We start from the raw sequence: 251875 nt of genomic DNA, 5'->3' as shown, positions 1-251875 counted from the left end.
GGGTGAATGGTTAAACCAACTGTGGTTCGTCCATACCACGAGACGTTCGTCAGCAGTGAGAAGGGGCAAAGTGTTGAGATACGTGACCACTGGGATAAATCTCAAGATTTACGCAGAGTGAAAATCAGTCGGTCCCAGAAGGTGGTATCTTACATGATCGCACTGGTAAACCACTCCTGAAACGACAGAATAGATGAAGAACAGGTTAGCGGTTGCCGGGGGCTAGAAGCGGGCGAAAGGGAGGGAAGAGGGTGTGACTATGAATGGACACCATGAAGGATCCTCACGGTGGTAGAAAAATTCCATGTCGACTTTGTCCATGCTAACACCCTAGTGTGGTATTGTACTGTAGTTCTGCAAGCTGTTACCATTGGGGAAACTGGATGAAGGGTACCTAGGATCTCTTTATATTATTTCTTATTTAACTGCATGTGAATCTACAATTATCTCAAAGTAAAAAATTTAATTGAAAAAAAAACCACTCTCGTATGCTAGAACCAACCCTCCAACACTCCCCCGAAATAGAATTATTAGATTAATGCCAACACATTTTGCTATAAATATCTTTTCCCTGCCTGGAGGAAGCTCCCAGGCTTAAATCTCTGAAAAACAATTCATAAGACTCTCAGAACTGCTTTCCGGGGAGTTATGACCCAGTGCAACCTGCCAAACAAGTTCACGTCCTTCGGAAGCTGTGTGACAGAGGAGGGCCACCTGTGTGGTCACCCTCGAGTTCACCCACAAGACTTGTTGCTCAGCCACCAACCCCTGTATTTCCCGTGTTTCCTGATACCCACCCTCCCACCCCCCAACCCCCACTGCTCAAATAGACGGTTCTATCCCCACCAGCAGGGACTGTCAGAGCAAAAAATCAGGAACAGATGCAGTGTGGGGAGCCCCAGCCTCTTCCAGATCTGACACCACCATCCTCTGCAGGCCCGATGGCCTGGGCCCTGGCGGGAGGGGTTACTGGGGCCCACACATCACAGTCTGTCCTCGGTGAGCTCGTCTGAACACTGGCCACACCTGCATCACCAGAGAAGAATGAGTCCTTTTTGGTTCTGTGAGCTGTTTCCCCTCAAATTGCTGCCTTTTCCACACGGGTGCTGACCCCCCTTTTCAGGCCAGCACACGTACTCGATGCCCCTTAACTTAACTCGGGATCGAATCCCTCTTTGGAGGACCTGGGGCCTCACCTGCAAGGTGTGGTTGGCCTTGCCGCCCCTGGTCCAGCCCAAGGACAGCCCAAATTTCTGGACCACCCCCAGCACATGCCAAAGCCACAAAGACTTGTTAATGTTGTCTGGTCAAGAGTCACAAACTCCCAGAAACTAACACAACATTGTAAATCAACTATACTTCAATTAGGGGGGTAAAAAAAAGAGTCACAAACTCTCCCAAAGGCACATTCTCCAAAGTTCTTGGGCACGAGTGTGGATGTGGTATATGCAGCTTACCGTGTCTCCCAGAGTCAAAAGAGAGAAAGAAAAGCTATTTTCATGGAGGGAGAAACCATCAAGTAGACATTACCCTGTTTCTCAAAGGAGTAAAGCATAGGACGTGTAAACGAGGCCTCATTTTTAACTCTCCACAGCAACTCCTTTACACTGTCAGTCTCATCACCTAGTACAATGTTTCTTTGAAATAATTTACTGATAAATGATCATTTAGCAAGTTGTTTGCCTATAAGGTCAATGCTTTTAAATGAACCACAATTCTATGTATTAGTGATGAACACTGAAAAATTAAATGTAAACAGGTTGAAACATCAAACAATGTAGGAGTGAATGTAATAAGAGATGTTCAAAACCTCTGCACAGAAACCTATAAAACATTACTGAGAAATTTAATAAGACTGAAATCAGTGGAGGGAGAGCATGTTCCTGGATTGGAACTCACTAAAGATGTCACATATCCCCAAATTCATCTATAAATTCAATGCAATTCTAGTGTGTTTGGTTTTTTTTTGGGGGGGGGGTGGACTTGATAAGCTTCTTTTATAATTTCTGTGGAAATACCAAGCGCAAAAATAGTCAAGTCACTCTTGAAGAGAAGAACCAGGTGGTAGGACTTGCTCTGCCAGATCAGGGCTTCTTATGAAGTCATAGTAATTAAGTAATTACTTTAGAGTAGTTAAGGCAGAATGAGGGGGAGGGTGTAGCTCAAGTGGTAGAGTGCATGCTCAGCATGAGCAAGGTCCCGGGTTCAATCCCCAGTACCTCCTCTAAAAATAAATAACTAAATAAACCTAATTACCCCCCCCCAAAAAAAAACCCAAAACAAACAAACAAAATTGAACAGGAAAACAAAACAAAACCAGAATGGCACAGCACTGTCACTGGGTGGTGGAGATCAACAGAAGAGAGAGGTCAGAAAGTGACCACGTGCATTCAGGCACTTGATTTATGATGAAGCTGGTACCTGAGAGCAGAGGGGGAAAGGACTGGCCTTCTGATAAGGAGTGCCGGGACAATGGGGTCTCCACACGGGAAAGGTGATGCGAAAGGCAGAACAATACAGACTTTGTAAGACAGTAGAAGAGGATGTTTTCATGACCCTGAAGTAGGGAAAGATTTCTTAAATGAGGCAAAAGAATGCTACCATGAAAAAAGTAATGAAAAATTGGATTTCATTCAATTAAGAACTTCTGTTCATCAGAAGAAGTATGCACCTTACTTGGAATCAATTTAAAAAAGGAAACTAGAAACAACTGTGAGACTGTTAGGAAAATCTGAATTACAGCTGGTTATTTTGATGATACTAAGGAACACTTACTGAAATTTTAAAGCTGTGATAATGGGGTTCTGATTATGTCAGTGAAAGAGGAATCCTTCTCTTTCGGAGAATCACATGGAAGCACTTTCGAGTAAGAAGATACAATGGCTGGAATTTGCTTCAAAGAAACCCCACAGCGGAGTGGAGGTGGGGACTCGAGACGAAAGAAGGCAAGACTGATGGGCACTGGGGCCTGTCACACTCCTCACTCCGTGTCTGTATACGCTTGAAAATCTCCACAATGAAAGGTCAAAGAACAGCATCATAAAAAGAGTGAAAAAGCTCATGTGGTGGGGAAGACATTGCATCACATGTACCCAATAACAAGCAAAAGAATCCATCTGGAATATACAAGGGGGTTCAGAAATGTTCTAAAAGGACAATCCAATAGGAAAATTGGCAGAACATTTCAGCAGATACTTCAAAAAGAGAAATTCAAAAGGCCATAAACATGTAGAGAGGGTACTCAGCCTCACTGGTTACCCAGGAGATGCGAACTGTAGTCACAAGGAGACGCCACCACAGACCCAACAGACCGGGGGTGGGGGTGGGGTGCGGCTTGGAAGTCAGGAGGAGGAGATCTCAGAGCGCGCAGTGGCGCCATCAAATGTTTTACATTAGAAGTTCCTCTCCATCCCCTCCCAACCCATCACCATGACCGGCGATATTATCTCTTAATCACCTTGCACCATCCAGCTCTCTCCCCTTATGGACTCCTGCCCCACCTGTTGAAATTGGCTCCTGTACCCCCAGCCTCCCCTAGTCTAGTCTCCGTAATTTTCACAGCACATTAGACACTGTCACTCCTTGTTGAAACCTCTCCTGCCATCCTGTTGCTTGTGGGGGTAAAAGACACATGCTGGTAAAGCCCGCCTCCTCGGGAACATCCCCGGAGCCTCCTCCCCTGCCCTGTGCTGGGCCATGCTGACCTTTCATCACTTGTCCTCATGACGCCCTGAGCCGAGGGCTGAGGAGTGTTAGGAAAAGCAAACCCAGAGGTAAATCTAGGTTTTCGCCCTGGAGGAGGTCATAGACAACATGCTTTTCTTGTCTGCTCACAGCTGGAGCATCACCTCCACTTCTGAACGGCACCATGCCGGGCACGCTGATGAGCGCGGGGAGAGTAACTAGTGTTCATGTAGTGCTGGGGCTTCTGCCCCCTACACATAACCCTGGTGAAGCTAGGTGGCCTCACTGCTCGGAAGAGGCAGTGGGTGGAGCCTTGCTGCTCTGGGATGGGTCCTGTGTCCCCTGCACCTGCTGAGATTAGCGTGGCGTCTGCCTTGGGACGCGCGGGCTGGCGTGGTCCGCGGTGAGGGTAAACAGGTCTCATTCCTACTGCAGGGCTGGAACATGACCTGCTCTAAGTGGTGCTCCAACACTCACCCAAGGTCTTCTGTCTCCAGATCCTGCCCACCCACCCCCCACCCCCAGAGGGGGCAGTCAGAACTGGGGCATGTCTAGACACTGTGCAGTCACAGCAGAGGACATGGGGATCCATCTGGGGTGCAGTGGGGGCTGCGGCTTCCAACCTCTCATTGGGCTCCCAAGTTGTGAAGGGAAGAGTCTGGTTCTGTGTTTCTTGAAAAAGCAGAGCTGAGTGTGGTTCCTGAGAGGCGTAACCTCCGTCCCCTGGGCCCCTGAGTGTCCTCTGGCCCCCATGCCTGTTCTCAGAACTGCAGGTGATTTCCACATCCAATCCTCAGGCTGCAGGTGGGAAATGAGGCAGGGGACCACACAGCCAGTGAGCACAGAGCCCAGCTTTGAACCGAGCAGCTTGGTCCGAACCTCAACACCAGCCTCCGCCCGGCAGGCGAGGCGCAGCACGGCTGTCACACCAGAGGTTCCGTAGCTGAGCCCTTGGTTTCTTCTGACGGTGAGGCTCTCTGATGCACTTGGTCCCTGGTTTTGTTTACATATTCCCTAATTTAAAATATTTTATCCTCCTCACACATTAAGTTGACACCTAAAATATTTCATAAGTTTAAACAGCGACAAAGAAAACAATTTCTGGCAAACTGTAAATATTGACATTTAAAATTAAAACTGCCATATCACTTTACAGTGTAACCAAATGGAATATAAATACCGCATCAATCCGATACCCAGCACGGTCCCTTAAAAACAGTACATGACGAACCTCTGCAACGTTCAGATGTTCCACGTTTCTGTGACCCGCAGAAATCCTACTTTCACTTTAATTCCTCCACAGATATTTATCCCAAAATAATATTTTTAACTTTGAAAGTCTTACTAATCACTCTACATATTTCTTTACAATCAAAGTGTGTACATAAATTGAAATTTTAAAATTTGCTTTATTTCCCTCATGGTTTTAAGTGTTAAAAAAACTTTTTTGGATTTATTGATCAGTACAATGATCAATTCACAACTGATCAAAACACAAGTACGTTACACATCTGGAGGAATAATTGTTAGCCATGGGAAGTACAATTTTGTTGGAAATGCACCTTTTCCTTTCCTTTTTGTTTTTTTCGTTAGTGGAGATACTGGGGATTGAACCCAGGGCCTCATGCCTGCCAAGCATGAGCTCTACCCACCACCCACCCTGGAAACGCATCTTTTAAAGTAGCAATGGGGCTTTACTTTTGATGAGTTCTGGGGCCCGGGGAGGACTGACGGCGGGACTGAGATGAAGCTCTCCATCAGCTCTGTGGCCACACCTCCTTTCTGTAGCTGCCAGCGCCGAGGGCTGCACTCCATCACCGGTAGCTGGAGTGGAAGGAGGCTGTGTCACAGCAGCGTGGCAACTCCGAACCCAGCCGAGTGACGCCCCCGACACCGCCTAATCCACCGCCAGCTACGTGTGATGACCGGCAGCTGACGTTCAGCAAGCTCTGCCTTCAGGGAGAAGCAAGCCCAGCGCTGGGAATCACCCAGCTTTCACGGGCACCTTTTATGGCCCCAGTAGAGTCCATCCTGTCTGCTGGAAAGGTGTGGTGGATTCAATTCCCGTCCAAAAGTCATCGTTCCAGCTCCTCCTCCCACGGGAACAATTTATTTCTCCCTCCACTGACGCTGGGCTCAACCACATGGCTTGCTTAGGCCACTAGGATGTCAGCAGAGCCACCCCGAGAGGCCTTAGGTGTGGTTGTGGGGTCTGGCCTGGGGCTTGGCCCATTCCCCACAGTCCACCCAGGTCACCGAGACCAGCTCTTCTCTCTGCGCTGCTGCCGCGTCCGGTCAGCTGGCCGCCAGCTGGTGCACAGACGTGCGGCAAAACGAGTATGCGTCGTGACACGGCCGAGGCTCATTCAAAGTCCCAAGGGGCTTTTTAAAAATGGAAATTGACAAACTGATTCCAAAATTTATATGTAACCGCAAATGAGTTAGAAGGGCCAGAAAAGAAAGTATCTTTAAAAAAAGAACAGAACTAGATGCCTCACACCAGCAACTTCAAGACTGACAATACAGCAACAGTCATCAAGGTGGCGGAGTCCGTGCAGAAACGTGTTGTTCTGAGATGGAGGTCTGATACTTTCACTTAGGGGCGCCGAGTTTAACTCATTATATCCAGAAAGGTTTGAGGGACATAAAATATTACTCATTCATTTCTGTCTTGGCCAACAAAATTTTTTTTAATGAAATAGTTTTTATCACTTCTTTAAATAAAGTCTTTGGTCAAACTCTTAGAGCAGCAGATTTATTCAATAACTTACCGGGGGAAAAAAGTACCAAAGCTGATTTGCAGAGCCAGGCCTTTCTGTCAAATCTGTCAGCCAAAGAGACACACTTTGGTCAGAAGGTGACTTCATTTTACAACTCAGATGCTCATACACATTTCCAGGAATATTATAGAACCCACTGAGAATTAAATTAAGGAATGCATTTAGTAAAACAGATTACTAAAAGCAGTCAAAATTAAATTGATAAAGTTCTAATGTAGTTGATGTTATCTACTTTATGTTTCAGAAGCAAGAAAATAAATCGATGTGCTCTCTAACATTATTTAATATATAATGATACGACGTAACCAGTACCTAGAGAGAGAGGGTACTTATGAAGCAAGGAGCCTGACAGAAAGAAAGCACGGTACTCCTTCGGTGAATGTGTGTACTGAAGTGTGCCTTTGGCTCCTGAGATTAATTAAATGAGGATCAAGTATAAAAATCAGAAATAGTGGGGAGAGAATAGCTCACAGTGGTAGAGCACATGCTTGGCAGGCACAAGGTCCAGGGTTCAGCCCGCAGCCCCTCCTCTATAAACAAGCAAACAAACCTAGTTGCTTCCTCCCCGCCACAAATCAGAAATAACTCCGTTCATTTTGTTGCACATCATGACCAGATTTTCTTCTGAATTTAAAGGAAGAGAAAGGAATACACTGTTTAAAAACAACCACTCTGCTCATTCACTATGAAAATCTTATCTGGGTTTTATCCGATGTATCTTGAAAACCGTGACAGTCCCAGGAAACACTCCAGGTAGATCTCACAGAGTTGTCATCGTCACTGTCACTGTTTCAGCTGCACAAAGGGGCTTTCTCTTTCAGCCTAACGACATGCCAGGCAGGATGAGTCCTGCGGTTAGCAAAAAGGGGAATTGCTGACATGCATCCAGAAAGGTATTTTTGGCACTTGATTCTTCTCATCAACGTCTTTGCTTTGCCCTCATGAGATTTCCCCTCGAGGCCACTCTGTTCTTTGGTGCATGTTGGGGACACAGTGGGCACAGTCTAGGTCACCCCTTCCACAGCCCCACTCTGCCACTTCCCTAAATTCAGAGCATCCCAACAGCCAGCACGCCCAGAGCCTGGATCCCAGGGTGCATGGTCCTGGCCTGGCCGTGAACGTTCTCCCAAGCTCAGGTCCAGGCCCCAGGTGGACTTGGGACCAGTGAGGGGCCCTCTGTCCTCACAGAGAGAAGCATCAGTAGAAATGGAGCCTCTGGAAAGAGGCCCTGCAGAGCTCTCCATGCTTCCTGATGATCTGTGGACTCAGGGGCATCTTCCCAGATGCTCAGTGAAACAGACCAACTGACCACCTGGAGATGCTGGATGGGGCCCTCTGAGTCAGGAAACGCAGGAGCCACACACGAGAGATGCAGGCTTGCAACCGGTTTCTGTGTCGCTGCTGAGAGGGAACGTGGCCATGTCTGCCACACGAGATGTAAAAGGGGCACTTGTGTGTTACAATGACTGGCCCCCTTGGGAAGCTAACTGGTGAGCTTCCGCCTACAGCTTCCCCAGGGGACAGGCAATGGCTGGGCTGGTTACGTCAAGTGTCTCCGAGGTGGCACAGGACAGTGGGCAGGGCCTGGACCACTCAGATGAGCAAGCCGGTCCCCTGCCGACGTCCTAGTGGACACTGCGGCTCACCCGCACCAGTCCCTTTGTTCTCCTGGTCTGTGGTGGCAACACGTGCACAACAAACGGGCACGTAAGAGCTGCCACTTCAGAGTGTACAGGTCAGCGACATTCAGTTTGTTCGTAACACGCTGTCATCACTTGTGTGTGGTCTGTGTGATTACAGGCCCCGAAAGAGCCCGGGGTGGGGGCTGTCCCGTGTCCGCAGTCACGGTGAGGTGAGGCCAGGCCGTGGGCATACACCCAGAGGGAACCTTAATTCAAAAAGACACCTGCACCCCAATGCTCATAGCAGCACTATTTACAACAGCCTAGACATGGGAGCAACCTTTCCCAAGACATGGAGACGGTTGGGACCAGCACCGCTCGGGCAGGCGAGCAGATGTGTGTCGCCTGATGTCACACACCACACATGCATGTCACCTGAGACGTGCTCTGGACAAATACCTAGACCCTCACTCTTTGCACATCACCCCCAGTTTACAGGAACCACAGAAGAACACCCCGAATGTCGCGAGGAGGCGGCAGCAGACAAGGTGAGAGACTGGGGCTCCTGCTGGCGCGACAGCACTGAGCGGATCCTCATTCACAGAGCGGCTGGAAAGAACACCCTTTGTGGTGGGCCAGAGAGAACTGGTCTGGGGTCAGAGCAGTGAGAATTCACAGGGCGGGAAGGCGGGGCGCCACCTGAAAGGGGCACAAAGGAGCATCTGGGGCCTGTGAGAGGCACACACACGTGCCCAGAAAAACGTCCCTACTGTTTTCAAATAAAAAATCTTATTTTTAACAAAATCATTGTGGCAAAATACACATAAAATTTACCATTTTAAAGTGGCATTCAGTACATCCATCACGTTGTGCCACCACCATCATTATCCAGTTCCAGACATTTTTCATCACCCCAAGTGGAAGCCCCGTACCATTAGCAGTCACCCCCCTCCCTCCCCTCTCAGCCCCTGGCAGCCACCAACCTGCTCCCTGTCTTCATGGTCTTGCCTATTCTGGACAGTTGCTGTAAGTGGAAAGTAAAGGGAAAAAACCTTCGTTTTCCCTTACATCACTGACAACACTTTACTCAGAATATTTCACTTGACACTTCTGGTCACTGGACGTGTGGGTGCTGGCGTCCCGGAACTCATCGCCGTTCTGACGCCGTCTGCCTGGAGTTGGCGTCAGACCCCACAGGCGGGGGGCCTGGTCACAGACCGTCCCAGCAGCACTCGGGAAAATGGCTCACTTCGAGATTACCGGTGGGTCACAAAGAACACAACCCAGGACCCCCAGAAGGAGGAGAAGCGTAGGGCAAGGCGTGCGGGGAGGGCGCCGGGTGGCCACGGCCCCCGGCACGCCGCCCTCCTGCACTTCCGCGTGGTCCCCGGGGCGGAAGCTCTCTGACCCTCTTACGCTGATATCAAAACCAGACAAAGACAGTACAGTGAGAGATAAATGCGATCAACATCCCTCACCTGTAGATGCAAAAACCCTTAAAAAACAGTAGCTGATGGAATTCATCAAGATACCAAAGGAGTCTCCTACCACAGCCAGGGGGGCCTATTCCAGGGACGCAAAGTGATTTGGTATTTGAAAATCAGTAACTGTAACCCATCACATTGAGTCTAAAGAAGAAACATTGCCCTATCAATAGGTACGGAAAAAGAATTTGACAAAAATTTCGTAACAACTCATGATTAAACAGCGATACCTTTGGGGGGCTGGATGAAGGGCACACAGCGTGTCTGTTACAGCTGTGGTATCTCTTACAGCTGCACGTGCAACTACAAGTATCTCAGAAGAAGTTTCATTAAAACACAAACATGCTCTAACTTCCCATTTTAAGAAGCCAGGAAAAGGGCAAGTTAAGCTCAATGTAATGAGAACTCCAGCCTCAGAAATCAATTGCTACAATTCAGTACCTGTTCCGATAAAACCCTTGGCCGCCTGAGAACAGAAAAGAAGGCACCGTCCTCAACTTGGCAGAGGACATCACCAAGGGCCTGCAGCTAACGCCCTGCCTAACTGGTGAAAGGGGACGGGGCTGTCTCCCAAAGACGAGAAACAGGGCGAGGAGGCCTGACCCCACCCCTTCCGCTCCGCAACGCGCTGGAGTTCCAAGCCATGCCGGCGAGGCAAGAGAACCCTGGAACTGCTTATTCACAGCGGACGTGACTGTGCACACGGACAAGCCTGAGGACTAAGAGGTGAGCTCGCCGAGGCTGCCGGCGAGGGTCGGTGGGAATAATGGCGCTTCTATACTCTTGGCCACCAACACTTGAAAAATTTAAAACATAAAAGCATCAAAAGCATAGAGCAGGAATACGGGTAACAAAAGATGTTTAAGACCTTTATTGACACTGACGATAGCAAGGCATTACTGAAAGTAAAGGTCTGAAGAAACAGAGATAACATATTAAGTTCATGTTTTTGAAGACTCAATATTCTTAAGATGTGTTCTCCCCAAACTGATCTATGAAGTTCCAATCACAACAATCCCACCGCCAACTTTTCAGATAAAATCACACTGAGGCACAGTTAAGGAAATGAACAGCCACACCCCAGACTGGGAGACAGCGTGCGGGAAACGAGTGTCGGACAAAGGCTGGCATCCAGGACACAGGGAACTCCTACCGCCCAGGAGCAGGACGATGAACAGCCCAATTCTAACTCTGAGCAGACACTTCACAGGAAAGACGCACAAGTGGCCGAGAAGTACAGGGAAAGATGCTCAACGTCGCTGCCCGCTAAGAGGCTGGAACACGCACCCGCCACGAAGTCTAAAGTTGTGAGGGGCCGACCTTACAAATGCTGGCGAGAATGTGGAGCAACAGGAAGGTTTATGCGTTGTTGGCTGAAGTATGAAACTGCATAACCTCAGTGGAAAATGCTTTGGGAGTTTTTAACAAAGCCGAACGTACACTTATCATAAGTACCAGAGATCTCACTCAGTTGTCTGCCCGTGGGAAATGGAAACCACGTCCATTTGTACATAAACGTCCACAGCAGCTCCATTCTAACAGCCAGAAACTGAAAACAACTCAGACATCCCACCCCCAACAGGCGAACAGGCTGTGGTGCACACAGTCACGCCACGGAGCATCACCATGAAAGGAACGATGACCACACGGACACTGAGAACAGCCTGGGCGTGAAAGAAGCCAGAAGAGCAGGCACGGACGGCAGTTCCAGAAGCAACGAGAAGACGGGTGTGCGGCGCTGCGGGCGGGAGAGGGGATGCCTGCTGCGGGGCAGGGCAACAGCCGCGATCCCACCCGCACACGCAGACCAAGCCGGATGCGCGTGCCTAAGAAAGTCACCCATGTGGAAACGCGACCTTGATGGCGCTGACGAGGGAGGCGGGGGCTGCGACCCTTCTGGGGAAGCAGAGGCAAGCAGGGCCCGGGGGACTTTCGGGTGCCAGCGCGATTGTTTCTGAATCTGCGTCAGTTACACGAGGGTCCTCCTGTGTGAAAAATTCAGTGAGGTCTAAGTTCACGTGCCCTTTTTGCCATTTAAATTAGTCTTTAATTAAAATAACGTCACAATACCAGCAGCTGGAGATGGAGGGTGAGGCTGTGGACAGGAGCGCCCTCGCCTTTTTCACTGCTTCTCCTGCCCAATACGGGCGCGCTTCAGACGCTGGCTCATCACACAGCTGTTCCTGCACTCCCGGCCTCCAGCCCACGCACCGGCTTCATACCCGTCACCACCCGTGTGTACCCGTTCTCTTCACCAAAATCTACTCCCCTTCCTGTGACCTACGGGACACTGGAGACTCACCAGCAGTTCTCTGACTGGAGGGCAGGTCAGACCAGCAGCAGCCAGCACTGCTCTCGGGTAGATGTGCCCTCTGAGGCTGGAGCTCTCGCAGCCCCGCAGCAAAATCCCTGCAAGGCCTGCGGAGCGCTTCACCCATCACACCAGCCTTTTTTTTTTATTTAATCCGCACAGTCAGCATTTTGAAGATGAGGAAACTGGGGCTCAGAAACCAAGAGAAACTCAGAAGGGCGACATCCCCTTGACCCTTTCACATGAGGAGGGACACAGACTGCACACAGAGAAGGTGCCTCTACCCGGAGGCCATACCCTCAAGGCCCTCCCTGGGGGCTGGGCTCTGGGGCCCCTCCCCCCCAGTCCCCAGCGCTGGAGACCCCAGTCCTACGGCCCAGCCAGATTAGGGGGGGCCCAGGGGACTCCGTGCTAACAACTCCCTTGATGAGGGCACTTCAAGGAAACAGCTTTCTGGAGGCCGGATGGCGGCGGCAGTGCCAGGGGGACACGGAACAAGAAGGTTGGCTTATGCTGGGCCCTCCTTCTACATAATGCTCTCGACTTGTCTAGAAGACAAAGAAAAAAGAAACTAGTAATTATTGGGAGCTCTCCTGTGTGTAATTTTATCTGAAAAGTCACCTGAGAAACTTCAAACAATTTGAAGGAACAGAACCAAGAGAAAGGCTATTACACCCAGAACGCTACTGGTAACACCTTTTTACTAGGTCACAGTAACTGTACAGTTCATTATATTCTTCCTGAGAATAATTTACATCCCCCAACGAACTAAAGGGAAGGTATATTTTTCAAAAGACTTTAACAGAATGGATGGTAAAACTGGACATCAAAAGGAAACCAAATCTCTGCTTTGCTCAATTCTCTCCTGGGAAGAGACACAATGAAAGGTTAGTTAACTCCAGTGGCTGTAAAATAGTCAACATGGCTTTAATCTTTCTTTATAAATTATATAAAAATGGAGAACAGGGATGGTTCCAGAACGTCTTCTCGATGCAGCTGGAGGTGCTCTGGTACAAAGCATTCTTCCAGGAGAAACGGCATTGCTACAAAAAACTGGCACGTCGTTCTGGTGAAGAAAGACAGAAGTTTTTAGTGCGTTCTACGGCTAGTTTCCGACCAGATGCCCCACGGACCCACACGGAGGTAAACGGCAGGAAGGGGCTGGTTTTCTTTGAAACGACTTAAGTCTTCAAAATATAGCTTTTATATTCTTCCTTTGTAAAGTGGTATTAGCATCTTGCAACTGAAGAAAGTTCTAACAACAAACACCCCTGTCTGGACAGTGAATCTGTCGGAGGCAAAGAATTCTCAGCCCTGTGGGTTTCCTGGAATTCTCCACTTCCTCCTCTCCTTCCAAAATGCAGCCAGGCTGGTTCAGGAATCACCGCATCACCGCCGTGGCCATTTCCATGAAAGCATATCCTAATGTGAACAAACTCTCTTCTTCACGATTCTCAAAACTTCTCACGTACAACTTTTATCCTCAGAAAAATGCCACATTTTGGATCCCGGGCTTTTCTGAACACCATGATTAAAGAACCAAAACAAAAGCTGAACCCAAATCAAAATGCAGTTAAACTGTACGAGGGCGAAGAGTCACCCAGCCGCCAGACCCAGAGCTGGCGCTGCACGTCCTTGGCACCCGGGCGGGAGGGTGTCGCCGGGCAGGCCCGGGCACTCAGTGCGGCCTCGTCTGGCCGAGCACCTTCAGTCTGGCCTGGTCGATGACGTCCAGCAGGTTTTTGGCGTCCACGGCCAGGGCGTGCGCGGCTGTCAGCATCTGCTTTTTGTACTCCTGCTGCAGGCTGGTCATGACGTACTGCTGGGCCAGCTTCATCTTGCTGATGAGCTCGCCCAGGTCAGAGTTCAGCAGCTTCTGGGCCATCTCGATCTGCAAGGACAAGACAGTCAGGACAGCCGCCTCCGAGGGCTCTCGGGGAGTTTCTACGCACCTTCCTCAGAAGCCTTCTTTCTTCCCCTTAAACAAGTCTTCTGGGGAGACTCACCGCTTCCACTGCGTGCGCTCAGGCACAGCGGCCTCTGCCCTCTCCTGAGAGCCTGCAGCAACCCCACCACCCCAGCCTCCACCTGGCCTGCACTATTCCGACTTTATCCATCCCAGGGCTGGGGAGGGCTTTTCCTTCCAGAGTCTGACAGAGCCTCCGAGGTCACTGGACCAGAGCCTCTCCTGGCAGAGCAGACAACTGAGGTGTGGAGTGAGTGGCTGGGCCCCCGCCAGGTGCGTCCAGGGCAGGACAGCACCTGGCCTGCACCTGCAGGCCTGCGCGCCCTCTACTGCACCTACTTCAAGACCTTCGTCTCCCCACAAGGGCTTGTATCAGGAAGTCATGAGACACTCCTGCCCCATCGTGATGTAAACCCTAGACCCTTCCGAACTGACCAGAATCGGCAGTGGGGGCAGTGGTGGTGGAAGAGGCCGCAGAACGTGGATGAGAGGCCACAGGATGAGAAAGCTTTGCCTGGGGTGTCTCACCATCCTTCCTGCCTGTTCGTTCAATCACCGAAGATGTACCCACTTGCTCTCTTAAGTTACTGAGCACTAGCTGTGCACAAGCCCTTGGTGTTGTGCTACAAGGACAACCTGGACAGGCTGGCACTCAGGTCCAGTGTGGGAGAAGCGTGCACTTGGTACACACCGGGAATGTCACCCCAGAAGGGGACACAGAGCAGCGAGCAGCTCCCTCCCTCGGAGGTGCAAAGGGATTGACAAGGAGAACTGGCGTGAGTTTGGCCGAGGCTGTACAGGCAGGCCGGCTTCAACAGGAAGGGCCTCACAGACACCAGGCTGGCCTGTCCTGCTGAACCTGGCAATGGGAGGCCTCAGAGACTTTTGGGAAGGGGAGTAACATAGTCTGGACAGCTCTGGTGGCCGTGTGGAAGGTGAGCGGGAGGTCAGGAGAGCCGGGAGGCAGAGCAAGTGGCTAAGTGGTGACTCAGGGAGGAGACGGGCATGAGGACGGAGCAGCGAGGCCCCAGCTGGGACCTGACAGTGACCGTAGGAGGGTGGCTCCTGGTGCGAAGGGGAGCTGAGCATGCGGTTGGGCCCATCGACTGAGGCAGTGGAGTGGGCGACCAAGGCAGACATCCAGCAGACGGGGGACCAGAGCTCAGGTAGCGGGTCCACTAAAAGCACAGGGTGTGGGAGGCATCCGACACTCGGATCTCTTGGGGGGGGGGAATGCCAAGGAGAAAAAGGGTCCGTGAAACACAAGCGGGTGGGTGACACCGTGGGGTGGCTGCACTCAGGGCAGCAGAGAAGATCTGGGGGTCTCGCTGAGGGGTCAGGACCGGGGGCTGTGGCCTCTGGTGACCCGTGGGAAGCAGGTGGGGAGGGGCCCCGGGAGGGGGGTGGCAGCGGAGGGATCAGGGCTGGTGCTGAGACCATCTCAGGTTGATCGTTACAGCAGGAATTCAGAAACCATCCTGGCAAAATATTCATTTGTGAGGGTACATTTTCATGCCTCTGGCACTTGGAGCTTCTCCACTTGTGGACAAAAATTTTGCTCACCGTGCAAACCAATTAAAGTGCTAACAGAGCAGATAAACTAGCTAATCCCCTAACTGTAGGCAAACATAAAGCTACGCTGTGGCCACCGGTCAGAGGCGTTCTTCAGAACGACTCAGTAGTGCCGTGCAGGCAAATTGATGCCATTTATGGAGGACCAGCTGTGACGACTGCCCCGCTCGTCCTGACAGCTGGATGTGCTGTCGGACACGGCCTCCGAGGAGGACGCAGCATCACCGCAGACGCAAACCTCAGCCTAACAGGGGAAACGTGGGCCTTCACAGACTCCCCCACTCAACTCGAGGACCGCTCCGCCTTCTGTCTCAGAGGACAGAGGGGCTGAGGAACTGTCCAGGAGAGAGGCTTACAGACCCGCCGTGTGATGTCAGGGGAAACACGAGCCCTGGACTGTCTGGAACCAGAGGAAAAAGCATTTCTGGGTGACTGATGAAACCGGACAGAGACCTGGCGACCAGAGGAGCACGCTAGTCAGTGCTGAGCTCCGGGAGGGGGAGCGTGCAGGTCAGAGAACAGAAAACGCAATTGGAAACAGGGAAGTCAGAGGGCGCGATACACAGCCTGTGCCCGACGGCTCAGGAGAGGCAGCTGCCGCGTGTGTGCAAGTGAAGAGACGATGGGGTAGGCACGCTTGAAAATTCTCTGTACTATTCTTGAAACCTTTCTGCAAGTTTGAAATCATTTTAAAATAAGAACCAAGAAAACAAAAACAGACAAACATACACGGTGCCTGCTGGGCTGAGGGACAGAGGAGAACTGTGGCGGTGGGAGCTGGAGGCGAGTTGTGGGAGGTGAGCGGGGCTCGTGCCGGCCTGGACTCCAATGTACTTACTGCTCACGAGGAATTTTTGTATCGCTGTTTGACGTGGAACACCAGGGCCCCTTGCCAACTCTAATCTTCCAGAGGAACTCAAGGAGGGGGGCCGGGATGCCCCCCCGACCACGCCCGCTGCCTCCGCTTCATCCTCTCCTCCAGGGGCTCCATTGAAGGACCCGCCCGGCACCTGCACCCCTCACCCCGTCCTTCAGGCCAGAACGCGACATGGTTCACACCACTCCTGGATGAACAGCCAGGCCCAGGTAGGCAACACCCTTAACTGTCCTCGGGATGAAGGCCTGCCCGCGCTGAGGGGAGAGGCTGTGCCCTACCTCACGGTGGGTGCTGGCTGGCAGGGCAGGAATGGTCTCGTCCACGGTGGCCAACAACGTCCTCAGGGCCAGGCCGACTTCCTAGCAGACAGGATCACACCAGTGTCAGGACACACGTAAAGGAGCTTCATGCCAGCAATGACCACCTCCCCTTCCACTTACATGACTTGCTTCGTTTTCACCACTTGAAGGAAAACCTTTCTTTTCCTCAGTGCTGAGCCTGATCTCGTTAAGTAACAAGGCTGCTTCTCCCTGAAGATTCAGAGCTCTGACACTCACGGCCCTGCCGCCCGAGGAGGGGCCACGTGGATGTCGGTGAAACCAGCGCTGGGCCCTCCGCAGTTCGCTGCGCCCTCACGGCTCCGACGCCCACCCGCCAGCGCCTGGACCTGACGGCACCTCCCCCATGGGCTCAAGGACCCCGTTCTCTCCCCAGGCCTCCTAGAGGCCTCACGGCGCTGGCAGAAAGGACACTACTGTCCAGCTTCACGTGACGGCATCACACAGTGTTCCTGCTTTTTTCACACAAGATGATCTGTGTGAGCAGTGGTTACCAAGGGGCTCTGCTCCCCCAGGACAGTCCCATCCCAGGGTCATGGTCACCACGTGGGGCGGATGCCTGAGCGTCAGGCCTGACCCACCGCACAAGCCCACACGCGGGCCTGCGCTCACCTTCACCATGGGGACGTACTCCTCCGGCGGAGCTGGCTGGATCTTGCTGGACATCTCGATGACCGCCCTCACCAGGCCCGTCACGTTCTCGTACACCCTGTCGTTGGACCGGTCCAGGTTGGCAGTGGGAGGGGGGCTGATCTCCTGGGGCTGAAGCTGCCAACACAGAAGCCGGTTACCTTTCTATTCTCCAGTAGGTGGCGCCGTATCACCGCAACTCGGGGAGAAAGGGTCTTTAAAAGAGATCAAAGCAGATCACATAGCTGATTTTCTTGTCATAGGGGACACGGTTCAGTTTGAGGATGACAGTAAAGTAGTTCATCCAAATGACAAATAAATGAGGTGTAACTTTTTCCAACTTTGAGCTCAGTTAAAGGAAATAAGACACAATCACACATTATACTAAAAGCCCCAGATTCTTTCGGAGAAGTGGTTTATTGCCCCCCAAGATCATTCACCAAAAGAGAAAGAACCCAGATACTCTACGTCTCCTTGAGGAGTTTAGAGAAAGCTGGCCAGGAGGTCAAGCGCTCCACATTAAGACGAAGAAGTTCCACTTGGTCTGAAAGCTGCAGTGGAGCCTCTGGGGCTGGGGCTCGTGGCCTTCAGACCACGGTGGGAACGTGTGTTCCTGGACGATTATACAAAGTGACCAGCCCGAGTCTTCTTCAAGTGACACTGCCAGCCTGCAGATCTCTGCGGAGGCCAGAGCCCTGCAGGTGCTGCTGGCGGGGGGGGGGGGGGCCTGCTCCCACACTCTGCAGACCTGACAGGGGTGAAACGGAGGAACGTACGTAAAGGTGCCCACACCAGGGCTGGGGCACAGAGGGACTCCAGCCCATGTTACCCAAGACAACCTGTGCCCTGAAGGCTGCACAAGGCCTCTGGGGAACCTTCAGTGGACTTAAGAATTCAAATTGGCCACACTAGGCACAGAAAGGACAGTGTACGTCTACTTTAAGAAAACTTACTTACAGCACCCAGTAGCTGCTCACTCAAGAGTCTGCTGTTAGTGCTCAGCCTAAAACTCTGTGCCCACTTCTGAACCCTCGGGCTGACTGCCCAGAGGCCTGTAACTTGCGTGTGCCGAGTCTGGAATATTCTGTCACTGCAAAGATGTTCATGTCTCACTCTTGAGCACAAGTAAATGCTGCTTTTGGTGATGAGCCAAGCAAAAGAGCCCTCCCCAGGCTTCCCGATTCCTGGTCCAGAGTCACATGCAGAGCTGGGTGTGATAAAGAGCTGGACAGACACACAGACACCATGTGCTTACCCTCCACGGCTATTGTCGAACAGAAGGTGAGGACAAGTTAAAGAAATTTATCAGAGAAAGGGAAAAAAGAAAAACAATATTAATAAAGGCAGCAGACACCCCCCAGTAAAAACCCGAGCAGGGCAGGAGGCACGCAGTTCCGCCTGCCGCCTCTCAGTGCAGGGCCATCAAAGCGCGGCCACCGGGCCTCAGCTCAGGGCACCGTGTGCTCAGTAGGGCTCTGCCGCGCACCGTGCTTGTTCCCATGAGTAAGTGAGGAAAACAGCATGCAAAGCCGAGAGTGACAATCTGGCAGCCATGCAAGGATCCAAAGAATTAGGGGTCTTTTAAAAAGAAAGAGGGCGCATCTATGCTCGTAATCACGGGAAACTGCCCATCGGACTCTGAGTGGCTCGTGAGGAACAGCAGCCTCACGCCCTGCCCCGCCGCCAGCGTCCCCACCCTCCTGGATGGGCTCTCAGCCGTCCTGAGGTGGAGAAGACGCCTGGCTTGGGGCTGTGTTTAAAGACATCAGGAGCTTATTTTTAAAACAAAACGAAAACAAACTAAAATAGAAAGCCCTTCACTGAACCAGTTCTTACGGTTACTTTAAACCCCTTCCCTTTAAAACTTAGAAGTTTTATTGAATGTTTTTTTCTCTACTTAAACCAAACCTGCTCCACTGTAACTTGGGAGGCTAAGTTAATTGGGGGAAATAAGGGTATCTTGTCCTTTCTTCAGTGCTGTCTGAAAAGTATGCCCTTTGGTACAGAAGTTTAGCAGAATCCTGAACCTGGAGGTTCCATCTTCCACGCGCGTTATCTTCCGTGCACTGGAAAGAGGGTGGTTACTCGTAACCACATCATTTCCAAGAGGAGGCGTCTCTGCGTTTTCCTCTGCGCTGAGGCGGCGTGTGGAGCTCTGCTCATGGAGCAGGGGCACCCAGTTCAGAGTGGCCCAACGTGAATGGTCCACCAACATGAACGGGGGGCGCCGCAGACAGGGCTCCTTCAGAAGAACTTCAGCGGCTCCAGACCCCGGGGGGGAGTGTGCCGTACTCCAGCCTGTCCTTTCGTGTTTACGCTCCGCCCGACTCCTGTCAGTGCAGCACCCTCACGCTTCCAGGGGCCGTGCATGGAGCCCCCGAAGCGCCGGCTTGGAGACATCCGCTCCTGCTTCCCTGCTCCCCGGGGCTCACCCACCTGGAGTCTCCTTGGCAGGCGGTTAGGAAACACAACCGCCCGCGGGGACACGGTCCTTAAAGACTCAGCTCGGGACCAAACTGTCAAGCCACCAAGGAGAAACTGAGGCTGGTTGCTGGCTAAACATAATTTGGATGAATTATTTCAGTTATACCCAGTTAACGGTGAGCATTTCTGTATTAAAACAGTACTGTTCTTTTAGACTGGATTTGATAACCACTTCCAAACAGATGAGTAATGAAGAAACAGAGACATACATGTCATACTTACTATTTTAAAATGTTTACTGAGTGTATTTTAAGTAAGCTTACTCTTTCTATTAAGATTCCTACTTGCTTAATCCCCTACAACAAGGGTATTTCCCAGTTACATTCATGCATGTGTTATTCCAAATGTAAAAAATGAATATAGGTCAGAATGCTAAGCTGGTGTCTGATCTACTTTTAAAGTTGGTCTTTCATTGCAATATAAACCATTTTGAAAGTTTCTTCTTTTCCTTATGAAAATGAATAAAGTTCTTTAACCCAGTTTCTCTCTTTTCTTTTTAAATTTATGTCAAGAAGCCACATTAGGAAAGGTTGTGTCCTCCTTTGCTCCTCTGTGGTGCCTGCAGGCTTGTGGGGAGGTTTCCCGGGACTGGAGGCCCAGGAGCTGGGGGAGCCAAGCCCCAGGCAGCGCTCAGGACCAGCACCCCAGTTTCCAGGAGCTGAGGACCCAGCCGGCAGGGAGCAGGCTGGTCCCAGACGGTGCCGGTCACTCCCTCCCTGGTCACCACCCTCTGGACTGCGGGCTGATTCACACCCTGTGCCTGGAGATGACATTTCCTCTGCCCGGGGACAACCTCTCTGATGTCCCGAGTTGGCAGTGCACCTGCTTCTATCCAGGGATCAGCTGTCGGCTCTGGAGGGGCACTTGGAGCAGAAGCACACACTGCCCATGTGGACAGCTACGGGGAGGCTGTAACCCTGAACACGCCCTTTACCTCTGTGAACCTCAGCTGTCTCGTGTGACAAGTGGGAAAAATAATAGCCCCGCCCGTGAGCTGATGTGAGGATTTCAAACACATGGGCCAGGTCCGTCCCAGCACTCGGCACTTAGTAAGTGGTGATTATTCGTGAAACAAAGTCATCAGTCTTAACTGATGCCATAGGTACTGGGCTCTAAGATGCACCTTTTCTCTACGCACCACTGCGGAGGAAAGCCACACCGCCAGCTGGATTCACACACTAGCCTGATTTCAGGGACACTAAAATGTGAAGGAAAAGCGTACGGGGGAATTGAGGAACAGGATGTACTTTGACAGGTGATCTGTCTGATGGGAAGCAGAGAGCGCCCGCCTGAAGCGGGTGCGAGGAGGATGAGGTGGCACTTGCAGTCTCCACGCCACGCCTCCCCTCTCCCCCCACCGCCCACAGCCCCGCACACGAGGCTTTGCAAACGCAGCTCTGGCCCCAGATGGAGACCGAGGGGCCACACAGACAGCCTTGGCGACAGTGAGCCTAAAGAAGGCCTTAATTCTTGGATTACAGGTGTGTGATCCATTCTTTAAACCAGAAGCCGTCCCAGCACCAATGTTAAAGAAACATCCTGTCTGATGAGACAGCGTACTCAGAAAGTTGGGCTCAGACTAAGGCCCTAGAATTCCTCACGTGAGAGAAGCAGAAAAGACGGCTTCCCAGGAGCGCTCGCCAACTGTGAGAGGGCTTCAGCGCTGGCCACCCCACCCCCCGGCCCCGGCCCTGCTGCGTGTGGCAGGGTCCTCGCCCACGCTCACCTTGACCCCCTCGTTGTAACTGTCCCCGGGGCTGCCGAGACTGGCGAGGCTGCCCAGGTGGCCAGGGGCTCCGGGACGCGGCGGTTTCTTTGGCGGAGCTGCAGGGTCTGGAAAAGGGAATGGGTCCCGCTCAGTGACGTGGTGAAGAGGGAGGAAACAAGCCCCAGACACACGCGGACCCTCCACAGGAATTTCTGACGCATCAGAGCAACGAATTCTGTTTTCAGTGTTCTCGACATGGGCTGAATTTAGTAAACGTCACACTCGCCATGTCTGTAGAGGACAAGTGCGACCAGGTCATGAGGTGTTCCAGAGCTAAGAAGTGACATACTTCAAAGCCCCGCTCCTTCCAAATCACACAAATTCTGGGACACGCAATTCATTTCTTCACTTACCTGGTTTGCCCACAGGCTGATAGATGTGCTGGTTTCCAGTCTGCAGGAAAAGAAAAGTCTGGTCAGCGCACTAACAGGGTAATGACCCTCCCCTCCCACCCCCTTCGCCCACCTGACACCTGTGCTGAACGCTGGGCTCAGAGACCGAGGTGGGAGGAGGCGCACGCCTGCAAGGCCGCAGCTGGGGGATTAGGCTAATAAGCAAATAATGCCCACAGGGTGTGGGATAAGGGCTGGGGAGGAAGCACAGGACACGGTGGGATCATGAACAGGGGTAGTTGCCTGAAGAAATTATGTCTATGACGTAAAGTGCGTTGGGACCTGGTGGGACACCTCCATTGGTTCTGGACAAGCCACAGGCCAAGTCAAGAAGCCAAACCACAGGCCGTGACTTCCGCCCCCAGGGCAGGATGGAAGGCCAGCTCCACAGGAGACCTGTCCTGCTGCAGGCAGCTACCCCTGCAACTGCAATCCAACCAGCTACCTGAGGCTCGCCGAGCGAGAAGAAATACCTATGGAGCTGCACTTCTGCAAAGACTTTCCCTGCTTATTTTAAAATAACAAACTCGTTAAAATACATCCATTTGAAGGTGCTTTATTTTCTACTGAGAAGAGATCCATTTCTTTGAAACGCAAGGACCATGAAATGGCACACACGGTTACAAGTGCTCCTCTCCCAGAATCACAGCTGCTTCCAATGCTCCACGAGACGCTCCTGATTCTGAAGACTTGCAAAACCCTCCGAGCTGGAAGGCGTAAAGAAGGATTCCTTCCACGCTGACTGTGTGCACCACTTTTCCACCAGCCCTTTATTTGACAGTTACTGAACACCTGCTGTTCGACACTGTTCCAGCCCAGAACAAGGCCCTGCCCTTCCGGAGCCGACAGCGCAGAGAAGTGGGAGGTAACAGCAAGCACGCAGGACGGCATGCTGCCCGGGGTGCGGAGGGGCCGCGTCCAGTGAGAAGAGGAGACGGGTGTGGGGTGGAAGGTGAGGAAAGTGCAAGTGTAACAGGAAGGTCAGGCCTCTTGGCCGTAGCCCTGAGCACAGGGGAGGGGTGGGGAAGCTGTGCAGACTGGGAGGAGAGCAACCCGGAGACAGGGCCCCAGGAGAGCAGAGCGTGAGGAACCCAGGCGCTGGCAGACGGGAGAGTAAGTGAGCAGAGGGCAGAGGGACACGGGCCCCAGCTTCACAGAGACACACGCTGCACTCGCTGACCCGGGCAGTGAAAGGTGTAAAACACAAACACTCAGGTAACAAGAAGTGCGTTCCCTGCGACGTCCTACTCTGAGAGCGCTGTGGATCAATCAGCAGGTGCACGCGCCGGGCAGGGCAGCACCCAGGGCTCCCCACGCGCGAGTCTGAGGGGGCGCCGGTCCCCTCGCGCGTCCAGGGCCGGCCCTGCAGGGGCCACTCGCCCATCTGGGGCTGTGGTTTGCCCACGTGCACACCGAGCCAACAACACTCACCCACCACGGGATGGCGGTCATAAGGTGAGCAAGCTGCCTACTTGGATGTTATCTTGAAAACCCAAATCGTTTTTGTTTGTACTCTTCATGCACAAAGGCGGGATCAGCCTCCTCGAGGCAGTGAGCTGCGTCTGCTGACAAGCTCAGACCTGCTCACAGGCCCACACTGCTCTCTGGACATAGGGTTCTCCCCGAAGCCCGTGCACTTTCAGACGTGTCAGTGGGAAGGGGGCCACACAGAGCGCGGTCTTAGCAAAGGACAGAAGAGAAAGAGCCCGCAGTGGTCAGTGCGTGTATGGGCCCCACAACCTGAACCAGACCCCGGAGGAGAAGAGGCCCCCCACGGCCAGGCTATTCAGGTCTTCTGCCTACTTTTTAATCGTGTTACTTGTTTTTTTGATGTTGAGTAGTATGAGCTGTTTATGTATTTTGACTGTTAACCCCAATCATATTTGCAAATATTTTTTCCCATTCAGTAGACTGTCTTTACGTTTTGCAGTGGTTTCCTTTGCTTTTAAGTTTAATTGGGTCCCACTTGATTGAAATTGCTTATAATAGCAAAAAACGCTGTGATCATTTACGTCAAAGGCTGTTCTGCCTGTGTTTTTCTCTGGGAGTTCCATGGTTTCTGGTTTTACATTTAGGTCTTTAATCCATTTTGAGTTATTTTCTGTAAATGGTGTTACAGAATATTCTAACCTCATTCTTTTACAGATATTCATTTCATTTCATTCAGTTTTCCAGCACCACGTCTTGAAGAGACCGTCTTTTCCACTGTGTCTTCCTGCCTCCTTTGTCACAGATTGACTGTAGGTGTCTGGGTTTATTTCAGGGCTCTCTATTCTGTTCCATTGATCAACGTGTCTGTTTTTGCACTAATACCACACTGTTTTGATTACTGTAGCTCTGTAGTATTGTCTGAATGTGTGTGATTCCTCCAGCTCCATTCTTTTTCAAGGTTGTTTCAGCTGAGATCTTCCGTGTTTCCATACAAATTTTAAAACTTGTTCTAGTTCTGTGAAAGATGTCATTTGTATTTTGATAGGGGTTGCACTGAATCTGTAAATTGCCTTGGGTCGTGTGGTCATTTTAACAATATTACTTCTTTCAATCCAACGACACAGTGTATCTTTCCATCTGTGTCGTCTTCAATCTCTTTCATCAGCGTCTTACAGTTTTCTGTGTACAGGTCTCTTACTTCCTTAGGTGGGTTTACTCCTAGGTATCTTATTTTTGATGACATGGTAAATGGGACTGTCTCCTTAATTCTTCTTTCTGATCATTTGTTGTTAGTGTACAGAAATGCAACAGATTCCTGTTTATTAATTTTGTATCCTGCGACTTTACCGACGTCATTGACGAGCTGTTAGTTTTCCGGTGGCATCTTTTGGATGTTCTATGTATATATCATATCATCTGTTAACAGTGACAGTTTTACTTCTTCCTTTCCAATTTGGATTCCTTTTATTTGTTTTTCTTCTCTGATAGCTGTGGCTAGGACTTCCAAAACTATGTTGAATAAAAGTGACGAGAGTGAACGTTCTTGTCTTGTTCCTGATCTTAGAGGAAGTACTTTCAGCTACATGTTATCGTTTCAATGTAAGGAAGGAGCACCCTGTGTGATGTTAAGTGGGGAACAGCATGACCTTGTGCTTGTGGACCAAGGAATGCCCAACACTCTGTAGCACCCACTGCGCCAGCATATCTGACAGGAAATGCCAAACCTTCATGTGCTGGAGACCGAACACATCTTACAGGCAGCTGATTTTATTGCAGAGATGAAGGAAAACTACGCATCTTGGAGACGGATGATGACACGCCTCGTGTACGTACACGTGCGTGTCTAGAGATAAAGTGGTTTATTTCTACTCAGAAGCCTTATTAGGATGGAGATTTATCTCCCTGTGTCTGTTGCCTGGCAGCTACAGGTTTCCCGTTTTTACTGGGAACTTCTTTAAGTGTTTAAAGAAACTTGAACTTATTTTAACCAGACGTCTGCTGATGAAAATCCTAACAAATCAACTTTAACTGCCCCCCCCCCCGAAGACTAGGGAGTATTTCCACCAGACTTTAAATACATTTGGAATAATAATAAGCTGGCTCTTTAAACAGAATTTCAGGTATTTCTCCTCACAACACCCAGAAGAAAAATACCTTGCTTGAACCGGTTTTCTGTGACAGTAGAAACATTCATAACCACACAGCGAGAGTATAAAAATGTAGCAGGTGACAAGTCGTTGTAGCAACAGTTAATGTGTATACTTATTTCTCTGGGGCACAGAGAGTCCAGCCCGCTACTGAAAAGACTGTATTAGTAATGGGGCAGACACTTCTGTAGCTGATGCAAATTCACTTTACTTAGAGAATCAACTACTGTGCCTGTATTACAGACAGCGGCAAGCCTAGCCGTCTCAGGACACGGGACGACGGTCCGGACCCCGCCAAGCACACGGGCAGCTGCTTACCGGGCCCTGAAGACCATCTTCCCTGTCGATGCTGCCTCGGGAGAGCCGCACGTCAGGTTTCTGGAGGAAAGAAAGCAGACCAGACAGTTTCATTCTCGGCTTGAGAACCACTGACGTGCTTCTGTACGAACTTTCTCCTTTTTATAACACAACTGTCCTCTGAAGAGAAGAGGTGGAAGTTCCCCAGTTTCAGGCAAATTCTCAAAACCCACTGGTGACGAGCCCAGGTCAGGTGCCCCCACAAAGCCTCCGTCTCCGCACACACACACAGCTGGCAGGCGCGCCCCATGTGACACAGAGCACGTGTGCTTCACCTCGCTTCCTGGCCACAGAGCCAGTTCCCCTCACCAAGGAAGCTCCCACTTAGGGGGAGGCACCAACTCCTGTGTCCTGGCAGAGGAAGGCTTGTCTGACTGTCTTGCCAAAGCGGCAAATGGTCCAATCACATGCTTCCCCCTCACAGTGCATCCAGAATACAGAAACCAAACGGAAAAATAAGAGTAAGCAAATTTCCCTAACGGAAGGATAAACACAGTAGGCCACGTGCCACCAAGGTGTGGAGCTTGGAAGGTTTTCTCCTCAAGGAAACAGCGCTGTGTGGTGGCCCAGCCAGCCCCACGATGCCATTGACTTCGTGGAGCCCCAAGGCAGCCATGCCGACTGCCACCCACCCCGCCGTGCACAGTGGATTAAAGACTGGAAACCATAAAACTCCTAGAAGAAAGCACAGGCAGTGCCCTCTGACACTGGTCCTAGCCATACATTTTTGGATCTGTCTCCTCTAACAAGGGAAACAAAAGCAAAAATAAACAAATGGGACCACATCAAACTACTTCACTTTTGCACAGTGAAGGAAACTATCAACAAAACAAAAAGCCTGCCTGCTGAGTGAGAGAAGATATTTGCAAATCATATATATGATAAGGGGTTAACATCTGAAATACACAAAGAACTCTGACAACTCGACATCAAAAAACCCCCAAACAACCTAATTTAAAAATGGGCAGATGACTTGAACAGACATTTTCCCAAAGAGGACATGCAGATACCAACAGGCACATGAAAAGACGCTCAGCACCACTAACCATCAGGGAAATGCAGATCAAACCACAGTGAGACACCACCTCACAGCTGTCAGAATAGTTATTATCAAAATGACAACAAATAAAAGTGTTGACGAGGATATGGAGAAAAAGGAACCCTCATGCACTGCTGATAGGAATGTAAATTGGTGCAGCCACTATGGAAAACAGTATGGAAGCTCCTCAAAAAACTAAACAAAGAACTACCATACGATTGGGTAAGTCCAGTTCTGGGTATTTTTCTGAAGAAAACCAAAAGACTAATTTGAAAAGATACATGCACCTCTATATTCACTGCAGGATTATTTACAGTAGCCAAGATAAGAAAGCAACCTGAGCCCCCACTGACAGATGACACACATGTGCATGCACACAATGGAATATTACTCAGCTGCAAAAAAGAATGAAATCTTGCCATTTAAAACAAGATGGTTGGACTTAAGAGTATTATGCTGAGTACAATAAGACGGAGAAAGACAAATACTGTATGATTTCACTTACACGTGTAATCTAAAAAAATAAAACAAATGGACAAACATAACAAAACAGAAACAGACTCAGATACAAAGAATAAACCGGTGGTTGCCAGAGAGGAGGGCGCTGGGAGGAGTGTGACAGGCGAGGAGATTGAGGTACAAGCTTGCTGTCATAAACTAAGGCACTGCGATGTGGCGCAGTGTGGGGGGCACGGCGGGGGGTGCAGTAATGCCTGTGTGACGACAGGCGGCAGCCGGTCCTGCACGGATGACCGCTCTGCGACACCAGAGTCCTGAATCACCACGCGGTGCACCTGAAACCAGCAGGTCAATCGTACTTCAAAGCGGTCGTAGACATAAAGCGTATCTGGGGTTATTTGATCATTTTCCCCATCAGGCATGCATTTTCTTTTTTTTCTTTCTTTTCTAAATTCAGGTATAACTTACATGCAACAAAGCCCTCAAACCTTCAGTGTAAAGATCTGCATGTTTTCACGTCTGCATCCACCCGCCGGACACAGCACCCAGACCAGGACACAGAGTGGGCAACTGTGCAGGCCCCCGCACCCCGCCCAGGTGAGGCCTGCCTCCTGGCCCAGATCACACAAATGGTCGAACAAGCAGCACTGGTGTCTGGCATCCTCCGTGGACGCTGTGTCTAAGGGCGTCCCTGGGGCTGTGCAGACGGCCGGCCCATTTTTACTGCTGAGCAGCACCTACTGTGGCGTGTTTATCCATCCTGCTGTCCTTAGGCAGGTGGGGTCCCTGTTCCCGGTGTCACAAGGACACACTGCTGTGAAGGCTCTGTCCTGCATGGGCACGCGTGCCCTGCCCTCTCAGGCAGCAGCCCAGAGCGAAGGCCCTACTCCTGGTTCTGGGGACGCAGCGGCCAGGAGCTCAGGTGCGGCTTCTGTTCTCCGGCTGCTTCCATCACTCTAGGAAACTCCAAACTTACTACAGTTTTCACCTCCGAGTCCTCTCCCCTTGTCCCACAATGTCTTCAAATCTGGAGCCTGTAAGAGACCTGGGAGGGGCCGGCCTGCTCAGAGCAGAAGCAGGACCGGAGGCGGCCTTCCGCCGGCACTCTGCCCCGCAGGGGCGTTCAGCTTTCACTCCTGCTGGCAGCTCTGCTACGAGGAAGACAGCTCCAATATTCATGTCCTGTCTCAGAACACAAAGCAGGCTTTGTGTACCCAAACTTTCTCATCTTCAACTTAAAGTCCTGTTTTTAGCACAGTACTGTGTTAGAAAATTTCTGTGCTCAGAGTAATTAATAAAGACAGACAGCAAACAGAGTTGCTCTATCTCTGAGCAGCACCCAGTAGGACAGGAAGTCCCCTGAACAGACTGAGGCCTAGTCAAGGCGCCGGCACCCTCTGGCCAGCTTGCAGGAGAGCTTCTACAGCTGTGGATTCGCAGGCACAGAGCCCCCTCGGAAACAGCTCAGGCTGAAGGAACAGCAGAGAGGGGAGCAGAGGGTGGCCGTGTGACCAGCAGGAGCCGGCCGCGTGAAGAGCGTGCCAAAGGAGGGGCTGAGGGACTCCAGACTTGCCAGCGCACTCGGTGACAGAAGAGGCTGTTACTGAGGACGGTAACCCCACACGACAGGAGGCGGCTTCCGCAAACAGCTGTTGATTCTCATCTATCAGAAAAGTCTGGGAATCACTATTGGCCATTTAGACAGCAAAGCAACATGAGAGCTAATTTTTCAGGTAAGAACATAACTCCCCTACCAGGGTGCATAGTGACCCCGCCGGAGGGCGCGGCGGGCCCCGTCAGAGGACCAGGGCGGATCAGGAATCATTTACTGTCACCAAGTCACGACGAGACAGGAGCAGAGGACACGTATCTTTAGAAATTTCTAGTGTAATGTGAAACAGCAATTTTTAGGTCTGTTTGAGCTCATGATAAAAAAGTTTGGCTTACAGTTTGTACATGTCAAAAAACTTCCTGTTTCTAGTGACTGCTTTTTATTTTATTTTGTAAGAGTATCAGGTCTAGGGTGGTTCAGAGAAGAAACAGAAAGGTCCTCCCTCACTTGGCGCAGCAGAGCCCGCCTCCTCGGAGCAGCACACCACGCCCAGGCCCAGCGGGCCCGTCAGCTCCTGGCAAAGAGAATCCCCGAGGCAGCTCTAACGAGAGCAAACCGAGTTCAGGCTTACTGATATGAAATCCAGTGAGAGGATGCCAGTTCCCGAGCGGTGCCTACAGGACCCTGAAGTGGCCAGAACCTCTCGCCCCATCTGTTACACTAGCCTTTGGTTGGGACTGTCTACGGGCACTGTGTCGTGTGAGGTGTATGGCCCAGGAGCCTGGATTTTCATCAACGTAGCTCTCATGGCTGCTACAGAGAACAAACCAAGTCAGAGAGATAAAAGCCCTTGGAAAAATTAATGGTGTGTTCCCTGCCCCTCTGCTGTTCACATGTCATACATTTAATCCTCAACCCAACCCTACAGAAAAGTATCACTGCACTTCACAGAGGAAATTAAAACTATTTTACAGATTGGCAAATTAAAATAAGAGGTTAACCAACCGATGTAGGGTCCTAATAACTAGGATTTAAAATTCTCATCTAGCCAACTCCGAAGCCTGGGCTCCTTCCAGAACCACCTCCTGAAAGGCAGAGTCGCGGATGGGAAGGACTATCTGGGCAGTAGAGCAGCCTGCTCTCCGCTTCCTGTCCCCCGCACCCCGCCTTGTGGCCTACGGGGCCCGCATGGTCTGCGCCCCTCATGCCTGCACTGAGCTCTGGCCACTGCGGCTGTCCTTCTGATCCTCAGATGTTCTTGGCTCCTTCCCACCTCGCCCTGGGCCCCTGCACTCGGTGTGACCTCTCCCTGGAATGTTCTCCCCTAGATCTTCCTGGGCGGGTCCCTGATGGCCTTGTATGCGGCTCTGGCCTCTCTGTCACAATCAGGGGCTGATCTAGGAGGGCTGGACCTCGAGGACGGGCAGAATGGAGGACCTCGGGTGGTCATCCTGGGGTGGCCACTGGCAGATTTTAAGTCAGATGGAGACAGTGTCAGAGCCAGGTTTTAGAAATATCACTGTGGCTGTGGCATGGAACACAGCTTGGAGGGGACAATTTTAAATGCTCAGGTGTTTACATTTGCTTGCCCCCACCTCCTTGCCTTCGTGGCTCGCCCACCCAGTTACTCACCCTGGGAGAGGCCCTGCCCTGGCTGCCTGCCTGCTCTCAGCCCCGCCACCTACACCACCCACCTACCAGTACCCGCCAGATCGGGCAGGCTCTTCAACGTACGACACCAATATTGCTCTGACCCTAAAACCATTAACAATGACAACAAGCCAGTCATTCCTGCTTGTGAATGTCAATATGAAATTCTAATAAAAACATCACAAGCCAAACACACCATGACCTTAAAAGGACGATCAGCTATGTCTTGAGTGGGGGCTTATCTCTGGAGTGTGGTTCTGGCACAAAAGCAAGTAAAACACTTCACATAATTCATCACATTAAACCTTTTAAAAAGGTAAAACAGTATCGTTTAAATAGAGGGCCAACATTATACTTAACAGAGAGGATGATTAGAGACGTTACCTTTAAAAACAAAAGCAGGAAAAGCAGGTGAGAACCCATTTAATATGAAAGTTGGCAAGAGATACTCTAGAAACAGTAAGAGTTTCATAACAGATACTAAAGATGAAGAAAGAAAATGTTTTTTTAAAAGGTGACAACTGTACACTCAAAAAATTCAAAGAAATTAGTCAAATAGATTTCATGTGATAAGTCCTGGGATACACAAGATAAATTCCTAAAAATCAACTGCACGCACAGAAACAACAACTTTTTAAGAAGTTCAGTAAAAATGAGACGCATCATGTTAGTGGCAGGAAGCTCCAGACGGACGGGTGGTGACTTACTGGGGAAGCAAGACACGCACTTAGAGAAAACATGAAATAAACTGTACGGGAGGAATGAAGGGGCCGGGAGCAAACTCCGGGGATGTCCTCCTGAGCTGAGCCAGACACAGTGAGGCAGTCACAGGACGCAGTGTGAGCAGAACCCCGGGGGGTTCTCACACAACTCCATCAGCGGACTCTGGACGTGACTTGGAAACTATCTGGAGCGGCAGGAACGTTCTCTGTATGGGGAACGGGTCACATGCACTTACCAAACTCACCAAACTGCACACTCAGGATCTGTGCAGTCCACTGCACGTAATGATCTCAATTAAAAGCAACAACACTAACAGCCGACGAGCTGGCAGCCTTGAGCCTCTGGTTCAGGACCCGAAGTCACTGAGAGGCTGAGCCAGTGCCTGAACCCCTCATCCACTCCCCACTGACCAGCTCGGGTCATGTCCACACGGGCAGACTGAGACCCCCGCCTTGCAGCCCGGGCGTCACACATGCTCTTTCCCAGGCCCGAGTGGACTCTCTGAGCCTGTGTGTCCTGCAGAGCCCCACCCGTCCCCAGGCCCGGGCCCCGCCGCCTCCAGCTCCTCCAAGCACCCCTGGCTCCCCGCTGCGCCCTGGGCCCGCGCAGCTCAGGGGCCGACGTGTGCTGGACACCAGTGCTCACGTTCGCTAACTCTTGTCTGGACAATCTGTAACGTTCACTTACACAGATCAATGTGGAATAACAGACTACCTGGACTTTTTGTTTAAAATGAAGGGCCAGGGGACAGCAGCTGTATTCTGGGAACTGATTCATTATTTGAACGGGTTCACTCAGATTAGTACAGCAAATAATAACCCCTTTTGCAGCTTTCCTTATAACCTCAAGACATGCTGTAATTTAAGTAAGTAATGTAGAATTCTGGTGCCAGGAAACTTCTGCTGCAAAGTAACTCACTCACAGTGCCCGTCAACATCTCACACCCCTGACTGTGCAGACCTCCCAGAGGAGCGGCTGGCGGCGGGTGCCTGCCAGGGCTGCTGAGTGGTGTCTTTGAAGCTGGAGGCCACCCGGCAGAACCGTCCACACCGCAGGCCCCGGAGCCAGGCTGCTGGCTTGGAGCCTGGCTCTGCCCCACACGATCCGGTGGTCTCAGCCAACTTCCCCACTTCTAAAATGAGGACAACAAAGGATAGAGCCATAGTCCTTTATCCTCGTTTCCAAAAGCTATAAAGTACTGAAGATGGGTAAGTATGTTTGTTTTTTTAAATCTGAAGGAAATTAATTTCATGGCAAAGCTTGGCCTGAACTGATGTGGCTGACTTCACACCTGTTGGCGTGAACAGCTGTGTTCTCCGGCAGGAGTATCAGTGCCTTTAACTCTGTGCTACTGGACTCTTACATGACGTGTGGTGCGTGAGTCCAATTACACCGGCTCTCTAAAGTGAAGAAACAGTGAATTCTGAATCATGCAGAACCCTCAAGAGTTTCGGAGAGAGTATTTTGGACCTGTCTCTTTCTTACACACTGGTTACAAAGACTGAATGACTTGATACATCAGAAACATGTAGCATGGTGATGACATGTGAGAAGTATTATGATTTACATTAGCCATGAAGCCGTGACAAGGGTGTGTGCAGTAGTCCCGTCCCGCAGTCGGCCGAGTGTGGAGTGTGTGTGATGTCTGCAGGCCGACAGTGTTCTGAAAACGTGACTCAAGACAAGCACACAGCCCACTATTGCAAGTTTTAGGGAGCAGATGTAAAACAAACTCTCTTGCTTTGGAAAAGATGGACTTAGCAATTATTTGCAGGACAGCAGATGCCAGCAGGGCCTAGTGTATGGAAGAGCCTCCGAATTCAGTTACCAGAAACCGCTCCTCCTTCTCCAGCCAGCGCTGATCCTCCTCCATCTCCTGCTGCTGCCGGATCAGCCGCTCCTCCATCAGGTGGGTCGGCAACACCTGCCCAATTCCTCGCAGGTCCAGCGCCGCAGAGTCCTGGAGAGTGCAAAACGGCAGGTCCACGCTTAGAAGTCTATTTGTGATGCTCATACTCTTTTCTGTCGTCTTTCCAAAAAATTAAGCAACGCAGCAAGGGAGGTGGAAATAGGGTCTCTCATACTCTGCTTCTGGGAGCAGCTTTTCTGAAGCTGCAGGCTAACGTGTGAAATATCTTTAGAAAGTATATAATCGTTCAGCTCCCAGCTTCACTGGTAGGGATCTATTCTAAAGAAGTGACCCAAGATACGTGCAAAGAATGCATCACTAGTCACAGCGAAGAGGAGACACATCGATGTAAAGCAACGGGAGGAGAATTAAATATGATGCATGCATGTTCTGCAGTGTAGAGCATGTCTACGCTGAGGAAAAGAACATGACAGCAGACAAGCACGGATGTTCTTGGAGTCAAAGAAATGACTTTTAATACTACAGGGGTGGTTCCTGGTTTTACTGGGAAAATTTGGTAGAAATTAACACGGTCCTCAGAGCTGGAGGTTCTGCTTTGTTCACTGGCCTCGTGTATATGCTAATTATGTTCACTTTAAGGGTCTGCTTTTCAAATGAATGAGTTAATGATGGTAGCATCTCTCCTTTCTTTCAGTAAAAAAGACTCACAGAATCAGAAAGCATCTGAGTAGACGGAGTATCCTGATCTTAGAATTAGGTCATCTAAACTGAGAGATCTTAGGGTTCAGAAATAAAAGGTACCTTGGGCAAAGCCTCATCAGTTAACAAACCGAAGCCCAGGAACATCCAATTTACCTCCACGCTGGGCTGCCACATTGATATCTCCTGGGGTCTATGATTCCACGAATCTGTTTGGTCCAAGAGGGATGCCTGACCTGGGTAGATGCTGCCAGCCATGGCTGTGAGTCCATGTGAAGCAGGGACGGCAGAGACCTGCGGGTGAGCAAGCGGCCGCGTCACGTTCTGACACCATGTGACTTCCGCACGGCTCTGCTGTCCACGTGCAAGGAAGCACTAAGACTACAGAAAAGACTGTGGTAGCAGAACGGCCCCTCCAAGAGGTCCCTGTCCTAATCCCAGGAGCCTGTGAATACAGTCCCTTACGAGGGACTCTGCAGATGTGATTATAAATTAGGAATCTTGAGATGGAGAGATTATCCTGGATTATCTGTGTAGACCCAATGTGATCACAAGGGTCCCTAAAAATGCAAGAGGGAAGCAGAAGGGGAGAGAAAGGGTGACTGCGGAAGCACGGTCAGAGAGGTGCTCCGGCTCTGAAGACAGAGGAGGGGTCATGAGCCACGGGGCGCAGGTACCTCTGGCAGCAGGTGGTGGCAAGGAGCTGGATCTCAGCTGAAGCCTCAAGATAGGTGACCCGTTATGACCGCATTAGAAAACTAACGCAACACCCGTGGGAAAACCAGACACCCTTCACTGCGGAGCTGACGTTTACAACACGCTGAGAGCAGGCCGTCCTCGGGCACCAAAGCACAGGCGGCCGTGCATGTGGCTGAGCCACACATCGCTCCAGAAGTCCCCTTCCTGCCCACTCAGTACTGCTCTGTCAACAAAGAGCAAACAAACCCCCAAGTGTCTGTCCTCTAACAAACAAGGGCTGATGGCGGAGGCCTGTCCTCACAGCCTCACAGCGATGACCAAGGCGGAGAGAAAACACTTAGTTGCTCATGGAGGAAAATTTCAAGGCAGAAGGAAAATAAGAGGAGTTTCTTTATATGGCTCCCTCCCTCGATCAAGAGAGGCGAGAATGGATCCATGCTTGCTTCCAGAGCTCACCAGGTCAGTATTAGACGGCCACAGCTGTCAGCTGATTTTTAAATGAGATAAATCACGGTCAAATCCATATTTCGAAATACCCACACATCCTTCAACAAAGATTCCATGCATTTGTTCAGTCTCTAGGCATTGATTTATACCAAAATTCCACACTGACAACATGTAATCACTAAACTTTCAAGTAAGATTGACGTTTCTAACTAAATTTCTAACTAAATCTAATCTAAAATTCTAACAGTTTACTTGAATAAAAATATTGTAATAAAAAATTCTAAATATAAAATGCTGTATCAGTTACTACTTTTGACCAGAAGGGATTTATTACTGTCAGAGAACTTTTCGGAATTTTCACAACAAAGACTTCAAATGATCTAAGGCTGTTTCCTCTTTAACACCCACCTCGTGAATGGATCAATATGCATCTTAACCAGAAAGGCCCACGAGGAGTGTCCTGGAGCTGCTTTCATTTACAAGATAAGGAAACTCGGGGGTGGGAGAGGTTAATCATTCATTTGTTTGATGAAAAGAATGTTTTAATTTATACACACATGCAGTGTACTCCCGCCCCCAAATGTGCTGAAGGGTAAAATAACACGTCCCAGACCTGGAACGACTGGTGTACCTGGTAATGATTGGTTTGCACCACGTGCTGCGGGCTGGGGTAAAATCCTTCACTGGACCTCGGGCTCGGATAACCAGGTCTGCTGGGCTGTGAACAAATCAACAGAGTGTCATATGAACAAGCATTTTGACTATTTTAGTAAATGTGTATTTTAAAGAATAGAAAAAGTTAAGCCTCTAAAAGAGCGTGGTTGGAAAGAATGATAAAGGGTGTAAAGACATTTCAGTGGGGGAAACAGTCTTTTCAACAAATAATGCTGGGACAGCAGGATGCCCACCTGTGCAAAGGACGTAAAGGTGGCCCTCTTCCTCAGAACACACACAGAAGTCAGCTCAAGATGGATTGTATTTCTACACGTAAGAGCTAAAACTATAAAGCTCTTAGAAGAAAACACAGGAGTAAATCTTTGTGACTTTGGGTTAGGCCATGGTTTCTTAGGTTTGACACTGAAAACTCAATCAACAGAAGGAAAAAAGAGAAATTGGACTTAATCAAAATTAAAAGCTTCTGCCCTGCGAGCGACAGCGTCAACAAAGTGGAAAGACAACCCACAAACGGAAAGTACTTGCACGTCACACATCTGCTAAGTGACTCAAATCCAGAATACATAACAAATCTAATAGCTTGACAATACAAAGTCAAATAATTGAATCAAACAGGCCAAAGGCATGAGCAGACCCAAAGAAGATGCCAATGGCCAGGAAGCACAGAAGAGAGGCCCAACAGCATTCGGCGCCGGGGAAACGCACACCCGGACGCTTTCTGCTGCTTGCTGGCTGTGTGACCACAAGCAAGGAGCAGACCATTAAAATCCATTCCTCTGTCTTGCGCTGTGCCGGGACCTTTCTCCCGTGTGTGACTTTAGAGCGTCCTGCAAGTGATCATCTGGAAAATGCAGACCACTGGGTTATGCAGGTCTTTCCAGTGCGGACACATCTCAGCACATAGCATGAAAGAAAAGATCACCTTTGTTCGTGTTACCCTGAGCTCATGAGAAAAGTCTAAGAAATGGGAAGCTGTCAAAGTCACGGGGATTGAGACAAGGTTTTCAAATTTCTAAGTTTTGCATGAAAACTCCTATTTTATCGTCAGCAACAAACACTGTTAGTTGTTTTCCTTGATGAGACAGTCTCGCATCTTTCTCTGAGCAAATGTCCACCAAATGTGCAAATCCGAACAAGCACGTGTGTCACCAGTTCTTTTTTCAAGTAAAACTGTTCTTCCATGACAAAGGTGGGATGTCCAGACTGAAAGCCAGCCATGCGTCATGTCTGCTGAGCAGCGGGAGCCCTGGCTGGGCGCCTCCTCTTGCCTCGCACGGGAGACCCCACTGCTGCTTCAAGGTGGTTTGTAAGCAAACTCCCCCCCCCCCCCACCGTGTGAGCCCAGTGGCGAGGATCTCGGGGACGAATAGTGGGTTTGGTGCTGCCACCCCGACTCCTGCCCAGGTGACAGTGGCTTTACCCACCCATGCATGTGCAACATCACTGCAAATGTCAACACAGCGGGCGGGGCTGATGACACCTTAACATTATTATGAAACAAGATTGAACTCACAGCCCTCTGAAATGGTCTGGGGGACTCTCAGGCCCAAGGGTTATACGTTGAAAACTGTAGCTCCAGGATATTTTTACCATGAAGCCCCACCAGTCTACTGGGGTCTGCAGGAATGAAACGAGGGCTAAAGGTGACCCTCCCCATGCTATTCACAGGCAAACCTCTCCAGAGATGATGATTGTGTGAAAAAGCCGGTGTTACGTACTGATGAAGAGATCAGCAACGTATCTGTAACAATTACCTTTGTGGTTACAATGCTTTTGCCATTAAGCAAGTATAATTAAGCTGGTAATTTTAAATCTTAAAAGGGGGAGAGAAAAATATTTCCCTTTAAAAATAAATTCAGCTATACTGCAAATTTTATTAGTACACAGTGTTTACCTACAAAAGCCTGAGAGCCTACTTAACTGAAGGAATCTCAGTGGGATCCAGCTGTCCTAGGACACCACAGGCAGAACGACCCACGGAGTTCCCGCTTCACCGCAAGAGGAAGCACTGGCCTGCCAGCTGGGAAGCCACAGCCGCCTCCCAGACCCGTCCAACGCCGTGACCACAGAAGCAGGACGCGACTCTGAAGGTGAGTAAGGAGAAGGCGAGCACCGCACAGGCGACCGGGCTCTGACCGGCAGGGGGCTGAGCAGCTTGTCTGCAGGCACCGAGCCCTGCGTGCTCGTGCTCCCAGAGGTGATTCTCCACACGCCAGAAGCTGTGACCCGCGGGTCGCCAGCCCTTTTCCTGAAGGGTCGGAGTACACATTGTCATCTTTTTGAGCCGCACTGTAACGGCACCACTCAAGTCAGTCTGCGTGGGGTGAACCAGCCACGGACACAAGTGAAGGGTGCCGTTCATGCCAATAAAACGCTAATAACAGAAACCGGCAATGGGCTCAGACTGCTGCTGACCCTTTTTTAAAAGCGTAGAATGATCTCTGATGATAGAAAAGAGCCTCAAAATACACACTCTGAAAATATCTCAAACTACGTGAGGACATTTACAAATGTGAGCAGAACTCACCTTTGTACTTTGCTTTTGTAAAACAGAAAAAGCCTAACCACCTCCACTTCTGCCCATGAACCTAGTATTCTACATCAAGATTTGGCCTAATGAAAATCACTCAAATTCTATCGATTCGGATACGGAACACGTTTAGATGGAAAAGCTCTTCTGTGGGTTGCAGGGGACACGCTGCACCATCTGTGCTGATCGCTGAGCACGCCCAGGCCTCACTTCTGTGACTGACACAAGCGCTGCAGGCGCATCACCTCGTTTGGCCTCAGCGCCCGCCCCTTGCAGACGGGGGAGGGGCAGGGCGCAGGCCGGCAACTTGCCCGCTCACTGCAGCCGACCGTGAGCAGGTACACTTGGTTTCTAGGCCTGAGAGAGTAACTTCCACACTCTCCTGCCTCCAGGACTGAACTGTTCTGTAGTCGTCACTGAGCTAAGAAACAGGCAAACTTGCGTATACAAATTGGAGGGCCACGCTGGGATGGGGGTTCACAGATTTGTGGTAGGTAGCTAAGGAATTTTTGGTTGTTGAACTAGGAGAGATGGAGAAATGTTCAGGTTTTATCACAAACCGGCTCAGAGACCCCCTTCTCTGGGCCTCAGCTTCCCCATTTGTTGAGGAACCCAGGCTATGGAACCCTCACCTCTAAAATTCTGAAGACTGGGTCTTACACAGTTTAAAATATTGGCCAATAGACAGAAGCTTTCAGGAATCATGATAAAAAAAAATGGGTACAATATTTAAATAGCACTTTGTGTTAACAAATTTCTGAATATTTTTCAAAAAGAAAATGAAGTAAAGAACTGTCAAAGTTCCTTAATATATTTTTAGGTAGCCAAATACTAAATAGCTGGCAACTATTAATTGCAAAAAAGTCTATTATTAATTGTCCAGAAAATGACCTGAACTGGATTATTCACAGCAAGTACGCCAGTGTGTGAAAACACCATCCCGTCAAGAGCAGAAAGAGAACAAAAAATTCTGAGGAGCGTGTTGAAGGGCCAGCTGTGTCCAACCCACCGGCCGCAGCAGAGCTGAGCGAGGCGGGAAGGCTCTGGCCACCTCCTGGGGGCCAGGGGACCGGAGGGCAAGGCTGAGAGGCCACCTGCAGATCTCCCCACGCTGACAGCCCAGCCACCAGCCCCAGATAAGAAGAGGACAGAAGATGTGCACTAGGTTCTCAGCAAAACAAAACCAAATCCAGAAGGAACAGGGTCAGGTGAAATCTGACTCAATGCAAAATAAAACAAGATGTAAAGCATTCATGGCCTGGTTTTAGTCCACCTGATGATTTAACCTTGACTTGGTCATCAGCAAGGTCCCTGACACCCAGCAGAGAGGAGCTTCCCCCAAGCCAGGTGTGCACACTTAAGTCTGCCGTGCGGGTGGGGAGGAGGAGCATCTTAGGACCACATCTAATCCAACTGCTCACAGTTTCGAACAACCTACGGCTGAAATGCGAACCAGGGAAACGAGCGCACAGGAGGGTGACACGCAAAGGAGCAGATATGAAACAACAGCTGTGACGACGGCTCTGACACTTGGCCCTTCCTGCCGACGGCACTGCCTACACCACAGACCTCAAAAGTCGGCAGGAGCAAGGCCAAGGTTGAGGGGGAGGCTCGCCTACCTTGGGCGGCGCTTCGTCGGACCCTCCGGAGTCCCAGGACACTGTGACCTGTCTTCTGGACTCCATCCTCATCCGCTCTTCTTGCTGCACCTTCTCTTCCTCCAGGATTGTGCTAGAGAGACAAGACGGGGTTACTGAGGGGAGCTGGCAACGGAGGAAGAGCGCACAGCCCAGACCTCCGGCTGCTCTCAGCCGCGCAGCAGACTCCAGCAAAGGGAAGCAGAGAGAGGCCGGTTTCTAACTTCACAAAAGGATTCCAGAATGGCCTGGGTCCAAAGGGCAAGCCCGTGTACAACACAGCCACAGGTAAGGAGTGGACAGCAGGTGAGACAAGCAGAAGCTGGAGAATCAGAGATGGCCGGGGGGGACTGTCTACACGCCAGCGCTTCCTCGGAGCAGAACCGAACTGAGTCACCCTGAGAAATCCCCAGCAGCACTGGATCAAGCCCAGACCGGCCCGGGACAGACTGTTCACTGGGACACAGGCCCCGCATAATGTCACACATCCCATGTTAAGTGACAAACGGCCGCCTGGCCCGTCACCCCCTCACTGCTCATGACCATCTTCCTACCAGCGCTCTTCTCGTCGGGGAAGAGGGAAGAGGCAACAGTATTTCCCAGCACTGCTGACAACACCGCCTGCTTTAAACTGGAGACTCCGCACTGGGGCACCGCGCTTCACCCGCCGCCCCCAGCGCCCTCTCCGCGAGCTCCCACCCCACCCACGCGGGGCCCCGGCTCCCGGCTGACGGCTCCGGGCCGGGCTGGGCGAGCTGGCCGCCTGCTCGCTCGTGCACAGCCCAGCCTCCCGGCGGAGCAGCGAGTGAGCAGCGCTCCGGAGGGTGAGGTCAGCCGCCGGCGGCCTTTCTAATCTGGGAACTCGGCTCGCGGTTTCAGGAGGACATTCCTGCCTGACTGGAGCTGCTTTCTCACACAGCCTCCCTCACGTAACCCCTTCCACATCAGGATACGGCAGACAAAACACCCGCCCCGAGTCAGCAAGCCACGCCAGATGTCAGGGCTTTCCCTCTAACACAAAGGAACAGAATGGTTTCTCCTCAGTGATCACGTCAGCACTTTAGTGACAAGCAAAGTTTAGTCAAAAGATGCCACCCCTCCTCAAAACATGATCTGGGTTTTCTTCTCACTCCAGCTAGATGATCAGGGCTGAGGAGACACATGGAACTTTAACAGTGAAGAAGTTGGTGGCGCCCTCAGGACTGGCCAGGGGCACGCGGCCTGCCCCTGGGACTCTCACGCGGTGGCTGAGAGCTGCCCGCTCTGGCGTGCCCGGAGCCGGCAGAGCACCGGGGGTGAAGCCCCGGGCCGCCGGGGGCGGGAGTCCAGGCAGACGCTGGCCAGGGAGCCGGGCCGTCTGCGATGAGCACCTCAGTGCCCTGCTCAGGCGCCTGACCCTCAAAATAACAGACCTGGAATCAGAACTTCCAAAGATTTTGTAGTTTTAAACAAGTGAAAAGTCCATAAAAAACCAAGAAAAAAATCAAGTTAAAAAACTGTCCTTATTTCCAACTTCTTCAAAGACTTAAAACACAGACAAGCTACGAGGAGGCCAAGTGTGTCGCACCCCCAAGGCAATGGGACTCCAGCTCACACAGGTCCCGGGAAGGCCGTTTATTTCCCGCGGGCCATTCTGTGAGCTGGGCCGCCCTGGTCTTTAGGTTATGCTCCCCACAAAAGCCTCCAACAGGCCAGGGCGGTCGCTCGCCACAGGGAGACCCTGGCGCCCCCTCCAACCTGCCCCCACTGGTCTCCCCGGCTCTGCCCCCTTCCCCCCTTCCCCCCAGCCCACACTGACCCCACGGGTGGTCTCGCTGCTCCGTGGGCTAGACTGTGGGCCTCCCTCGCTGCACACTTGGGCCAGGCCCCTCGTCAGCTGCACAGCACCTGCACGTGTCTGGCCCTGCAGCGCTTCCTCACGAGCACGCCGGCCTCGCCCCTCAGAACCGAGGCGGGCTTAACCGGGAGGCCAGACCCTTCTGTCTCAAACCAAAAATAACTTGTCAAAAGGCTTCTTGAGAAACCGCAGTTTGTTGCTCAGTGTAGTCAAGAATACAAACAACCCATAAAATATCCATTTTCACAAAGGAAGCCTATTCCAGAGACGGAAGAGGAGGGCACATGGAGACATTTCTGCCTTTTCTCTTTACAGCGGCTGAGGAACCCAGAGCAAAACACCAGAGTGCACAGGGGCAAGGAGGTCAACTTGAAACATTCTTTCCCAAACTACAAATATTTTTAGTTGCAATACATTCCATTCGAAAACTTTTAGCTGCTTAATGTGAACTGGAAACAAGCCCTCATGGTTTTTCCTTGGATGGTGGATTCTGTGTCTCAGACTTGCAAACAGATGAAACAAAAGCTAGTAAGACTTTTTATTTAACAAAAGTTAGGACACATGATCGTCATTCTCTGTTCATCCATGAGCCTCATCTGGGAAGAGAATCGGGAAGAGGGGAAAGGAGTATTTATGTAAAGTTAATTTTATTTCCCCCACTTTAAGTCATCAAAGTAATCAAATCAGAGTAAAGGACGTGAAAACTGTGTTCTCTCGGCCTGCGGCACTCCCTGGGAAACCCAATCTCCCGGGCTCCACAGGCCAGGATGGGGAGGTCTCGTTACATTTCCGTTCTGGAGCCAAGATGTGACTTCACCTCTAAGGTATTTTCATGGAGAGCGAGAAAGTGGTCTACGAGGTTCTTCGTTTCCAGTACCGGGCTAAGATACCAGAGCAAATCTCCGACTCAGACAAGCTGCACAGCAGATGAACAATCGGCCCTGAGGGAGGCATTCCAGCCGCTCCCGCTGCCCCAGAGGAGAGGCACCAGCTACCAGCCGCGTGTCTGCTGAGCTCGGCTCCAGGGCAGCGGCCCGTGCCAGCCATGTCCTCGCCCATCAACGAGAATGACACTGCCTGTCCTGCCCGCTGCCAGGATGGAGAAACAAAGGAGACAAGAAGAGCCAGAGAGAGCTTGAGTGAACGTAAGCGCTGCACTTCTACCTGCCTGTTTTCACCTATTTCAGCTCTGCAGCGTCCTTCCCGAGGCTGATTATACTGCTCTTCTTCTCTTTGAAACCATAAACATTTCCTCCGTACTTGAGTAACTTAAAAAAAAAGACTGGACTTTGATCACCTAAACATACTAATTTTATGATGACATCACGAAATTTGCTCTGGACAGAAAATCAATCTGAGTTCATAGCTACTCAGGCTAATTCGGAAAATAGTCAGAGAAAGGGCAGCAAGAAACTGGATGAAAAAAAGCCACGAGGGAAATGGCTTGTTTTGGCAAGTTCATGGGAATACCAGTTTTGAAACATGATCTCTTATAATTAGCCAGCATTGCCTCACCACAAAGGAATGGAATTGACCTTTCAACAACAACAACAAAAAAAACCCTTGGTATCTTTGCAGAAAACAAGTCTGGAGGCTTGAGACAAAGCTGGGAAAGGCATATGTGCAGCTGGCTGACCGAGTGGCTAAATGCCACAAACACCGGGGGACAGCACTCGCCTCTGCTCTCTTCTCTTGTAAGTGGGCACCGCAGACCAACACCTCGTTTCACAAACACACCTGAACGGCGCTTCTCTCTTTACTAGTATGTATCTCAAACTGCAGGAAATAATGCACTTTTGTTTGGTTGTGGTAACACATCTCAAAGTTATTTTAAAAAGTGATTTCTACTAAAGCCTTACTTTAAAATGGTGACTGCTTCGTATTTTTGCCAGGTTTGAGAAACCCCTATCTGACCAGTCCTCTTGCAGACAGCAACTATGGGCTAGGCACACACAAAGAGCAACCCAAAGCAGGGCGCTGACACTAGGAGGAAGGGAGTGGTAGGGGCGATTCCTACTTTTACACGGCTATTAGCCAGAAAGCAGGCCCCAGCCTCACTGGTTTGAAGACTCTGGCGACTGGGTTTGGCTCATCACAGCCGGTGGGAAGCGAGGGGGGAAGTCCCAGGAAGGAAAGAGCAGGGAGGGGGTTCGTCAGATTCTGAGCATAAACTCTGCCGGAGTTGCTAGCTGACCCTGCCATGTGCACACAGGGCAGGCTCTGGAGCCCAGCTGAGGCTAAGAGAGCTGACCTGAGATCGGAGCTCACAGCACGGGGAGAGTGCGCAGTCTGAGGGCAGCCAAGCCAGGTGCCTACTAAAACCAACCGACCGACCAACCAACCGCTCTTCAGCGGCTCCTGCAGCCTGTCAGTAACCCCACCCTGGACGTGATCTGAGATTACCTGATGCACAAATAAGAATTAAAATGCAATCCACCCTCAAGAGGAAAAAACAATCTAAAGGACGCTGACTCCAAAGGTGACTCAGAAGCTGGAATTAGCCAGCAAGAACTTTAAAGAGCTATTATATTCAAGGACATAAAGGAAAATCTGTTCACAGTTAATGAAAAGATAGGAAATGTCAGCAGATAAATAGAGACTATAAAAAAGAGCCAAATGAAAATTCTATAATGAAAAATAAAATACCTGAAATAAAAATCTCCACAGGACTGGATGATCAGTAGGATGGAGATGACAGAAGAGTCAGAGAAACTGAAGATAAACTGATAAAAAATCATCCAATGAGAAGGACTTCGAGAAAAAAGGGGATAACTGACGAATGGGTTACCCTTCCAGACAATATCAAGACCTAGCAGGATGGCAATGAGACAGAAAACACTGGTTTGATGACTAAGGAGGAATTCAGACATCACCCTTGAGAGGAATTTCAGAAGCAGATACAAAACCACTTTAAAAACACACAGCGAAGAAGCACAAGTTACCTAATGTCATTAATCTAACCTAGAGTTCATATTTTAGGATAAATGAAGAACCAAAAAAGATTAAAAAAATACTTGTATAAGATGTCCGTGAGATATCTATAAAATGTCAGAAAGATGAGCCTTGCATTTTGGTGTCTGGATAATAATAGCTAACACTTTTAAATTCAAATAACAAAGTTATTGTTTTTTTTTTTTTAACAGTAATTGATCATTTTCCAGTCCCCTAAGATCCCCAGGCCCCCTGTGGATCTTCAGAAAAAGCTTTCTTGTTACTACTACTGCCAGAACAGCCATCAAGTGTGTGTGCTTGTGAGCATGTACAACTGAGGGCATTTCAGATGATTTTATTTAATCTTGAAAACTTGAGCACAGCAGGATTTGTGATTTTGCCCTTCAGGGAGGTTAGTCACTTGCCCAAGGTCAACTTAGATCAAACAGATTTCTCAGACGCCAGCTTTGTATGATAAAGTTGAGAAGCAAACGTGACAACATTAAGTTATAATAACAAAGACAACACTCCCCACCCCTCAGACCCCTGCAAGACCCAAGCTGGAGATAAGGCTGTGAATTAGACACAGTAGGAGGGCTCAGCAGGTGCCTGCAGAGGGCAGCCAGCACACACTGCAGGCTTGTCCCCACTTTGCCTCGAGCTCCCCTGGGGAGACTCAATCTCGTGGAAAACTTCCACAACTGCCCCCACCATCTCTGGGATGATGGCAGCCAAGCAGCCACATGCAACATGCTCGAGATGTGACAGCCAAACATGGTAACGCAGGACACCGAACCCCTTCAAAAAGAGTCTGATGTGGAGATGCTGCCTTCTTTCTGGGACTTTCTCTGGTTGGTACACAAGCAAACGTCAGAAAACCAGCTGCAGGAATCCCTGAACAGTATGGTTTCTTCCCTTTTTCCTTCTTTTTCGTTTTTAACTAAAAGATATCGACAACTTGACCACCAGTCACGATCATAAGATGGGGCACTGCTGACTTCTAGCCGTGTCTCAGATCAAGGTATAGAGCCTGACAGCTGAGAGCCTGAGCCCTGGACTCAGGTGGACCTGCCCTGAATCCCAGCTGTCACCCCAAGCCAGCTTCCTAACCTCGAGTTCCTCATTTGTAAACTGATGATGACAATATTACCTACATCTCCAAGGACCGTGAGATCAAGAGATGGAACGACGCGTGCAAGTTCACAGCACAAGGCCTGGCAAGTAAGTGTTCTTTACGACAGAAAAGCTGAGGCAAACTGTGTGTTTTTTCCGTTTTTAACCTAACCTTCATATGTGAAAATGGCATGCTTAGGAACAAGGAGCAATTTCCAAAGGTGTAAAAAAACTATGGTTGGAGTAACTGGAGTTCTCATCGCTGCTGGGAGCACTATACTGGTAGGTCTACTGCGAAAAACAGGCAGCCAGCAGACAGAGCTAAGCTCGTGCCTTCCTGCTGACTCCTGGGTATGTGCCCACCAGAAATCCAGAAAGTCCTGGACACGTGCTCACCCAGACCACTTTCTGTTATGTCCACACAGCACAAGTCTTGAGCTCCAAGGTGGAAAGTGCCTATATTTCCACCAAGAGTAGAATGGATAAACTACGGTATATTTGCAAGTGGAACACCACACAATATAGCAATGTGAGTGAAGCACTGTACCACCTGAATGATACAGATGATCTCAAACTAAACACTGGCCAAAATAAACCATACACAAACAAGTACACACTGAATGACACCATTTACATAAAGGTTAAAAGCAGGCAGGACCGAGCCATGTGAGTGGTTACCCTTAGAAAGTGAACAGTAATTGGAAAGGGGGCACCTGGTGGGCTTCTGGGGTGCAGGGGCTGGTTACACAAGCGCGTCCTGTCTGTGAAGACTCAGTGAGCTGTTTATTTCTTGGCATGTTTATATGTTCACACCTTTGCATGTCAATAAAAAATTGAAAAAATACAAAAATTAGGGTACAAAACTTCAAATTGGTAGTTTTGTTTATTGCTCTCATTTGTCTAAAATGAATTTAAGAACCGCACATTAACCTAAAGTGTTTCCCTGAGATAAAACTAGCAATCTTGCCCTATAATGGCACAAGTACGTCAACCAAGCAGTGCACTGTTAGGGAAAAATATTTTTAATCTAAGCTCCAAAAGGGCAAATACTAAAGCTGTTCATTGTGGCTTCCTTGGCACAGTAGCTAACAAAGAATTAAATGAATTAATGAGGGATTAAATGATTTTCTTTCCATTCAAAACATACTTAGAGCGCTCACAACCTGGCAGCCATCTGACACAAACATGCTGGGCACACACCGCGAGACGTTTCCTCTTGGGGAACCTTTCATACTTGATTACAGGCCACCTAGAGGTTAACCTCGTTCTGCTTCCCAGTAAGTTCCCATCTGTGAGTAAGAAACAGGATGTGAGGAGGACAGGCCTGAGTCACAGGGATCAGCCCACGGAAGCATGAGTCCAGCACTTTATGACCTGCCTAGTGAGAGTCACCCCGAGAGGCCACCTTCCTCAACTCACAGTAAAAGCGCGTGGCCCAGTCAAAGAGGAGTGGATGCCTGCGATAACTGGAGTTTATTTTCCAACACTTTCTCTGAGGGCAGAAAGGGGTTTGGGGAACATTTTTAACTGCCCCGGGGTAAGGGTATCCAAAATTTATTACTTCATTAAAACCTTGACTATAATAGAAAATTTGAAAACCTCAATAAAAGAACCTATTTAATTATTGTGATTCACTGTTACATATAAATGTCTCAGGAAGCTATTATATCATAAAGTTACTTTTTTTGGCTTATTTGGTAGCCAGATGTTCCAAATGCAAAGCTGAACTCCATTTCTGATTAACACAAAACAATACATAACAAATCAACGCCCAGTGACTTGTGCTAATGGTTCACAAGAAAGTATCTATAAATAGGTACAGTATGTTTGTCCACGTGTACGTGTGCATGTGTAAATTTACTGTATTTAGTTCTAAGATGTCATGCTGGACAGTTTTGGAGCTACTCTGCCTTAATGAAACGGCCAGCATGAGCCTGCGCGTGCCGGGCAGTGACGTCGCAGCGGCCTGGCTCCTGACTGGGTCCAGGCTCCCGGCCTGGAGGTGCGGGCAGCCGCGAGGTGAGTATGACCATCCCTGTCCTCAAGGAGCCTCAGTCTAGTAGGGAGGAGACGTACTAGACTGTGAGCTCCTCGAGGGCAGGAAGAGTGTCAGGTGCTCCGGCCCAGCGACCGGCGCCAGGCCCACCTCTGGTGCGCACGGCCACCGTGGGACGTGGCCCACTGCGGCAGCGCCGGGCAAGCGCAGCCAGAAGAACATCGTGCCCCGGACGCCCTGCGGGCAGAGGAGGGGAGCGGCGAGGAAGGTGGGGAGGACTGCTGCCTTTCAGGCCCCAGTGTGAGGAGGGGACGGGAAGCCCCCGGCCAGCTGTAGTACAGACAAATGCTACTCTGGAAGCCTCCACCTAACGCGGGAGGAAGGGGGACCCACTGAAAGTCGTTCTGAGCGAGGGAAGCACTCCCCCAACTGTGACGTTTTGGTAAGACTGATGAGTTATGCCGGACCAGGGGAGAAGGGGTGGGTCTGAAGACCCTGGGGTGAGGACTCCCCAGCTGGTCAGCTGACAGGGGAGGCGAGGACCCGCTGATGGTTCCAAGAAGCAGATGGAGGTAAAGGCACCATTGTAACTACAGAAGGTGGCGGGCAAGAGGAGGAGGTACAGGTTGACTTTAGGAGAAACATGATGTCCGGCTGTAGCTGAAAACAGGTCCAGGACGCGTGAGAAAAGGCAGGATGACGCTCAAGACAGACACGGTGGGAGAAAAAGTGCGGGAAGGCTAAGACAGGACAATCCAGGAGAGGTGCTGAGGGAGGAGGCGGGGCTGCACAGCGGAGCTGGAGGCACGCAGGGTAACAGGGGAGACCACGTTGGGAGGAGGGCAGATGGAACTGGTATCAGAGGGGAGATTTGCAAAGACAGACTGTCAATTCAGAAGGAAGGTCAAGGAGGAACAAAAAATGTATGGCAAAACAAGAAATAAAGCGCGCTCCCAACCCAGCTCCAACAGTGACCGCAACACAATGGAGCTGCGTGAGAACGAAGAAACTGGAGGTTTCCGCGTGAACGAGGCTAGAAGTCCTGCAGGCCCCTCTGTGCGAGGCCGGGCTAGTGGGGAGGGTCATGGGCTCCAGCCGTGAGGTCAGTGCCCGCCGAGCCTTGCAGGACTTCCGTCTGAGGGCAGGACTGGGTTGTGCTCACTGCTGGATCCACAGAACTTAGCTTAGAACAAAGCAGACACTTAGCCAGATAGTTGCTGGCTGGATGAATCTCTCACACCTCTAACTAACAGCCCTGCTTCTTCCTCGCAATGTCCTCCCCGTGGGGAGACCTGTTGAGCAGGGGGAGCTGCTGGAGGCGAGGTGAGGTGAGGCGGGGCAGGCTGACCAAGGGTCCCAGCACTGGGGGATGAGGCAGGGCGAGAGGGGCTGCCAGGGTCCTTTGTATCCTAATATTTGGCAATTTTTATGAAAAAAGACCAAAAATATAGCAAAAATTTTAAAACACATAAAACCAGGGTAATACCCCAAATACCAAATATGAAAGCACGTGACACAGAACACATCAAACCATGGTGTGGGTTGGTGGGTTATAGAATTAAGCTCCCATGCATATGCATTATATTAAAATACCTTGTTTACTAACATATTAGGTCTCGAGCTAGACTTTAACAGAATCCAACAACTGTTTACTGAGCACTTCCTAGGTGCCTGGCCCTGAGCCCTGTGTGCCGGGGCCACAGAGTGAATGAGGCATGGTGAGTGTGGCCCGTCGAGGGCTGGGTCTGGCCAGTGGTGGGCCAGCTCTGTGCAGACTCTGAAGTCCTGTGCATTGCCCCCGGGACTGGGAGCTACTGGGGGTCTGGGTCCACCAGTGTCTGGCACAAAAGAGGCGGCACGAATGTGGGAGTGAGGATGATTTAACCACAATAACGGAAGTTTTGGAAAGGCGCCACAGGAGTGGCCCTCTCTCCGCGAGCAGGGCTGGGTAGGGAAGCTTCCTGAAGGTGGGAACACCTGAACTGGATTCTGAAGACTCAAGAGGGGTCATCGGGGGCCAAGGTGGGGAACGGCACTGGCAGTGAGCTATGTGGGGGGGTCACAGGTGGTCAGGCGGTGCTGCAGCGGAGGTGTCCGGGAGACAGAGGGTCTGTGTGAAGTGAGGCTGGAGAGGGAGCAGGGACCAGATCATGCCGGGTCTTGGAGGCCACGCCAAGTCAGTCAAAAGTCAGGGGAAGGATATCTGATCATAATTGGAAGTTCAAGACTTTAAGAAGAAATCTTCCTAAGACTCCAACAAGGCATAAACAAATACAAATTGATGAAAAAGTCCTCAGAATCTGATAAGCGACTTGCAAGGGAGGAGACGGCATGGCAGCCGCCTGCCCCAGCCCGGCCCCGCCCCTACCTGAGCTGAGCTTTGAGCTCCGTGAACCGGGGCCGCCTGCTGGGGTCGTAGGCCCAGCACTTGGTCATGAGGCTGTAGAGGGTGGGAGGGCAGCTGGGAGGCATCGGCAGCCTCTCCCCGTTCTCGATGCGCCCGATTACGTCATTGTTCTTCACTCCTTGGAAGGGCTTCACGCCGTGCATCAGGATCTCCCACATGCACACACCTGCGAAGCGGGGCAGAGAACAGCGGTGAACCGGCGGGAGGAGCAGGACAACCCTGCGCTCAGCCGGGAGCGCCAGCTGTGTGGTCCAGGGCGGAGCGGCCGGACACAGCCGCACTCACAGCTCTGCAACCAAGTGAGAACAGGAACAGTCATTTAACATGACGTGAACAATGAGATATTAACTTATTATCAAGGAGAGAACCCATCATTTTTCTAAGAGGTTTATTCCTCTGAAAAATTTGTATTAGGGAACGGCCCACCAGGTCAGTGACACTTCCTAGCTTCACAAACGAATCCAAAAGAGGCTGAATGAACTTCAGGTTTCCCTCCACTTCAGTCCAGCTTGCTTACGATCACAGCAGCCGAGCTGAAGCCCAGCAGAGAAAACCCTAAAACCGAAGTCTCACAGGTTCCCCTGCAGGCTTCCTGTGCCGAGGAGCACAGAGGCACCACTGTCCGTGCGTCCACTGATCGGTCACTGTGTTTCCCACACGGAGCCCTGAACTTCCCTGGGTCGCAGCCATCTCATCCACAAACTCCATAATCGACCCTGAGAAGCTTTTTACCTGCACTGCCCTTGGAAACGAGAGACTTTCCCAGAACTTTCTGAACCATCCTGAGCCTTCCCCCCAAGGACCACATCACGTAACACCTAGCGGGCCTTCCAGGACCTTGTCCTCCCAGCAGCTCCCCGTCATCACTTGGCACTTTGGCCACTCAGCTCTGCCTCTCTAGACAAGCCCTCATCATGCCTTGGCGTGTGCGAAATTCTCTAGATTCAACACCTTTCATTTTCCTCTTCACAAGCTCGCTTCTTCTGAGGTTCATCTGTGAGTTTCTACACCATCCTCCTGCCCCTCATGTCCACTCCCAGCGCGAGTGTGCCTGGCACCACAGTGCCTCGAGGACAGGAGAGGTCACCTTCTTTTGCATCTTCAGCACCTCAAACGGTGTGCGCCTCAATGGAGGAGGGCACACCATCACACTAATGTGAATCAGATTCCGAAATCGGCCCAAAGTCCAACAGTTTCAAAGTAAAGAGTGTATGACAAAAATAATGCCTTAGTCTGCCTTTCTCAGAAACTGGGACAGCATCACTAGCAAGACCAGCCCTGGGTACCATCTCCTGAGACCTTGGCATGTCCCTGGCATCCTTCTTTGACACTTACATGTTATCCTTGATCCTCACACCTGGCATTTCTTTAAATACTGTATTTTATCAAATCTAAGATACCACAGACTGTAAGAGCCACTATCATATGATCAGGAAAAGGGGGTGTGTGCTGCCAGCTAAATCATTATGTGATCCCTGTTACCGTCTAGAATTATTTTATTCCTACCACAGAGCTCTTTTAAACTCATTCAGACAAGAAAGTAGCACCAATACGAACAAAACAAAACAAAGTCTACCTGAGTGCAGGCGAGTAACCACATGGAACACAACCCCAGCTAACACCAACTGTGAGGTGCCACTGAGGTGTGACATACCCCAGGCCCAGGAATGCAGAAATGTGAAAAAAAACAGGTGCCGTAGAATCTCTGAAATATGAAAGTTCCTTGAGAGGATAAGAAACGTGCTCTCTGGGTCACAAAGCTGTTATGTGAGGTCTCGAGATCTGAAGCCAACCAACTGGGCCCAGCACCCCCCTCCAATCACGTCCCACCATTTCCTGCTCTACGCAGGCCCTTCCTCACCGAGCATCAGTTAGGGCACTTACGGTCGTTAAAAGTCAACAGCAAGTAAACAGAAGGAAAAATGAGAACACATACTTGATGTATAAAGTTATTTTTATTTATTGTAGGAAAAAAGGTACATAAACTTAACAAGGCATCTCCTGGGAATTAGTTTAACAAGGCAGCAGAGAACACAGGCACAAGACCACTCACAACGTCAACACGCACGTGTTGTGACGGACAGAGAAAGAGCAGGGAGAGCAGAGGAGGGGAGCCCATGTCCGGGTGACACACCTGCTACAGGGCTTCATGGTAGAGGGGACACTTCAGGTGATCTTGAGGGTGAGGCAGTTTCACATGGCAGAGAGGGTGCAAGGATAAGGCGTCCCAAGTAGAAGAGTGACACCAGGAAAGGGGGGCGGGGGAGGGAGTGTCACCCACATTAAAAGGGGGAGCAACTTTAAACTTTGGATCAAGTAGCTGGTTGGTGGGGGGAGTTCTGCCAGTTACCCACAGAGCAGGAGGAGGACAACAGTGAGGACTCGGAGCAGGTGGAAGGGACAGAGTGGACATCAAAGCAGCAGCTACAGGACACGGAGGATCAAGCTCTCAAGCCTTGAGACAAGTCGGGAAGGAGGTCAGATTCCAGAAGGAAGAGATGAAGGAGAGTCTGGATCTGTAACTGGAAGGACGCTCTGGATCGAGGGGCCGTCACAGAAGAAGACGGACAGGTTAACTAAGTCATTCACGTAACAGGAGTGACCAAGCTGCAGCGAGAGAGCAGAGGAGGAAGGAAGGGCATCTCCCTGCGAGGGAAGGGGGCGGTCGGAGACCAGAGGACCGAGGCCAGGAGGAGCCGAGCCAGAGCAGCGCAGGTGCGCAAGGGAGGCGGGACGGGGGTCTGATGAGGGGAGGGGCAGGCGGGGGGCGGGCACGTCAACCTGCAGACTCTGGAGACACGGCGCTCAACTTACTCTGTAGACTAGGCGAACCACCATTTCTAAACCATTTTCAAACCGATTTCAAGAAGCTCCCCAGTACTCACCAAACATCCACACGTCACTAGCTGAGGTAAAACGTCGAAAGTTGATTGACTCTGGTGCCATCCATTTAATAGGCAATTTTCCTTTGGAAGCTAGAAGATTAATTTTAGAAAGTAAAATTTCCCTGTTCTCTACCAGTTGCAGCTAGCTGAGATTTTTATCAGAACAGAGAGCCTCAAACCTCCGACCCCTTGGGCTTTCCATCTCTGGGAGAAGGACTCCTCACTCCTGACGTACGCAGGTCACCGGGCTGACGCGGGGCCGGACTGGGGAGGGAACCAGCACGGGGGTCCTTGGGGGGAGGGGCAGGGGCGGGGGAGGGGAGGGAGCCCCGGTTACCGGGAGGTATCAGCTCACAGCTCAGTGATGCAGGCTTCGCAACATCCCCAAACAGACCCTAACTTTAGAAACAGCCAGGTGACGACACTGGCCAGTCCTCATTCGCAGTAGCTGATCCTATGGTTGCCCTGAACACTGAACCCCGCTCAGAGGAGAAATACGTACATATACAGCCATGCCTCACATAGGTCATCACCTTAAACCCTAAAAACTTATCCCAGTAGATCCTGACTTCTTTAGAAATTGAGGATCGGTTGTGTTGGTGACTTGCTTGAGGCTGCCCCATGAACAGCGCCCAATGCTGGGGTTCAAACCTGTGGGACAGGCCCAGAGCCAGGGGTGCCTGCAAAGCACGGGCTGCCCCCGCCTCTCCGCCCTCCAGCAGAAACAGACCAGCCTGCCACTCCTCCCTGGACGTCCACACATGACCGTGACAGCACCCTGACTATAGATTTGGGGCGGGATAGAATCCACAAAAAGTGGGGACGGGCTGTACCTTCACCAGCAGGTGAGGAGCGGGAGGGGGGGAAGGAATGAGAAAGGAGACTCTCAGGAAGCCTGAGACCGGCCCCCCCCCCCCCCCGCAGGGGCCTGAGCGCTCTCCTGTGGCACATCACTCAGCACCACACCTGAGCGTGACTTCACCTGCTTACAACCCAGGGAACCCGCCCCTCAGGAAGTCGAGCTCTAAGGAGTAGACACAGTCTTCTCAGACACGGCGTGGGAGCACCAGGGACCCCGCACCCAGGCCGAGTGCTCGCGGGTGAGAAGAGTTGGGGGCCGGCGGGCCGGGAGGGAGCCACCTGGGGAGGGAGAGGAGGAGCTGCGGGTGCGAGCAGTGGGCAGGCCCGACCTGGGGAGAGGCGGGCCGCAGCGGGGATGCCTGGCCCCGCCAGCTTGGCAAGGGGCTGGCTTCCTTCTGCAACAAGGGTGCCTCTGAAGACTTTTCATCAAAAGACAACTACACTTGTTTCATTACTTTTCTCTCATGTAACCTGATGCACCTTCATGACAACTGGGGCAGAGCCTCCGTGAACTCCCTCACAAACTACTCTACAACTGGGCTCCACATGAAGAACCCAACCTCCAGGGGCTGTTCTCCTGAAGCCGAGTGGAAGCCATGCTTCCTGGCCTTTCTGAGTCAACATGGATGGCACCCGCCAGCGGCCCGCTGTAAATGCTGCCTGGATGCGGGGCCTCGGCCATCGTGCTGCCTGGCGGTTAGCTCTCTAGTGGAATTCTAGCACTTGGACTAGTTAGGATTTGAGCTGAATGTGAAATATATCTTAAACGGTGGAAAGCTGACTTGGTCATTTTTAAATTAAATGACTATATAACCAAAATGAACAAACAACCAGAGTTTTCCTTTCGCATAACAAAGGATCAGACTGTAGAATACAAAAAGCACTTGAAAAGAGAACAGTCACGAGCTGCAGTACAAAATAAAGGTCAGTTTTGTAGGTAAGATTCAGGCTCATTTTGCTGCGATATAAAAACCTAACAAACTGAGAAAGAGCCTTTGTAAACTGGTCGCAATAACAAGCACACAAAGTAAGCGCATAATACGGATTCATAATCCAAACCTCAGGTGAAGTATTAGGAATATGAAAATTAATGAAAACATTTGTTCAACAGTAATCTGAAGAACCAAGTCAATCTGATTCCAAGATTGGCAAAACTAAAGAAAAATTTCATCAGCTAGATTTTAGTTCTGAAACTAAAGGATCAAAGTGTCGGGAGTCAGCAGGCTGGACATCTGTAAGTTTGCTGGCAGTCGCTGAGCCAACGCACCCACCCCCTCTGCTGGGCAGTATCTCGCTGTGCCTACCAGGTAGAGGGCATCGGGCTGATTCCACGTTTGGCTACTAGAAATAAAGCTGCAATGAACGTTGCAACGTGGAAATTTAAGTTTTCGTTTCCTTGGGAGAAAGCTAGGAGTGTAATGGCTGGGTCATCTGGTGGTTGCACGTTTACTTTTTTTAATGACCTGCAAAACTCTTTTCCAGAGTGGCTGTACCATTTTACATTCTCGCGGGCAACTGATAGGCAATTCATCTACTCTGCGTCTTGTCTTGCCAGCACTTGGTGTCAGCGCTGTGTTAGTTTCGGCCATCCTGACGGGTGCACCCCGCCACCTCCCTGCAGGCTCACTGTGCACCTCCCCAGTGGGTGACAGGCTCAGTGCTGAGCACCCCTGCAGTGGGATCTCACTTCATATCTTCTGGCCATTTTCTACCCATGCTCTCTGCTTCTTTTCTTACTGTTGAGTTTTGAGAGTTCTTTTTGTGTTCTAGATGCTAGTCCTTGGCTGGACATGTGGTTGGCAGACCCCCCTTCCCACACTCTGTCTGCAGTTTGTCTTTCCCTTCACTGGCCTGGGTCTTTTGCGGAACAAAAATTTTTAGTTTTGATGAGGTACAAGCTATCAACTTTTCCCTTTTATGTATCATGATTTTGGTGTCGAGTCTAAGGACTCTTTGCCCAGCCCTAGAATCAAAAGATTTACTGCTATGTTTTTTCTTAAAAGTCTTGTAACTCGGTCTACGACCTGCTCTGAGTCAACACGGAGTGAGTTTGGGTTGAGGGCCATTTCCTGCCCAGGGCTGACCGGCTGCTCCCGCCCCGTCATTGAGAAGGCTGTCCTTCCTCCACAGAGCCGACGGCACACCTGTCCAAACCCAGCCGAGCACATTAGAATGTACCAGTCTGAGAGATAAAGATCACTGAAGACCTGAGCCTATTATTTCCTGCTCTGATTTCTTACCTTTGTAGTAAGTACTGTCTTCCATGTATCGGGATAGTCCAAAGTCTCCTAACTTCACACAATCATGTGAAGACACCAGAACATTCCGAGCAGCAATGTCCCTGAGTAAGGAAGAATTTGGGACAATACATTTTAATACAAGGAAAAAGGCCCCACAGGTTCATCTATGTTATATGAAGACACACAGGTATTTTGAAAGACAGCTTATATACAACACAAAAGAGATCTATGATAAACTGAGAAAAAAAGACACTTCTATTATTTTACTTCAAATATATCCCTTTGGCAGATACTTACTCATTAATACGGTGATGAATATTTTGAATGATGGCAAAGAATATTCTCATGTAATGAAACCACTTACTACTTTTCAGATCATCATATCGCTAACTGCATTAACTGACAGTGACACAGCAGCAGGATGTGTGACCCTGCTGTTACTAAGAGAGCTCACTAAGTAAAATTAAAGTTATCTGAACACCTGTAAACAACTTTGCTGACACGGTCTGTTTTAATACTGGATAACGAGACTCTCACAATACTAAGCAAACAATTTATAAGGGCTTTCACGTGCACTCAAATGAGAGGCCCAGATTATAAACAGAAATTCTGCAGAAGGCCAACAGATGTCACTCACGACACTGTGGTGTCCTGGGAAGTCCCAGGACAGCGTCTGTTTTCCGTCCACAGTGGCATGCACAGGCTCCCAAGTGTCTGGAAGGAGTAGACTACCTGCTTCAAACTCCACATGGGGAAAGCCCTCAAGTGCATGTGCGCCGCGGCGCCTCGCTTGGCTGGGGCACGCACAGCGGGGCTTCCTAGGGGCGTCGTGCAGGAGAATCGAGGGGGCACCGGGCCTCAGGGCACAGGGGCGCCCACGCTGCGCAGACCGGGCTGACCGGCTGCACCACCAGCTCTCACCTGTGCACAAACCTCTTGCTCTCTAGATACGCGAGGGCTGTACTAAGCTGGTAGGCGTACAGGATCAGAGACGCTAGATCCAAGCTGTACTTCCTCACCTGCAGAAACGACCTCAGCTTTTGTAACAGTGACCGAAAGAAAAAAGAAAAAGAATTAGTGACAGAGACTAGGAATCAACAGCAGAAGACCTACATTCAACAACACTGCTGATCATTTCCAAATGCATTTTTATGAGAATGGCTTTAACTCTACCCTAGTAAAAAACATGTAATGAAAGAAATATAGCGGCTCAGAAATTATGGTTAGTCATTCTTTATTTGAAATCCTGTTGCAAAATTGGAATGTTTATGACTGTAGATGAATTTCTGAAAAAATACAGAAAGATGCTCCCAGGGAATGAGTAAGAGCAGAGTATGAAACACTGCTGGATGACAGCAGTTGGAGAACGAAAGATCTTGTTTCCACTCAGACAAGCCTACCCCACAGCCACAGCCAGCTCGCCCCATGCGGGTCTGAGATAAGGGGGTGCAGAGGAAGGGGAGGTGACAAGTTCTCCCTCTGCCCCCGGGATGTTTTGGGGTACAGGAGGATAAAATGGTCACGTGCTGGGCTTACTGGTCCTTACTACCAGGATTATGATTAATTCAGCTAAATGCTAGTAGAGCAAAGAAGGCAGATGAATTTAACACTCTAATTCTATAAAATCAGTACATAAAGGCTAAACATTTAGCAATAGTTTAAGCCAGAAGAATTAGCAAATTCTCCAAAAACAAAAGCAGAAAAATAATGTGAACAAAAAACTGTATCTAAACACTGGTTTATTGGGAAAGGCAGGGGAGAGGGCGAAGAGACGTCGCAGAGGCCTTAAAACCTCCCCTTCAGCCGCCTTCGTTACCACATGCTCCAGACGGCAGTGGGGAGACGCCGAGGCAGCGCCCTCTCAACGGAGGGGAGGGCTGACGCTGCCGTGACGAGGAGAGTGGATCTGAACCACCCTGAGTCCTGGGAACTGATCATCCTGATTCTCATGAAGAGCAAACCTGGGTTTGGTGTCCTTCCAAAAAGAAGGAATGTGTGTGACGTTCTAGCAGGTTAAACTACTCAGTTTGAGCACCACAAAGTCAAGTGTAGAATAGAAACTGGAAAGCTGACTTGTGGATCCCCAAGCAGGCAGCTGCAGAGCTGACTGAGGACGAGGACAGTGCGGGGCCCGAGCTGCCCTGCCCTCCTGTGACTCAGCAGGCCGGGGTGGGGGCGACCTGCCAGTGGCAGGGCGACATTGGTGCAAGACGCATGCGTTTCTGTATTCTGGGGAAAGACGGATAAGGAGACCCGCCCACGATCTGTTCCTCACTCACTGTTTAAAAAGAAACCATGACTAACATGACTTGGTCTGAAAGACACTGCAAAGTGAAGTCTCAAAAAGAAGGAGGAACTGATCTGATTTACTTAAATTCCACATTAATTTGCCCAAACTCCATTAACGTGGCTTTTTCCATCCTCAAATTATTGGGCTTGTTCTTTAGGCAACAGCACCAGAAATGAAAAAACCACCACTTGGTCACCTGTTGCTTCCAGTCCTTATTAAACTTCCCGTTGGGAAGACACTGCTGCCAGAAAAGTTAGGGGATTACTTGGGATTTCAACGTCGAAGTCGCTATTTCCACATTCTCTGACCCGGAGCCCGAGGGTACAGTTCCATACCTCCCCTTCCCGAGACAGAGGCGGGGCTGGGTGGGGCAGTACCTCTCCCAGCGTGCACAGCTCCATGATGATCCAGACGGGGTTCTCCGTGATGACGCCAATCAGCTTCACTATGTGAGGGTGGTCAAACTGACGCATCGTTACTGGGGAGAAACAGTGGGCCGTGGTTGTTCTTTTGAAAACCTTTCAATTTTTCTGAAGACTACTTCAACGGAGACTCAAGGCTAAAGATGTGGAAACTGAATTCAATTTCACAGGTCTGTTCAGCTCACCAGTGGGTATAAAATGGCACAAAAAACAGACTCCAGATTGAGGCAAGAGATGCCTCTGCAGTGAGCTCGGTAGTGACTTTACAGAGTGGGGGGGGGGGGGGGTGGCAGGGCACACTGAGAGGAAAAGGGTAAGAAACCTCCTCCTCTTTTCTACAACCCATCTGACCTGGGCTAACTGTTCAGGTATCCTCCTAGAAGTCTGACTCAGACGCAATGTGTGACGTGTCACTAAGCAGCCCTCTCTACGGGGACACCACTCCTGGCCGGTGCACGGCTGACGCAGGCCTCGCATGGGCTTCCCTGAGTGCAGGTATGGCTGGGTGGCTCCCTTGCAGGGCCCTGGAACCTACCCTGTGGATTTCTGTAGTCCAAAAGGCACCTGGATTTTTTTTTTAATTTTGGGACTGATACATGATATCCACTTTAGTATGAAGCCCAGGGTGGGCTGCAGCTCAGAGCTGGGTATGTCTGGAGGAGACAGGCCTCTCACTGACTTCACGCTGGACACCGTGCAGACATCGCTCGGTATTTGTAGAGGACTGGTTCCAGGATCCCCCAGGGGAATCCAGTATCTGCGGATGCTCAAGGCACTCATGTGAAATGGCACAGTATCTGCACGTAACCTACGCATATCCTCTGTATGCTTTAAGTCACCTCTGGATTACCTGTAATACCTCATACAATGTAAATGCTACACAAACAGTTGCTAGGACACAGGAAATTCAAGTTTTGCTTTTTGGAACTTTCCGGAATTTTTTTGGAGCATTTTCAACAAGAGGTTGAACTTGCAGATACAGAACCTGGGGGCACGGAGGGCTATATATCGCACCAGTGCACCCAAGGGTCACGCTGGCTTCTTGCAAAATCACCTCACCCTCACTTGAGATGACTCAAACCCTTACAGTGTTCTCCCCCCTCAATTTTTCTTACATATTCCAAGCAAAGGACCTAGTAGTTAAAAAAAAAACCCCACACATAAATACTTGGCCAAAATCCATAATGTATCATTGACTTTCATCTTGTTAGATTTAGTTCATCAGTTAAATATATTGTGATATTTTTGGAGAAACATTCAGGAACCCAGTATATTTACTCTTATTTTCAATTGATTTACCATCATTTTTGGCTTTATATTCTTATACATAATTATCAAGCCTTTCATTTTTCCTCTAAAGTAACTATTAAAAAGGCCGCACAGTACAGGGCTGGAGGAGGATCCTGTGGTCACTACGAAACCGTCCCGGCTGAACTAGCGCCCAGCAGGCGTAGCAGTGCCCCCGCACGCACCGGCCCAGGGCAGCAGCTCAGGCCGGGAGCTGCTGACTGCCTCCCCTGAGGTAAGCCCCATGCTGGCACTGGGTCTGAGGGTGAGCAAACAGACAAGGTCCTTGTCCCCACTGGAGTTGAACGTCTGTCTAGAGAGGGACAGAGAGACAATAATAACTTTGAAACACTGTACACTGAATCATGAATATGACTGCTCAGGAAGGGAGAGAGCAGTCCTGTGACAGAGCCTCCCAAGGAGGCTGTTGTCCGCATGTGCGCTGACGAGGAGGGACAAGAAATGTTAGCAGGAAGCACGTCCCAGCTTGAGGGCAGGTGGGAGAGCGCTGACGTGGGCCAAGGGACAGGACCAGAGCCTGGCCCAGGAGCCTGCATTCAGGAGAGGACCTGTCACACACGGGTCTCCAAGGCAGCCCCCTTGGGCACGCGGCTCTGCAGCGGGACCGGGGCCCTGGGCGCGGTCCCTGCCCCTCACAGCCTGTGGGCTCCGTCCTGCGGGGGCTGTGTCTGTCCTGCTCACCCCCACCTCCAGGGCCTGGCAGCATCCCTACCTCCACCCAGCTCCAGCATACAGATGTTCAAGGTACGAGGCGCCGACGGGGAGGGGGCAGTAAATCACCCCACCTCTGCTCCCAGCATGACGGCCGAGCTGGGAACGCGGCCCCGCGCCTGCACAGACAGGTACCACCTGCACGGTAACAAGTGCAGTCGCCCACAGAAGTCGGAACGTTACTTATGTCTTCAGAGACGGTTTGGATTTCACAGATAGACAGACAAATGGAGTTCCACAGAAATTTCTAGAAACTTACAGGCTTCTTGAAGGAATTTCTCTCTCACGCTGTCTGAAGTACAGTTTTTACATGTTTTAATTGCAACCGCCAAAGCTGGGTTCTCCTGTGACAGAGGAACACACGAAAGAGAGATTTTCTGTATTAATCAGCAGGCATGTTCAGGAAAGGCTAGTAATTCTGCAACTCTGGATTCTGGATCAGACAGAATCAGAACACTCAAAATCCTCTGTCTAAATCCCCGGAAAAAATGGACTTGCATGTAAAACTGCAGGGGACTCATCTGTTCCACAGACCTTTCCTTTCTGTTGCCTCGGTAGGTGCCCAGGATGCACCAGCCAAAAAAGGGCAGCGACACCGCTCTACTCAAGCTGACTCTCCAGTGGGGATACACACACATGCTCACAGCGGGGGGCAGTGCAAGAAGCAGCCTCCCTGAGAGAAGCGGACAGGGGGTGAGAGCCAAGAGCTGCAGGAGGGGAGGAGGTGCTGGCCAGGGGCGGGAGGCAGGGGGTAGGCCATGAGGGCAGAGGGCAGGGAGGGCCGGACCTCGGGGGGCCTTTGAGGCCAACAGAAGGACACGGCTTTTACTCTGAGGGAGAGGGTTTGGGCAGAGGGGGCCAGGGCTGACCTCCAGGAAGGAGCACCGGCTGCGGTTCTGAGAAAGGGCCCGGGGCAGGGGGTGGGGACGAGGTGCAGGTGACGGGCTGGCGGCTTGGACAGGAGTGGGAGCAGTGGGGGCAGGAAGGCAGGGAGATTTGGACTCGTCGTGAGACAGGGTGAGCTGGGGTCTTTGGTGACAGAAAAACGGAGGTCTCAGCTCAGCTCTGGAGCTTGATGTGACTAAAACAAAACCCGTGACGCCCACCGCGATGGTTACTTTTACGTGTCGACTTGGCTGGGCCATGGTGCCCAGACACTTGGTCAAGCGCTCTTCTGGGTGCTTCTGGATGGATTAACACGTAAATCAGCAGACCAGGTAAGGCAGGCTACCCTCCCAGATGTGGTAGCCTTCATCCTCAGCTGAAGGCCTGAGTGAAACAAAAAGCTGACCTCCCCGAGCAGGCGGGTATTCCTCCTGCCTAACTGCCGGCGAGCCGGGGCATCACCGTCCTCCAGCCTCAGGACTAGAGCTCCAGCCCCGCCATCTTGGCTCCCAGACTCTGAGTGGAACTAACCCACCTTCAGCTCTCCCGGGCCCCAGCCTGCTAACCACAGGTCTTATCCGTGCCAGATTCCATAACCCTGTGAGCCAATTCCTCATAAAACTCTTTTTAAAACAACACACCCACGACCACCCTACTGGTTCCGTTTCTTCAGATGACCCAGGCTAGTTCACCTGATGTCATATCTGCGTCCTTTCCAGTCTTCTCAATCTCATTAAAGAGACAGTATTCATACGGTTGTTCAAGGTAAACAACCTAGACACCATTTTTGGTTCCTCGATTTCCTTGACCTCCCATCACACATCACACGTGGAACAAAGGCCCGCTCTTCCACCCAAATCCTTCACCCCCAGACTCATTTTCTGTCTCAACATCTTCTGCCGGTGGCCTCTCGTGTTCTGCCACCTGGAATGCCCCTCCCCCAGGAACGTGCACTGGGGTCCCTGTTCAGACTGCCCTATCTAAACAGTTCCCTTCGCTTGGGCTGACACCCTGCCTCTCCGCATGGCCCCCAGGTCTCTGCTCTGCGTCATGGCCTCACGGGAAGAGCGTCCAGACCTCCCCGCGTCCAGAGTTTATCTGTCTCAGAGCACCGCTTCCCCACTCAACATTCAGTGTGTTTGCTCTCGCCTCTCCCCAGACAGAAGTGAAGTTCTGTGAGGGTGGGAACTGCCCGTTCTGCTCATTAGCACGTCCCCACCATCGAGCTGTCACTTGGTGGACAGTCAGTACACAACGGCTAGAAGAGTTAATTCACAGCAGCAATGTAAACTGGTCCAGCTTCTTCCAAAAAAAGTTTAGCAGTTTGGCAAAAAGTTAAACGTTTACTATACGACCCAGCAACTCCACTCCTAGACACATACACTCGAGAGAACTGAGAACCATCTGAACACACAGAGCTTGTACACGAACGTTCACAGCAGTGTTGTTCATGATGGCCAAAACGCGGTAACAACCCGAATGACCACCCCCTGACGAAAGGAAAAACAGAAGCGGTCTCTCCACACAAGGGAACGTCACTGGGCCATAAGAAGAAGGGAGGCAGTGCTAGCCGACCCGTGCGTAAGCCCTGAGACAGGACACTAACTCAAAGACACCCGTCACGAGAAGCCACCGAAGTGCATGGCTCCACTTGCACAAAACGTCCAGGATAAGCACATCTACAGAAATGGAGAGCAAACAGGGGACTGTCCAGGGCTGGGGAGAGGGTGGGATGGGAAGGCACTGCCAGCGGGTGCACAGCTGCTTCTCCCTCTCCTTTCTTTCTTTAACTGATAGCTGATTACACTGTTGTATTAGTTTCAGGTGTACAACATACTGACTCAAAATTTTTACAGATTATACTCCATTTAAAGTTATCATTGTTACTTATTTTTACACAGTAGTTTGCACCTCTTAATCCCATACACCCCGATTTTGCCCCTCCCCGGCCCCCTCTCCCCACAGACAACCACAAGTTTGTTTTCTAGATCTATGAGTCTGTTTCTGTTTTGTCGCATTAATTCAGTTCTTTTCTTCTTTAGATTCCACATGTAAGTGATAACAGTATTTGCCTTTCTCTGACTTATTTCACTAAACAGAATACCCTCCAGGGTCCATCCATGTTGTTGTAAATGGCAAAACTTTATTCTTTTTATGGCTGGGTAGTATTCCATTGCATGTATATACACATCTTCTTTATCCATTCGTCTGTGCTTTTTTTTTAATTGAAATATAGTTCATTTACAACGTTGTGTTAGTTTCTGGTACAGCACAGTGATTCAGTTATACAAAAACATGTTTTTTATTATAGGTATTCTTTTCCATTACAGGTTGTTATAAGCTATTAAATATAGTTCCCTGTGCTACATACAGGACTGTGCTGCTTATTCTGTATATAGTAGTTTGTATTTGCTAATCTCAAACTTCTAATTTATACTCCCTCTCCCCACTTTGGTAATATAGGTTTGTTTCCTACATCTGTGAATCATATTTCTGTTTTGTAAATAAGTTCATTTGTGTTACTTTTTTAGATTTCACATGAGTGATATCATATGATATTTGTCTTTTCCTGTCTTATTTCACTTAGTATGATAATCTCTAGGTCATCCATGTTGCTACAAATGGCATTATTCCATTCTTTTTTATGGCTGAGTAATATTCCATACATCTTCTTTATTCAATCATCTGTTGATGGGCATTTAGGTTGGTTGCATCCATGTCTTGGCTATTGTAAATAGTGCTGCTGTGAACACTGGGGTGCATGCATCTTGTCAAATTAGAGTTTTCATCTTTTCCACATGTATGTCCAGGAGTGGACTTGTTGGATCGTATGGTAGCTCTAGTTTTAGTTTTATAAGGAAACTCCAAACTGTTTTCCATAGTGGCTGCATCAATTTACATTCCCACCAACAGTGTAAGAGGCTTCCTTTTTCTCCACACCTTATCCAGCTTTATTGTTTGTGGACTTTTAATGACAGCCATTCTGAGTGGTATGAGGTAATATCTCATTATAGTTTTGATTTGCATTTCTCTGATAATTAGTGATACTGAACATCTTTTCGTGTGCATACTACTGGCCATCTGTGTGTCTTCACTAGAGAAATGTCTGTCTGGGTCTTCTGCCCGTGTTTTGACTGGGTTGTTAATGTTTTGGTATTGAGATGTATGAGCTACCTGCAAAGTCTGGAAGTTAAGCCCGTCAGTCGCACCGTTTGCAAATATTTTCTCCCAGTCCCCAGGTCATCTTTTTGTTTTGTTTATGCTTTCCTTTGCTGTGCATAAGCTTATAAACTTAATTAGAGTCCACTTGTTTCCTACTGTTATTTCTACTGCCTGGGTGGACTGCCCCAGGAAGACAGTGCTACCAGTTATGCCAGAGGGCGCTCTGCCTAGGCTCTCTTCTAAGAGGTCTATGGTGTCCTGTCTTATGTTAAGTTTTTGAACCATTTTGAGTATGTTTTCGTGTGTGGTGTGAGGGAGCGTTCTAAATTTACTGACTTACATGCTGCCAGTCATCTGTTGATGGACATTCAGGTTGCTTCCATATCTTGGCTATTATAAATAATGCTGCAGTGAACACTGGGGTGCACGTACATTTTAGAATTTGTGTTTTTGTCTTCTTTGCATATATACCCAGGAGTGGAACTGCTGGATCATATGGTAGTTCTACTTTTAGTTAGAAGAACCTCCGTACTGTTTTCCATGGTGGCTGCACCAATTTACATTCCCATCAACAGCGTATAAAGGTTCCCTTTTCTCCACATCCTCACCAAGACACGAGGTTTCTTTTGGGGTAAAGAAAATGTCCTAAAATTGACTGTGGTGACAGTCGCACGACTCTGTGAATACACTAAAACCCCACTGAACTGTACACTTTAAAAGAGTGAACTTCATAGCATGTGAATTATATCTCAATAAAACTATTATTAAATAAATAATTTTTAAAATTCACTGATCTCTTTCGGAGGGCAATTTGATGCAAATTAATGTTCTTTTCTTGAGAAGACGGGTCAGTGGGAACAGTGCCTAACCACTCCTGACTCTGGTCATCCATCTGTCGATTCCACCTGATGGATAATCATCTGCAGAATCTGTTACTGATGACCGACACTGAATGAAAGAGTAAAATGAAGAAAAGACAGACCCAGCTCTCCAGGAGATAATTTTGCCATTTTGGGGTTTTTGAACATAGCAAGTGAGTTGACATATACGATAAGCGCTACAAAGGGCAGCTGTGAACGCCCTGAAGCACTAAGGACTCGTGAAGACAAACAAGAAGCAAGGTGGCTGTCAGCGGTCAAAGGCAGCCCGGGTGGCTGGATGTCCTACAGCACTTACCGGGCTCGTGTAAGCGCCCTGGTGCACGTCTCCGAACTGGCCCTCTCCGATACACCGTCCGAGTTCTATTCTTTCTCTCTGAATCTCATAGTCCCTGGCTGCAAAACACGAGACATAAACCAGGAAAAACCTAAGTGCAACATTCCCAACGTGGAAAACACTTGACACATTTCATTTCATCATCCATGAGTAAAATTCCATCGATGACACATCATTCTATGAAGATGCTTTAAATAGAGTGGAATTCTCTTAAACAGCATTTTAAAAGGAATTTATGTAACTTTTATGGCATTGGTTGAACTACCAAAACAATGAGTTTTACACAAGGTGGATTTTTTTCATATTTCTGAATGTCTGATTTAGTTGGTATCTATTTTGATGGTTTTCTAAATAACTGCTCCAAGTTTACATTTGCTTAATTAATCATGTGCTTAGTTAATATGTGCTATTAGTTCAGGTATTAATATATGAAGGCTAAAAAAGTTATTTAAAGCAATTATTTTACAAGTAATTAAACTTTATAAATACGGAGGCAAGAAAAATTGTGTCATGAGCAACTTTATGTTTTAAAAGTTTAAGAGTTTTCCACTGTATTATAATCCTATCTATATTATTCATGGAGCTAAAAGAGTTTAAAGAGGCAGCTTCTAAAAGGTAATTTCAAAATTAGAGGGCGTGGAATCAAGGTTGAACATATCACACAGTAAATTACCCCTATTTTGTATTTTTGAGAGCATCTGCCTCAAAGTAATGTGTTAAATTGTGATGATTCACACAAACCCATTATTTAGGAGGTGCTGAGGCTCATGGGGGGGGGGAACCCCCACCAGGAACCTAGCCGACTGATCTGAGTCCAATTAACCACTTGGCATTTTTATTTCTCCCAGTCAGGAAACGCGCACTGTGCATATTCTGTTAGTGTCGTCACCAAGGGAGTAAAACAACAGCCAAACATTTAAAAAATGTCTCCCTGGTTTGTCAAGTTATAAATATACAGAAAATTCAACCCAAATTTTAAATGATTATCTTCCTCTTTAAAATCACTTTAGCTACTAGTTCCATTGATTTAACAGCAATGAGTAAACCAATGAAAAATAGTTTAAAAATAAAAGTTAACCGAAAACGGAAACATCCCGTATCGTTCCACAGGTTGCAATTGCAAGCAAACGCAGTTATTTTAAAGGAATCCTGTTACCTTCATCTATTCCATAGCTTTCTGCATTGCAATTCAGAGAGAAAAAAATTGAAGACCTTGCTTAGAAATAACTAATAGCAATGAGGTTAACAACAACAAACTCGGAGAGTACATTTCAATATTTACTGTGTTAAATATTTTAACCACGAACATGAGTATAAAAAGAGGACTAAATACAATGACGTCCTCAAGCTAACTCAATGTGTATAAACAAAGCTCTACATTTCCATCCCACGAGCTCCTAGTTGCAGGGATATTCCTGTCCCTATTTAGTGTAACGCATTTTGTGGGGTTTGGATAAAAGTTAGACATGTTGGACAATTACTACTCAACTAAGAATAAACAGGAATAAAAACGCGGAAACTGCAGGAATGCACAAATGACTGACAGGCTAACCAAGAATTTAAACTCAAATTTAAACATTTTTCTACATTGCTACTGCAAGTCAAAATGAACACACTTTCAGTTTCAGCTCTGGCCTCTGTTTCAAATCACTACCGGGGGGCTCCTGATTTCGGAGACCCAGGGGGTCCCCAGGATAACGCAGCCTGAGAGGGGTAGATTATTACCCTACATTTTGACGGCGTCTCCTCAATGTACACAGTAAATCTACTGACACCTTCTTCTCAGATATCTACACAACAGGGTAGAGCACCTGAAACATTTACTTCACAAGTACGTAGAGCTCTACTGAAGCGAGGACATCAGACGGTGAATTATGAAGGCCTCCAAGGCTGTAAGGTGAACTCCTAATTGGGCCTCTTTAAGAGGTGGGTGTAACTTTTTTGTTTTAAATGTGAGTGAAATTTCAGGGGCGTCTCCAGCCCCTGAGCGGGGCTTCCAGACTGTCCTCCTCAATAGGCCACGTGGCAGAGAGAAGCGGGGCGCTGACATGGTGGGGTGCTGGGAGGTCCCAGGGAGCCCGCCTAGTCCTGCACGACCTGCCCGGCACGGTGCGGGCTGGTGCTGGAAGCCCTCTGGGGCTGCTTGGTCAAGCGTAATAAAAAACAAAACTTCAAAGGGGAAATGTAATTCATTAAATGTGTGTATTTTGAAGAATGGTAGATGTGTGTGCGCATATATTTAACTTCAAATAATACTAATTTTCTACAGAGAGGAAGCACTCTAATTAAGAAAGGCTACATTATCACGGAGCCAGAAAACAGGATTTCAAGAACCCTGTAACTAAGTGGACTTATTGCAGACATTTGAGTTTTGGGCTTCTGACCCGACAGTGGGCACACACCACATGGAGTTCTAAAGGCTGAGAAAACTTTCTGTCACGCAGGCAATAAGGTATTAAAAACGGTTCTAACAGGACAATAAGCATCTAAAACTTTTAAACATGAGACATTTAAAAAGTTAAACATCTGTCAACTCTGAACAAGAATAAGACGAGGGGATACAACTCACTGGAGGGCATGGTGTAAGTGTCCTCTTCGTCTATGATCTCAGCGTAGTCGTCGGTTTCTACAGGAGAGGAAACACGTGTTGGAAGAGGTTAAATATCTGACCTCCTGGCCTTTAACCAAATTTTAAAACGCAAAACGATCTGCCTAAATCCCCTGCTACGCTGACATATTCTTAAAACACTAATACTCAATTTTCACCCACACATGAGTCACTTAGGGAAATAAAAGTGACATCATGGTCCAATATGTTATAATACACAGACTTGTTCTCAGAGAGCAAACACAGCTAACACGAAAGCCCTTGTGAGAAATAGAGAGACAGGAAACAACCACATATATGATCCAAATCCGCCAAGCCATACTGCCTGCGAAACTCTCCCTCAGCCACACCAAACACATTTAAAACCAGTGTTGTGTACTGGGATTCTCCAAACGGGACCAGCACCCCCAGAGCACAGCTCAGATCTCGTTCAGAATCAGCCTTCACTGCACTGTCTGCAGGTTCTGCTTTAGAGGACAAGGTGACAGCCTGACTTCTGAGGACAGTCACTGGGCAACTTGTTTCATTCATTCAGGATGAAAGCATTCCAGGGGTTCCTCTCTCCTAACTCTTCCCTTAGACATTTGAACGGTGTGCACTGCAAAAGGGTGAGAGACGTATGAGAAAGAACAAAATGGGAACAGACAGCATACTAAGATGAGTTCTTTTTGGAGGTAATGTCAAGGAGTTCCAATGTGTCCACTAACCCCTTTCAGTAATGCAGCAACGGAAAGAATGGGGAGTCCTTTTGAGGAGAAGTACCACTCACTTGGATCACAATTACGCTGAAAAACCACATAGGTTTCTGGAAGAGGAAAGCTTCCAGCTGCTCTGCGCACGAGGCTCTCAGCTGCTGGGCCAGGAAAGGAGGGGCAGTAATTCCCGAGTTATCATCTGAAGAGAGATCATCTCGAAATTTTAACCCCAGAGAAACTAAAAGCTAAAGAACTGAAAGTTCCTTCTTCTGTGCTGCCATTATTACTTCATTCAGATATTAAAACAAATGAAAACAGAGAATATATATAGCTTACAGTTACTAGGGTATCAACTATTCCAGACTGCTGTGGTGATGACTGAGACACAATCTAAGAGCAACTGGAAGAATTCATCTCTTAATTTGTAATCATCATTAAAAGTGATTAAGGTGAAAAAAAAATTCAGCTGGTAGAATATGAAGTCAGTGAATCAGTTCTCCTTAAGACACTTAGCAAATGAAAACTGTTCCTAAGCCTTGCAGCACAGGGGGGTAATTCATATTACTCTTTCATGTTTCTAAGTAATGCTACATACAGGATTAAAGGGGATCTTTGCCCCACGCCTCACAGTCTTACATTCCTTTCTGCCTCTCGTCCTGTTCTCAGTGGACACTGAGAGGTGAGCATGGCGTGTTCGAGGTCTGGAGCCTTGCTTTTGTGAATGAAAGGCTGTGAAACGAAACCTGGGGACAGAAGGCTGCAAGGCAGGTGTACGAGGCAGGGCTACGTGGGGGCCCTGCTCACAGCTGAGACGAGGGATGCCACACTAGTTGCACAGATGGACACAGGGCCACTCGTGCGCTATTCTAAAGTTTAACGGGCCCCACTTCCCGCCACCCCCTCAGGAAGCTCGTGCAACTAAGGCTGCATTCCTGCCAACACCACCACTACCCTCACGGCCTCCTTTCAAACAAAGCACACACCCTGGGAGGCAGAACACACCGCTGACCGAGGCGGCAGGACGCAGGCAGTAAAGCTGCCCAGAACCCCTGCCTCTGCTTCCCAGCCCCCAGCGGCCCATGACCAGAGCCCTCCAGAACCTTCGACACCCTGCACCTGGCCCCAGGCTCTGCTAAGGAGACGTCGCTGGCCCATTGGTGCCGCAGCGTCTGGGTGGAGGCGGTGGGCGGCAGAGCAGAGCCATCCTCCAGGGGGCGTGTCCAGCGCTGAAGCTCACGTGGCTCCTACCAGAGTGCCCCCTGCTCAGAGACACCTCCTCACCCCCGTCACTCTCCACCACAATGCCTGAGGACTTCCCTCAGAGCCCAGCACTGCCAGCCTCCCGCAAGTCCCATGGCCCCTGTCCACTGCTGGCCCCTCCAGAGTGCAGCCCTGCGGCAGGGGGGCCCGGGCATCCCCTCCACCGCCACATTCTCAGCATCCAAAACGGGGCCGGGACAGGGAAGGCGCTGACCAAAAAGGAGCAGCAAGGGGCCACGTGTCCCCACGAACAAAGAAGCCGGGTCAGGGCAGAGGCCTGCACCGGGCAGAGTCCGGGCGCCCTTTCCCTGGGAGCAGTGGCTTCACCTGTCCGGGCCTCGGTGGTGCCCTCCAGTGAAAGGAGAGTGTGTCTGCCTTAGAGACTGTCTTGAGGATGACGGAGACTCAGGAAGAGTGGTGGCTCGGCCCTGCCTGCTACAGGTGACCAAGAGATGGGAGCTCCCCACTGTCCTGCTTCCTGCGAGGCCTCCCTGGAAGGAAGCGCGGGGAGCCCTGATGGGTTTCCTGGTTTGCCGGGGGCGGCTTCCAGGCTGCCTCTTCATAAAACCCGCAAGGAGACACCAGCCTCTGAAACAACGCTCAGGGAGCAAAAAGAAAATGGCTCACACATCAGGCGAGCACATAAAACTGACTCGGGAGAAACCAAGCTACATGCACTCCAGTTAATCCACACCATCATGAGGAAGAGCCTGCAGTTTTTTTTCTTTTGGTGCTATGTGAATTCTGCATAAAAACTTTGGGGATTATCTGGACTACCTCGGAGCCACTTGGGGACACACATGGGATGTAGACGTGTGCACTGATGTCTCACAAACAGAGAATTTTCATAGCTGTGCCCCTGAGGAGGTGGTGCTGGGGGAGCAGGGTCAGCGCTGCTGAAGGCACGTGGACCTACGAAGGTTTCACTGTACATTTCTCTGAGAATTCTTAATCTTGATTGTGTTCTATTTTCTATTTTCTCCTGGTTTTTAGGGTTATGGGATAGTAAGACTCTGACATTAGAGGTACTTTTACAAACTCAAAGGCCCCTAAAATACTGAAGTCCAGCCTGAAACCTCCTGGGCCCCAAAAATAATGGCATAAGAGAAGGAAAATATAAAGAAAAAGGAAACAGGCTCAAAGATGTGGGCACAAATAAAGGAAAGCAGACCCACAGTCCACATCCGACGGTGAGGAGAGCTAATGGAGACAGCGTCTTACACAATCACGTGTCGCCACTTCACCCTCAGGGACGTCTGTGACCGTCATCCCCCCTCCCGGGCAGGACACTGAAGCATGAGTGTGAGTGTCTCCGGGTCCCGGAGCCGAGCAGCTGGAGCAGAGCACGCCTCCTTCTTCGTCATCTTCCACAGCATTTACAGGGACTTCATTTGTGAGCCCAGGTGCCCTATGCTTCTAAACTACAGAACGTCCCCCTGAGGGTATTCTGGGACCTCAGCCCCAGCGTGGGCGCCGTTCTGCGCCAGGGATGCTCCCAGTAAGGCTGATCTGGGCTGCACACCTGGGAGGTAATTTCAGGAGACCTGTCCTGAGAGTTAAATATCTGAAACATTTTGAAAAATGCAGACTTCTAAAACCCTAGTAACATTATAGTTTGAAAGGTCTGGTATCACAATACGTGCTAAGATAAACATGACAGGAAGGTACGTCAAAAGGACAGAAACCGACAGCTCAGAAACGAGGAGAGAAAAGAGTAGGCTGTCGCTCTTAAGCGCAGTGACAGGCACCGGGGAAGGTCAGTGCTGGAAACAGCGACACGCACGCCTGTCGAGCTCTGTCATAAAGAGTCTGATGCCCTGGAGTCACTGGTGGGGTCAGTGCAGGGTCGCAGAGGGACGGGTCAGCGGACAGCAGGCGTTGCCATCTGGCTGTAAATAAAGGGCCTGCACGAGAGCCTCTGGGCGCACACGCTTCCCAGATGCCAATACCCGCTGACCTGCCTGCAGGACAGAGGACCGGGGTGACGCTGTGACTCTGTCACCACACCTCCTGCACTTGCCTAGGGGGCATTGGTGCCCCTGCCTCGGCCTGACCCCTGCAGTTCCGACAGCTGCTCCTGACTGGCCATCCCCCTGCCCTCAGGAGGTCTGAAGGCCATGGCTGCGCAAAGCAGCATCCTTACCGAGACTGGGTGACTTAGGCAATTCAGTGGGACCAACCCTCTTCACAGCTTCTTAAGCAACCTGGAGGCCTGGATGCATCAGCAACCTGAGAGATGGCGAAGCCAGGAAGGCTCCACTTTGCTGAGGGGCTAACTGGCTCTATGACCTACATCTTTTTCTGTAAACGGCCTGTGAGTGTTTCAGATCCTGCTGGTCACAAAGTCTCCAATGCAGCCACTCAGCTCTGTTGTTCAAATCACAGGGCAAGCAGACACGTCGTGAATGAGCAGTGTGACCATGTTCCATAAAACTTTACTGACGGAGACTGAAATTTGAATTTCACAAAGTTCTGACACCACAGATACTGTTCTTCTAATTTCCCCTCCACCATTAAATGATGCAATAATCATTCTCAGCTCAAGGAGAAACAGAAACAGGTGTGGGCTGTATTTGGCCCAAGAGCCTTAGGTGGTGGGTCCCCAACTTAGACTGAGAGATTAAACCCTTAAGGCTCAGCCTCGTCCCCTGTAAAATGGGGTTGAGAATACTGGCCCTCATTCACAGTATTGGGAATTCAAATGTGGGGAAAACACACAAAAATGTTTCCTTTAGGTAAACAGTGTGGTAATAACCATTTGTTTATATGCATTTGTTTAAATTTTTATGCTTTCACATTGATCCTCACAACAGCCACCAAGACCTTTCACAGATGAAGACATGGGAGACGAAGTGCTCTCTCAAGGCCACCCACGCGGCCAGCTGGTGGCAGGACGGGGCGGGCTGGAGCCTGGGCCCGGGGCGCTCACCTCGCAGCCGTGGACCAGTCCGCCTCTCAGCCCTCTGAGCACCAGGCTCCTCACCCGCAGCACAGCGAGACCAGCACAGGGAATCACACCGCTCAGTGCACGCACACGGGGGCTCCCCCGAACAGTCCCTGCTAACTAGTCACGACGGAGGAGTTGGCCTGGAAACGAAGCTCCATGCTCTGGCTCTCAGGCCCATGAAGAAGATGCACTTTCCAAAGCTGCATTTAGTTAAGCCCCTTCTCTGCAAGTGCCCTGCTCATTAACTCAGGTTATCAACCCGACACAAAATGAACAAAGATGAAACTGTCAGTGAAAGTACTCATTCATTCAACCCTGAGGAAAAATGCAATCCCCCTTGAATTTCAGTTAGTAAAATCTTACTCCTTACCATGAAGAGCACAAAGCTTCATGCAGGCAGCACACAAAGGAAATGGAAACGTAAGACTCTCAACGTGACGAAGTTCTAGTTTACTAAGTGCTGCCCGCAGCTGCCTGGAAATACTCATCGTCTCTACTGCTGATATTTCTCTACTTATCTGTCTGTGTGACTCTTAAAAATCCCTTTTCCTTTTCCCTTTCCACTACCTCACTCCCAAACTAAAATAGCCTAAACATCTAAGTGGGAAAGAGTGTGTGTATTACTGCTGAACGACACCATTCTGACAATTTTTCTTCACCTCTGAAGTTTTAATAATGAAATCTCTAAAATTCACTAAGAAGCTACACAACTTGAATTCACCACTGAGATGTGACAAACCGACAGCTACTCCTCCCACGGGAGAGCCCCAAACAGCTCTGAAGAGATCACTGGCTCACTCGCATTGTTACTTTTTCATACTTGTTTTGTTGGATCAAAGCCACATTTTGCCTTTCATTAAATACCGAACGATATTTCTATCCGTACATAATTATCTCATATTAGTAACACAAATGTGAAAATAAATATTACCGTCCCCACTAATTTCATCTGAAGATCCAGGTAGCATGCAAAGAAAGGAGGGGAGGAGGAGGAGGGAAGGAAGAGAGGAAAGGGGGGAGAGAGGGAAACATACTATTAAAATGACAAGTAAATCAACGTGTAAGGAAAACACAAAAGTTAACCCCCCACCAAGTCCAGTTCAAAAGTTAACAGAACGATCACAGGAGTAAGCATGTTGACTTGACTTAAGGGTATTATGCGAGTTTTGAGTTGTCCACACGTTGTCCCAAGTTCACAGCTGTGCTGTAGAGTTTAAGCTGGTTTCTGCTGCACTAAGCAAAATTAATCTGCCTCTCACAATTAAATGTTAAAGAAAAACTGCTTTCCTGAAAGGGAATCTGTATCCTCTTAGACAGAAATGAAAACCACTGGTCATTAGCGTGTACACCAAACAATAACCAGGAACAGCCTGCAGCCCGGCTCCTCCAGGGAGCCGCCGGGATTGTAGCTGCTCCAGGAGGTGGAGGCCAGCCCCGCACACAAGCTGTGAGGACCCAGGCACCTGAAGCTCTGCTGACACGTTTCCAGTTACATGTATACAGCTTTTGCAGAAATGATCATTTCAGTTATTACGAACAGTCTTTCCTTTCCGAGAAAACTCTCCACGGGGCCTGGCTGCCTCTGTTTGCAGCATCCCTGAATATCTGCCCCCAACGCATGAAAAGCAGACCCCAGGCTCACGCCGACCATCCTCCTTCACTCGGGTGCATGCTGTATTAGGAAACCCAAGAAGCAAAGATGTGGTGCCCGCCAGCCCCTGCGGTAACACACTAAGACCCCACGAGTGAAACCAGGAAGCGACTCCTCGCCCTGTCATGCATTTAAAAACCAGCAAACAGGCAAACGAAGAGCCTTGCATCAGGAGAGCAGCCCCAGCCCACGGTACCCTGCTGGGCAGCGGACAGCACTGTGCAGACCCCGGGAGAGACACGCTCGGCTCAGGACAATCTACAAGCGTCTGGTTAGACCGCTCCCAGGGCGCCGTGGTTATAAGAGGGTCTGTGCAAGGCCAAGTGCAGTACCCGCAGAGGGAGGCTCACGGGAACAGAAGACCAAAGGGAGGAAGCGCCTAGCTTTCTTAACCTTAGGTTGACAGTGACTGCTTCCTTTATAAAGAGGCAGGAGGGGAAAAGAGAGAAAGAGAAACGTTATTTCAGTACAAAAGAAAACTTACGTTACACTTTAAGGCATATCTATAAAAACAAATACAAAATCGCAATGCTTTTATTGACTATGGGCATGCTTTATTTCTTACTACCATTGACGCTTTAAAAAACATACTAATATTTCAAAATGCAATTTTCCCTTTTAGCAAAGATTAGCAGTAGACACAGAAACTTTTAGCAAGGCACAAGGAGTCTCCCAGCTCCACAAAGCCAGACAAGTAAAGGTACAGATACCTTTACAAATGACAAAACAAACAAAATGAAACAAGACAAAAAACAAAGACCAATAAATAATTCAAGATTCTTGTGAACGTCTAACACTCAACCACAAAGAAAAAATGGCAGAAAACGAGCAGATCTTGATTTGTGAAAGAGCCTTATGAGCAATTTCCCAAATCATCAGCAAAGACACAGACCTTAAGTGCACACCTTAAATAAATTATCTTAACATAAAAACTGCTGATGAGGATACTTGAACACACAGGCTGCAAGGCCCCTATGTTTGTTCACTCACTCCCTCTTTCACGTACTGGAAAGTCATCCGACAGTCAGCTCTCTCTATATCAGGCACTTGCTGGATGAACAAGACGTGCCCCAGCCCTCCAGGAGCACCCGGCACAGAAAAACAGAGAAGCCTTGAACAAGCGCAGGACGGGGAGGGCAACAGCACACAGGTCACAGTGAAGTCAAAACAAGGCGTGGACAAGCCTGTAACGTGCGGCAATGACAAGGTGTGACAGGAAAGACACAGGGCATGCAAAATTTAACTGCAGACGCACGGGGTCCCATCAAGGAAGGTAAAGACTCCAGGCGTGGGCCCAGGGAAAGGATGGGTCAGGGTGAAGGCGGCAACAAGTCATTAGTCCACAAGTTAGGAGCAGAAATGAGAACTGAGACGTACAATTTAGTACTATTTCCAAATGGTGTGCTGTGAGGCCGATGTTTACTGCTCATCTTCCTCCCTCAAGTGAAAAGCCACCCTTAGCACACACTAAGTTTCCAGAGTGCGGCTCTAGTTTTTTCAGTAAAAAATGTGAAAACAGAACATCCTGTGTCAGGCTGGGTGGAATTCTGGGTGGGAGTGGGGGGGGGAGGGGCAGCTGCTATACTGGACGCTACTGAGACGAAGCAAGAACAGGACTGTGGACGAGACAAGAGCAGTCTATCAGCATCAAATTCCTGGTTCTGATAACTACTCTGTGACTGTCTAAGAGGATGCCGTTGGTCTTAAGAAATGAACACTGTAGTATTTGTAAGTAAAGGCGCACACTGTATCTTCAACTTGCTTTCAAACAGTTCAAGGAAAAAAAGACGTACAGATGGCCAACAGGCACATGAAAAGATGCTCATCATTGCTAATTATTAGAGAAATGCAAATCAAAACCACAATGAGGTATCAGCTCACACTAGTCACAATGGCTGTCATCAGAAAGTCTACAAATAAATGCTGGAGAGGGTGTGGAGAAAAGGGAACCCTTCTACACTATTAGTGGGAATGTAAATTGGTGCAGCCACTATGGAAAACAGTTTGGAGGTTCCTTAGAAAACTGAAAATAGAGCTACCATAAGATCCAGCAATCGCACTCCTGGGCATGTATCTGGAAAAGAAGAAAACTCTAATTTGAAAAGATATATATGCACCCCAATGTTCATAGCAGCACTATTTACAATAGCCAAGGCATGGAAGCAACCTAAATGTCCATCAACAGATGACTGGATAAATAGGATGTGGTATGTATATTCACAATGGAATATTACTCAGCTATAAAAATAATAAAATATTGTCATTTGCAGCAACATGGATGGACCTAGAGATGATCATACTAAGTGAAGTAAGTCAGACAGAGAAAGACAAATAATATATGATATCACTTATGTGTGGAATCTAAAAAAATGACACAAATGAACTTATTCACAAAACAGAAAGACTCACGGACATAGAAAACAACCTTATGGTTACCATGGGGGAAGGGAGAGAGAGGAGGGATAAATTAGGAGGGTGGGGCTAATGGATACACATTACTAAATACAAAATAGATATGCAACAAGGAATTATATTCAATATCTTGTAATAACCTACAATGGAAAATAATAAAAAAATACACATTTAACTGAATCACTTTGCTGCACACTTGAAACTAATACAATACTGTAAGTCAACTATACTTCAATTAAAAAAAAAAAGAAAAAAATAGACTGAAGGCTAAAGCGAGTGGGTCAGAATAGACAGTGAATCTGAGCAAAGAGCCTCTGAGACTCCACTTCACTGTTCTTACAACCATCCTCTAGGTGTGAAGTTTTGGAAAAATAAAACATCTAAGAATCTCTATTTGGATTCAGGTTCCACCTCCTACTCACTCCCTGACCTCAGGAAAGTTACCCGATTTCTGTTTCTATTTTCTTATTTGTAAAATGAGGTAATAACAGAAGCTCCTTTGAGTAAAGAGATGTGGAGAGGATTCCATGGGATTCCCTGGACACCTGGCATGGGCAACCACTCCACAACTGTCAGCTAGGCCTACTTTTTTATTGTTCATTTTACTTCTAAATTGAGCTGAATATTCTTTATATTAACTCAGAAAGAAAATTGTTTTTTTTTTCAATGTTAAGCATACCTCTTCCTGAGCAATACCAAGAACACTATCCATGTCATTTAAAAATGACAGCGCTAGGACCCTCGCCTGGCTTCACGTGAGAGGACTGCCGTGACTGCGCGCGCCGGACACCTACCAGCGCCGCGCAGGCGCTGGGGCGACAGCGGGGGGACGGGCCCAGACTCCTGCCTGACTGCTGCACGTGCTGGTTTGGCGAAGAGTTGATAAAGTCAGTCAGCTGCGTGGTATGCCAACACGTAAGTGCCACGGAGGGAGAAACCCAGAGCAGAGGCAGGACAGGGGGTGTTTTCCTGTGAGGCTGCAGCCTTAAGTCCGGAAGCAGTCACTCGCTCAAAGCATCCGGGAGTAGAGGAACAGCGGGAGGTCAGGCAGGGCGATGGCACTGGATGGTACTCGATGAAGCAGCAGATCAGGAGCCCACGGGCAGGGCTCCGGCTTTTATTCTGAGTGACATCAGGAGTGAATGGAGTGACGGGGCCTTAGATCCAAAAGGCCTCCTGGGAGCCTCCCCGGGAGCAGGGCGGCTCCTCAGGGGAACGCCACAGCGGACGGGGGAAGGCTGTCTTCAGAAGTGCAGCAGCTGAATAAACGATGGTGACTTGGAGGCACTGCTTTGGGGCCCCAAATGAAATCCAGGCACGATCATCAGTAGCGTCAAAGCCAATAGGTGAACTGCTCACAGGACTTTCTAATAAACGGACCACAGACTGACCAAACCTACTCATCAGCTGAGCATCACAGAGACAGCCAGATGCTACCACATCACCTATGGCGTGTTCTTGTAAAAACAAAATCTTTGAGCCCAAATCTAACCAAACTTCTCTCGATCCTAAAGACCAGCTTACAGGAAATTCAGGAACACAGGGCCACAGAGGAACTGGCCCAACACAACCTCGTGAAGCTCCAATCAGCCAGACCAGAGTGTGGGAACACAGCATAAGTGACACAATTCCTTCAACAGATAAACTGCAATGAAGAAAAGAGAAAAAGAAAAAAAGAAAAAAGAGGCCCAGCCCACAGAGAGGAGACACAGCCAAAGCACACAGCACTGCTGGCCTGACTGACGGGACGACACTGCGTGTGAGGTGCCTTAACCAGGGAAATCTGAACACTGACCAGACGGCTGGTACTAAGGAATGGCTGTTAACTTTCTTACAGTATAATAATCTTGTTTTAAAATCTTTACCTTTTAGAAATATTTATAGATGATACGCCTTAGATTTGCTTCAAGACAACCAGCGGGAAGCATGTGACGTGTGAGTGGGTGCAGGCAGAGCTGCGACTGGGTTTTAGCCACTGAACCTGGGTGACCATCACCATACAATTCTATTCTTTCTACTTGTGCACACGTGTGAAATTTCCCAGGATAAAAAGTTGAAAAACTCAGAATTCAAAAGCATGATGACATCCTTTCATTCACACGGTAACTTGCTTATAAAAATACCGAACACATTTTATGTTGACTCGTGTAGTTTGATCTTAATAAATACCACAATTACTATGTAGCCCTAACTTGATTAAGTTGTGTAGTAAAGCATACAATTTACAAAAATTAACTTCACGTGAACCAGGTGACAATACTCTAAATTAGGGCATTTTAAAAAAGAATTCCTAAAAGCTTTCGTTTGGCTCAAGCTTCTAGCGCAGACCGAGACTAGCTTCTAAATCCCAGCACTACCGAGAGCGAGAGCAGGCGTGCACCAGACAGAAGGAGCCTTTCAAACCTGAGTCTGGGGCTGGCTTCCGTACTCCGACGGAACAGTCAGAAACGAGGCAGTACTATGCCATTCCTGATAAACGGGGAGAAACTACTCTGAAGCCACACTCAGACGCTTCCGAAGTACCCTCCCTTCCACACGTGAGCAGTGCAAGCCTTCCCGATGGCTCAGCTGCTCTGATGCGGAGACGCTGGGTTTTGGAGCCCAGGACTGGGGCTTGCATCAGGCTCCCCAGCACTGCCAGCTCCGGGAGCCAGGCCTGCACCTCAGCTCCGAGTCTCAATTTCCTCCTCTGTAAAGTGGAAACAGTGCAAGGAAGAGGTCCTGAGCGTTAAACAAGGTAAGGGCAGAGAATGTGCCAGGCAGGAGCTCCGAGCCTCACTCACACGTAAGCGTCTCCTGTATTCACAAAGCAGTGGCATGGCAGGGAGTGACTAACAGACCCAGAGCTCCAGAAGAAAAAAAGGGGAAAAAAATGCAAATAATTATTATGGGCCATACATATTCCACCTTGTATTTCACAGAACTCTTCCATTCACAAACTGCTTCTGCACATATACGGTAGCTGTTCCAGAATTTGTAATGAAGTAGCTTAATGCAAATAACGTTTATTTTATTAAGTATATTTTACTTTAGAACAATTTTCAGTCACTAACTTGAAAAACATTAACAGTAATCTTATACAAGTGGAATGAGGCTCCATGATTAACAACTAAACCAAAAAAGCTGATACAAAGTTATAAAAATGTTTTTCAAGTTGGTAATGAAAACTGAAAAAGTATCATCGTCAAGTGCACCTGCTGAGCACCAAGGCTCAGCAGAGACGATCAACTCAAATATCTAAGGAAAGGGAAAGGTCACTGCCGTGCTGTCTGTGACAGAGACACCAGAGAGAAAACTGTTTATGATCCCCAGTCCCCCGCTACAACCCAGACGTGGGACACGAGCCACGCTGTCACCTGCACTCCTGGCTACACTTCAGGTTCTACCACCTGATGCAGGGCCTGGTTACTGAAAAACCCAAACCCCCAAACACAGAAGCCAGCCAAACAGGAAACAACGTGTACACCTCTAAAACATTTAAACCCAGCTTTCCTCACTGATTTTCCCCGGAAATTCCTGTATCCTGGGGAATTCTCACCCACACAAACATCGCTCAAGCACGCGCCCCACCCAGGCCCAGCCCGCTCTGACCACGCTTACAGACCCCGAGCACAAGCAATGGCCTGTCCGTCCCAGTTCTAACCAAGCTCCTTAAAAGCACAAGTTTCCTAACAACTTACTCCAGGCCCTCAGAAAACTGTGCCCAAGGAAGTGCACAGCTCTGCTAGACATTTTGTAGACCTGTTAGCCTTACACTGCCTTTATGGATGAGCTCCGTCTAGAATGCACAGGTAACTCTGTGTATGTTCAGCAGCAGCTTAACTGTGCTCCCTGAAGATGAGTTGCCAGCAGATGTGCAAGGGAGCACCCGGTACTTCGTCTCCGGAATGTAAGGGTATCACTTTACTTCCCAGCCAGGGACCCTTCAAGAGTTGAGAGCTGTCTGAAGTTATCAGGACCCTCATTCTTCCTCTGCCTAGCCCCCATGCCACGTGCCCAAAACCTCCTAGGAAAGCACTCAGGACGGTTCACGGTGACCGGCTCACAGGGATCGTCTGAGTCCAGCAGCTCTCACGGCCACTGCTCGCTCTGAGGGTCCCTGCCTTTCTTCCTCCTGCTCCTGTGTCTGGAAGGCATTCCTCCAGGTCTCAGCACGGCTCCATAACATGCTCAGGCCTCCATCGATTCACTTAAAAATAATTACTAAACACTACATCTCAGACAATAAATGACAGACAGAACATATCTTAGCCTATGGTGGTCTAGCAGACAAGGTTTCTAAAATCATTACATCCACTTAAAGACTATCCACAACGGTGAGATGGACAGTGGGCTAGAGAACTCTGAGGAAGAAGGCTCCTGGAGTGGCCAGGGAAGGCTTGCAGGAGGTGGAGGCATCTTGCAGGTCAAGTGAGAACTTTCAGGTGAATGTAAACGGGGGAGGCAGGTGAGTCCCACCTTCTCCATCTTCCCAAGTGGTGACTTGGGGTAATGTCCTTAAACTGGCACTGAAAGGCAGTATAGCCTAGAGGGCAGTAAGTACCTGAGTTCAGTCCCAGCCCAGCACGTTAGGCTGGGTGACCCTGAACAAGCTTGCTCACCTCTCTGATTTCTTTCGTCGTATCTGTGAAGTGGGGAGATGACAGAGACCTCGTGAGGCTGCCGTAGGGATTAAACAATCCCCAGTGCTGTGCACACCACACTGAGTACTTAGTAAAAGAGACATGTCACCTCTCAGCTGTGTGTGACCTTGACCGCCCTGCCCATGGCATCTCCGAGCCCTCTGCCCTGCTCTCTGCCACCCGGCTGGTGCCTGCGTCAGCCATGCTCCTGCTTCAGGGATCGCAGTCCTGTGATGTCTGCAGATTCCAACTCTCACCACATTCAGTCACCTGCTCAGAGGGACTTTTCTTGGCCACAACTTTAAAGAGCACTCCCACAACTCCATTTACTTGCTTTGTCTTAATTCAGTGTCTCTGGTCTGTCTCCTCCACAGAGGAAGGGACCTGGCTTTGTTCACTGCTGCCCCCAGCATGTGGAGAAGGGCCCGGCCCAGCGGGCACTTGGTAAGTATCTGACTGAATTCACGTAAAACTGGTGTAATATCCACCTTGTAGGGTCTGCTGGGGGTCAAACAGAACGCAGCGTACGGAAAAGCAAATGACCACGGCGGGCTTGTAGTTAGACTGGAGACGGATGAGCTTATGGGTGGGGGGAGGAGGGCAGGGTTCTGCAGGGATCTGGAAGTGGACGAGGGCCCCTCGGCACCAGTACCACACTCATATGGTGCAGGGTTTCCAGGTCGCTAGGGAAACAAATAACCTCGGGGTTTAGCAACAATGTCAGCTTTGTAGGAGTCAACCTCATAGCTTATAGGTTAAGTAAAAGACACCGGCTCCTGCTGGCCAGGCTGGTGAGATGTTATGCTCTACAGTCTTTGTGGAAGATATAAATAAGACACACTGAATCCAACTCCACCAAAGGGAGCAAGCCATAGGCTGAACGACGGAGGATCAACAGGACAAGAATCCAAAACATTAGTCCTGTCACTGAACATCCTCCTGGCACTGAGTGCCTTCTCTGCCCATGTGGGTAAACCGCCAAACTGGAGGCACATGTGAGTCAGCATCACTGAAAAACGGAAAGGATCTGATGTGTGAAAAGAGCATGCTGGTGGTGGAGCAGCTCGAGCAGAGCTAGAGGTAAGGAGACGGCGGAGAGGCACGATTCCAGCTTTACCTGGCTGAAAGTGATGGGGGGCGGGGCAGGCTGCGGACGGAGGAGGGGAGGCAGGCTACTGGGGCTTAGCTAAGAAGTCAAGACCTCATCTCTCGGATTGTAAATTACTCCTGAAAGTTCCTGCCCAGAGAAGTGCCTCTTTCAGAAATTTCAGGTGACAGCAATCAAAGGACTCATGGAGTGAAGGGACTGGAGTACGAACTTGAGTGGTTAAGGGATAAGGAGGAAGGAACAACGAGGCCGACTCATAACAGGGGGCCTTCCCCCTCCAGCTAGATCACAGCCCCTGACCCCTGAGGGCCTGTCCTCCGTCTCCTCAACCATCTGTTCCCACCATGGACCAAGCAGGGACGGGCCCCCCAAGCGGAAATACTGAGCGCTGCTCGGCGCCCCCGCGTCACTGCCGGGTTAGGGGTCAGGAGCGACCAGGGGAGGCAATGATGTGCCAGCAACCCTGCAGCCTGCAGGCGACACTGCCCAGCAGGACAAGCGCCTGCACCGACTCCTCTCCGCCCCCCGGGAGCTGATCGGTCTCCTGAGCCACAGCACGACCCGCACCTGCCCCACACCCTCCACCACGTGAGGGTCTTTGCTAAGCATGTGAAACAAATATTTCTTGAGAGGAGGCTTGTGGGATGTTTGTGGACAATAAAAAAAGCCATTATATTTGTATGTGAGAATATTAATAATTCAGTCATCAACAAAGCAAAAGCACAAAACTAAATTCCAGATAAAAATTAACTCAAGGTAAATTAAACTAACAGGAGTTAGATTTCTTTCAAGTCAGGTGCTAGAGTTATGAGGAAGCTAGTATTTTAGAAAAATGACATATACAAGAACATATTATATATGTGTGTGTACACATATACATGTACACATATACACACACGTGTAGTATAGGTATTTTAAGATACCAAACCTGGGTCCATAGAAGATGCTTTTTCCTTTTTCCCACCTTTCCTCTATTTTCCACATTTTCAAATAGGGAGAAAAGGCACATGTATTTTGAAAACATATCAAGGAAAGCACACCACACTTATCACACCAGCAAATAGTTAAGATAATGCTTGTGCCAATATCTTAACTATATTTTTTAAAAACCAATATTCAAACACCATATTGATTGTGAAAGACAAAAGCTGTTTAAAAACATTTCACATTTCCTGAACTTCAAAAACTAATAAATAGATAAAGTATTTGTTAATTTCTGCTGAACTGCAAAGATAAATTATAATCAAAAGTAAAAATCTTCACTCTAAATATAATTAACATAGAATTAAAACTGAAAAACAGCTTGGAATTCTATATAATCTTATGAGTGATCCAGTATTACACGTGTATATCTTTTCTAAAAAAAAAAACCTAAGAGCCGTATTTAAACTTGTTTGCAATGATAAAATTACGCAAATATGGGTAGTGGGGATGTGTAATTTCCATAAGCTCTCCCACAGAGGAGTGCTCATGATGAAGACGGGCAGACAGCCACCACCCGGGATGCTCCCCTCCGCCGCCCGCACAGGCCTCTTACCTGACACGGAGACCGCGTGGGTCCGCACGCCCTGCTTCTCGCTGTTGGCCAGCCTGCAACAGAGGTGCAAACCGTGAGTGCCACCTTCAGACCAAACCCCGCTGTTCTCTCAAACCCAGTGCTGCCCAGGATCAGGACCGCCACGCGCCTTCCCACAGAGACTGCACATTCTGGAGGGGTGATTTTGTAAAAGACTGGATTCCACCACCCAAGGCCCTTAAAACCACCAGACTGCCATAATGTTACAAAGATCAGACACTAAGACAGACAAGAGAAGGAGCGCCGAACTGCTCTGAGGAAGCAGCCCAGGCCAGTGCCTGAAAGCACCACCACGCTAGTCAACACGGTGGACAGGACTCAGGTTACATTAAAATGCTGGACTGCAAGGGACTGGCCAAAGTTATAAAATAACACGGGAAAAGAACACCTGGACCTGAAATTTGCTCTAAAACGCATTCTGAAGTACCACTATATGCCTGGTCCTTAAATTCAGAGCATGCAAAAGAGCAGGCAGTACATTTAATACATACTGTTGTTATTTACAGACTGAAAAAAGGTTAAGTTTAACGTATCTGGCTATTTATTTCATGAAATGGCTCAACAACATCAGTGTTTTACACATATACCCACATAAAATAAAAATGTGGCCAAAAGTTTTAGTGACATAGTTCAGCTTAAAAACTGTGGAAAGCATAAAGCACAGAGGAAGAAGGAACCCTGCGGTCTTTCGACATCAAAGTTACTATGCTTTTTTATAAAAGAAAACTTTTTCCAGCTACGTAAGCATTTACTGTAGAACTGAGTAGAAACTTTTTCTAGTACACACGGGACTCACACTAGGAAACATTAGACCTTAATGTATCATTTTTGAGAACCATAAATACTCAATTTGCAACCGCATAACCTCTGTAATTAAGGATTACTGCATGAAGCCGTAGACTTGAGTTCTTTTTACTGAATTCTCTAAATATCTGAAATGGTACCTTTACTAGAAAAGTCCAACCAAAGCCGCTTTCCACACAAGCACGGCAGCTACATGACTCATCACAACTGTCCCTGAGCTCCACGCACTGGCCAGCCCCAGGGTGCATGTTCCTAAGCAGATCACGTCATTTACTTCTGGCTCTGCCGAAAAAACACTGGGGTCGACCCTCGCCACGCTGCGCTTTGGGGTGTTGCTCAGCCAGCTCACTCACGGCTGCAGGGGTTCCCCCACTTCTCTGACCAACAGCACTAACAGGGTCTGCTGCTCTACAGTTTGTGGGAATTCTGCTCTTTCACGTTTTGCTTTATTTGTTGGGTTCCTCTAGTGTCTGTTACCGCTTCTAATCTACCTTTTTATATCTGTTTATGATTCCTGTAAGTTTTAATCCTTGAAGTCATCTCTTAAAGACTTTCCACAATTCAAGATACTCTGAGCACTAGCTCCTTGCCTGCTGTGGGGCATTAATAAGTATCTATGGGGTATTTTTGAGTTTGTGAAACACATGACCTAAAAACTAAGAGAAAGCTGGTCTCACCCACCCCTCCACTCACCCGCTCAGCTGCTGTGTACCTACTAGGTGCCAGATACTGCCCAGTGTCAGGTCTGCAACACCACGTGACCCTGGCCATGAACGAGGCCACAGGGGTGTGAAAAGCAGAGAGGTAATTTTTTAAACTGTGATAAGCATGATGGCAAAGTGATGCTCCCCAGGACTAGGGACCGTGGGAGGTTCCCAGGGGAGGGGAGGCAGGCAGAGACCTGAGCAGAGTCCAGCTGAGGACAAGGGAGGAGGAAGGGTGGGTGGGTCGTGGGGGAAAGAAAGGAACCAAAGGAGGTCAGTGCAGCTGGAGTGAGTGTGAGGGGCGGGAAGCAAGGCTGGAGGAGAGGCAGGGCCAGCGAGCTCAGGATGCCCCTCAGCCTGCTGGAGAGAATGGCTGGGATGCTGGGTGGGAGGGCAGGCAAAAGGAGGCGGCCCTTGGCTGCTGTGTGGGAACCCGGACTTTGGGAGGGTTTCCCCCACCCCTAGCTGGTGTTTAGCCTGTCTGCACAAATCATGCGGTTCACTGTAAAGCTCCTGCCTTCCTTCTGGGAGTCTGGACTTCTGGGACCTGCCAAGCACAGTGTGCATCCGTGACCAGGCCCCATGAACTCCCAGGCGCTGAGGCTCTACTGAGCATCCTCAGGGGTTATCTCGCCCATTCCTGAGGACTGGGCGTGTCCTGCCCCACGCGCCGCCCCTGGTTTCCCGGAACTTCCTGCCACTGCTTTCTCCCTGGGCCGCTTTTGCTTTGTCTTCTTTTGCGGCCAACTATCCCAGCCGTGAGTTTTATGCCGAGTCCCGATAGCTCCTCACAGAGAACCACTGAATCGGGTGGTCTTGGGGACCCTGACACAGGAGTCTACAGGAGGAGCCCAGACAGGTGATCACGACAGCTAAAAACTGGGGAGGGATCATGGGAGGGAAAAGCGGATGGACCTGAAAGATTGAGGAGGCAGAATGGAAGGACCTGGCGTGGACGGTGATGGAGGACAGTGACAGAACAGAGGTGGCGCTCAGATTCTGCCTCATCCCTACACCTGGTGGCCTCTCAGGTGCCAGACTCCTCTGCAGGTGCCCTGGGACTCTGCTCAGATCTCTCTGAGCGCTCAGTGCACGGCCGTGTTTATTAACCTGTACCTCTGAATGTCTAGACTGTAACCTTCCTCTGGTCCTCACTTCCTCGCACACTGGCTGAGAGTAGAGAAGTTATTACATAAGCTCTTTGGCATTCTTCTCATTTTATAGATCAACACATCTACTATGAAATTCATGACATACACAAATTTCAAAATTACTGTAAGTTTCATATTCTTAATTTTCTCACTTGTAAAATAGCCAGAATGGTACCGATTTTTATAGGTTTTTATAAAGACTGTCACCAACTACAATGACTGTTTAACGACAGGCCCCACAGTGTCATCACTAGGACCGTTTCCGCACTGAGCTTACAGGGAAAATTCATTCTACACATTCAACTAAACTTAAATAGATAATATGATTTACGACTGATTTGATTTCTTTCTGGAAATACTTGTTTTCTTGTTCCAAAATCATGTAAGTAGAAATGTGATCACTCAGGCAAACGGATAATAAAGCAAAGTGGTTTCCTCACAGTCTGTAGCACAACAAGGGAACAAGACACCCAAGGCAGCACTTACTTTGGTATCGATGGCAAAGCCCGTTCACCTTCTGGGGGAAAAAAAAGAAAAAGAGAGATGAGGCTCCTTCTATTCCTTTTGAAAAGATTCAGTGTAGAAATCAGAGGAAGAAGATGAGTTCTACTCCAGAATTTCAGCAGTAACACTTGAAGTAAGTCACTATTCTGTCTATCTTGGGTTTTCTTGGCTTTATTTTCAGTATTTATGACAAACTCACTGTGGCTGCATACTGTTTAAAATGGTACGGCCTAATCAAAACAAAGTTTCGGGGTAGATGGTTAAAGACCTCCTCCCCAGGAGATCTAGAAGATGAAGGATTTGTCGTAAGCAAGGCCAACACTCTCTACCAAGCACTGGATGGACAGTCTGCAGCAACACCAACCCTGTGCAGAGAGCACCTAGAATACAAAGACGACAAACCCAAGGCTGCGTCGTGGCCAGAGGACCTGGGGTGCCAGGCCCCTAGGAGCCCAGCAGCCCGCAGAGCTCCCCGGGGTGGGGGAGACGCTCCCTCCCTGCCTTCCTTTCACGAGCCAGGAAGCGCCGAGCCGCTGGTTTAGTCTCGCAGGCTCCCAGCTGATCTTCTCTACTCACCTGTCCCCGAGCTAAGTTTCTCCCAGAGTAATCCTCCCCAAATACAAGTTTAAAGTCATTCCCCCACTTAATACTCTGGTGTCTTGCGGTAACTCAGGCTGAAAGGTAAGCACCTCAGCTTAACCCACAGGGCACCACTTGGTTTCTACCGGCTACCACCCAGCTCTGCATCCCGACCTCGGTGTGCCCGTGGGGGGCTTCCTCTGCTGTATCCCAGGCAGCTCCTCAGCGACCCCTAGAGCAGTCACAGCCGCTCTCCTCGCACTGCCCGTGAACTCAGCCCACCAGTCCCCGCGCTCCCCAGGCTGCCCTCGTCTCGTCTCTCCCATCTCCCTGTCCCATGTGACCGTATGCTGTACGTCCCCGGACACGTCATGCTGTTTGCACATTCCACCCCTTGAAAGAGGCTCTTCCTTCTGGAAGAAATATCATTTCTCAATCTTTCAAAGCTCAATTCTGGCGCGACTTCCTCCGAGGCCCTCCGGTGCTCCGGCTACTAACAGTCCTTTCAGAGCATCGGACAGTGAGAAGGTCGGACTGGCCCCGTCCACAGGCCCCCCACACCAAGCAGGAGCCCTGCACTCCACAGGCTCTCAGACCACTCCTTGGTCAGTGAAGAACTGAACCAGCCTTGGACCCCAAGTGGGTAGCTCTTTCTGAACTACTGCTTACTTACCTGTAAAACAGAGGTCCTAACACCTAATTGGCTGGATACTTGTGAGGCTTAAATAAGCGAGAACGTGCACACCGCTGCTGTAGAATGCCCAATATGCTGCAGAACTGCATCCAGCGTCCTCACTCTGACCTTCTGACATCCAGATTTCAAGAAAACCATGTTATATCATGAAGACCAGACTTAGGGTAACTGGAGAACCCTGCCATGGGTTTATTACCCCATGAATGCTGCCACTACCATCCTCCTCACACTCCACACTGTCAACTAGTAACACGGATTTTCAAATGACACATCAGGGCCACCTGCAGCTATTTTGTGCTCTTTGCGGAAATTTTTATTTCCTTGGAGAGAAAAGAACCAGGTTATGAAATACCTGGTTACTACAGACTTCATAAGAAGCTGGGCAGAAGTCAGAAGAAGGCTGAAAACGAGCTGACTAACAATGAAGGATCCTAAGAAAGTAAATTTTCAGTAAGTAAGAAAGTAACAGAATATCGAGAAAAACAGCAACAGACACTATCAGCTTCAGCATTACGTAAAAAACCCTAAGTACTCACTAACCAAAACGCCCAATTCTAGGAGTTAATTTTTGACACTGCTTTAAATTTATACACTGAAAGAATAATACGTCTTCTCCTGTCATTTATGAGTTATCTCATTTCTCTGAATATTCAACTTCCTTAGAGATAAGGATGTATCTTGTATTAATCCACATTTTAATTTTGATTTTTGAACTGAGACTTTTACTTTTTAAATAAAAATTTTTATCTATCATGTTTTAATTAAACAATATATATTCATTGTAACACATTTAAATCATAAAGGTATATAACGGGGACAGAAAAAGTGGGAAAGTTGGAGGCTCCTTCCTCTGCTTCACACACAGTTCCATCCTCCACACTTAACTTCCCAGACTTCTTTTATTCTTATAAATACATGTAGGTTTGGATACATACACACACATGCATGCAGGTTTTCAGCACAAAAACAGTGCTATCTTGTCCCTTCAAACAGCTGCACAGCGTAGGCAGGCTTCCTCCCTTACTTACTAGCTCCCACCCCGGGGACACTCGGGTGTTCTACTTTTCTGCTAGTGTAGACAGTGGACGGTGAACACCCTGTAGGGCTGGTGTCTAGGAGGGGCACTAATGCAGGGAGGCCCAGTGACACTGTCCTCTGAACACACGGTACCAACTCACGCTGCCACGGGGAGAGGGAGTGTGCCTCCCGAGCCCCACCGAGTGTGTGTGACCCGTCTTCTCACTACCTGACTGCATTCCGGGGCACAGGGTGCCATCTATGTCCACGTGTTTAATGAACACACGCGAGTGCATTCTACAATGTGCACACTTTCATCCTGGGTTGTCTCATATCATGAGCTGGTATGAACACTTCAGAAACAAGAAATTTTAATTCTTCATTGCATGTGTTACAAATGTTCCCCTTCTGTGTCATTTTCATATTTATATCCTAAAGAGCTCTGTCAAATCTGTTCCTCCTGTCTTCCGGGTTCTGTGTCACAGTGACAAGCACGCAGCCCCTCCCTCACACGTACAGTATCCACTGTCATTCTACTGCAGAAAGTCTGCTCAAGGACGGTGAAATTCTATCCGTGATTTGCACAATACTTTCCTCCGAGAATTTTACTAAAATTGAAAAACTGCTACATAGTTTTCATGCAGGTAAAGGTCAGACAACGCCTCACAATAGAGGCCTAGGTCAGGCGGGGCCGGTGGGACCCGGTTCAGGGCATCTGGCCCGTGACCCACTGCTTTCTGCCCCAGTGAAACCACCTTTAAAAGCATTTATGAATTCTAAGGAATCACGGTGGCTCACAGGGCTAACAGAGTGCTCCAGGCACATCCGAGCTCACGTACGGAAACCGCAGATCACACAAGTGGGCTGTCTCACGAGCAGGCAGCTGCTGCTTCCCGGTAAGCAGTTTATAAGCCAGAGAAGACGTCTGGGGACACACATAACTGTTATTCAAAGTACATTACCAGGACAACGGTAAATTAGAGTTGTAGAAACATGTCACATTTATTTGAAATTCTTAAAAAAAAAAGACTACATAAAAAAACGCAGTGCTCTTGTCTACATATTTCTGACTATAATCCATTAAAATTGTTTGACTTAAAATATTTATTTCAATTAAGCAATACAGCTTCACTTTAGGTATCTGTTATAAAATAGCCATGTAATAAATAGATATGCTGTGATTTAGAATAATAAGTAAATATCCAAGCTTAATAACTAACTCTATAATGACAACACAACATTGGCAGCAACCAATGCCTTGCTAGGTATTTACGAGAAGTATTTTCATTTATGCTGTTTTCATATGTACGATGACTTTAATGCATCTCATTTCATGAGACTTGATATCAAAATGTTTCTCCCTAAAGGAGAAAAAAAGCCAATTAAAAACCAACACAGGAAGATGTAAAAATTGAAACACGGAACAGCTTATTTAATGCCTACTGTCTGAATGTAATTTTTTTGTATACCAACAAACCAATAAAGAACATTATGGTAAATTAGGATGAAATGAAAAAAATTTATTTACTAAAAAGGAGACAAGCAATACGTCACATTTAACATTTTTCACAGAATACTACCTTTATGTGACGCAATTTTCCCCAAACACTTCAATAATGCTTGCAAGGTATATGCCTCTGTTTAAAGCACAAAATGAAAACTCAAGAGCTCATGGATGCAAAAGTTTTTTTAAACTGAGAGCAGTCTTGAGATATTTCTAAAAGCAAATTCATTACCTTTCATATAAAGAAAGCTACGATAAATATGCACTACAATTCAGAAAAAAACATAAGTGAACAGACTTTACTGATCTGATCACAGTGAGAGAACATTTTTGCTAGATTAGCCACGTCCTGGAATCCATGTGCTTACTGACTTTTATGGCTTTAGATACGGTTTTCAGAGCACAACATCATGACACTGACGTTTAAGCAAAGCTTCCAGTGATGCTCTGCTTCACACCCACTGCCCCGCTGCCCACCACCACGCTGTCAGCACCACGGACTTCGCTGCAGGCGGGCTGGGCTTCCTGCTCGCCGGCACCGGAGTCTAGGGCTTTGTCCTCTGCCTGCCTTGTGCCTCCCCACATCCTCGGCCCCAGAAGACCCAGCGCCGCGGACCTTCCCAACTCCCCCTCCGTAAGCACCCTACTCACAGAGGTGAGTGCAGGCAGGGGCCTTGTGTCCACCTGCCACAGGGCCGGCTGCTTTATGGGGACGACTGTGACCCACCTGTCAGGCTACATAGTACGTGTCCTTCCCTGACGGATGAGGAGCCTCCAAGCCAAGGCTCAGAGTTGTCAGCACCACTCGGCAGACGGCAGCAGCATCGGGGCCAACGGCAATGCTGAAATGTGCGAGCACCACCTGTGCCAGCACGGTGCCAGCCACCCACACACACCAGGCCGACTCCCCCACCCAAGGGACGACAGGTACCGCCTTTTGTATTTTATGGGAGTGAGAACTGGGGCACCGAGAGCTAAGTTCTTTGAGGATGGCAGCAGAGGACTCGTGATCTGAATCTACAGGTTGATACGACTCCAAGCCCAGTTTTTCCCTGCTACCACCATGTCTTATTCTGCTGGGAATACTTCCGCTTATTTCAGAAATCCAAGTCCTCTGAAATACCCCTTCCTACTCTCCTGCAGAAGGCTGAGGAGACAGAGCCTTGTCTCTGGGGTCCAGCACATCACAGCCAAGGACCAGCTCTGTTCTGTGACTGCTCTGAGTGCTGGAGCTCTCCAAGAAAAACAGGAAAGAGACTTCACTAATCATGAGCTACAGGGCACATTTTTATTCTAACCCAGAAAACAATCCCAAAAGTTTATTTAAAAATACTAACGGTAACCTAGAAAATACTTTAAGCATGTTGCTCAAAATAGTCTAAACACAAACAACGTCTTCCTTAGCCTCTATCCAAACCCAGCCCCGAGGCTGTGAGCTGCATCCGCTCCCTAGAAAAACAAGAGCGCGGGTTCACGGGGCTGAGGCGCCAGTGTGGCCTTCACAGTCACGCAGTGACCCACAAGAAGGGCTGCAGCCGGGGTGGGGGCGCTCACCTTTCTGGGGCCTGACGATGAAGGACTGCGCGGCCCCGCTCACCAGCCGGCAGTACCCGTCGATTAGGTCGGCCATGTTCTCGGCGATGGTCAGGGATGGCGCCGTCACGGTCAGAGGCTGAGCCGGGGAGAGACCGAGAAAGGGCCGTTATTGTTCTTTCCAGTAATCAAAGGGCCAGCTGCCTGTGACATCAGCTCTCTAGATGCACTTGAAAACAGACAAGAGTGGGAGTGAAGCAGGATCTGTCAGAAGGTTTGAGTGAAAAAGGAAGTTTGATATTTAAGGATGCTATTCCTAGAATATGTGACAGAAGGCAAACCCAGAAAAAAAGAACCACTTAAACTGAGATTCCCTTTCTACAACAAAAGGAGGTGAAGAAAAATACTTTCCTCCAGAATGTCTGGCCCCTCAGGCACACTCTAATTAAGGAAAGAATTTAGAAAGTCAGTAAGCTAAAGTGTGGGTTATTTTAGAAACTAGACAAACGTGGAGAAAATTTTTATCAACCATCCATCATAATTTTTCTAACATTAAATTCGTGAAATTTCATTATTTTTAGCATGGATAGCACGTTCTGCCTAAGAGCTTAGAAATCACTCTTTTCATGTAAAACATGCAATTTTGATAAATTTCCTAAAGACCTATCATTAAATGTTATCCAGGAGCTAATCAAAGCTATATTTTCCTTTCAAGCACAAGTGTGTCCTAATTCACACAGCAATCACGACCTCCTTCTGAAGAACCATTCATCTCGCGTGCATTATCCTAAGAATCATTTAGGGGTTGTCAAGCAGAAGGGAGGACAGCCTGAAAACCATGCCGCAGACAAGAAAACTATGGAGATATTTGCTGGACATTTCAATCTGCGATTGGGATATAATATTTCCTGGTACCGTCTATTTAGTCCTGAGACTCAAATGCACTTCCCAGAGCCTCAGGAATGCCGCAATCATGCAGCAGAGGGGCGACAGTAAGTGCAGCAGCATAGCTGGACACATGCAGGCAAGGCTGCGGCAGAGCGGGGAGCCCGGTGTGCGGGCCTGGGAACTCCCAACTCGTGCCTCATGAGTGGCCGGGCGCTCAGACTCCCCAGATGTGTCTGCTTTGTCCACTTTCAGAAAGGTCATCTTGCGCAGCAGCTGCCAAACGACCACTTCTCGTGCGTGCCCACCCTGGATGACGACCCTGCCCGCGATCAGGACCGGCTCTGGGTCCAGACTGACTGGGCGGACCCATCTCTACCACCACCTCGCCTGGCTTCCTCGCTGGCAGAGCGAGGGTCACAGGGGACCTCGGCCACCTCTTTTGCTCAGCGCTGAGGGTGGCAGGTGCTGCTCCTGGAGTCTGTGTTAAGTGTGGAATGGTGGGCGACACATGTGGCAGAAAGATCGGCTGTGGTGGCAGTTATCCCAGCTGTTACCACCCGCGCCACACCGCAGTCTGGCAAACGCCACCGCTCACCACACGCACACACAACATTCTAAGAGCTGGGTTTTCCTGGTAATTCAGGACAATCTTCCATCGTCTCCACAATAAAGCTCGATTGATTTTTTAAATCTGTCTCCTATTCTTGAGGGCATTTAACCGTTATTAGCTGTAAGGTAACACTTACTACATAAGAGAAAGCCGTGGTTCTGACAACCCACAAAACCGTCATCCCTCTCCTGAAACAACCACCATTTCTAAACAGCACTGTGCCTCCCCACCCGCCCCTGCCCCGGTGACGCACTGAGCCTCCTCACCTCGGGTGCACCTGCTATCTTCAGCTGTAGTGTTCCTTTCCTGTCCTTGTCTTCGCTGTTTGAATACTGAATGGTCTGCACTTGATTGAAGTCGGCCAGATGAGTGGGCTTTGGAAAGAAAAGGAAGACACTTTGGGCCCAGAAGAAAGACTCACATGAACCCTCCTGTGCAGTCCTCATGGTCCCGACCTCTCCTGAAGACACCTCCCAAGACTGGACGTCTGGGGAAAGCGACTGTCCTTGCCGCCCTTCTCCTGGGGAGCAGTCGCGAACCGCTGTTTGCTCACTTCACGGTTCGGCACGCGCCTGCTCTTTGTCCTCCTGACGGCCGGGGAGCGCTCCAGCCACAGGAGCTGGAGTAGGGGTCACCAGCACCACGGAGCGAAAACAAGACAGAGACAGGAAGCAGAAAGGAGTCCCCGCCTCGCCTCGCCTGCCGCCAGGGGAACCGCGGGCAATTCTTGGTCCAAATGAACCTTCTGCTTCCCTTTTCAGAGAGAGAAGGGCCTGAGCCCCCTCCCAACTCCCAACGGGAAAATATTCCCATTACTGCCTGCGCTGGAGCAAGTGTGTGAAATGTACTGAAGCCCAGAGTGCGACGGAGCTGGGGGCGGGGCAGGTATCCAAACCCTCCCACACAGACATGTGCTCACTTTTCCAAGAAGAATAAACTCTCTTCCGTCTTGTGAAGATACAACACGCTCATCTGTCTTTTCTCCTTCCAGCATCTCATGACAATGGTCATTCGCACGTGACGCTTCCTACACACTGACTCACACAACCAGCCTGGTTAGGGCCTCCTCTCAGAACGCCACAGGTATCAGCCCTTCCTGCCAAGTCCCCTCTAAGCACCAACGGCCGCAGGGACAGTTCACAGGTGTTGCACACTCAGCTCTCCTCCACAGGGAAACAGGTGCACTCTCTAAGGCCTTCCAGCCTCCACACGGGAGGCCCACAGGCAGCCCTCCGTCCTCTCTGCCCTGGGCTTCTGGGCAGCACGCAGCAGGGTCCCCAGCCCCTTCTCCTCTCCTGGCCCTCGTGGCATCTGCCCTCATGGGGTTCCTACCACCTCCCTGGTGCTCTTTCCTTTTGCTGGCTTCTCCCCTCCTCAGTCCACAAATGCTCAAGTGCCACAGGGCTCTGTGCCAAGCCCCGGCCTCCTCCCTAGCTGTGCATGGCCCAGCAATACCGTCCAGCCCCGAGGCACGAGTACCATATCCAGCCCTGAACTTGGACTCATGTATGCAACCCTTCCATGACATCCCCACTGAACGTCGGGGAGAGACTGCACACTCAGCCCGGTCACAGGGACCTCCCTCAAAACACGTTCCTCCTCTAGTCTTCCTCACATCAGCAAGAGCATCACCACTGAATCTGCTCCTGAGCCAAAATATGAAGGTGGTCTTATCCAGGAGTGGGACGTTTCCCCACAGAAGGCACAGGACGGGCAGGTGGGCAGGTGTGGCACACAGGAGCACGAGGAGGGCTGGTGCTCCGGGGACTCCCGGGGTCAACCCTGACAGCCCCTCCTAGTTTCCTTCTACTTCATACAACCGGTAACTTACTTCTAAGGTGCAGGGATCCTTATAATCTCAAGTAGAGAAATATACTCTATTTTCATGGAACATTTACAAAAATCAACCATATGCTTGGCTATAAAGAAGACCGTAACAAATTAAACATAATTAATGTTTAAAACAACCATGTTTTCAGCTCATAAGCCAATAACAATAGAAATAATAAAAATGAGACCCCAAACCCCTGGGCCTACTTGAAAATTAAGTAACATTACCCTAAATAATATTATAATGTAATAGAGAAATAGAAATGTAATTTCAAACTATGTAGAAATACAATTAAGAGTACCAAAACTGGCAGAACATATTAAAAGCTGTGCAAGAAAATGACCTTTAAAGTACACGAGATTAAAGTTTAAAGAAGACTTAAATTGAATAGCAGAAGAAAAGGATAAAAATAACCAAAAGATATTAGGAAAAGGGGATCTGTGAAGGTAAATACTGAAATTGTTGAAAGTGAATAGAAATGCTATAACCCTAGCCCCTAAGCTTCTCCTTCAAAGACAGCTAAAATAAATACACCCTCTGCAAATCTGAAAAGAAGAGCCAAATTCAAGTCGATGAGCTTAGGACCGAAAAAGGACACAGAAATAAAGTTACTGGCAAGATTCTAAGAGAATGATGAGCTGCAACTCCAGAGCAACAATTTGAAAACACAGAGACGCAGATGGTACGCTAAGAGATATGAATTACCAAAGCCGACACGAGAAATGGTGACCGAGCAGACCCATTGCTGCAGAAGAGCCTGAAAAGGCAGTGCAACACCCGTCCCCGAAAAAGGCACCATGTGGCCACACAGACTGACTCCATCCACCTTCACAGAAAACATAATTCTACTCTGACTTCAAACATTTCAGGCCACAAGAGAACGGTGCGGGGTGGAGGGGGTACAGCTCAGCGGTACAGCTCGTGTGCTTAGCATGCACGAAGTCCTGCGTTCGGTCCCCAGTACTTCCATCACATACATACATACCTACGTACATACACACATACATACATACATACATACATAAATAAATAAATAAATAAATATAAATTCCAGCCACAAGGTGATGAAAAGCCCTCCAGTTCACCTGACAGAACCAGTGCGTCCTGTCCCCACAAAGAGAAGACAAAAAGTGTCAGAATAAAATTCCACAGCCAAGCAGGAGCTGTTAAATGCTCAATACCAGCACATCTGTCAATACACACTAACAACACATTAAAAGAGGAAAAACAGGATCATATCAATAAAGGCTAAAAAAGGCCCTTGATTAAATTCAGTAGCCACTCTTAATAAAACTTCTAAGCATAGAAGGGCATAATTTAAAAACACTGAAGACACTTTAAGACACTAAAACCCAACAACAAACTTTACCCTAAATAATGACACACTTTTCAGCTGAGAAATCAAAATTTAAAACAAGACAGGGAAATCCTTTACCACCAGTAATTAAACACGTTGGTCTTCAAGGTACCTGTGAATACGAGAAGAGGAAAAAATTGTTTAGAGAGGGAAAAGTTAAACCAGTTCTTTTTTTTTGCTAATTACATGATCATATACCTAGATAATCTAAGGTTCTAATAAAAATGACTCATTACATGAACAAGGTTGCTGAATATATGATAGACAACAATCAAGTATATTCTGCTATGTGCTCAGTATGAATTTTACATTGGAAAAGGCCAAAAAAAAAATCTATTCATGATAAGGCCAAAAACTGTACAATACTTACGAGCTAGTTTAACATGGAAGATCTATACGGAAAAAGCTATGAAATCTTACTGAAGGATGTAAAGGAAGTCCTGAACACACATACCATATTCGGGGACAGATAACTCAATATCTGAAAACACCCACTTTCACAAAATTTCACAAAATTAACACACAAGTTGGAATCCCAACAGCATTTTCTGTTCATCTTATAAATTTCGTTTTGAAAGACTAAACCAGGAATAGCCAGGGAAGTGCACAAAAGAAGAATGATACACACAGAAAGTACACCAAAAAAGATGACCCTGGGAGTGGTACCAAGCCAGAGCAATCAAGGCAGCATGGAACAGGTACAGAAAGAGACGGCGGGGGCCCTGGACCAGAGCAGAGGTCCAGACGCAGACGACGACAGGAATTAGGAAGATCCACTTCAGAGGCAGAAGGTTAGACTACGTCATCTACTGTGCTGACACGCTGGTGCTCACCCGGAACACGGACAGGGCAACGAGGGGATGAGGGCAGCCAGGGCCCACTAGCGCTACCTTGGTGCCGAGGCCACGATCTCAACACTGCACACGTGTCACTGACTTGATCCCCCCCCAACCCTCTTAGCTAATTAACACTCTGCAGTTCCCGCTGCCATTGTGCTGACGAGGAAACACAGCCACCGGAAGGAATGGACCCAAAGTTACGACACTGGCAGGCAGGCGGCCTGCCTGGGACCCCGAGACTCGCACGGCAGAGCCCGTCCTCTGGACACACGGCAGCCCACCTCTACTCTTCTCCCCCTAGGAGTCTAGGCAGGTGCCCACCCTGTCTTGTACCATGGGCTAAATCCACATGGGTCAAATGTACAAAGACAAAGAAAACCTTTCAAGAAAATATGAGACTACATTAAAGAAAGACAATGTCAGAGCTTTCTGAAGAGGTCGTGCCCATCTACCTCCGCCTGCAGGCAAGGTCCAGCTGCTCCACACGCTTGCCAGCGCCTGGTGTTACAGGTCTCACCTTAGCCACTCGGTAGGTGTGTAACAGTAGCACAGGGTGCGTTTACCTGGCTGTGAGGCTGAACCCCTTTCCACTTATTTATTGGCTATTTGGATATCCTCTGTTGGGTTGGCTGCCCTTTGCTTAATGATCTGCTGTCATTCTTTATCCTGGATCAAAAAACCTACGGTCAAACATTTATATTTATATTTGACAAATATAAGTATCTGGCTTGCCTTTCTACTACATTTTGATGAGAAGTTCTTTCTAATTAGACTACGTTAGTAGCCTAATTTAACAACAATTTCTTTCAGAGTTAGCATTTTTATGCCCTGTTGAAGGAATCTCTACCTACCCCAAAGTTAAAAGATAGTCCCCTATGTTTTCTTCCAAAACTTGATTTATCATTTTATCTTTCACAAGTACATTGATACTTCAGCTGGAACAGACTTTTGTTATGTCTTCCTCTGTGAACATCTAGCTGGCTCCCCAGGATTTACTGAAAAGGTAATCAGTGATGCCAGAAATCAGGATGGCGGCCACCCCTGGGGCAGCACCAGTGGCTAGAAAGGGCACGAGGGGGACACAGACTGGTTGACGTGACCGGTGGACGAGAGGTTTTTGTAAATAAATTGTTACAAAGGTGAATGAAAACACCAACTTCTTGAAATGTAAAGAGACTTACAAACTGAAAAGAAAAGGAGGGCTGTGTCGGGGACACACGGGAAGTCCCTCTACCCTCCTCTCAGTTTCACCGTAAACCTGAAGCTATTCAAAAACAGCCTTCCAACAAAAACACATACACATGAGCATAAGGGGCTTAGTAAGTGGTCAACGTTCTCTCTCTCTCCGTCTCTCACACACACAGACACGCACACACGCCCCCTTTACTGCCCCAGGACATCACTTTGAAAACGACACGTGGGTTTCCGAGGACATCCAGGCAGAAGGACTGGCCAATGTGCTGAAAATGGCAAAGACAGACCTTCTGTAAATGAGGAGCTAATGGGGCTCGTGAACGTCTTGCCGTGTGAGCTAACCAATGTTCCTCCTGCCCCTCCGCCCCAACACAGCAGTATCACAAACGAGGCAAAATACACGATGTGAACGTAACTCACAGAAGTGGGAGTCACAACGGCCGGGACACGAGTGTACATTTAAATTCCCTAGATGTTCACTTTGCATCAAACTGAGCAAATGTCATTTTACACCTATTAAAATGGAAAAATTAAAGGAGCTTTGACAATTGCTGCCGGCCAGTGAGTGCTGCTGGTCACAATGTGAAGGTTCTTAGCCTTCCTGAAAAGCCATCTGGAAGCTTTCAAAATTAAAACTACCTGAAGGGACCCAGCCCTGGCAGTGTCTCCGGGAAGTAGAAAAGCAGCCCTGCACAAAGATGAAGACGTGCGCAGAAGAGGGCCGACCACGTCACCTCTGCAGGGTGCAGACGCGTCAGCCCGGCAAAGGCCTACACGTGCCCTGACCTGGCCCCAGGGGACCGGCAGGACCGGGTCTTACCGCGTGAGATGGGATGCCCCAAGACCACTGCACTTTTTAATAACCAGGCACAGGAGAACACGGGGTCATCTCCCATGGGCGTGGGGGAAGGGAAGGGCTCAGGAAAATGGAACTGGGGGACACAGGAGCTGCGGAGAAAGGAATGGAAAACAAAGGGCACCCCTGTTCAGGTGTGTGACTTACGTGCAGTCACGTGTACAGGGACACGCGTGACTACGCTGAAGGAAGAGAGCCCCTGGTGGAGCCGCGTCTGAGAAGAAGCCCCTCAGGCACCACATTTGCCCTGCACACCTGTCACTGTGGGTGCCCGCCCCAACCCTGACTGCAGGCCACGCAAGGGCAGGGCCCTCTGGCTGCTGGGCCCCCAGCAGGTGCTCAGCCACACTGTGGGAACGGAGCACAGGAAGCGGCCGGCCCCTCCCGGAGAAGAGAAGGAAAGGACGTGGGCGTGGCAGGGCCAGCGGGGTTCCCACGGGAGGACCAGCGGTGCGGGAGGGCTCGGAGGAGAGCTGGGAAAGCACGAGGCATGTCTTCTCTGGAAAGAGCCGGAAGCGGCTGCGTATCTATATTCAGATATGGAACTGAATGAGGAAGTGAGTGCCCCAAACTTCTTCAGGTAACAGCCCCATTCACCCTCAGGAGTAAGCAATCTGGGTGACGCGCCTCCTTCCCGACTGAAGAGCTCTGAAGAGCCGCACAGGGCCGTTCTCTTCCCCTCTGCCCCTTGAGGAGTAAACGCTGTGAACCGGGAGGTTTAACGGCAGAATGACATCTTCCCCCAGAGCACGCCCACCTGCTTCTCCCGAGGCCCCCCATCCGCGTCCACGGTAGAGCCCAGTGACAGTTGTGTCCCGCTGTGCCACCCGCAGCCACTTACACTGCAGCCCTTGTCCGTGAGGTAGCTGATTCCCTCCTCCGGGCCAATCGCCAGCTCCACAGAAATGATCCAGCTTGACTTGAAGGTGAAACAGATGACCAAAAAGGTACCAGAAGGAAAAAGAGGAGTTTTAGATAAAGAGCCATGGACATGTTAAAGGACCAAAGGGGGCTGTACTGGCTTGTTATTAATCTATGTGACCAAAGCATGCGAGCATTTGTAGCCCTCCGCCGAGTCTGGGCGGAGGCAGACTGTGCTCCGCCCAGGGGCCTGAAGCCCGTGGTTTCTTTGGGAAGATTATCTAGCCCTCAGAGAGCAGTTAATCAATGAATTGCTGAGCTGGGATTAAAAAAATCTAATTATGGACACAGGCATGCTATCAAAAAAGGGTGGTTTTATTCTCACATTGACATGTTTTCTTTTGGTATTTTCCACATTATGACAAAAAATATTCTATTGATGTTAAAAACGTAACAAATAAGATTTCAATCAGAATTTAGATATACATGGATGAGAAAAAGCAAAAGAAGTCAGCCCCAGCAGTCTCCTGCACCCATGTCCCCATACTTACACCAAGAGCACACTTGAAGCATTCTTTATCAAATCTGTACACTGGGGAGAGGATCTCAAAGAATTTCAAAATACTTTCTTCTCTGTTAAGGTTGGCAAACTGTCTAAACGTTTGTTGGATCAGTTTTCTTAGTGTTTTGGCCTGCATGACAAAATTACAAAAATCTTTTTAGAGTCAACAACGAGTAAGGACCACAGCAGTAAGTCAGCACCACGGGGCACTTCCTCCCCGCCCGGCACTCAGTGCCGCCCGTGTTCACGAAATGTCAAGAACTCTCAGAGCTGTGCTTTTTCTAAAAAAGTGATCATGATAAAACACCACAGCATAAAACACACCATCTTACCCATTTTAACGCTTACAGTTCAGTGGGATCGAGCTTTATTTTTAACAGAAATCTGTAAGGCAATAATCTGCTTAACAGAACATGTGTCAAACAGTTCAGCATTAAAAATCCAAGTGCACTCACACATGCCACCCTGGGAGGGAAGGTCACACACCCTTTCTGAAGGGTCATTTGGCAACAGAAATCAAAAACCTTCAAACCACAATTTTTGACTCAAAGTATTCTTTAGAAATGGTTAAAGAATTATGCAAAGACCCAGCAATAAGGAGTCCCTGGGCAGAACTGTGTGCAGCACTGCACGGACGGCTCACGGCGCAGTGTGTCTGCTACCCACGTTCTAGGACTGCTGGGTACATCTCTTTCACTGACATCAGGGTCTGCATCTCGGGGCCACGTGAGAAAATACAACAAAGCAATCTGTTGTACTGTGCAGATGCCTATAAAAGGGAAGCCCACGGGATGGGGCTCTGACAGGCGGGCCCACGCACAGTGGGGGAGACACAGCAGCAGGCCCCTTGCTTCTGTGTGGCGGGCCACAGGAGCCCTTCTGCCCTTTCCCGCTTACTTGAGTTTTCTGTTCATACACCACAAGCACCTGGGGGTGGAGGGCAGCAAGCCCACAGCCCGCGGCGTCAGAGAGCAGTGTGGCTCGGGGCCGCCAGCGGGCGAAGGATGTGTGACGAGGTCCAAGGAAGGGGCAAGAGGACGCAGGCCAAGGGAAGCACCTGGCCCCCACCCTGGTGAGATGTGAAGTCCTGGGTGGCCCGGAGTACGAATCACATGATCTCACTTAGGGACACTCTTGCCACGGTGCTGTGAACGGTGTGAAGCGAGCAGAGGAGACCCAGTGAGATGCTACCAAAGTAATCCAGCAAGAGGTGACAAGATCCGGGCACTGTTGCCCAAGTGCAGAAGCACAAAGTGGCAGGAAGAAGGCAGACTTCAGATTTATTTTTAAAAAAACCAACAAGATGTACTGACAGGTAAGAGCTACCACTGAACTGAAACGGCAGAGACTGGGAGAAACAGGCTGGCACAGGAGGGTCTTGAAGGATACCAGGGCCACCCTGAGCTGACGTGTGAGGCTCACACAGGCAGGATGCAAAGCCAGGAGACCAGAGACAGGACCAGGGCCAGGAGCCAGAGGGGCAGTGAAAGGACCTCGCCCCCTGGCGGCCTGCTCACCTCAGCAGACCAGGGAGGTGGGGAGCAGGGAGCAGCCAAGGCCGAGGTGGCTGCGGAGCGTCCACGAGGGAAACCAGGAGCAGCGGCACACTTTGGTGGTTCACAGCGGTGACAGCCTGGTGGGAGAGGCCTGCGGTCCTGGTGAGGTCAGAGGACCACTGCATCTGGGACACCACCGAGCGTGAGCTGGAGAGCGAGGAGTGGTGGACAGAGCGGAACACAGCTACGGAGGGGCTGCAGTTGCCGGAGACGAAGATGGGGGGGGAGGGTGCGGGAGGGCAGGGGGCGGGCACACGTGCTGGCCTGGGGCCTGTGACTTTTACCGCAAAAGCTGGCTCCATTCCTGCTCAGAGAAGGTGTGGTGGGGGGTGAGAATGGACACAGAGACCAGCCAGTCTCCTTGTGGCAGGAAGGAGCGAGCGGGCCCCTGTGGGCACCTGGATGGGTGTGCTGGGGATGGTGGGGAAAGTGGGCAAGTGAACTGACTTGACTTCTGGAAGGAACAAATGAGCAACAGAGGGGCAGGCTCGGTGAGGAAGAAGTCATGTTGACTCTCACGTGCCTGTGCTCCCTTGTCTTCCATCTGACCCGTCAAGCAGGATGCTGGACACAGAGCTGGAGCCCAGGGGACAGCAGGGCTGGACTGGAATCGTCATGGCCTCTAGCTGCTGTACTTACGGGCAGGGGACCTGAAGGCTCCCACAAATAAAGCGGACGCAGGAGATGAGTGGGCAAAGCCTGGAAGGTGGGGCAGGAGTTCTGGCAGGTGAACAAAGCGTGGAATTCCAGGCATTTTGAAGATAGTCACAGCTTCAAATCACAGAAACTAAAGTGAAGAGAAGTCAAGTGGGCTCCAGGTTAACAAGGCTTGACTATCAGATGTCACCCAGAAGATGAGCATCAGCCTGGGATGCTGTGTAGAGTCTGGGAAGCGTTTCTGGGGAGGACCACCCAAGCACTGGCCACGAGCCAAGGGACTGGTAAAGGCGGCCCTCCCCACGGCTGGGATGGCATCTCACAGCGGTTGTGATTACGAGCGTCGGCCTCGCACACCTCCACCCGCCCACCTGAGGTTTCCACTTGGACTTCCCAGACTCCTGAAACCTGGCGGCCACCAAGTCTCCCAGCTGCTAAGGAGGAAATCTGTGCGTCAACCTTGACCTCTCTTCCCTGACCTTTCAAACTCACTACACTGCCACGTCCTGGGGGCACTTTCCTAAAGGCCATGTGGTTTTCTCTAAGCCTCCCACTGCACCAGCCCCAGACCTGCTTTGACTTCTGATACCTGCTTTGTATTTCCCGTGGATACAAAATTCTGGCATGAGACAGACAACTGAAAAAACAAGGCAATGGAAATACCTGTGATTGTGAGCCTTACACGCAGTTAATCAGTTCTGTATCAAGTGTGCAGAAACGATTCACCTGTGACAGGTAAACCCGTGTGTGTATACAAGCGCACCACTCTGTGGTCCCTGCTGGGCCTCATTTTCTTGCTGACCCCACGGCCCGATGCTTCCAGTTCTGCCTCCTTTCACTGTGGTGCCTGGACCCCTGGCACCAGTGACCGCTTCTGAGTCCAGGCTCATGGCAGGCCAACAACTAGCCCTGCGTGACTCCACCCTGACATCCCACAGCCCCCAACCACTCCACCTCTGCTCCTCCTCATTCGAGCCTCCATCAACCGTCGTGGTGACAGTGTGTCCTGACGTGAGAAACATACAGGGCCGTGTGCTGTTCCCACGTGGCAGGGATCGAAGCCACCAGCCCTGTGCTAAATACAGCCAGCCTGTCTTCTTCCCCAAGACACTCGGTGATGGACTGAGCATGTGGGGTCAAGAACTAAACCGTGCACCTGAGCCCTGAACCTGCTGGAAGATTTCTCAGTAACCAGCAAGCACATTTGAAAACAGTAACTATGAGGTGTTAACAGACAGCCAGCCTGGCTGTGGTCTCACTGTACTTGTCTCATCCAGCTGACTCTGGGGGAAGAGTCAGTTTTCTGCAGGCTTCTCTGCCTGGCTCTGCCCACGTGTTACACATCACCAGGCAAAGAGGCAGGAAGTCACAGTGACAAACAGCAGCAAAAACACCAACTCCCCAACCAGCTGCAGAGGGGAGCAGTATCCACTCAGGGACTGAGCCCCGCCAACGTAGAGGGGCGCCCGGCCGGCGGTGCGTGCCCGAGCTTTCCTGGGCCTGCGCTTCAGTGCGGCCAGAGGAGGACTGCGAGCTCCGGCCTCCAGCGTCTGGCGCTGGGCAAGAACCTGAGAACCCTCATTGTCCGAGAGGAGCCCTAGATTCGTTTCTGCAGGAAGGACGCCTCAGGAAGCACCAGGGCTTTCCTCTTTCTCAGTGAGGACAAAACTCCACAAACTAACTTCCTGGAATCTGATACTAATCCATACACTTCCAGAACGTGGGGGACAAGCACGGTTGTTCTGCACTGCATTCCGTCCCCATTTGCAGGGTTTCAACATGCGCTGTGTGTCTGCCCACACTTAGGAAACACAGCATTATTTAATGAAATGTTACTCAATTTTAAACCAATGCATAAACAGAGAAAACTACTCAAAATGAAGCAGTATTATTAGGATGGATCATCAGAAACTGCTGCTACCCAGTCTTCTGAACTACAAAAATAATTTATTAGTCAACAAACATTTTTCAAGTGCCGCTAGCAACAATGGATGCCTAGGGCTTCCTGGATGAAAAGGTCACAACACAACGCTAAAAACATGAACGACAAGAGTAATAGGCTGAGAAACATTAACTGAGAAATTATCTTATCTACTCACCTATCAAAAACTAAATACAGGTGTGTTAAAAGTGCTTGCAAAGTGTGTTTTCAAAACCTGAGCTAGACTTGACATGCAGCGCTACATTAGTTTCAGGTGTACAACGTGGTCACTCACTATCTATCTATATTGTGAAATGATTACAATAAGTCTCGGTAACATCTACATAGTGACAAGGTTTTTCCTCGTGAAGAGAACTTTTCAGACCTACTCTCTTAGCAACTTTCAAATATGCAATCTGGTAGTCAGCATTATTAACTACGGTCTCCACGCCTTACGTTACATCCCCACGACTTATTTGTAACCGCAAGGTCGCACCTTTTGACCCCTTCACCCACCTCCATCTCCAGCAACCACACTCTGCTGTCTGTATCTATGAACTTTTTTTTGGCCTTTTCATATAAGTGAGGTCATACAGCTTTTGTCTTTCTCTTTGTTTCACTTGGCATAATACCCTCAAGGCCCATCCACACCGTTGCAAATGGCAAGATTTCCTTCTTATGGCGGAACCATCTTTTGGTGTGTGTGCGCGTGCATGCACGCACACGCAGGAAGCGTGCCTCTTTTCCACACTACACACGGGGCCCAGCACAGGCAGGAACCTGCGCTGACCCAGGTGCCCTCCTCCTCGGCTCGGGCTCCGGCACAAGCGGACGCAGGAGCGGACTGCTGACCGCCGCCGAGCCCGGCGCCGCCGCACTGACAATGGAAGCGGCAGTGACGAGTAAGCCCAGTGTTCCCGACGTGCCCTTGGAAAGCACCTGGTTACCTGGGAATTGTGCAGACACTTTAAACCCTGATAACTACTGACCGTGTAACATTTCTAGCTGTGAAATTAGATTTCCACTGTGAATTTAATTCATATGAACTGAAGAGCTGCAAAGACAGTGCAGAGCTCCTGGGTCCCCCTACGCAGTGCCCCCCATCAACACCTCACATGACACCAGCACATTCATTAAAGCCAAGAAACCAACACGGGTACAATGAGCACTCGCCGACAACAGACCAGACTCAGATCCCCGAGTTCGCCCGGACGGCCTCTCACTGCCCCGGGCCCGCTGGCGTTTACTCCTGTCTCCTCATCGCCCAGCTCTGGCAGCTTCTGACACTTCTGATGAGTAAGGACCAGACTTTCACAGACTATTCCTCAGGTTCACTTTGATGTGTTAGTTTTACTGGTACAGTGTTTTTTAAAATGTGTCTCTGGTATTACTGAGATCAAAGAGACAGAAATCTTAAATATCTTGTAAACTGTTCTTAGTAGTCGGGCATGTACACCCCTGATCCCTTCCTGCCTTCAGACAATTATAGCTTAAATTCCGTCTAATATAATGACGCAAATTTTCAGCCCTTCAGTGTGAGCGTTAACTACAAACAACCTTCTAGAAATCTAGATATAAAGGAAAAAGGCACGTAAAACAAAATGGCTTTGGAGAAACAAATCTTATAGACGTTCCCTAGGGCTGGTGGAGGAAACGAGGAGCTGATGTGAGTTTCTCACTAGCAGAAGGTTCACAGGCCAGTTTTGAAGGAGGGACTATCTGAACGCGAGCTAATTTGTTCTGCAGCTGTTACACACCACGTGTACGCCAGTATGTGTGTACACTGGTATCACGCCTGTGAGAGTCTGATGCCAACCAGTGCAGTGTTGAAAGAATTTACAAAGACGATGAAAAAATCCTGGCACAAGGATATGAACTACTGATTAAGCTGTTTAAGAAGCCAAACATACATTATTTGATTTACAAAGTTACACCAATTTCCTTTTTATTAAAAGCGTCTAAGAAATAAAAAAACTAGATGAATCTGTATCTAAGAAACTGCAGCTAAAAATTAATTCTCTTCTCTCCTACTTGCATCAGAATTGGCAGCAATTGAACTTCTCAGAAAACACTGCTTTTTGCTTGGTTCTCCAAGGTCAGCTCCTTGCCCTCCACTCTGGGGGCAGCACTGCGTCCAGGGCTGATCACCACACATGACCACTGCACGTCTCGTATAGCGTAATCATCTCCAACTCTTCCTGATTCATTTTGCTTTCAATCTGTCCTCCATGCTGCTGTCGGATTCATAGTCTAAAGTCCAAAACTAGAGACCCCGGGAGCCCCTCTGTGCTCCCATCTGAGTGCTGCAGTTCGCACCAGTGACCTGACTGCCAGGTGGGCTCAAGGCAGTAGCAAAAGCACACTGGGGTTGGCCACAGGGTCAGGACAGGCCCTGCGGGACAGCCCGGAGCGGGTGGTGCTGCGCAGGCATGGGGACAGTTCCGGGAGCAGCGGCCGCAGCAGAGGCTGCCCAGGAACCACGCCCGCGACCCTGTGGAAGGGCATCATCGTCCCACCCTCACGCTCCGTCCACATGGGACCCTCCACCCAGAAAGTGTCTCCTCTACTTCTGGTCTTCTTTTAAGTTGCTCTTGTAGTTATTCTTCATTTCTTTTGTTTAAGTAAGATTTATCAGCTGTTATTGTGTGGCCGGCATTATGCCAAGTAAGGGGCTGAGAGCAGAGATGTGGCCGGTGTTGTATGTGTCCTCAGGGATCTTAAACCACAGTGGAAGCCGGCAGACAAAATGCAAATGAGTAAATATCTATGGGATTAAAGCCTAAGAAGGTAAAATGAAAAGTTAAGATACTGATCAGGACCCTAAGGTAGAGAAGACCATTCCTTTATTTTCCCTTGGGGAGGTAAGGAGTCTGCACAGGAAACAACTCAGAAGCTGAGCTTCACACAAGCGGTCACGGGGGGCCAGGACCGGGGAACCAGATCGGCTGAACCTCCCTGGGCGCTCTCCCACCTGGCTGCCCTCCCCTGTGTCACCTGTGACCTGTACCAAGGGTGCCCTGTTTGGAGTGTGAGGATCCTTTTTAAATGCAGAATAATTTCCTGGACTCCCAATGACAGGAGTCATGCCTCCCATGATAACTGCTTCTCCACGTATAGTTTTGAGGGGACTTTGCAGTAATTCTGAGGCCACTCTGATGGGACCCACATCGGAGCACTGCTGACTACCAGCGTAACAGTCGTTTCCATGTACTTTCCTGCTTTTTAACTGGACACCGGGTAGTGCCCTTCTCTGTCCAATGACAGCAAATTCCCCAAAGACTGGTGTCTTGTACATGGTGGCATGCTTCCTGCCCCCCGGGCTTTGTCGGCCCCACTAGGGACTCACTCTCCAGGTAAAGGTGAGGCCCATGTGATTCCAGGTGAGGAAGTCAGAGCTCTCACCAAGGCGGTCCGGCTTCAGAGCTAGTTTTCAGAACCACTGTGCTTCTCTCATCCTTCTTATCCTGCTTGGGCCTCAGGGGATGGGATGGTCTTCCACACAGCTGTCTGGTGCAGAACACGGCGTTTGTGATAACAAGTTAGCAGAGTAACAGCCACTGTTTACAGACTGCACTGCGACAGGTGCTTATGGTGGTAATACATACACACTGATCTGTCAAACATCCTCACCAACCCTACAAAATACTGTTTTTATTTTGATCCAAGACCATGAGCCCAGGAAGTGGCAGAGCTCATCTGAGCAGGACTCTATCCCGACCCAAAGTCTGTGTCCTCACACCACACTTGACCGTGTGCTGGGTGGGCTGGGGAGCCCCAGCTCACAGTCCCCAGTGCCCTCGCCCTGCAGCAGGGACCTCAGGGACAGGTCAGAACCCAGCAAGGAGAAGAGTCCGCTGGTTGAAACAAGAGAAGACAGACATTCAGAACACAATTCTGCGTGTGTGTGCGTGCCTGTGCACACAATCCTGCTGCCACAGTGACACTCTCCCATTCTGCTTCATTACCTCCCTGTGTCAGAATTTGAGACTATGAAGGGCAAGGTGACGAGGACCACTGTGAATACAACTTTCTTAGTTCCACACTGAGCTGAGCATCACACACAATCCAGGATGAAACCATGGTTTTCTGGGAGAAAGCTGTACCTACAAAAACCTACTTACCATTCAGATGACTAGAATAACTGTCAGCTTTTTACAGTGACATTTACACGTAAGAGAGAAAAAGCACATATCATGGGGGAGGTATCTGCCTAACACAGTCATCTGATTATGATAAAGCAGACAAATTACCTTGACAGAATCCAGTAAACTCCTAGGAAAAAATCGCTTCAAACCAACATCTTTTCTGAAATACAAAAAGAAGTGTATTAACAAATAGCACCACCAAATCAACGAATATAATGACATTGTTGCAGGAATGTAAAAGCAGCTTACATAACTTATCCTTCTACATATTACCCTGCAAGGAAGGAAGTGTAATGAAGCCCCGACTCACCAGCAGAGTCACAGAACAGGTGTGACAGGTCATCTTCTAGATGAGTGCAGAAAACATCGATACAGGTTGGTTTGGGTAGAAGGTCTTTTTTTTAACCCTTACTATTACAAACCCTTCTAAAATATTGCCTCTTTGCAAATTACGTGTAAGTAAACAATTTTTTTTCAAACTTTGCCTGAATGTTAGTCTTATAAACCTCAATTCCAACTGGGTAGTAGTGTGTTAGCAGGGAAAGTAGGCTCTGGCCTGATTAAGAAAAAAATCCGGGATAGACTATGGAAGTTTAAATACTTCAGATTAACCCTAAAAGTTGACTGTTTTTAAAAACAAACTTTTTTGATTAATATTAATCAATGTTTATATCTCAGTTTCACACAGGAAACAAAACAAAAAGAGAAATTAAGTGATTTGCCTCAAGTCAAAAAGCTGGAAATCCCAGTGATTTTCTTCAGTTCAGGCTACGCGGCCAGTCACCACTAACAAGAGCCTCGGAGCAGAAAGCACAGCTCACGCCTGCTTCCTCCTCCCTGGCTGCTGGCTGAGCCAGGCCCTTCGGCCACCAGACGGCGGTCGTGCGCGATGCAGACGTTAGAGATGACATCAAAGCCCCCAGGGGGGAAAGTGACGTGCGGGTATCTTTTCAGGATTATATAAAAGTGAACTAAATGTACAAAGTCAAACAATAATAAAGCAGGGATGTAAGTTAGCGGGTATTATAAACAAAACCACAGACAAACGTCAGCGTTTACGTGGTTACATGATCCGACCTCCAACCACTTTGACCCCGTCCTACAACCTGACTGCCAGTCAGTACTCAAGCCAACTGACTCCTCGCTACGTCCTGGTCTCGCTTCCCATTCCTTTTATTTGATTCTTACTAAGTTCACTGCATGTGTGTGAAGTTCTTCCTCAACCCCTGTGACAGGCTGCTTCCTGGTTTTACCTCAGCAAGGTCATCCACCGGCATCCTCGCTGCCCGCCCGCGCTCCCCGCGCCCACCACCGCCTCTCGGGAGCGCGCTCGGGTCCCAGCCTGTGGCCTCTCCAGGCCCCGTGGATTCAGGCCCACAAACCTGGAACACAACAGGCTTTGGAGGCCTGAGGTTGGAATAGCTTTATTTACGTGTATTGAGCTGATTACAAGTGAATTCTTCTGTCAAGGATAAATGTGTTTCTCCTTCAACACTACTTCTGAGAAGATTCAGAGCTTGTCAGCTGGCTTTCACCAACACATGTAGACATAATTCCTCACAGATTTAAAGCCCAGGCAAAAAAGCAACAAAAATCAACTTTAAACTATAACTAAAATGCATGTTTTCATGTAATAACCCTATGTTATCCTCGCCCCAAAACTCAGAATTGTGTAACTTTAAGAATACCACTGAGGTATTTTAACCTCTAAAATGATGCCTTTAAGTCTCTTAAAAACTGATAAATGTTACGATTCTCTAATTGCAATAGAAACTGCTGTTTGCTTTTTAATGGCACCCTGTCCTCCATCCTGAGCAGTGAGAAGCTGTCTCTGGGCAGCTACACCAGGCGGAGCCACCTTCCTCTCCTGGAGCGAGGTGTTTCGGCACATACGTGTCCTTGAAGGGGGCTGGGAGAGAGAAAGTCCCCTCTTCTCCTTGGGACAAGGGAGGCCCACCAGCCGCCCCAGGCTACCAGGCGCTGCACTCTGGGTGACAGGCAGCCAGATTCAAGGGGCTGGCCCTCGGTGAGGGTCACTGACTGTCCAGCACTCGTTCTTATGAAAGAGAAACTGCCTTCTATCTTAGTCAAGCCTCTGTCAGTCAATTCATGCTGCACTGTCAGCATCCCCTTCACTGACATATTATCACTGGTCGCTACAGAAATCACTGGATTACTACTCATAAGAAAGACAATTTTAAAAAATAAAAATAATGCACAATTAGAATTAACCTCAGCTAATTTTAAATCATGAATGTATTCTTTCAAGAAATATCGATGGAATACATAATAAATGTCAGACACTTTGCTAAGTGCTAGAAATACCAGGAGGTCCCTACATAATGCAGTTTATTATGTAGAGAAGAGACAGTTACACAAACAACTACAGCAAAATACATTAAATGCAAAGATGATTAAAAACAAGTTTCTAAAAAACGCAAACCACTTAATAAGGAAATGAGGAGAACTGAAAAGTTACCATGGCTCATTTAAAATAATTTCACAATATAATTCTGTAGTTTGGAGAAGAATCATTGGTACATAAGTCTTCCTTCTCCAATATCACATTAGGAACCATAAATTTAACACTATTATTATGAGCTTATTTTGGATTAATCTGTCATTGTCAACAATGCTGTTTTTAAGCTTTACAACAAAACACTTTTCTTAAAACATCCCATCTGATCCCGCCTCTGGTATACAGGAGATGTAAATAAAAGAGCCCTCGGCGTGCACTCCGGGGTGAGCCCTCAGGAGGCCAAGTTCCGGGGATGGGGCCGGGGATGCACTGCCCTGTACCTCCCTCTGCCTACAGAAAAGGTACTCTGGTTCTACCAAGGTTGGAAAGACACAGGGGGGGGAAAAAGACTGATTAACTTTAGTTGGTCTGAGAACAAAACAAAACAAAACAAAACAACAAAAATTTTCAGACAGTGCTTTTCTCACTTCAGAGGTTAGGCCTGATTATTTTCTGTATAATTAAAAAACAGTTAATTTGAAATGTGGTAAAGTTGAAGGGGTTTTCTTCATTAGGCTATAAATGACCGAGACTGTCCATAAATTTTCTGGCAAAAATATATGGACTATTTCACAGGTTTTCTCCTTATTGGCAAGGAAAAAGAGAACCCAAAAATAAACTAGTAAGGAACAAGTAATATTCTGCATTCATGTACCATCTTTTCCATAGTGAGAAAATACTGACACATCTAAGTGGCTCCAGGTTGCTGGTGAAAACCAGTAGGAAAGGGAAGTGCTGGGCCCCTGGGAGCCAGGGGCTGCTGGGCCCCCGGGCAGGACAGCCACAGTGTGCCTGGGGCGCCAGGTCCAGAGTCCTGGCTCAGCCTCTCAACAGCTGAGCTGGAAGACAGAACCCAGGGAGCAGTACTGAGAAAATATCATGACTAAACTAGAATTGTTAACGCAGTAAAGCTACCTTCCAAGAACAAGAAGAAATAAAATCACAAGATGACAAAAGCAGAATTTTACAACCAAAGACACTTCTGAAAGAATTTCTAAATGACACACTTTAAGAAAAAGGGAACTGCTATCAGAAGACAGGCTGAGCTACAATAAAGAACGTTTAGTACAAAACAAGCAGGTCTGCAGGACCCTCCTCCCACACACCCAAAGTGCTGGCGGTGAGAGGGCTGGGAGTCCCAGCCACTCTGGCCCTGGACTGAGCTCAGACCTTAGGGAGCCTGAGTTGTGCCATCCACTCCGTGGCTCTCATCAGAAGCCCCCACTGCCCCAGACCTCTGCTCGGCACTTCCAGGCCCCCAGGCTCTGATTCCATCTGGGGGCTTCAGTAAGTCAGAAGACAGCAAATTGAGACAGCCCAGCACCCCAAAGTCACTGTCAGAAACAGAACACAAAACAGCTGGCATGGGAAGCGTGAAGAAATATATGGCACAATCACATATGTGAGCAACAGAGGTACCAGGAACGAAGAGCAGATTCCATCACAAGACAAGGAGTCTGGAAGTGAAACATAAATGGTGACGTGAAAAACCAAATGGACAAGATATGACAGGAGATGTTACTTAAAAGAGACTTAAGGATTTAGAAAACAACAGGAAAGAAATCACACACGCTGCCACAGAGAAAAAGAGATGGAAAATATGAAAGATGTTATGATGTTATAAAGACTGATAAGATACCTAGTTGACAAGGAGATACTGGCATATATTTTCCAGACGAAAAACATGAATGCACAGTCAGGAAGTACACCTTGCTCCAAGCTGGATTTACAAGGTGAAATCCAAGCCTAAGACACAGAGAAACTAGGAAAAGACCAAAAATAAGGCAATTCTTCAACTTTCTGTATGTCTGAAATTTCTCCACAATAAATGACTGGAGGGAAATGATCTTATACGAGTGCACAAAGAAAAATTCAACAAAAGCCAAAGAAGTCTTATCACAAACACTGCTCATAATGCAATTAAGCTAAAAGTTAAGACTATCTTTCTAAAAATATCCACACATTTGGAAAGGTAAAAACAGAAATAAATCCACAAAAGTTTTAGAACAAACATCAGGTCTCAAACTCAAAACCAAAATGAAAGTAACTGAAAGATTTTACTATATTAAAAAAGAAAAACTTCTGACGAAAAGCTATAAGCATAGTTGAAAGACAAACTGGGAAAAAATATACGGAACTAATATTGCAAACCATGGGCTAATATGACAAACGTCTCTTAAGAAGAAACATAAGCATAATGGAAAAACTGATGAAAAGTACAATCAATAAAAGAAATACAAAATTGCCCCCCAAATGATGTGTTTAGTACCAACAATAATCAAATGAATGTAAACAAAGTAAGTTATTATTTGCTGCTAATCAAACAGGCAAAACAAACAACAAAATGGTGACATTGTCTTATATTGTTATTAACTGAATGTCTGCCATCAGGCGACTGGTTAAATGCTATTTTATATAGCAATCTGATGGAATAATACACTAGTATGTGTTAACATGGAGTCACATGGAAACCTCTTCAGCACGGTGCTAAATAAAAAAGAGGACAGTGTTATCAGTCTTTTATCAAACTAGGTAGTGCGCTGTGTGCACACATGTGTTTCAAAGAGGGTTACATGGATATTTATTAAGACTGTGAAGGTGGTTAATGCTAACTCGTGGATCTGAGGATTTTCCCCTCCATTTGACAGTGTAGTTTCAATTTTCTCCAGCTGGAATGTGTTATTATCTCTGTAAACAAATAAATTAAAAATATTTTATAAGGGCTTAAAATTAAGTTAAGAGATGAACTCTTTTCTGTTGACATTCTTTTCTATGATTTTTCTTCTTTTTTTTGCTTTGTTTTTTATTGGGGGGGTAATCAGATTTTTTTTATTATTTTATTTTTTAATGCAGGGATTGTACCCAGGGATTGTACCGAGGACCTCATGAATGCTAAGCTCTACCACTGAGCTATACCTTCCTCCCCCCTCATTTTTCTTCTTGATAATATTCTCAGAAAGACTGCACAGTTGGTTTACTGCTGACTGGCCGTCACTGCGTCATCGGGGTGAAGCTCTCGACAACTAAGGACGGCGTTCACTCGGCGGCGGGCACTGCACGGAGCTCCGCCGTGCGTCACCTCTCTCCACGCCTTGTATCAACCCTGTCCGCAGGGAGGTATCACCACCGTCCCTATTTCACAGATTTGGAAACAGATATCAAGAGCTTTACTGATCCCAGGACAGAACTGGAAGAGTGAGCCAAAGGTGGGACATTCTGCTTGAGCCCCCACTTCTCCCACAGGGACAGGCGGTGACTTCACTCGGTTTATGTGACTGCGCTGAATCACCACAATGGGCGACAGCGTGGGGATCGGAGAGGAGGCACAGCAAATCCCGGAACTGTATGTCTCTGGTGCTGGCCCTCCTTTCCCTGAACTACCATGTTTCCTTAAATATCTTACACGTATAGTAACTAATACAAAACAGCCATTGCTCAGATGCCCCACCTGCCCCGGGAGCCCCTTCAGTGGGCTCTGGCGATGCTCTGACAGGGCCCCACTGTTTGGCTGTTTGAGCACTTCTGGCTCCAGACTCTTCTATTTTCACCCCACTCCCTAGGATCAGGAGCCCTGCTTTCTTTCACTGAAGAATGACATTAGAAACTAAGACCCAGGTACTGGGTGCCATCAGAAATGTTTTATGTTGCTGTTTTATTAGTGATTTTATAACAGAAAATAAATCAACATTTCTCTTTTCATTTTCATTTAAAACACATGTATGTTCCCTCAGAACTGAAAATCAACACGCCCCTATCAACTTATCCTTTTTCCCTTCAAACACGAAACCCTCTCTGTGACTGACATCCATCCCTCCTGGCCCAGGACAGAAAACTGAGAGTCCCTGGACGCGTCCTGGGCCTTCTTTACAGGCTGAACCAGCCAGCCAGGCAGGCAGACGCCACCCCAGGGACCTCGGCCCCCTGCCCCCGCCACAGCGTCTGTGCAAGGGCCGTCACAGTGCGCAGCGTGGAAGGTGCCCACCATGTAGCTGTGGTTGTGTTTACGGACACATCCGTCACGTAGGCTGTGCCTCTTAACAGAGGCGAGAACAAAACACGGAACTGGCTGACGCTGGATGAAGCATTTTAGAGATGAACTGGGGTATCTTAGCCCACAGAATTATTTAAGTAGAACTTCCCCTGCCCTTCAGTTGATGGCACAGGAGTACTGATACCAGTCATAAATGAAAGTCAAGAAGCATTTTATGAAAGAAATGGACACTGAGTGTGTACATGGCACGGAGGAGGCTCACAGAATCGCACAGGTAACCGTCATGCTGCTGGTCGGACACGCTTCGTAACCAATTCCCCAAAATATTTATTTCTGCTTCTACTTTTAAGTGACCATACCTCCCCTGTAAAACCTTGCTTTCAAAATGGTGAGAGATTACACTTTCACAGTGTGACGGGTGTTGGGCTGACCCAGAAAGCCTAAATAAAATCCAAAGCCAGGTCAAGTCTCTACTACAGCAGAGCACTTATGGGCAAACTTTGACTTCACTATAGCAACATCTTCCAAATGGTACAAGAATTTCAGCAATAATAAAGTACATGTCCAGAAAGTAAGTGTTGGCAAAAGCTGCACCACTGCTAATGAAACTAAAACCGGAAATAACAAACATTAACTGTCTTTTCCTGAATTAGCCTTCAACAGACAAAACGTGCAGAACTTTTAGCCTTCCAACATAGAAGCCCCACTCTGCCTTACATGCATTTAAAACAATCCAACAGCCTAACATACACATTAATTTCACTACTGGAAAAATGTTCAGTTATTCTAAATTTTCTGATACATAAGCAACAAATAACTGTATCTCCACTTCTTTTTAGGCAAGGGGGAAAAAAAACCTTAACAAACTTATAAAGAGAATATAAATAATAATAATTCTACAGTTCAATATAAACTAGGAGTGAAACTCCATCCCAATATAAATCTACAGACAGAAAAGTTTATTAAATACGTGCTAACATGCCAAAGACACTATTAGCCTTAAGATATTTATCAACAAATTTAAATGTTAGCTAACACTATTAATGTCATCAAGAATGCTTAATAAAACTTTCCCTCTTCCAGATATAAAAGTTTTAGAAACAGCAGTGTTTCAGATTTAACATTACATTTTAAGTAAATATAAACTAGTGCAAACGACAGTCTGCAGAACAACTCAGTTCTGAGACCTTGCGGGCAGAGCCCGGACACGGAGTACTTACTCTAATACTTCATAGTTAGACTTCTTCTCCAGGGCGTTACCCCGCATCTCCCAGTACGATCGCCTAAAATCAGGGAAGAGATAAACTTATGTACGTTTATCAGGGGTGCCCACGGTGTTAAATGGTTAAAACTGTGAAGGGGGTGGTATGTAACTGTCCCGCAGCTCAGCCGCAAACATTCTGATGAACTACGAATAAAGAACGGATCTGACTCAGAGCACTGTCCCTACACCCTAACGCAGCACAAAGCCATTAACGCAGACCTCACGTCTACTGAACGATCTCATTTTCCCTTGCGATTTGGAGCAGGTCTGGCTCTTTGCAAAATAAGAAACAAGCTTCCAATTGTAAAAGAGATTAGCTGCACGCACTACTTGGACTTGGCCTTTTCTCCAGAGACAGCACGCGCCAGGAGAGCAGCAGCAGGGACCCCAGGCCGCTGCTGTGGCCAGGTGTGCACCCCGCCCGCTCCCGGGAAGGCTCACTGTCTGTCACTAAGGAAACCGCGTGGGACCTGTAGCAGCAGAATCAGAGAGGGCCAGTCCAGCTAACAGGCGCCAGGCTCTGGAGAGAAGTGCTGCCTACCTCTCTGAGTGGTCACAGGCTGGATTTTACCTTCTTATTCCAAGTGACACGTGCAAGTAGCTGCAGGTCTTAATGGAACCAAGTCCTTGCTCTACAAAACCTGCCACAAGTGGGCGGGATTCTCTGCATGCACACAGTTCTCTCACAAAAGGAAGAGGTCTGGCTTGCGCTGCTTTGGAACACACAGATATTACAAATCATCTGAACTAATCTTACAGGAGAACGTTCAATCAGCAAGATTTTGTTTCAAACCTGTCTGTAATAATATGAATACTAATTCTGCTTTTTAAATTTGTTTGAGTTTTTCTTTGGCCTACTTAAAATGGAAGGTACTAGATTTAGATGCAAAATTTAAAAGGGCCCAAAAAGGATCACTTAATTTGTTTTTCTGTTTTCTATTCAAGTAGGGGAGGAGGCTGGGAGGGGCAGCTGGAGGGGTGACTACTTTGTCAAGTTTTTCCTTTAGAGTCCAAAACTCAGTAACACTGAACACGGGAGGCAAGGACAGGGATAACTGTAATACGGGAGAGGCCAGAGTGGGAAGAGGGAAAAAGTGACCTGGGGCCCGGGAGGCACAAAAGCCACTCAGCTGGGAGCTGACACTCTGGCTCCTCCTGCAGGTCACGTATTACAGTACTGTGTGTAGTAAGGAAAGACGGTCCAAGCGTGCTTTCCAAGCTACACCTGGAAAGGACAGGAACACGAGGAGACCAGTGAGAGATGGCCTTTGTTACTGGGATATACAACTAAGGTTGAAGACAAATTTTAAAGAAGAATTAAGAGTTGTGATGTTGGGGTCTTTACAGGAACTGTTATTTAATAGCCTTATGCAACATGAAAAGCAGTAATCTCTAGGGAAAATTGCCACTAGGTACACCAAACTTTAGCTAATTTAGCCAAGTCATCTTAAACTAGTAGCCCAGGGTAAATTTTAATTTAAATTATACCTGACAAAGATAAAATATTCTTTTATTCGAAGTTTAAAATGGTGGCACAGAAGATAATACATGACAAGTGGTGGCAAATGTTATCAGAAATAAGAAACAAGCTCTCAGGTTTCCATGCCCCATAAGGCTGCACGGCCAGCCCCAGGCAAGCGCGGCCATTTGCGCTCAAGTGTCCATCGCTGTGCAGCGTGAGCACGCGGCACCCACCCAGCTGGTGGCCAGCACGTGGGCCTCACGGATGCTGAACACTCCGTTCTCCTCAGCAGGCTCTACTGGGGCGCTGGCCCTAGACCTGCTTACATATTTGTGCTTTGATAAGCCCTTCCATTCTACACGCAATGAAATATCATTTTAAAAGATTCTAAAATTAGAATTCAGAATATTCTCAAATTTTTACTCGTTTTACTCAATACCTTATGGATAAGCTTTACAAGGAAGAGAAAATACCTAGGTAATTTCCAAAACTAATGGAAAATACTGATGAATAAAGACCTCAATGTCTAGTTACCCCCTTACCGTATTTCTAGACAGCCCAACTTCAAAGCAATATCTTGGTCCACTTGATCAGCGATCTCTAACATATAGTCACTTTTCACCTATGATAAAAAGGAATGGGAAAAATAATGTCATTTAAAGGAATATGTTTTAGACTTACTCATTCAGTAAAGGTTTACTGGGTGCCATTATACACACTGTGCCAATAATTACACTAGATATAAAAATGAGTAACAGCAAAGAGGAGTTAAAGTGTAGAAGTCCTCCAGCAGGAAACACACTCTCGGAGCACCTCAGCATTGTCTGACCACAGCGCTGGCTGCCTCATCCCCTCCCCACGCTGTCAGAGTGAAGACAAATCTCCACTTCCATGCAAATTTGCAGTGGATGTATTTCCTGAATTCAAACTACAGTCCCAGCAGCAATTTTCAGACCTTAACGCAAAGGAAACTGACATTATTCTAAAATCCTGCACCTGGCGTGCTCCCAGCTGACCACTGACGGGGAATGTCAATCCGCAAAGTCACAAGGCGCTTCAGGCCTGATGGAAAGAGAAGGGTCTGAAAGGATTCTAGAAATGTCTTCCAAGCAACCACCCTGCTCAACTAATATAACCGGAGAACCAACATCAGGACCTGATAGTCCTTATCGAGTGAAGACATTTTCAAAGATGAAATATGTGAAGTTGCCTCTCAGGTCAGCACAAAGAGCTCAAGCTGTGCCATGGACTTGGATGACAGGGAGCACCAAGTCTAGACCTTGGTCACGTGAAATGTCGCCCCTGCCCCCAGAGAACCTCTGGTCTTCTCATCAGCGGGCCTGTGTCACACAGCCACACTCAGTTATTCCATTATGAACTTCGCCAACACGAAACTCTGTGGAAATGTGTCTTGTCTCTTGTTATGTAAGTACTTCACAACATCCTCCATTCTGCCTCTTGGTCCTCAATCCTAAAATACCCACTCTCTGGCCCTTCACAGAAAAAGCACTTTACTAGGAAAAAAATTCTGAAGATCCTGTTCTTTAGCCATTACCTCCTAGCCAGTCAGTTCACTTGCTCAAAAGATAGCTACTCCCAGTTAAGCACTCCGTCTGCCTTACACTGGATAGCTCATCATTATAACCTTCCTTTGCAAAGACCACCAACGCCCTAATCTCCCCTTATCCCTTTATCTCCCTTGTCTGGCAGAACCAACAAACACTGAAACCAACCACCCACCTCCTTCTCCACGCTGACTGGCCAGCAATTGGAGAAACGCTGATCTACGCTTTGCTTTACATCTGTGACAACAGATCTCAGATGATCTTCTGAAACTGCTTGTGAATTCAGCAGTGCTCGCCTAGGAAGCTTTCAACACACAGATTCATACTTTCTCAACCTGCCACATCTCCTTCTCACAGAGAAAGTAAGTCCTCAGGTGGGAAAACCCTCTCCAAAGTACCAGAGCCTGTACCCTGACGCGCACGCCACGTACTCCTCCTTCTCTGTGACAGAAACGATGACTCCAGCTAGCAGTGGGCAGCTGCCTGCTTCTGATCTAAACACCACCTCCTCCAAACCGTTGCTATTTTCTGCAGCAGCAGAAAATACCCAGGTGGTCAGTAACACTGACTGACTGAAGGGGGAGCAAATGAATGGATGAATAAAGCTGTCAAATCGGGGTTTGGACACCTCTGTGTGTAAACGTTATTTTCCATATAAAACTTACAAGCAGTATCTAATTTCTATTCCTTATATATAGTAGGCATTTAAGACTGATTCAATGGAACTGAGCTGCTCAATAAATTGAGTAAAAAGCTTTAATTTTATAATCATTTTGTTTACACTTCAATTGGTTCCTTCTCCTATACAGCAAAAAATAAATCCAAATTTTAAAACTAAGTTTTTGCATCATAAGTAGGTTTATTAGTGAACACAAAATGAAGAGATAAATAAAGACTGTATTTGTATGAGTCAGAGAAATACCACAGTTGTTCTGACTGTAACATTCAGTGGGTCTTAGTTTATAATTGGGCGCAGACTTCGAAGCAACCACAGAATATCAATTACACGTTGAGGAAAGTGCACCATTACAAAGCTGTCTGAAGATTAATTACTATAATTTTAAAACACTATTCAAAGGTGGCAAAGTGTACTCACATGCTTCATTCATTTATCAAAACCAAATTCGTATCAGTTGCAAAAATGGAAAAAAGGAAACATTAAATTTAACAATCTTTATGGAAAACCGCCTTATTTATGAACCTGACTTAAAAGTTCTGAGAGCCGTTTCTCCTACAGCAACAAGCAACTCCTCGACTCTCAGAGCTGCAGGTGCCTCGGCCTGAAGTCCGCGCACTGCCAGCAGCCATTCTGTTTTCTGCAAAGTCCGCTGAGCCACGATGGAACAGGCCACCTCCACAGGCCCTCGCCCCACACCCTCCCCAGCCCTGTGCAGCCACCCCATGCGAGGACAGGGAGCAGCCCCTACGGAGGCTCCCAGGCTCCAGAGATGCTGCTCTCTCTGAGCCTCTGGGCACGTTCACTCGTGACGCTGGGCTCATGCAGTTTTCTTCAAGACTTCAGGTTTTTTATACTCAGTGTTTATTTCTTTTATAAAACATGTGATTAACTTTCACCTCCTACTAACTCCCAGCAGCATTCATCACTTTCATTTGTGGAATAAATGCAATTGATTGAGCATTTAAGTGTAGGTGTAGGTATCCACAGTTGCTTAAAGTAAAGATACTCATTGCTACATCAAACCAATTTATATATAATCTTTTTTAATCTTCACAGAAGGACTGTGAGATGGACACTACTGTAATCCCCAATTTATAGCCTTAGGAAAAAAAAAACAAAGAATGAAATGAGAGCAGAGGACTAGTTATCATTTCAGAGGCTGGGTGTTACGCTGTTCAGGTGTATTACTTGTAGTCTGTACAATGACTCTTCCAGGCAGGTTTCAGTGGCCCTATTTTATATATAAAGATTAGAAAAACCAATGACTCAAGATTAACTTACTCGAGGTCACACAGCAAGTGTTAAAGTTAAAGCTCACACACCGGATCCACCGACCCCACAACTCGGGCGTCAGTGTGCACTGCTTGTGAGCTCGGAGAAAGCACAGACTTCCTGTGCTGCAAGGAAGATTAAGGACAAGTGCGGACCGCATCTCACCACCTGGTACCCCAGGGTCTAACACACATCTGTTTGTTCTGCCACCGTCACTGTACTGTGTTCTCTTCTCATGACCTGGTTTACTACTGCTCATTAACTCTAGGTCCAGCAAATCTGCAGGTCTTTTAAGAGAAGATCTCTGAATGTTGTTTTTTTGTTTTATTAAATTAGTTTCCATGTTGATGTCAATTTCCTACTTTAAAAAATAGGATGTAATTGGACTTTCTTCTGTGGGCAAGTATTACATTTACTTTTTTTCATGTGGTTTCTCAAATTCCTTTATTTCTTGGATCTTTTTGACATCTTATAAATCTCATAAAAATTTTTTGACTATCAGGGCATTAACATTAAAACTCAACTATCACTAATAAGTCATTCAAGAGAATAAACTAAGCGCCCAAAACCCACGTCATCGCACTGTGCTGGGACACAACAATGAGGAAGGCAGCCTGAGTGACACTCTATGAGTGGGGACAGCAGATGACGACACAGAAATACAACAGCACCGGCCAGTGACGGCCAGGGCTGGGGAAGGGGGAGGCGCGACCACAAAGCATCAGGGAGTTTCTCTGCGTTGAAGAGTGGTTCTGCCTTACTTATGGTGGTGGTTACATGCATCTAAACCTATGATGAAGCTGCATAAACCACACACACACACCCACACACACACACACACCAGTGCATGTAACAACTGGTGAAATCTGAATATGGTCTGTAGTCTACTTAATAGTATTGCGCCAGTATCAATTTCTGTATTTTTATATTGTACTATAGCATGATTGTGATAGAAACTGCCTGACTATACACACTGGTCAGAGCTCATTGAGCTGTATACTGAAACTGGTGATTTTTATTATATGTAAAGTTATACCTCAGTAAAACTAATTTTAAAATATTTAAAAAATAACTACAAGTTATATGAGAAATGTACAGGTACTATGGAAGGCTCTACACAGGAAACACACTTAAGAGTTGATGAATGGATAGAAATTATCTAGGACCAGGAAAGGAAAGAATAGTCACACAGAGAAACATTAACTCAGCAGGCCTGGGCTGCTCGGTGCCTCCACATTCCCAACATTAGGACTGGCTCTTGGCCTCCTGGAAACTGAACTCCTAGAATGTTCTGGTAAGAGTGCTCTTGCATACCTGAAGCCTCGGACCACACTGGACCAGTGTGACAGGGTAATTTACCCCGGCCTAAACACTGAGATGATGATGAACACCTGCTTTCCCCCAGGCCTGGAGCAGGACTACATGAGGTTCCACAGGTATTGTGTGCCCACCAGCCTGACCCCAGTAAAAAACCTCAACCACCTAAGCTCCAGCAGGGTCCCAAGCTGGTGAACCTTTGCACCTGTTGTCACACAGCACTTGCTGTCCCAAGTGACTACCCTGGGAGGGGACACCAGGAAACTTCCACTTGGTTTCCGCTGGATGTCACTCCACATACCCCGTCCCTTTACTGATTTTCCTCATACCTTTCGCTACAATAAACTGTAACCACAAATATAACCACCTCTGCGTCCTGTAAGCCCTCCTGATGGATGGCTGAGCCTGAAGGTGGAGCAGGGGCCAAAGGCAGCAGCATTCCCACCAGAGTCGGTCAAAGCCCTAAGGGGGGGCTAAACGCAAACGTAAAGGATCAGCAGGGAAGACTAACTCAGAAAATAACCATTTCTGCCTTCTCATTTCTAAATTCTCTTATGAAAAAGGATGATCCAAAGCATGGGGTGAAGAGTACAATATGACAGCATGAACCCGTCCTCCGTGCCCACAGTGCTTCTGGAACTACCACACACGCGGAGTGGAAGAGAAGGAGAAATGCACATTATTACATCAGTTAGAGAAGTTCAGAAAACACTTCATCTAATGAGCCAGACTGAGACCTACATTAAATTTTAACTTCCTTCTGGAAAAGGACAGCCGATAATGCCCACGTGGAACACATGCCGAGTCTTCAACTAAAATTTCCCACTTGCAGCTCACCCTTCAAGATACGCTAACTGACAGAAAGCTTCTGGCCAAGAAAACGCAGTTGCAGAAATCATTTCTGATACTACAATTAGCTGAATTAAAGTGCATAAAAATAAAAAACTGGAATAAAAATAACAGAAAGATTGATCAACAAAAAGTGTGTGCTGGCACCTCACCTACTTCTCAGGGAAGTTCAGACACACACACGAGGGAAGGGGTGGCTCTGGACTCACCATCTTCACCTTCCTAATGGAACCTTTTCTGCCAAATAAACCACAAATTATGTCACATTCGATGCTTTTTAAGAGCCAATAGATGGATATACTCTTTTAAAATCTTAATATATTTGCAGAAAATGGTGACAACTTCATGCCAGACCCAAGCCTCTCCAAAGCTGAAAACGTCAGAGGCGCCAAATGGTTCCGTGCAAGCTGAGCACCGTCACGCGAAGTTAACAGGACAACTGCTTCACTAAACGTGGACACAGCCCTTCAAACTAACAGCCACCACTATTCGCAAAAGGTTGCCAATCAAATACACTTTGTAACAAATCAGAGATAAAGAGGGATAAAATGTTACATGGTAAGAGAAAAACTCAAACTCAAGGTAAAACATACTCTTGCTGCTTTATAATAAGCCACTAGCTGTGGCATCAACAATTACGTGTTAGACTCCTGCTCTCCAGTGAACAGGGTTGTAATGAGAGTCTAGTTTATTTTTAGAGTGTGCTGATTAATAACTTTCAGAATATTCTAAAGTGGGTCAAAAACATTTAGTGACTCATGTGCAACGTGTGACACTGGTAGTCACATCTAGGACATCTTTAAACGAAACTGCATGCCTCCCCAGAATCACCCCCCAGCAGCACCCCAACACTCAGCACGCCCACTGACAAGCTGCCTCCCTCATGACTCCATCCACAAGGGGCATGATGAACTGTGGGCCTGGGTGGAACTCAAAATAAGGAATAATAAAATTAAGGTAATTTATTGTAAGTTGTTTATAAGTTTTCTTTCTCTTTCATGGGACAGGACTGGTTATAGAGAGAATCTAAACATAATTCTCTTATTTCTACCCTGATAAAAGCCGTAACAATAAAAATGCTGATTCTTTTAAAACAAAAATAGTAAAGTAACACTCAGGAGTGTTCACTATCCCCCAACATAGACCCTCAAGGTTCCCACATGTGAAGTTCAACAAAATGCTAGGTCCGTTACAAACACCCAACATGCCAGCGTAAGAGTCAGTGCAGACCACCACCACCAGGTGGAAAGCCCACGGTGCTGTCATTCAGATTCCAAACAGAGACATTAACTCCATATGAAATGATAAAGAAATAAAAAGGCAGGAAAATTGGTAAATAATAAGGGCCATAAAAGATGGCCTGGTGGGCTAAAAAAAAAACAGGGGGGGGGGGGGATAAAATTGTTTAAAAAAAAAAATCCAACAAATGCCCTAGACTTCAAACTGGTCACAGCTAAGGAGAGTTGGCAAGCTGAGAGATTTGTCTGAATCCAGGTCTTTAGGGAGACAAGGAGCTGAAAACAAGAAAGAAGAGTTAATAGATACAGACTGGGAAGTTCTGACGTAACCTCAGCTGAGACCCAGAAGGCAGCAGAAAGACCAGAGAAAAGGAGGTATCTGAGCGGACGCCTCCAAGACTGATGAAACCCAGCGTGCACACCACAGATCAAGCAGGATGATCAGGGGGGGATCCACACCTAGTTCGTAATAAAGCCGCAAACCTCTGAAGACAAAGCAACCGTCTTAAAGCCACCTGGAGAGAGAAGACAGGTGACCCAGGAAGACAGACCCCGAGAGCCCGCTTCTCAACAGCAGCCACAGGAAACAAAAGATGCAGAATCACACCCAAGTTCGCGGGAAGACAGCTCCACCCGGCTCTGCATGCGGCCACACTATCTTTCAAGCCGGAAGAGCGAGCAGAGACACGGGAGATGCGGATGGCACAGGGAACACCTCAGACCGAGCGGTGCCCGTCCAGCCCCGCACTGAGAAGACATGTTCCCTCAAACAAAACCGGGGCTCTGACAAAGCCTTGGTGTGAAGAGGATGAAGCGGTCTGAACACTTAGCTCAAATGAACTGCCATGTGAATTATTTCAGAAATGAGCCAAAAGGGATACGACTTTAATCCCCATGTGATCGCCTCCATTTCTACCAACACAGTGGACTCAATGTTCTGGCCAAAGTGCTCACTGAAAACAACTAAGAATGCTGAATAAAATATTTTTTAAAGTCTTCTGGAATGCTTCTATGAGCTATATAACAAAGGAGCAAAACAAAAAAAAAAAATCTACTCAGGCAGACAGTGGATGGCAGACGGTTCAGGGAGAGCCAGGGTCAGCTTTTACCCTAAAGCCAGAACTGAAAAACGCACACATATGTTAAAAAACGTGAAAACCGGCAAACAAAAGCAGCTAAGAGTGTGATAAATACCCAACTCAGGTCAATGGCTACCTGCCTGGAGTGAAGGGGAGGGGGGGCACGAGGGGTGTCACGGGGACAGGGGACAGGAGAACGTCAGGTATGTGCTCTTCCTCTAGGCGGCAGGGTGGTGGTGTTCATTTTATTATTATCACACCTTACAAAAGAATGCACATACCAGATGTTACAGAATCTAAACAATTGAATCAATGTCATTGAATTCTGAGCCTCTTAAAAGTGGATCGACTTAGCTTAGAACTCAGTGAAAATATATGCATGCTATATGTATATAACTTACATATTTGCATCAAATTATTAAAGATCTTTAAAATTTAAAAATTGGGTGTCATCAAATCCTGAGGCTCCTATAAAATAATTTATCTCAGAATGCAGTGAAAATTTCCAAACACAAATTCTTACTAAATTTTTCAGCTGCATTCTCAGTTCAAAAGACGTTGGCTGTAAATAACTCAACAGCCGATTTTTTATTCGTACTTCTTTTTTGAGGTGGGGGGGATGGCGGCGTGTGTGTTTAGATAAAGAGGAAGTTGTGAACTCCTAACTGGCTTCTCAACAGCGGGATTACACCTGTTCCCAAGCTGGGGGCCGTCTGTTCTGGACAACACACAGGTCACCTCTAATAGTTCTGAAATTCCCATGCATGTGGGACAGGATCTGCATTCAAAGATTATCACAAGAAGGCAAGTAAATACATAATTACTTGCCAAAGCAGCAATGCAAATAACGTGCTGTTTTCAAAACTTTGTCAGGTAAGCGTAAAAATAAAAATATACACACTCACATTAATGGAACCATATTGTACATGTTTTTACTTTGTTTATGGCCTTTTTCAACAACGGCATTTAATGCAACACCTTCCACACCCACAAGCAGGGTTGTCCTTCACTAGCTACAAAGGATGCCTGGATCTGGAACTCAGCAGAATTTATTCACCAGCCTCTTACTGACAGGCAGTGCAATGGCTCCAGTCTCCCACCTGTCACGGCAACGTGCCCGCGGGCCTCCCTGCACATACGTAACGTGTGTACTCATTTCTTCAGAATAGACCCCTAGAAGTAGAACCACAGCTCAAATCCCATGAAACTGCCAGCATCCAACTAGTCTGTACTTGGAAGACTGCCAGTGGCAACGATGCCACACACAAACCTGAGCGTAGTTAGGGCTCTAAGCACACTTGCCAATTCATGAGTTCTCACCAACCGCAGCCTTTTCCTTTCTCCTTCCTGCTGTGCAGTTTTAGCACCACCTCTCCTTCCCTCCCTTCCTGTCATGTAAGCCTGGGGAGTGGGCGTGGAGACACAGAGACACTGGAGTCAACTTGGGAAAGAGGCGTTTCTGTGACCACACTCATCTTCGCTCCTTGTAAATGACAGATGCCTGGCAGAAGATTATAAAAGCATAAGCAAAATGAAAGTAAGTACTGGGATAGAGATCATTTAAGTGATGTTCTAGAACATTTTCTGGACTTTTAAAAAATGTACCATAAGATCTAACCATTTTCAAAAAAAATTTAAAGGGGACAGGCTGGAAGAGAAACTGCAGAGATGGACAGAGGCAGAAGGTGGGGTGGGGGAGAGCTCACAGTTGCATCGCGATGGGCAGGTTGTAGACTGTCCACAGACCAAAATTCAAACAGTCATCAGGCAGCTACATGGTAGACAATCTTATCTCATTTAACCAACTAAAGATCCCGCGGGGCAGGTATCGTACACCTGCATTTCAGGAGATGAGACAGTTCAGCATGAAGAAGCTCCTGGGGCACCCAGAGTCCCAGAACTGGGAAATGCAGAGCGGGCACTCAGATGCAGGCTCGCCCCACTTCCCCTTCTCTCAGGTTTATGAAGACGACTCAACCTTTACTGTGCAGACTGTGAGACACGTCCTATTAGCACATCTGGGGTTCACTGGTACGTGTGCTAACCTACAGTCACATATACAGAAGCAAGATCTTCCGAAAGGAAAAACCAGGACAACCTAGTAACAGAGTGAAAGGAACAAAAAAGCTGTGGGCTTTAGGTTAGCCTAGAAACTGTACGAAGGAGTGACCATGAGCTGTTTAGACCCACATCATGCATTCTGAATTTCCACGTCACTGAAGCAGTCACAGATCTTCTCAGTGGGTGGGAAATTATACCGGTGATACAGATATTCTACACGAGGGAAAAATACAATATAAGTAAGTCCGCTAACTAAACCCTGTCACCTCCTTCACCAAATCACGAAGCTCAGGGCCAGCTGCAGGCGGGGACTCGGTAACACACGTGGGAAGCGGCCTGTAACCTGGAAGTCACAACCGCAGAATGAGCAGGCCCCCACACTCTCAGCTGGAACCCAAACATAACTCCTCTCTTTCCACTTCGTCAAACGTAACGTCTCTTCTGTTCAACTCTGTACTACCCTAAATCTACAAAACTCTCCATAAGTCCCTCACCTAACACCTCACATTTCCTGTATGACTTCAACCCCACGGACAGGAGACATCCTAAGAGCTGGGCCCTTCTCACACAAGCAGGACGTCCAGTCATCCCAGCAGGGGGAAGGGGCAGTCCTCCTCCCCGCCCCCCGGAACCCCTCCCACCTTCTCTCCCTCCTGCCTTCAGGTGTCTGACGCTCTGGGCCTCTTTCCTCTTCATTTTCATGCTCCAGTTAGTTCGGCCTCTGTCCCATCAACTTGCTTCCACCACACTGTTCTACCTTCCACCTTCCGCATGTCTTGTCTGAATGGCTGAAGAGCCCCCAACTGGCCTGCAGCCTTTTCAAGACCCAATCCATTCCCAGCTCTGCCATCAATCACATCAGGGCGGTCTTATTTAAAAAAAAAATTCTGATCAAGACACTCCCAAATTAAATTCTTTAAATGCTCCCAATATTCTGCAGGAGAAAACCTAAAACCTTCTTTACACGATGCGGTCCCCACCTCTCACCGATTTCCCTTCAAGCCACTTCAGCTCAAATTTAAAGGCGCCGTGTTTTCTAAAGCGCAGCTTCTGCCTCGCCTGTAAAGTTGGAGACTCCCTGAAGGACACTTGGCAGGGAAGCCGCCCGGACCCCAAGCCCGCCTGAGTCGGCACACGCTCCGACACACCGTCACATCACGTGTGCTCACAGACAGCAGGGGCCGGACACAAAGCAGCTGTAGGTGATGTCATTAATTTCTGCATCCTTGACCCACAGCAGACATTTAATGAACAGTTTTATTAAAACAAAAAATTACCCCATGCATTTAATTGCAAAATTGTACATACAAATGTCTCACTGATACTCATTAGATCTTTTTTCACACTTTTCACAAATCTAACTAGTTACATTTATTCGATTTTAAAACTGTGTTGATTCATTTTTGCCACATGTACTTATTGCCTAACTAATACTTTAAGGGGTAAAAAAGTAAGGTACTTTTAGTGTAAAAACATCAATTCTGGCTTTATTTTGCAAACTGCTATTGAGACTATACGAGTACAGGTGGCTCTGACAATGAAATCTGGTAAGTCTGTTGACACTGAGGCAGGGTAACCACTCCTGAGTTAAAGACAAAACAATGTTGTGCCACTGAGGACTTACTGTCTCCACTTACAAGAAGCATCTTTTAAGATTTGCCCAAGCATACAAAAATTCACAAAGTGTCAAAAATTCCTAATTTCTCACTAGTTAAAAGAACCTCATTGCCATACAGTGACAACTTTATATTCTCCCAAGTGTTAAGTTTAATCTAATTCTAAAATAGAAAGCTTTAATCTGAAGTAAACAGGATTCAAAGAAACAAAGAAAAGAGTATAATTAAAGCACCCTCCTATACCTGTTGATAGAAGAAATTCAGAGTTGGCTTGTCTTCAGTAAACTGGTTTAGAAATCCTTTTGGCAAATAACGAATTCTCAATTCATATCTAAAAAATAATTAACAAAATAAAACAATTAGAAATAAGTAATTTTCTCAATTCATAGTCTACAATAATATTATTGTATGGCATTGCCAATTACTCTGAAATATTATTTTTAAAGTAAGTGAAGATATAATCAATTACTCTATCAATGTAAGCGTTCTGGTCTGCAGCACAAACGTGCACGTGAGTGTGCTACAGCTTGGAGGCCCTGCAGAGACAGGGCGTGGTGAGAAGCCCCCCCCCCCCCCCCCCCCCCGGCCTGGGGCCGCAGCACCTGACACTCCCTAGAGTGGACCACACCGTAGGGCCCCTTCCAGTCACCGCTCTGCTCACGAGAGCCCCCTATGGAGAACGCAGTCTGCCCAGAGCTGACAAGCACCACAGGATCATTCACCACGCGGGCCATCACGGCCGTCTGAGCGCTCTCCACTCAGGCTATGAGGAATGATGCTGCCAGCAACACTCTAATTTCCTTCCTCTAGGCGGAAAAAAGAATTCTGCTCAGGAAGCCAACCTTCAAGAATGGTCAAAACAAATGAAGTTCACCAGAATGCTCTCTGTGTGCGAGTATGAACACCCACACGAACTCTCTCGCACACATGCCTTTCGGTGAACGTACATACACGTCTGCTGGGTGTACACTAAGAGTACCATCACCAGGTCGTAACAAACACACACGTCAGGGCAGGTATCAGCAGTCAGCTCCAGGGGCCACAACGACTCACTCCCACGAGCAGCACGGGGAGTCCCAGCCCCCCATACCCACAGGTGTTTATATATTCTGGACGTGAGGCCTTTGCCAGACTTGGTGAATGTCTCTCCCACTCTATGGCTTGCTCTTCACCATTTTAGTGGTATCCTGCAAAATTTTATTTTAAAAATCTTTTTTTTAACAGTATCTTTTGAGGAAGAAAGTTTGTAATTTTTATGCAGTCCTATTTATTATTTTTCTTTTTAGTAAATTCTTTTAGTGTTTTCGTTTGTAAAATATTTGCCTACCCAAAGGTTACAGAGATCTGTTTTTTCTAAAAATTTTACAAAATTGATCTTTTAAAAACGTATTGGGCTCATAAGGAAAATAATGCAAAGTAACCAACATGGTTCTTTTGGTTCAATTAAGGGTGGAAAAAATTCAAGACACACATACACAAGTTCTGCTGAGATTTTAAGTGTCCGTTTTGTTAAAACACACAATTGCCAAGCACTGAGGTTCCTTTTCACTCTGAGAAGGAGCTCTGTAACCCACTGCAAACGCTCTATACTGGACAGTTATTCACAGAAGCTTAATACATTTCATTTATTTTGAGTTTAGGACTTCCCAGGCACCTCATACGCACCGTTTCTCTTAACAATCAGAGAACACAAGAGTAACTATTCGTACTCAGCAGACCAGGAAAACGATGCTCAGCAAGGGCAAGCGACCTGAGGCCAGACGTTCCGGAATCAAACAGGCTGCAGGCGGCTTTGACGGGGAGGCCATCCTACTTTAATGATAAAAACTGGTCCATAATCAAACAACCGGCAGCTTGGCTCCACACCCACGCTACTAACGGCTGGCTCCCCAACAATGATGCTGACACCAACCAACGTTTCGTGACCACTTGGGCATGACAGAGGCTGTGACAAGCATAGATGCCTTCTTTTAATCAGCAACAACCCTACAAGCAGCAGAAAGAACATGGGCTGTGGACTGAGATCACGCACGCTTGACTTCTGGTCCATCGCTTACTCACTGTCTGCCATCACCTCTCTAGCCCTCAGTTTCCTCATCAGGACCCTGGGAGCAGTGAGTGAACTGATAAACACAAAACGGCCAGAACAGTTGCTGGCACATAATCACAATGATCTCTACTGTTTATTTACCACTTTAGTAATTACTCAACAAATGTTTACTTCAATACCAATCATCTACCAGGCACTGTTTGAGGGGCTGGGAATGTATCAGTGAATAAAACATGCACCAAGTGCCAGCCTTCAACAAATTTATATCTTTGTGGTGGAAGTCAGACAGCAAATGCATAAATATCTTTGAGCTGGCAGGTAATTGGATACAGACAAATAAGCCAGGTAAGGGGAACAAGTGATGAAGTGCTATTTTATAAAGGGAGTCGGTGAAGGATACTCTGACTCAGTGATAGCTGAACAAAGAGCTGGAGGGAGGGAAGGAGGGAGGAAAGGAAGGAGGGGGTAAGGAGGGGGGAGGGAGGGAAGGAGGGGGGGAGGAGGAAGGAGGGAGGGAGGGAGGGAAGGAGGGGGTAAGGAGGGGGGGAGCAGTTCTGCTCAGGGAAGAGCATTCCGGTCAGATAGGAGAGAATCAGATAGGAGAGAACGTGTAAAGGCCCTGAGGCTGGAGGATACACATCCGGAGGCAAGTACAGAGCCCACTGGGGCAGCGAGTAAAGGGCTTCAGGGAGAGGTGGGGTCAGGAGGCGGCCTGTCCTCAGGGAGAAAGGAAGCCCCGTGAACACTGTGCACACACAGAGCAGTGACACCACAGGACGCACTTATCTGAGGCCCAGTCAGGCGACACCAGCAGAGCAAACGGGCTACAGGGAGGTGCAGGGAGACCAGGAGTGACTGGCGAGAAATACTGACCAGGTTACTATCTGACCCATTTTCACAGATGGGGAAAAAAGAATTTTAGGGAATTAGGTAGTTCTCCCAAGGTCCCAGGGTTAAGAAGAGGGAGTCGGACGCAGATGGGGGCAAACGTGCACGAAGGCGGGAGGGCAGCATGAGACTAAGACAAGGCACCTACGGCTTAAAAACAGGAACAGAGGTGAGGCTGCTCGCAGAGGTCGGCAAGGTCTCCAGGTCATGTTAAGGGCTGTGGTCCCCACTTTGACCCATGACAGTCTAGCACGCCCCCACCACAACCCCATAAGCTCCGCCCCAGGTCTTCTAGTTCAGTTCTAGTCCAGTCACCTCACGTCAGTCCCTAAACCACAGCACGTGGCGTCCAGGGCCCACCAGCCCGACACCCCCGCACCGCGCTCCTCCTGGAAAAGTAGCACCTTCCTCACGCTTCTGTGCTGTTCTGGAGTTTGGCTGCATTTGGACCCACATTTCCAAGTCTCTGCTACGGGCCCCTCGTGGCTTTCTCAGCAGCAGCAAACTAGCACGCCCAGCCTTCCGCGTCTACTCTCCAGGAACAGATCACCATTAACACCACTAACATCTAACTTCCTCACTCTTACCACCAAGTACGGGCACCCAGGTACCCACAAGCTAACCAACTAATGCTGGGGAGGAGCAGGAAATGTGGCTTTTTTGAAAAATTGAGTTGGAACATGATACGACAACCCTGATTCCAAGAAGGATCAGCTGGCCAGATCGTGTGGAGTGAAAAAAAGCCCAACTCCAGGAAACTACACAGATGACCCCCATGAACACTGTGATGCGGACAGCTCGCTCTTATAACAGATTTTCAATTTTAAAAACCTACAAGGAAGGATGAAAACAGAAATTCATCATTCGGCAAACATTACAGTAATAAACACTCCAAAAAAGAACCATCAATGATGCTGAGATTAGTGGGTGAAGACAGAATGAGAAAACAGGATACCCGCACAGTCCCTGGATTTCCCCAGAATACAGCACTTACTAGAAAGGGAAAATAATAACTGTACAGTGCAGAGACCTGGCCACCACCTCAAGTCAAACAATCCAGCTTAAAACCACCAGTAAAATGAGTCATATCGTCATCAAAGACTTCCTGATAAAATGCAATGAGAAAATGCAACATCTTTATTGTGGTGTTCATCCCCAAAATGCACAACCTGAATATAAACATGAAGAAAAAAAAAAAACAGACAAATCCACATTAAGGGACAAGTACAAATAACCAGACAGTATTCTTCAGAAGGGTCAAGGTCATAAAGGGCAAAGACAGTCTGAGGACCTGTCCCAGGTTAGAGAAAGACCCAAGGCAACGAGACGCTGAGATGACCCCTCGTGTTCTGATCTGGATCCTGGCCCGGGAGAGGGACACTAAGCAGGACAACTGTGAAATTAGAGGACACCTGTAAATTAGTTAATAGTATTGTATCAGTGTTATTAAGCTGCTGGTCTCAATAACTGCACTGTGTTCGAGTAAGATTTCAACATTTAGGGAAGCTGGCTGAGGGGTACACAGGACTGCTGTGCGCTATTTTCGCAACATTACATACTTACAGAGAATAAAAAGAAATTCCCACATACACAAGGCTGATTGTTCTGTAACTGCGGTAACAAATACCCACCAGAACCAGTTTTAAACCAGCTTGGTCAATAAATACTAGTTTTACAGTCACAGACCAACTAGAAATTTCCTCATCTTTGCACTGTCAGTGTCTGGTGCAGAAGCACCCAGTAAATGTTTAATTAATAAATCAGCAAGTCTGGAAGTCCGTCCTGTCCTTTAAAGGTACCACTCCCAGGCCCGTCAGAATGCTCCTCTATTCACTGTCTTAGTGCTTTAGCTCTTTTAAAGAACTCTGGTTCAAGTTGGTGTTATAATGAAAGACCGGCTCTTCAACTTAGGGTATATGCACATGGAATGCCATTTCAGGGTAACACAGAAAACTACCAAAATAAAACCTAAACCTTCCTAACCTATCACTAGTCATTTTCTTTCGTCATCTTTGAAAAAGGACACCTTTCCTCTATATAAAAGACTTTTTTGTCCTGCAAAGGTCGGGGGGGGGTGTGGAATCACCTCTCTGCAGAGTGAGAAGCTGTGAAACAGCGGGGAACAGAGGAGCATGAAGCAGGATAATGTGAACCACATCTTGATAACAATGAGAAGGACTTTCTTTTTCATTTGCTCTGAAAAAGCCCTGCAATACTTTATCAGCTGCCAAGGGAGTCACCTGGCTCTCAAAGCCCTGGATTACACACGGGAAAGGACTGGGCCGCTCCCCCACAGCTCCTAGCCCGTGTCTAGCGGAGTAACCGAGTCAGAAGTCAGGTCACCACGGAGGTGATTCCAGACACCTAAAACTCAGTTCTCAAAAATGAGTTAACTAGAATTTAATTGTCTAAGTGCAAAACTTTAACATTTAAATCTGTTTGGTGGAAATCTCTCAAAACTGCATGACACCTTCTGCTTTGTGATAAACTAGGTATGGCGCTGGAATTTACACTTTTCTGGCTGACTCAAGATTCTAGCAAACGCTGCCTGCTTAACTGGGATCTTCAGGACCCCAAGGACGGCCCAGCCAGTGCCTGCTCCCAGGCAGCCTGAGGAGGACGCAGGGACCGGACACATGAGTACAGAGCAGGGACCACAGGCTCTGCCTTGGGACCCGCGGGCTCTGCACAAGTTCCTTTGGAGCCTTATGGGGAGGGAAGGGGACAGGCTGCTCTCCCCACAGAGGCTCGAGCCTGACGTCTCCCCCAACCCTTCACGTACCTGTTCCACACTGTCTCACCCAGCTGATGTGTCCCCAGTAACAGTCTTTTAGGTTTGCTTTTTACTTCATTAAAGTATATCATGCTGTAAGTCATCTTCTGGGACTTACTTTTTTGTTTTTCAGTTGAGGTAAAATTCACATAAAACTAACTATTTTAAAGTGTATGATTCAGTGGTGTTGCATTCACAGCATGGTCCTGACACTTCCTCTGGTCACATGGTGTTACCTGGCTAAGGCTCACTCACCCTGCTGCCAGTCCCTAGACCTCGTTCACTGTGACTGGTGGAACATCCCACTGTGAACATCCCACAACCGACCCAGCCGTCACTGGTTTCTCTATGAACACTCCTGGCTCGCTCCCAGTACGGACACGCAAGAGTCTCTGGAGGACAGAGCCTGAAGGGGCGCTGCAGGGCTGCAGGGTGTGCCACGAGGACGCCAAGTGGTCCTCCCAAAGGTTCTGCCCATTTACATCCTCCCCAGCAGTGCAGGCAGGATCCCGTCAGATCCATGACTTCTTCAGCTATCGGCAATGACGATTTACTTCCTGCCAACCAGACAGTGTAAGATGGAACCTCACTCACGGCCTAGACTCGCGTCTCCCTCACCACTGATGAAGCTGACAGTGTCTTCCTGTGATTAGGGTCAAACTGGGCTTCTCTTTTACGAAAGTCCTTTTGTGTCCCTCGCCCATTTATTGTGCTATTCACAATTCTCTTACTGACCAGCAGGAGAACACCTGACACCATCTTCTGTCAGTTCCAAGTGTCAAAAATATCTTCTCCCAGCTCAGCTGTTTCTGCACTTGTATCTTCTGATAATGTTTCTAACTCAATAAAGTCAAATTTGTTACTCCCGTCTGATAAAGTGAACGTTTTGGTGGCATTAAAATCTTCCTACTGTGGGGCCAAAGACACATTCAATTATATTTTCCATTAAACTTCCTCTGTTTCTTTGTTTAACCTGATCCATCCCAAGTGGATTTTGGTGTACTGTTCAAGGTAGGATCTAATTTTGCTGTCACTCTTCCTAAAGGAAAGCCATTACTGACCAGGCCTTCCTTCCCCCAGTGACATGTCATGACATCCCTGTAAGGTCATCCTGCCTGAGACAGTTATGACTAAACGCATGTGCTGCCGTGGTGTTTGAAAAACTGAAGACAATTACACAAGTTTATATCTCAGGCTTACTTAACAACATGAACAGATCCTAGAGCAGACAGCATGAAAAGAAAATCTATGCTCAAGAACCTCACGGGAATGGAAACTGATACCCAGTGATTTTAATGAGTCCTGGCGCTTCCATCCATGTTAATCTGAATATTAACATCCTACTTCTCAGAACTGCAGCTGCCCTCACGTGCCACCTATGGACTGAGAGAAGATACTGTTAGTGAGAGAAAAAAATGACCACTCTTCTGTTTCTTGTAGTCATACACCTCACACAGGACTAGAGAAGAAACATCCGAGTCCAGGGACTCAGTTCCACTCTGTCCTGTGTGCTCTCGGGAAGTTGTTAAGCCTCTCAACAGTGTCTGACCCCTAGTAAGCAACGCATGTTAATACAGGAATATTGTTATTAACATAAACTAGTATTGTTCAGTTCCTGGTTGATCATTTCATGATTGCTGATTCACTAAAGATTATTTTTATTGGGTATCTACTGTATGCCAGGCACAACTAGAAACCAGAAACAGAGCAGTGACTAAGACAGGGCCTGTGAGGGAGAAAGACAGTGCCAGGAGGGCAGCAGCTCTCAGACAGAAAGCCTGGAGAAGGCTATGGGCAAGAGGTCACGTGGAGCACTGCCCCAAATGAAGGGAGGTCCCAAAAACGAAAGAGGGGCAGAGGAACACGTACAGCAGCAGAACATCAAGTTCACCAGGCACCAGGAACAATCCGCTCGGCTTGTTCACGAGCCAGTAAGGGTGCCAGTGTGGCCAAGGCGGAGCAAGTGAAAAGCTGGAAAAGATAAAGGCAAAATGAGAAGTGAGGTGGAGGGCTGTGCTACTCAATGTGAGAAACTGACAACCGAGAAAAGACCACCAAATTAGGTCCCAACCCGAGGACCTGCGAAAACAGAGAACTGAAGTTTCACAGGGACCAAAGTGGCCAGAGTGGAGGAAGGGGAGGGGCAGCAGATGGAGACAAGGACTGAGCAGCTATCAGGAACTCTGGAGGGGGCTCCGGGTGTGACAAGAAGCTCCTGCAAGCTTCTGAGCAGCAGCGACCTCGTATCCCATTGGATGTTGGAAGAGTAGAAAAAGGAAAGAAGAGGTCACCGGAGCAGCCCCACACGTCAAGCAGGAGAAGACAGACTGCGAATGGTCAGTAAAGCAGGAAGAAAGGCTTCACAGAAGAGAGACAGGTTTCCAGGAGCCCCACGGGGTCCACGGGGCACTGGCTCCAGGCCCCGCGGACACCACATCCTTAGATGCTCACGTGCAATGACATACAGTGACAGCGAGTGTGCACGTGAGCTGAGCACACCCTCCCACATCCTGTAAGTCATCTTTGGATTACCTACAATACCTAACATAACGCAAATGCTGTGTAAGTAGTTGCTGGCAAGGTAAATTCAAGTTTGGCTTTTTGGAAATTTCTGGAATTTTTTTTCCCCAGAACTTTCCATCCATGGTTGGTGGAATCCATAGGTGGGAAGCAGGGAACCGGTGGGATCTAGACAGGAAGTGAGTGGCTGCAGCAGCCCCTGCAGACAGCGGGCAGAGGATGAGGGAGCGCCCGTGGTGGGTTTGGGACAAAACTTCAAAGCCAGAGCCTCAGCACACTGGGCGTCTTCCTTTCAACCACAAATGACTTAGAAAGTGTCTTTAAACTGCTTAACATGCTGTCAGAGCAGGACCCCACATTCCCACCCGGGAGGGAAGTTACACGTGTGATTAGACCGCTGCTCACTCACTGCTGTTTGTGCTCCTCCTTTTTTTAATGACTAAGAGAAATAAGTTTTGCTCCTTTATATGCTATTCTTCTTTATACCTTTTCAGGAATGTCTAGAAACTTATAAGAGTTATACCTATTTCCATACTAATTAAATTCCTGGTGAAATAACCCTTTTATTATAATGTAGCTGCCCACTACATCCGCCACAATGCTTTTTTGCCTTACATTTCTTTTCACAGGACATCAATAGCCCAATACTATCTTTTCTCCCTGGTTATTATTTGCTTGGTACACTTGTACTCATGCTTTATGTGAGTTTTGCAAACTGAAAGTCAGAGCTCATGAGTAGGCAGGAAGACTTCTTTTTTTTAACTACTTATTTATTTTACTGAGAAAACCTTTAGATCTTAGTGTAAATAACAAGGCTGAGTATGATTCTGCAAAATATGTGGATCCATTATACATAAACAGTTCTGACACATACATTCATACGTGTACATGTGTATTGGCTCTTAAGGCAAAATATATTTCTTCCAGTAAGTCAAAAACGTATGAACGTCAATGTTTTGGATACATCTTATAAACAACAGAGTCAAAATTTATTTTTTAATCACGCTCACAACCTCTGACCATTTACTGTTAGTATACTTGCATTTATTTCTAAACCTTATTGATTTCTATTTCTTTTGTTTCAACATGCTGCTTCTCCATTTCTTTCCTTCTTTTTGATTGCTGCATTTCTTTAATTCCCACTTACTCAACCACCATTTAAGTTATAAAATCTATTTCTAATGTTTTAGCTGTTACCCTCATATACAGCTTTAAGATTCAGCTGACAAAATTTTAATTCTCATCACCTATCTTTCAACACGCACCCAGTACTGAGCTCTTCTTTAATACAAAAATGTGTTATCATTATTTTTGTTTTGTGGAGCCAAACTTACAGGCACCTGTTCCTGAGGTAATTTAACAGCACAAACAAGTCCAGGGAGCCAGCTCCACTTCCAGCACTGTGAACGTGCTGTTTCCTGGGCACCCTCTGTGCTGGAAGTTGAGACCTGCCTGCCTCCAGCATCGTCTCTTTTCCTTTTGTACAATACTGCTTCACTACAATGTGCCAAAATGTGTGTTTCATCTTATTACCCTGTTTGAGATTGTTAATCTGCATTCGAGAACTCATGTAGGGGAGGGTATAGCTCAGTGACAAGAGTGCATGCTTAACATGCACAAGGTCCTGGGTTCGATCCCCAGTATCTCCATTTAAAAAACATAGGGGGAGAAAAAAGGAACTCATGTCACCCACTGATTCTACAAAATTCTCAGCCATTTTCTCTTCAGTGACTTTTAGATACTCTTAATTTTAAACACTTTTTAATTGACTAAATAGATGGAGGTCAAATCTTTGCTAGCCATTGATATAAACCAACCAAACTACAACTCACAGAATATTTTATTAGCTTAGTTACAACCATTTGATAAACTTGAAAATAAAACTATTTCTTTGATAAACTATCACTGGGACCAGATTTTACTCAACTAGAGATTTATTCATCTAAACATGTTTGTTTTTCTTTTACCTACTTGGACTGAAAGCTCCTGGCATTGGAGAGCCCTCTTACCTCCACAAACATCTTTGTTTCTGCATCTTTATCATCCTCAGAGATGAGGACCCCTGTGGAAGAACCTCATTTTACAACTTACACTTCTCTCAAACGTATGTGGTGAAGATGTATAATTATCTACTAACATCTTGGTTTACTTAGTGGGGGGGGGTATTAGAAGAAAAACAGGGAAAGGACAATTATAGGCAATTCTTTTAATTCACCTCGAATGATTTTAGTTTCACTAAGGTCAGTATCACTGACTAAGAGATCAGGGCTGTATGTGAACATCAATTTCACACTGACTTTTTGGGCGGGCTGCAGACTCCTAGGCACGAAAAAGCAAGCTCGGCAGCCCCTTAATAAGATCATCAAGCGTGGTCTCCTCTGGGCACATGGGGTCCTGCTGCACAAAAGGATGCCCGCAGAACAGAAATAAAAGGACCAGGGCCTGCGTTCTCCTCAGGGCAGAGGCTGGACAGAGCAGCACAGACGAGAGAAGTGTGAGGAGCAAAGGATCATCCCAGAAGAACGAAATCAACCAGATGGGTCAAGCACGCAAATCAGTGGTGCCCAGAGAGGACCACACGGAAGTGTAGAGATCACTGGTTAAAAATTACCGGCCAACTCTATTCATACAGGAGGCGTAGTGACAATCAGCGTGAAAATTAAGCATAGACAACCATCCTCTTGTGCGTTTTTAATATGCAAAACAAATCAAGTGTGAGCCACCCCAAAGTAGGTTGGTAATCTTACTTCCACTCCTCTGGTGGGTGTGCAAGTTCATACTTCTCCCTCACATTGGAGACACCCATATCCAAATGGAGCCAGTGAACCTCCTCTGACCGCAGGTGACTGAGGCGAAATCCATAGCAGGCCACGTGCTTTACTTTGTGACTGTCCACTATCTTCTGAATGATGCCCTAAAACACACCCCCCACAAAGACGACGGTTATAAACAAAAAACTGCATGCTAAAAGTTAACGCAATGTTCATTTCTTTGGTTTAATTATCAGAAATCTTTGGTAAAAAACTATCAACTTAAATAAATTACTTAATTTTACTCAGGACCTTTTTCAGAAATAGTATTTTTACAGACAAAGAAAAGTTCTGAAATCCCACAAGAACCACCTCTTCCCCTTTCTTTATTGATTTCTGCAGCTCCGCCTCTGCACCACTCCGACTTGTCAGAGGACACCAGCCACCCCTCAGCGTCACCTGCTGAGAACAAGACCTGTGGAGGGGTTATACTCTCTGTACCATGTGTATTGTTAAGAACAGGCTGCAACCTTAATATCATTTTCAAAACCAAACATTTAGGAACATATAATCAAGGCCATATTTCTGATAATATTGATGACTTATGAAAAGCTATTTAAAGTTGGGCCTACTCACCTGCTGTTTGCTCCCTATGTATTAATTGCAGCAATCTACAACAGCCCCCAGTCTAATGCTAGCCCCAATGCGTGTGCCCCCTGCATTCAGGGGGGATACAGGCAACCTCTGAAGGAGGGCATCAAGACAGGCTCCCTGGAAGAAGGGGCCGCGGGAAAGGAAGCGTTAGGACTGATTCCTCCCTGAACCTGCAGAGGCATGGAAGTCATGCACGTGTATCTGTAAACAGGTAGCATGTGTGGAAGACTCATATCTAAGCATACAATGGAAACCACCCGCAGCCCTTCCACGAGGCTGTGCTAATCACAGTCCACTGCATTCTTCTCAATCTTATAGGCCATTAATAAGGTCGTTTTTTAAATGATGCTGATACTAACTTGAAAATTCCTATTAAAGAAAATCAATACTATTAAAGAAAAATATCACTGGTTTTTAAAAATTAGCAATTAACTGAAGCTATCCTGTATCTTATAGTGTAAGACACATCTTAAAAGTTCTGCACAAAGTATTTCTTTATTACAAGTTCTGCATAATGCTGTTAATAATACAATTAAGGCTGTTCCCAGGCCTACCCATAAAAAAGATACATAATGACACTACTAAATACAAAAACTGCCAAGGACCCAGCCTGCCCACACCAAGGGCAAATGCATGCTGTGCTCCCAGGGCCTGCATGTGGCCGCCCTCCCTTTGGGACAACTACTCCATCTCCAGGACAAGGTTGGACACCAAGCATGGGGCGGGGCCGCGACATGGCATCAGAGACAAAGCATCAGCAAAGGATCAGGCTGGGGGGTCAGAAACAGCTTCCTACAGAAGACGAACTCCTACTGGGACAGCAGGGTGTGCACAGTCCACAGAACTGTGGGTGGAACTGGGATGAACATAAAGGCTCTTTCTGGCTCTCGGATTCAAGGCCTAGAATTTCTGACAGTGGCGGCATGGGCTGGGCACTACCCAGGGCTCCAGCCACAGGTGGCCGTGGGAGCCCAGGTCCAGCCCCCAAGCTTGCCTGCAAATCTTGCCTACAGCAAGGGACATCTTTTCTGCTAATTCTCTGAAAGGCGCCTTCTGCAGCTTCTCCTTGCCAACATCCAAAGCCCTGAGCTGCAAAGGACAGGAGCTGGCGCCTCTTTCAAATTCCCACAAAAGCGCCTTTGTCTCCCAGCCCAGCTCTGCCGGCTACTACCAGAGCTCATAGCCGCTCACCACCCTCACTCGCCGGACCTCCACCGGCCACGGGCCCTCCGGCTGCTGCAGACTCCAGACCAACACTTCTTCTGGCAGGGCTACAAGTTCCACCTGTGTCTCTCATCGTCTCTGTCAGTGCACATGGTCTGTCTAACCTGCCACATCAGACAGAGTGCCAGGCAGAGCACACACCACTCCTTTCACCTGCATTCGCCATCAACACCCAGGAAAAATCCCACCTTCTCTGGCTGCCCCCTCTGCTACCCCGTGCAGAGGTTACCCTCCCGTCCTGTGAACTCACGAGGCGCGTGGGCGCCCACCTGCAGAGAGGCAGTATCAATTAGAGAGAGACAGTCCATAAATGAGGTGACTAGGGGAAAGCAAGTTCCTAGTCTTGAAGCCTTATGGAGTAGACAGAGTTTGAGTCAGGCCACTTGATCAGACCGTCAGAAGACAGCCAGGATGGTTCAAGCATGGGTTTGCATAACAAAGGGTTCCCACACTGCAGGGCCTTGTAACTACGCCTGGCCGCAATCTCACTCCCCACTAAAAAATTAAGCAATAAACACAGACATTTCCTTTTATTTCATTTTTCACTTTTCCATTATGCTTCCCTGTTGTGTTCTGTCCTATCTCTCATTCTCCAGTACTCTTATAAATGTCATTTCTCGGTCAATCTGGATAGCAGCCAAGATTACGAATATACATGGTACTTAAATATTTGATGCTGAATGCAGGTATGTACGAAGTAACAAATAATTTTGAGAACCAAGTATCTGGTTCTGGATAACTGAACAGATAACTTTGAAAACTAAGTATTTAGTGGGAAATGCACACTCAACACATACTACAATACTGCCATAAGGAAATACTACCATTTCCATGTAACACACACATACATTAGTATACGTGTATACTGTTTCTGGAATACTTACATTTAGAAAAGGGACTGTCTCCACTGTCTCCAGGGAAATAACTGAACATGGATTTACAGTATACCAATAATGGCAGACAACTTAAGTTTAAATTTCTCATCCTGGCTTTAAAGGCTCATGACAATCTGGTCCTAAAGTATACAAGACAACACTTAGCTACTCTGAAATCTGTTTATTCATTTATATCACAGCCCAGGTTTTGGAAATATACAATTTCCCTGATTAAATTCTCATGTTAGATATTCACAGAGAAAGAATCCTTCTCAAAACTGAAAATAAAAGAAGCCAGGGTCTGCACTAGGTTTGTACCTCATCAAAAACACAGCATTCAGCCATCTTACTACTGGAGATGGTCATTTTCTTTTTCATTGCCTTGTTTTGGGGGAGAAGGGGAGGTGGGAACAAAAGCAACACTACCACAAACATCCTTCTAGCCACCATCGTATGTTTGTGAAAGTGCTAGGGATTAGAATGGACTTGCTGGGTCAAAAGCTACTTAAAATGTGACCTTTCGATGAGTGTAGCCAAAATGCCCCCCAGTGAGACCATACCAATTACACCTGACATGTGACACTACAGACGGTCCTTCACCCCATGCCAGTACTGGATAAAACCAATCTTAAAATGCTCATCAAACTGATGGACCAAAGGCGCACGAGGGGGTGTGGGTGTTACAACCCACATTTCCCTGATTACTAACTAGTGAGATGAGGCTGTGATTCTATGATTTGCTTGATTCAAGTGCATCACTGATCTTGCAGGTAGCGCTCTGGAAGGACATGATCTTCTCCACAGCAGTGGTGCACCTGTCCTTCGTATCCATTTGTTCACGGATGTGCACCCCTTCATAAGGTCAGTGACCGCCTGAGCCCGCTGAGGCCTGGGGCTAGTGGCCGCATGACGAGGGAGATGTGACCCTAGCCCTCAGAGGGCTCGGAGTCTAGCAGGAGAAGGGCGCGATGGTGAATACACGCAGAAACTAGGTAGTCTGTGGGGAAGCTGAGGCGGGGGACCTGATGAAAATGGATGTCTGACATTTTTAGCTACCTCCCCACAGATAACCTGCAGCCTCTCTCTGTTTACTGTGAGAGGAGACGCCTGAGGCCACACGTATTGCTCTCCACACTGTTCACCCCCTTGCTTCCCCCTAACAACGGCCGAATACACTGATCAGTACTCATCTGTCTTTTTGTGTCCAGGGGCTACTGCTCTCAGTGTGCTGCTCCTCCAGGTACTCCCCACGTTTAGGAAACCAACGGGCTCCTGCTGCTCCTCTCTGATCGGACCTGTACAGGCCGGAGGCTACCGTCAACCAGTCTCCAAAGACGAGATGCGGAAACCCAAATCCTGCTCGCTGGGGGCCAGCGTGCCTCCTCCTCTCAGGGCAGCCGTGGACCGGGGCCCTCCGAGGCAAAGCATGCACTTTGGTCTCCGTGGTCTATAGTCACTGCTGGCTCCCCCATGCTGCTGTAACAAATGACCACAAACTTAGGGGCTTAAAATAACACAAAGGTGTGACTTTTCAGCTCTGTAGAGCACAAGACTGAAATGGGTATCACTGAGATAGAATACGGGTGTCAGCAGGGATTGGCTGCTTTAGGGAAGCTCCAGGAAGGATGACAAGGAGGTCCTCGTAGGCCACTGAAGGAATCTGGCTTTTCTCTGAGAGAAATGGTGAGCTCCTGGAGGTTTTGAGCAAATTACTGTCTAGAAGGCTGGCACGTTAGAGAAACAGGCCAGGAAGCAGAATGTGAAAGTGAAGATCAGTAGGAGAGATGGTCACGGCACGACCCAGAGAGGAGTGGCAGGGGCCCCCGAAGGAACTGAGTATTCACTCTAAATAGAGAGGAAGGTGCTGGAAGGTTCTGAGTGAAGGAGGGATGTGTTCTGGCCCTCAAGTCAGCAGGGTGGCCCGACTGCTGGGTTGTGAAGAGACAGAGGGGGCAGAAGGGGACGCGGGATGTCAGTCAAGAGACCATGTGACACAGCACGCAGGAGATGTGCTGGCCCCAAGAAAGGCGTGCAGTGGAGGTGCCAGGACATGGGGGTTCCAGGTATATTCTGAAGACAGTGTGGACGGGACTAGCAACGTACTGGGTGTTGGGTATAAGCAAAAGAGGAGCAACAGAACTCCAATGATCTAAGGAACTAAAAGAGGGGAACCCTTAGACTGAAGCACTAGGGGTTCTTTCAGGGAAAGAAGGGCACAGAAGAGCGGTGCAGGTGCAGCTGGGCGGCATGAGGTCTGAAGCAGAACGAGACCCACCAGAAAGGGGCACAGGTGTGGAACAGGCAGAGCCCTGGATTCAACCGCCACCACCGCCTTAGGAGGCAATGAGGACGTAAGAGCCGTGCCAGGGAGACCACACGCGGGCAGCCAGGACAGCCCTTGCACCCACCGCACATTTCCTTTCAGTTCTCTTTTCTTCACGCTCCATCACATTTTTTAAAGAGAGCCTACGGTATTAACTTTCTACATCCTTATTTCTCTGCGGATACCTCCATTCCACATTTCTGTGACCTAAAACTTGTCTGGTACAGACTGCAGAGGTCCAAGTTATTTCGCCAGAGCCTCTGAAAATTCTGAAGATTCTGTCTTCTTGCGTCCAGCGCTGCTGATGAAAGTCTGACGTAAATGTCATCCTTCTTCCTAAGCAGGAGACTTCTCTGGTACAATGTGGATCTTCTCTCTACCCTTATAATTCTGACGTAGCACCACAGTGTTTCTTGTTTGTTTTTTGGGTTTTGTTTTCTGGAGGGGGAATTAGATTTATTTTATTTATTTGTTTGTTTATTTTAACAAAGGTCCTGGGGACTCCTATTTTAACATAGAAGCACATGCTCTACCACTGAGCTGTACCCTCTCCCTTCACTACAGTGTTTCTACAGGGCCAGTCTTAATACTGTCCAACATGGTGAATCCTGGCTCTCCAGGGCTGCTTGAAGCATGGTACCGACACCTGGCTATGGCCAAGACAAGTGATGCCCGCGACCATGGGCTACTGACTATCCTGGGGCAGGACATACTAGCCTGTTATTGTTTAGTAATCATAATTGGATTTCTGACCTGCACCTGATTTGGGCAGCACTTGGGCAGTTACAGGGGTCGAGGCTGGTTATGGAGATGTAACGTGCCATCTCACAGACCCTACCATAAAGAGGCCTTCGACCACCTCACACCCAGGTGCTGCACACGTGGCCAGTGCTGGTTTGTGAGTGTCCGAGGCCTCGAGGCTGAGGTCTCCAGTCCCTCAACAAGCCCTTCCACCTCCTGCTGCTGTTCTGTCAACTCTACCTACTGTGGGGCCCTGCGAACCCTGTCAGTAGCCATCAGACATGCATAATTAGCACATGCATGTGATAGGAGTGACGTTTATTAATCAAAGCACAAGAAATAGAACCTCTGTAATGAACTGTAACAAGAATACAGATCTTTCCTAGTGAAAATAAATCTTTCAACACCTCCAAAGGTTTTGATTCTTCTGAACCAGCCTCCCAGATAGTTACTTTCTATAGAGCACAACTGTCCAGCAGAAATACAAAGCAAGCCACGCGTCGTTTTAAAATTTCTAGCAGCCACATTAAAAAAGCACAAAGAAATAGGTGAATTCAATTTTAATAATGTACTTTCTTTAAACTAGTATGCCAAGAACAAAATCACAATAAATTATTGAGATACTTTACATTATTTATTCATCCTAAACCTTCGAAATCTCGTGTATATATTTACATCTGCAAAACATCACTTCAGACCAGCTATAGTCAAGTGTTCAATAGCTGCACACAGCTACCACATTGGGCACTGTAGCAACAGAGTCTGAGTTTGAATCTAATTATTCAGCAACGCTGGATAACAATAAGCTATCTCCTTTCAGAAAATGGTTGATTTAGGGGGAGGGTGTAGCTCAGTGGTAGAGCTCACGCTTAGCATGCACAAGGTTCAATCCCCAGTACCTCCATTAAATAAACAAATAAACAAACAAACCTAATTAATGCCCCCAAAAGAAATCAATGAAATGGAAATCCAGTTGAATAAGATCAAGAGCTTAGAAAATAAAAATTAAAAAGAAAATAAAGAAAATGGTTGATTTTCAGACCCATCCACTAATTTACAATTAAAACACTGCATTTTCAAATGTTATAGCATTAAATGGAATAACACCCACCCTCCACAGCAGTGACCCAGGCTCACATGGATTTTCATGTTATTCCAGGAGAGGGCTGTGGTGAATCAATGCCAGCGGAGGTTTCTCTGCCTCATGTGGAAAATCAACCGTCAACTGACAAGATTTGCTGAATTTCAAACATTCATCAATTACTATGAAATAAAACAGCTTGCTCTTTGGCCACAGAGCTTTTTGCTCATATTGATCTCCACAGAAGTTTGACAAATGTGTTCCCATAACTTATGTATTTGTATCTGGTTTAAATTTTTCTTCACAATATGAATGTTTTGATGTCTGGTAAGTCCTCGGCATTGGCTTAAGGCTGCCATGTGCCCCATGATCGCTGCTTCTCTCCAGGGCGTTTACAGTTACAAGGCTTCTCTCCCTATGAATCATCTGATTAACCTTAAGGTAGAACATTGGGTGCAGGTCTTTCCATCAAGCGATTGTGTTTATAAATATAACACAGAAATAGAAAAAGACCAGAAAAAGCCAACAAGCTTCATGCACGGTCTGTAAAAAGAGACTACTATATTTCAAGCATAGCACACTGAGAGATACTAGTATGTACGTCAACCCTGAGTGAATGACTCCTTTTAATACTTCACTTGAAAAGTCAGTATTACAATACTACAGAGGTAACAGAAAATTATATACTAATTCAAATATAATGTTGTAGCCTCAAATCCAAATTCTACCAATCCCTTTATTTTGCTTAAAAATAGTTAAGGCAAATTAATTTGTTTCATTATTATGAAAGAAGTGTGGGGAGACCTACCTGTTGGCCCTCCTCACTGGACACTCGTCCTCCTGGAAGATGAACACGGACTAAAGGGAGAGGCAGGAAGGAGGAGGGGCTTCTGCAACATTTGGTCAAAGAAACATTCTGAAAATTTACATTTTGAACTCAGTTTTCTGAAATCACGGTGCCACCATCTCACTCCTCAGCAGCCTCTCCCTACGACACGCTTCTCCGAGTTCTTCATCACAAACTCCTCAGCATCCAGAAGAAACCCTTTCCAGCTAACACCCATATCCACACACAGTTACCCTGCAGCCCTCCTGGTCACCTGGAACACCTTGGGAAGCACCTTGTGCACTGGCCTGGCCACAGCAGACTGGAAACTCTGAGATCAAGACTTCTAATATCCCCAGAACTTTGCCAAATGTCTGGTATACAGAAGAGATCTGCCAGTTTTTGAAGAATCAACCTTATCTGGAGTCATGCTTATATCTTCAAAATTACACTTTCTAGAAAATAATTTATGTCTTAAGTATCAGAGGCTATTTTAATTGCTTTGTTCCCTTGTCTCCTTCAGAAAGTTAAAAAAAACCCAAAAACAGGAGAAAAACAAGTCAATGGCTTTATATGAATAGGATATGATGCAGTTATTATTTTTCCAAGAAATTTTATATCAATTAAAACTCTGGTCAGCCATTTATTAACTGTATAAATATTATAGAGAAAAGTTAACATCTCTGAAATGTGGGAATACAAATTACTACGTTGTCTTTTTTCGGTATGTGCCATTAACATTTAACCTAATACACACGTTGAGTATGTCTCCTAGGCAAGCGCACTCACCCTGACGTCGGTGGCGTCTCCGTGCCTGATAACACTGGCCCAGCTGGCTGGCTCGCTGTTGCTTTCAAAATAATGAAAGACCTTTAAGACTCGCTCCATGGCCCCGGGGGACCGTTCCACACCGGGACCCGGGTGAGTCCTGTTACTTGAATTCGGTGTGTGATTCAGGTTGGGGTCAAGGTAAGCAGCTGCCATTATTTTGCTAGAAGCCAGGTATCTGTCATATTCTGTAAAAGAAAATAATTTTCAGTGTGCAATATTTGAAATCTGTAGATAAAACGTGTTGTGTGGATACTGACTTAACACTGTTCTTCATTCTCTCCCTGTGATATGTCACACACAGAAGATGAGCCCGAGGAGAAATGGGACCTGGTCTCCCGGGGTCATCACTGTATTCCCGCCCCTGTCCCCGTCCCAGAGCAGTACTGGACTCAGAGAAGCATGTTTGTTAAATTATTTAAAGGCCAGGAATCCTAATTCAGCTCTGTTAAAGGTTCACTATGTTATCTATAAACATTAATGTAACACCACCACCCCCTTTTAAATCACAGCCTTTAAATTTGTGAGAAAAGCTCACAGGAAAGCAAAATACGTTAATTTTGCTGCCTACTTTTAAGAAATTTCACATGAGGTACAAGTTCTCTCTTCATACAAAGAAAATTCAATGAGTAGTTACTAGATACACTAGGAGCTTGTGATGAAAAAACGCTAATTAAAACAAGGTCTTCTTGCTTAGTCTAATTAGCAGGAGAGCAGACAGGTCACAACTGAAAACAAAATAAACCCAAACGCATACAACACAATTAAATTATTTTCAGAATGATGGGAGGACTCCCATTTGAAAGCGAGGGAAGAGCATGGGCAAGACTCAACTCCCACTGAGAAAACTCAGAAAAGACAACCCGGAAAGCAACCCAAACATTTGGAGCCCGAGACGTTCTGAGGCAACCAAGACAACAGGTGACAGAGACGGAGCCAGGGACAGACACTTCACCGCCACCTCTTCCCAGAGGGCCTCTGAGAGCCTGAGGATCTAAGAAAAAGCCCCTAATGAGAGAGAGACCAGCAGTGAGAGACCCCGGTTATGAGAGCCAGGGGCCCGGGTTCTGGTGAGAAGGACACGGTGGAGAAATGAGTCCCTCCAGGACACTCACCAGTCCCAAAACCAGCCCCGAGGGAGCCCCCAGGAGCAGAGTAAAGCTGAAGAGAGGCAGAGGGGTGGGAGCACAGCTTCCACCTTCTACACAGAGAAGGTCTGAACAGCACGACCAACGGACAAGATGACACAGAAAACACGCACCCAGCAGCGATTCATCTCTACAGGTGAGATACTCACCACACGCTGGGTGAAAGCTCAGGATTCAGGAAGCATCAAAGCACTCAAATTATTCAGAGTATGTTCTGTGCTGTGTCCAGCACTAAGCTGGACAACAAAAAGGTAATAACCAGAAAATCCCCAATTATCCGGAAATTAAGCAATGTATTTCAAAGAACTCTAAGTGTTTTGAGTGATACAATAAAAGGAAATATCAAAACCAGATCCGGATAGCGTTGTGCTGAGACAGAAATCTGCACTTCTGAATGCACAATTAGAAATGAAGACCGGAAATCAATGATCTCAACAGTCACATCTAACAGCACAATTTAGAAGCTGAACAGAATCAAGTTATTTCTTAGAAAAGAATAATGTAACTGACAGACCTCTAGGAAGACTAATCAAGGAAAAGGGAAGCCAAATCCTAACAGCATCAAGGATGCAGGAGAACAGAGGATATGAATAAGGTGAGGCAGAAATGCAATGTGAGGAGATTGGTAAGAGAATGTTATGAACAACTTGAGCCAATGAAAGTGAAAATGTAGGTACATGCACAATTCCTTGCGAAATACAATGTCCCAAAACCAAAACAAGAAATATAAAATCCAAGCAGAACTATTCTATAAAAAAGTCAATTTGTAATTAAAATTCTTCCCACAAAGGAATATGTGAGTTCTTCCAACAATTTAAGGAATAAGTAATATCAATCTTACAGAAATTCTTCCAGAGAACAGGGAACACTTCCCAACTTGTTTTATGAGACCAGCCAGACTGCGACACAAAACATGGAGAGGACAATAGCAGAAAGGACCCAGATATCAAGCTTCCTTACAAACACAGGTACAAAAATCTTAACAAAATGTTAGCAAATTTAATCAAGCAATATTTAAGAAGAAAAATATATTATGGCCAAGAGGAATGCAAAGATAATTAAACATTCAAAAAGTAATCCATGTTTTGTAGCAGCTTCACTCATAACTGCCAAAACTCGTTGGCAACCGAGACGTCCTTCAGCAAGTGAATGGATAAATAAACTGTGGTATATGCAGGCAATATAGTATTATTCACTGCTAAAAACAAATGAGCCATCAAGCCATGGGAAGAGTTGGAGAAAACTTAAATGCACATTACTAAGTAAAAGAAGTCAATCTGAAGAGGCTACATACTACATGATTCCAACTATGTGACATTCTACAAAAGGCAAAATCACAGAGACCGTAAAAATGTTAGTGAATGCAGAGATGGAGGGAGGCACGAATGAACAGAGAGAACACAGGATTTTTAGGGCACTGAAAATCATCAATGTAACACTACAATAATGGATATACGTCATCATACATTTGTCCAAACCCAAAGAATGCAAACACCAAGAGTGAACCAGAATGTAAGCTATGCCCCTTGGGTGATCATGATGTGTGGTACAAACGTACCACTCTGCTGAGAGACTTTAGTAATGGGGAAGGCTCTGCATGTACTGGATGAGGTGGAAATGGGAAATCTCTGTACCTCTCTGAAATTTTGTTGTGAACCTAAAACTGCTCTTAAAAAAATAGTCTCAATTTAAAAAAACAATCAATGTAACTCCTAAAACTGCTCTTAAAAAAGCAGTCTTAATTTAAAAAAGCAATCAATGTAACTCACTGTATTTTCAGAAAGGAGAACCACAGTTATTTTAATATATGCATAAAAAGCATCTGATAAAGTTTACCAAACACCATAATAAAAATTTAGCAAAGCAGAAATAGGAAAATATTTCCTTAATCTGATGAAAGTATCCACATTAAACTAAATACTGGTGGAAAGGAGCCCTTTCCCCCGCACCTCACCCCAAGGCTGCGAATAAGTCGGAGGCCCACCACTAGCACGTCTAATTTGACATTGTTCCAAAGTCTTAACTAGATTCCATATGCAAAAAAAGGGGGGGGGGGACATAGGGTAGGAGGGAAGGAATAAAATTGTCATTATTTACAGACTACATAACTATGTGTGAAGAAAATCTGTAAGAATTTATAGATGAACTAATAGAATTAATAAATGAATTTAGCAAGGCTGCTGGATCATTAAACAAAATCAACTCTACTCTGATCATTTCAGCAATCTCTTTCGCTCCCCAAATTAGACAGTAAGGATGACTAAGTATTGTGCAGTATCTACTGCTTCCTGAAAAGAAGCTCTCTAGTTCCAGATACACTGGTGATGAAAAGTCACTGCCGCTGGCCCCTGAACACCACAGGTGTGAACTGCCCAGGTCCACTGACACGCAGATTTTTTTCAGTAGTAAATCAACACTGCATTACCACATACTCCCTGGCTGGGTGAATCCTTGGGAACAGAGTCACAGACACAGAGGAATCCTCACCCAGAGAGGGGCTGACCCCTCCTCCTCAAACTATGGACCAGTTTTGTTTTAATTTTCAATCTGTCACAGGCCAATACTATTGTAAAATAAAATGAAGAGGAAAACAGAAAACAGAAAAACTCTAGAGAACAGAATAAAAATAAGACATACAAAAGCCAAGCACAGAACTCTATCACTAGACTCAATTAATATAAAATTACTGTCAAATTGCTGTAAAGGTTTCTAGACACTTATACCAAATTCTACCTTACTTTGTCCTAGGCTGGCAACAGTTCCAGCATCAACTCCAGTCTGCTGGCCACACTTGGCGAGTCCTGACTCAGGCACCAGGCTGCCCGGCTGGGGTCCCCAGAGCAGCAAGAGGCCAGAGCTCCCTGGACCAGGAATGGGTGGCCTGCCAGGGATGGCCGCTGACCTTCCAGCTCAGGCCTCCCTTTCATTAACATAGGGACCGTCTCAAGGGTTCCTGGTGTCTAACTTCTTTTCCTGGGGTAAGGAGGGCAGTCCCAAGGCAGGCTGAGGAAGCACGGTGCTGACAAACCATGGCGTTGACTCCAAGGCTCACCTCACAATCTGACAGAGATGCTTCATAAAACAGCACATATGAAAGAGGGGGAAAAGCACAAGGACCATAACGACCACCCCAGTCCAGAGCCGCCCTGTTTACATTCACGGTACATACTAAGATCCCACCAGGAGAGCAAACTCATTTTGCTGGAAATAAGCTGGCCCTTTAATAAAACTCGAGAACCATGCCAGGAGAGAAGAGAAGCAAAGAAAACAAACTGGAACAGCTGACATTTGTAAAAATTAAGACATCATCAAGCTTGAAGAGTTTCTAAGAATTTGATAATGATCCCAGTTAAAGTAAATCCTTATGCAAACTAGACCAATGTGAAAGTTTCCTTCTCCCTAATTTTGTTCTTTTACACAAAACTTGGGTTTATTTCCGCACAAAAAGTCTAACCCGAATATCTTAAATGTCCTATAGTGATTTTACTAGACAGAGAAGCTAACATCAAATCACTTAAATGTTTTACTATTACAGTATCAACACGTGTAGGGGAGTTTATATTTTCCAAATCTCCCATTCTCAATGCTCTTCTTCCAACGTGACTATGACACTCCTTTCAAGAGGCAGAGTCTACATTCCTCCCCCTTGAGTCTGGGCCTCAGGCCAGACTAAGAAACCTCCTAAGCTACACCATAAAACGCAACAACAACAAAAAAGTAAGGCAGGGACCTGGGTTCCCTCGGTTTTCTTGGGATGCTCACTCACGGAACCCGACCACCATGCTGTTCAGAAGCTCAAGCAACCTGAGAAGAACTGAGCCCCAAGAACCTGCTGACACTTCCGAGCCACGTGACAGAGCCACCCTGAAAGCAGACCCTCTGGCTCCCGGCTGTGCTGCCCCAGCCAACACCACATGGGAAGAGATGATCTGTCCCTGTTCAGCCCTGTCCAGACTGCAGGTCTGAACAACATTAATAACTTGTGTCATTCGAAGCCACTTAGTGTTGGGATGGCTTGTTTTCAGCAATAGGTAACTGACACAGCGTATGCTCAACTCCAGGAAGCAAGGTGGTTCTCGCTTTGTGTGGAGCGTGGGGCCAGAAAACGACTACCCGAAGTAGCTTGAATGATGCGTGCCGCCTTCTCCTCATTGTTAAACTAAAGATACAGAGCAAGTGTCTTTTCTATGCCTTGGCAAACTGTCATAGCCCTTCCTAAGTCTGGGTCACCTTCCTTTTATAGTTTATTCTTTGTACTTTGACATTTCTAACATTGCTAAATCCTTCCCATTTTTTGGTCTTGGAAAGTACAAAACTACTGAACAAGTGCCTTCTCAATTTAAAATACTAAAAATATATTAAGGTATACTCGGTGCTGGGTGCTGGGTTTCCTCAACTGGGGATGGCTGTGTTACAGAGGACTCTCCCATGCTCAGGGGCTGTGCTGACAGCTCCAACAGCAGCCTGCCTCCCATTTAAGGCTCAGGAGTTAAACATCTGTATGGACAGGAGACAGGCCTTCAAGGTTGTTCACAACCTCAGCATGCTATGAAAACAGAAGGGTTTCCTCTCAGACACCTCTAATTAGAAAGGGAGCAGGAAATGATGACTTATTTAAGAAACCACCTTAAGAAACGCACACTTACTATAACCGAAGCCTGTATTAAGAACAACTTGAAGGTAAAAGGAGTGTCCTGGAGGCACCGGACACAAGCAGATCTTCCCCTTTCTACTATTTCCACATTATGAAGACGGCTGCCTTGTCTGACTTAATGAATCCAGAGGACTTAATCAGACAACCCAACTGGCCATACCAAAAATAACCGATGCCAGACATTCCAACGCATGCTTTCGTCTTGTGCTGGTCAATCTACCAAATATTAAAGAGCCACACCAGGCCTTCTGCCTTCCTCTCTACTATTTCTTGAACTTTCCCTGTCTTCCCAAAATAATTGCATTCACTAACAATCTACCTGCCTGTTTTATTCTTTCCCCAAACCTCTCTGGCAAGGATCTAATTAGAACTGAACCTATGAACACAGTGTTACATTTCATCCAAAAACTAAGAATCACACTTCCTTTTATATTCAATACCGGAACAGCATTAACCCCAAGACACCTAAACTAGGCTCCAGACTCTAATAATTAACCAATGATGCTATATTTCCATAGCCAGCCAGCCAGCCAATCTCATTCACTTGTTCATGCTTGTCCCCTCCCTTAGAGTAACTATACACAAACACACACACACACACACACACACACACACACGATTAGTTACAACTGTAACAAGCACTATTAAAGAACTACAACTGTAGTAAGAGCTGTAAAGACAAAGTCCAAAATCATCAGAGCATCACCCCATCACAGCCGCGGGGCACCCACTGTGAGGAGCTGAGGGAACCACTTCGGGGGCTTGGGGAAGGGCAGGCTCAGTATGAGGGAAGCTTCAATCCAGAAACCCTGATCCTTTGGTTCAGAAAATGTTCTTGCATCATTTCTTTGATGACTTTATCCTTTTTCTCTTTCTGCTTGGATGTCAAACTTTCTGAATTCATCATCCTATTTTCTTTCTTCTCTCCATTTGTCTTTCCTTTTCATGTTCTGAGATACCTTCCACATTATTTCTCAATGCTACCAGTGAGTCTGTTTCTGCTTTCTTACTTTTAATTCTGCTTCTGAGTACACTTTTTAAAAAACTCTGTCTTTTATGTAGGCAATATCTCCTCTTAGCACTCTGGAAATCTTACGAGACAAATTTTTTATCGTGTTCTTTTAGCTTCCTTATGTTTGCTGTTTCATCTTCATGGCCTGTAAACCGTTTTCAGTTTGTTTCTCTATTTTGGTCTCATGCTGTGAAAGCAGAGGCTGTCTTTGAATACCTGGCTGTCAGTCAAGCAACCCTGAGCGCGAGGCTGGCTTGGAGACCAAGTGCCTGGCAGGGAAGCAGACCCCGCCCGACAGGATGGGCCTCTTCTCCAGTCCCAGCCTCCTCAGAAGACGTGGATTCCGGGAACCACGGAAAGGGAAAGCATGCCTAATTGTGCTTAGTCCCCAGTTCTGAGTACAAGATACAATCAAGGTACTATGTTTCACCAGAAATTTTCCACAGTGAAGTTTTTAAAACCAGATGTGCAAACAGCCTACAAAGGGAAGAATGACGACAGCCAGTCAGCAGCGCCAGGTGAAGACCAGCCCGGTCAGGCTCATCCCTGCGCATCCAGACATCCTCCACGCCACCCCCTCCCCGAGGTGTCCATGTACTCTCTACGGGCGAGACACCTGGAGATTACAGGACAGCCAAAACTTCACAAAAATCGCACAAATCAACCTGAAGAGAAGGAGCCCAACAGAATCTTGGAGCTGTAGCTGAAGAAGGCTGGACACTCAACAGGACAGGCATGTCCCAGGGAAGATTTTAGGGCCATCACCTCTGACCTTTGACCGGACTCAGGAGCAGCACGTGTCGCTAATGACATTAGGACCTGTGCCCACTCCCAGCTCCATGGCTCCTCAGTTACTGTTAGTTCCTGATCTGTGGGGTGGGCGTGCTGGTACCCACCCTGCCAGCTGAGATAATAAGCATCAAGTGCTTAGATAGATACCGGAAGCCAAGGCAGCATTCGACAGACGACAGCTGTTAGAGGAGGAGGACCCGAATTCTTGGGGCCCAAGAGAGTAGAGTTCTAAGTCAGGGTGTTCTCCAAATGGAAATCCTGAAAGACCCTCCCACTTAATGAATACTTTAAAAGTCCCATCTCAATCCCCAACCAGCGTTTTTCCTGTCACTCGTGGGCCACACTGCTGCAAGGCCATGCACAGCTTTATGATAAAATCCTTGTCAAAAAAGGAAACAACAGACTGCCACTCTTACCATGATAATATCCAGTATATATGAAATGTATTATTAAATCCAATAACCAAACACAAGTGCCCCTTTAGACTTTTCTCCTAAGCCTTGTCTTATAAAAAAGCAATAAGCATCTGAACATTTTTCTTAATTTATTTTATTATTTTTAATGGAGGTACTGGGAACTGAACCCAGGACCTTGTGCATGTTAAGCACACACTCTTTCACTAAGCTACACCCTCCCCCTAATATGCATTTTTTTAACTGAAAGCATACCACCAGTATACCATTCCATCATGAACTTACATAAAAGCTGAAACCAAAAAAAAAAAAAAGCTGAAACAAAAAAAGTCAACAGTTTGGGACTATTATCTCCTCTATGAAATTCTGTCAACTTTACAAAGATTTTCACAGTAAAATTAACATTAACGTATGATATTCTGGCAGTATTTTGTTTCTCTTAAAAAAAAAAGGGGGGGGGCTAACAAAACAGACCTCGGGGAGATCAACAAGCTGGCCTCATGCTGGTTAACAGATCCCAGTTTCCCCTTGGTTTTCTCAGCAGGACAGACTACATATATCTTTCAATACAGCATTTTTCAGTTGGATTGAAATAAAACATAATTTTCCTTATATTTACATCTCCCAAACTCAAGACATAATTTTAAACAAAAGCATGTATGAAAAAGTCTCAAGTCACAATCCAAATGAAATCTGTAGGACCTCAGAAAATCAGGGGAACCCTACCCTGGACGGAGACTGCTCTAGGAGTCTGTCCTCCACAGACACCCCGTGCCTCTTACAGTCCCTACAATACAGTGAGAAAGTAAGCAAAGCTCCACTTTGCAGTGTTTCCACCCTGAGGTATCAACCACCCACAGAACGCCACCAGACTCTCCTGGCTCTGCAGCCACAGGAGTGACAGGGCATCCCTGGAACTTCCTCCCTGGCCAACACTCTGCATGGGCTGCCCCTTCATCACCAAAATCCTCTGCTCTGACGTCCCTCAGCCTCCTTCCTCAACTTCCTTCAAGCCTCAATTCTCATCTCCATTTCATAATTCTAGGAAACTGCCTTCTTTTTTATTATAAGAGATTTTTTGGTAATTTTATTTATTTTTAAACTGAGGTACAACTGAGTCACAATGTTATGTTACTTTCAGGTGTACAGCATAGTGATCCAGTGTTTTCATCGATTATATTTCACGTGATGTTATTATAAAATATTGATTATATTCCCTGTGCTGTATATTACATCCTTGTACCATATTTATTTTATATCCAATAGTGTAAGTTTTTGTCTGCATGTTTTTCTAGCAAATTTATTTAATGCTGCATCACTTTACTATCCATGTAATGTTTAGTGAAGAGCATGCAAAATTTCCATATACAAACAACTGTTAACCACACTGTCTGGTAATCAAGAAACAGTATTTTACATCTTACATTTTAGGTTTTATTTACATATAGTCCTTTCACTGGGTTTTAGGAAACTGGCTTAATGTTTTTTGTTGATTGTGTAATTTTCCCTTTGTAAAACAGAATAATGCCTTATTTTCCAGAAATGTGTTACTAAACAGATGTATTTATAGTCTAAATTTAATAGTTCTGTATTGAAGTATAATCGTAAAATGTACAAACCTTAAGTGAACACTTCAAGGACTTATACACACGTGCGTACATATACGCATGTGTGTGACTCTCCACCTGTATGACTAACACCCAGACCGAGGTGTGGACATCTCCATGCCTGCTGTATCTCTATGTCCCTTTCTAACACCACACCCTCCAAATGGAACTACTCCTCCCATTACTTACTGCAGATTAGTGTTTCTTAAACTTTATATAAATTAATCACACACATGGACACATAAGGGAACATCTTTTCACTTGTTCTTTGAGAACAGCAGTACTTTGATATGAAAACCTGACAAAAAGACTACAAGAAAAAAATTACAGACTGATGTTCCTCATGGAAATAGACACAAATATTCTAAACAAAATGCTGTATCCTTAATTTCACAATGTATAAACAGGACTATAGATAACACATCATGATCAGGTAGGACTTAGTAATGCAAGGTTGGTTTAACAAGCAAAACGTAATTCACACAATCACATCGATAGATACAGAAGAAAATTCAACACTCTTTAGTGATTTAAAAAAAAAAAACCTCAGAAAACCAGGAATTAAAAGGAAAGCTTTTTGATTTGATAAAGAATACCTTAAGAACAAAAAAAAAGACAAAAACTAGAGCTAAGTCATATCTAACTCTGAATATTTTCTTCTTAAGGTCAAAACAGGACAAGCATCACTTCTGGCCATTTCTACTTAACATTGGGATGAAGGTCCACATTGAGGTAGGCAAAAAGGTAGGACAAAGACATGCAAGATACCAAGACTGGAGAGGAAGATAGTTTTTATTTACAGATTACGTGATCACAGTTTCTCTGGATTGTCCACTTGCTCAAATAGACCACCAGAACTAGTAAGTGAATTTATAGGAAGACCACAAGATAAACTAACAAGATAACCAATTTCTACACAGTAGGCCAAGGACTGGAAAATTAAACTTAAAAAAAAAAAAAACAAAAAATATTCTTTACAACAGCATCAAAAAAACATCCAGACCTCCACACTCAGAGCTACTATACATAGCTAAGAAATACTAAAGACGACCTATGTAATTGGATAGGTACACCAACATAAGTCCCAACTGTGTTCACAGATCATTCTCCTAAGCCGACCTATAGCTTCAACACAGCCCCATCAAAACAAAACAGAAAAAAAAAAACTCCAAAAACTGCTATAATTGGTAAAACTTTCTATCCATAAGCCTGCAAATTCAACTGAACACTGTGATAGCTGGAAAAAAAAAAAAATTTTTAAAAAATTCCCCAACAAACTAAAGCTACATGAACCACATAATAAATCAAGGTTTCATTATCTTTTTACTCAAAGAAAAATTTACTACCACTGGTTTCTTTTCAACAAACTCCAATAAAATACTTAAAATATGACTCATTTCATACAATTTTTCAGAAAAAAAGTACAAAAATACAAATGTACATAATTTAAGTTAAAAAAGACAGTACATATACACCTAATCATAAGCCTGTTATATGAGCTACATGTCAATAACATTACAAAATTTATATAATTACTTAAATGCAAAACAAAAATATTCAGTGATAATTATTTTAATGTTAGATTTCTTTAACTGAAAACTGATAGAGTGATGAAATTCAGAAAACTGTTGAATTTACAATGAATTCTTTACAGTTTAAACAATTACAGATAAATTTGGAATTAGAGATTTGTGAACAATATTTTAAAAAATCAGTGTTACTAACCACTAAAGCACCAGAAAGAACTCAAAAGTTTTTTAACTTTCACAAAAATCTCCACTATCCTCGCTGGCTTCTAATGATTTAGCCCTCTGTTGCTGCAGGCAGATAGGATGATGTCATCCACGAAGGCGAAGGCGAACTCCTCTGCTCACTACAGGAGTCTGCCAGGTGCGCAGCACTGGGACACAGCAGTGAGCAGGACAGACCGGTTACCTGCCTCCCAGGTGTGCACTGCACCACAGGAGAGCGAGCCAAACAGGTGAACCGCGTACAGTGTGAGAGATGGTGATGAGTGGGGGAAGGGAGAGCAGAGGAGAGGGGAGGACGCTGAGGGCAGGAGGATGGTTCAATTTCCAACAGGGTGGTCAAGGGGTACACACATAACTTACTGCACAAACCAGGAGATGATAGATACACTGGGGCACACACTTTACCTACCCTGCTGAGAAGGGCGTATTTGAGCAAATACCCCACGTTCAACTAAAAGCTCTAGGGCCACACGTGGAGAGTGCGAGGAGCCTTTTGCTCAAATACAATGAGGACAAGTGAAAGAATCTGAGGATAAAGAGACCTGAATACCCAGGGTACCGGGCTTGTGGGTGAGGGAGCTGAGTCAGCAGTATTCCACACAGGAGTGGGAAGGGAGTGCACCGCGCTCCTCTGGCTGAGACATCAGAAGCAGGTGCACCCTGCACACAGGTCACATGCCAGGCTGCTTTCCTTATGTCTGTTCAAGAGCCGCCTAACTGTCCCCTCCCTCCGTTCCCTCTTTGTAATGACAGAGACACCTTTTACTTTCATATTCTTTATTTATCATAAACTCATTTACTCAATATACTTGCTACACGCAGGGGATGCAAATACTGCACGAGCATTTATTGACAATTAATTCACCACGATGTGAAAAGTTGAGCAAGGAGAGGGATGAGCACCAGGAGGAGATAAGCAAGGAATGCGACCTGGACCCACTGCAGGTCCACAGGGGACTAGAGGGAGCAGTGACGGGAGAGAGAGGTCCCAGGTGATATAGGAAGAGCATCCATCACCTGAAGAAGAGCTCACGGAGCTGACAGATGACGCCCATGGCTAACAGACAGGGAGGGACAGAGGCAGACAAGGCGTGCAAAGCTGTGTGGTGAGATGGGGCTGCCAGGGAGAGGGCGGGCAGTGACTAGAAAAGCTCCACTCCTATCCCTTGAAGACACGGGGTGGAAGAGCAAGCCTTCCCTCCTCATCCCTCCTCAGTTGCTTTAATGCAACTCAAACTGCAATCAATGGAAAAGCACGTTTTCCTCAACACTCCAGACATCTTCATCTCTCAGCACCTTTGCACGCAGAACTCTGACAGCACGTAGCCTCCCCATCCTCTCTGCCTGAATCAAAAAAGCCCCAAACCCCACCAATTTAGTTTTCTTTTTTAGCCAACAATTACTGAGTGCTGATAATATGTCACACCACATAGATTCAGAAAGTACTAAGACCTGAACCTGGCTGGCAAGAGGTTTACAACCAGGCAACAGGAGACAGGCAAGCAAGCAAAGCCAAGTGAGCTCCCAGGTCCAACGGGGTGCGCAGAGCTGATGCACAAAGACAGGTGAGGGCCAGCCCTGGGGTCCAGGTGAGACACAGAGTCCTGACAGCTTCATGTGTGGAGAAGAAGGAATGTTCCAGGCAGAAGCAGCCCAAGTGTGAAGGGGCAGGAAGAGGCACAGCCCAGCAGGTGGGAAATGGCCTGGACCAACTGAGCCTTCACTGAGGGCATGCTCTGCCTCAGGGACCATGAGCTGTGCCCTGGGCTGTGCACTCAGAAAACTCAGTCACTCCTCAGGAAAGCGTTTAATTTCTTTTGCTATAAATTTATAGACATCTAGGTAGTTGCATGAACAGTATAAAATATTTATATATTTACATAAAAATCCATTTTTAGTGCCTCTCCACAAGTCAACTAGCTGCTCAAGCTGTCGGGCCGGGAGGCCATCATCCCACTGGAATGGCAGGATGGGGGAGGTAACCCCCAGGGAAGCTATCAGACCCTGGGAGCCTGACCAAGACCCATCTGTTGAGAACTGGAAGGTGACACGTATGCTGCTTCAAAGACCAATTCACTCCTCTCATTAAGCTATTTTTAATGGCATGTGGATTGGATAACCATACAGAATTTATTCATTCATTAAGGTAGTATTCATCTGTGCCAATTACTTGCAAGCCAAAGAAACCCTGACATAATCCCTGACTATGTGAAGTTTACCATCTAGCAAAGAAGACAGAAATCAAACAAGTACAATATATCATGATCAGTAACAGTAAATGCTGTGCAAGAGCAGGAGAGCAGGCACAGAGGGGAACATCAGAGGGAAACTGGGTTAGCTGAGACCTGAAAGGCAGGCAGGAATTAGCCAGGCAGAGAAGGGAGAGAAGACGGTTCCAGGAAGAGGCAACCACAGACAGAGAGGCCCGAGAGGAAGGGGCTTCGGGTGTTCGAGGTGCTGAAAAGTTAAAATGAACAAGAGGTCAGCGGCCCAAATTGGAGACGGTGGGGAGAAGCCTGACCAGGTGAAACCTTGTAGGTCATGGTAAGGATGTGCAATTTCTTCCAGTTCTAATGAGAAGCCACTGGGGAGTATTAAGAATAATAATACTAAATTTATGTTTTTACAAAATCACTCTGGCAGCTGTGTGAAGGATGAACAAATGAGGAAACAGGAAGACCAAAAGGAAGCAACTCCATCAGCCCAAAGGGGAGGGGGTCACATGGACTGGACTGGACGCCACAAAGAGGGAGGGAAGGGGAAGAATTCAAGACATATTTGGGAGACAGAATCAACAGGATAAAAAGATGGATTCTTTACACATGGAAGAAGGTGTCAAAGAGGCATCCTGGGTCTGTGGCATGAACAACGGAGTGGATGGGGGTTCAACATGTTTATTAAGACAGAGGATTTAGGTAGGAACCAATTTCAGGGGCTACACAGAAGAGGCTCCTCTCTGGCAGGTATCAGATGCTTATGAAAAATACAAATTTAAATATCAAGAGGTGGCTGATGGCAAGAACTTACGATGGAATAAAGACAGTCTCTTTAGCAAATGGTGTTGGGAAAACTGGACAGCAGCATGTAAATCAGTGAAGCTAGAACACTCCCTTACACTATACACAAAAATAAACTCAAAATGGATCAAAGACTTAAACATAAAACAAGATACAATAAACCTTCAAGAAGAAAACATAGGCAAAACATTATCTCACATACATCTCAAAAATGTTGTCCTAGGGCAGTCTACCCAAGCAATAGAAATAAAAGTAAGAATAAACAAATGGGACCTAATTAAACTTAAAAGCTTCTGCACAGCAAAGGAAACCATAAGCAAAACAAAACCACCACCTACAGAATAGGAGAAAATTTTTGCAAAAGATGAAACCGACAAAGGCCTGATCTCCAGAATATATAAGCAGCTCATAGGACTTAGTAAGAAAAAAGCAAACAAACCAATCCAAAAATGGGCAGAAAACCTAAACAAGCAATTCTCCAAGGAAGACATACAAATGATCAATAGGCACGGGAAAAAAATGCTCAATATCACTAATTATCAGAGAAATGCAAATCAAAACTACAGTGAGGTATCACCTCACACCAGTCAGAATGGCCATCATTCAAAAGTCCACAAATGACAAATGCTGGAGAGGGTGTGGACAAAAGGGAACCCTCCTACACTGCTGGTGGGAATGCAGTTTGGTGCAGCCACTGTGGAAAACAGTATGGAGATTCCTCAAAAGACTAGGAATAGACTTACGATAGGACCCAGGAATCCCACTCCTGGGCATATATCCAGAAGGAATCCTACTTCAAAAAGACAACTGCACCCCAATGTTCATAGCAGCACTATTTACAATAGCCAAGACATGGAGACAGCCTAAATGTCCATCAACAGATGACTGGATAAAGAAGTTGTGGTATATTTATACAATGGAATACTATTCAGCCATAAAAATGACAACACAACGCCATTTGCAGCAACATGGATGTCCCCGGAGAACGTCATTTTAAGTGAAGTAAGCCAGAAAAAGAAAGAAAAAAACCATATGAGATCGCTCATATGTGGAATCTAAAAAAAAAAAAAAAAAAAAAAAAAAAAACATAAATACAAAACAGAAACAGACTCATAGACATAGAATACAAACTTGTGGTTGCCGGGGGGATGGGGGTGGGAAGGGACAGACTGGGAGTTAGAAATTTGTAGATACTAACAGGCATATGTAGAATAGATAAACAAGATTATACTGTATAGCACAGGGAAATATATACAGGATCTTGTGGTAGCTCACAATGAAAAAGAATGAGACAATGAATATATGTATGTTCATGTGTAACTGAAAAATTGTGCTCTACACTGGAAATTGACACAATAATGTAAACTGACTATAACTCAGTTAAAAAAAAAAAAAAAGAGGCGGCTGACCACTGAAGCCTGAGACACAGAAGAAACAATGGGCTGTACGCAGAGCTATTTGGATGGATGGATGTTTAAAATATTGACACAGAAAAAGCATGACATCAACCACAGCATCCAGAATCACACAAATGAACTATTAATAATATATATATTCCATCTCAACCTACCACTAAAGATACAGGAAAAAAAATCAACAAGACACATTTCTAACAACCAAATCTGACACCTCTTAATCCTCCCCAGTCTTTCAAAAAGATGAAACAAATAATCCACATGCTGATATAGTCGAAGAACTTTCCAAGGAGGGCTTTCTGCACTCAGTAGCCTTGCAACCAAGCACAGCACTTTAAAATTTATACTGATTCCAAATTAAAACCATCTTTAAGCCTAGGAAATCATGATATACTCGAGCATAATTTATAACAAAGCCCTGTTAAATATATTAAAATACAATCTTCTGTGGGTGGCATCTAAGGTAGAGTCTTTACACTGAATTCATCAGTACAATAAACTTTACTACAGGAAAGGCTCCAGTGTTTTAAGGATACTTTAAAGGTTTCGGTTCAAAGTATATGAATATAGGTCTGTTCTATTATTTTTAACCTGTTCTAATAAGTATTTTATGTCTTCCTAAATTGGGACATGGCTGTTTTTTGAGGTTAATGTGACTGATAAAAGCACATGTGAAGTTTAGAATGTCTAACTGCAAACAGAGGTTTGAATATATATTCTTTGGATTTGAGCTTTTTACTTTGCCTTTATCTAAAAGTAGTAATTTTATACTTGAAAATAACCAATTCAGCCAATTCCTCTACACTAACATCTTCGTCTTTATCACACAGCAGAAATTAAGCAGGATAGACACCTAAGGTTCCCTGCCCTCCTGTCCTGGGGTGAGAGGGTGGGCAGCGAAGGCGGAGGCCAGCCCCGCCCTCACGGCAGCACTCAGCCCTGTGGGACAGGGCTGGCAAGCTCCCAAGTGCTGTAAGAATCCCCTCCAGAACGAGACCAGGCACCTGAGGAGACAGCCACTTCCAGCCCTACAGGTAGACTGATTCTGACCTTGACAATGACTCTGACCCTACTCCTCCCTCCTCTGCAGCCGTGGCTTCTGCTCTCATGCCCAACCCTTCCTTCACCAAAATGATGTTTCTGTTAGAAATGTCTCTACCTATTTACTCTGCCAATCAGCAAACATAATGTAAAAATATGTGGCTTCAATCAACTGCTGTGGGACAAGCAGGACCACTACAATCTCTCTTCCCAAGTTCATAGTTCTGAAGTCACTGATTTTTAAACCCTAGTAGCACTGCTACTGGATTCACAGACCGTGTATCTAGCCCAGACTCTGTGAGTGGAATCAGAGCCTTACTGTTAAGGGTCACTGCTAACAGAAAGCTATCACCCCTATCACACAAAGGAAGCGGCATTACGAAAATGAATCCTACCAAGTCTAGGGAAAGAACAAAATTTTTAACAAGAATAGAACTCTTTGGCTCTGAGCGCTCATTACTGGTCACGCTTAATTACCCTGTACAGTCCTGAGGTGAGAAACTGCAATTTAAAAAAGTTCCCAAACCCAACGTCCTTTAAAATTCAAGAGTGAATTAACTCTGCAAAATCTTTACTCTGAACACCTAGTTTTGTGATAAAATGACGTACTTTCAGGTAGCATCAATTATGTTTCAGAAATGTTTAAAAGCCTAGAAAAGAATTAATAGAAAACGACCTCAATTTAAGGCCAAACCATAGTTCTGTGTTAATACATCAATGTCCCAGTGGTACTAAAGTATTTAACCTAAACACTAAGTTTAATCAGCTGAAGCTTTACTTGTATCACTGCAGCTCCTTACCCAGTGCAGACTCTTCCTTTTAAAAATCTTTCCTAAGTGCAGTAACATATTTAAGTATATTTTTTAAAATAATAAATATCTTTATTAAATTCTTCATTAAGGACTTAATCTACCAGGTTAAATATTCACTACTATTTTAAGCAAAGAAGCCTACCTGTTTTAGTCTTATTCACGCGTGAGTTATATGGCATTTTTAACTTCTAAACTTGCTCCCCAAATACTGCGTTGAATGTTACAACAAAATGCTTAATAACTTACGTTTATATTTGTATATAACTAAACCCCTCACAGCATTACAGTGGAAAACGACTTATGCACACGACTGCTGCCCCTCAGTGATAAGCCCGCCGGCAATAACAAGGAGTTTCCAATTAAACACAGTCTTTACCGCGAGCCAAGGAAACCAAGTTCTGAAATCAGAATCCTATGATACTCCTTTTCCTACAGTTCTGTTCAAGTTAAAATTAATCTCTTTATTCTTTAAAAACTTTCACATCGAAGAACACATATGGACATCTTAATTAAAACTCAAAACATAAAACTTTAAGAGACCCAGGACAAAGCATAAAAAACAACTTTAATACTCACTTAAATGCATTTCCATAAAAACAATTTTATTTACTATTTGAAATGCTCAATTGCAGCAAGTCCATACCACATCAATTTCTATTTTCCTTAAATTTAACTGTAAATATTTTGAAATAAACTCTGAAAAACTTTTACCCACCATTTTAGGGCAAAAGCATGAATTTAAATAAAATTTACACCAAACAGACTTAAGTTACTTATACCTTTAGCCCAACACACTGGAAAGGGACTACAGCCACTCCTCTCCATGCAGACAGCACCTGACGGTCTCAGGGCCTCTCGGCCCACCACTTCCAACAACATAAACACAGTCCTAGAAAGACCGAGCCAGGAGTCCGCGCACCAAGGCCCAGTTCATGGCTCCCACAGGACTTGCTTCGATCTGCAAGCAAGACTAAGCTTCCCCTGCGTGCTCCTTTTTTCAGAGCTTGAAGCAAAATCTGGGAGGTGTTCCTTCTGTAATATTTTCCAGCAGCGTGAAGAATGCCTCTCAGCTACAGAATCTTCTCATGCTTCTGCAATCTGCAACACAGACCGTCCTGGCCAGATTAAGCTACTGAACAGAATGAAACCAGCAAGTAATGTGACCCCAGAGGTCTGTGTTCCTAGATTCATTCAGGGAAGGAGAGAGAGAGAGAGAGAGAGAGAGAGAGAGAGAGAGAGAGAGTGGGAGGGAGGGAGGGAGGGAGGGAGGGAAAAGAGGGAGGGAGGAGAAAAGGCAGTGAGTAGCCAGCACCTCGTTAATATGCTAATCTCACCCTTCTGTCCAATTCATCTGGCAGACTTCTGTTTACAAAACTGACAGGTGATTCTCAAATTGAGTAAGCTGCAAATCAAGTCTGACCCAGATCATGTCTGTAGATGCCTCCTCAAACCTCTTCTGTTTTCACAGTCATACTCTTGGCATTTTACCAGCCTAATTCTGACCTTGCAGTTAAAATAATTACCTTGATGAAATAAGAAATCTTGAAAACAAAATCCTGATCAACATTAAAAAGAAGTCTGCAAAAAATACGACCGTAAGAACTCGAATATTTTTCTAGACGGATACTTTACTAAGTTTATAAATTTATAAAAGCTATCTAGAAAACAAATAAAAACAAGAATTTGAGATTGCAAGATACTTTCAAAATTAGCTTTAGGAAACACTGAGGGATCCAAGATGCATGATTCCTTTTCTTAGCTTCAAAATGTAAGTGAGCAGTAAATTCACACTGAAGAAGTAGGCCAGGAAACACTCCCACAATCTGTCCTGGCAACTTTCTTAAAGATGCAAGGCCGCTTACTTTCTCTATTCAAACTGAGAGATAATCAAGGTCATCTAAAAATGTTAGCTATTTGAACACATTCCACACTTACTATCTCAGCAGTAAGATAATAAGTAACTAGGCTCCTGGAGCCTTTGTCTGAGCAGACGTGGTACACAGCTCAGCTCCATAGAGTTTAGTCCTCCTAATATATGGGGGATTTTCTGTTAGCAGTAAATCCCACAAGCTAATAAAAAAATCAAGTACTTTACTTAACTGAACACTAACTTCTGAAAACAAGAGCTGAACAGAGGCCGAGGAGAACAAGAGGCAGGCCAGTGTGCAGTGACGCCCTGGGGCAGGGGTTTCCTTTCCAACACCCCCTTGAGGACGCTTTGTCTGCAGGCTTTACCTCTGGGCTCCTAATAGTAGGCAGAGCTCAAGTGACCTCTCAAATGCCCCAGTGAAAACACATCATTCACCAGCAAGAGCTCTGACCTCAGGCAACACTGGGAAGAAAGGGGCTCCAGAAAACACAGGCAAGCAAGCTAGGAAAAGAACAGAAGAAACAAGCAGATCAAGCAGAAAAGAGGAAAAACCCCCTGCCTTCCCCATCACCGAGGAGAGCCAGGACACAAAGGCCTGTTGCCCCCCGGAGAGCACAGCGTGGGCAGCCCTGGCATCCGGTTCAGCCCCAGGAGAACGGCTTGGGGTTTCATCTGAACCATCAACTGACAGGCTGTGCAAACAACCCAGGCAAACTGTGAGTCTCTCTTGGAACCTATGATTCTCAAAAGGAAAAAATTAAAGCTACTTTTACTTGTCACCAACAATATTCTACACATCAAATACTCATCACATTTAATTTTCACATCCCCTAAGCAAAATCAGTGCTAGTACATTTTCTAAAGATGAGTAAAGACTGAGTCATCTGACCAGGAAGAGGCACAGTGTCACTGAGCCCACCTGTCATCTGGGAAGCCAGGGGTCTTCACACACACCCCAGAGGGGTTTCTGAGCCGGAATGAACAGATGCCACGGCCCAGCTGGGCAGGAGAGAGAGGGACAGGTGCGGGCAGGCAGTGGTGGAAGCTGGGGCTGCGGCAGGGCCGTGCAGGTGGGGACGAGGGGTGGGCCTGGGAGCGGTTCAGGAGGGAGAGAATGAGTGAGAATCAGGGGGAGGGTCCAGTCTTCATGAAGTAACCAGTGGGTGGCAGCTTTCGCTCCACCTGCCAAGCTAAACTGTATTTTATTTCAAGTCCGAATGTCACCTCTTGATGTGCAAGGTCCTGAGGGTCTAAAAGATGTCTGGACACAAAGAAGCATGAACCTCCCCAGGACATGGGAACCATGCCTGCCTGACAAGCAGCAGCTCTGGGAAAGTTAAGACCCAGTGCGGCCCCTGAGGAGAAAGGGCAGCCGGTGCAGGTGCTGCTGCAGACAACAGAAGAGAGCAGGAGCCCCAGCTGCGGGGCCAAAACAACTGGGTTTAACCCTCAGCACAATCCCAACAAAGCCCTCCCTGCTCCGCAGGAAGAGGACCCCAGTTCAGAGGCAGAGCAACCTGCCTCAGGCCAAAAAGCTGACAGATGACTGTGTCCTAGCTGGTTTGATGATATCACTGCTCCTATGTCCTTTTCACGAAACATTAAAACACCATATGCTTTTAAATTCCCAATACAGGAACATCTTGAAAAGAACAGGACTAGTCTACAGTTAATGGCAATGTAAATGAAAAAAATAAGCAATTCCTTACCCTCTAACTAATGAAAACCTATATACTAAGGAAAGGCTATCACTCATTAAAAAATTCTGTGATTTTTTAAAACGAACTCTTTATAGCATCAGTATAGTTAAAAGCAACTCTGGTAAGTCCCAATTAACAAGGAAACTCTTAATTAAAATTTACAAGAAAGATTACTATTTGCTCAGACCCCAAACCTCAGTCACCCTTGACTCCTCTCTGTGTCTCTTACATCAAAGCAATCCATCAACAAGACCCATTCCCCTGCCTTGAAAATACACCTGGACCCTGTGCTCCGGCCCGCCTGCTGCTCCCTGTCCACTGCCGTCTTGCGCTCGGGTTACAGCCCCAGGCCTCCTCCGGTCTCCCTGTTTCCATCCTGCTGCCCTACACTCCTCTTAACCCAGCAGCTGCAACTGACCCTTTCAAAATACCACTCGCACCATTTTACTCTTTTGCTAACATTCACCGGACCTCTCCAGCCCCCCCAGAAGAGGGGAACGCACACCGAGCTTGGTCGGCAAGGCCCTGCACCACAGTGCTCCCCTCCGTCTACACCCTGCGTCTCAGCCCCTCCTCCTCACCCCTTCTGGTTTTCCCAGCTCCAACCACATGTCCTCCCGGCTGCTCTGTGCCCACCAGGCACATACGACCTCAGGGGCTTTCCACTGCCTGTCCCTCCCAGTGGGACACTCTTACAGCAGATTGCCACAGGCTCACTCCCGCTCCTCTGAGTCTTTGGTCAGATCACCCAGCCCAGGAGGCCTTTCCTGACCACCTCGTCTAAAACTGCAAACCCCATGCCCTTCACCCAGCTTCATCTTCCCCACAGCACCTCCACGGCAGGAAGGAATTTACTCTGTACTGCACACTTTGTCTCCAGGGTCTTACTGCTAAAATGGTTAGTAAGATGTACAGGCCATTTTCCACACACTTTTCTACCCCAGTAGATAATGAGACTGCAGAGGGAAATTCTGTTTTATTTTAAAAACCACAGCCAGAGAAGGCATCAGATGTCCCAGACATCAGGACACAACACTAAGCTTCACGCCAGCGTGCCCTGGCCTGGGTCTTGGGTACTGCCTCACCTCCAAAACCCAACACAGCGGCTTTAAAAAGATTTACTGAATGAATAAATGAAGTAAACTTGCTGAAAACCTTGCTTTTTCAAAGGTGTAAGAATGGGAAAAGAAAAACTGATGTAAATTCTAGGAAAACTACGTGGAATGCCCTTCTCCAACCCACATAAAAAATACATCACACAACTGCAGTACTCTGGTATTCTGATCAGAACTTCCACTGCAGATTTTAGTAGAGCAAAGAAGAAACTAGTGTGAGATTAGAGCAAACTCATTAGAAGGCTAACAAACAATGCTCAAAGCAAGATCACTAAGAAGAACCTTTCATATGCTGTACAATTTTGCCCAGTCTGGCTTCCCTGCAGAAACCTGGCCTTTAATAAGAAAGCTACTGGGAAACAATGGTTCACAAGCAAACTGCTCACACATGTTACAAGAGCAGCTCACAAAATTGCAAGTCTGACTTTCACAGCTCTTACACAATTAGCGTGGTTTTATTTGTTTGCCTTAAGTTAATACCAAAACTTTAGGGCAGGGCTTCTTAGAAGAATAAAGCACTGGTAAATGCTTTTATACCAGCCAGCAGGAGGAATACAACAGAAAGATATAATTCATATTATACACACACAATTCAAAACTTATCTTCTTACCTTTTTTATGTTTGCAATAACCAAAAATTACAAATTTAAATAAAATCAACACTTTTATAACACATAGGTACCTCCCTAACTTCCATAAGTTGGGTATCCTGTTCTAAGCTTACTTCCATTAAGACTCACAGAATTATCATTTCTTTGTCATTGTGTCTCAGTATTTCAACCACAAAAACAAAACTTTTTCTGAAAATTTTAGTATTAATAAAAATGACTTGATAAGGACTAAAGAAATTTAGCTGTAACAATGGATATAATCACCTTCCGAAGACAGACAGACAATAGGTCTCAAAGCACACACAGTCCAGAAGGTGACAGCACTGGTGTTGCTCGCTCTCCCGGCCAAGTTTCACAACAGCTACCATACCTGCCTTCCGTTACTGTGCAGGGACTCGGGGGGAGCTGAGGGAGGCGCTGAGTCTGCCACTGGAAGGCGCAGTGCTGGAGCCCCAGTTCTGTCTGTGAGACAAAGAATCATTTCACCAGCCTGAACCTCAGTTTGTTCACCTATAAAACGAGGACGATGACAATACTTGCCCCCTGTTGAACGGTGACTATGTGCCAGTCACAAAACATGTAACAGCAACACTGACAACAATGAAAAAACGATGGTGATGGTGACACGGGTTACTGCTTACTACATGCGAGCCTGGTTCTAAGTGCTTTTAAAATACTGACTTATTTAGTTATTAAAAGTCACTCCCATGAGACGGAGTCTATTACCCCCATTGCACACATAAGGAAACAAGCACAGAGAGGTAGCAACTTGTTCAAGGTCACAGAGCTTCCAGGCAGCACAGCTGGAAATCAAACCCAGACAGTCAGGCTCCGTGGGCTGCTCCTCACCCACCTGCTGCGGCACTTCACACCCATTTTCTCTATTAACACTTACAACCACCATGAGGTAGATGGCGCTACACTCCACGTGTGGATGTGAACTAACTGAGGAACAGAGAAATTAAGCAACACACCTGTCATCTCAGCTAAGCGTCAACAGCAGGGCTGGGATCTGCACCAGCACCTGCACGCCAGCCAGGCCTCCCCCTTCAACCACCACCTACAGTGGCGCCCACCTCCAGAGGCTGCAGGGCCTTCTAGAGAGTCAGGGAGCAGGCCCACTCGGCCTCTGGGGGATGACTGCATCATGGTGAGGACTGCAGGGACAAAGAAACGAAGGGGAGAAGCATGACCACAGGAAGGACAGGAGAAGACAGGCTGCTCCCCTCCCCACACGATGCCCTGCAGCAGCACCGGGGTCAGCAACCCCGCCCAGAACAAACTCAGAGAAGGGCCTTGGCAGTGCGTGCTGGACACGCGGCTGGCACCGGGAGGGTGCACGGAAATCACCAGCAGAGAAACAGAGCACTGGGTTAAGCAGCACTGAGGTGTATGAAACAGAAGCAAAATGCCATCTAAAAAGGCCCAAGAATCTGAACTGCAGCATCTCCACAGACACTAGTTCATGGCCATTTCTTACTTGTTTTGCCATATCAAAGATCAGTGTTAAATTCTGGGTTTAGAAACTGTTGGTGGTTACTCGCCATGAAGTTTAAGAGAAAAAAAAAAGGCTCCTGAAACGTGTAAGATGCTGCTTTAGTTTCTCAAATACAGTGCGCAGTAGAGGCACAGAAACACAGGACAGCACGAGAGACTCACGGAAATTTTCAACCTAACTAGATACGTTATAAAATAGAGGGCTGTTTATATTGACCAAAACGACACGAATATCAAAAGGTAATCAAGTAGTTACTTGTTTTAATGTTAACATTGTTCAAATCAACTTTGAAACTTTTATTTTATTGAACAGGCACATACGCATCATTTCATCACCATACGTTCTCTTTACCCTATAAATCCAACGTACCCATAGCTGGATGACTCACCTTATCTAGCAAACAGCGCCGGTCTCAAGGACCGCCTCCCCGAGTTACTGCGGGGGCGGAGCAGCCCCGGCCGCCGGGCAGCAGTCAGCACGGTGTCAGGAGGACCCCTGGCGGCAAATGCGAGGCTCTCCTCCGGCCTGCGCCTCAGACAGCAACGATCCACATTTAAGCTAGCCTCACCGGGGTCTGGAAAAGGAAACTGCTCCTACAATTTGACTCTTCCCTCCGTTTTCAAGAAATACCAGAAACACCTAGCACAGACCCAGTCCTTATTCTGGCCATGGTCTCAGTAAGAAACAAACAGATCGCTCGTCTTTTTCTCAAGCATGGCTACTTAGTGGTTGGTTTTGTCAGTTTCCCTCTTCTTGCTTTTGGTCTTGTCACATTGGCATCAACAGATATTATTCCAACTTAGCAAGAAATTTATGGAGTCACTTTTCCAAGTCTACCTAAAATTTTTTACCATTAAAAATGTTATTAAAACCAATCTCACACCTAACAGGATGATTACTATTTTTTAAGAAAACAAAAATAACAAGCACTGGCAAAGATGTGGAGAAACTGGAACCTTGAGTTCCACTGATGGGGATGTAAAATGGTGCCACTGCTTCAGAAAACGGTACAGAAGTTCCTCAAAAAATCAAAAATGGAATACCGTATGATCTAGTTGGGGAATTCCATATCCAAAAGAACTGAAAGCAGGATCTTGAAGAGATATCTGCACGCCTTTGTTCATGGCAGTATTATTAACACTAGTCAAGAGGTGGAAGCAACCCAAGTGTCCATCGATGGTTCAAGAGATAAATAAAATGTGGTGTGTCCTGCAGTGGAATGCTACTGAGCCTTGAGAGGAAGGAAACCCTGCCACATACTACAATGCAGACGAACCTTGAGGACACAAATACTGTATGATTCCACCTATTTGAGATATCTAAAGTAGTCAAATTAATAGGAACAGAAAGTAGCACGGTGGCTACCAGGGGCTGGAGAGGGAAAGGGTGCTTTTTATTGGGCACAGAGTTTTAGATTTGTAAGATAAGACGTCCTAAATATCTGTTTCACAATGATGTGGATACACTTAACATTACTGAGCTGTACACTTAAAAATAGTTAAGATTTTATGTAAATTTTATGTTATGTGTTTTTTGTTTGTGCCAATAAAAAGCTTTTTTTAAATGTTAAAACCACTGTAAGAGTGAATCTAACTTGTAATTCATGACAAACCTGCAAATGCGATACCATCATGTCCACCCTTATAGATGAAGAGAAAGCCTTGAGACGTCCGGAACATTCCCCCAGTGCAAAAGGAGGGAAGACGAGAGAGTAACCAGTCCTGGACTAGGTCAGACTTGGTCCAGCACTGCTGATACTTGTCTCACACAGTACAAGGGTGGTTTACGTGGCTTAAAAGAAAGTTAATCCCCTAATAAACTTTGAGATAATTACTAATATCGACTTCCTCAAGAAAGAAGAAACAGGCTTAGAGAGGTAAAGTGCTTGTGATAAGATCAGACTTGGTAAAAGACAAGCCACAAGTGACTCCAAAGCCCAAATAATTCCACCTGCCCCTCCTTAAACCTGGAAGCCCAAAATGTGGTCCATTCAGCTATTTCAAGTGTTCCCAGGAATCCCAATCCTGCCACCTACTAGATATGTGACCTTGGGCACTTTTTTTAACCTCTCTCTGACCTGCTTTTCTCATCAGTTAAATAAAGTTTAACACGGTATCTGTCTTTCACGGTCATTAGGAGAATTAAATACCGTAACATGAAGAGCTTTGAGAGTGACCATCATTAGTGCACTAGTCTGCATCTTCCACGCCAGTGCAGTGACTTCAAGACTAGGAATCCAAAAATAACACAGTCCTGGCCCTTAAGAGTTCAGAGATCACAGAGGACAAGCACAGAAGTCACAGGACCCACCCACAGTCCCAGCTTTGGGAAGGTTGGTCTAAGAAACCCCCAACAAATCTCCTCTATGGTTTACAGTTGTTGGAGGCGTCAGTGACTCACAGGTCTACCTGCAGCTGAAAAACTGGGAACAGCCTACCTGTTCAAAAGAAGGGAAATGAGCCAATAAAGTGTGGAACATCAAAATAAGTGACTATACAAGCATTTAAAAAATGGCACTGGCTGAAAATTTTTCATTGATATTGGAAAATATTAGTGGAAAAAAGCAACATACAATAAAAAAAAGCAGTTACGGAAACTCCCAGTCCTAAAATACAAGGATTTTCAAGATACATATTTTAAGTAATTTTTCAAAAAAGATCTACAAGAGTATGTAGAATATGATGTCTATTTGGTATAAAGCGAAAGAGAAGTCCACGTACACGCACTTCCTTCTACACACGGAGCACCTCTGGGTGGTTATACAATCAGGAACACTGTTCACCCAGAAAGAGAGCTCAGTTTACAAGAGAGATTTGATTCATTTCAAACTCCATTTGAGTTTTGTAACATGTATATTTCTGTTCCAAATTATAAATAAACATAAAAAATAACCATTTTAAAGAAATGATATCTAATAAAGTCCCCAATACTTAGCAAGTAAACAATCCTTTCTAAATAACGTATGGTCAAATAACACATCAAAAGAGAAATCTAGAAAATGTTCAGAACAGAATAATAATACAGAACATCACAATCTTTAGGGTTCAGCTAAAAGAGTATGGGTACTTAGAGGGAAATGCATAGCTTTAAGTGGTTATATTTACAAGGTAAAAATGTCACTTATCTGTGTTTTTACCTTAAGGAAGAAAAAACATGAGCAAATTAAACCCGAAGTAAGCAGAAGTTAGGACAGAACAAAGAACACGCTGGGGCAAAAGGACGATGAGTATTACGACCCTGTCTTCATTTAGAATTCTGGTGTCTTGTTCATCATGGATTTTTCCCATTAATTCTTGATTTTTTTAAAAATCCTGCATTGAACTATGACTTACCCTGATCACCAAGTGTTTCGGCGCCCTTGAGAAACGCCTCCTCAGAGCCCCATCCATACACCCACTCCCACACCCCAGTCTCCCCGCTGGCCCCAGCCTCCCACCCCAGACTTGCAACACCCGGGGCTACCACCTGGGGGTTTGTGAATCTAGAAACATTTCTGCTCAAGGCATATTAAACGCAATCACTCAATTTTAAAAGTTCCCTTCCAAGACAATAAAGGTATTTAACACTTCCTTTCCAAGGACCAGAATCTCAGTAACTAAACTGTCAAAATGTATCTCCTTTACTTGAAGTGTTGGGATGTATTTTTCATGCTGCTACCAGTAAGCTCCCCGCCTTAAATAAAGGAGGCAAGCCCTAACCACGCGTGAGCAACATCCACGCTTGGCTGTGGGTATCTGCACCTCCCGGGACGGGGCAGAAATCCGACATCTGCTCCCTCCTACTCTCGTCCAAAGACCCAGAACTCCAGCAGCCACAGAGAGGCGCAACCATACTGTTCAGGGCATGTGTCAGGGCGTGGCAGCTACAAGAGAGGAGAGTCTGGAAATAGCATACTTGTTAAAAGATTTCTCCTTCCCCTCTCTTGAGATTTCTGAATCCAAGACATATGCAGCAGCTGGCAGCAGAATTGCATTTCCTCCAGAAAAATGAGAAAAGTACATAAAATACTACAATCAGAGAGCTGCTAAAGCAGTGAGAACACGAGGGGCTAAGACTTCAAGGGTGAGGAACCACGAAGCCGAGCTGACATCCTGCAGCTGCCTTTCCCTTTGTTCTTCCCTTGTCAACCCTGGGAACCAGAAGGGGGCTGAGAAGTCCCGCTCTACATCCACAAAAAACTGCTGCCACAGGACAGAAAAACAGGAGAGGTTTTGGCAAATGCAGTGTATTCAGGCCGCACTTGACTCAGCAGTAAGAGGAGGACGCAGAAGGGCCCAAAGACGCTGTAAGCAGCGAAGCCCAACACAGAGGACCACGTGCAGGAGGGCTCCCACGTGAGCCGGCCCAGGAGGGCTCCGGCAGGAGACAGGAGGACGAGTGGTCGCTGGGCCGGGGTCAGGGGAATGCAGAATGATGCCGACAGGTACGAGATGGGGGGTGGTGGTTATTTTTAATTTCTTGTAATTTTAAACAAGACTGGATCAAAGAATTATCAGATTTATCATTTTCATAGTAGTTATAGTTCCTTTAGGAATTTCATTTATTTGTATTTCTCTCTTCTTGGTTGATTTTTCTAGAGACTTATTTCCATATACCAACTGGTAGCTTTTATTTGTTAAATATATTCAGAATTACATAAAATAATGTATTCCTTTTCTTCACTTTAGAGGTGAGTTTCTGTCATTTGCAACTCAAAATTTCTTCACTTACAAAATTCATAAACCTAAGTCCTATAAGCTAGCAACATTCCCAATCACCAAAACCCACCCTAGAAGAGGTACTCTTCCGTTCTAACATACCAAGGAACCAGTGCGCTCCTCCTACGTGGCCAGGACCGTTCTAGATGCAGTGAGCACCTCAGTGCATGTAACAGACAGGGATATACACGTGCCAGTAAATATTTAACAACTGTGCACAAGTGCCCCAAAAGAGGGTAAATTTAGTACCAACAGTTTCCACATAAATGCAACAGGTAGCCTTCATCAACAGTGGAGGTCCAGAACAAAACTGTCATTTGAGGACGCCCAAATCTCTCTCAGTCAGGTCTCAAGAACCAGGCTGGCCATGAAAGTCGCGTCCATCTCCCGTTCTAGGGTAAGTCCTAACCTAACCTCACACAGAGGCTGTGAGCAAAAGGCACACAGAGGCAGTGAGCAAAAGGCACACACACGCCCAGGCTTTTGTATTTTAAGGCAGCTGTGACGAGTGGGTAGAAACTACGCACTACGCACACATTCATTCATTGAATGGTACGTCACCTCAAAAAGGTTCCCATAATGAAAAATTACTTTAATACTCATACCGTTCTAACATTAACTGTTAGTGATAATTTCAGTCTCACAAATTAACAGACTTTTTTAATGGAAAAGATTGTTACTAAAATGTACATTAAAAACTAGAAGAGCCAAAAATAATTCCAAACCTCCAACCAATCATCTGAAAGATCAGAGGGGAAAAGCGAGGTTGACCCGTGCAGAGCACAGGGCCGGGGTCACAGCGGCCAGTGGGCAGCGTGCTGACCGCATCCTCCTGCTGCTCACACTCACCCACTCGGCCCGGCTCCACTCACTGTTCACACGACGACACGTCACTGACGGGCGGGCAAGTGACTGGAAGAAACTGACTTTTGCTTGAAGGAGTTGGGATTAACTGCTATGTTCACCACAAACAACACAGCACTTAGTAAACCAGGCAAGAAATGCTACTGCGCACTAAATACAATGCAGTTTAAGAACAAAGTAACTAAAGTGAAAGCTTTGCCAAAACAAACAACAGACTTCCCTCTGTCAAAATGGAAATTACATGAGATTTTGTAGACAGACAAATCAGTACCTAAGCTAATGTTAAAACAAGTAGTTTTACCGTCTTATTTTTCAGAAAATGTAGAAGTGCACATATGAATTGCCTACCACTGAAAAGCACTGACCCAGGGATGGCCACTTCAGCTACGAAGGGGTAGCTAGTATGGAAAACACCTCCCACAGTAAACAAATAGAAAAATGGACAAGATTCAGGAAACAACTTTTTCCAGATCTTGAGACAATGGGCAAGGCAGGGCTGTGACCCCTCAAAAGGAGGAAAGCCACCAGGTGAGTGCCACCACTCTCTGGCTGCAAGCAACCCTGGACCACAGCACAGGAAAGGCATCCAAGCAGCGCACAGCAGCCTCAGGAGGCGGAGGAGAGAGGTTTTCGGATCTGGGGAAACTGAGTGAGCTGACATTCATTCGCAAGGTAGAGGATCGGTGATGAAAAAGTTACAGAAAACAAGTTTTAGAAATCTGCACGAAGAGCCAGAAGACAGCACGTTCAGCTGCTGAAAGTAAACGCTGTCAATCCAGAACTCCACAGCCAGCAAGAATTTCTTTCAAAAACGAAGGTGTTTATCAAGAAAGAATGAATAGACAAGGTATGACAGACTCACACAGTGAAATACTACTTAGCAATAAAAAGGAACCAACTACACAGCAACACAGATGACCCTCAACGTACAGTCACGCATACTGTACGGTTCTGTGACATGAAATCCTAGAACAGGCAAGACTGACCTGAGGTGGGAGGGAAACAGCAGTTGTCTCTGGGAGCAGAGGAAACGACAAGAAAGATCTCTGCATCCTGAGTACAGGTGCGCACACACATGTGCAAACACGTGGAAAGAGCCGAGAAGCAGTGACACCCCACTGACCGAAGGGCACACTCAGCATCCCAAGCTTGGCCTCTAAAGTCCACTTCCCACAAAAATGAACCAGGGCTACCAGGAAAAACAGCTGCCTCCATAACAGCGCAGAGAAACTACAAGAAACGCTGAGAATATCTTGTGCCAAACAGGGGAAAAAACTCTTAAAAAATAATGAGGACATGTTGAAAGGACACAGGAGATGATCTGAGGAGACAGTCAAATTAAGGAGAATTCTAGCAACAAAATGAATAATGACAGCAATGGATTATAAGACACCGAAGCAAGTAAGAATCCATGAGGGTGCTAAACTGATACGGGTACTGGACGGATGGATGAGTGGGTAAAAGAAGGAGTGAAGAGACGAGGGAAAACTCTCCCTTACGGTAGAACGATGGCTGGTAAGCGAGAAGGAACGGTGGTGTTAGGAAATCACCATTTCACAATTACTTGGTAATAAATGTTTCAAGCAAGAGTCATCAGTGGGTGCCCAGACTATTAGCTGGAGAGTCTGAAAGGTCACATAGCCTCAAACACTACCCTAAGATTACTCATTTATTACCAAGAATACACAGTGATCTTGGAGTGGAGAATCTTGACATTCATCTTACCTTCATCACCTAAGACAAGTAATTCTCAAATTTTAGAACAATTTACCAGGAAGAAAACTGCTATAATTAATGGGGCAAGGGGAAAATGTGAACATGGACTACATACCAGATAACAACACTACCAATGTTAAATTTTATGGAGGGAGAAGAGAGGAACACGGGGGTGGGGGAGGGAGGGCAAGCAGGCAAATGTAATAAACTGTTAACATTTGGTGAATCCAGGTAAAAGGTACTTGGGAGTTCCCTAGACTACTTCTTACAACTTTTCCATAGAAGAAATTTTTTTTCATTAAAAAGAACAAAACAAGGAGCAGCAAACTAGAAAGGGTGCTGGAGGGAGGGGCTTTCAGAGGCAGCCAACCCAACAGTCTGACACTGAGGAAAAAGGCAGAAGTTGTGTTACTGCATATTGAGAATGACAAGTGTTAATATTAAGGACCCCAAGTCATCCAAAAAAGCTAAAACTGAGTTTAATATATTTTAATACATTTTGTTTAAGAAGACCTGTTAAGTATCCTTCAGAAAAATATAAGAAAATAAACAGGGTTAAATGTTTTTTCTAACTCATGCTTCACTGTTTTTTTTTCCTTCTGTTCTGCATATACAATTGAAAGTGAGCCACACTATAACCTCTTAGAACTGTACTCAGCAGAAGCTCTACATGTGTGGGACACCAACGACACACATGATCCAGACACCGTGTGAACGGCTCTCCCATGCCCACATCCACGCAGCAAGGACAAGGCAGCAGGATGGCACCTAGAAATGCTGCCAGCGGTCAGAAGCATCCCAGCACCCTCCTCGGCCTTCAGACCCTGGATCAAGTTCATGCAGAGTCCAGAGGAAAACACAGGGATGGAATCAGACGATGAAAACATGCGGCAGGACAGTCCTAACCTCTCTTCTGTCCCCAAGACACTGTCAGGGAGGCTGCCCCCAGGTCTCTGCTGTGTGCTCACCACACAGAGCGGGGCTGGGCACATGGTGACTTACCACCTATGGGGGACAATAAGACAGGCCTCTCTCATGCAACAAAGGAGCAGAAACCAGTCAAGGAGGCCCCATGACTACGCACCTCACGTTGTCACTGATTCACGCGGTGGAATATCCTCCCATCATAAAGTAATAGAGTCCAGCCCTTAAAATAGCAGCCTTTCTTATCTTCTAAAGTCAAACAAATTTTGATTTTTAAATGAAAATTTAAAAACACATACACAACTTCCCACTTTTATATCCCCTGCTGCCCTAAACGGGCCTTTCTTAAACAAGGACTTACTGGGGAAAATGCTAAATGACTGCTCGGCAGGACATCAAAAGCACCACAAAGCACCAACAAGCACCTGTCTTGCACACTTTTAAGAAACTGTGCTTACACTCACAAGTAAGCCTTAAGTTCACTGAAGCTAACTTGTATTATTTTCTGTGTACATTCCTGTTATTTCTAGCACTGTAAAATGTAACTGTACCCTCCTGTACAGCCAACTAAGCAAAAGAGCTGAAGACTGCATAGTTAAATTTGTCTCATTAATCAGAGCAAAATTTTTATTAATTTCTAAAGCTGGTAAAACTATTTTTCTGGACAAGAGTGGACCCATTTCCCTGTTTTTACAAGTAGTTGATGAGACCACACTCTCCCCAGGCTGAGCCAGGAGCACGTGGCTGGGAACCACCTGCGGTGGGCCGCAGAAACAGCGCTCACGCCCCTCAGCGTGGGAAACCGTGCTGCACCCACGGCCGCGGTCAAGCCGTGGCGGACAGGGCACAGGGCAGCGCAGCACTGGGGGAGAGGGTCTGCTGGCAGCCCAACTCCCCCCACTGTTCAGTGGAGACCCAAACACGGCGCAGGGAGGCACAGCAGGGCTCAGAGCTCCTGGGAAGGAACCTGAAAGCTCGGGGCGCCACCACAGGAAACCCTGAGCAAATCTCTTAACGTCTCCAAGTCCAGTTTCTCATCTGTAAAATGGAAATAGTAAATGCTACCTTACTGAATGACTATAAAAAATTAAATAACATTATAACTATAATATAACACGTCCTCTTTCCTTTACCCAAAGCTCCTGAATCGCACATGTGAGACTGGGAAGGTAAAGACGTGCTCCCCACAAAGCTCTGAAATCGGGCCCACACTGCAGGCAGCGTGTGCACAGAGGACCCGCCGATAAACGCAAGGTCCTGGCCGCATAGGAGAACAGCTGGGCATCTACACAACAGGCGCCCTGGGGCTGGAGATCATCAAAGTCTTTATGGACCTGATTTCTTATCCTTCTGCTTCAGCTTTTCAAAAGGAACCAACCCAGTCACCCTCAGTTTTACACTATCTTGTCATTAACTGCTTACTCCCCTCCAGGATGCTGTAACAAAAAAATAAGAGAGAGGAAGCTAGTAGAAGATGAGACCTGCACAAGTATCCAGCCGACATGAAGGCGGAGAGGGACGCGGATGCAGGAGCAGCTGCCTCAGCCAGACGGCGGGGAGGAAAGGAGACAGGGCACCAGGTGTGCAGACGGCAACTGGAGAGCGGGGGAAGGCCAGGGATTCATCCAGGACCAAGCCCAGCAGCACCCGCGTCCTCAGCACCTGACTCTCCCACACCAGCGGGTACTCGGTTAACCCAGCATTCACCCTCAGATTTAGCAAAATCCCAAGGGGCATTTCTCTAACAACATAAAGCAAAGGTCCCAGCTCCGCGGGCTGACGTGTTTAGAGAAAACCTCTCCTCGCTTTCGTTCAGGGGCCCGCAGCCTAAAAGCACTCTGAGCGCTCGGGTCCTGGACCCACCCGAGGAACAGAGCCAACTTAGACAAGCACTAGTCCGTATCTCTTATCTATTTACAGATGCCCACGGATAGCAGACATACACCTGCATGTGAGAGAAATAAAGAGAAATGAAGATAAACAAAGAGAAAACATGACCTTGGAAGAAAGAGCTAACTTGGGAAAGCTGAAGAAAACTTAGACAAACAAGTAATAATGCTCTACGCACACCTGGAAAGATCTGTGAATCCTTAAGACAAGGACAGGTTCTTATGAAAGGGGGGTAACCATCAGAAAGTCCAGGATGAAAAATGGCTCCAGAGATGACGACAGTGGCTGGAACCAGGGGCTGGGGAGGTGGGAAATTCACTGCCTTTCATCATCCGCTCATCTATTCCACTGATTTTCAATTACATAAATAAATAAAAATCCACCCTTTAGTCCCTCCTCACCGCCTTAAGGGTAAAGCACATGCTCCCACTATGGCAGTCACTGCTCTAACTCACACATCCCCAAACACCAAGCTTTCCTGTCTCTGAGCCTTTGCATAGACGTTTTCTGAGCCTCGAACACTTCCCTCCTTGATCTCCTGTACACCAGACTCCTTCCCTGGGGTTCAGCGTGGGCATCACACCCCTGGGAAGCCTGTGTTGACCCAGCTGGACCTGAGGTGCCACGAACACGAGCAAGGCAGTCTGCACATTCTCCCACCATGCGACTCAGGAGTCTGGTACTCTCTGCATCCCGAGGGAGATCTACATTCTCTGAGAAAATGAACCATGTCCGTCTTGCTCAACTAGGAAAGTCTCATCATCTAGCACAACGTCTGGAATTCCAGACACTAAAACAAATTCTGAGTCAGCAGCCCCAGGACCTCAGAGTTCAGTCCATCTCCACTGTACTCAGTTGCCCTGATGCTTAAACAATGTCTTCATTCACAAATGAGACCCTTTATTTCAGAAGGGTCTCAAGGCAGCCTTCCTTTCTATCACCTTCCCCAAACCCACTAACCCTGAAAATGGTCTCCACACATATTCCAGCAACTCACCTCCTCCAAAACTTTTCTTTACTTTCCTAGAGTTATGGTTATAATATTCCTCCATCTCAAATTTCTGCCTTCTAATGCAACATCCCCAAACAAAGCAAGAACCTAAACCAACTCTGGCAGAGCAGCTTCAGAAGCAGAGCCATCCTGCGGGGGCCAGGGACTATGATGGGGCTGTCAGACAGATCCAAGGACCTGGCTCTCAGCATCACATCCCTAGGTCCACCTTGTGGGAAGTGAGATTTACTTGTGCGGTTTGATCATTTGTCTACAAGCTGGGGGAAACATCTATAGGAACACTTGTTAGAAGGTATTTTCTTGGGCTTACATATTTTCAAATACTAAGGGAAAATTTAAAAACCCAAACCAGAATTGGGAGATCACATCCCAGAGCTAAAAGTTCCACTGAGCTGGTTCATCAGGAGCTGGCAGGTCATCTTACCACCCCCGCCCCCGTCGGTCCTTCTGCCACTGCACATCACAGCGTCACATCCAGAGGAAAACTTCTGTGCAGCCTTTACTGTATGTTGCCCCCATGTGACTGCACCAAGTGAGATAATTTTGAGAGCTAATGTTGCTGAAAGGCTACACCTGATGCTCTGCCCCTTGCTCAGATCTACTAAGAGAACTTACTTTGTGGTCAGCATTAAACATCTCTTCGTTCAGCATTGAGTACAACCCACCTGTGCGTTAAGCAGAAAAGATGCAGAGATGAAATAAAACCTTTGCCCTCAAAGACTCTCAAAAACATATCTGCACCCAAATAAACGTTACAGTTACAGAAAGAAATACATTATCTGGACTGGGCGGGGGCAGTGAAACAAGGTATGGAGCAGTTGGGCTGTGGCCTCACACCCTGTGACAGAATCACACTGGCACAGCCGCAGGGGAGGCTCCTCTTTCAGCCAATAAAGAGCAAAGGGAGTCGAGAAACCAGGGGCGGGGCTTCCAGGCCTCACTAAGAAACCGAAGCCACAGGACACGATCTCCCTTTCCTAGCACCTAGCCTCTGCAGAAACAGAAGTGGGCTGGGGGAGAAAGGCCAAGAGCAGAGGAAAGAGCTGACCCTCAGAAGGAAACGGAGAAACCACCCAGGGCCCTGCCGCTTGGACATCCAAGACAAGGACACTGGCCAACGTGAAATTCAACACAGTGATAAGGTACTGTGGATTCTGAACTCACGCAGCCCAAGTTCACGAGGCCTTTACCAGCACAGCATGCTGGGGAAACACAAAGCTCGCCAATGCCAACGCCCTAGGAGAGAGTCAAGAATCCTCTACCAGCTGCCTGTCCTCAATTCACCAAGAGACTCACGAGAAAGAGCAGTCTTGGAAGTAAGACAAACTGGGGCAGGATCTCAATTCTGCAACTTCTAGAAACTCCATGCTACAGCTGTGGAGCACTGAACAAGTTTCAAAGTTACCAACTGACAAATTACAAAGAACCCAATCTCTCTGGGGTTCAGTTTTCCTATCATTAAAATGGGGAAATTCCACTGAATGATAACTGCGAACATTTGTGGCGCTGAGCAAGGTACACATCTCTCACTGCCCTGGAAGATGCTACCGTAATGCCTTCGCTGGGTGAGAAGCTAGGTTTAGGCAAAGAGTTAGTCGGTAGCTGGGTCGCTGTGTGAACCCAGAGCCCCTGAGAATCAGGTATGGAGCAAAGGGCACGTGCTCTGCAGCCAGACTGAGTCTGATTCCGGGCTTTGCATTTACTAGCTTAGTGACCTTTAACCTCTCCGCACTGCAGTTATGCAAATGTGCAAGGGAGAAGAGCGTCCTTCCTCACGGGGTTACCATGAGGACCCAGTCAGCAGCTGAGACCAGCGTCTCGGGATTGGTCTTGGTGTGTAGTGTGAAGAAGGGACCCAATTTCATTAGGTGTCTCATCCCAACACCATTTACTAGAAAGAGCATCCTTTTCCTCACTGCTCTGTGCTGACACCTTTGTTGTCATGAAAGGTCCATGCACAGTCCCTCTGTTTTTGGACTCGATTTGATCCCACTGGTACTAAGCTGCCTACGTTACTGTAGCTTTGTAATAAGCATCACCTCCTCGTGGACCTCTTCCCACTGGTTCTCCTTCGGGTGTGCCTTGGCTGCCCTTGACCCTTTGCAGATCTATGCAAGTTCTAGGATCACTTGGCAGCGTCCAAAAAAATTCTTCCAGATGTTGTTTGGGATGACACTGAACGTATAGATCAGTGTGTGGAGGATCGGTTCTAGTTTTGGGTTATTACAGATGAAGCCTATGAATATTTTTGTACCCGTCGCTTTGTGGACACAGGCTTTCATTTCTCTTTGGAGTAGTTGCGTGTAGGACTGTCGTGGCTGGGTCTCTGGCAGGGGTAGCTTTTGAAGAGAGTGCCCAGCTGTGTTCTAGAGCATCTGCACCATCGTCCATCCCCACTAGCCGTGTGTAAGTCCCAGTGGCTCTGTATCGTCGGGGCAGCACGCGGTCAGTCTTTTCAAGTTGAGGTGTGTTCCAGGTGTGTGGTGATAGTTCACTGTGGTTTTAATTTACATTTCCCACATGCCTTAATGACACTGAGTATCTTTTTATATGCTTAGTTCATGTAGCTTCTTTGGTGTTCAAATCTTTTGCCCACTAAAATTTTTTTTTCTTATTGGTGGATTCTCTATATATTCTGGATACAGGTCCTTTGTGTTATGTTATACTGTGTATCTCAGCAAAAATATAGAGAAAGTATCTACACACAGAAGGCACTGAACAACTTGCACTTTTCTCACCTACTCTGCAAAATTCATTACCTTTTGTTTGTTTTTACTGTATGTCAAAGAAACTTTAAGACAGGTGAAAGAAAAATCAAACCAAAACAAAAAACCCAGGCACAAGTGTAGCAAGGACACTGGACTCACAGTTCAGAAGGCACCATAACTCTGTGACGTCAAACGAGGATTTACAAGTGCTCCTAGTCTCTCTTTCCTCTTTCCATAGCAGTCAGAGGACCTGACAAGAAAAGACAACATGCATATATGAAATCACCTTTTCCACCATTTTTTCAAACTCTAGTGTCCATCCCCTACCCAGTCAGTTTTGTCACCTACCATGCCTGCTGCACCAGACCTGAGATGAGAGAAAAACACAGCATCAAGTCCCTGTCTTCAAACCTGCACTGCAGGTAAGAAAATACATTTAAAAAACTGAAACTATCAAAACCTATCAACAAGCATAAATTAACATGGCATAAAATCAGCTAATAAGTTCAGAGTAAGGTCACCAATAATATTTTGTCTCCTCCACTAAAATTACACTAAAGAGATACCAAAAAATTTTTAAAGCAAAACATAGCTCAGGGAGGACTGAAAGGAGAAAAAGAAACAGAATTCCGGAGGCTGTGAGAAAAGCTTCTCACGTGGAAGATAAAGACCAAAACAAACAGGAGCAAAGAAGAAAAAACTTGGAAGAAACAGAACTGTAACAGATTGGAAGCACAGTAAAGGACTCAGGCGCTCCAGGAAAGCCAGGTCCTAAGCCAGCACTGGAAAAAGTAAGACTCAATTCCCTTTACACAGCAGCATCCCAGAAGGCTCTGGACTGGCAGCTTCAGTGTGGACAGAACTGGGGGCACAAAGGCAGAGGCCTAAATACAGAGGAGCGGGTGAGGCTGTTTAAGCTGAATTCTCCTGCTCCCCACCCCTCCCCACCCCCACCCCAACCATCCCAATCCCCCACCCCCCAACTCAGCTCCCAGAATCCTATAGTCGGAATTCTACAGGAAAGAAACTGGAGAATATTCTTGGGGAATCTGATCAGTCCAGGAAGACCTAAAGATACCGACACTGGGTATTCCCCCACAAATGGCCCACACAGAATACCTTTACTAAAATTCAAAAGGCCCCACCCATATCAGACAGAAGGAAGGGGGCTGGGAGGGAGGGAAGGACGAAGGGAAGGAAACAACTTGAAAGAAACAGAAACTATACACACTGTCAATAACCTAGTGAGAAGAAGCCACTGCACTCAATAAACAAAAATAGGATGCTCTTCTAAAAGAACAAAAAAAGAGCTCTTGGATATTAAAGAACTGGAAAACAGAAATTAACTAAAAACGAAGATTAAGTCAAATTGAAGACACTCCCTGAAAGCAGAATAAAAAAGAAAGAAGGAAGGGAGGGAGAGAGGGAGGGAAAGAGGGAGGGAGGAAAGAAAAACACACTGGAGTGAAAGTATAAGAAAATTACAGAACCTGTCTAGGAGAGCCAGGTTGTGTTTAAGAGGATTTCCAGAAAGAGTAAGAAACCCAAGGGAGAACATCTTCAGCACAGCAACTCCAAAACATTCTCCCAGAACTAAGGAATGAAAGCTGCCAGAGTGAAGGGCCCCACTGAGCACGCAGAACAGTGGATGCAAACAGACCCACACATCATGACATTTCAAAGGACTTGGGACAAATTTTTAAATTCCTACAAGTTTCTAAAGATGGGAGAAAAAAAGTCACAAACAAAGAATGCGAAATTAGAATAAGCTTCTGAACTGAGCACCAGCAATACGGAGAACAGGAGGCAAGAGGGCAGCAGCTCTGGATTTACGAAGGAAAGCGAATGCCCACAGAGACCCCTGCACCAGTCACACTGTCAGGCAAGTCCTCTATCATGTACACTCTCAAACAGCCTACCTCTTAAGCATCTTATCTCAAAAAGCCACTGGAGAAAGTCCTCCACCAAAATGTGAGCATAACAAAGAGGAGGAAGTCACGAGACACCGAAAACATGAGCTTGGATGAAGATGCAGGCGTCTCCAGGATGACGGTGAAGAAGGGAATGTAGAAGGCAGTCCTCACCCTGCCCACAGAAGCTGGATCACCTTTTTAAAGTGACTAAACTCTAGACGGTGTGCTCCACCAAAATGACGAAGTCAGTCAAGAAGGACAAAGACAGGAGCTACCACAAACATGGAACCCAACTCCAGGGAAAAGCCAAGGGATGAGAGAGAAGGGACGTCCGGGGCGCTCCTCAGGGATTGGCGCAAGGAGCCTCCAGCTCAGAGGAGGAGAGAACAGAGGGCTCCGGGAAACTGCGTCCCAGAGAGAAAATGTGAAGAAATGAGTCTCCGTGACTGGCCCTGTGAACACTTACTACGAGACTCTGAGAAGGTACAGGGGAAGCAGCAGGTATAAAAAGAACCAAGCACACAGGGGACTGAGCGGTCACAGGAAGACGGACATCCAGCACATCACCCTGTGTCCTGTCCACACCACACTCGCCCCGCAGGCGTCGTCGGTGCCTGACCTCCCTTGGTCCCTCACCGCCTGGAAAGGCCTGTGGAGAGAGCCATTTCTCATCGCCACTGCTCAGAGCCCAGCACAGTGCCTGCCACACGACACACAGAAGCAAAGGTTTTTCTGCATTTACTCATGTTTTCTGCTCTGAATCCCTTTTCCTTTCCAATATGCAAAGTAAAACTTCCCACGTGTCACACACTCTAAATCTGTGCTTCATTAACATGTAAGCGATTCCCTTCCATCACCCTGCTTCCCATGTTCTCAGTTCAGTGTACAACCCAACACGGCCAGCTTCCTGACATCCACCTCTTACCGCGTCCCAGTAACAAGCCTAACCATTACACAGGCACAGCCTGGCGTCAGCGGAGTACTGGTATGCCATGCGCTCCCCTGAGTGTTTTACAAGCACTAGCTCCTTCATCCTCGTAGCCCTAACTAGTTACTGTTAGTATTCCCATCTTATATAAAGGAAGCTAAATGTTAGAGAAACAAGGATATATTTCAAGGTTACACCGCAAATGGGCAAGATCAGGGATTCAAACACGAGCTTATCAGCACTCTTAAGATCGTGATGCTATTCTGGCTTCTCAAATTATTATTGTTAAACCAATGATAATATTATTGTTAAAACAATGAACGATCTGGGCTTTCCAAAGCAAGCATGACAGAAAAATCCTTCCTAAAGCTGAGTAACATTCAACATGACATACTGACAAATTTTAAGATACTCGAATTAAGCAAGTAGGCTGAGCCCCTGGAGAAGAAAAGGTCTGCTTGACACTAACTGCTAAATAAGTCCCAAATCCACTATTTCTTAACCCACAACATCCTAACAATGTAAGTTAATTGTGAAGGTCTCCAATGTCTAAAACATATAACCACTTACGTAGACGGCTGTTCCTCTAAGCTCAATCTACCAATAGTTTCTGCACTTAGGCAAGCTGCAACCTACATTCTAAAAAAAAAAAACCCTAAATCCAAACAAACCAAAAAACCAAAGGGAAGTAACTTTCTGGAAAACCAAAAATATATAAGGAATGTGAATGTAATTATGAAAATCATCTGGGAAAATAAAAACTTCTTTATGCTTCAAAATAATTTTCTAGCCAAAAATACTCAAATACTAGACTATGGAGCTGCTGACAGTGGGGACGGTGTGCACAGGCATCGCTGCGCCAGGGCTGGTACGGGGTGTGCCATCCCTCCAGTACTAAGCGACACTAAGTGAATACGTTATGAAGAAAGAATAAATAAAGTTACTAAATTCTGAATAAACAGTATTAATAACAACACTAGCAGGTTGCCTGCTGTGTCTGAAGAGTAAATGATGACTATAAACTGCTTTCTAGTTCTTAGACAAAATGATCAAACTAAATCAGGGAATGATTAAGATTAGCCTTCAAATTCCCACAGCAGAAACACCTACATTGTTAGGAACTGTATTTGCTGAACATCAGGCTGACTCTTCCCTGAAGTTTCTAGTCATTTATATGACTAGCCACGGACTAGGAAGTGTGTTATACTACTCTTATAAGAGTCAAGATAATCTCTACTTAACAGATGAGAAGACAAAATTAGAGCTTAAGTGACCTGGTCACCATCACACAGGGCGCAGGCTTCAGATCTGAGACTCAAAGCAAAATCCGCCCAAAGCGCAGGCTCTTGACTAGTGCTCCATTCTGCACTTTAACCCCCCCCACCTGTCTCTCCGAGAGACAGCAAAGTAAACCTGGACAGAATAACTGCAGGAGCTATTTAATCAAAAGTAAGTGCTAGCAGGTAGACAGGAAAGGAGCCTGGAATTCAAACCATCATCAAATTAGGAGATTTAACTATAACAGTCTCCTGACATAATACTCTAAATGTGATGGATACACTGCAAACTTCAGCATAGGAAGAACCAGGTAAAACTCATTTCTCCTGAGAAAAGAAAATCAAGGTAAGTCAATACTGAGATGAAACAAATGTCAGAATCAGCCCACAAAGCCTTTAAAGCAGCTACTATGCAAAGAACTCTATAACCAAGCACGTGCTCAATACACTCAACAGCACAAATTCTCTTTTTCTCTCTCTAACCCACTGGTTACAGCCCCCACTGCTCTGTGGAAAGTTCTCTACCCAAAGTTACCAATAATGTCGAAACTGCTGGATCCAGGGCTCAGTTTCCCGGCCTCCCTGAACCTTCCAGCAGCAACTGACAAGAGCCGACCACTCCCCTCCCCTCGGCCCCAGGATGCCATCTTCACGGCTCCCAGGTGCCTCCTCCTCCTCTCTCCTCCCAGTCAATTCCACAGGCCCCCAAGGCTCTGTCTCCTAACATAATATTCTCCTCTTGTCTACGCTTACCTCCCAGGACAGCTCACTTCAAATGCTGTTTCCACGTTAACAACTTTAAAATTTGTATCTGCAGTTCAGACCAGTGGCCTGGCTGCTATCTGGACTGACTGTCTCAGCTCTGCATCACAGCCACCACCTTCTACATTGTCCTGCGCATCACAGAGGAGAAGCCAGAACAACATTTCCTGAAACCCCTTGCTGCTACGACTCAGGGTTGGAGGTAACTAGTAAGAGGCACTCGTGCAAGACTGGTAAGGTCAAAGGGAAAATTACTCTCTGGAGGCAGCCGTGGGCAGAAGCATGGGTGCAGGCAGACGCCTAGGGAGAAAAGGGAATTCACCAACTTCGGCAGCTAAGACCTGGAGTGTGGCTTCCACTAAGAATTCCCAGAGGCTCCTGAGAGAGACACCAGGAACCACCTGCTCCAATCACAGAGATCAGGAGCAGTGGCTCCAGCTGTCCAGATCCCTGTTGATTCCAGAACGAGCTCCAAGGAAGCACTCACTGTGACGGCTGCTTCCTTGACCTTCAACTCTGCCAGCCCTTCCTACGGCAGTGATGGATTCTAACTCCTGTATTTAAAACCATCTACAGTGGCTTCTGTTTTCCTGACCTAACCCGGACGGATAGAGTGTACGCTGGGACCAACTTCTACAACTGAGGCCCATGGACCTCTCAAAGCTCAGGCCAGGTTCTTCCCTACAACTCTCTTCACACTGACTTCTCATCTGTTTATGATAGCCCCTGCTTCCAACTGCTGAGGCCAAAAACGACGGGTATCACCCTTCCACACTCCCCACCCAATCTTGTTGCCTTTTCCAGCAAAATGTGCCCAGAAACTGTGCCCTTGGCATCACGTTCACCAGCGCCACCTTGACTCGAGACACCATCATCATTCTCCCAGGTGACTGCAGCAGCCACTGAGCACAGGTCTGCCCCGGCCACCCCAGTGCCTATTCTCAACACTGGAGGTGACTTGGAGTCTCAGTCAGATGCACCATTTCTCAACTCAAAACCCTAAATGGTGGTCCCTCAGCTGTGTGGGATGACAAGAAGTTAATTGAACCAGTTTGACCACACGACCAAAGAAATGTGCTAAGGAAAAACAAACCTGTTTTAGACTCTCAGCCTTTCAGCAAGAAGAGCTGCTCAGAGTTGAGGACATTGGGAACAGCATCAATAATCAATAAGAGAACAAGACAAGAGATTCTGAGTGGAGCCAGCCAACGTTACCCACTCAGACATTGCTCATTCAAGGAGTCAACAGCACTGAGGAACTGGCCGGCAAGAATAGTCCATGTGGAGCCGCACGTGAGAGGACTTTCAAAGACCTGGCGAACACACTAATCTAACCTAGTACCAGCTGACCTGGAATACAAACAACAGTAAAAATACATGGGGAGCAAACGGGTTAGCTGGACAAAGGTTTACAAAGGTTATGAAAATGTGAGATGTTTAAAGCATTTAAGCAGGGTTATTTGAACTACGGGCATGCACCGTCTCACTCATCAGCAGGCACTGTGCGGGAAGTATGTTACTTTTATCGTGTGTTACCGAAACGGCAGCATCAACAGCAGACGTCACTGAAACATCCCAGCTTGTCCTACCACACGGCAGTTTAATGGTGTCTGGTAGGTCTTGTCGTAACTTCTTGACCTGAAAGCCAAGAGTGAAATTTTTCTGAAAAAGACGCTCCTTCAGTTATCACTATTACGGGACACTGTATTCAGTGAAACTAGCTTCTGCTAAAGACTTGATAATGCTTCTCAGTGACTGCAACCTAAATTTATCAGGCACAACTGTGCTTCTATGAGGGACTTCTACTGCAGTGAAGCTATTTCAGTGACAGCCAGCGTTCGCATCCCAAGTCACACCGTGCTCCTTTACACACTTCCCGTGCTATCAAAAGCCAGAACGAGGAGTGAGGTTTCCATCCCCAAATTCGCAGCAGATATATTTTCTAAGTTTAAGCTACAATTTCAGCAGCATTTTTTGAACCTTAATGCAAGTACAATGAAAACTTACATATTTCAAAATCCATTTAACTATGCAATTGAGGCACCCCTCTAACCATCAATTGGAAGTGATTAATCCACAATAAAATGACATGCTAGAAGGCAAATATCAAGAAGAATCTAATAGAATTCTATAAATGCCTTCCAAGCAATGAATATGCTCAATTAAAATGATACACTCCTGCAATGATGTCAGGACCTGAGCGTACCTCTCAGCATACAGACATTTCACATATGCAATACGTGAAACCTCCCTGGCAGATCAGCATTAAGAGATGAGTATTTGCCATTGATTTTGATGACAAGGAGCACTAACTTTGAATTCCAATTAAGAAAAATGGTATCCCTCTCCTTCCCCAAAAGAGAATTCCATTCTTCTCATGAGTAGACCTCTATCATAAAAAAATTATACTGTTATAATTTGGATTCTGTCAATGCAAAACTTGTATAAAGGTGTTCTCTCTTGCTACAGAAGTACTTACATAATATATCTAACCGTGCCTATCCGTCTGCAAAACCTAAAGCATTTCCCATGTGCCCCTTTACAGAAAAGTTTGACAATCCCTGTCTGAGTCAACTAAGCCCCCACATCTTCTGCACATGGGGACAGTTAAGACACATTTCACCCATCTTCAACTTTCTCAATTCATTTTCTTTTTAACTTAGGTCTGCCACTTTACATTCATTCCTGAAAAATTTTACCTTATTGATCTTAGCATTCATTACAACCTGTCAAAATATTTTACAGTTCTGATTCTAAAAATGAGCTGTCTCCAAGCATGACTCCTAATCTTCATTCAAGTTCCTCATAAAAACATTAGGACAGGTGTCAAGTATGACACACTTCTGGAGACATCTTCACTCCAGTGTAGAAATAATAATAAAGTAATAATTTCTTGAACTCCCTAGTAACGATAGAAATAATAACGTCTTTGGGCTTCATGCAGTAAAGCATTAACCTTGCCCAAAGAAAGGTTCTGTCCTGGTGCAGCTCCTGGGAAGTCACCTCTAAGCCCCTGGAATCTCCTGCCTGATAAGGCTGCCTTAGCTTAGCTGAGGGCCTGAGGTCACACATGCCTCAGAAGAAAGTACATTCATTTTTGGTGATGGCGTATCCTACTTAAAAGTGACACCTGTCCATCTCATAGTCATGTGACTATTAAGATTTGCCCAACAGAATGTAAACTTGAGCTCTGTGTAATGTACAAGAGCATGCGGAAAACACATCACGCCCACTGGAGCCCCACACACCTGGCTGGCAGTCTAGTGTCTTGTTTTGTCTCTGCAGGGAGGAGAGGTAGGGGTTGGTGCAGTTCCACCCAGAAGCGGCTGCGTGTGTTTGGGATTTACTTGGCAGCCTGGAATACACCACGTTCCCAGTGACATTCCTGTGACTTGGGATGGTGAGCCTCCCTCACTAAGTCTCTGCAGAGGCCAAATGTGCACGACTAAGAACATGGAGCAGCTCCCAGGGTGATGGGCTCCCTTAATAACCCACGGAGAGTCCGGGAGTTCGCCCCCAAAGGAAGAACACCACATTGACACACGGTTCTGCTTACAATTTAACTTCTGAGGATCATGGACCTAGGAGAGAATGTTTCTTTCTCAAAGCAGCTGTGAGTACTAGTATACCCAAGGGCAACAGAGCTTCGTGAACGTGGTACCCAGGAGAAATCCAGGAGCAGTGCTGGAGTTACCCTGGACCCCTCTCCCGGCCCTGCCATGGCATCTGCCTGGTCGGGGCCGGGATATTAACTCAGAAACAGGCTTCAAATTATCCCCTTCTCTCCAGCTCCTCAGCCGCACACTTAATCAAGGCCTTCTTCAGTTGTGTGCACATAATTACTTGATTGAGAGAACGCAGGCTGTGAAATGGCACCACCTGACCTCTGCCCGTGACTTCATTAGCCAGTAACACACGCAGCCACATTCTGAGTGGCAGACGTGTGGTGCCTCCCCTTCTAAAGTGCATTGCTGTGACGCCTCCTGCACAGAGCCTGTAACCCAGTCCACACCTTCCCCATCGTTTAACTCCACTCCACATGGAATCCAGCACAGACTGCTTCCATCCTGCCTGTAACACCAACCTCACCTCCTTCCCCGCCCAGCCCACCCCAGACTCCAGACTGACAAAGCCCCCTGCCCCTCACACCTCCACAGCTGTGCACAGGTTGGGTCCTGTCTTGAAGGCCCTTCCTGCTTCGCATTTTCCACTGAGCTTCTACAGATTCTTTCAGACAGAACCTGCAGTGGCTGCCGCATCTGGTCCAGAGCCAGTTTTTGATAGATCCTGGGCTAAGACTAGTTTTTACCTTTTTAAAAGGTTAAATAGGGAAAGAAAAAAAAAAAAGATATGTGACAGGCCATCTGCGGCCTGCAAAGCCCGAGGTGTTTACTGTCTGGCCCTTACCAGAGAAGGTGTGCCGATGCCTGACCATCTCTCCAGTCCTTAGAGCACTACTGTGACAAGGCTACTGTCACGCCACACTGCGTCCTGCGGCCTGAGCCAGCCCCGCTACCCTCTTGTCTGTACTGCCAGGGCCAAAGATGGGCATTTAATAAATACTGAACGAATGAATGAACTGACAAGACAAGCTCAGGAACAGACCAGGCAAACACATAAGCGGAAGAGCCCGGGCCTGTGTCAGTCTGGTGGAGACCCTAACCCCAGCACTTCCCATCTGTCCACACTGTACACAGCAGCTACACATACCCCCAGAGGCTGAGATCGTAAACACTAGACTTTGTAGACAAGGACACTAAGAATCAGAGAAACTAAACAACTTGTCGGAAGTCACATGAAGCAGAGGGTACAGCTCAGTGGTGGAGTGTGTGCTTAGTGTGCACAAGGTCCCGGGTTCAATCCCCAGTATCTCCATTAAATAAGTAAATAATAAATAAATAAACCTCATTACCTCCCCACTAAAGAAAAAACAAAACAAAACAAAAAAAGAAAGTCAAGTGACAACAGGCAGGGAGGCATATCAGAACCCAGGGTTCTGTTTCCCAGATGAGACGCTCTTTCTATTAACAAGACCTGCCCTTCACACAAACTACGTTCCTAAACACCTTCATTATCAATACTTGACACGTTAAGGGAGAGATGAAATTTAATTTGACTCATTATTTAACTTTGACCATTTAAGTCAGGGTTATTTTTTGTAAACAAATAAAACAAAAATGAAGTAGATACCCAAAATAAGCACTAGGCTAAAAGACCTTGGTATAACCACAAACTAAAAATTGGTTTTTTTCTAAAACAGTCCTTGAGAAAGTAAAATTAAACAGCTTAATTAACAAACGCCACTGAAAGGAGGCAGCTGCAGCCTCAGCACGCGCCCCTGCCTGTCAGCTAAGCTGAGACACACGGGCAGTGAGCAGTCACCTGTCCTTAAGCTTCAGTTTGGGCAGAAGAGCCCAAAAGCTGATTAACATACATTAACACCTCACCTTCAGGCAGGAAATAAAACAAGTGTTCCCAGAGACAGACATGAAATATAAGAAACTCTACTAACTAAAAAAAAGTAATAAACAAATAAAAAATTTTAAAAAAACTACTAATTAAAAAATTTAGTCTACTCTACTAGTCTATAATCCTTATGCATAGCTGGAGTTTAAGTAGCTAGGTGCTCAGAAGTTTCTGAGTTAGGACGATGATGTAGCCAAACTGAACCATGATTTCAGTCTATTAGAGAAAACAGTAATTTCAAAGAAGCAGTTCCATACAGAATACATTTTCTGACTACAATCCAATTTTAGAAACGAATCACAAGGTACATCAAAAAAAATGCATTCATTTGGAATTTATCAAACACTAAAATAAATCATGAGTCATCAAAGGAATCTTATTAGAAATTAGAAAATGTCTAAAAACTGAACATATGTATTCAATGAAAGAATAAACAGTTTATAAACTAAATAATAAAAATACCTCACATCAAAATTCACACCTTGGGTAGAGAAAGATTCCTTAAATGAGGCAAAATAATAATAATCATAAAGGAAAAGACTGATAAAGTGGACGATATTAAAATTAAGAACTTTAGTTCCAAGATACCTCTAAAGTAAAAAGACAAAGCACAAACTGAAAGAAAACACCCACAACTCAGAATGACCAAGTTTAGCAATCCACACACAGGAAGAACAGCTACAAGTCCATAAGAAAAACACACAAAGAAAATTAGGCCAATGTTCACAAGTCCTTCAGAGAAGAGAGAAGGGATATGGCCAGTACACTAAAAGAGGATCAGCACAATTAGTAGTAAGAGAAATCCAATTTAAAGCCACAAACAGCTACTATTGCATAACCACCAGAATGGCAAAACTGAAAACAAAAGACAAAATAAATTCCTGGCAGGGATGCAGAGCAACCAGGACTCGTTCCTTCTCTTATCAGTGGGGATGTAAGTTGGCAGAGCACTTTGAAAGCACTTTGGCAGTAAGCAGTCAAGCTGAGGACCGGCCAGCCCCAACCGGCAACCGCACTCCTCTGCCTGCAGGCTAGGCATGTCCACGCACGTGGGCAGCAGGAGGCTGTACAGCAGTGTTTGCAACAGCAGAAAACTGGATACAACCCAAGTGCCCACCAACCATAGCCCAGACTACACAACAGTGAATGTGAACAAACAGTGACGCTGTCCGGGCCTCCGACAGTCTCAGCATCACAGCGCTGAGGAAAAAGGCCACGCAGAAACACACAGCGTCATTCCCTTAACATAAAGTTCAAAACAGACAAGACCAGCCCAGAGCAGAAATGATAAACACAATATTCATTCAGTGGCCGCTGTCCTAAATGCTGCAGATACAGTGGTGAACAAGACAGCCATTCTGCCTGCAGAGTTCCTGTCACAGCAAGTGACAAAGAAAAGTAAAGCCGGATGACATCGGATGGTGAAGGGCCTGCAGGAGGAGGGCGCTGAGGGGGCTGGCGGGAGGATGGGCACTGAGGCTCTGCACGTGGGGGACGCTGGGGCGCAGGCCTGCAGGGGGGCACGCTCCACATCCAGGGGGCTGCGGGGGCCCGGCCTCGCTCGCTCGCTTCTCCACACCAGAGGGGCACACTGCCACCCAGGCCAATCTGGCCCCATTGCTGCTTCCTGCACAGCCCATGAGCTAAGAATGGTTTCCATACTGTATGTGACAAAAGAAATAATTAAAAGAATCATAACATTTTGCAGCATGTGAAATTACATGATATTCAAGTTTCAGGGTTCAGAAATGTAACTGTACTGGAGCAGAGACAACTCATGCCTTCACCTGTGGGCAGGCCGCCCCCGCGCTGGAAAGGCAGGCTGAGCGCTGGCGACAGGCGGCAGTGGCCCGCGGAGCCTAGTGCTTCCTGTCCAGCCTCCACGAAAAAGCACCCAAACTTTGAAAACTGATGCCATGCTACTCAAAGTAGGGCCACGGACCACAGCACTGGCACCACCTGAGAGCTGGCTAGAAATGCAGGATCTGATGCCGCACCCAGACAGACTGAATTAGAACCTAAAATTTAACAAGATCCCTGGATGACGTATGTGCATTTTACAGTCTGAGAAGCCCTGACACAGTGCACACAAGCACTGTATTTTGAAGTAGTTTATCCATTTCAAAGACACACCCTAGAACAGTTCACCTGAGCTTGCACCTCTTCTACCTGCTCTCTGATCCCAAAACAAAGGGAGACACATGCTGGCAGGCCACTCCCCAGGTGGCCATGAGGAGGGCTGAAATGACCACCTCATGTCTGTGACCCTGACTTCTTCCCCAGCCACCCTGTGTCCCACTTGTCCTCTTCATCTTTCGGACAGAGCCAGCGGAGCCAGGCCCCACTCACTGAGCCGGCTGAAGCCCTCCTCCCAAGTAGCAGACTACAGACAAGGGCTGCAGGCACCAGGCCCAGAAGCCCCCGGGAAGCCAGCAGAAGGGGGGCAGTCAGGGCCGCTCCAGCACGTCCTATGATCCCACCAAGTCCTCCCAAGACTGGTGCTCTGAGAGATAAAACAGAGCTTCCCACCCAGCCCTGACAGTAAACACTCTTCCCAACTCACAGAAAATACTGAGTGAGTGGACGGACTGTCCTTTCAGAACATCTTCCTAAATCTGTGGCTTCTGCCACCTCTATTGATACTAGGACCTAATGTAAGGTGAGGTAAACCAGCCTTGGCCTGCTCCCACCAGCACGGAGCTCTGCCTGCACCTTTCTCCCACCCAGCACACCTCCTCCAGCCTCCCCTCGCCCCCAAGCTAATTCTGTTGATCCCTCCAGAGTCGGGGCCCAGGCGGCCAACAACACCCTGGTCACTGGACTACGACCAGCCCAGGACAGGCATTCAGCTCAATACAGAGTAAATGTGTTCACAAAGTCCCAGCTAAATGGGCAGATTGGTGAGTTAACCGTAAGTACTCAGTGGCTTCCTCATCCGTGCACCACAGCTTCCCCGCTCCCCACCCACACCGGTCTGCGCACCCACACCGCCCAGTAAGCCTACTGAAGGGGCTCAATCATGTTTGGGCTGGATTCCAGAAAAAGTCCAACTTTAAGCAGCAAGGACACCTGTGTGGGTGGCTCTCCACCCACAATCACAAGGCCCGGCGAGGTTCCCAGGGCCGAGCCCGTGCCATCCAGCAGGACCTCCTGCGACGGGGAACACGCTCTGTACCTGCACTGTACCCCGTGGGCGCCACATGTGGGTGCTAAACCCTTCATTGTATTTCATCTTAATTAAATGAAGGAGATCATTCCTCGGCTCCTTAACTGCAGGTTATGCTATTCGGTCCAACCCTCCACTGAAAAAGGCTTAAAAAGATGGACAGGACACTCCAAAAATCTTAAAAGCAAGCAAAAACTGACAGGACCATCAGGAAATACCTGGTCAAAATTAAAGTAAAATCAGGAACCCAAAGAGAGAGACAAGCACAGAAACCACCTCTGCCCTGAAGTCATTTGCCAATTCTGAAATTTTCAACTTTCCTTTACATAGCAGTGCAGGGAAAGAAGGACAGGAATCAAAGGCTGCCCCCCCCCCCCGCCAAGTGTCTCCCCTCCTCCATAAGCAGGACCCCAAAGGCTACACAGCTCAGGATGAGAGTAAACCAAAAGTGAATCATCTCAGCAGAAAAATTACAGGTCTATGTGGTCCACAAAACCTCAAACCCTGACTTGGTTTAAGGTGATCCCAGACTGGCTGAAGCAAAAATGCTCTCTGGAGGCAGCTACCTGCATTCTCAATTCAAAAAGGTCCTACAAGTGGTTTGGATCCATATCCCACACTATCAGCAAAAACCATCTCAAAATGAATCATAGACCTAAATGTAAAACCTAAAACTATTAAAATTCTAGAGACGGGAGAAAACAGGAGAAAATCTTTGTGACCAAGGATTAGGTAAAGACTTCTTAAATACAACACCAAAAAAGAACAGTCCATAAAACAACAAACTGATAAATGGGACATCATCAAAATTTGTAACTACTGCTCTTCAAGACACTGTTAAGAGAATGAAAAAAACAAGCCCTAGCATGGGAGAAAAGCATACAACATATCTGAGAATAGACCTGTATCCAGAATACACAGAGAATTCACCAATAAGAAAAAAAAATTTTAGTGGGCAAAAGATTTGAACACCAAAGATACATGAAGTAGGAATATAAAAAGATACTCAGTGTCATTAAGGCATGTGGGAAATGTAAATTAAAACCACAGTGAACTATCACCACACACCTGGAACACACCTCAACTTGAAAAGACTGACCGCGTGCTGCCCCAACGATACAGAGCCACTGGGACTCACACACGGCTAGTGGGGATGGACGATGGTGCAGATGCTCTAGAACACAGCTGGGCACTCTCTTCAAAAGCTACGCCTGCCAGAGACCCAGCCACGACAGTCCTACACGCAACTACTCCCAGGAGAAATGAAAGCCTGTGTCCACAAAGTGACGAGTACAAAAATATTCATAGGCTTCATCTGTAATAACCCAAAACTAGAACCGATCCTCCACACACTGATCTATACGTTCAGTGTTATCCCAAACAACATCTGGAAGAATTTTTTTGGATGCTGCCAAGTGATCCTAGAACATGCATAGATCTGCAAAGGGTCAAGGGCAGCCAAGGCACACCCGAAGGAGAACCAGTGGGAAGAGGTCCACGAGGAGGTGATGCTTATTACAAAGCTACAGTAACGTAGGCAGCTTAGTACCAGTGGGATCAAATCGAGTCCAAAAACAGAGGGACTGTGCATGGACCTTTCATGACAACAAAGGTGTCAGCACAGAGCAGTGAGGAAAAGGATGCTCTTTCTAGTAAATGGTGTTGGGACGAGACACCTAGTGAAATTGGGTCCCTTCTTCACACTACACACCAAGACCAATCCCGAGAGTATTATAAAGTTAAAGGGGAAAGGCGAAATCATAAAGCACTTAGAAAAGTACAGAGGAACTAAGTCCATAACATTAAGGTGGGGAAAGACAGAAAAAGCACCAACTATAAAGGAAAAGACTGATAAAATGCACTACATTAAACTTATGAACTTCTGTTCATCATCAAAAAAAAAAAAAAAAACCAACAACCCACCGTTGAGGCAGTGAAACTGCTGACAAAGTAGGAAGAGACAGTAGCAAAATATATAACAGAAGACTTGTGGTCTGAATATATAAAGAAGTCTACGAATCAATTTTTTAAAACCTAATAGAAAAATACGAACACTTCACAAAACAGTGAATCCAAATGGCCAGTAAATGTACAGAAAGATGTGCAACCTCATTATAACCAGGAAAAGGCTATTTAAAACCACAAGGCAGGAATCCTACAGAAACCACCAGAAGGGGTGGTGAGGGGAGACTGACAGGAGACCAGAGACAGAGCTGTGCTGAAGACGCTATCAGAGAGAAGGCTGGGGACAGTTCCTGAGAAGTAATGGGAGAATGCTACTGACATTACTGAGAAGCTGCCCTGAGCTGGGCGCTCTGAAGTCCACTCAGCCCTCTGTATCCACCTGTTCCACACTGAAAATACTGGGAAAAAATTCCAGGAAGTTCCAAATAAAAAAACTTGAATTTGTCACACTGGCAGTAATTTACATAGCACTGCACTGTATTAGGTACTATAAGTAATCTAGAGATGATTTAAAATATACAGGAGCATGCGCATAGGTTAAATGTAAATACTATACCATTTTACATAAGGGACTTGAGCATCCAAGGGATCTGGTATATGATCTGGGAAACAACTCCACAGATAACCAAGGGACGGCTCCTCATTTAACAGGAGTCATATTAACAAAAGACCATTAACTAGAAATTTAATTTCATCTGACCAACTTTAAGGAGAAAGAAATTGTTCCAAACAGCTCTTTCCCACCAGCTCACATCTATTATTTTGCCTTCATAGAGCTGCAGTTGACTGAAAGCTTGATCACGAGGAGGCGATGTTGGGCGGGGGTAAAAATTCACATGGAAACAACCTGCTTCTCACTGTTTTCAGATTTTATCACACTTAATTCCATCTGTCTTTGCCTAATTCTTCTTCTCTACCTTTGTAACAACTTTCACATACTTAACACCACCTTACCACAAAGCCCCCACTAAAGAGCCATTTGCGTTAGTCTTCATGGTTGACCCCTTCCAGGGCCTCAGCAGGAGAGACTCTTCCTCAGTCAGCAACAATTCCTGACTGACCTTACACTACTGTAGTCAGAGGAAGCTGTGAGGGGACCACGGACATGTGACGGCTAACACAGAATCCTTCTCCCTGAGCTTACAACATGCTGTTTACCAACAGATGCAAGCAGTTCTGCATTAAACATAAATAAGGCACGTTATTAATCCCATCTTGGTGTACTCACTTTTACTTAGCCTTTTTTTTAGGGAAAAAGGAAAGGACAAAAAGCAAAACAAAATTTATTAAATCTAGATATGAATTTAATGCTAGGCATAGAATCAATTCACACAGTACTGCTTCATTAGTCACCCCAAGAATTGGCAATCACTCTGACTCTAGTATGAGCTAGCCAATTTTTCAGCACCAAAACAAAAGGGAACGTGTGCCTTAAGCACTCACATGTACACGATCTCCTGCTATTTGCCAAAAGCCACAAGTCTAGGAGCCAGACAAACTATATATCAACATAAGACTGCTCATTTAAAATCCACACCAAGATTAAAAAGAATTAAGCGGTCTCAGCATTAAAGACTGCTGCCTGAAGTGAAGGCAGTCTTGTCAGCAAATCTAAGTGGTGAAAAAGAGACCACACACATACCTCTGCCATTTATGACCAACTTTTGCCTGTAATGACTGGCATTTCTTTCAAAGCACTCTAAAGGAGGGGTTCACAAACACCAACATGCATCGAAAGCTCCCGGACAGCAAGTTAAAACCGAGTGCTTGGCCGGCCCCCAGAGTCAGCAGGTCAGAAGTGGGGTGGCATCTGCACCTCTAACCAGTTCTGGGAGAGGTGCTGCCGGCGAACTGTGCCTCCTGCGAGAACCACAGCAAACAACTAAGGGGAAACTTGCTGAGGAAGAACAACCTGCTCCTTCTCACCCAAATGTTGACTCTTCCCCAGCTAAGTTAAGGGAAGCAACCTGTCACTCTCGGAAAGTTTTATTTGAACAACAGTAGGACAGTAAAGGGCTTCAGGGACAGGTTCCGGGAGAGCTAGCATGCTGTATAACCTGCACTGTAGCAACAGGAAGGTGACTTTTTAACAATGGTTTCAGGGCATAATGTAAAACCCTTGTAAAGCATCCAGTGAATCCAGCTGATTAGGAAAAGATATATCACAGCTTCTGGACCAGTAATCAAGGACTTTTCATAAATCCCACTCATCTTCTGTCACCTTGGGCAATTTTCTAAGTCTTCAGAACTTAGGCTGTGTCCTAATGCATACAAGAGCAATTCTTACAAGATAACTTTCTAGGAAAAAAGAACATTTCAAAATTGTCACAGAGCAGAGCACTACTTTTTTCCTGGCACAGGTTTGAGGACAGCAGTAGTCTAAAATAAAGCAGACACAGGTAAGAATACAGATAACCCAATTCTTCCCTGGGGTCAAGTCTCATGTGGCTTTTAAGTGAGGTCCTTTACCAAGCCAAACAAAAACCAAGACTAATGCAACAGCAGTTCTCCAATAATGATTCTCCAATAGTTAATAAGCTGGGGTTCTTTTATTCAATAAAAATTTATTGTATCAGACACTGGGAAAGCAATAGTGTGAAACAAAGTTTCTGCCCTCATGGTGCCTAAATCCTCATGAGGAGACACAAAATCCACTAAAAACCTACAACATATAAAGTGATTTAAGCTCCTTCTCAGGCCAGCAAAGGCAAACACGGTGCTGTGGTCATCAGTGACAAGGAGCACCAGTTCACAGCAGAACCCAAACCACCAGATGGCAGGACTTTCAGCACAGAACATGGAGGCAGCAGGGAGACCCTGGGCACAGACAGCCCAGACGACTTTCTAGGTTCTCCAAAACCTTGGTTTTGGCTCGCTGGCCCCAAATAAAGGAGCAGAGTATATGTCAACTCTTAAAAGCAGAATGGAAAATTCTAAGTTGGTGAGAATGAACACATTCATTTCAGAAACATTTCCAGAGCAGCAGCGTGTCAGACTATAAATACCAGGATTACAAGGGGCTCACACTTGTGTGAGAATTGCACAATCAGTTTTTCCCTTACACACTCTGTGCTTCCCACAAAACTGTACTCAAACAATCTACACCCCAACACAGTCACCAATGAAAACCTCTGTAGTGTGGAGGTTACTAAAGCACGTCTTTTGACAAATAAAAAGCATCAATCACTGTACCATGCACTGTACGTTTTTACCTACCTAATTCTGAATTAATTTCTAACAATTTTGGTATATTCATTAAAATGTTCACCTACACTATATTGGCCAGACTGGAACTTCACGGTCTGAAAGTGTGGGAGTCAAACAGAAAATACAATTATCTAAACCTTCCCAGACACGGTCATTACACTAGCACACTACTTACTCCTGCTCCAAAACACTGCAGTATGGTTTCAAAGGCTGCTGCCTTCCAGCCAGGGAAGCCCCACACACGCTGTTGGGAGCCTGCACTGGACAGTCCCTCAGGTCTGGCCAACCAGGACCTGCCACATGTGAGCTGCAGGCCCAGGGTGAGCTGCCCTGGCTACACTTGCAGGGTTTCACCTACAAAACGAGGCTGTAAAGAGCACGACAACAAGAGTTCTGGTGAGGAGTGAAGGAGCTGGAGCAGCACAGCACCAAGCTCAGGTCTGGCTCAGGTGTTCAACAAACGCAACTTCCGGAACAGAGCCCCTCCCATATGTAATTCGCCAGTAAAAGATAGTAACACCCACAACAACACGCAGTACCCACGCAGGCACCCAGTAAAGTTCTTCCCCAGCACTGGATAATATTCAAATGTGTAACTTTAGTCATTTTTCTTGATCTGAAAAAATGAGTTTATAGTAAATGGCAATGTACCTGAATATGATTTAGGCAGCATTATTTTAACTAAATACAGTTTGTAAGGAAACATCTTCATGTTCTTAAAAATAGGTAAACTTTGTGGTGATGCTACTAGTATTTTTCTCTGAGGCTTCCAACTGCTAAAGAGTAGGAACAGTGCCACTCGGGGAAAAACATCTATTTCCTACTTTTGTCTATAAACCATTTCATTAGTGTGTATGCAAATCAGACTATGATTAACAGTCTTTGCTAAAAATTCCATTTAAACTGGAAGTTTAACTATACTTGATTATATGAATTTTATTTGTATCATACAGCCTAGTAGAAAACAATAAATTGTTGTAGATAGAAACAGAGGGGGTTCCTCTGCTGCTTTATAATCAGAAACACATTTGTGTAGTTCTGAACAGTAAGAATTGGCACAATTCCTAGAAATTAATGCCAGGAACTGGTAGATATGAATTTCATTTCTCTTGTACTAGGCTGCCTTTTGGTAGCCATGAAATGAAGAAAAAAAAAACCTTGCCAAAATGTCAGTAGAGAGAAAAAGTAATAAAGGATCAAATAACCCACTACTAAAGAGTTTCACAGAGAAGAAGGAAAAAAACCTAACTTCTATATGTAGTGGGTGAGACAGAGAAACACAGGTGCACCCAAGGTGAGCTGGAACTGCTCTCCATCCTTTTCCATTCCAAGGACCCTTCTATGGATTGATAAGCAACTTAACACCTGAATGCTTATTTGCATTCATAAACTTCCTGGAGTGCATTACTATTGACTCAGATAAGGTCATTTACCTTGCCCAATTTTTTTTAAATAAACATTGTAAGTAACTTATATAGACATATGTAAAAATTCTCAATGATTCCCACAGTAATTTTTTGCTAATTATTTAAGGGATTTTAAGTATGGAGAAATTAATGAAAATACGTTCTTAAACTGGAGCTTCCAGGCAAAATACAGTGCTAAAGAAACGAAACTTTTCTGATTTACTAGCAAAAAAAAAATTCACTTCACAAATATGATAAAAATAACAAAACTTTTAACATCACTGAGATTTAAAACAAGTTACTCTACGTGAAAATTTGCCCAAATTGCAAATGTTTAATTTCAAAAGTTAAAGATTTACATATTGTATTAACAATTTGAATTGCATCTTTTGTTACCCTTAAGACAACTTTTAATTATTTTTCTCAAAATTAAGATACCTTAAAATACAGGAAGAAAGGTTTCCATAAAATCTTTAGAGATATGAACTAATAATCTACCTCTCTCACTTAAAATAACACCCAAAGAAAAACCAATAATTTTAAAAATTATCTTTTACTACACATAATATTTTATTATATTGTAGACTATATATGCATATATAAAATATAACAGAATAAGTTCTTCTGAGGGAGCTAACCAGTATTTTTTTTTAAGAGGTTAGCTTTAATAATACAATTTGTTATTTAGACAAGTTCTCCAACTTCCTAGTAAGAAAAATTTTCTAGCTGGAGAACTCAGTTTTGAGAACTGGGACATTACGTTCTATACTTTCCATCAATGGGCACGGAGTGTTACAGAAGCGATTTTAGCTAAAATCTTTTTAATGACCCTTACTGCCTCTCCTAACTGCCACTTTCCCCAGACATTTCACTCCTGATCCCACAACGACTTCTCGCGTTCAGTGACTGCCAGCTTCCGAAGATCTCGAGTAGGAGTCCCCACGCTCTCGGCCCCCACACTTAAATACTAAGTTTTGGAGTCAATGTCTTTATTTATCCAAGGATTTGCTTCTGAATGCATCACCTTCGAGTGACGTCTAGGCCCTTCTATTCAGTCCTTTACTGAAGTCCTACCTGGGCTCCTTTAAAAGGGAACATGTGTTTTAAACAATATTTTCCAGGGCTTATTATTAAATTGGATTACTTAATAATGACCTGAAAGAAGTTCTTCAGAGGAGAATCTGCAGTATTCGATCTTGCTGTTTCTGCAGCACTTAGCACACAGAAGTGTTCAGAAAAGACCATGATGGTAACTCAACTGGCTTTCCACCATAAGGACAGCCACAAATATAAAACAATACACTCATCAAGATACTGAAACACAGTATGTTTCTGAGTTGAACACTGAAACACAAACTTCCTTTAAAAGATTCATGTGTTTCAATATTAAAAATTCGGTTTTAAAAATTAACTCAACAGTACGTCTGGACCAAAATACTACCTACACTGTAGCTCAACAAAGTAAGCTGAATGCTAATTTATTAGGAACCTTTAGCCACTTCAGGCACGTAACTTCCCTCCCACTTTACAGAGTCTGTCAACGATCGGACAACTAACGAGAGGGCCTAGCTGTGTCATTTCAAGAAGGAGACGATTTCATTACCTGTTTTACAAACAAAACATTAAGGGTGAGGCTCTGGTATTTCATTTCAAACTGTAACGGCCTATTTTTTCGATCATGAAAATGTTTACATTCTAAGTAAGAATCCCAAGGATGGTCGTCTTAAGTAGATCCCCAAACTCTTACATTGCCTTCAACTTGACTGTATTTCAACCAGTACTCGTCTAAATTACTACAATATTACTATTATCTAAGTCTCACTGCCAAAAACCCAGCTGCAGGCTAACTATGCAAAAATAAAACTGTTGAAATGGCTAAGGGAAAAAAAAAAACTTTACCCTTAGTGCACTAAGCTACAAAATCCTGCAATTAAAAAAAACCGAGTACTATCACATCAAAACAAGTAACGGCACGCGAACGCACACACACCCCCTCCCTGTGAGGAAGAATGGGGTGCTCGGAAAGGAACGCAGAGCCGGAGAGAAACGGCACGCAGCGCTTCCACCAGCTGGCGGGCGCAGCAGAGCCGGGGGCCGGGGCGAGAGGAGCAGGAAACTTGGGAAGCGCACTGAATCACACCAGGTCCTCAGGGCTACCGCCGAGAAGAGCACCGGGCTTCAGAAAACTTGCGCGCCGGCCGCCCGGCACGCGGGTTCGAGGCCCAGCCCTCCCCGCCCGCGGGCCGGCGAGTCCTCTCTAGGCGTCCGGCCGGCCCCCCGGCGTCCTCGTCGGTCTCCCTCTCCCCACTCCTTCCTCTCTCTCTCCCCTTTTGTTTTGGAGGCACTCGGCCCGCTCCGGCAGAGGCCGGCCGTCCTCCCCGAGTCCCCCGGCCTCGAGCCCCTCGGATCCTCCGAGCCCCCGGATCCCTCGGCCTCCCCATCCTCCCCGAGCTCTCCGGCCTCCCAGCGCCCCCGCCCCCAGCCTCCCCGAGTCTCCAGCCTCCTGGCAGCCCCCAAATCCCCCGCTTCCCCGAGTCCCCGGCCTCACCACGTCCCCCGGCCTCGAGACGCTAGGACTGTCCGCGCCCCGAACCCCCGGCCGCCCAGCGCCCCCCGAGCTCCCGGCCTCCTCGCGCCCCCGGCCTCCTCAGCCCCCGGCCTGCCTGAGCCCCCGGCCTCTCCGGGCCGCGGCCGACCCGGGAGGGGCCGGTCTCCGCCGCATCCGCCGCCGGGACTGGTCGGTCCGCCCTGCTCGGCCCTCCGCCCTGGGGGCCGCGGCCCTGCCAACCACCAGCTCCGGGAGTCGGCCCTCACGCCCGCCCGCGCCCCGACTCCGGCCCCGGCCCCGGCCCCGCACTCACTAGGACCGCGCTCGGCGCCGGGAGGCGAAGGCGGACGACGACCAGGCGGCGCCGCGGCAGACGGGCCGCACTCCTCCCACGCCTCACGCCGCGGGCGCACAGCGGTCCCGGCCCGGCGGCGGCGGCGGCGGCGGCGGCGGCGGGCTCGCGCCCTCGGGGCCGTGCTGCGTCGGCGCGGGCCGCGCGTACGCGGCGGCCGGCTGAGGCGCGCGCCCCTCTCCGCTGCGCGCTCCCGGCGGCGTCCCCGTCCCGAGCTTCCGCCTCCCGGGAGCACTGGGCATGCGCGCCGCTGCCCGAGCATGCCCAGCACGCCGCCGGGCTTTGCGCCCGGGATCGCGCAGGGGGCGCCCGGCCGGGGTTTCGGGCTGGCTGGGGCTGCGCGCGGACGTGGTTGCCGCCCTGATTGCGGCCCAGGGGAAGCCCTGGCCGGGGGCGGGAGCGGCGCCCCGCCGAACGGATGTCCGGGGGTCCCACCAGCCAAACTCTGGGCGAGAGGAGTCGGGCGGACTTCAGGGAAGCCGTCGCCCCACTTCCCTGCCCAAAACCCCAAACGCGGCCCCTCCGGAGGCCTCCCTGGTAGGCTGCCCTACAGCCGCCCCAGGGTCGGAACCACAGCTGTCGGGACCCCGCTGTGTTCCCGGGCCGGGCCCAGGTCCTCTCCTGGCTTCACGCCCACTCTGATGAGTTTGGTGGCCCCTGACCCCTTTTCAGATAGGGAAACAGGCTTTGGGACTTGTTCCGTGGCATCACAGAGTGCTGAGCCGTACCAAGATTTGATCTTGGAAGATGCTCTGAAAAGAGCTTTATGAACCGGCTTAGAGGTAGACACATCTACATGAGCGCCAGCGGGGCACTGATTGGGGCCATTAACCCCCAAGGCGCTGGTCCCCTAGGTGTTGAGGCTTGAAAAGGAGGTAGCAGCTGGCTAGGGGCCTCTTAGGTCGGGCTTAGGTGCCTGGCACTTATTCTTAGGCAGCAGGGAGCCTTTGGAAGGATTTAAGCAGGAAGTGATACCTGATTTGTGTTCTTTAAAGAAAATCACGGCAAACCTTGCAGTAGGAAGTGAAACCAGAAGCAGAGCAACTTTCACTTTCTCGATGCCACTTCGATCCTCGCCGCAAGGGGGGAGCCAGGCACACTGTACTCCTTTCTAAAGGTGAACTCCCTCAAGCTCGGAGAGGTGACCCTGCATTCCCTCCTCAGGAGCTATCATTCGGTTCTAACAGGTAAAATAAACTGCTTTCACTTAGCAAGAGTTTTTACCATATTTAAATTTTTTTTTATTCTTTCATGAAATGTATATGACTGGTTTTTTTAGACTACATTTAAGAGTGTAAGGAATTGTGCCTCTCGGTGTTAGTCCCAGGGCCTTTGCATGTCTGTTTGCTGTACCTGGGGTTCTTGCCCTCTGCTTGGACCTTCTTACTCCCTCACTTCCTTCAAGCCCAGATGTCACCTCATTAGATGTCATCTGATCACTCAGTATGTAATTGGAACCACCCACTCCCCTCCACCCTTTCACACACACTCCCCACCCCCATCTGTTCTGTTGTTGTCCAAAGCACGTATTGTTCACCACTGCCCAACACTGTTTGCTTGTTTATCTCTGGATTTTCTGCTCCCTCCATGAGAGTATTAGAATCTCTAGAGCAGGGACTTTGTTTTGTTCACTTCTGGGTCCCCAGCACATAATAAAATATTTGTTGAGTGAGTGAATGAAGCTTTGGGTAATGTGAAGTAAGAAGTTATTATTAAAAGTATACTAAAGGAGTGGGAGTGAGGGAGAGGAGTGAAGGGACAAAAGAGATTATATTAAGAATATCTTTGGGGGAGGGATTGCGCTTAGTGTGTGAGAGTAAAACTGAGCACCAAGCCTTTGACACTTCTCCCAACGAGGGATGGGATCTACTTTTTCACCCCTTGAGTTTGGACAGGTCTTGAAACTTGCTTTGCCCCCTAAAATGTGTCACAAGTCAGGTACAACTGAGCTGAAGCCTCAAGAGGCCACGTAGTTTCCTTCTCACCCTCTTAAACTAGCCCATGCCAGCCTAGTGAGTGGCCACTGAGGCACCCTGGCCAACAGGCAGCCAACCGCCAGGCAGGTGAGTGAGGCTGCCCTGGACCACCCAGCCCCGGTCAAGTCTTCTGCCACCTGGAGCCACCTGCAACCCAGAAGACCAGCAGAACTGCACCCAGCCTAAACTGCCAAACCAGAGAATCATGAGCAAGTCAAATTAAAACTTGTGGTTTTAAGCCACTGCTCATTTTGAAGTAGTTTGTTACACAGCCATAGAGAACCGATACTTTCAGTTTCCTCGACTCTATGTTGATACGTTTGAACTCGATGCTCTTGAAGGGCAGCTTTGATTATTCTTCTGCTTAATAAACGAAGAAAATAGGGAAGGGGCAGGAGGAAGTTGTGATGCAAATGAGACGGGCAGATACAAACAGGAGAAAGGCAGACTCACTGGGAGATGGTGAGGAGTTTGTGGTCTAACAGACCCCTATCCCTGGAGCGGGGCTGTGGTGCCTGAGCGCTCAGGCTCAGGAGTCGGACGAACAGTGGAGCAAACCAGGCTCAAGTGCACCATTCAGCAGCGCCCGAGGCTGGGCAGCTGCTTAATGTCTCTGAGCCTCATTCCTCATCCATAAAATGGGGCTTACAAAGGACCTACTTACACAAATCAGGCTGTTGTGGGAGGAAATGAGCCATCTGGTAAGAGTCAGCAGAGTGTTTGGCATAGTGTGCCCTCAGTAAGTGTTCCTGGTCAGCCGTAGCCTTGTACGGAATACTGATCATCTTGATCATGGAGGGGATATCAAAGGACCACCCAGAGTGTAGTGTTACCAAAGGCTGGGTAGGTCGGAGCCTGCAGACACTGTCTCTAAACCTTGTAGCATCCTTGCAGCGTAGACACTGGGATCATCATCCCCATTTTATTGATGTGAAAACTGTGGCTCGGAAGAAAAAAAAAAACAAAGCAATGAGACAGATAGCAGGGTTTGAATTCAGAGCTACAGTCTGTCTGGCCATGAAGGCTGTGCTCCTCCCTCTCCCTGTGAGCCTCTGCTGCACTCAGGCCCTGTACAAAAAACAAAACCCAGAACACCATTTGGCTTCTCCCTTCCTGCACTGGCCAGATGGGCTGAGCACTGACCTCACGTGGGAAGCTTTCAGGAAGGGTTTTCTGTGCGTTGGCAAAGCAGCTGCACCGACCCTGGAGAAGCCCCCACCTGTCTCGTCTGGGGAGACTTGTCCCCAAGAGGGCCTTGCTTACCGTGGGGAAGCAGAAACACACCTTTAAGGCCAGGATGTCGATGCATGCTGATGAGGGCACGGGAGCTGATGACACCGAGGCCCAGGTTACTGCCCACAACGTGGCACTGACCAGCCTCTGATCTGCCTAAAGAAGCTGGAATGAGAGAAAGTGAGACCCAGGGGACAGGTGCCTGGGCCACTTCTAGATCCACTAAGATGTGCTTCTGGGAGCTATGGGCCTGTCACCCTACCTGGGGATGCTGGTCCTTAGGTGTTAAGAATCAGAGGCTACTCAGCAAACAGGGGTCAGGGAGCAGTGGAACAATAAAGGAGACCAAGAGACCAGGGTTCCAATCCCAGCTCCCCCATGTGACAACCTGGTGGCCCTAAGCAGCCACTCAACCTCTGAGCCTCAATTTCCTCATCTGTAAAGTGAGGAGGGGGAAGGGGCAGACTGCAAGAACAGAAGGGACAGAGTCAGGGAATGCCCCTAGGAAAGAGGTCCAAAGATGGGACAGTGTGAGGGACTCGAAGACACAGTTCCTCCTTCAGGCTCTGGCCAGTATAAAGACAAGATGTGTCAGGACCACTACGTGCACTGATTGGGCATTTTGTAAGATGACCCACTAGGAATTCATCTGATGTTTTTCTGGATGTTAGATGGGGGTTATCATCGACTGGGAGGAAGACCTCAGATACTGATGGCCACTGTCATCGCATTACGAGTGCATACTGTCAGCGTGATTTACTACAGTTGATGTTGGTCTTGGTCACCTGGCTGAGGTGTCCTTGCCAGGCTGCTCCACTGCAAAGTCCTCCCCCCACACTCCTTTTCAGATTGTGTGCTTTGGGAGGAAGTCGCTGTATGCAGCCCACACCTGAAGAGGAGAGACTGGTGCTCCCCTTCCCCTTGAGGGCACAGTGGCTACATAGATTACCTGGAAACTGTTTTGGGTGGGAGCTTTGTCCCTTCTCCCCCCATTTGTTGGTGGATTCAGTCATTTATATCAGGATGGACTCGTGGGTATTTAATTTGTCTCTCTGGGTTATAATCCATGACCAGTTAATTTTGTTTCTCTTGGGGACATTGGTAACATCCAAAACACCTTCAAGTCTGACATCACCAATTCAAAGCCAGGCCCACGTCTGGCCTGGCGTAGAGCTGCCTCACAACTAGAAACCAGCCCAGGTGACGCACAGCAATCTCCATGCACGGAAAGAGCCAGGCAGGCAGCAGGCCTGTGGATAGAGATTGATGGGTCTAGTTATCAAGCTTGGACTCCCCTGCCACGTCTGTAACGTTCATTCCCTCATTCCAACCAGTCACACTGAGCCCTAGGACAGCCCACACAGCCTGCTAGACACCAGGGCACTCGCGTCTGGTGGGAGCAGACAAGTAAACAGGTAATTAAGACACAAAGCCATCCCAGCCACCCCAGCCATCCCAGCCATGCTGCCACAGAGGGAATGTTTCTGCTGAGTCTTAAAAACAAGCAAGGCTGGGGAGGGGCGTCCTGGTAGATGGCACAGATGGGCAGAGTGTGAGACAACCTGTCCTTGGGGAGGAATGCAGCCCAGCTGGGTCACTGTCAAGGCAAACAAGGCATTTAGGGCCTGAATGTGGGGCTGGAGACTGGGAGAGAGAACGAACGGGACTGTGAGTCAGTCAGGACTCAGTTGTGAGGCTACCAGCAGCAGAAACTAACCCTGGTAGTCTTAAGCTAAAGGAGTTTTTCTGGGAGGTGCACCTGTAAGATTCAACACTACTGCAATCGGGAAAACACACGTGGATTTGTTGCATCATGTAAACAAAGTCCAGAGGTAGAAAGAACTGATATGGAGACCCAGTCAATTAATCAGAGCCCCAGGCTCTTCCTCTGTTTCTGATACATGGTACGTGACTTCCATTCTCAGATCACCCCATGGTTTAGAAGAGTTGCTAGAGCTCCAGCCATCACTTCCACATTCCAAGCAGCAAGAAGGAAGAAGGAGGAGGGATCAAATGGCACATTCTCCTGAAAGTCCTCAGAAAACTGAGGCACAGAGAGGTTAAGAGATTGCCCAAGATCAAACCTCTTGCTACCCGCCACAGCGCCTCCTGACTGGGTCGGTGTGTACCTGCCTCACTCTAACCTGAAACAACCCAGAAGCCAGTAATTATATCATCGGACATGGAGTCACTTTAAATTACAATTGGTCTTCGTATCTGCCTCTTCTGCTTTCTCTGAAATGCTGTTTATTCTTTGGCTTGAGCTATTATCCTTTTCATCTTCTCCAGCTTTGTGCTGTTGCATTTAACTGTGACAGCGATGAACGCCGTTGCTTTAAAGTTATCCAGCCAAAGTAAGTGGCCGTCTCCAAACTTCACCAGATAATTAACATGTGCCACAGCCCATAGACACTGCACACGCTTCAGCAGCAAGGTTGGGAGGGGTTCACAGACACCAGAGCTAAAAATAAGTTACGGGGGAAAGTCCTGCACCCGCTCCCGGGAAGACTCACACCCTGAGAATGACACCTCATCATGCTTACAATATCCTTGTCCACAGTCTTGGTAGCCAGTGTGATCACCCTCTGGGGAAACTGAGGCCTGGCAAGGTCAGTGATGCACTGGAGGCATCAGCAAATGAGCACTGGAAGCATGTGGAAAGAAGGAGTCATGGGCAGAGCCCAGCTGAGAATGAGGATCACCTATTGCTGAATCTAGTGTTTGCTGAGTGACTGAGTGACTGTTTTCCTAACTACTGGCTTCTCCCCATGATTGTGGACCCAGCGTGTTACCTTTGGCACTCCGACATTGTTTTGTATTTCTCGACTTTTCTAAGCTGTAAGCTCCTTAGGAGGAGAAACAAAGTGACTTGAGCTCCCTAAAATCGAGTTCCTCTGTCTTTATAATAGAGATCATTGTCATAGCTGCCTCCTAGGGTTGTTATAAGGAGCAGACAACATATGTGTGGGAAAGAGCTGGTGGCTTCCTCATGGAGCACCTCCCTGGCACAGACACCTGTCTGATAGGAGGCACTTAAAATATTTGTTGGTGAGACACAGGGGTGCACAGCAATAGCGATCATTATTCTTAAAGTGTACATGGTGTATAATTCATCTATGGCATCCAAAACTCTTACCATGTTCTAAAACTGGGCTTGGAGGGTACATTTCCACACAGACAGACTTGTTTCTAAATTGGCAGCCCAGGGCCTCCTCCACAAGGGGCTAAGGAACTCTGAGCTTGCCTGGGTTGGTAATTACCATCTCCACCTGGAAAAAACTCTGGTGACTCAGCTGGGTGGAAATACCACCTATGCCTTGGGGACAGGAAAAGAGCTGGGACTTTGACCAGCCCCGGCGGGGAGGCAGCGCCCTGATTCCCAGTGGAATGTCAACGTGGGTTCTTGTTTGCCTCACAGGGAAGAGCAGGCAACCAGGAGTCACCAGCTGTCCCTCCTCTGCCTCGTGCTCCTGGTCTGTAGAGGGGCAGGGGACTTCCGTGAGCTCCCAGGTGGCCCCTTTAACTCTGAAATCCTATAAATTCACAAAAGGGTGACAGTCTGTGAAAGACATTAGCAGTCCCCCACGGGGAGCTCTCCAAGGCCAAGGATGGCCTTGCTCTCGCACAAACTGCAAAGCTGGTAGTGAGTGCTTAATAAATAAAGCATCCGCCTGCTTTAAAACAATGCTTTAGGAAAATTCCCACACCTCCAATGGCCTGACTTGCAGCAGCAGGCAGATTTCGAGCACAAACAAATTGTGAGGCACTTTGGTGTTACAAACCAGCTGAGGTTTTATGCAGATTAGACCAGAGCCCCAAATCAGCCTGCAAGAAGGCAGCCTTGACAAGGGCATCTGGGACAAAGGAGGCTGAATTAGGACTGTGGCGGGCCAAGGGGGCCATGAATGAGGCATTGTGGGAAAAGGCTTTGATTTAAACCCAGCCAGCACCATGTGTATTCGTCTCCCCTGGGATCCACCCGCTTTGATGCGAGTGGGTGGCCTGTGTTTAAATATGTGGATTTATTTGTATTTCTCAGGAGAACATAGAATTTGTGAGCTGGAGGGCTGTGTCATCCTGTATTTCCTTACTACACACCGATATGCCAAGTCGAGGATTCTCATTCAAATAAGCACAGTTGTCTGCCTTGAAGGGTCGGGAAGCAGAAACTGAGACTTAGGGAGACCCCGTGCACAACTGCAGACACCCTCTTCCATGTCATCCTTGGGGATGTGTAAGGCCTGGCAAACCGGGGGCACCGCCTGCCTCCAGCTGTCTCCTTCCAATCAATAAATCAAGCTACAAATACTCACTGGGCACCTGCTTTGTGTGAAACTCCAGGCCAGGAGCTGTGGAAGGACAAGGAAGCAGAAGTCAGTTAGGCTTTGGCTGCCTGTGTTGCGTTGACAGGTGCCCGCAGTGCCCGAGGCCTGTGTGGACGATGAGGTGTGGCTGGGCGGGGGTGGGCGTCTGTAACTGGGGCCAAGGTCCTAGGCCCAGCTCCCCTCCCTGCATCCTGTGGTTTCCTCTGTCTTTGTGGATTCTCACTCATTCTCTGTGGTCACCCTACACAGTGACCCCCAAATCTGGACCTTGGGCCAGTCTTTGGCCCAGAGCGTCTGACTGGGGGGGGGGGTTCAACAGGCACATCAAACTCAGTGTACCCCAAAAGGAAGGGTGTACCTTCCTTCCCACCAGGTGGTCCTTGCTCCTGAAGTGGGGGGCCTCTTCACAGCCCCTTTCACCTCATCCCGGGTTCCTCTCTCCACCCAACCTGTTCCCAGTCCCTGTTGCTCTCACCTCCCAAATCTTTTCTCATCCACCCTGCTGTTCCCATCCCCTGGGTGTTGCCCACCTGTATCCGCAGGGCCGCCCCAGTTTCCAGCCTGCCGAGGCCTGGGTCTCTGCACCTCCCCTGACTGTGGGGGCCAAAAGTGTATCCTCTTTCAGAGGAAAGAGATGGTTCTTGCTGCTGGTTACTGGTTACCAGCCCTTTGCTACTGTCCAGGTGGAGCCTGAGTTGGCGTGGTAAAGGGGGAAGAGTGCATCTCAACTCAGCTGCATTCTGTGTGACCTTGGCCAGGTCTCCTCACATTGCTGAGTCCCAGTTGCTTTATCTGAAAAATTAGTAGCCCTTCGTTGCAAGATTATTGTGAGGAGGGAGCAACGAAACACATGTAAGGTACACAGTGGGTATTCGATAAATGAGAACCATTAGTGGTACTTGGTAGATGGTTCTGCTCCTCTAGACCCCCCCCCCAGCCCTCCATCCGGGCATTTGAAAGAAGGGGCAGGACGGCGCTGGCCTCTCTGCACCCTTTCTTATCTGAATGGGAGGCTAGGAGACTGGGAGTGGGCACCAAGCAGGCTTCCTTCCCACCCTGTCCCCGGGTCGCAGCCTTGAATGAGGTTGGACTGCAGATTATAGGACAGGCCCTGGCCAACCTGGGGTGGGGTTGGGGGGCAAATGTATTTGTGCTGGGGTATGAGAGTGTGGCTGTGAGTCAAGTCTTCTAACTTAAGTTCAGCCTTACCAGCAATAAAGCCTCTACTTGAATCTCCAGTGTCTTACTCATTTGGTCTAGAACTCAGGAGGGAAAGAGGAAAGTGTCATTGATTTAGCAAATACTTGGATGGCATTTAAATGTGTCAGGCCCTGGTCTAAATTCTTTACCAATCTTAACCCATTTAAACCTCATAGCAGCCCTTTGAGATACTTACTACTAGTACCCCCATTTTACAGATGAGGACACTGAGGGCCAGAGAGAAAAGCTGGCCCCAGGGCCCACAGCTAGTAGGTGGCAGAGCCAGGGTTTGAATTCGGATGGCGCAGGTCCCAGATCCTTGCCTTCACCACGGCTGCAGTATGTGTAGCATCTGTCAATGTGTTCTGTATAACATTCCTTCAATCCACCAAGCACTTTGACCTGCAAAATATATTAATCTTGTATTCCTATTTTAAGACAAAGCAGTGGCTGGGAGGAAATAGATAAGGACTGTGTGCTTCCTGGAGCTGTGGGTCCGGCAGACCCTCCCTTCAGCATAGATCAGGGTAACTCTGAGCAGCAGACGGGCTGGGCCTAAAAGAGGTCGTAGGAGCCCGAAGGGGCGGCTCCCTTCTGGTCTGCAGGCCTGGAGGCGGAAATTACTAACTGGACATCAAAATACATGAGCCACTGAGAACAAATTTAATAAACACATGGAAACATACCAAAAGAGGAAAAGGAAAAAAATGTAGCTACAAACCGAAGGCAGGCAGGCAGGCAGTCGATTTCAGACAACAGTCTGCCCTGAAGGAAGGCACGTCACAAGGCCTGATGCACATGGAAACAGATTAGCTGTTCAGAAGCACATGCTCCTTTTTCTCTTAAATAATTAATGTAAATTTAGCGACCGGGTGCATGCGGCAAGGGCAGACGTGGCCTGGCCGCAGCAGCCTCTGTAGCAAGAAGCGAGCTGGGCTGGGGCCTCGAGACCCGGGAAGGGGGCAGGGCCTGGAGGGCACGGGGAGCAGCAGGCTTTGCAGGTCTGCCGGCTCCCACTAGCCGGCCCGGCCCTCCCTAGCTTCGTGGCCTGGCACCTCTGAACCCGTTTCTCCATCTGCTGGAGTGTGGCCACAGCTCTCGGTAGAGATTGGCTCCATCAGGATCGTGATCGCCACCGTGGCCTCGCGCTGTTCCTTCAGGTCCGGAGGGAGCAGCCCGGAGGGGCTGGTGCAAGGGGCGGATGGAATCCGGACAGACTGGGTAGGGGATAAGAGGAGGGCCTCAGACTCCCTGGATGTTCCCCTGGAGCTCGTGTGGCCCAAGGAAACGTGGCTGCCCAGAGTGTGCTGGACAAGTCCCTGCGGGACCGTTGTGAGCGCCTCTGGGATGCGCTGCTGGCCTGCAGCTGCCACCCGGACAGACAGGAGGCAGGCGGCCAGGCCCAGGCCCACCCTGTCTGAGCAGAAGGCTGGCTAGAGGGCTGGCTCCCTGGGCATGTGACCAGTGAAGTCACAGAGGGCCCTGTGCTCAGAAGGGGGACCTAGGATTGGAGTTCGATGCTCTGCGGCCACCACCTTGAAATTCCTAATAATTGTATCTTTGAATCTGTGTCTCGTAAGCGAGGTCCAGAGACAATGAAGCATGCCTGGGGTTGTGGGTGGGGGATGCTTGGAGCCTCCGCTCACCCATGGCCGCACCCCTTGTCACCTCCCAGCCTCTTGCCTCTTAGTTCCCTGAGAAGAGCAAGGCTGAGCCAGGCTGAGGAAGGTGCTCTAGGCTGGAGGAACATTTGCTAAGATTCCTAAGCTTGGAACAGTCCCAGCGTTCAGGGGATCCGGTGCCGGACAGGACAATACAGAGGCTTTGTGGCAGGGAGAAGCCTCTGAGGGCTGTGGAGAAGAACGGGGTCAGACTGAGTGGTCTTGCATCAGAGCCACAGAAGTTCGAATTTTATCTTTTTGGCCAGTATTCAAACTTTCTCAGGCGGCCAGGAGTAGACGCCAAAGTGGCTTTATTGAAGCAAGATATTTCCTTGCAGTTTCGTAACATTTCCTAACAAATATGTGAACAGTATTGCATAGGCGAATCAAGCTTCAATTTATCATAAAAATATTTCGAAAGACATCCATTGAGGGATGGAGTGATGTAGAGGCCCCAGGGGCAAACATTCCTTTCTTCTTGGAAATGTTTCTTGCTGTGGGAGAAGCCCAGAGGGGGTGATGAGTGAATGATCGATACACTTAAGAACTGATAGATCAGTGCGGTCATTAAACAGGTGTTTTAAACACGTGTGCATGTGCAGAGACGTGCAAGGCAGTCCCTCTTCAAGACACTGATGTTCTAGTAAAAGAACAATCCCACGAGTGCTAATTGTATGAGTTTCCTCCAGCTTCTGTCACAAAGTACTGTACATTCAGTGGCTTGAAACAACACAAATGTATTCTCTTACAGATCTGGCCGTCAGATGTCTTATATGGGTCCCAGGGTCCGAAATCAAGGTGTTGGCAGAGCTGATTTCTTCTGGAGGCTCCAGGGGAGAATCTGTTTCCTTGGCTTTCCAGCTTCTGGAGGCTGTCTGCAGCCCTGACATGCCACCCTTCACCCGTCTTCCAAACGCATCCCGCCAGCGTCTGCTTCTGTCCTCACATCTCCCTTGCTGACTGACCCTCTCACCTCCTTCTTATAAACCCTGTGATTACGTTGGATAATCCAGGATGAGCTTCCTTTCTCAAAGGCCTTAACTTAATCATGCCTGCAAAGTCCCTTTTGCCATGTAAAGTCACACCTTCACAGGGCCCAGGGATTAGGAGCTGGACATCTTTAGAGGATTGCTCCTCTGTCTACCACCCTCGTGATTACGAGTCAAAGTATCAAAGTGGGACAAAGGGATTTCGTGGTCCAAGAAGGGAGAAGTGACATTTGACTGTGGCAATCTGGGAGGACTCCATGGAGGAGGTGGCATCTGAGCTGAGATGACAGACAGAAGGCAGCCCACATGCAAAGGTGCTGAGGTGGGGAGGGCAAGGGTGCTGTGGGAAAGCAAGGTGTTGACTGGCTCATCAGCAAGTGGAGGCGCTGTGCAGACTCATCCACCATGGTGCCTGTATGCCCTTCCCTTCCGAGGCTGCCTGTCAACACAGATGGCGGGAGCAGACATTGAAAGGCTGCAGAGCAGGAAGCCCTGCGGAAGGAGGGGCAGGAGAGGCAGGAGGGAGATAAGCCAGGAGGAAGCAGGAGTGAGCAGCAGGTATAGGAAACCCGGCGTAAGGAAGCTAAAGCTCTGAGCTGGCTGGAGGCAGCAGGAGTCCCCGGAGGAGACAGAGGGACACCGAGTGACTCCAAGGCGGGGGGTTGATGGAAGTCTGCAGGGGAGGACAGCTCTGGAGAAGCCAGGCCCAAAGTCCAAAGGTTCCTGTCCTTCCCTCAGCCTCCCAGATTTCCTGTGTCCTGTCCTGGTTCCAGTCCCTGGGGCAGCCTGAGGCACCCAGTGAGCAGAGCTGTAGAGGGAGACAAGGCCAGGAGGGAGGGCAGACCTCACCCTGACTTGCTCCCCAGCTCCTCCCCACACAAGCCCCTCCGGTGACCACCAACCACCTTCTTGCTCATGCCGCTGGAGCCAGCCTCTCCTCCACCCCTGGGAGTGGGAGTGGTACCCCTGCAGCTGAGCGGTGATGCAGCCCGGCTGACCCAGCTTTCTCCAAACAAGGTGAGAGCGGGCTGGGTGAGCACTGTGCAGGGACCTCCATGGATGCTTCAGAGCTGCCTTCTCTGAGTAATTACACTATTCCCATTTTACAGACCAGGAAATCAGGCCAGGTGACTCTCCCAGGGCCACGTGACAGTGAATAAATCTCTCTCCAATGGACCTGCTCTGAAACCCTCCCACGATTCCACAACATACCAATTTGCTACTTTGTTTATCCAATATTATTAGTGCCTACAATGAGTCAGTTATGAAGATACACCCACGTTACCTGTGCACTACTGGGGCTTATGTAGATGGATCATGTCAGACACTGCGGGGCACTACAGAAAAATGCACTAGGACAAGGACCTACTGTACAGCACAGGGACTGTGTTCAATATCTTGTAATGCCCTTTAATGGAAAAGAATCTGAAAAAGAGTAAGTATATATGTGTAAAACTGAATCATTTTGCTGTACACATGAAACTAACACAACATTATAAATCAACTATAATTTTTTTAAAAAGGGAAAAACAAAAACAAAACACACAATAGGGCATTGTAAAGGTGAAGGACTCTGGCAGGGGTGGAAGCAGGTCAGGAAAGGCCTCTCTGAAAAGATGACTTTTGAGCAAAACTCTGAATATTGAGAATGCTCCAGCCACGTAAAATTCTGGGAACAGAGCATCACAGGCAGATGGTTAAATATTTATTTGCTGATTTATTAGAGGCACAGGTTAAATCAGCAGCATTTAATTCCTGGGCTGTGTTTACAGTGACCTGGGGACAGTGGCAGGAAGCGGCTGTCAAAGGAGGGGCAGCAGAAGGCCCTCCGTCTGATGCCCTCACCCCACCGGCCTGTGCTGCTGAGGTCCCAGGATGCCTTGCAGCCACCTCTGCCCCGTGTACCCTCCGCCCCCATCCATCTCTTCTGGTCCAGAGGCCGCCTGGGCATCGCCCCTGTTCCCAGCCTCCATCACCGCAAGGCACAGGTGCCCAGAGTGACTCCCTCCCACAGTCCAACCTCCTTGACTCTCTCCACACACGGTCTTCCCACCACCTGATGCCAAGGCTCGGGGTGAGTGTTCCAGAAGCCGAGGAGAGATACTCTGTTGTCTCCCGCACACACACGGGCGCCATGGCAACGGCAACTCCGTGACAACAGAGAAGGGAGCCAGACTGGAATCTGCCAACCCAGAGAGCAGACCATCTGTGAGGCCAAACCCTCCAAATGTCGCCCAATCGACGTGCTCGTGTCCACCGGCTTGTGCACGTGGCGGAGGCGACATTTAAGTGGCAGAAGAATTTCAGTGCACGTGAAATCCAAGTAAAGTCTGCATTTACTGCCCCAATGTGACCGAGAAAAGGGAGCGACAGGGACGAGGCTTGAGCAAACAGCCAAGGTGGGCTTCCGTGACAGGAAATTCAGATCATCCACAGGCAGAGGGATTCCTCATAGAAAAACATTGTTCCCCTTAGTTTACTTTCATGATTCCATTTTCAACCCTTCTACTTCCATCTGCTTCCCACAGAGACAAAAATCCGTGTATATTTGAATCAAAGCCCCCAAAAAGTCAACCTTCTGGGGCTTGGGTTTCCATACGCCTGCCTTTCGTCCCAACAACAGTTTTCTTGCGGAACATGTACCACGTGCTAGGGCCTGTGCTAGGCCCTTCGTGGGTGCTATCTCACTCACTCTGCATCAACCCTGTGAGGCAGCATCGCAGTTATTCTCTTCTTAAAGATGAGGAACATGCTAAAAGACATTAAGTGCCCAGGTGCATCCAGCTGGCAGGACAGGTGAGAAGGCGCCGTGGCAGGCCGTCCTGCTCCAGAGGGTGAACTCCTGACCTTTGCTAAAGGGTCAAGGCAGCCTGACTGATGCACCGGTACAAACGTGTATCATAGTTCTGTCTCACATGTTGGGAGGAGCGCTTGCACCAGGTGGGGCCCCACGCGGGCGGGGTCCGGCAGGCTTGGAATGTTGAAGTCCAGCCTAGCAGACCCCGAGGCCACGGCACACACCATAGGGGTTATAGAGCTAGAATGCTGGGGATGAGAGCTGGCTGGACAGCCCTAATGACAAAATTCTCAGCAGAAGCAGTTTGCTCTGCATCGTGTCACCAGCCCTTGGGGTCTCACCGTTCACCTTTCTCCAAGCCTGAGTCCTGCTTCAGCTGTCGGAGGGAGATGGGACAGGAGTGGGGGGAAGGGGCAGGTTCCTGGGGCTCAATCAGTTTCTTGTGCAAAATGGATGAGAGAACATCAGAAGGAGAACCATGCTCCTGTGTGTGGACTTCAGGTTCACGGTGACGCCACACACTGGAGACGCAGCCCCAGAGCACAGAGGACCTGACTGTGAGGAGCATCTTAGAGGCCCAACCTACAGCACCAGTAAGCTGATCGGACATCCAGGTTTGGAGCAGGGGATTGAGAATGACCCTGAAGTTTCAGCCTGAGGGTCTGTGAGTGTCCAAATACCTCACTCACCTGCATCACCCCACCCTACCCAGAGGCTGGCCAGGGCCCAGGGCTCGGGAGGGTCTTGGGTATGGAGCTGGAGAAAGGTCTGGTGAGGACCACTTCTGGGTGCCAAGAGTGGGTAGGGCAGCCAGCCAGAGCCCTCCAGGGACAGGGGCCCCAGTAGCCAAGAGCCCATGGCTAGGTGAAACCCAGGAGTCAGAGGTCGTGGGACTCACAGGCTCAGTGCCTGCTGGAAGCAGAAGAGAGGAAAACAGCCCAGGAAGAATTGTTTTCTTTGACCTGTTTGCTAAACCCATAGGCTTGGAGGGGCCACCGGGGCAAGTGAAAGTGAAGCTCAGGACTTAGTGGGGGTGGGGAGAGGGCTGTCTTAGGACAGGGGTAGGGTGGGGGGAGGATGAAGTGCAGGGGCCTGCGAGAAAAGCCTGTGACAGGGGCGGGAAGAGCCACCTTAGGAACAAGGCTAGTGAATTTGGCTGTGGAGGTGTAGTTTGAGGTGGCAGAGGGGGCTGAGCCAGTCACACGTGTGAGCCAGGAGGTCAGGAGAGAGGTCATGCTGGACAGGCACAGTGGGGAGCCTTCAGTCAGAGCAGATGACAGCATTCTTGACATTGTCCTGAGGACACTTCCCTGGGGCCGGCCCTGCCCCTACAGTCTCTAAGACACACGGATCACTGCATCTGGCAGGCCCGGGCCCCCTCCCGCCTCCCTGCCCGACCAGGGCTCCTGTGAGCCTTGAGCAGCACCCAGCTCGGCCTTGAAGCCTCAGTTCCTGATGGAGCTGTGCAGCCCTGGCGCCTGCAGGCAGCGCTTCCTCCGCCGCTGGGGAACTGCTCCTCAGCTCCTCTCTGCTTCCCACTCACCCAACCCAACCTCCTTTTAGCTCTGGCTGCCGGCTGCCGTAACAAAAATGCTGGGGCCCGGGCAGCTTGAAAGACACGCATTCCTTTCTCATGGCTCTGGAGGCTGGAAAAGTCCAAAATCAAGGTTTCGGCAGGATTTGGTTTCTGATGAGGGCTCTGTTCCTGGCTTGCAGACAGCCACCTTCCTGCTGTGTGCTCACATGGGTGGGGGGTGGTTTGCAGAAAAAGAGAGGAAGAGAACACCCTGGTATGTCTTCCTCTCTTGTAAGGATAAGGCCAGGACAGTTCTATGGGGTCAGAGCTTGACCCCTGTGGCCTCACTGTATTTTTCTCACCTCCTAAGGGCGCTATCTCCAGGGCAGTCCCAGGGGTCAGGGCTTCAACATATGAACTTAGCGGGGGGGGGGGGGGGGCGACAAAGTTCTGTCTGTGTCACCCCCCTGTTGTGAGTTGAGTTGTGCTCCCCCAGAGGATCTGCTGAAGCCCTCACCCCAGGTGCCTGTGATGCTACTTGGAAATACTGTGGTGTCTTTGCAGATGAAATCAGTTACCTGATTAGTAACTTCTCTGCTGCCACTGCGTCCTTATAAGGAGTAGAGAAGGGACATGGGGACACACTGGGACCATGACATGTGACACTGCGGGCAGAGGTTGGAGGGACGCAGCTGCAAGGCAAGGGACCTGAGGACCGGATCACCGCAACAGACAGCAGCTGGACAAGGCTGGAAACACTCTCCCCCAGAGCCTTCCGAGGAGGGGCAGTTCTCTGTTTCAAGCTGCCACGTTTGTGGTCCTTTGTTATGGCAGCCATAGTAAATGAACACACTCCCTGGGGCCCTCACACCTGTTTCCTCTCCCACCCCCAGGCCACTGGCCCACACCCCACGCCCAGCCTGGGCCCTTTCCTCTCTCTCTTCATCCAGCAGCTCCTGTGGGCCAGGCAGGCTAAGTCACGCATTGAAGCCCAAGGGCTGGGGCTGTCCGACACCTTTGCCCACGGAATTCTGTCTGCCTAAGCTGCCCTTCAAATTTCTTCCAGTGAACTCCTACTCATCCTTAAAACCCAGATTGAAGGTCATTTCCTCGGTGGGGCTGTCACGACTTCCAGGTGGAGCAACCATTCCCTCCACAGTTCTGCCTTTCAGATCATCTCTTTCTTCATGCTCCTCATGCTGCAGTCAGTTTAATTGCTTCCAATTTTTCTCTGTATCCTCTTTCCCTGCCTCCACCCGTATGCACTGAGAGAAAGGCTTATCTCCCAATTCTGGGACTTGAAAACCCAGCTTGGTTGAAGGCGAGGAAGGCTGACTGGGCGGATGGTCGGATGACTGAAAATCCAGGGAAGCGTTCACACCACTGGCTGTGTGCGCACGGTGTGCGGTGTGCTGCGCCCCGGCGGGGCGGGGGGGGGGGGGTCAGGCGGGAGGGAGCCAGGGTGTGTGGGACCTGCTGCTTTTACAGTCTGGGGAGGGGGTCCCCTTGGACAAAAAGAATCCAAAAACAGGTACAGGGCTTTAGAGGGGGCCTTTGCAAGTGACGGGGCCATGAACGTTAAGTTTCGCTGGCACCGGGGCAGGCTCACCTCTGCCGGTCGTCTTGCTGGGAAAAGCGACGTTGTGGGTTTAGGTGCAAAGAGGCATGCCCCAAAGGGCTGCGAGGCCTGGGCCACCTCCCCACCTCCTCCTTGCTCTGACCGCCGCCCGCAGACAGCACTTTCGCTGAGATCGCTTCCCCTCCAGGCGGGCCGGGCTGAGGAGGCCTGGGGAAGGGCCCGCTCCGGACGGGCTCACTTTCCCCCAGCGCTCGCCCGCAGCTGCTCAGCCTCCGCCCCGCGGTGAGTGCCCGGCGCAGCTGCTGCTCGCCTCCCTCCTGCTTTCCAAGCCGGGTCCCCTGGCCACCACGCTCCTCGTGATTTTCCCAGAGGCAGGATGGTGCAGGGAAGAGAGCTGGAAGTAGGGTCGAGGACACCTGTGTCCCGTCCCTTGCTTGTAGGCTGGTCACCTGGGAGTGGGCCTCGGTGTCTATGGAGCATCCGATTCCAAAGCCACCGTAACAAACTACCACATGCCGCACATGCAGGGCTCAGACCAGCAGGGCTGTGCCCTCCCGCGGGGCCAGAATCCCAGACGGAGTGTGGGCAGCTGTGCTCCCTGCCAAGGCTCTTGGGCGGGCTCCCCAGCCTGCGGCCCCGTGTCTCTCTCTCTGTCTCCATCTCTGTCTCTCTCTCATCTCTGCCTCATCTTCACAGGCCCTTCCTCCCTCTGTGTCTTCCCTCTTCTCCTAAGGACACCTATTGCTGGATCGAAGTCTCTCCCTACATCTGATGATCTCATCTCAAGATCCTTAACTTACATCTGCAAAAGCTTTTCCAAATAAGGTCATGTTCACAGGAACTGGGGATTAGGATTCGAAAATATCTTTTTGGGGGAATAAAATCCAGCCCACTACGCGTGGGGAAAATGATCTGACCCAGCCTTGTGGACTTGGGGGCATGTGGGGTGGGGAGAAGGCAGGCAGAGAAGTAGGAGAGGCTGTTCTGCACCTGCAGGAGTGGGTGAGGGGCTCAATCTCCCCTCCCCCAGCAGTGACCCCACCCCCACCCCAGAGAGCTCACCCAGGGTCCACCAGCCACGTGGCTGCCCGCCCTGCAGGGCTGCCCGCCACTCCTCACTCCTGTCTGCGCAGCAAGACCATGAGCCCCTGGGGTGGGGGTGCATCTTAGAGCCGGCTCAGCGCCCCCGCCCTGCAGCTGTGCAGGAAGTCTAGCCCACTCTGTTCTGTAGGCACTGTTCTCCCACCTTCCTTTCCCAGACTGTCCCCCTTCATTTGTAGATTCCTGGGCTCTCTCTGCACACTCTCCCTCTCTCCCTTGCTCCCCTGGGCTCTCCTGACTCCTTCTCCTGGCCTTGTTCCATTCTCTTGCTCCAGGCAGAGGGTGATGGCTATCTGCTGGGCACCCTCTTGGGAGGACCCCCCAAGCCCTAGGAATGGGTGGCAGGAAGACACCCTCTCCTGGGTCTCCACCAACAGCCACACACACGGTCACTAGCTCCTTGAGAGGCCCGGGCCTGCCTCCTCTCTGCCATCACAACCTGGCAGCTGCTGCCTGGACTTCCCCAGTCTCCTCGTCCCCTAGTCTGTGCAGGTGTTCTGAGCCCCCACCCCCTGCCCCCTCCCCTCCTGCAAGTTCTGCTCTCTAGTCGCCAGCTCAGTGGCCGCCCACTGCAGATCTCAGCCCCGCACTCCGCCCCATGGCTCCTCTCTAACACCTGTTACACTGGGCAGCCCCTCTCCCTCCTCAGGTTTCCATGGAGGCAAGTGACTCCACTGTTGGGGGGTAGCCCCTGCCCCTCCCTGCATCCCCTCCCTGGGTAGCAGGATTCCCAAGTCCACATTTGTCTTCCCTTCTGGCCCAGCCTGCCTGTGGCCCTGGGGTGAATGTCTCCTCCTAGCTGGCTCCCTGGGGAAGGCTCTCCCGGGCTGGGACCGGGGGCTGGGACTGGGGGCTGGGGGCCCACCCTTGTCCACCGCCACCTGGCTCCTTCCTGGGCGGTTACCTTGAATGCAAGGGATGCAGCAAGATCCCATCTGGCTCTGAGTCAGAACTTCTCCCCCAGCATCTCATTTCCACTTTGCAACAGCGAAGCTGACGTGTCGGTCCTCATCTGCCTCCTGACTCAGGCTTGTCATTGATTCAGAGCGTGGAAGGGGGCGGTTAATCACCACCCTCAACCCCAGGTGGGGCTTCACAGCTACATCTTATGTCTCTGTTTATTTTTGTCTGTTTTCCCTGGAAGAGCGATGAGGGACATGAGGGCGGGCCTGGGTCTGGGGGGGGGTCTGGGATGGCAGAGCCTAGATGCACAGGAATGTCTGTGTGATGCCTGGTCCTGTCTACAGGGAGGGGACAAGTGACCAGGGCTCCCGGCCATGCAGCATGAGAATGGGGGGCTGGGAGTCAAGTGCATGTTCCCCTGACCCTCACGTCCTGACTCAGACTTCCAGGCTCAAAGAACTGGTGCTTCATGCTGACAGAGGAGTCCTTAGTGGCCAGGGGAGGTGGCCACTGCTGTGGCCTTGGGAGCCAGGGCCAGGGAGGTCCAGGACTCCCCTCCTCCTGCCTGTCCTTCCCAGCCCCTCCTCCAGCTTGCCCCAGCGGAAGCCCTCCCTCGGGTATCACTTCCCTCAGAGGAAGCCTCCTTTGTCTGTAGAGGTGCAAATCCGGCAGTGGGGAGGCCTCTTGGGGGCTATTGTTTGGGACTTCCCTCTTGGCAGGAGGCCTGGATTCTAGAGCTGCACCCGGGCTCCTGGTCTCCTCTACCGCCCTGCTGCCCAGGATCTGGGCTCTGCCAGGACTGTACTACGGAAGCAGCCAGTCAGTTAGTCAGTCAACAAACACTGTCTGGGGACCCTGAGATAACTGTGACTTGGTTCCTGCCCTTGAGGAGATAAGACTGCAGTGGAAGACCCCGAGTGGGACCCCTGGGGGCCATCCAGCACCACCTAGCAGGCCCTTCTCAGGTCCACACCCACAGAGACTCCACACCCACAGACGCAGTTGTTGCTGTTGTGTTAATTGCAGTAAAATACACATGACATAAAAATTACCATCTGAACCGTTTTTAAGAGCACAGTTCGGTAGCATTAAGTCCACTCGCACTGTTGTGCTACCAACCACACCTTCTGTCTCCAGAACTCTTCCATCTTCCCAGACTGAAACTCCATCCCCATTAAACTCTGCCCCCCCCCCAACACCCAGCCCCTGGAACCCTGGGCCATCCTACTCTCTGTCTCTGTGAGCTTGATGACTCTAGGGGCCTCATATTAGTGGGATCATACGGTATTTGTCCTTTTGTGACTGGTTTCTCTCACTGAGCATCATGTCCTCAAAGTCCATTCATGTTGTAGCATCCGTCAGAATCCCTCTACTTCTAAAGGCCAAGTAATATTCCTTTGTATGGATGGACCACCTTTGTTTATCCCTTCATCAGTCCATACACTTGGGTTGTTTCCACCTGTTGGCTACTGTGAATAACGCTGCTATGAACACAGGGATGCAAATAACTTCGAGACTCTGCTTTTGCGTCTTCTGAGTATGTACCCAGAAGTGGGATTGCTGGCTTGGAGGGAGAGACAATGACAGAGACAGAGATGGGGAGACAGACAGATTGACAGAAAGACACAGAAACAGAGATGAAACAGAGAGAGAGAGAGAGAGACAGAGATGATGGCCTTCCTGCTGGTCTGGGAGGTGCTGGGGAGAGAATAATTTTAGTATTAATAATAGGCCTTGTTTGTACCTTAAGCTGGTAGAGGTCAAGTCTAAGTAAGTAAGTAAATACTTTGGGGCTGGTGAGGGATTAAGTCAAATGTTGAAATCACCCCTGGGGTGTCTGGCCTGAGGGGGCGCCCAACACGTTTGTTTCTTTTCCATTCCTTCCTCAGGCTCCCACTGTCTTGGGCATCCGGTCTGTTCTTCCAGGGCCCAGCCAGGGCCCGACACACAGCAGGTGCTCAAGCAACGTCTGCTGAATGAACAGGCAGCCTGGACACTGGGCAACCCCGTCATGATGGGGAGAGCCTGGGCCCTGGCTGCCCACCTGGAGCAGCTCGTGCCAGGTGCCAGGAGCAGAGGGAGAGACAGACAGACAGACAGACAGAGACAGAGACAGAGAGAAACGGAGAGACAGACTGCCTGCTGAGACAGTTGGAGGGAGAGATTCAGAGAGGCTCCCTCTGCTTGCTCCAGGCCACGGCCAGAAGGCAGCGCCCTGCAGGCAGGGGCCCAGAGCATCTTCCTCCAAATCCCATGTTACGGAGCCTGAGTTGGAAGGTTCTTTGTTTCCAGCTCCCTCACTTAAGCTATGTAGAGGCCTCCCCTGTGCCTCAGGGTGGGAAACAGAGTGCCAAACGCTAACATGTAAGGTGATGACACCACGTTTGGCTCAAAGGAAACAACCTAGAGAAGCCTGGCGAGGCCTCAAACGGCTGCCAGATCGTTGAGGGTGGACTCCCTGCTGCTTAAGGCTGGTTTGGGCAGCTTCCAAGGGAAGTTCAAGCTGCTATTGCTCAGGAGATGGGCTTATGCGTGTGCGCGTGAGAGTGTGAGTGTGAGGTGTGTGTATGTACGTGGGGTGTGTGTGTTGCTGTTTGCGGTACAGAGTGAACGACAAAGTTCCGACCCTGCAGCCCTTACCATCTGTACAGCAGTACGTTCTGTCTCCGGATCGTTCCACGTAGGCTACCTCATTGGAGCCTCACCACCCCCAGGAGTTGGATATTATAGTTTTGTAGATGGAGAAACAGCTGCTTAAAGAGGGAACTCAAGGTCACAGCGCTGGGACGTCTGAGTCCTCCACTCCATCTTCCACACCCCGGGAAACACCCAACCAGGCACTCAGCTGAGAAGCCAGGGGGGTACTCGTGTCAGCTATGACGGGCCCTGCCCCGGGAAGTCTGTGTTTCCTTGTGAGTGGCGGGCGGGGGTGCTGGATTCTCTGGAGAGAAAATGTGTGCTACCCGGGATGAGGCCAGGGCCAGCCCTGTGCGAACACAGAGCACCAGGTGGAATCCAGCAGGGGGATCCGGCAGGCTTGCTGGAGGGGGTCTCCCATGAACTATCCTTCTGCTGATTAGGATTTCCAACAGCAGCTCGTAGTAGCAGCTGACCCTGTGGCTTACCCACAAAGGATTTCTCTTTCTCACAAAGCAAGTTGCCTGGAAGGAGGCAGGACAGGGCTGGAGCAGCCCCGAGAGGGTGGTCACCCATGAGGCTCCTCTGGCTTCCTGCTCTGTCATCTTTAGAGCGGGGCATTTGTCCTCACAGTTGCAAGACAGGGGCTCTGTCTCTAGGCTTTGGGTTTGCAGTCCAGGATGGAAGAAGGACAAAGGTGAAGGTCAAAAAGCAGATCAGCCAAATCAGAGCTTCCTATCAGGAAGAAACAGCGTGCTGGGGAATCTAAGCTCCCCTTGCTGCAAAGGAGCTGTCACCCAGCACGCGGTCCCAGGAGGATGCCAGGGCTCTCAGGGAGGCAGACGGGGGGAGGGGGAGGGGGAGGAGAGGGCACTGAGCTGGCATCTGTGCCCATCTTGCCAACTGGGTGGGAGCGCAGCAGTCAGCAGGGGCTGGGAGGTAGAGCAGGTGAAGATGACTCCTTGGAAACGGGAGGTGGTCCACTGTGGCAGGGGGGTGAGCGTTTCTGTATGTGGGTGTGTGAGCATGCACGTGTGTCTGTGCGTGTGCGTGCAAGTGTGTGTGCTGGTGAGGATGTGGTTACTATGACTGCATGGGTGGGGGCTGAGGAATGCACTGGGTCCTGGAGGCCTTGAGAAGTTCAGATCCATGCTGTTTGGAGTGCCTCTGACCACTGGGGAGAGGGGCCGGTCAGGGTCCCAGTGGCAGCCAGTGGAGACTGGACAGGAGAGAGGAGCCTGGTGTCCAGGAGACTGGTAAGGGGGTGGTTAGGATGGGGCAGGTGAGAGCCACAAATTAAGCACCAATAATACTCTCACCAATGTTGCCCCAGGTGGGAGGACCCAGGAGACGTCACTGCAGGTGTGCAGGGAGAGGGAAGTGGTCCCCTGGCATCAGGTTGTTCAATAAATATTTGGAGGGTTTTTTTGGAGTTTTTTAAAATGGAAGTACTGGGGATTGAACCCAGGATCTCATGCATGCTAAGCATTCGCTCTACCACTGAGCTTCACCCTCCTGCCAAGTATTTGTTGAGCGAATAGATCATGGCCAGGCAGTCTGTCACTGCTTTTGTTTCACAATCTGCACGATTTCTTTTTTCCTTATATTAAAAGTAAAATTGTTTTCTTTTGCTTCAAGAAATTAAAGGGAAAAAAAAAAAGAAATAGCACTCATCCATGGTCTCGGTAGTTTCCACAATTAATTCTGGTTAACAATCTTAATCAGTTTCCTTCCCATCTCTCTTTTTAAGGAAAAAAACTCATTAAAAGAAATAAGTGACACCTGTTCATTATAAAGAATTCAAAACATGCTGTAAATCCCAAAGATGGAAGTCAAAAACCAACCCAAATCCCATCAGCCAAAATAATCATTAACATTAGGTGAACATCATTTTAGACAACTCTGCAAATACCCAAAAACCAGAAGGATGAGTAAAGGACAGGTGGGTAGAAATGATTTTACAAAACCAGAAGAATCATATCATGGGTACTATTTTAAATTTATTTTTATTTGACTTTAACAGAAGAAAAAGAAGTGGATGGCTGAATTCCTATTAATATTTCTTTTATACAATAGATATTTTCCCTAAAATATCCCTCCAAGTTTAAGAAAAGAGTCTGTGGGGTTATTATTAAAAGGTTGAACTCATTATGATTTTTTTTCAAAGACGGATTTTTATATTTGTTTGTATAGACTGACTGCTTGCTGTGAAAGATGAGTTAATTGGCTCAGCTACAGGGGCATGAGCTTATGGCTCTGAGATACTGAAGTCCTTCTGTACCAGTTGGTAAACATCGGCAGTGGACTCTCTCCCCAGTGCTCTCCCTCTGTCCAAGCTACCCTGACTCTACGCTAGGACCAGACCTAATCCCCACCTCCTCAGGATCCAGACCTACAGGGCAAATGGGATTCTGGACCCTTCTCTCAACCCACCTTCAACACCCCCACCTCAACCCATGTAGTTCAGTTTTCATCTGTATTTTATTTTATTTATTTTATTTTTACTTTTAAAATAGAAACTCACAGACATAGAAAACAAACTTGTGGTTTCCAAAGGGGAAGGGGTAGAGAGATAAATTAGGAGTTCGGGATTAGCAGATACTAACTACTATATATAAAATAGATGAACAACAAGGACCTACTGTATAGCATGGGGAACTATTCAATTTCTTATAATAACCTATAGTGGAAAAGAATATGACAAAGAATGTATATTTATAATGGAATCATCTATTTTTTATATATCGAGCATTCACGTAAGGTGACGTTTGCAGAAAGTCTTCAGCCACCAAGGGGGTTGGGAACAGTTTGAAGATCACTCTGCAAGGTTAGTGCCAGCCTGGCCGCTAGCACGGTTTCGGAGAACAGACTTTGCCGCCCAAGCACACGCAGCTCGTTAAGAAGTGGAAGCACACGTCTGCCATCACCGGGTAATTACCTTGCCTCCTAACTGGCAGCAGATGCAGGCCCGCAGGTATGGAAACTCCCCCGTAGGCTGGCTCCAAATAGGACGAGGCGGAAGGTGCTGGGGGGCAGGCAGGGGGTGAGCTCTGCTGGGGCTCCGCTCTGTGCCGGCCTGTGGGGCAGGCAGGACGTGAACTCAGGTCCGTCTCACGCCAGGGTCTCTGCCCTTCCCAGCCCAGGCGCTGAGGGCCCCGGGTGCTGCGTGGAGAGGGGAGGGAAGCCGTCAGGAGCAGCCGCGGGCAGGGCTGGGAGCCGGCAGCTCCACACATCTTCCTGCTGCCTTGTAAGGACAAACACCTGGAAACGTGACAGTGCTTTTGCACCCCGAGGGCAGCAGGACTGGGCACTGGAAGGTTACCAGTGGACGAGGGAGGGGGCTTTGGAGAGACTGAGCCCCAGCAGGACGCTAGCTGAGAGGCGGGTGGCCCGATAGCATCTGGCAGTCAAAGTGGCCCAGGTTCAAGCCCCAGCTCTGTCCCTATTCCTGGGGCCGCAGGCTGATCACTGCCCTCTGGGAGCCTCGGTTTCCTCTCCATAACATGGTTGCGGTTAAGGGGTGTGCCCAGTACCCCCAGCAGGGGCTCAACCAGTGGTAATGGTCATTTTTTGAGCTTCGAAACATGGTAACTTGGGCTTCTATCTGACTTTTGTTCCCAAAATTGTATGTCTTGTATGTGTGTGTTGGAGTGGGGAGGGGGTGTCTATCCACGCAGGTCAGCTGTAAGGGGGACTTGGCCAGAGAAGCAGGTCCCACTAGATGGACAGACAGAAACATGTACGACACACGCATGGTGGGTCACAGGGGCTGAGTCCCTGCAGCAGATGGAGCCGGCCAGCACCCCCATAAGGCTGAGGTCCTGGGGCTGAGCTAGAACCCCAAGTCCACAGGACAGGTAGTCAGGGATGGATGATGGACGAGAGACGAACAAGGAAAGGACAAGCCAGACCCATGCATGAGCTGGAGCTCCTGGGTCCGGGGTGGGGGACATCCGTAGTGAGGCTGCCCTGTGGAACCTGGGGCCTGGGAGATGGACATGAAGGAGGGCTTGTGGTAGTCCAGCTGTGCCTCACCCAAGCGAGTGGCCAGCAGCTCAGTGACCACACAGATGAGCTAGGAAACAAAACCTGCTCTTCATCTCCATCCTCCACCCTCCCAGGGAAGGGCCTGTGGGGCCCAATCTGCAGAAGCATCCTGGGACCCTGGTTCTGGGAGACGTAGTGTACATCTCACGTTTCAGAGCCACACGGAGCTGCATGGGTGGGCCGGGGGAGGGGGAGCTCCAGACAGGACCCCTGCCACACACCCAGACAGATAAAGGATGCTTTGGAGGGGCTGAGGGTTTGGCACTGGGGACACAGAGCTGGATGGGCACAGTAATGTGTGCTGCGGCCACGCGTCCCTGCCCTGCTCCCATCCCAGACGCTGGGGCCCTCTGCCACATTCACCTCCTCCATATGTCCAGGTCCGGCACCTTTTCTCCGCCCCACTGTCCCTGCCCCAGCCCAGCCGCCACCTCCTCCTCCTCACTGTCCCCCCGCCTTATCCTCACACAGAGGCTTTGACTGGGCTGTCACTCCACTCACGTTTTTCATGACCCCAGGTGCAGCAGGGGATGCCAGTTCTGGGGGTCCATCAGACCAGTTGGGAACTTTTCAATCCTGGCCTAGGCATCAGAACCCAGAGCCAAAAGTGCCCCTGGTGAGCAAGCCCAAAGTCATCAGCCCGAAGGAAAACCTGCAAGCCCCTTGCTCAGCATCCAAGCCTTTTGTGGTTTTGGTTTCAGCCCCCAACCAGCTTGATCTCCTCCCCCCCTCAACCCCACACCCATATTTCATTCTCCCCAAACTTTTCCCAGCACCCAGGTCACATACCACATTGGGGTTCAACACTCTTCTGGCCACCTGCAAAATCTCCCCACATGCGTTCCTTCTGACAAACTCCTACTCACTCTGTATGGCCCCACTCAAAGGTCACCTCCTCTGTGAAGCCCTCCTTGACTGCTCCCACAGCCACATTCCTATACCACATTCTTCCTCAGTACTGATCACTTTGTTTTGTGCTGTGTGGTCTTTGTACCCATCTCCCCATTAGATCAGCAGCTTTCAAGGGGGGGCAGGGCCCTGATGCAGAGGAGTAAAAGAACGAATGAGCGAATGAATGAATGCATGCCACCTCTGGGTTCCGGGTCTAGCCTGTGGGACGTGCTCCCAAACTGGGCTGAGGGCTGGTGGGAGGCAGAGGCTCCGGGGCTTTGTCACGACCGTGTCAAGGTGCGGAGGGTTCTGGGGCAGGAAGAGGCCGCGGGGTCGTTGATGTTCATTTTGTTTTCACTAAACAAAAACATGTAATACATTCTCTTGGTAAAAACTCAGATAATCATAGAACTGTGCACAGTGAGCCCTGTGCGTGGCCGTCCTCCTTGTCCCCACCTTGAGTCCCGTTCTGTCCTCAGAGGCGACCCCTGCTGGACGTATTTGTCTTCAGTGGAAAGTTTTGGGAGCCTGACGGGTCGGACCGGTTTTCCTCCCCACTAGAGCTGGGGCCCAGCTTGCAGGAGGGGCCATGAAGGAGAACACTTAATGCCCTCTTGCCATGGGCCACGTGCCCTCCAGCCCCTAAGTCCCTCTCAGCACTGTCGGTGCCCTAGCCGCCAGCCAGCTCCACAGGGGAGGGCTTCTGGCCATAACCTGCTTGTCCATGTCCAGGTGGCTGGCGCCAGTCAGGCTGGCTCCATGGCAGCATAGAGTCTGCCTGTGGCCAGTGACTTTGCCTCCCTGACCCTCAGTCTCTTCATCTGTAACTCCTCAGACTAACTGCTAGGGGGTTGTGGGGGCTGACTGAGGCGCTGGGGAAACATACCCAGCTTAGACCTTGATAAATATTCACCTTTTACTCCCCTTTCCTGCCTTGAGCCCACCTGTGACAGGCTGGATGCAGCAGGTCTGCTTGTACCCCAAGTCCTGAGAGGTTTTGTTGAATACGTGCCTTTCTAAAAGCCTCCCAAACCCGGAGCGAGACTATCATCTTCTCGTTTCTCCCTCCCTCCTTCCTTCCTTTCCTCCTGCCTTCCTTCGTTCCTAAGCAACCACTCTGGACTCTCAGAGAACAGAGTGGAGCTGGGACCAGGGAGGAACCTCTCATAGGCCAGGAACTTGAAAGGCCTCACAGGAATGAGATCTGAGCTGGGAAGTGTGAGGGTACAGGTGGGCTGGACCAGGGTGCCTGGGTGCAGTGTGAGTGTGGGGGGCTACCCAGTGGACTCACAGCCTCTTCCCACCCCTCCTCCCTTCTTCCTCCCTCCTTCCTCCCTTCCTTCCTCCCTCCCTCCCTTCCTCCTTTCCTCCCTCCTTCCCTTCCCTTCCTTCCTTCCTTCCTTCCTTCCTTCCTTCCTTCCTTCCTTCCTTCCTTCCTTCCTTCCTTCCTTCCTTCCTTCCTTCCTTCCTTCCTTCTGTATTCACTGGGCATCTGCCTGGGCTAGGCACTGGTGACACAGGGATAAAAAGGTGAAGTTTGTACCCCCAAGACCTCTCAGCCCCACGGGAGGGTCAGGCCCACCAACAGCCCCCACGGTACAAGAAAATGGCTGCGATGGAGGTGGGTGCAGAATGCAGGGGAAGCCCCTGGGGCTCAGGGAGGGTTTCCCAGTGAACTAAAGCTGGAGCTGGGACCAGAAGGATGAGGAAGGGCATTCCAGGTGGAAGGAACTGCATGTGCCAAGGTCCAGAGGTAGGAAGGGACCCTCCTGGTCTGGAAACTCCCACAGCTCTTCCCTGTGGATGGTGATGGATGGGAGACCCACAGAGTCTGGAGCCCTTGGTCTGGGAAGTGGCCCCGGGCTGGGCTGGGCGCCCGTGACTCACTTCCTGGACCCTCTGCCTCCTTGACCTCCTTTGCTCCCTTGCTACTGCGGGAGGAAGTAGCCCAGGCCTCCGCGGCACAAAAGGAGGCTTTGATGTTGGAGAAAGGGAGTGAGGAAGGAGGGGCGCTGGGGTGTATTTTTGGATGCGTCTCAGGAATCGGCTCCTCCTCCGACACCATGGCAACCAGGGCAGGGGGGAGAGCCCCTGGCGCTGCCTAGACGGGGTGGGCGGGGCAGGGGGCACAGGCCTCTTGCTCTCACTCACGGCCCGCCCAGCCCAGGGAGAGGAGGAGGGGCTCCGTGGGCCGGGCCAGCTGCTGCCTCTCTCTGAGCCGCAGTTTTGGCGTCTGTAATATGGGGTAACAATACAGTGTCTGCTCCTGTCAGCCAGGTCCTCAGGGAAGCAGGCGCTGGGCTGGGTTAATCAGAGGAGCATCCTGGATGGCCCCCCTGTCATCTGAGGGTTCGGGGAGGGGCCCACTGCCATCGGGGAGTCCTCAGAGGTGGCTGGCACCTCTCAGGAATGCCTGCCCTGGTCTCCCTGCCCAGGTCAGTCACTGCCCAGGAGCCCAGGGGAGTCGGGGCCAAGACCCGAAGGCCGGGCCGGGTTTCACAGTGGGCAGCCAGGTCCTGGTCAGCTGCCCGTAGTTGGAGGTCTGACTAGGGGTCTTGTGTGGCCCCCTGCACCAAACTGTCCCCTCCACCGCTAAAGTACTGGTGCCTCCTGTTTCCAGAACTCAGTCAAAGCAGCTAAGGGGACGGGAAAGGGGGATGAGTCCTGGGTCTGTGTCGTGCAACTGCTGTGCAAGTGACCAAAACTGGCTTAAAAAACCCCAGATGCTGTTTCCCACAGCTCTGGAGGCCAGAATCTGAAATCAGGGTGCCAGCAGGGCCGGCTCACTCCATGTCTCTGCATGACCCTCCTCTTCTTACAAGGACACCGGTCACTGGATTGAGCGCCTACCCAACTCCAGTATGACCTCATCTTAACCAGTAACACCTCCAAAGGCTCTATTTCCAAATAAGGTCACATGCTGGGCTTCCAGGTGGTCATGGTTCAGAGGACACAATCTTCAACCCATTATGTGCCCCATTTGGGGGACCCAGGGCAGTGTTAAGCGAGGGTCCTGGGGAGGGACACTTGGGGTGGTGATCGGGGTCACAGGGAGTGGACCTCAGTCTGTTTTTTCAGGTGGCAGTGGGTCAGTGTGGGTGGAGGTGAGAACTGGCAGAAGGAAGGTGGGACTGAGCCAAGAGGGTCCCTGTACCCCCCATCCCCATGCTCACACTCACCCACATGCCCACGGGGCAGTGTCATTTCCCTGTTTTGCCCGCCATGGCCCAGGGCTACCATCCCGCTGTCCCTAGAAGCTCCCGCAGGCCATAGCCCTGCAACCTTGGCTTCCCTCGGTGCTGTCACCTCCCTGGGGCAGGCGGTTTGTGACTGGAGGTGAGACTCCCTTTTTAGTGGTGCCTGCCCCGGGCCCCTAGCTACCCTCTCGGAGCCTCGGGTGCCTCCTCAGTGAAACAGGGTAACACAGGTCTAGCTGGGGTCCGGGCTCTGCAGGGGTGCTGGGGCGGGGGCTCTCTGCCCCAGGGAGAATGAAGACCGTGAAGAATAGGGGTTCTCCCAGCTCCTGGGGCTGAGCAGCAGAGCCCTGGGTCTGGCCCCTCACCCTGGGGCATCCCCAGGGCCCCTCGGGGAAAGGCTGAGCTGGCATGAAGTCGGCCTCCGGGTCCCTGCCAGCTCGACACCACACTGCGCTCCCCTCCCCACGCCTGTTCTCCCTGGCACACACAGACGCCTTCTCACATATAAACTTACCCTCCTGCACACACGCTTACACACTCCTATTCACACATGCACACCGTCTCACGCAGCCACACAAACTCACACTGACCACTCCCTGGAGTCATTCGGCCAGACGCCAGGCAGCAGGTGCGGGACCAGCCCCTTCCTGGGGCCTCCCCTCCCCTCCCCTCCCCTCCCTCTCTGTCTGGGCCTCTCCCTCTCTCCTTCCTCCTGCCCCAGTTTCTGGGTTGTCCCGGTGGAACTCTGAAAACGGGCAGCTCCCAGCCCACCCCGCTGCTCCCCTCCTGCCCTTTCTGGGGAAGTTCAGAAAGTAGGCAGAGGGAGGCCAGGTGGAAGCCGGATGGGGCAGGGCCTGGAGCCTGCAGAGATGTAGGTCCACACACAGTAGGGCCGCAAGGGTCCCGCTCCTGGCTGCCAGGCCTCTCCTGCGCCAAGTCCATTTGGGAAGGTCTGAGGGTACCCCAGGTTCTAACCTGGCTCCCTTGACCTCCCCACACTCAGCCAGTCCAGGCCCCGGTTACCCTTCAGTGATAACACGACAGCAGCCGCCCCCCCCCCGCCCCAGGCTCTGCCATTCAGCGCAGGCCCGTTGCCGTCCCCATGAAGGTGGATGCTGGCAGCGGCTGGAGTGTGAGAGGTGGGGCTGAGGGGATGAGGCATGGGGTCAGCTGGGGTCCAGTCCAGTCTCCCACAGGCCCCCACCCCAATGCTGCTGCCAAACATGTCCGGGGGAACAATCTCTAAGACACACAGCTTTGAGCATCTTCCTCAAGGGAGATGGATGGAAATGAATTCAACTTTTATACAACTCTTAGCTGAAAGAATGCATTAAAATATTTTTATGGTAAAGAACACTCCTTACCAATGGAAAAAGCAGCCCAGTGAAATTTTTTTTTATAGTTCAGATTAGTTAAGTGAATCCAAATGCTTACTGTGGGGAAGGCACCTAAATGTCATCTTGTGTACCAACTCTGTCCTGTTGGCCATGGCTGCCTGGAGGGGGTGGGTTAAGAAAGCTTCTGAGGCTGTGTCCAGGCTCAGTGAGCAAAGAGCTGCAGTCTGTCATAAATGGACAAGTGCATGGCAGCCCCACAGTCATCTGCACACCGGCAGGCTGGGTAAAGGTGCCCAAGGATATCTGGGCCCCAATCCCTGAAGCCTGTGACCCAGGGGTGCAGGTGCCAGGTGGGTACCTGGCCACCTGGAAGAACTTCGGCGCATTGAGTGTGAAGACGTCCAGGCCCCTCACTGCACACGAGGGTGTGAATGGAGAGACCCAAGCAGCCTGGACATTTCCTAGAAATATACATTTGGTGAAAAACGTCCATCAATGGCTGCATCTTTATATACGGGGTGCAGATGATCCTGTTTCAGGGTGTCAGCCACCTGGTTGACCTGTGAACTGTCTCTCTGCCAAAGTCCTTCCAGAACATCGCTTGCATGTGCCGTCTGTTTCCTGCTGGGACCATGACAGACAAGGTCTGGAAAGGGGACAAGGAGAGCAGTGGCTCAGGCCAGAGTCTAGTGGAAGTGGTCTGGAGGGGCGCTCTGGTGGGCTGGTGGGGGGTCGGGGGACGAGGGCAAGGACGATGTGGTGGGGCGCATGCTCCATCACCCCACACTCTGGGAGGTGCAGCCGTGCCCCATTTCCAGGCGAGGCCCCTGGGTGCTGGGCAGAGAGGGCACATGGCAGGGTGAGGCAGGGCTGGAAATGGATCTCTGACTCACCCAGGGCTGTGCCTCCTTCCCTGTGACCCCTGGGAAAGGGCTCCCTCCTCTGTGGCCCTTGCTCGGGTGGGCCTCTCCCTCCCACCGCCCAGCGCGGACTCAGCCCAGCAAGTACGCCCCGGCACCCCCACCCTCCTGCTGCCTGTCCCCCCACTCCCGACAGCTGACACCGTAGCCATGGAGAGACCACACTTAGATGAAAATGGACCACGTGTGCCTGTACTAACCATGAAAAGGATCCTGGGTCAGAGGAGGCCTCGCCCTGGGCCCAGCAAAGGGACCCCCCTCTCCCTGGCATCTGGGCATCTGCTCCCTGTCCCGTCCTGTCCTGTCCCTCCTAGCCGGTGACCTTGGTGGGGTCGTGCTCTAGGGGGAGGGGACGCTTGTGCCGAGAACCCCTCCCCCTCCCCCCATCTGCGGCTTAGGCGACACAGTACCATTATTTATTCTTTGTCTGGCTCCTGCCTGCTTGCTTCCTTGGCAGATTTTTTTTTTTTTTTTTTTACCTTGAGAAGAAAATCGATTCAGGATTCTGCAAACGACCCAGCTGACTTCCTGCATTAACTCAATGAGAAATGGCGCCTGGGCTGGGGCTGACCCAGCCCAGCTCCCTGGCGCCACCCTCCTCTGGGCAACTCCACGTACCCCCTGGAGCACCCCCTGCAGCCCAAGGGACCCTGCTGGGTCCTGAGCACCAGCACCCCCCCAGCCCTACCAGTGGCCCTAGGGTCCTCAAACCAGTCTGGGAAGGAGTGGTGGGGAGGCCTGTTAGACACAGGTGAGCACTCAGACCACCCCCTCCCCGCCACTGCCCCAAACAAGCCTCAAGCATTGAGTCCGAGCTGACAGTCGCTCCTGGAGAGAGAGGGTTTGGACAAGGGAAGGTGGTGGACCAGGATCCCAGGGTGAGGATGGGCACAGGGGAGGTAATCGGAAGTGGGGGGCACCTAAGGGAACCCAATCCAGGATGGGTCATTTCAACTCTCGTGTCTGAGCTCCGCATGCTGAGGACACAAAAGTAGATGGGTTGTCCCTGCCCTTGGAGAGTTCTCAAGTCAAGTGCAGCTAGAAAGGGCAGAAGCACCTGTAGCTGCGGGTGGGTGCAGGGATGAAGTGGTGCCTGTGGTGGGGAGATAGGGCCAGATGGGGGATGCCTCACGTAGGGAAGAATTTGGCCTGTGCCCTGAGACCATGGGAGCCAGAAAAGGGAAGGAAGGGACGGTTCATCCTCAGAAATGTCCTGTAGCCACCAGCCCCTGTGGACAGGAGGGTGAGAGGCAGGGGCCTGGGGCAGAATCCAGGGGAGGGAGCAGAGGGTCTGAGCTAGCCTAGCCATGGGGGTGGAGGGGAGGGGTGGTGATACTGTCCCACTCAGGGTCCCCTTCTCTTGAGCGCCACACAGCCAGGTTCCCTTCCTGGGAGCCAGATCACGGGGTTCAGATCTTGGCTCCACCTCTGTCTCCCTGGCCAAATCACTTACCCGTTCCCTGCTTATGTTCCCCCCTCAGTACAGAGGAGTTAATGCCAATGGTACTGACACCATGGATGGCAGTGAGGCCCACAGAAACGTGTGGGCTCTGCCTGCCTCCTTCCGGGAGGGTGAGCGCTGTGACTGTCCCCCACTTTCCCAGGTGGGGAGGGGCCTGGGCCACACCCACAGCTCTGTCCCAGGCTGCTCCCATCTCTCCAAGGGTCCAGGACTCTCAAGGTCTTCTGTCAGATGTGGTGCTGAGACCACTCAGCTGCAGAAGGGCCATGTCCGGCGTGAGACCTTGGGGTCAAGACGCCCCAGGCGACTGGATCAGAGCAGACGTCAAGAAAATCAGGATCATTGGAATCAAAGCTGGTCTGTAGATCAGAACCGTGGACGAACCTCCAGGCAGATTGATCAGGGGAGAGAGGGAGGAGATACACTGGGTGAGGACATTTCTGGTTCCCTGAGGCCTGGGACTCAGCTGGGTCCATCTACATCCGTCTCGGGGAAGCCGAGCCCTCAGAGGACGGTCTCCCTCCCAGTCCAGGAAGACCAGGCTCTTGACAGGCATCTGGGCAGCGCCCCTCTGCCCAGCATCTGCTGCCTCTCTGGCCTTCAAGTGACCCTGGGAGGAGGCACTGGCATCCCCATTTCAGGGACCAAGGAGGCTGAGACTGGCCTGAGGTCACTGCTGGAGTTCAGGCTCTTTTTCACCTGGGTTTGCTCCTTGTCCATCATCACCACCCGGCCACGAAGCCCAGGCAGCTCCCACCAGGTCTAAGGCATGGTGGTAACAGTGTGGGTGTTGCCACATCACCTGGGTTCTCATTTCAGCGCTGCCACTTACTGTGTGATCTCGGGCAAGCCTCTAAGCCTCTCTGTGTCTTGGTTTCCCCATATGTGACACGGGAGGAGGAAGTGAGTTAAGTGTGTGCCTAGACGTGGGCAGCTCTGTAAAACACAAGGTCTATTACCATCAGAGCCCGTGGCCTGCACTGGCATTGCCTGTGGCCCTGGAAGATGCCTCCTGGACGGTGACCCCCAGAGGCCGACACTTGCCTCATCCAGCGCTGTCCCCAGGGCCTGGCTCCAAGGCCCGCTGCTTCCTGGACCTCTCCTGGGGGACCTGTCCACAGTGTGGCAAGGCAGAGCAGGCCTCTCCAGGGCCGCTCAGGGACCACCTGGCTCCAGAGCCACCTTTCAGCCTCCCACTCTGGACCCACGTTCAAAGGGTAATCAGGTGTGGTTTCCACCCAGTGCAGCTTGCCCACCTCCAGACTCTCCGGAGGCGGTGGGGCTCGCGCCCCCTGCTGGCCAGTGCTTGTTACTGTGGAAGGTAGAGTCCCCACTAACACCCCAGCAGGTGCCCACTGGGAACCTGGCCGGGCACTGTCATCCCCATTCCACAGGTAAAATCAGGACGTAGAGCCTCCAGGTCAGTCAGCTGGAAAGGAGCAGAGACGATTTGGAATCAGGACCATCTCTTCAGCTGATATGTGTGGTCCCCTTTTTTGCTACCCCAGGAGGCTCTGAGTCCCTTGATCCTCCCTCCTGCCAAATGTGTCCATCCCTGGGGCTCCACCTACCCTTGGAAAATGCCCTTGAGTCACAAACGTTGACAGGGCATGAACTGAGGCTGATCCAGGGCTGCAAGGCGCTCCTGGAGAGTGGGGGGCCTGGTTAGAGATAAGCAAGGTGCTGTCCTGCCTCTGGGGCCACATTTTGGTGAACAAATCATTGCAAAATCACTTAATAAATGCTTGTTGAATGAATACATGACTAAGTAAGTGTCCTGGGTGACTGGGACAAAGCTGTCGTGTTTCCAATTGGCAAACTCTTACTCATCCTTTAAAACCCTGTTCAGGGTCACCACTTCCTGGAAGGAAGCCTCTTCTGAAACCCTCCAGGGAGGCCACTTAGCACATTTCACTCTAGGGCAGAACACTGGGCATAAAGTGCTATGGGGTGTTGGGCGCAGCGGCAGACACACAGACACGGGGGCAGCAACAGGAGGCAGGACAGAGAATATTCTCAGGGAAGGCCTCCTGGAGGAAGAGGAGGTTTTTGAAACTAACCTGGAAGGATGGAGCAGTATTGGGATGGGGGAAATATTAGACAGTAGTGATGCTGTGGAGGGGACAGGGTAAGGATATTAGTCTCCTTTGGCTGCCCAACAAAGTACCACAAACCGTGGCTTAGAATAACAGAAACTTACTGAGTCCAAATCAAGGTGCTGGCAGGTCTGGGCTCTCTCTGAAGGCCCTAGGAGAGGATGCTTCCTTCCTTCTTCCCAGCTTCTTGAAGTTTCCAGCGACCCTTGCTTCCTGGACCTTGGCCTAGAGACATCACTCCAATCTCTGCCTCCATTTTCACGTTTTCTTCTTCTGTGTCTGTGTCCAAATTCCCCTTATAAGAACAGCAGTCATTGGATTAGGGTCCACCCTATTCTAGTCTAACCTCATCTTAACTTGATCACATCTGCAAAGACCCTATTTCCAAATAAGGTCATGCTCACAGGTACCAGGGGTTAGGACTTGAATGTATCTTTTGTGGGGACACAACTCAACCCACAATGAATGATAAGTGATTGTGTGGAGGTTGGGGAGACTGGTCCACATTTGGGAAGTGGAGAGGCAGAGTCATTATGGGGAGCCAAAGGAGAGGGAGCAGGTGAGTGAAGATGCCGGAGGTGTAAGAAGGTCATCACAGAGGAGCCGGATGCCCTGGGGTTGGGGCACTGGGGAAGGGCGGTCAGCTGGGAGGCTGGAGAGATCACACAAGGTCATGCTAGCCCCAGGGCTGAGCCCTGAGTCAGGGGCAGGCTTCATGCTTATTGGTCACCTGCGTTATCTCATTTAACCCTCATGATGGCCTCTCAGGTGTCTGCCGTTATCAGCTCCAGGTTACAGAGCAGGAAAAGCCCAAGGGCCGCAGCTGGGAAGTGCTGAGCTGAGGTCTGAACCCGCCGGAACTCTGCACTGGTGCGCGGTGTGGTGCAGCTGCCCTGAGGAGGTGACGTGATTCCCGTTTGATCTGAGGACCTGGATCGTTTCACAGCCTTTGCTTCTTCTGGGCTCACAGGCCGGGAGCCGTGGCTGGAGACAGAGGCCTCTCTTACCTTGTACCTGACGACTTGGTTTGGGCCCCCTTGGAGGTGTCCCACGTCGGTGGCTTATTCTTAAAACTTCTGCTTCGGGGGCACAGGTTTGTCTTGCTGGCGGAGTTTAGGAAGGGTATTCAGCAAGCTCAGCAATGGCTCTGCTGCTGAGCAGCGAGGGGGCCGGGCTGGCTGGGCACTCTACACACGCAGGCTCGTTTAAATCTCCCAGAGTCCCACCGGGTTGGAGAAACAGCCCCACAGAGCTCCTGGTGCCATGCGGCTGAGGAGGATATGCACAAAGTTCTGCCTGATGCGTTCATGCTCGTGGGTCCTCATGCCTGCAGATGGTCTGCAACCGGCTGAGGCCAGCCAAGCAGAGAACTGTCCCCCTACCCTCCTGTGGGTTTCCAGGGGGGCCCGCCTTGTCTGTGAATCCCTCCAGATCCTTGGGCTTTACTATGGAAAACAGTATGAGAATTCCTCAAAAAATTAGACGTAGACTGCCCAATCGCCCTCCTGAGTATATACCCAAAGTGATTAAAAGTGGGGACTCCAATGGGTATTTGTATTCATGTTCAGAGCAGCATTATTCACAGAAGCCAAAAGGTGGAAACAACCCAAGTGTCCATGGACCATGAATGGATAACCAAAGGTGTCCATCCATTCAAGGGGATATTATTCAGCCTTAAAAAAGGAGAGACATTCTGACAGATGCTACAGCATATGGATGAACCTTGAGGTCAGTATGGTAAGTGGGGTAACCCAGTCCCAAAGGACAGATGTGTCTGAGTCCACGTGTATGAGGGACCTAGTGTGGTCCTGTTCACAGAGACCGAGAGTAGGCTGGTGGGGGCCCAGGATGGGGCACGGGGTAGGTAGTTGCTGTTTGATGGGGACAGAGTTTCAGTTTGGGAAGGTGCAACAGTTCTGCAGGTGGATGGTGATGAGGGTTGCACACCTGTGTAAATGCACTTGATGCCACCGCACTGGACGCTTAAAAATGGTCAGAAAACTAAATTTCATTTTATGTCTATTTTACCACAATAAAAATGAAAAAAGATCCTTGGGTTTCAGGAACTCATCTTTTGCTGACTTTTTCCTGAGACAGGCAGCTGTGAAGCCAGGCATCCCCACCGGCAGTGCAGGGGGTTCTAATTTCTCCACATTTTCTCCTGTATTTTTAGTATTTTATTTTATTATCATTATTAAATAATCCAGTCCTAGTGGGTGTGAGTTACAAACTGAGTTGTGTCTCCCTCAAATTCGGATATTAAAGCCCTGCCCCCCCGCCCACCCCCCAGTGTGATTGTGTTTGGAGATGGGGCCTTTAGGGAGGTAATTAAAGTGAAATGAAGCCGTAAGGGTGGCTCTCATCCGATAGGATGAGGACTGGTAGCCTTATAAGATGACACCAGACCCCTCTCTCCTCGCTACGCACGCACAGAGGAAAGGCCACGTGAGGACACAGTGGGAAGACGGCTGTCCACGAGACAGGAGGAGGGGCCTCACCAGAACCCGCCCGCCGACACCTGGATCTCAGACTCCCAGCCCCCAGGACGGGGAGAAAATGGATTTCTGTAGTTTAAGACCCCAGCCTGTGGTGTTTGTTATGGTTAATGAAAGTTGTAAATCATTTTAGTTTTGCTTTGAATTTCCCCGACGGCCAATGATGCTGCGCATCTTTTTACGTGCTGTTTGCCACTTGCATATTTTCTTTGAAGAAATGTGCATTCAGAGGCTTTACCCATTTTAAAATTGGGCCACTGACAGAGGAGCGGGGGAACAAATGCCCTGTCCTTTACCCGGCGGGGGTGGGGTGGGGCTGTAACTCACCCCAGGGTTACGAGGCGTCTCTCACCTTCCAGGGTCTCCCGCGGGGCCAGGCCCCGCCCCCTCCTGTGGCCTCGCCCGGCCCGGCCCCTCCCCGCGGCATACCCAGGAGTCCTGTCTCCGGGAGCCCCCCGGCGGAGGATCAGAGGGCCCCGAGCTGACTCGGCCACTGGGGCGGCCAGCACGGGCTTGCCTCTGTTCGCACCACAGCGCGGCGTCCCGTTAATTCCACGCTGCTGCTCTAACTCTGCTTGTTTATTCGAGGGACAACCTTGTACCTGCGTCGTCTCCATCGTTTTGCAGGTGCGCATGGACACGCTCACAAGAAGTTCCTCGAAGCAGAGGGGCAGGGGCAGGGGTGCGCGCGTCTGTGACTGGGAAGGGGTCGCTATCACCCCCTGCAGAGGCGGCGGACGCTAACGTCCCAGGGAGGTTTGAAGAGACAAACGGGCAGCGAGGGTCAAGGCGGGCCCCAGCCTGGCCCCTTCTCCCCGCTCCCTCCAGGGGGCGCACGCTCCACCCCGCGCGGAAGGCAGGGGCCTCAGGGGCTTCCAGCCAGAGCTGCGGGGAGGCACTTGGTCTTCACTCGGGGAAACCGAGGCGCCGGGAGGAGAAGCCACTTTCTGCTTGTTCTGTTCACCTTGGACGGTCCTCGAGCGCGACGTGAGGACACGGTCTAAGCTGCTGTCGCTCCTGCAACGCCCTCCCCCGCTGCATCCCGACTCGAACTGCTCGGGGTCCCCACCCAGGGCACGC

The 251875-nt window shown here is 48.2% G+C and overlaps 1 protein-coding gene and 1 long non-coding RNA gene across 18 annotated transcripts; one reads left to right on the top strand and one right to left on the bottom strand.

The window, feature by feature from the left end:
- Window positions 1–12565: 12565 nt before the first annotated feature.
- Window positions 12566–212524, bottom strand: PTK2 (protein tyrosine kinase 2). 17 transcript variants are annotated; one of them, XM_064476800.1, is made up of 35 exons: window positions 212395–212524; window positions 189603–189693; window positions 174505–174596; window positions 151138–151364; window positions 142622–142788; window positions 131887–131974; window positions 120510–120589; window positions 118462–118524; window positions 110838–110892; window positions 102443–102583; window positions 101872–101949; window positions 95220–95327; window positions 93477–93594; window positions 88111–88141; window positions 84927–84979; window positions 74528–74545; window positions 68656–68712; window positions 67243–67263; window positions 66048–66145; window positions 61084–61168; window positions 58761–58861; window positions 57015–57130; window positions 56094–56194; window positions 52993–53082; window positions 50069–50273; window positions 39806–39917; window positions 35613–35699; window positions 33992–34129; window positions 33095–33226; window positions 25805–25864; window positions 21870–21909; window positions 21475–21581; window positions 17247–17402; window positions 16575–16655; window positions 12566–13772 (listed from the first exon to the last, which is right to left on the bottom strand). In XM_064476800.1, exons 4-35 carry the CDS (start codon window positions 151330–151332, stop codon window positions 13560–13562), a joined length of 3195 nt encoding a protein of 1064 aa, XP_064332870.1. In that variant the 5' UTR covers window positions 151333–151364; window positions 174505–174596; window positions 189603–189693; window positions 212395–212524; the 3' UTR covers window positions 12566–13559. The 17 variants fall into 17 exon arrangements, with proteins under 17 accessions (XP_064332870.1, XP_064332869.1, XP_064332868.1 ...); XM_064476799.1 differs by lacking the exon at window positions 174505–174596 and adding an exon at window positions 195860–195961 and having other exon boundaries at window positions 212395–212500; XM_064476798.1 differs by lacking the exon at window positions 174505–174596.
- Window positions 212525–212772: 248 nt separating this feature from the next.
- On the top strand, window positions 212773–223817 carry LOC116148962 (uncharacterized). Its single transcript, XR_010377002.1, has 3 exons — window positions 212773–212970; window positions 213429–213620; window positions 223580–223817. It is a non-coding gene; the product is annotated as an uncharacterized LOC116148962 (long non-coding RNA).
- Window positions 223818–251875: the final 28058 nt, after the last annotated feature.

The sequence above is a fragment of the Camelus dromedarius genome, chromosome 20, assembly GCF_036321535.1.
Source record: "Camelus dromedarius isolate mCamDro1 chromosome 20, mCamDro1.pat, whole genome shotgun sequence".
NCBI classification, from domain to species: domain Eukaryota; kingdom Metazoa; phylum Chordata; class Mammalia; order Artiodactyla; family Camelidae; genus Camelus; species Camelus dromedarius.
This window is presented reverse-complemented; position numbering and strand designations above follow the sequence as displayed.

What these genes read in the sequence shown, in the direction of transcription:
- PTK2 (XM_031439686.2), bottom strand. Translation starts at nt 169,717, where the DNA reads ATGTTGTTGGAAGTGGTGGGCCGAGAGGCCCTGAGACCGTCAGGTGCT. An exon ending in TCCAGTGTGTTGGGCTAAAG is followed by an intron (nt 151,365 to 169,617) that starts GTATAAGTAACT and finishes TTTCTTTTACAG; the next exon opens with AATATGACAGATACCTGGCT. An exon ending in AGGGCGCTTACACGAGCCCG is followed by an intron (nt 61,169 to 66,047) that starts GTAAGTGCTGTA and finishes CCTCTGTCACAG; the next exon opens with GAGAACCCAGCTTTGGCGGT.